Raw genomic sequence first — 205,126 nt, 5'->3', positions numbered from 1 at the left:
TAGAGATGTCGCTACATATGGAATATACAGTCTGCACCACTAGCCGTACATTATCTAGGTAAGATCTTACTCGCCGTCGAGGAAAGAATGATCTTGCATCACTATTCCACTCAGCCCTTTTCATCAACGTTGACAAGACATATACATCTTCCTTCTCATTCTATCTCTACGGCCAACTTCAGAGACAAAGTAGTAAAGGTGAACATGTCATATCAACTTTAGTGAATTTTGTACAGAATATATTGAAAAGTCTTTTTAAAAGCGTTTGCATCTCAGTTTTAAGCATAGATATACCTAGCTATAATTATTTCTATGTTTGTACATATAAAACGAAGTCCTATGTACCTAAGCGGTGCCAAATTGCGGCCGAAGATGGCACTAAAGGTGCACTTATGTGTCAAAATTTGCTCAAATTGTTATTCGACATAGTATTTTTAAGCTTTTATATGTTTTATTTTATAAAATACCGTTATTATATCAAGTTGGTTCTTTCTAGATATAATTTTATTCTTATTATTCAGATTTTTATGTTATACAAAATATGCTAATGCAATAAGGTTATATTTATAATTTGAATACAATTTTTGTAGACAGATAGATGGTACTATATATATGTATATTGCACGACTTTGTTCGTTTCGTGTAGGTAATGTAAATTTTTAAATAAAGTAGATAGGGACCGAGAATTGAATTAATGTAGAAAAAATTATAAATGTGTGGAAAATTGGGTTATTTTTACTTTTAAACTTTTTATTACTAGTAAGTGTGCTTCATTAATTTATATTGTTTGTACATACGCTAAAATTATACTTATTTTGTACATAAAATTATTAAATAATCATGTATACCTTAGCGTATCCCTACATTGTATTTTATTATTATAACTATTTTAATTGGGATATCTAGTGACACATCAAAACTATATTTATTTCACGTAATTTTTAATTAAAAACGAACCAAGACAAGCAACCACAGTGTGGTAGAATTTGAATAAACATTTATATAATTTAATAAATCGACTTTCATTTCATACCACAAACAAACAAAACCCAAAACTAAAGGCATGCGCATGCGCATCCGCTTTAGAACTCGTTGTCGCTGAGCGCGGAGGCGCGCCCGTGCGCGGCGCCGGGCCGCCCGCTGCTGAGCCGGAGCTCGCTCTCCGACGAGCTGTCTAGAGAGTGAGCGCCGCCACCCACGTCCGTACCTGAAACATGAGTTTTACCCAAATCATACAGATTAAACGGGGACTTTGAAATAATTCTTATTGTGACGTTAAGAATAGAATATGTTTATTTTCAAAATTGGATACAAGGTATCACTTATTGACGTCACATCACTTAAATCTAATTTTAACTACTACCGCTTCCAAAGCGCATGTTATAAGGTAAATGTCGCACGAAAATGTAACGCTCGTCACACGTAAATGTAAAGTGTTCGCACCTAAATCTATACTAATATTATAAAGCTGATGAGTTTGTTTGTTTGAACGCGCTAATCTTAGGAACTACTGGTCCGAATTGAAAAATTCTCTTTGCGTTGAATAGACCATTTGTCGAGTAAGGCTTTGGGCTATATGTATAACATCACGCTGCAACTATCACGTAGCAAAAAAATTATGGAAAATGTGGAAAAAACACGGGTAAAATTATACATCATTGAGGGCTTCAATGACGCCCAAAATAACTATTCCACGCGGACGAAGTAGCGGGCACAGCTAGTTTAAAAATGCATAGAATAACTACAACCTTTATAAGGACTAGTTTTTAAATTTTTAACTATAGACACAAGATCCAGCAAGCCGCCGTCAGAGGATAGCGAGCTACTAAACTTAGTGAGCGCTGACGTAGACCAAAATGATGATGGTCAGAGGCGCGTGCTGATATAGGGCTCCCGGACTGTGATGAGGGGCTCAGGGGAGAAGGCAGCTTCACGACTTCACCTTTATTTCGGCAAAAAATCCCTTACATACATACATATAATCACGTTTATATCCCTTGAGGGGTAGACAGAGCCAACAGTCTTGAAAAGACTGATGGGCCACATTGAGCTATTTGGCTTAATGATAGAAATAGTGACAGGTTGCTAGCCCGTCGCCTAAAAGAAGAATCCCAAGTCAAAATAAGCCTATCCCATAGTCGCCTTTAACGACATCCATGGGCACGAAATGGAGTCGTCCTATTCTTTTTTTTTCGCGCCGGGAACCACACGGTACAAATAAAAAAAATCCCTTACTCGTCAATAATGTAACTTATTATACCTAAGCAGTTGCAGAAAATTGTCATTACCCATACATGTTTTCTACCCAGCTCATTTATACTTGTAAATAAATAAATAAATATGGGACAAATTACACAGATTGAGTTAGCCTCGAAGTAAGTTCGAAACTTGTGTTACGAGATACTAACCCAACGATACTATATTTTATAATGAATACTTATATAGATAAACATCCAAACCTAGGCCAATCAGAGAAAGTTCTTTCCTCATCATGCCCTGACCGGGATTCGAACCCGGGACCTCCGGTGTCACAGACAAGCGTATTTACCGCTGTGCCACAGAGGCCGTAAACACGTAACCACCTACTCAAGGTTACCATGGTATTACTGACCTTCAATGAGGTCGGCGAACTCATCATCATCAGCCGTGTTGAGCGTCCTCGTGGCGGGACGCGGCCTCGGACGAGACCAACGCGCGGGCACCTCCGCCGCCCCTGTTTTTCGTACAAAAAATAGTAGATACATTTTATCTATGGGGGTGTACGCAATATAGAAGACTATATGTATTACAATCTTTAGTGCCGTGTGGTTCCCGGCACCAATACAAAAAAGAATAGGACCACTCCGTCTCTTTCCCATGGATGTCGTAAAAGGCGACTAAGGGATAGTCTTACAAACTTGGGATTCTTTTTTGGGCGATGGGCTAGCAATATGTCTCTATTTAAATCTCAATTCTATCATTAAACCAAATAGCTGAACGTGGCCATTCAGTCTTTTCAAGAACGTTGGCTCTGTCTACCCCGCAAGGGATATAGACGTGACCATATTTATGTATGTATGAGATTGTAATTTGGGGTGGATAATTAACTTTTAAATATAAAAAAGGCAAAACATTAAAATTAGACAAAACATCTGAACCTGGCCTGTCAGACTTTCGAGACTACCGGCTCTGTCTACCCCGCAAGGGACACAGACGTGATACTATAGATGGATGAATATAAAATGAAGACTAATCCAGCATGTGAGCTGTAAGTGTGTAAGTAAATAAGGTTCACTGACCATAGATCTGCGTGTCAGAGAGGTCAGAATCTGACCTCGAGTCGTCCTCGTCGCGGATCTCGTCCAGGGAGTCGCGCGCCGCCGCCATGCTGCCGAATGCGCGTCTGCTCTCCGCAGCGCCGCCTGAAAGAGAAATATGGCTATATAGTCTATGTCTGTATGTATGTTTGCTTAGATCTTTATAACTACACAACGCATTTTGGTGCAGTTTAAACAACAAAACAAACAAACAAACATACATACAAACAAACAAACAAACAAACAAATAAATAAATACATACATACATATGGTCACGTCCATATCCCTTGCGGGGTAGAGGGCCAACAGTCTTGAAAAGACTGAATGGCCACGTTCAGCTATTTGGTTTAACGATAGAATTGAGTTTCCACTAGTGACAGGTTGCTAGCCCATCGCCTAAAAAAGAACCCTAAGTTTGTAAGCCTATCCCTTAGTCGCCTTTTACGACATCCATGGGAAAGAGATGGTGTGGTCTTATTCTTTTTTGTATAGGTGCCGGGAACCACACAGCACTAAATATATCCGTAGAGTAATACATACCTACATCTGTATGTATTACTGGAATACAATCATATCCTCACCAGCGGTCTTGATTCTCAGCCTGGTGTTGGGCCTGGTGGAGGGTCGCGGCGGGCGGGCCTCGCTCATCTCCCTCCCCTCGTCGCTCGAATCACTGTCGTCTGGGAATTTCACAAATAGGTACAAAGACTTTCAGAAAGAACCTTTTTCCCGTATAAGAGCTAAGGCAAGTTTAGATGTAAGTATATTTGTTTTTTACATTTGATAAACACATACACATACATGCACATGGTCACGTCTATATCCCTTGCGGGGTAGACAGAGCCAACAGTCCCGAAAAGACTTAATGGCCACGTTCAGCTATTTGGCTTAATGATATAATTGAGATTCAAATAGTGACAGGTTGCTAGCCCATCGCCAATTAAGTTTTTATTTCTTTGGACATATTTTTTTCTGTAATACCGAACTTGATTAAAAAAATGCACTAAAATGGTCTCAGTATACGATATAACCATTGAGAAGATGCATTTAATTTGTCGACAGAGTAAGTAAATTGGAATGCCAACTAATTCTGATTTTGATCCGTAAACATAACTTGCAAAGAAAAAAGCAATAAATAGATAAAATATGTGTCTTCAATCATACCAGAGTCGCTAATTTTGCCCAGAACATCTTCAGCTTCATACTTGTGTATCAGCTGCATGATGGCCGCCTGCTGCTCCTCGGCGGCCTGCAAGATACGAACGATTAAGATGATGAAGGAGATGAGAGAAGATTGAGAACATGAATGGGAATGTGGTGAATACAAAGTGACATAGATTATAGTGAATACGAAGAAGATGGAAATGATAAAAGCAACGGTGAAGACATATACATATTGTCACGTCTATATCCCTTGCGGGGTAGACAGAGCCAATGGTCTTGAAAAGACTGAATGGCCACGTTCAGCTATTTGGCTTAATGATAGAATTGATATTCAAATAGTGACAGGTTGCTAGCCCATCGCCTAAAAAAGAACTCCATATTTGTAAGCCTATCCCTTAGTCCCCTTTTACGACATCCATGGTAAAAGAGATGGAGTGGTCCTATTCTTTTTTGTATTGGTGCCGGGAACCACACGGCACGGTGAAGACGAAGCAGACAAATAAATTGGAGAAAATAGTAATGACTAAGAGAATGAAGGCTGAGAACATTAAAAAAGATAGAGAAGAGAATAATATGGACATTGTACGAAATAGAACATTTGAATTTAAATTGGGATGACAGGGCAATTGGTTGTGGTAAAGGTGGCTTATATACTTGGAATTCCTCTGTTCTAAGTGGCCACCTGTTATTATTTGAATCTCAATTTTATCATTGAGCCAAAGAGCTGAACGTGATCTATCAAACTTTCAAGTCTATTGGCTCTGTCTACGCAAGGGACATAGACGTAATTAAATGTATGTGAAAAAGTTGATGATAAGACTAGCTAAAGTACAGCCTGGTACGGTGAGAACATATGTACATACATATAATCACGTCCACATCCTTGCGGGGCAGACATAACCAACAGTCTTGAAAAGACTGATAGGCCACGTTCAGCTGTTAGGCTTTATGACGGAATTGAGATTCAAATAGTGACAGGTTGCTAGCCCATCGCCTAACAGAAGAATCCCAAGTTTATAAGCCTATCCCTTAGTCGCCTTTTAAGACATCCATGGGAACGAGACGGGGTGGTCCTATTCTTTTTCTTATTTGTGCCGGGAACCACACGGCACTAAAGATTGTAATATCGTGTGGTATATTGCGTACACCCCCATAGATAAAATGTACTCTTTTTGTCCTATTCTTTTTCTTATTTGCGCCGGGAACCACACGGCACAAATAAGAAAACAATGATGAAGAAGGGTGTAGGTATACCTCGGCCTGTGCCGCCTCCAGCAGACTCAGCTGGTGTTTGAGCGCCTCCACGCAGCGGTACCGCAGCACGTACTGCTCCCAAAGCTGCTCCAGCTCCCCTTCCAATGCGGTCAGCTCGCCTTGGTACGCCGGCCTGGAAAAAAGTAGTCCAAGTTATGCCATTACGAAATTTCACTTAGAAGTAATTTCTCACCAATTCACGAAATTTCACCTATAAGTAATCTCTGTCCAATGATGTTAACTAAAGTAGAAATAAGATTTGAGCACTATTATTTATCGCAACAATCATGATCCAAGTTGGGTTAGATTGACTTGATTTCACCTCACCGACCGTGATCATAAAATGACCGCATGAGTCTTGAAAAGACTGAATGGCCACGTTCAGCTATTTGGCTTAACGATAGAATTGTGATTCAAGTAGTGACAGATTTCTAACCCATCGCCTAAAAAAGAATCCCAAGTTTGTAAGCCTATCCCTTAGTCGCATTTTACGACATCCATGGGAAAGAGATGGGGAGTGGTCCTATTCTTTTTACGCAGAACTTAATAAAAATGTACATTTAAACAGATCATTTCTCAATGATCTGTTTAAATGTATATGTGTATTGTGTAACACCTATCAGTTTAGCATCTCACTCACTTGATCTTCTGCACCGTATGCAGCCTCTTCTCAGCTCGCTGCAGCTCCGCTCGTCTCCTCTCGAGCTTAGCGTCCAGGGCCGCCTCGCTGGCAGCCACGTTGTCGATCTGGTCCTTCCCGCTGGAGACCTTGGCTGCGACCGCGTCCAGGGCGCGGCGGAGACAGGCCTCCATGGCAGACATGTCCAGAGGCCGCGCGAGGGCTTGTTCGCGCAGTTCCTTAAAGAGATTGTTGTTAAAGTCATAATTTTTGATGCTCCTTCGACCATCAAGGCGGGGAGTATGTTGGGGATGATGGAAATTGAATTAAGATTTAATTGGATGCAATCAATACGGTTTTCAAACCAATAGGTTGTTACAGGAAGGGGACAATATTAAATTACTGAACTAACGAGTTCGAATGGAAAATGTTGAAGAAGATTAAGACTTGTAGGGAAATAAATCTATACAAATATTATAAAGCTGAAGAGTTTGTTTGTTTCAACGCGCTAATCTCAAGTACTACTGGTTCGAATTGAAAAAATATTTTTGTGTTGAATAGATCATTTATCGAGGAATGCTTTAAGCTATATAACATCACGCTGCAACTATAAGGAGCGAAGATAGAATGGAAAATGTGAAAAAAAAAAACGGGGTAAATTATTCATTCTTGAGGGCTTCAATGATGCCTAAAATAACTATTCCACGCGGTCCAAGACGCGGGCACAGCTAGTAGTAAAATAACATTGAATTTGGTGTCTCCTCACCTTATTCTCAGCCTCCTTCGCCAGCAGGTCGTACAGAAAAGCCCCTTGAGCTGTGATTTCTGTCGCAAGCCCTCGCGCTTGCTTGATTTCTGCCAACTGAGTCCACAAAAACGTGATATGAACATACATACATACATACATACATATGGTCACGTCTATATCCCTTGCGGGGAAGACAGAGCCAATAGTCTTGAAAAGACTGAATGGCCACGTTCAGCTATTTGGCTTAATGATAGAATTGAGATTCATATAGTGATAGGTTGCTAGCCCATCGCCTAAAAAAGGATCCCAAGTTTGTAAGCCTTTCCCTTAGTCGCCTTTTACGACGTCCATGGGAAAGAGATGGAGTGGTCCTATTCTTTTGTATTGGTGCCGGGAACCACACGGCATATGAAAGAGATTAATAAAAGAAGTAGAAGGCTTTCCCCTTTGTTTTTAGTTCGCTATCAAAGCAGTACGGAAGCTTACAGCTTACACTAGATAAATATGCTTAAGCTTTAGTCGCTTTTTACGACATACATACGAAAGTAGATGATGCAGCGAAAAAAGTATGCTGGGATCGTTGGAAATGGAAAGATGTAATCTCTGCCTACCAAGCCGGGAAAAAGGCTTGATTTAATGTATGTATGGGAAAGAGATGCAGTGTAGTTTGTTCCGCCGCTTCTTCTACACATTGGCTTGGGAAGCGGTAGTAGTTATAATTAGATTTAAGTGTTGTGATGTCAATAAGTGATACCTTGTATCCAATTTTGAAAATGAATCTATTCTATTCTATTCTAGAGGGTCCTATTCTAAAAGGTAGGAAGCCACACGGCGGATTACAGAGGGAATACATCATCAGTACCCGAAACCGCCGAGCCTGCATGAAGAGAGTTATGAATGTGGATGAAGCGAAGGAAATATGCAGAGATCGTGGCAAGTGGAAAGGGGTAGTCTCTGCCTACCCCTCCGGGAAAGAGGCGTGATTTTATGTATGTATGTATGTATGTATGTATACATCTGGGCTCACCCGAGAGCTGACGTCATAGTTGAGAACCCCAAGATCCGCCTGCTGGTCGTCAGGCGGCGGCGACTCCAGCGCCGCTCGCAGCAGCGTGGCCACTTTGAGCAACTCCCGTGCCGCCCACCCGTCGGCGCCGTACATCTTCTTGCCGTTCAGTCTTAAGTTTGCTCTGGAGTGCTGGAAGATTTTGATGGATTTTATTTGTTCTCCGATCGTAAAAATCGTATATGTACCTGAACTATCGCAACAGCGTTACCAAATACTCTTTTCAAAGTAAATTGGTTTGATTAATCATCGATGCTCTACTTTACGGTGAGGGAAACAATTGTAATGAAACCTAAACAACATGATTGATCCAATATCTATGGATAGGGTCCAGAAAGGAGTGGCGCGTACGCATACGTGCGCCTATAGATGAGCTGGCTCAATCCAGAATCATGGTGCACGTATGACTCCTCTCCAGAAAGAACAGCGATTCTCAAGGCAAAGACAATTACGACGACAAAGTTTGAAACTTGTGTTACGAGATGCTTTATTTAACAATAAATACTCATATAAAAACATATCCAAGACCCAGGTCAATCAGAAAATAAATAGTTTATCATCATGCTCTGGCCAGGATTGGAACCCGGGACCTCCGTTGGCACAGACAAGCGTATTACCGCTACGCCACAGAGTCCGTCAAAGTTAGCCCAGTCTAATAATCTTATTGTAACCATCAAAAGCTTTGTATATTCTTGTAATTTTTCTGCATAATATTTCTTTTACCAAGCATTTTCCCATTCCAGTGGCTTCACAAACTAAAGAAAATTTAAATCTCAGTAAAATAAGCCCATAATGCTTACAAATAGCGCCACGGCATGGGTAACCAAAGCAACTCTCTGCTCCATGGTCTCCCGCCCGCCCGCCAGGGTCGCATCAGGTTCTACCCTCGCCGCCAACCAGCGCAGGCACTCTTCCACCAGCTCCCAGTTGGGGCTCCGGAAACTCTCCAGGGATATAGGGCGGGGGAAGCCCAGGGTGCGCATGGCTTCGCTGAAATCTTACGGACAAATTGAGAATAGACGAATCGTTATCACGCTACTTAATTCATCTTTGTTTTGTCGTTTGTCCCGGTGCCGTGTGGTTCCCGGCACCATAAGAAAAAAGAATAGGACCACTCCATCTCTTCTCTCTATGAAAATCGTAAAAGCCGACTAAGGGATAGGCTTATAAACTTGGTACTTTTCTTAAGGCGATGGGCTAGCAACTGGTCACTATTTGAATCTCAATTCTATCATTAAACCAAACATCTGAACATGGCCTTTAAGTAAACTATTAAAGACTGTTAACTCTGTCTACCCCGCAAGGGTAAAAACGTGATTATATGTATGAACGTTTGTCCCGGTTGCGTCCGCCCTGAGTCTGGGTAGGACGCCCAAAGGTTATTCTTTGTGCCAAATACATCACACCTGATACAGTGGTTTGGAGTCTACTCTTTGCAAACCAACCTATGGGAGGATGCCAAGAAGTCCAAAGCCAAGTTTTATCAAAACCAGTAGCTTAAGTAGAGGAAAGTCACCAAATATGGAATAGTATCCTAATATGGAATACCTTCATTTCTCTAAGACTATAAGTATAGAAATGCAACACTCGACCATCTTCTGTTTCATTCGGTCTACTAACTATCACACTCACACCATCGAGTCAGTTGCGCGAACGCTTCACGTGTGGCAGGCGTGTTTTATATTGTTATCGTGCAGAAAATTTTTAAGGTAAGTAATAAATGAGTATAACCAGCTGTTATGTTTGTATACAAAAGTGTTATACTATTTAGTATATCGGTATTATGTTTATTTCACCATTTTGTGATCTTTTATCATTAAAATATTGTGACTTGAAAAAATATTTGGAAGAGTTTGAACTAGTATAAAAATCCAAATATGGACAGTCGTGGGTGTCTAATTATGGAATAGACGTTATCCAGTTTAGTGAAGGTAGTGAACAAGATGAGTTGATGGACCAAGTACGTCCTGACTCTGCTGATGCAGAATGTATGTTTTGTTCAAGTCTTTTTTCCATGGATAAAAGTGGAGAAAGCTGGATTAAATGCTTGATGTGTGGGCTCTGGGCACATTATGATTGTGCTGGTCCAGAGTTTGATACTTGGATTTTTAATTAGACTTTTGCAAGTAATTATGTAACTTCTTTCATTTATCACAATATGTTATATTCATTTGATTGATCTCAAAGATATTAATGTCCATTTTTGTTATTGTTACGTTGATTTATGCTTATATTCCATATATGGGTACCTATTCCATATTTGGTTACTCATTTGTGATTTTGTTTTTTGTGTTAGATTTTAATTTGATTACTAATATATTTGATTAAAGGCTGTTAATTACTACATATAAATGTATGACTGATTAGTAAAAACATTAAACTGGTTTAATTTATGTGAAGTTTTTTTTTTATATCCCAAAAACAAAATGGTATTCCATATTTGGTGACTTTCCTCTATACTCTTTGCAAATTCCATAAGCAGTATGAATTTTAATTATAATTTACTAGCTGTGCCCGTGACTTTGTCCGCGTTGAATAGTTATTATGGGCATCATTGAAGCCCTCAAGGTTGAATAATTTTCTCCGTTTTTTTTCACATTTTCCATTATTTTTTTTTGCTCCTTATAGTTGCAGCGTGATGTTATATAGCCTTAAGCATTCCTCGATAAATGGTTTATTCGACGCAAAAAAAAAAATTCAATTCGAACCAGTAGATCCTGAGATTAGCGCGTTCAAACAAACAAATAAACGAACAAACTCAAGCTTTATAATATTAGTATAGATTATGGTGATTGAACTTACTTCTCAAATCCCTGTACGACATTCTACTGTTATTTTATAATCAACAATTTTCAAATGATAAACTACTTATAAACATTTATTCACTCTAGGTGAAATTTGTGAACAAGACACTAACTGTTTGTATAACTTGTTACCATGGTTACTTCTCACTAACCATTCTGAAAAGGTTCTGAATCACAGATGGAATGAGGATTCACGCGCGATATCTGAATGGGACAGGGCGCAACAAATTGACAGAAATTCCATATTTATATATCTGTCTTTTCAAGACTGTTGGCTTTGTCTACCACGCAAGGGATATAGACGTGACTATATGAATGTATGTGGAATAACATACCACATACAAATAGACATTTCCAGGGTTTCAGCTCCAATAAAGAAAGTTATTACACGGAAAATAAAAGATTTTTTATTTTATATTTCTTGTTATTATTTAATATCAACTCTACACTTCTTAAGCATATTCACATTATTATTACAGACTACATACTAACACGATATAATGCAACAAATTATTTCTATACATGATTACATTCACTTTTTCATTAAATTGGGCATACTCAACAATAACTTTGTAAAAAGTTTTGTCGTAATTTTTTGACTCTGTGGATCAAACTCAGTAGGACCGACCCTTATCTTAGCTTTCGAATACACTTACTATTATGCTATAATATAATTATGTATTGTTATCAGATCTTTTATTATATTTTAACAAACAATGTTTCTATTTACATATATAGTTACATATAGACCTTAGTGCTTTTGTTGCTAACAAAGGCTCCTACTTAAAAAATAATAGCAATACGGTAGAATAGGATAAATTATTAATTGAAATAGGCACTTGCTGCCAATGCTTTGTGCCGATGTGTGGAGGGAGGTGAGTACCATGTCCTGCTCTCGGTTCTCATAAATCCATACCAATCCAGCCCCTGTACCATGGCGAGACGCAGTTTTTATCGCGCCAAAACCTATTGCCATTTCGCTTTTTATTATGACGTGAAATTGTACAGCGTTATTTTTTCGCGCGCGATAAAAACGGCGACGCGCGTGTCATGCAAAAAAAATGTACTGTTTCTGTGGGATTTTCAATACACCAAAATTTTCGCGCTAAAACCGTGGCGACGCTAGAAAAAAAACTACACACTGTTTAGTTATTACTTGATCTACAACTTTGCTGCATAAATTATAGCAGGCGTAAATAATAACAGTTTGAAAAACGCTACAAAATTACAACCTTCTCTTTCTGATTTTAATACATATATTTAAGCTTAAACATCTTAATTTTTTTTATCCAAACCATCGATAACCAGATTAAAGAAAACTAACCACTAAGTTATAATTAATAATCTAATTTATTCACAACAATCAACAGAGTCAAAACAATCCAGGATTTCTCTGGCTATGCCCAATTTAATGGAAGAATCATAAGTCCAGGACGGGCGGCTGCTTCATGGCTCGCTTGAGGGACTCCTCGCGCTTGACGGCCACGCGGAGCCGGGCCGCCTTCAAGTGTCTGTGGATAATAATTAACTTATTTTTTACATTTTCTTTGAGAAACTAATAGAACCAGTGTTGTATACACCAAATATAAAATAAGTTAATTAGTTGTAAGTAACTAACTTAGTGACATATACAACATACATACATACATATGGTCACGTCTATATCCCTTGCGGGCTAGACATAGCCAACAGTCTGGAAAAGACTGAATGGCCACATTCAGCTATTGGGCTTAATGATAGAATTGAGATTCGAATAGTGACAGGTTGCTAGCCTATCGCCTAAAAAAGAATCCCAAGTTTGTGAGCCTATCCCTTAGTCGCCTTTTACGACATCGACAAAGAAATGGAGTGGTTCTATTCTTTTTTGTATTGGTGGTGGGAACCACACGGCACTGACATATAACAACCAATAAGTAATTAAGGTGTCTGACCCAAAAGCTATCTGCACCCAGATACAACATCTTATGAGGTAATAGAAAACAGCTCTAAACAAGTATTTACCAATTAATAAACTATTTACCTCTGTCGAATTTTTTCTTGGGTCTCAGGAGATGGCTCTGGCTTGGTAACAGCAGCATCTCGTATGATCTCCCGCAGCTTCCTCAGGCAGTCAGCCAGGTTCAGCTGTTGGGAGCGGGTCGCGTCTGACCGGACTATTAGATAACCCTCTCTAGTTAACTTCTTGCCGTGCTGAAAATGTATTAGGTTGAATACAAATATCTGCACATCGCAATAAGTCTTCCTCCTATAAGGCTAACGTGTATGAATAAAAGCTTTTTATTAAGTTTTCTTGTCAAATTTTTAAAGTTATGAATGGAGTAATGAATGTGGATGAAGTGAAAGAAGTATACAGAGATCATGGCAACTGGAAAGATGTAGTCTCTGTCTACCCCTCCAGGAAAAAGGCGTGATTTTATGTATGTTTTTTCAAAGTAAACCAAAAAACTTACAAGTTCCAACATTTTTTCTCTAATTTCCGGATGTATCCAATCTGCGTCACTCAATTTGAACCTCAGATCTACTTTTGTATGAACCTGAAATGCACATATGTACCACTTGATTACTTTTTACAGTTGTTTGTTCAATAAATATCAGTTAATATGCTTTTAACAATATTGATATCCAACACAATTAAAATATTAAAGTTAATGGATCTTTAATATTTTAATTGTGTTGGAGAAGAGAAAAGAAAATTTATTGAAAATAAAAGACATAGTGGACATATTTGTTATGGTGGTATGTCTTTTATTTTTAATTTTGGATTGGATTTTGGAAATTCCCACAGGTGTGGAGTAAAAGCTAATCACTGGTAAAGTAAATATAATTTAAAATTACAAAACTTAATAAATATTACCTTGTTGACATTCTGTCCGCCTGGGCCGGAGCTGGCACTGTATGTGATGTCTAATTTATCTATTGGAATGAAACCGGAGAATTTTTCTTTGGGATCAGGATTCTGAAATAAGAATTGTAAGCTACAATTGCATAAAACTTTAAGAGATGTAGTGATAATACTTCTGGCTTATAGAATAATATTCGAACTAACAATAATGGGAATGTCAATTAATACTTACAAACGAAGGTGTACTGAGCTTCAGTGAACTATTTGGATAAAGAGTGTCCAAAGAAACTGAACTTTTGTAGCCCAAGGGTCGTGAGAGGAGAGTGCCATAATTCTGTATCGCCTTATGAAGGAAACTTATTCTTAGAGGAGAAAATGCCATACTGAATTATTTTTCGTAATATTTTATATCGTCGATCAATGTTATCAATACCTAGAATAATTTAATTTTAAATAAAATATTCTCATAACCTCACCCCACACAATAACAAACTTGACAATCTGTCATTGTCAAAGTCATATATATATATATAGGCGAAGAGGAAAAAAGCTAGGCAATGTTAACTAAGAACACAGGCTTTTCCCTCTATATAATTTTTCTTGTGTTTTGTACAGAAGTTTTATTAGCTTATGATTTTGGAAACATAAAAATCTAGCTGTAAAAATCGCATTTTAAAAATCTCTGAGTTTTAAAAAAAACAGAGATAACACTTCCAGGATAAAATGTAAGTAACTAAATGTCTTTCTTTTTACGGAAATATTAAATGCTAGTTTTAAATTCACCAGAAGAAAAAACACGAACATCAATGCGCGCGCGCATGTCACGCTCTAGATAATTTAATTAGGATCCCGTTCCAGTCGACGACGCCTTCTCATCTCACGTTTCTACAAGAATATTTAAAACTATTTATTCATACTTTTGGACATTTTTATGGTTTTAAATATAATTTCTTAAGCATAAACTATTTTGTAGAGTTGTTAGTGACTTTCTCTTTGAGCATGGACTTATTAAATTATCATGTTTAATAAGATGGCCCGTTCACAAGTTTGTCTGGTTTCTTCTTTTTTTAAAATAATAGGTACTCATACCTTCCTATAGCTCCTATTTTTGATTATTATGAATTTTCATGAATTATTAACAAAATACTAACGAACTTACCATTTCTCTTGGCGCAAGCGATGTTATGTATTTGTCCCAAGACAATGGCATCATAAAAATGAATATATCGACAAATTATTTATGACACATCGTATAAATAACACAACCTAGGTATTTTAAAATTTATCCGCCGTATAGTTGCACCGCAGCACTAATTGGCGCCGATCAAAAAAAAAAAAAACGGAATATGCAAATTATTGTATCGTAAAATTAAAAGATAGCGTTCTGTTCTGCCCCGCCTCATCAGCAAAGAAAATGATAAATCATTTTTAAGATGCATTGTTATAACACGCATTGGTAAAGCGAATCTGTCGCATCAGTAGATAATAGGTAAATAAATAAATACATATGTACGGGACAGATTACATACATAGATTGAGTTAGCCTAGAAGTAAGTTCGAGATTTGTGTACGAGATATTTACCTACTCAACGGTACTATATTTTTATACATACACGTCTATATCCCTTGCGGGGAAGACAGAGCCAACAGTAAAAGACTGATTGGCCACAAAATTTGTTTACATGTAGTATAAGTATGTAGCACAGAGGACGAAGGACATATAGTGTGCCCTACACGCGGGCGAAAGCTAGCTAAAATATGTATTGAATGCCGAAATAATGTAACAATACTGCGTTGTTAAGAAAAAGTATATTTGGTATGGTTATATATAATAAATTGCCAGAGAGCTTCAAGCATCTGAATTTTTTTAACTTTAAGAAGACATTAAAACTATTTTTATTAGAAAAATGCTATTATACGATAAATGATTTTTCAATCTATAATATACCTAATGTGACAATTTATAATTTCCTTTTTGTTTTTTTTTAATGCAGGATAAAACATAAATGTAAACGATATTTTGTAAGTGATAATTAACTATTGTACCTACATCCTCCCCAGGATAAAACATAGTGATACTATAAAGACATGTAACAGATCTGTACTACTTACCTATGTTTTACAATAAAGTTTTGAATTTGAAATGAATGTGTATGTATGCCTAACAGTCTGAATGTACCTACATTTTAATTTAATCGCATTACATGTTGTCGTAAATCGTTTCTGCGTGGTTACAGCCTTTTTTTACTACGCTTTTATTAGCTTGGGTTGTATGTATGTATGTATGTATGTATGTATGTAACGGAATCTTTGAGCTTAATTTTCACTGATTTCTAAACGTCTGATCAACTTGAAACTTTGCACACGTATCAAGGACCGATGACAATGCAATATTTTGATAAGAGTTTCTCATTATCCTTATTAAAACTGCCAGGATTAATAAATTCATTTTTAGATCCTTCGTATGAGAGTAAGAGAGACAGAGATAGCACCAGTGCCAGTAATCTCCATACAAGAAACCAAGAAGTTCTGACGTATAAGGAGTCCAAAAAGAGATGTAATATATTTCCATATAATGTTACTATTAACCTGAGGCTTTTTTATTTCATCGCATCGCTCCATTTAGAATTACCATTAGAAACAATAGTAGAATTAGTAGAATATTTTAAAACAATAAAAAATATATAAGTAATAAAACAAAAGTAATAAATGAAAATTGAACAACTAAATTTACAACAATACAAGAATAAAGTTACTACCTACAGAACTTTGCGATATTTAATACGTATTTAACATATTAATGCGATTCTTGAATTAACATTATGTAACTTTTGCATATTTATAATAGCAACACTGTAATACTCGCTTGGAAAATGAGTGACAGTTTGTTTATTTATGTAAAATAAGTTTTGCAGTAAGTTTTGAATTCGATTCTAACACCTGTAAACTTTCTTTCTGTTTTTTTACCGGTGCCTGTGTATTTACCTATTTGCACTTTGTTTTGTGCTGATAACTTGTCGTTATTTGGAGTTTGGAATCTTCCGTTGAGTCGAGCTTTGTTCTTCCGGATATTCGTGTGATTTTATCATCTGAGATTGGACTCTGACTGTGTTCACTGTGTTGTGCAGATATTTTGAGATAGGACTCCTGTAAAAAGTACCTGATTATTTGAGATAGGAGTCCCAAGTTTGTGTTTGTTTTTGTGAAAGACAGATTTTACTACAAAAGTGCCACGATGTCTTCAGATAAACATTGTTGCGTTCCTGGTTGTAAAGGCAGTGGAGGTATGTTTGAAATATTTTTGTTCCTGTATCAATCTGCCTCTTAATCTTGTGGTTTGATTCCTGGCAAGGCCACAATCGAAAATTGTTATGTTTGCTGGATAGTCAAAAATATTATTAACAGTGATTTATCACTATAAAATTCTTTTCAACTGGGTTTAACAATCATCATACATACATGCATACATATAATCACGTCTATATCCCTTGCGGGGTAGACAGAGCCAACAGTCTTGTAAAGACTGATAGGCCACCTTCAGCTATTGGGCTTTAAGATAGAATTGAGATTCAAATAGTGACAGGTTGCTAGCCCATCGCCTAAAAAAGAATCATGATGATGAGAATATTATGAGATTTAATCCAATCAGGCCACATATAACTTTAAGATAGTTATACAGCGTAGTAGAAGTAGTAGGAAGTTAACACTTCTACCAAAAAATAATTGTATAAAAAAACTAAAAAACTAGGCGTTTTATTGCTAATCAAACTAAAAAATAGAAAATAAATAATAGTTTAAAAAAAACTAAAAAACTACGCTTTATTGCTAATCAAACTAAAAAATAGAAAATAAAATTTAAAGACAAAGGAATTATAAAACAGTAGTAGCAAGTCGAACAATCGGTTATAGTCAATTACCTCCGATTAAAATTATAACAAAATTAAATTTATAAACAAAACAATTTAAATCAGAGTAAAAAGCGTGGGGTGCATTTTACTTCATTTTCATAACTCTCTTGTCATAAATATATGCTAATAGAATGATTTTAATATTTACTACATCAGGCACCCCACGCTTTTTACTCAGATTTCAATTGTTTTGTTTATAAATTTAATTTTGTTATAATTTTAATCGGAGGTAATTGACTATAACCGATTGTTCGACTTGCTACTACTGTTTTATAATTCCTTTGTCTTTAAATTTTATTTTCTATTTTTTAGTTTGATTAGCAATAAAGCGTAGTTTTTTAGTTTTTTTTAAACTATTATTTGTTGTATCCGATGCTTGCGGTCGTAATCCGGCCATTAATGTTACTCTAACTCGCTGATTTTTCATCCAGATGTAGCATTATAGTATATTGTAGATTCTTACAGTCAACACTTCATTACACTCTACTTATCATAGTACAAGTTGTTATAGCGACTTTGTCCGCGTGGACATAGAAACAGCTGGCGAGCGCTGAAAAGGCTTTTTTGACACTATAGTTCACTATTAATAATCAAATTATATTTGGTTTTTTTTTAAGTCTTACCTACTAACTAGTTATTTCAATGTCTGAACTATGTTACTATTACAAACATTCGTTATATTATTAGTAAGATCATTTTCAGCATCATCATCATCATTATCTTTGGATGATGGGAGCCCCAGGTCCACTACCCAACCTAGTAGAATTCATTTACTTACTGATTTTTAAATAGAACGAGAGTATTCTGCAACCCAGAACTTGCTTGACCAGAATCAAGCTCATTCTTAAGCTCGTCCCACTCATAAACACAGAATGTGTAATATAATTGTTAAGTTCTGATAAAGATTTAATCCTCCAAAGGAACAAAATAAAATAAATCATTATATTACATCTGAAATGTAACAATATACCTACTATCCACAGCAGATCGGCAATGCTTTCATCAATTATGAAAATGGTTTAGAGGTGCGCCCGCGCAGCGCACGCGACGGCTTTCCGAATTCCACGCATTGGAACAGACGCATTGGTCGTAAATTCGATGTTCTTATTGGCCATAATTATTGCAGGCATTTCTCTGCTGGTTAGTGAGACATACTTGGAACAAAACATCGAATTTTAATAATGTTACTAAGAATTTGAAACAGTTCGTCTTCCGGCAGTTAAAAAGTTGGGTTCATCTCTCATTGCGTTATTTTTATAATATTATTAAATATAAATAATTTAAATATTTGGAGCGTCAGTGGTCGAATCGGTGAGGTTAAAAATGTGATTCACAGAAAGGCACAGGTTCAAATCCCACTTCGGCTATGTATCAATGACTATTTACTATCAAAGTTATGTACATTAGTTTGCATGCTAACCGATGCTCTTACGGTGAGGGAAAACATCGTGAGGAAGCCAGCACATTCAGGCAACTAGATGTGTAATCATGGATCCAATACGGGTTAGGTTTACTTGAAAAGGTTGTGGAGGTCAGATGGGAGTCGCTTCGTGTAAAACCTGACTCACCCAATCTAGGATCCATGGTCCGGGGTATGGACCCCGGGCTTCTCTCCAGAGAGGTAAGGATGCAACCGGGACAAAAAGCTAGGAGGAAGAAGAATAAATATTTATTCAATAATTATAATAGTATAACAATAACCATAAGTGATTTAATAATGAAGTGCAAAAATATAGTAAATCCTGAACTAGGGTGAAAAATCACAATGTGTTTCAGGTATTTATGATTTAATTATACTTACTTATTTATTAAACAATATGTAAAAAAAACTTATACCTATATGACAACAATCTTGTCATCGTACGTATTCTATAATCGGCAACAAGTATTTTAAGGCGATAGATATGAATGATGAACTTGCACCACACTGAAGTTAATATTGAGCAGAAACCTAACATGTGTATTTTGTTATGAGGTCATAACATGATGAGAAAATTAAAATTTTGTTCATTGGTGCGATCTCTCCGAAGAGATTTAGAGTGAGTTCATGAAAGCCGGCGGCGCCATGAGACACCCTTGCGCGGCCTACCGTGCAACATATCCATTCTCATTTCCACGTACACAGCAAAGACGGCAATTAAAAATTAAGACCGTGAACACTAAACATTCATAATTAAATCGCGCACATACCAAAATTGCCGCAGCCGAGACGCTCTCGCCTTCACGCTCTTCTACGTTGGCCTTATTTATTTCCACAACTGATTTACTTAGATCTTTGTCTACTGGCCGATTTATCTCATCTACATCAAGTTTCATTCAAATGTTAGAGTCATCAGCAGGTCTACTAAGACTGGTGATGAGATTATGGCTATATTTTACAATATTAACGGGAGCTGAGGTTATAGTCCGCTAATTGGTGCTTGATGAAGACGTTCTGACCGACACGAGGCATCTAGATAACGTTTTATCGTAAACAGATGCATTATCTGCATATTTTTGCAGTAACGCATGATGGAATGGAGCAACAAAGATTTTGACGCTTGGTTCTTACTTAGCTTTTACAAAAAAGCCTCAATCAAGTGCAGATTTTTCTTAGATCTGAGACAACGGCAACCGCAGAGTGATTGATAGGAAAGTAATTTGTAAGGAAGATTATCTTAAAGTTTTAAATTTTGTCGGCTTACGTATCTAAGGATTACGTTTAACGATCATTTTAAGAGAACACCTTAAATTGCTAATGTTTATAACCTTGATTCAATTTACAATTTAGCCGGGATACCTTTGTCAATGTTGCCTCGTTTGAGTTGGACATTTGTGTTAGCTGCGCTGAATGGCAGTTTATCGGCGAATGAGCACCGCCGTGCTGTGTGGTTCTCGGCACCAATAAAAAAAGAAAAGGACCACTCCATCTCGTTCCAATGGATATTGTAAAAGGCGACTAAGGGATAGGCTTATAAACTTGTGATTATTCTTTTAGGCGACGGGCAACCTGTCACCATTTAAATCTCAATTCTATCATTAGGCCAAATAGCTCAATGTGGCCTGTCAGTCTTTTCAAGACTTTTGGCTCTGTCTACCCCGCAAGGGATAAAGATGTGATTATATGTATGTATGAGCACCGCACCGCTGCGAACGGAAGATTAAACACCATTATCAGTTACTGTTTACCGAGATGATCTCATCGGCGAGATCCCGGTTGATGTCTTCCTAGAAGTACACACTTTGCTTTTTATGGTTAATGAAACGGTAATTGTGATAGGGAAAGAAAGTTGTTTTGTTGGCAAATACATATTAGTTATTAAGGAATTGTGCAGCGGTGCATTAATGAATTAAATGTTTGCATCAAATAAGCCATTTCATATTAGTAATTTAACTTAAGAATGCAGATGTTAGGCAGCATTCTGTTTCATACAGAGATCGTCTGAGGAAAAGCTTACATAATGGTTTCCGAAATGTTATTACATGTATGCCGTGTGGTTCCCGACACCAATACAAAAAAAAAATAGGACCACTCCATCTCTTTCCCATGGATGTCGTAAAAGTCGACTAAGGGATTGGCTTACAAACTTGGGATTCTTTTTTAGGCGATGGGTTAGCAACCTGTCACTATTTGAATCTCAAATCTATCGTTAAGCTGAACGTGGCCATTCAGTCTTTTCAAGACTGTTGGCTCTGTCTACCCCGCAAGGGATATAGACGTGACCATATGTATGTATGTATGTATGTATTACATGTATTCGTTGATTGAAATGTCGCACAACAATTAATAGAAATTTTGAATTTGAATTGATATGGGTTCTATCTACGATCCATGATCTTGTATAGGTACATATGTATTTACACTTGCTATTTTTAAGTAACTACTATGATATTGATTTTATCATTTCTTTTAAATATTTTACTAATATTGCGACAAGTACTAAATTCACTGAGAATTTACAAACATTTATGCCTGTGCCTTTATGAATTTCTGCACGAGTTGTGTTTAATCTGCTAGGCAATAAGGTCATTACTTTCTTTCATTAAGTTCTGTATTCACATCTTTGCTTGCAATAGCTACAAAAACAATAACAAGCTATGCATCTCGTAGTTCACGAGCAATGGCCGATTCTCACGCGTCGTCTTCGTGCATAATTTTAATATTTATGTTTGCGGCACGACAGTACCTACGTGATGTCGAGAGACAAAACACACATTCAATTCCCACCGCCGTTGCAAGTCTACAATAGTATAAAATATCCAGTATGCTTGGCAATAAATTATTGTAATTATACCAAAATCTGTTATAAACGTACCAACAAACTTACGAATTGTGTGTGTGGAGTATATCTACGCCTTTAATCCTTTTCAACATGCCTCCTATCTCGGGTCTGCTGGAAAAAATTTCTTTAGGAATAAGCAAAACCTATGTGATTTTATTTCTTGTGTTTATAACTATCGATGTTTTATGTGTACATAAATTAGTAAATAAACTTCTTGACTTTTGTATTAAAGAAAAAATATACCGAATCATAATATATATGAAGAAATAATATAAAGGAAGAATTAATACGTAGACCCTTTATTTGTTTGCTGGATAACTTTCGGAAAATCTTGACTCAGTGCATGTCAATCTACATACCAAATTTTAATATTCTAGACCCAGATTGATATGTCAGTCAGTCTTTTCACTTAGGACTTATTTGTTGCAACTGCAAAGTAATTTTGATAAAACTCCAATTCATATTAGCCGAGTGACATGGTCTAGTGAATGCTTAATATAATCAATTAGCTACATGCCAGCATTCTGTCTACGATGAGCATTACTTGCAGAGAAACTAAACTACTTCAATACCAACATTCCCAGTAAAACATAGAGAGTTTGGCTATATGTATGTATGCACCCACGTTATTTCTGTTAGTTATGTTCTTGTAACCAGTATTTATGTAAAATAAAAAAGAAAAAACTTGACCTTCTCCCAAGTAATCAGTTTTTAAGAAGAGATTGTTCAACGAAGCTAAAATATTAAGATTACTTTCCTGGCAAACAGGAAAGAAATCCCAATCCTCCTACGAAATCCTTTTTAAAATCCAACAAACAGTCAATGCTTATGCAGGTATATACAGGTATGTAGCTAAGCTGAAAATGCCAACCACTGTCTCAAGGAGTTTCTCACACAACTGTCGAAAGTCATAGGTATAGAAAGGCTAGGCCGCAGTCACAGCTAACTCAGATTTCTCGGGCTGTGATCACCACAATGCATTCTCACCATTTCGACTGCACCCCGCTGTTTTGTGCAAATGCAAATTATTATTTACAAGACACTTTCCAAACTTGTGAAAGTGTTTCTCGTCAAATACGAACGCAGAATGTTGTGAAATATATGTATATTTTAATGACATCAAAATCACTTCATAAATTAGAATAAGAGTCGATCTTGTTTTCACTTTTAACATGCGCGATAATTTGAAGAGGGTAAAAATTATCTAGCTTATACACTATGGTGTAGTACCTAAGTAGCAATTTTTGAGGTTATGTATCTGGGTTCGAGTGAATTGGTGCCTAAACCTAACAAAGCTTTTGTATTGGAATTTCTTTGGTACTAAAACTAGATTAATTAAACTTTTAATAAATTTGTAGGTCTAATATTCAATATTTTGCGCCCGCATTTAGTTGGGTAAAATTACAATGACACTTTTTATTTACTTATTTAAACTTTATTGTTTAAAATACAAATATATAGCACAATTGGAGGACTTAATGCTAGAAGCATTATCGTTTCTCAACATCCGAATAATGATTTGAAGTAGGTAACTGTTGGTAACTTTATTAAACTTGCATTGAGCTTATTATAAATTTTAGTACAATAAAATCACAAGATGAGCGGTTTCAATTGAACTTTCACGCAAAATAACTTAAGGAAAACGCACCGCTGGTATTGGTGGATAGATATTATCCTTTGATCCGATTGGTGGAGCTTCTAACGGGGCTTCCGCAGCTGCATTCACGCGCTTCAGTTAGACCGCACGATAGCGCCATCTTCAAACCAGTCAGTCCGCCGCGAGCCGTCGTGGGGTAGTTACGTCGTGAATTGTAATTCTGTTACTAATCCGCACCGGTCCCTATTGAGCCGGCACACGCAATTTTTGAGGATAATAATAATCGTACCGATTAAATTCAGTGTCAAGTTATTTTATGTTTGTGGAGACTTATAAAACTAATTAGATTTTTCGTAGTGCAACAGTGGTTTGCGATCTACGTGCCTGCATTTCTTTAGTGTGTGAGCTCGCTGAGGTGTGAAAAGGTGAGTTTTTGCTTGGTTTCGCGAGAATATGATGGGTGTGAAGGCGGGCGCTTAGGGGAGCGATTCCTGGATCGATTGCGCCCGGAATGCCGCGGCTCGGGACGACTGGCGGGACACATTGCCTACTATAGCTGGATTGGGGCTGGTCACCCTCACTCTCTCGTGCCCGCGGCTGCTGTATCTTTCCTTCTCTCCTGATCTTGAACTACGAGTTAGGCGCAGTGTTGTCATATGAATAATGTATAAATATTGTATGCGCTGAAGTGGCATGGATCGCTGCTGATGGGATTCAGCAAAGAACGGCCTGTTTACCATATAATTGTTATAACTAATTGAAGCACGATGTTTCTATGACTACCCTCACTTTTTGTCATGAAAGAGGCAGTTGAATAATTCATGAACTTGGACGGAACAAACTTTTTCTACAACTAAGAACTTACATATTTTGTATTAGTAGTTTTTATTTCCCTTCATTAACTTTTAAATGAATGAACGTGAAGAACTATGTAAGTACCTACCAATACAAAATAAGGTAGGTAGGTACCTATCTATCATATTTTTTTTATCCTGAGTATTTTTATGATATTAGAAGCAGAAACAAAAAGAATAAACCAAAACACAATACGCTCGTATAGCATTCTTGGAAGTGAAAATAGTGAATATTTATTTTCCCATTACGTAGAGTGGTGTGTTGAAATGGCACTACATTATGCGTCATTGTCTCTTAGACTACACATTGTATTCCCTGGTGAAACATTTTCTTATAAAATTTTAAGTCTTAAGTAGTTACGTACTTTTCTTTACCAAAATATTTTATAACAAAATAATCAACAATACCTACCTATAATTACCTAGGTGTGCAAACTGAGCGTATTCATTGAGGTTTCAAGTGAGATTCTGGGCTTTGTTTCAGAATTCTGGGTTGGGAACCAAACTATTTTGGGGTAAGCACGCGTCATCCTACGGCCATTGTGTGCCTACTATACGCATAAAGTTAATTACTTACATACTTAATGCTGGCAGATAAGTAAGTCCCTGTAAATATCCTAAGACTTAAAAACAGCAAACAAAAATCTGTAGGTATTCTGTGACAAACAATACAACAAACAATATCAAAATACAGCAGCAAAATAAAATGGAATAGAAACTTACGAGTACCCACTACAAGCCAGCACATCTTTGAACAAACTCATCTATACTAATATTATATATTATTTATATTTATATATTTTATTTTATATAATATTATAAAGCTGAAGAGTTTGTTTGAACGCGCTAATCTTAAGAACTACATGTTCAAATTGAAAAATTCTTTTTGTGTTGAATAGACCATTTATCAAGGAAGGCTTTAGGCTTGATAACATCACGCTGCAACTATTAGGAGCGAAGAAATAATAGAAAATGTGAAAAAAACGGGAAAAATTATTCATACTTGAGGGCTTCAATGATGCCCAAAATAATTATTCCACGCGGACAGAGTCGCGGGCACAGCTAGTTAAAAATACGTAAAAGAAAATCTACAGAAGAGCGGCGGTTGGAAGTTGATGGCTTCTTCAAAAACAGTTAAAACTAACCTGAAATGGTTTCAGCAAACGGTACTTAGGAACAACGGAGTGGTCTAGCCGTCTAGCGCTAGCCGCAGTCTGGTGTGTTGAATCGATTCTCTAAACTCGTTCACATCCAGACGACAATTTTGGGTTTATTCAGTATTCACCACCCGCCACGGCTTCATATATTATGTACCTTTTTACCGGAGAACTTTCATGGTCTGTTCAGTGTTTCCAAAGATTTGCTTTATCTATGGTATTAACTTTTATGTCTTTAGAGACCTTATCTGCGGATAAATACCACATACAAACATAAAATCACGCCTATTTCCCGGAGGGGTAGGCAGAGGCTACCTCATTCCGCTTGCCACGATCTCTGCATACTTCCTTCTCTTCATATACATACTTCATACCATCCTTCGATAAATACCACACTACCACGAGATTTTACTGGCTTACGAATAAGGTTATATTCGTAAGCCAGTAAAATCTCGTGGTATAATCCGACATAACTTTAACGTGATCAAGTTTTATTATTACAAGTCTCCAAAGACAACTGCTGAGATCTTATGAGAGAGTGGCGTCCGTCGAGAAGACGACACTATGAATATTAATAAGATCAGCTTACAATTTATTAACATACTTTCGATTTTAAATTATTCGCGTGTCTTCATGTCAACCAGTTATTATTGAGATGGGTGCTAATAATTTTAACCAACTACATTTTTAGGGCGTTTTCTTATTAGAAGATGAATAATTAGACTATCGATGGTTGGGGAATTTTGGTTTTTGACTGAAAATCTTACCCGCCGTTCCAACTACTTGGATTCTATGCCTTGTCACTAAGTCACCTGTATTGAATGCTTACCAAACATCGACGTAGTAACCAAAGCTCTAAATTATGGTGAAGGATTATTTAATACTTAGTCGAAAGCTACGGGACAAAATGGCATATTATTTATTGATCATACCACTATGAGCAAGTTTTAATTAATGCTGTTGCCATCATTAATTTGCATGCTTGTGTCATTAGCAATGTGTGTGGCGCCAAAGAGATTCCTATTTTAGGAGAAATTTTACAACACTCTCATCCATAAGTTATGATTGATTAGATCATTTCATACATCTCAGTAATAAATATAAATTGAATATATGAAATGTGCTTAAATTAGGAGAATTATTTATTTATTAAAACTATATTGTACAAGAAAAGCATATGTATAGCAGAATTGGCGGATTAATGGTTGACTGGTAATTAATGCTAGAACGATAGAAGCATTATCTACCAGTAGACAGATGTGTTAGTACATGCAATGCTTTAAACAAAGATTCATTAAAAATCTACAGAGTATCCAAAAATTTTCCAAATAATGATCACAGTGAATGTAATTAGGTACTATCAGTAGGACTTTAAGTGAAATGTGATGTGTTATTAACCTTTCCACTTTATGGGTTCACAAAATTCAGTTTTGATGATTTGATATAAATGTTTCTAACGTCTTGCAAACATATTATGATACGTAGATATTAAGTTTTTAGTAAAAAATATCATTTAGTCATTCATGGTCTTAAAACGAGGAATCTAGCCACAATCTTATCAATATCTATAGTTATAACTACAATGGTCCCTGCATCTCCAAAGCTGTGCTTTCCCTAACACACGTTCGTGAAGTATTCCAGCAATTCTCAGCTAAACTAGCTACTTTCCCGATTGCTGTACGGACTGATTCTGATAATTAACAAGCGCGTCGCGATCGGATCTACAGAACATAATTGGTGCTGAACACGCATCCCTATTGTTTCTGTTCAGGAGATATTTTAGGGATTTTGTAACGAGTTTCTAAGTCTAAGGAAACCAATCACTAGGCTATTAATAAATTAACATAACGCATTAGGTTTTCTCTTGTAGGTTATTAATATTGAGTAAAAACGACCAATGCAAGGTGGAAATCTATGTGGAAGCCTATATCCTGTGGAATTTATACGCCTTGCAGATGATAATGATGATGATGCAAGAACTTTTTATAAAAATGTGTACCTTAATACTTAGAAGATCTGCTTCGGAATCGCCTTCTTTTAAATTTTTAGGAAAGTACTTACGGAGTTTTCATTCACTGTTCATTGGTCCTTTATTTCACTGAAATTGATTTCATAATCTACAACCGTTGCGTTTTACTTAGTCGTATTTTCACCGTTAGCCTTATATCCTACTGAAATTACCAGTACATCCACAAAACTGTCACTTGCTCCATGTATCGCATGTCCATCATTATGATGCGTGCGTCCAGTTCACACTTCATTAGATATAGTCGCGTGATCATCGTATCTGACTGATGTTGTGTGGAAATCTGTACGGCAACCAACATCCATCAGCTATTTAGATATGACATTCCTTGTCACTACTACTTTACAGTTTTCTGAGACGAGAGCTAGTTTGTTCATTTTATCATCGTTCGTCTTGATGTTGTTAAAATGTTTGATGCACTTTTTTTCTTAAGTCTGATCACTTCTGTTGACTTCCTACTTGACACCACCGCATTTTGATGAAGTTATATTATTTATTTATTTAAATTTTATTGTTCAAAATACAAATGTATAGCACAATTGGCGGAATTAATGCTAGAAGCATTTTCTACCAGTTTGAGTCTGAAAGAATACTTGATGTGGGTTCAAACTAAATAAATATGTTTTATACCTTATAATAAAATTGTTATTACGTTTATCTGCTAGTTTAGATTTATAATTATTTTCATTTACAAGTCGCGGAAGTATAGAAATAAACTTTAGGACAGACTATAAACCTTTTTTTTTATTTAACAATTAGAAATTCTTTCACTCTTAACGTCACAAAGAACATTTCTTAAATGCAGTTTCTTGTCACTCTACCTAATACAACATTATGTGAAATGTGAAACATATTCAACATGAAGATTTATCCCGTCAGGCTTTACAAGCAGAACATGCAGCAATCGAGTGAGTCAGCAGGTAAACAGACAGACAGACACAATGACCGGATGCGACGCGACCTGGGTACTATGGTGCTCGCTTGTGAATGTCACCTCATATGGGATAAGTAAATCTTCTTTAGGAGACTTTGAATCACATACGAAATGATTTAATAAAATACATTTCTTATCAACATAAGTTCTTACTTATTATTAGACAAAAAATAGCATTTTATGAACCTTGTTAATAAATATATACGGGACAAATAACACTGATTGAGTAAGCCTCGAAGTAAGTTCGTGACTTGTGTTACGAGATACTAACTTAACGATACTATATTTTATAATAAATACTTACTTACACAGTATGAATTCAGACTAGTGATGTGAAAGATAGCAAATATATTTCTAATTGAACAATAAAAAATGATAAACTTAACCAAAAACACAATTACGATTCTATTATATATTATCTTTTATTAATATCTGTAAAACTTAAGAGAAAGCAACATTAATTAAGAGGAATATAATCAGATCATCGATAAAAAAGGATCTAAACCTATCAATGCACGTAACGTCAATATCCCCAATAATTTAACAATGCAACAACTTAAAGCACTTAGTATCAATAAGCAAATAATGTAAAGCCTTTAGCTAATATCCAGATACGTTATCGCAGATCAGACATGTCGATAAATATTGGCGATAATTTGATAAAATTACCAGATATGTCAATCAGGCTGGAGTACTGTGACGGCTTGTGGATTTAAGAACGGATGAAAAAAAACTAAATTGCATTCGCTAACTTATGATAGGTATGAAGACTATATATGTATAGTACTTAAACTATGAAAATCTTTCATAGGTGAACAAGCTGTATCTTAGCAACTTATTATCACAAATTTTCAACATATCCATACACATGTCTACAATCCTTTGCCGGGTAGTCAGAGGCAGCAGTTTTGGAAAGACTGCCCACGTTTAGCTTTTTGGTTTTATGATAGAATTGAGATTCAAATAGTGACAGGTTGCTAGCCCATCACCTAAAAGCCTCATAAGCCTAATCGCCTTTTACGACACGTAGGTACTTCTCCGAAACGGCTTGACCGATTCTCATTCAATTTTGTGAGCATATTGAGTAGATCTGAGAATCGGCCAACATCTATTTTAAATGTTAAGGGTTGACAACCCTTAACATTTTTTTTTTTATTTCTAATTACAAAAATAAAATATATGGCAAAACAACATTCGCCGGGACAACTAGTAATATTTAAACGTATATGAGGAAAATAGCGCATTGTTTTAATTCATTCTCTCACCACGATTACACGTAGCGTGACGGCTATTTCAATTCAAACTACATTATTCTACAGCGCACTTAATTACCGAAATGAGTCAGGTAAATCAGCTCATTTAATTAAGATATCATCTTTCTCATTTGTGTAAGTGTGGCCATCTTGACTTGGGAAGGTGTAGTATCTTGATGAAGAAATTCATATTAATATGTTTTATACACGTAAACGTGAATTGAGATATATATATATTTACAAAGTTCATGGTGGGAGGGCTACTTGAAAGAAAAGGTTGGTATTATGGTGGGCGGTTTCTGTGTTAGCGCCGAAGTGCACATTTTTGAATAAATTTTTCACTTATCTCAACTCTTTAATGATATAAACGGGACCAATCGCATAGGCTGAGTTAGCACCTAAGTAAATATTCAATGTTAATAAGAATTCGTATATTTTTGATGCAAATTAATTCGTAACAAACAATAAACGCCTTTTGCGTTAGAAAGCAGTTCGTACATTATTTGGGAAAGTAAATTATATCTGTATCTCGAACGCATTCTTATAATATTCCCGTTTATTATAATGTACGCCTTTCACCTGCCACTGCGCAGTTATATGCAATAGCAATGATATTATCTCCCGCTGTTATTCAGTACCATCGTACATTTACCTAAATCAATCGATCATTTGAATTCAATGATAGAAAATCTGTTAAAAGCATTGGAAATAACAAATAATAATAAGTGTATAGCGTATTAGTTCATCAAAAAGCGTAACTTTAAAAGCTATAAAAGACTGTCAAATAGATATTGCGAATAATATATAGAGTGTATACCTTTTATGAAAGTTTTTTATTGCGAATAATATATAGAGTGTATACCTTTTATGAAAGTTTTTCATAGTACTTGAAATTTGTTAGGTAATAATCGTATGCTTTTTCGTTTAATTAAGTTAACAAAATGATATTGACGAATTAACTGTATAAGATCCATCTTATAAGATCTAATAGGTACAGGTAAAGTTCCCTGCAAAGGTTACGGAGGTCAGATAGGAGTCGTTTCGTGTAAAACCCTTACTTGCCTTATCCAGCATGCATGGTCAAAAGGCAAACCCTTGGCTCCTCTCCAGAGTACAACCGGAACTAAAGCCAGGAAGAAGAAGAAGTTATTACCTGCCTGCTTCTTCATATTTGTAAATTTCGTCCTTAAAACTGGCTTGATCGATCTTTTATCTGAAACTGTATCTACATTATTATACACACATTAATACATACATATAATCACGTCTATATCCCTTGCGGGAAAGACAGACCCAACAGTCTTGTAAAGACTGATTTGAGAATTGAGATTCAAGAGCGACAGGTTGTTAGCTCATCGCCTAAAAATAATCCTTAACATAATAAAATCATTTTGCAAGTATATTCTACCTCGTAGACACTTAGTTTGTCTATGTGTACATAAGTGTAGTACTATACAATAGCGTCGCCGCTTCATGCAGTCAATATTGTGTAGATATGTATACGGTGCCGTGTGGTTCCCGGCACCAGTACAAAAAAGAATAGGACCACTCCATCTCTTTCCCATGGATGTCGTAAAAGGCGACTAATTAATAGGCTTACAAACTTGGGATTCTTTTTTTAGGCGATGAGCTAGCAACCTGTCACTATTTGAATCTCAATTCTATCATTAAGCCAAATAGCTGAGCGTGGCCTATCAGTCTTTTCCAGACTGTTCGCTCTGCCTACCCCACAAGGGATATAGATGTGACCATATGTATGTATGTTTGTATATGTATACATTTTATGCCATTGTTATGTACTAACGTCATCTCTGTTGCAAAGCCTTTTACTAAACCGACAATAGTAATGTTTTAACGGAGTAGTAGCCCGCTGGTTTTCAGTCGCTCGATGACTACGGATCATTGTGACATGTTTCGAAACGTCCGAGATAAAATGGAGGTACATAATGAGCGCGTTTAATACCTTTAATAAGTAAACAGTTATAAATAGTTTAAAATTTAACAACAAAGGTTTAAAATCAGTAATGTTGTGATCAATTAATTCCCTGCATAATTCTTTCGCTTCATCCACATTCTTAACTCTCTTTGTCGGGATCGTGGCATGTGGAAGGATGTAGTCTCTGACTACCCCTTCGGGAAAGAGGCGTAAATTATGTACTAATTTTATGGAAGTTTTATACGTGCATACATACAATCACGTCGTAGGTAGACAGAGCCTACTCTTCGAAAAGCCCAGCACATAATTCCGTCAGGGATAAATCTGCCCTAGTACATTAGTAGTTATTTTAAAAGATAATAACAAAATAAACTTAAATATAGTATTGCTTACAAGTCAGGTCATAGACCCATAACATAACTATTTATCACGAGACGCCTCACCAATGAAATCAATTCATTAATAATGTGTATGTACAGTGACAGTAGCAGTTGATAGCTCGATAACGGACTGTCCGTTTGTCTGGGACCTTTACCGTCTAAACAATGTTCGATTGAGACGATATACAGTGTGTTCTATACAGCAATAAATTAGTTTATTAAAAAACACATCTTACTTAATCAAGTAATAACAATATAATAATAATTTACCTTTAATTAACAATTCTATCATTAAGCCAAAAAGCTGAACGTAGCCATTCAGCCTTTTCAAGACTGTTGGCTCTGTCTACCCCGCAAGGGATGTATGTATGTATTAACCAATAATTAAAGATTGGATTGATTGGACAAACTTACGTACATTATAATCACGTCTTTACCCTTTACGGGGTAGACAGAGTAAACAGTTTTGAGAAGCTAAGCTTAGGAATTGAGATTTAAATAGTGTGATTGCTAGCCCATCGGCTGAAAGAACGTTTCCCTTTATTGTATTTTACAATTTGCACGGCAATAGAAGCAGCTGGCACGCACAAATTTTGTAGCACTAGATTAATGTTTGTTGCTTTTGTCGCTTTTAACGACATCAATGGAAATGAAATGGAGTGGTCCTTTTCTAAAGTGCTCGAAAAAGCACGGCGTTAATTATTGTTATTCTTAAAATATTATTTATTTATTTAAACTTCATTGTACAATATACAAATGTATAGCACAATTGGCTGACTTTATGCTAGAAGCATTATCTACCAGTCATTGCCATTGGGTCTGAATATCTACTTTATTATAAATGTTGTAATTACTAATTAATTTATGAGTCTATATTTGTGTCCTGTTGGGCAAAGACCTCATTTTCTCCTTCAGTTTTTTTTTAATTATTGCTTATTATAAAAAATAACTTTCACCTGAATCACACTCTAAACAGTCTTATTAAATGCAGTTCGCATCGAATTCTACAACCGTTCTCATATATACATACATCATACATCGTCGCGTCCATACATGTATACATAAACGTCGTGTCGCATATGTAAATGTTTGTCTGTCTGTTTCAATGTTAGATGCAAGATTAGATGTTAATGTCATTGTTTTAGTGAATGAGTTGACTATTGCTTTCATGCTGTGTGTTCTCGTCCTGTCAATTAAGGGAAAGGTTTATATGTATACTAGGGGTTATACTTTTACGCGATGGGCTAGCAACCTGTCACTTCACTGTCACACTTCAGCTTTATAATATTAGTATAGATTTATTGAATATAAACACATAAGACATATTTTACCTAAATAATCCCAAGTTTATAAGCTATCATAGTCGCGTTTTACGATACCCATGGGTACGAGATGGAGTGGTATACTTTTACGCGATGGGCTAGTAACCTGTCAGCAGCGAAACGTGGCCTTCTAGTCTTATCGAAACTGTTGGCTCCGTCTACCCCGTAAGGTATAAGGATGTGGTAGATTATGTTTAAGTAAGTAGCTATCGCTGTCCCGTTTTACGTCATAATAAAAAGCAAACAAGCAATAGTCTTCGCGCGAAAAAAACGGCGCGAAAATTTTTTTAAAAAAAAAACAGGATTATTTTTCTAAATCATAATTTTTTTAATAAATAAAAAAAATATTTTAAAAATTATTTTTTTAAATCTTTTTCTTGTTATACAATTTATATTTTCGGAGTCTCATCAGTCGTAAAAGTGTGAAGGAACAAATTATCATGCACATGATTGTAACATGTTTGTTTGTATGAGTGATCGTTTCTCCGTGTCTTGCCCGAGGCGTTGACCTCCACGATATGCAGAGCTTACTTCTTGTAGTAAACATCACCCTCATCTTCCATATTTCAGTTTTTCAAAAGATTCTGTTGAATTTAAATGCTAAGTATTTGTAATAAGTACTCAATAAACATTAGCCTATAAAAATAAAAACTATTTTAACATCAATATCGTTACGAAATAAGTTTAAGTTTTATCTTCGCAAACTTAAAGACGAAAAAGCCTTTTAGATAGTAATAGTAAAAGCTTCACAACACGACTAAGACTTTATTTGTTTAGAGTTTATTTTCATCATCTGTACCAATATTATCAAGCTGAAGAGTAGAGAACTACTGGTTCGAATTGAAAAAATATTTTTGTGTTGAATAGACCATTTATCGAGGAAGGCTTTAGGCTATATAACATCACGCTGCAACTATTAGGAGCGAAGAAATAATGGAAAACGTGAAAAAAACGAGGTAATCATTCATCCTTGACGAACTATTCCACGCGGACGAAGTAGCGGGCACAGCTAGTTCAATCGTATTGACTGGCAGAGAATGCCTTGTGGTGTGAATGTTGAAGTCCACCTGTTGTACATTTTACGTGCACAAAGTTCAAATAAATAAATCATACATACATACATCTCGTTTTTATCCCTTATGGGGTAGACAGAGCCAACAGTCTCGCTGATTTTCATTATTATTCAGACTTTTATTCTTCCAAATTAAAAATTTTCCGTGCAGATCCGGGTCGACGTACTAGTATATGTACCAGCCGGCAATAAACTGCATGTGTAACTCGCAATTTTGAGCTCATAAATATTTTAATGTCTGTAAATTAATGTTTATCTCTCTCTGTATGTACCGCGTCGCTCATTACGTTTGTTTCTGGTAATTGTACCACACTCTCTGGTAATGTATAATTTGACAATAACTCGGAGAAAGCGACCATACATAATGCAGGAGCCTTTCTAAAAGCACATAAGATAGATTCAATTATTGTAGAACCGGCTGTTGCTCTTAGCGAAGTATGCAGGGATCACGTCTCATCCATAGGAACGAGATGGAGTGGTCCTATTCTTTTTATTATTGGTGCTGGAAAACACACGGCACCATAGCAAACTACCTACGACAAAAAACAAAGGTGAATCGCTTCATATACTTCACAGAATTTCCCAGGAGAAAAATGGAATAAATTTAATTCCTAATATAGCAAATGACACAGATGCTAAATATATATAACAAAACAAAGCAGGACGGCTGGAGGCGACGGGCGTAAATCTTCCCTTGCACTGAACATTCTCAACTCGAGTGCTATTTTGGTCCCAAGTGCAACAGGGATCGCATTGTGTGCACTCATTTAAAAACTGACAGACAAAAATATGTAGTTGGCTTTAAAATGTCATAAAATTACGCATAAATAAATATAGACATGATAACGGTAATAGAAAGATCAGTTCGAGTTTTAGATATTTATATATAAAAAAAAATATAGATAAATTTAAAAATTTTTTTATTACAATCGAATTCAAATTATTTCTTTCTGAGGATTGCTTTCGCGTAGGCAGATGTGCACATCTGCGTAAATGCGAATCAGCACTAGAAAAACTGGACGTAGTGACACCAGTTACTTTTCGTCGAAACAAATAAAACGATGTTCTCTTTCATTCTTAATTACTGACTATCCCAAAGTTTTACCTTACGAAAAAACAATAAACTATAACTCAGTACGAAGCCATTTCATCTACACTAATATTATAAAGAGGAAAACTTTGTTTGTTTGGTTGTAATGAATAGGCTCAAAAACTACTGGACCGATTTTAAAAAATCTTTCACCATTCGAAAGCTACATTATCCACGAGCAACATAGACTATATTTTATTTTGGAAAAAAATTGGGTTCCGTAATAATATATAAAAATAATTGGCAAAACAGCGTTTGCCGGGTCAGCTAGTGTCGTTATAAATGTTAAATTTAGTAAACTAAAACATGTGTAAGGGTCGATGCTCGTTGCGATGGCGACCGGCGCGGCTGCGACCATCGACCGTCAGTGTCAAGGTCATCCGCGCATGCGCCGACTGCAAAGCGTATGCCCCCTTTCCCTTTGTACGCACTTCCCTTCTATTTGGGATGCGGTAATGTGATTTTCGTCCTTGTAGGGTTTATTTAACATTTTGCGTTCGGCTGGAACTAAATGATTAACTTTTTTTTGTAATTTTCTTGCTTCCAAGATTTGGTGTTTCGATTACGTTACCTTTCTATTATTATATTAAAACATTTTCAGCTATAAAATCACAACAAATTAAAATTTTACCACAGTAAATTATCGCGACGTAACCGTTATTTGAATTGAAATCAAATTCATTAAACTCAGTAGGACTAAAATTTATGTGTTGATCTTTGTTTGTTTTATTTGTAACATTTATGATACTATGCAAATACTTTATAATTATACAAATCACATCCTGTTCCGTGCTACTTTCATTCTATCTAAAACCAGTCTTATCCAACATCAATCTCTCAAATTCTTGATAATTTTAACTTTATTTACGTATAATAAGACATGATAATAGTTCTAAAACATCAACACCAATTAATTAACGTGACAAATGAAGCTAGATGAACAAATGAGTCTCCTCTAACTACCACAACAAAACTAAGAGCGGTGTTAACTATAATTACAATCTCAACGGTCGTTTAGTTGTCTGTTTGTCGTCGTATTAATTTCAAGCACAGTAGATGGGAGATGACAACATGAGTCGTATGTTGTATGAGTTAGGATGGTTAGTTAGGTTCAAATCATTATTTTTTTTATTTATTTTTTTTCACGCACCAACATTAGAATATTAGTTTCTAACTTATTCTTCTTCTTTGGTAAATTCCTTGGTAACTAACTTACTAACTTATTGACTGCTTTAATTCTAATGTTAGGTGTCTGTGGTTACGTTTAAAACAGCTACAATTTTTTAATTTTTATGATATTTTCAACTGGAAGAAATTATTTATATTCAAATTGTTAGGTAAAATATATATGTATGTGTACAGTTTTTCATATAATATTGATTTTATTTAATTGACAAATCTATTTATAATATAATTTCATTATTCCGTCCATGTTGCGTTGCGTCTGGGTTCCTCTTCACTATTTACTACTAAAAACAATACCGCATCAAATTTTATTTATCATATAGTTATTATGAAATGAATGTATCATGAAACATACAAACCACGAAGTTTATATTTTTGATAGTATTTACAAGTCCGTGCTTCAAATTGTATCAGTACAAATAAACTGATCTGCATTCCTACTGCATAGTTATTGTTGCATCACTTCAAGTCTAGACGACGTGTAATTTTATGGACATCACGTTTCTACGATGGCCACTTCTATTATCGTCTTGAAGCAGGTCTTCATTATGTACTTCTAATGAAAAGCTCTTCCATTATAACTGAAACTGTCATAAATTGACAAGGTTTAGAGATTAATTGTTCTGAAACAGAGCCAAGTGATGGAACTTTTAATACCCAACAACTATCTAAGGATTTCAACCCAAGTTGGCGACTGTTATCATGGTGCGATCTGAAGCAGGAAAACGTTTTATCAGATAAATAATCAAGTAACTCAAACTAGTAATCTTATATGCAAACTTGAAAAAATGTAATAACCAGATTATTGTCGTGTTTATGCATTAATCCTGTTTTTTTTTATTAAAAGCAATAAATTCAATAAAATATCTACTCCAAAGAGCCACATTGAGGCAACACGCCCAAAATGCTGGCAGCATTTCCCCGCTGTATAACTGATTATTATATACATATCTTTCCAAGTTTCTCTTGGATTATTAACTCTATGCCATTTAGCATTATTACCCTCCATTTCTACCTTATGAAAAATTAAGGGTCTATCGTAATTCAGGTATCCTTCAATTGCCAATGGATTTCTTAAAAACCGAAAGCTCAAATTTAATCTTTTTACATGGTAATCTACAGGGCATTGCCTGGTAATGCTGCCTCAGTTTTTGTCGGCCCGTGCGCCGCGATGCGAGACTAGCAGCTGTCACGCGTCGCCGCCCGTCTTTGCTGCAAGATGTTCGGATGTGGATCTTGTGCTTTGATTGAGTCTATTGTCAGGAACCTGTTCTCTCCAGGCATTTCTTTATGTGCTACAAAATTTAAGTCCAGTTTAAATAGTTTTTTTTATTATATTTGTAAACTGTTTTCCAATTTTGTTACATCTTCACTACACATTAATAAATTCTAATAGTAAGATGATTTATGTGCCATCATGTTGATGTAAGAAAGTTTGGTGACTCTCAAATGACTCGTGACAAAATTAACTGGATCAGGAATGAAAGGCCGCATTGTGCTTCGGTCATCATCATTTCTATTTCCTTTGATACAAGGGGCGATTTATTTTATTTATAATTGATATCTCACTTTACCCTGATTTTCACACTAGTAATTATTTTTAATTATAACATTGGAAATACATTAGAATTTGTAAATTCACCTCCAATTTCTATTTAGCTTTTTGTTTAAAAGAAATCATGATAATCATCGCAAATGCTGTGCATTTCTTTGAATACTTGTACAGACTGAACAGCCTTGCAAAGTCGACAACACCGACCGGTTTTTAGCAAACCAACGGAAATACAACAGATATCAGCATGCATGCATGCATGCATATAATCACGTCTATATCCCGTGCGGGGTAGACAGAGCCAACAGTCTTGAAAATAACGATAGGCCTCGTTCAGCTGTTTGGCTTAATGATAGCATTGAGATTCAAATAGTGACAGCCCATCGCCTAAAAAAAAGAATCCCAAGTTTATGAGCCTATCCTTTAGTCGCCTTTTAAGACATCCATAGGAAAGAGATTGAGTGGTTCTACTCTTTTTTGTATTGGTGCCGGGAACCACACGGCTCGGCACGACACACCGATATCAGAATAAAGATTACACAATACAGCTCATTTCTCCGACGATGCAAAATCATTGTTCTTGCAAACATAGGTACCTTTAGAAGTGCACCTTACAATTTCTCAAACTTACTTACACTGACACTTCATTAGACTTTTAATCTTGTGACATAGGTTTTAGAGTGGATTATAAAGTTTCGGGTGTACCGTTGGCGGTTTTTTGCGCGGGTAGCGGACCAATGCGAGATAATTGATGTAGACCAAATGCGGTCGTTGACCCCGGGGTAACGGCTTAGCGTCGCGTGAGGTGCGCGAACGCGAGATGAAAATATATGCAGGCAATGAAACTGTAGCTTTGCGAAATTGTGGTTTAAAAATAGAACGATATTTTTTTTAATAATGTACTTACCATATTATTTTTTTCCAGAAAAAGTCCAAAAATATTGTGTACGAAAACATATTTTTATTCACAATTCCCTAATCTAGTTGACATTCATTTATTAATTCGTATAATCACGTCTGTATCCCTATATTATGCGGAGTAGACAGAACCAGCAGTCTTGAAAGACTGACAGGCCATGTTCCGCTTAGGGTTATTGATAGATTTGAGATACAAATAATGACAGGTTGCTATCCCGTGGCCTTAAAGAAGAATCCCAAGTTTATCAGCTTATACTTTAGTCGCCTTTTACGACATCCATAGGAAAGAGAGATGGAGTTGTCCTATCTTTTTTATATCGGTCTTGGAAAGTATACGGCTAGTTAACATGTAGGTATTTATTATTTATTTAATTAGTGAGAAAGTTGCTTATATAAAAAATGAGCGTTTCGTTCCCGAGGTAATTCTACAAAAGAAATTCTACAAGTACTTACACAAAAGCTAAAAACTATTAATTATTTAAAAATATCAGGTTAACCCATTATGCATATGATTGGGGATAATATATGCAAGCATTTACAAAGCTATTCCCATTTGAGATTCGCACCTGCCCTTCATATTCACTTCTGACATATTAATAGCTCTATATCGTTAAAGGGCAAGTCGTGACTCCGGGACGCGCGTGCGCACATAAAAGTTTTTTTTATTGACAGACAAATTTATTAGGGTGATAGAGTTGTTCAGATGTCACCTTACACAACGATTTATAGAAATATAGGAAAAAAAACTAGTTAACATTCTCTTGTCACCGTTGGAATATAACCTATATTTTGGCGTTTTGAGGAAAAAGTAATACTTATTCAAATTTTGAAGTATTTTGACAATAAACGTTTCCTACGTTCAATAATTTTTTAATACAGCATACTAAACATTGCCATCATAATCAGATTTCTACGGACTGTTCTTCAGTCATTCCTCATCATCACAGTCATTTTCAGTTTTTTTTTTATACAGATATTGCTGACTTGCCCTGTATTACTTATAAATAGTAGGTACCTATATAGCAGTGTGTGGTTTCTGGAACTTTAGAATAGAACCGTTCCATATCTTTATCACGGATGTCGTGAAAGGCGACTAAGCTAGGCTAATAAACTTGTGATTCCTCTTGTAGGCGATGGGCTAGCGACCTGTCACTATTCCAATATCAATTCCATCAAAAAGCCATACAGCTGAACATGGTCTTTCAGTCTTTTCGAGGCTCTGTCTGTCCAAGGGATATAGACGTGACTGTTTGTATGTATGTTAGTTTACTATACACAACAAACCATAACCTCAGACAAGCAAAAGGTCACGGCTCGGGTATCGAACACCGGTACCACCCGGACCGGTCCGACGGGTCGTCATTGCATGCACGGGAATGCATGCCGCGCATGCATGCCGCAAATAGGATACCGGACTACCGCCTGCATTGTATGAGATGGACATACCAATAGAATAGAGTAGATTTATTTTCCAAATTGGATACAAGGTATCACTTATTGACGTCACATCACTTAAATCTAATTATAACTATTACCGCTTCCAAAGCGCATGTGTAGAAGAAGCGGCGGAACAAACTACACTGCAGCATTTTCATCGGACGTCAATATACAAATATAGATCTCATAAATCTAAATCATGGACGAATGCACATTGTCTACATTAAAAAACATGAATGAATGTAGAACTATTTATCTCAATACGAATATTTCGTCAAATAAATAAAGATAAAATAAAATATGTACACACTGTACAAATTATGTCAACACCATGTCAATTTGAATTGAATAAGTTATCACTGATTTTTATTAATGTTTTGAAAAGTTTTGGCTATGTAGCAGGAGCCATGATTCAGATGATCTTCCGCCAGGCTAGGTGTTATGCCTGGGGAACCGCGGCTCCGACGATATTCTGTCTGATGTTGAATATTTGCTGCAATCCGTGAAAACTTTGCTTGCGCGATTTAGACTTTCCGCTTTTTGTGGCTGACAGCGCCTCGTAATTTTATTTTTGTGACTATCTATCTTGCCGCAGCTATATAGACTTGACATACACCTGACACACTATGAAATAAGATGATAATCTATCGATCTAATCCTACATACCGTTATGATAGAGATAAGTCAATTAGCGCACAAACAATACCTTAAAACGCACCTTTTTGAGCGTTTATAGTAAAAGGTGTGTGAATTCTTTAATTAACTTTCAACATACATTCTCCACGCATTGTTCTGTTGCCACTTTTCTAGCTGTTTACCATAAAAACGACCATCTAATGACCACTATAGTCGAGTTATTTAAAGAACATTAACGTGCACTAGCAAAGCCACGGGTGGCAGTTAATATAACATACATACTCGTACATACATATGAACACGTCTATATCCAAATACAAATACAAAATACAAATACTTTATTTGCTATAAATGCGGTACAATTATAGGTGTTACAAAGCATCTATAATTGTACTATATTGTATATCCCTGGTTCTATACTAAAATGCCGGAAACCACACGACATTATGTAGTGGATCTAAAATAATATTTGTTAAAACCTTACAACTTGTTTAACGGTCAATTTACATGAAGAAAAAACTCAATAGTATATATTTAAAAGATACACTCATATGATTATACTCCACTTAACACATGCACGTGATGTTCAAAGCAATAAAATATGTTTATATTAAGGGATAGGCTTATAAACTTGGGATTCCTCTTTTAGGCGATGGGCTAGCAACCTATCACTATTTGAATCTCAATTCTATCATTAAGCCAAATAGCTGAACGTGGCCGATCAGTCTTTTCAAAACTGTTGGCTCTGTCTACCCCACAAGGATATAGACGTGACCATATGTATGTATGTAATAATTGACATAAAATGGTATATCATGACAAGTGCATTCCTTCTTAACGTCGCGATCCGAAGCTACGTATCGATGAGTCACGCTGGATGCACTATAAATAGTTTTATCGATGTCGATGAGGTCCCTGCACTGGGGGTATCAGCTAATAAATAAACATTGACGACACTGGCGCAGCCGCCAGCGTAGGGTTGGGAATATACATACATACATACATAAAATCACTACATCTTTCCACTTGCCACGATCTCTGCATAGTTCCTTCGCTTCATCAACATTCATAACTATCTTCACGCAAGCTCGGTGGTCTTGGGAAATAAATTAAACATATTTCGTAAAAAATTACAAAAAATCTACAATTTCTAGGACTTGTAATTTGGCATGCAGGTCAGGTATCTTCTGTAGCCTAGGGGTGTCAACAGTCTCGAAAAGAGTGATAGGCCACGCTCAGCTATTTGGCTTAAAGATATAATTGAGATTCAAATAGCGACAGGTTGCTAGCCCATCGCCTAAAAAAAAAAGAATCCCAAGTTTGTAAGCCTGTCCCTTAGTCGCCTTTTACGACATCCATGGGAAAGAGATGTGGTAGTGCTATTCTTTTTTGTACTGGTACCGGGAACCACACGGCACCATTATTAATAAATTTGATAAACAAGACATATACATAGTTTGTAAATTTAAAATAGTTTTTTTTTATTATTAAATAATTAATGTTAGATTATATTATTTAATTAGGTATTTTTATTATTAGTACAGTTCGCAAAATGTAATAGTCACATTTTATTAAAATAAATGATTTTATTAGACAGAAATGCATTTTCTATTTTGTTATATTTGGACCTGGGTTACGGCACATACGTGTAACGATGATTCCATCTGTATTAGCATATTATGTTACGGGACACGCGATGCGTCTGCGGTCTTCGGAAGGCCAATCGTACATCAAATATTTAATAGAATCCTACATTTGACAGTGTTAAATTTGTGGCGGCATCGATAAAGTCACCATATTATGTTAATCGTCGCGAATAAATTGACGCGCTCGGCCAATAGCAGCGAAGAATCTAAATCGCGCAAACAAAAATTTTAAGGATTTTAGCATTAATACATCATCAACTTCGTTGGAGTTTTTTTTTTCTTTCAGTACCGTGGTTCCCGGCACCAATACAAAAATGGATAGGACCACTCCATCTCTTTCCCATGGATGTCGTAAAAGGCGACTAAGGGATATGCTTTCAAACTTGGGTTTCTTTTTAGCCGATGGGCTAGCAACCTGTCACTATTTGAATCTCAATTCTATCATTAAGCCAAATAGCTGAACGTGGCCATTCAGTCTTTTCAAGACTGGTGGCTCTGTCTACCCCGCAAGGGATATAGACGTGACCATATGTATGTATGTAACTTCGTTGGAGCCGCGGTTCCCCAGGCATAACACCTATAAAACAAAGTTATGTTATGTGCACGTTTAATACCTGTATTATTATTATTATATATAGATTTGCATTAAGCTCTCCTAAATCACTGTCATTAGAGAAATCGAGATCTTCGTGTCAAGCGAGCATTAGTCCTGAACCACGGGGTCTTCGCCCCAATGAACCCTGAACTTTCCGTGAGACGATCCCTTCTATCAATGTACGTTATCACCGTTTCAAGTTGATGAAGCTATTCCTAAAAAGGGAATCGTTGGATGTATTATCATTATTTAATTCGTTGATACACTAATTGTAATATAATTGAATTCTTTTATTAGAATTTATTAGTTCTATCTCAGAATATAATAATGGCGTTCCACGAACATACTTTCTGTTCATTGATTTAAGAAATCATGCGATACATAAATATAATCACGTCTATATCCATTGGGGGGTAGACAGAGCCAGCAGTCTTGAAATACTGGCCACGTTCAGCTGTTTGGCTCAATGATAGAATTGAGATTCAGATAGTGACAAGTTGCTAAAAGAAGAATCCCAAGTTTATAAGTCTATCCCTTAGATGCCTTTTACGACATCCATGGGAAAAAGATGGAGTGGTCTTATTCTTTATTATATTGGTGCCAGGAACCACACGGCACAGGCCTTTATAACTCGAAATAGATAATCACGTTGAGTTCTTGAAAGATTCTAGAAATATTTTTTTTTGTTACCTACTCATTTAGTGATTTGTTTACATATAGGAATTCTATGTTTAGTTTTATTATCTCCATGGTCTCATTAGCACTAGCAGTGTGCAAGCTAATAGTGATAACATCATGTATCCTGTTGCACTTACTAAGAACAACGTTTATTATTACCTTTTCCCCCTCATTATTTCATTCGCAATACTTGTATTTAGCGTTGCAAGGTGTCCGGATAAAGGCGGACATAGCTAAGCTTTTCGATCGCATGTCCGGCCAAAATAAACGGTGTCCGTCTTGCTTATCCGGCTTTTGTTAGGCTCTTTACATTTTACATACAATTGTGCCGTGTGGTTCCCGGCACCTTTACAAAAAAGAAAAGGACCACTCCATCTCTCTCCCATGGATGTCGTAAAAGGCGACTAAGGGATAGGCTTATAAACTTGGGATTCCTCTTTACGGGCGATGGGCTAGCAACCTGTCACTATTTGAATCTCAATTCTATCATTAAGCCAAATAGCTGAACGTGGCCATTCAGTCTTTTCAAGACTGTTGGCTCTGTCTACCCCGCAAGGGATATAGACGTGACCATATGTATGTATGTATGTACATACAATTGTTTTGTCGTACCTATTAATACTAAGATAAAATCCTCAATAATATAGGGTGTCCGGCTTTTTTTAGCCAAATGTCCGGCCAAACTGGCAGGTCTGAACGGCTCCATCCATGGGAAAGAAATGGAGTGGTCCTATTCTTATTTCTATTGGTGCCGGGAACCACACGGCATTCTTGCAAATTTCTGGGTTGATTCACTTCAATAACAGATTACAACTTTATACCACGCCACCCTAATCCGTTCAAATATATTTACTTTATATGCTTTGGGTTAAAATATCAATTTAAAAGGAGTCTTTAGTATCAGCAGCAAGACTAGGAATCGTAAAGCCAGAATTATATCTTCCGTATCGGTAGTGACCGGAGGGCGAGGCCTTATCGGGACAAATGACAGGCAACTAGGGAATGTACTTGCTTTTTTAGAAAGTAAAGGTGCTTAGCAAGGAATGTTTCTATTGACAACCTTTGTCCCATAGTTTCATCATCTAAGCTCATAACTCTTTTACATACATACATACATATCGTCACGTCTATATCCCTTGCGGGGTAGACAGAGCCAACAGTCTTGAAAAGACTGAATGGCCACGTTCAGCTATTTGGCTTAATGATATAATTGAGATTCAAATAGTGATAGGTCGCTAGCCCATCGCCTAAATAAGAATCCCAAGTTTGTAAGCCTATCCCTTAGTTGCCTTTTACGACATCCATAGGAAAGAGATGGATTGGTCCTATTCTTTGTTGTATTGATGCCGGGAACCACACGGCACTGTTAACTGCTACTTACCTACTCTTTTAACAGTTATATACTGCAATTGGTCTGCAATTACGCCACAATATAAAACCCCGACGAATTGCCTGATATAAGGGATTAACGGTCACCATCTTGAAACATACCCACTTTTGTAAAACTCGTAGAAATTGTGTCCTATAGTCGAACCCGAAATTCACGTTCCTTTAAACTTTCTGCAAAAAGGTCTGTTGTAGATTATTATAAAAATCTGCTTTATTCTTCTTCCTCCTGGCTTTAGTCCCGGTTGCATCCTCACCTTTCTAGAGAGGAGCCCCGGGTATGCCTTTGACCATGGATCCTGGATTGGGTGAGTCAGTTTTTTATCCGAAGCGACTCTTATCTGACCTCCGCAACCTTTGCAGGTAAACCTAACCCGTATTGGATTCATGGTTACACATCTAGTTTCCTGAATGTGCAGGTTTCCTCAGGGTGTCTTCCCTCACCGTAAGAGCATCGTTCTGCTCATATCTGCTTTATTGTATTAATGTATCGCACTATATAAAATCAACATCACTTACTCAAAAAACTATTGAACATTTCCATATTTGTTTGGTGAACAAAAATATAAAAGGATTTATTCTTCGTTCAACCACATTACATATTGTCTGAATAGTTCCCATTAATCCAAATTCGTTTGCCTCATTATCTTCCAACAAAGATTCCTACTTCCGGCCCACTCCCGACTATTGTGGGCCAGCCTCTAGCCGCTCCTGGATGATGTAAACCTTGTCTTTGTTCCATTTGGATGTGAAGTCTTCTGGTCTAACATAATAAACATAGTAAAACCCGAATACAAACCATAACATCATTCAGATCGTTCTGGTATATGATTCTACTGGGTCTTATTTTAAGAAAAACTTTAGTGCTTTAGACATCTTGAGTACCATCAAGCAGATTTAGTTACTTGATGGTAATCAAAATGAGCTCTCCATAGAATTATAGTTTATCCTTAAAATTCAATTGTAATCCTTTCTATTGCATGAGTCCAAGATTTGAGGAACCCAAAATTAACATCACAATGGATATCTTTCTCGGAACCCAAAGGGTATCAAAATATTGTTATTATAACTGGTTTCAAATTTATCAAGGATCACCCAAAATCTAAACGTTTATTGTACTAGATCATACCATTATAGTATTACAATAGCACCTAGATGTCTCTAACCCAGTGGGCCGAGGTCACCAGCGACCGTGACGGTTCGTTCGTCCTGACGTCTGTCATTGGACATGTTCTGCACATGCATTCGTTGAAGGTCGGTTGATAACATCTCTGTTTCATGGGAACTATTTTGGGGCACTAAATTTGCAGACAGATATTTTTTCTATTCATGTACACTTCTTTTGTAAGTGGGCCGTTGCTATTGGTGTCACTGGCTCGCCCTTTATCAAACCTGGTACCAAACCTATGAAGTATCGGGTTTGCACCTTCATTATCAATCTCCCGGCGATTGTCGCTGTTGCATCTACAATGTTCTTATATGATCACAATTCAAGAATGCGGTCACTCGTTGGCCGATTTTTCTTTAAATGAAATAATTTAAATAAAAATATTTATAATCTCTCCGGTGTAAATAAAAGGAGCAGATAGGTAAAGGTGTTACCATATTCATTAGAAACATTGTGCATCACATCTATCATCTTTAATAAACTGATAGAGCTGTTCTGTAATTACCAACAACAAATTACCTCCTAACTGCCGGATCTCACAAATAAACCTTAACTACTAATGTTACCATCAATCTTAAGTAAGAACCGGTACGTGCCACTAAAAGTCCAGTAAATATATCTGGAGTCATTACCTCGACAAATTGACTAAACGAAAAAGCTACTGTGATGGTCGTAAATGTTAGTTAAGATACAAAAGGTCCAGATAAGTTTGATGATAAAGCAACACAAAAAAGGAATAGTAAAGTAAAAGATAATGCCACATCTTCGGGTCACACCTTTAAAATTTCGGGTCTGCTGGAAGAAATTTCTTTTGAAATAAGTAGAACTTATGTAATTTAGTTTCTTGTGTTTATCATACTCGATGTTTTCTGAAATAAAAAACATTTGTAGAAGTCGAAAATTGAAATAAAATACAGATAAAGAAAGAACTAAGATGTTTTTCATGCCTGCTTAGCATGACAGACACGGTTTTTTACATTATAACGTAGACACTAGGTCTATAGAACGAGTCCTTTATGTAACTAGGCAATAATATTAGAAAAATCTAAAGGAACTTGCCGGATACATTTCCCAAGACGACAGAGTCTTACTAATAACTTTTTCAAGTAACCATTTAAGAATTTTATATAGCGTTTGATTGCATGATTAACAATAAAAAGCGGTACATCGACGTATGTTCACAATGTTGATTACAACACTGTAATTTCTTCGACGATTTGTAAGATTCCCACATCGCGATAAGTAGCTGTGTTTTTCTTGAGTGCATAGAATGTTGTTTGTATGCAAATGATGGAGATAAATGCAGTGGAACAACCAGAGCTTAGCGGGGGCAGGTGGAGATGGGTGTTAGGGAAATCTGATGGGTTGGTTGTAAACGCTAGATAGACCCGTTTGTCTTATCTCAGATCTTTTCAACGGTCAGTTCACTAGACTGTTTTACGACTTGCACGTGATTTAGTATACGCGAATTCCCGTCCTGTAAGTTAATGTCATTAACGTATCTTGCTTTTTCTCAAAGAAACGAATAAGATTGCTCTTATGTTTACAGTTTGAAAGTAGACATCGACTAAATCACGGATCAAACAAAATACATACATACATATGATAACTTCTATATCCCTGTTTCCAAGTTGTTGGCTCTCAGGTTTATAAGCCTATTCCTTAGTCGCCTTTAACGACATCCATGGGTAAGAGTGGCGTCCTATTCTTTTTTCTATTGGTGCCGGGAACCATACTGCACCAAACAAAATAAGGCCCACATTTTTTTAAATAACTTAAAAACATTGACATAAACCTGTCAAAAATTTCGCAACTACGAGTACATTAGATGTTACTGAATAACTTATCAAATCGATTTACCTCGTACTACCAATACATTGTGTTTTGAACAAAACAGCACACGATTACAATTTGTACATGGTGTGGTCATCTGCTCGCTTGCTCCATCACAATGGCATGTACTTACTTGGTTTTTCATCTGTATTGGTCAATATTCCGGCTACACGTGCCACATATTTAACGATTGATTTGTGTCCATACATACATACATAAAATCACGCCTTTTTTCCAGGCAGAGACTACATCTTTCCACTTGCCACGATCTCTGCATACTTCTTTCGCTTCACACACATTCAACTCTCTTCATGCAAGCTTGGCGGTTTCGGGTACTCTTGACCTGAACCTTTGCCAGGACGTCCTTAATTATTTGTATCCGTTGTAGCATAAAAAAAAATTACGCATATTGAAAATGAATTTTGAACTCAGGCAGAAATTGTTCTTTTTCAAAGCTTAACATTCGAGCGGCCGGTATTTTCTGCAAAGAGTGAAATTTTTCGAATGAAAAGTAAACAAAGGACTGTTTTGGAAACAAAACGTCAAGCTTTGCAATTTTTCAGTCGCCTCCTAGCAAATGAAGCGTAATTCCACGACTGTCTTCATTTCTTTGTCTTGGTCTGTCTGAGCGTAGCCGATCGGAGCCGATCGGTCTAAATCAGAAACTGTTATTCGTAATAATATAAATACTGTTAGATAGTTCTATTTTATCATGAGGTTTCTTTCCCAATTCTGCCAAATGTTTTTGATTCTTACATGGATTGTAGTTTTTATAGCTAGAAAGTCGACTATGTACTAGTAAATGCTTTAAATCCTACCCAATTGCTGGTCGCACGTATTTTTTAAATAAGATAGCGGTCGACGTTCGATGCAGACCGCTTGCAACCGGCCATTATTAGAGATACGAGGGAGACCTACTTTATATCAGTGGCCATCTTGCCGCGTTTAATATGATTGTTCATTATTTTTATGTGATACTAGATTTTTTCCAGCACCATCATTCTGTTCTCATGGGAATTTCGTAAAATCCTCTACAATACACCACACCACATAAGGAACCCTTGAAAAATATCAAATCTCTAGGCCCATATCTATACTTCTATACTTATATTATAAAGCGGAAGAGTTTGTTTGTTTGTTTGTTTGAATGCGCTAATCTCAAGAACTACTGGTTCGAATTGAATAATTATTTTTGTGTTGAATAGACACTTTATCGAGGAAGGCTTCAGGCTATAAAACATCACGCTGCAACTATAAGAAGCGAAGAAATAATGGAATATATAAAAAAACGGGGAAAATTATTCATCCTTAAGGGCAACAACTCGTACGTAACAAATCATTTTTACTTATTAACTTCATTCTTTTTCAGATCACAATGAACGGTCTGAACGGTCACAACAACGGCGACATGAACGGAGCCGGGGACATCATCACGCAGAACCAGCAGCGGGGCTGGTGGACCATCGGGCTGATCAACTCCCGGTACAGATACCTCACCGCGGAGACCTTCGGTTTCAAGATCAACGCTAACGGCACAAGCCTCAAGAAGAAGCAGATCTGGACCCTGGAACCGGCTTCTGGCAATGTTAATGATAGTAAGTACATTTTTACATTTTTTGTGATCTTCGGCTTTAAGATCAATGCTAATGGCACCTATCTTAAGGATAAGCAAATCTGGACACTCAAACTGGCTTCTTTTTTCTTCTTTTCAATGCGAATGATAGTGAAGTTTTTTTGTTTCATTTGACGATCTCACTAATATTGTTTCTTAAAAAAAAATTATCACTAATAAATTTAGCTTTGTGATTAGCTTTAGCAATAGTTTCTTAAACAAGCAAATCTGACCTTTCGATCTGGGCTCTGACCATGCTGACAGTAAGTTTATATCAGGTCATTATACCTTACAGAGTCAACAGTCTCGAAAAGACTGTAAAACCACCTTCATTCGGACACCTCAATGATGGAATTAAAATCTGTTCAGATTTTTATTTGAAATTCTATAACTTTTTAACAACATAAATATATTTTAAACCAAATCAATGATCCAGAAGATTTTCAATTAAACTCTTCTGCAAAAACAGCATGGAACATGGCAGTCGTAAAATTATTTATTGGAGTTAGGTTAGTGTTGCCATTGCCACTCGATAATTATTACTTTGAGGAAAACAATAGTATAGATAATGTGGCAACACAAATTTGGAAGCCAGTTTCGCCCCCTGCTAATTGCGACAGGACCCCACGTGTGTCGGCGCCATATGTTGGTCGGGGAGGGTCGTCTGACAAACTTAATGCCCTAGGTGGTTTAAGTCTAGGTCTAGACGCATTAACTGTTTAATGTAATAAAATTTATAAGTCAGTTATTAAAACTGTAGGTAGATTTTTAAACCAACGTTCCTAAATAAGGAGGTACTGCAAAAAAACTGAACTACGTCCCTTTTCTGAAATATAAAATAAAATCGAAGATATAGTATTATCACAAGACTTTCATATCGAATGAAAGGTGATCTATTAATTGGTAATCTGGTTACAAAACTTTCACTTTATTTTTAGGCTGGAATATCGTACAAGTCTCAAGCAATTATTTATTAATTAAACTTATATGGGTAGAGATAAGGGAAAAGAATCAAGATCAATAACCTACCTATCACTAAGGTCAATGACCCCAGCGATCCCAGCGCCATTGCCAAGGTCCCAACTCCCGATTCCCGGCGTATCCTGGCAACGGCAGATCGATATGTTACAAGCAACACTTCCTTTAAACTCTTTGCTTTCAATTCAACATTAAAATACCTCGTTTTTTTAATAAGTCCATTTAGAGGCCTAAATTAAAAAGTCCTTTACTCTTTCTTAGTCTTGTTTGAGTCATAATCTCAGTCAATTATTCTAGTTATGATCCGATCCAGTCAGAATAGCCCTTTCTGAAGTCTCATTTTGAACAAATTACTCTCCGGTGTCACATAATTTCGCTGCTGACATATTTATATCACCCGTAGTACTTACACAACCAGAAAACTAGATAAACGCATAAATAAAATCGACAATTAACTATTCTAAAAATAGACTGAAATTACAATTCCTTTCTCCCATGATCTCGTTAGAAGTTAAATTCTTATTAATGTTTAAGTCATCAATTTATCTTAAGTAGAAATATCTGATGAAGATGATGCATTGCTAACCGTTACTCATACGAATAAATTGCTAATCCAGATTAGTATTAGATTAATGAACACAGATTCTGAAATTGATGGTTTGGTTTATAATAACTGTATGGTTGATGATACTAATGATTAACCTCAAAATCATACAGTTCTTTGAAAAAGGAGTATCCACTGCATACATTATTAACTGTCTTTCTCGTGCCACGTAAAATTTGGGTTATCTTGTCAGTTGTTATAGATTTTACTGAAGGTGTTTGGGCTAATACTAACCTAAAATTTGAAATTTATGTTTGGCATACAATCTCTGCATCTTACGGTGAGAAAAAAATCACGTGAGGAATCCTGTACATTCAGGCAACTAGATGTGTAATCATGATCGATCCAATGTGGGTAAGGTTCCCCTGCAAAGGTTGCGGAGGTCAGACGGGAGCCAAAAACCTGACTCGCCCAATCCAGGATCCACGGTCAAAGGCATACCTTCTCTGCAGAGTAGTGAGGATGCAACTGGGATAAAGGAGAAAATCTATCTCTGCATTTCAATTCTATTATTTACCTTAATAAACTTGTAAGCAAAATTGCAAATTTTTTAAAATCCAGTATTAACAATCTGATTTCCACCAGCTATGATCTACCTGCGGTCCCACCTGGACAAATACCTCGCAGTGGACTCTTTCGGGAACGTCACCTGCGAGTCTGATGAGAAGGAACCCGGCAGCAAGTTCCAGATCAGGTAATTTTACATTTTATTAAGTAAATACGAACGTAGCGTAACGCAACGTTACCTTTACTCATATCGTATCTTGATCAAATCATTCACTTTCTGGTACAAGACGAGTTTTGCGACCGGCCAGCCTCCATAGACAGACATACACTCTTGACTTCTCTTGGGAAGCCTCTTCTTGAATAATTAATTTCCTTTAAAGAAATTGCCAAACATTTTTCTAAGCTAGTTGCATGTTGACTGGCAATCACTCTCTCATTATCACTCAGTAAGGAAATATTGATTACACTACCACTCAAAGAAACTACAATTATATAATTCCCAAACCAATATTAGCGAGCGAGTATAAGTATTAGCAATACCGCCGCCTAATCTACTTTCAATATCTTTTGACCCAAAGATTTGATGAACTGATTTAAAAATTTGTGTTAAATGAATAACCCTCTGTTTATCATCGGCTGTTTTAACGCCACCACACCGTATAAAAAGCCTGTTACACCAAAGAACCCAAACGGCCTTAATGTGGCGCGTGCTTATCATCTTGCGCAGGCGCTGTCAGCGCCGCCGGCCGCATACTAATCCGATGCAGCTGTGAATCACCGGAAGCTTTAAGCTTGTACAACTTTGTTTTATGGCCGAGACATGGCTTCGGTACAATCAATTAATGCATTTTTAATGTTGGAATTTATTTCGTTACTTGTTCAAGTTACTTGTTTTTCTAAAGCGAAATTAAGTGATTATGCGAGTAGTGTAGTGAGTAGTCCTAGGGAGTTTTAACCCTAGTGTTAATAGGAACCTTGATCACTCACATCACTAAATGTTGAAGTTACTGCATCTGTTCGTCTTACGTATCGAAAATGCACTTAAATAGGTAGCTCTGGTCGGCCCGTCGATGTTACAACTTACACCAAACACAAATATTGTGACCATAAGATAATTATACCCAGAACTCTCCCAAAAATTTTAAAAATTCCCCTGCAGCCAGACCCTGGAGAATAAAAAGTAAATCTTATGATGCATTAAACTTGTTTACTGAAATCCGTGATTCAGAAGCTGAGTCACGTCTTCAGGAGAGAAATGGCCTGACTCATCTCAGAGTGCTTTCACTGAGCAAATTGATTGTAAATATACTGAAAGGGTGAATATGATTGGCCATTACAAATATACAAAAGGTCTCCTTATTTAGAACCGTTCACATTACAAAAGGTTTAATGCTCATCCAATATTTAATGAAAATGCTTTACCTTTATTCCCCGAATCAAATGTGTAACTTTTTCATCGCATCGAAGATTTACTGGACTGCATTAATGTTATAAATTAGAACCTAATTTTGCAAGAGCAAAGGTTTCTTCGCTTGCTGAGGTATAAGTCAAATATTCTTCCTGTTCTGATCTGATTTTGATCTTAATGGCTGAAGACCTTGGAGTAAAATTTAATCAATTGACATTTTAGAAAATATACCTTTAGAAATTCATCCATGAAAACGAAACAAATACTGAAAAACTAACGCAGCACCCAATTGTCCCAAAAATATTGATTCTACCCAAATAGGTAGCTAAACGAGTTTGGGGATTTCTACGTTAGGGGTGACAAAGCAATATGCAAATCTAGACTCTTTGATTCGACGATAAGTCTCGGTATTCTAAATCAACAAAGTCTAAGGAAGAGGGTGTAGAATTTTAATGAGCGTTTGACTAAATTACGATCGTCGAATTGTTTAAAAATCCCCCAATGTGTGCTTACAGTAATTTGTTTTGAAAAGCGTGTATGTTATGACGTGCTAATGACTAAGTTTAGATTTCTGATTATTAAATGTTGTATTTCGGGAATTTCTATAAGCCTTCAAACTAAACACATGTTGCTGCTTAATCTATTGATTGTTTGTTGAGACTTCAAAGCTCATTTTTAATTTTTATTAAGAGACTCGTTATCGGTTTTAATGTTTTGAACTTTCAATTTCTGTTCGTGAATGTTGTTAGCATAATCATCACCAACATCGATACTATCATCGATTAAAATAAATTCATCCAACTGGTTTTTGATTTCTCCTATAACACTTCCGCTTGTTATTCATACATTGATGCTATACTTAATTATTAACTAGACTAAAATAGGATCATAAATAGTATGATTATGAATAATTCATTTAATTATGAATATGAAAATTATTTTCACCTCGTGTGTCAAATTTACGAGTAGGTATGCCCAGTGTTACTTCCTAGAAATAGCATTTTTAAAATTGATTTAGTTTTGTGTACTTAAATGAGAATTATGTACGAGGCAGCTCTCATGTACTGACAAAGCCAATTTAGAAATTCAAATTCAAATTCAAAATTTTTATTCATTATTATAGGATACTATATATCGCTTAATAATTGTCGTATGGTTTAACAACATTGGTTGACGTCAAATAAATTACTTAAAAACTAAGTTTTTTAAGAATATCATGGACCATGAAAATTAAAATAATTATCATGCCTTCAATCGGCTAAGGCAGAATTTTGGAATGTTATGGTAATTATCCAGGGTTTGATGTGATCAAGAGAGAGAGGCTTTCTATTAAATTGTAAGTCAGTTTTTCCTATTTTGAAATATACATTTATTTTTATTTCCAATTGTTTAAATGCAAACATTTTGATAAGCACACTTTCGCTCCGACCATTCGAGTTTTCTTAGCACAGCCCCACTGCAATTTATTGCTCAACATGAACAACCCCTGTGGCATTAGAGGAGCCCTAATGCCATCTTGATGCAGCCTCGAAGATTTTACCGAGGGCCTGACATTTAAATAACCGCGCGTTGAATGTTAACGACTCGCTTGTCTTTTGTTGTTGTTGCATTATGAAGATTAAATTCATGAGAAGTGAGTGAATATTCTATGAACTTCCTTTCGCTAATAACTATCTACCTAATCTTTCAGAATGTTTTTCTCAGTTACACCTTGAATTTCAATCAAAGCTTGAACTGCAATCAAGTTTCTTCTAGGATGATTTGGTTCATTATCATTTACTTATTCACTTATCTACTTACTGGAGTTCCTTTCAACATGATTTAATACAAAGCTTTCAGTTTATTATTGTTTCTAGTTTTCTACAATCGACAAAATATGAGTCAGATATTAATTTTCCTGAGAATCACTTTCATCTTTACTCGTACATATACATTTTTAAATCTTCACCTCTTTCCGAAGAACAGACTTGAATTTCGATCCTCTTTAAATTAACGTTATCGCCATTTTTTAAATAATCTCGACGACAAAAACCGGTAAGTAAATATTTTCATAGTCCCTTCACATATCTCTCCGGCCTCGCCACGTCGCTTCCCTCCTATATACATACAACATAAACAAACATACAACCCCGATGTTAATTAACCCTCTGGAGGGCTGCCGTAGAAAGCAGTCAGCTGGCTATTGTTATTACTGAATAGGCGTCATTAATTTGTGGTGAAACGTCTTTTTTTATTTTTCAGATATTATCTACTATTGCCATTATTGCACTCATTGCAGTTCACAATATTTCGTGAGCTTTTTTGCAATAAAATTTATCAGTTTAATGATATTAGTATTCTGTGTCTATACTAATATTACAAAGCTGAAGAGTTTGTTTGTATAGAATATTTAATAGAACCCGTAGTTCCCGTAGGAACTACGGGTTCTATTTGAAAAATAGACCATTTATCGAGGAAGGCTTTAGGCTATATAACATCACGCTGCAACTATAAGGAGCAAAGATAACGGAAAATGATAAAAAAAACGGGGAGAACTATTCATCCTTGAGGACTTCAATGATGCCCAAAATAACTATTCCACGCGGACGAAGTCGCGGGCACTGCTAGTGGTTAGCATATAATGGGATAAAGAGGATTCAAAAAAAGGCTGACTGCACATTGATTGGACTTTTCCCATTCAGGAATATCTTTCCCTTGGTCTTTGCTGTTCTGCTCATTCATTTAGTTCATTAAAAAAAGTGTTAAAATCACCATAGCTAACAGAATTAGAATTGCTGAGACCATTTCGTACTTAATTCTTGATCTGAACAAACTTCTATTCTGTAAATTCTTTTATTACTCGAAGGAGAACATTTTGAGGCTTAGAACTTGGAAGAAAGAAATTTCTTTAGTACAATTTGAAAAAAAGAACATAAATATATCATAGTGATTTCTTCGTCAAGCAAGATGGTGAATTGAATTTGACTTTAACAAATCGACTTCAACTGACTTAATAATTTCTCGTTTTACGGTTGATTCCACATTCACAAATGATTTTAAATTCTATCACCTATTTATTACAACTGATTTTCATTTAACTACATTCAAGAATGGCTCAGTCATGGAGAAAAGACTGTATGACATGGCTTTCCAAAGGTTTATATGAAAGTTGCCATCTCATCAGAGAGATATTTGGGGCTAAGCAATAACCGTTAGTTACAATCTTACAATTGTACATGCATACATACATATGGTCACGTCTATATCCCTTGTGGGGTAGACAGAGCCAACAGCCCTGAAAACACTGAAAGGCCACGCTCAGCTATTTGGCTTAATGATAGAATTGAGATTCAAATAGTGACAGGTTGCTAGGCCATCGACTAAAAAAAGAATCCCGAGTTTGTAAGCATATCCCTTAGTCGCCTTTTACGACATCCATGAGAAAGAGATGGAGTAGTCCTATTCTGTTTTGTACTGGTGCCGGGAACCACACGAATACAATTGTATTCGTTCAGAATAATTAAAAGAATATTAAGTTTTAATTAAGATTCAGCAGCTTACTTTCCGGAAAAAGGTTTTGGAATGTATTTCCTTAAAACAGACACTAATTTCTTTAAATTTTGTTATCGGATATCCGTCTGGTTTATTATTGGTGTTGTTAATTTGGATCATTGTAGTAACCTACCTCAGTTTTTAACTTGTTCCGTTGACTTTCAATCATTCAGTTAGGAGTATCATTTGGATCGCTCGCTTTAGTTAACTGGCAACTTCTTCTTTAAAATTAATCGACGGTTGTAATTGATTGAAGTATTTTAATCGGCGTAGGTATGGCAATGCGGGTGGCCCTTTTTTTAGCACTATTTTACAATTCAATTCACGTTGATTCGTTGAATTCTCTAAACAGCTTGTAAGCCCCGCTGATTTGTTGCTTATTTTTGCATTTTACACAAAACCGGCTCATTTCACTACGAAATAAAAAAATATTTTGAAACATTATGATAAGTTTAAGCATAAAAAGAGAATCCCTTGCAGGGCAGACAGAACCAACAGCCTTGAAAAAACTAAAAGGCCACGCAAAAAGAACAATATCAAATAACTCAAAACTGAATCAAATTTAAGACCGTTACTCAGCGTATATTTTGAACATCAAAACTTTGTCATATTTTATCAAAGAAAGTAACATTTTCCATCTTGTTCGCAGCGTGTCTGACGACAACAGCGGCCGCTGGGCGCTGCGGAACGTGGAGAGAGGCTACTTCCTCGGCTCCAGCCAGGACAAGCTGACCTGCACTGCCAAGGTGCCAGGGGACGCTGAGCTGTGGCATGTTCATCTCGCTGCCAGGCCGCAAGTAAGTTGTCCAGCGGACATGTTCTGCCAAGGTGCCAGGGGACGCTGAGCTGTGGCATGTTCATCTCGCTGCCAGGCCGCAAGTAAGTTGTCCAGCGGACATGTTCTGCCAAGGTGCCAGGGGACGCTGAGCTGTGGCATGTTCATCTCGCTGCCAGGCCGCAAGTAAGTTGTCCAGCGGACATGTTCTGCCAAGGTGCCAGGGGACGCTGAGCTGTGGCATGTTCATCTCGCTGCCAGGCCGCAAGTAAGTTGTCCAGCGGACATGTTCTGCCAAGGTGCCAGGGGACGCTGAGCTGTGGCATGTTCATCTCGCTGCCAGGCCGCAAGTAAGTTGTCCAGCGGACATGTTCTGCCAAGGTGCCAGGGGACGCTGAGCTGTGGCATGTTCATCTCGCTGCCAGGCCGCAAGTAAGTTGTCCAGCGGACATGTTCTGCCAAGGTGCCAGGGGACGCTGAACTGTAGCATGTTCACCTGGTTTGTCTCGCTGGGTCTGGCTTTGACTTTGACCTACACTGCGAAGGTGCCAGAGAACGCCAAGTAAGTTATTCATGGGCTTTAAAGTCTACAATTAAGCCCTGCAGAGCTGTATCACAATATGGATAATTTACAAATTATAACCTAAGTGAGCGCGTCGCTCACAAGTACATACTATGCTATCTACTCATACAGTTCCGGAACATAGTATACATACTCGTACATACCTTTCCCACGGCAACCAACATAATTTATTTATTTATTTATTTATTTATTTATTTATTTATTAATATACACATCATTATTTTCAAACAGTGGGTTAAATTGTTAGAACGTTGTCTAGTTACACAATACTTTTGGGAAAAGAAAACATTAGGTATCTTAGCGTTCACCTCTGCTACGGTACTTCTCATTAACCGACTTTGAAGAAAGGAAGTAGTTGTTAATTTTATTATACATATAATGAAGTCTCCGTGTAAATGATATTATATTAATAAAAAGTAGTTAAGTTATCTTTTAAAAATGTACCCCTATTCATAATTCTGTTAAAATCATTGCTCCTCGCAGCCTGTTTGAACAGCTGAAAAACACATACAAACATATATACGTCTCAACATAATGGAATTATTTATACATTTATACATACAATAATTACGTCTATATCCCTTGCGAGGTAGACAGAGCCAACAATCTTGCAAAGATTGATAGACCACCTTCAGCTGTTTGGATTAATGATAATTGGCTTATTTTTAAATTTGGCTCAACTATTTATATCGGTACAGTATTATCTCAAGTTAAATGACATGATAAATTGCGTTAGAAATGCATTTAATGCATAGGTACCACAGAAATCTGAAATAAAATGTAATTTTATTGCTTACATACAATTTATAGATTGGTTAAACATACCCAGACAATGTTTTATACATATTTTTGCATACGGCTAAGGCAAACATGTGAAACTTATATAACAACTGATTATACATACCACGTTTGCGCAAATACTTACATCATGTATTTAATTCTAAATGGGTAGACAGAGTCAACAGTCTCTACTTCTTCTTCGACATCTTTTCCCACTTTCTACGTGGGGTCGGCACAGTATGTTAGTTTTTCCAATTACTTTTCACTTGCCATCTCACTGGTCACTCCCTTTCTACTCATACTGTCCATCCATCTCAATGACAGATGGTTAGCCCATCGCCTTAGAATCCTAAGTTTATAACTTAATTGACTTTTTCAAGCAACTTGGAAAGATAATTAGCTGACACCCACTATGGTTATCCTTTATTCATACTAATATTTAAGAGTTAAATAGATAGAAAATAGTATATAATCTACATATCCAATGTACTAATATTATAAAGCTGAAGAGTTTGTTTGAAAGTTTGTCGAATTGAAAAATTCTTTTTGTGTTGAATACACCATTTATCGGGGAAGGCTTTAGGCTATATAACATCACGCTGCAACTATAAGGAGCGAAGAAATAATAATGGAAAATGTGAAAAAAAAACGGGAGAAAATTATAAAACATACTGGTCTTTCTGGAAATTTCCATGCGAATAGAATAAACCCAAATATAATTTTTACGCTTTTACGCAACTAGTTTATACATACATACATACATAAAATCACGCCTCTTTCCCGGAGGGGTAGGCAGAGACTACCTCTTTCCACTTGCCACGATCCCTGCATACTTCCTTTGCTTCATCCACATTCATAACTCTCTTCATGCAAGCTCGGCGGTTTCGGGTACTTTTGACCTGACCCGTTATAGTTTATAAATGTACTTATAATATTTTTCTCACCAGGTGAACCTGCGTTCTATCGGTCGCAAGCGGTTCGCCCACCTGTCTGAATCCCTGGACGAGATCCACGTGGACGCCAACGTGCCCTGGGGCGAGGACACCCTCTTCACCCTGGAGTTCAGGGCTGATGAAGGCGGGAAGTACGCCCTGCATACTTGCAATAACAAGTACTTGAGCGCTGGTGGAAAGGTCAGTGATACAAGAGTTCAATGGATTAGAAAATGGTGCAGTGCAGTTTGTTACCGCTAACATAACACTTGAAGATATTTACTCGTATAAGTACAATAATTGCCCCCTAAATTATCATATAAAGCATGCCTATATTTATTATTCAACATGTATTGTCGCTAATAAAGATAAGATTATATCAATCAGCTTTTTCCATCGTCAATTTATTGAGCTAATGATAAAAATACATTAATGAGCATTGATGTAAATAATACCACTGAAAACTAAAATACATACATACATTATAATCACGTCTATATCCCTTGTGGGGTAGACAGAGCCAACAGTCTTGAAAAGACTGAATGGCCACGTTCAGCTATTTGGCTTAATGATAGAATTGAGATTCAAATAGTGATAGGTTGCTAGCCCGGCTTGAATTATTGTACTTTATGTACGAGATGGCAACTTGTTCTTTCGAGAGTTGCCGCACAGTTTTGTTTGTAATTGATATCGAGATGTGAAACACATGACAGTGTTTATGTTATGTCAAGTTGTAGCTTGTGTTCTGATGATTTCCAAAACAGACGACTTCTGTTCGGCCTAAACGGATCTCAATAATAAGCCGTTATTCAGATACTTATGTAAACAGTGAAGAGAATTTCAGAATACATACACGCCTCTTTCCCGGAGTGGTAGGCAGAGACTACATTCCACGATCTCTAAATAGGTGGGTACTTCTTTCGCTTCATCCACATTCAGTCAGTGCAGAAGAAACGGTAACAAACTCCACTGCAGCATTTTGTCCAATTACGTCAACTTCACAAATGTCCAAACTTAGAATAGAAATGTGGACGAGATAATACATTGTTATGATTAATTGATTTATAGAAAATTTACATAAAATATAATTTAATATGTATTTGTAATTTTAAATAAATTCATGTACCCTACATCTTTTGCCAGGGCGTATACCAAACATACATACATACATCCATATAATCACGTCCATGTATGTATGTATGTATATTAAGACTACCTTCTTGGAGGCTAAATGAGACCATACATACATGCATATGGTCACGTCTATATCCCTTACGGGGTAGACAGAGCCAATAGTGCCGAAAAGACTGAATGGCCACGTTCAGCTGCTCGACTTAATGATGGAATTGAGATCCAAATAGTGACAGTTTGCTAGCCCATCGCCTAAAAAAATAATCCCAAGTTTGTAAGCCTATCACTTAGTCGTCTTTTACGACATCCATGGGAGAGAGATGGAGTGGTCCTATTCTTTTTTGTATTGGTGCCGGGAACCACACGGCACTGTTATATGTATTTGTCATTTTAAATAAATTGATGTACCTATATCTCTTGCCAGGGCGTATACCAAACATACATACGTATACATCCATATAATCACGTCCATGTATGTTTGTATGTATGTTAAGACCACCTTCTTGGACGCTAAATGATACCAATTTCCAGCTTTTCGACACCTGCACCCCAGCGTGCCTCTTCAACGCGGAATACCACTCCGGAGCCCTAGCGCTGCGAGACAGCGCCGGCGCCTACCTCGCGCCCATCGGCTCCAAGGCTGTCCTGAAGACCCGCTCCACAGCTGTCACCAGGGACGAGCTGTTCTCATTGGAAGACAGTCTCCCGCAGGCGGCATTCGTCGCCGCGTTGAACGATAAATACGTGTCAGTTAAACAAGGTTAGTTATTTTTGAATCACCAATTAATATTTTAAATGCAAATGTGTTTAATGATAAACTTATGAATAAGTTTGTCACTTGAAGAAAAAAGGGAAATAAGTTGGGATAAATAAACTTTTGATACTTGAAACTAAGAAATCTGTATTTTTGCACTGGATTTAACAACATTTGTACTTATTTATACTAATCCTACTACTATTATAAAGGCGAAAGTTTGTATGGATGTATGGATGTTTGTAACTCTTTCACGCAAAAACTTCTGAACCGATTACCATGAAATTTGGTATGTAGGTAGCTGAAGACCCAGAATAACACATAGGCTACTTTTTATCCCAGAGTTCCCGCGGGATTGATAGGGTTTCCATGCGGACGAAGTCGCGGGCGGCCTCTAGTTAAATATAAACATGCTCTCGTGAACTATTGCGTCGTAAAACAATTTTTGAATAATTTTCTTTTTGAATATGTATTGTGTTTTCCTAATGAAAACACAATACATATTCAATTTCTCTCTAACTGGCCAGTGACTTGTAAGGAGGTTTTGTATTAAATTTTTTCCAAAAATTCTGGACAATTTGTAAGTGTCTTTGTTTGTTTGTCGTTAACGGATGATCTACTGAAGCAATCTTCTTGAAATTTTGCGTATACTCGTATATAATTAAGCGCCATGTGGTTCCCGGCACCAATATAAAAAAGTATAGGGCCACTCCATCTCATTTCTCGTGGATGTCGTAAGAGGCGACTAAGGTTATAAACTTCCATTGTTTATATCCCTAGCGGGGTAGACAGAGCCAACAGTCTTGAAGAGACTGACAGGCCACGTTGCTAGCCCATCGTCTAAAAAAGAATCCCAAGTTTGTAAGCCTATCTATTCCTAGTTCTATTCTTTTTTGTATTGGTGCCGGGAACCACACGGCATCTCTATTCTTCATTTTAAAATTAAGTCGATACTCGTAAGAGTCAGTACAAAGCACTTAGCACTTAAACATAAGTACATTAAAAGTGTACACTTATTACTTTTAAAAAGAACTTTTCCCTCGTAAATCTCAAAGTTAAAACACGATCGTTGTACAAAGAACATATCCGCGGAAGTAACACTGCATTTAATTGCCTACCAATTACTAAGCAATCAGAATAATGGAAGTTCCTGATTGATTGACTACCAGGAAGACAGAGCATGTGACGGTTGATGAACATACATACATATACTCTACTCACGTCTATATCCCTTGCGGGGTAATCAGAGCCAACAGTCTTGAAAAGACTGATAGACCACGTTCAGCTGTTTGGCTTAATGCTAGAATACATATATATAGTCACGTCTATATCCCTTACGGGGTAATCAGAGCCAACAGTCTTGAATAGACTGATAGACCGATGAATCGTCTAACCTTTGTACCCTTTTAGTATCGATTGATCTGACACTAAAAAAAACAGAAATTTAAAAATAGTCTCCACGATAACATACATACATATGTTCATGTCTCTATCCCTTGCGGGGTAGACAAAGCCAGCAGTTTTGAAAGGCTGACAGGCCACGTTCAGCTTATTGACTTAATGCTTGAATTGAGATTCAAATAGTGACAGGTTGCTAGCCCATCGCCTAAAATAAGAATCCCAAGTTTATAAGCCTATCCCTTAGTCACCGTCCTCGACATCCATGGGAACGAGATGGAGTGGTCCTGTTCTTTGGTTTGTAAACGCTTATTTTAACCCTCGTTAATGAGATGGGTGTTATATTGTTTTGTTTGACTAGCTGAGTTCTGGCTTCTCTTCCCTGGGAGTTTCCATAGACATACTATGCCTTCGCAATGAACCGATTATGATGTGTTAATTAAATAGTGAAACAGTTCTTGTCTTTTTTTTGGTGGAATTGGTTGAGTGAGGTTAAGTATCATTTATTATAAAAAAATAAATGACTCTGCCTACCCCGCAAGGGATATAGACGTGATCATATGTATGTTTTTATATGTACGTGTAATTAATACAGACCAAAAAGTCCTTACAGTGCAAAAATATTTTTATAAAGATTTCAACATCATCTCACTACTCACACTGACAATTAAATGTGCAATCAACGCTTGCGGTTATTTACATACTTTGTTCCGTTCTCGGAACCGAACCCGGGCCCGGGGTCCGGTCGTCGACCCGGCGCTCATCAATGTTTGCATTGTCCCCTTTTGCTGACACTGCATTAGTAGCCCCTTTGGCAAAGCGTAGTACATACATACATATGGTCACTTGTGGGGTAGACAGAGCCAACAGTCTTGAAAAGACAGATAGGCCTCTAAGACTAATTTTGACCGTTAAATGCTACTATACACTGGACGAGTTTTGAAACGATAGAAATATTGACATTTAAATTATATTTAATTGCTACATATAATTTTATTAATTAAATACATCATTTAATTTTTATTTACTTAAAATTACCTATAAATATTAACTCCAGATATAATACGTAATTTTTTATTATTGTTATATTCATCATAATAGTCGATATAAACCTGCCCGCCGTAACATATTATTTTAAAATTGTCATTCCCAACAGGGTTCATATTGTACCTATTTATAAGCAGTAACTGTAATTCAACTGATGTACTTAACGATATGCAATAAAGAATTTAAAAAAAACATCACACAACTATGTTAGCTGCTCCGCCGAGCGGAGTGCCACTCAATGAAGTTTCATATCCGGGTCAGGGCTCGACAGGGCTTCGCCCCCGGCCACCCTCGTCCACTCACGCTTGTGACACCTGCCTAGTTGTGTTATGAGAATTAAATAAGAACATTGCTATTTTAAACGTAACTTAAATAACTAGAGGCCGCCCGCGACTTCGTCCGCATGGAAACCCTGTCGATCCCGCGGGAACTTCGAGATAAAATGTAGCCTAAATGTCTGGGTACTACCTTAGTAGCTACCTTAATACCAAATTTCGTAATCGTAATCGGTTCAGTAGTTTTTGCGTGAAAGAGTAACAAACATCCATACTGACATCCTGACATACTCACAAACTTTCTCATTGATAATATTAGTAGGATGTATGTATGTATGTTTATTCGTTGCAACGTTAAAAAACAGACACAAAGTCTTTTCCTTTTTATATTTTTTATTTTCTGTGACATAAGTATTATGTTTATTTACAACTGAAACAAAATAAACATATATTTTTTAATATTACGAGTATAAGTACTTTTATAGATAGATAATAAGCGATATGTCTCTCAATTTTGCGTGTTACCAGTTGCACCCTCCATGCTATGCTTCGGGATCCTAAGTCACGGAAAAATGTGACTCGCAAATCATCTTTTACGAACTTAAACATTTTATTCGTATTACAAAAATTAAAATTGCTTCAAACTTTCTTATCATACAGCCTTAGGTATAATAATATAAGATTAAAACGCGCTTTAGTCCCAAAAAATAAATTATACAGATGACTTGTTCTCATCTGTGTTGCGGAGATGCGAAGTCACGAACGTGCTAACAGATGAGAAATGCGGATAACGTTTTACTGATAACGATTACTTGCTTACCCTAAAAATAAATGTTTGAAGAGTAAGGTTGCATGCTAATTTACTAAACAACAAATGTTTTTGTAATGTTTTTTCATGCTATTTATAGGTGTATCTAAATGAATAAAATAAATATATTCACACATACATAGTATGTATTTTACAAATGTAATCACGTCTCACTCACTTACGTGGTAGACAGAGCCAATAGTCTCGAAAAATAGCATAGAATTAATATTCAAATAGTGACAGGTTGCTAGCCCACCGCCTAAAAGAAGAATCCCAAGTTAATTTCGCTTGATTATACGTTTATACATTACTGACAATGTCAATGCGACACCGCTGTAAGCAAGGCCGAAGCCCTACGTTGTTATTCTGAGTCACGAGCTAACACTCGCAAGTAAAGGTTTGAGAAAGCACGACGCAGCTTTATGTAGCTCGCTAGATTTCTTTATGATAAATACCTATCATTATTGTGCCGTGTGGTTCCCGGCACCAATACAAAAAAGAATTGGACCACTCTATCTCTTTCATATGGATGTCGTAAAAGGCGACTAAGGGATAGGTTTACAAACTTGGGATTCTTTTTAGGCGATGGGCTAGCAACATGACACTATTAAATTATATAAAAGTATAAAAACACTATTGAATTGAATCTCAATGCTATCATTAAGCCAAATAGCTAAACGTGGCCATTCAGTCATTTCAATACTGTTGGCTCTGTCTACCCCGCAAGGGATATAGACAAGACTATATGTATCTATGTATGTCTAGCAAACGAATAACTTAAAAAGAGGCGACGCGCGCAATTTAACGAGAAACCGCTATGTACATTTATTAAGTTTTAGCATTTTATTATCATTATAACGCCAACAATTAACTTTGCTCAGCCGCGCAACGAGCGGACTGTTCCAGTGAGTCTGTTTATTTTAATGAGAAATTGTAATTACTGAACGCGGCGGACGGAAAATATATAATATTTTAAACACAGAAAATATATGAATATTTTTGAGTACTTAATTCTCAAGGTAAAGTTTCTTAATACTTAAAACTCTTACTGCAAAACTAAAAGTTTATTAAAAAGTTAATTCTCAAGGTATTTTACTGCAAAACTAAAAGTTTATCACATCACTAACGAACGAACAAATTTATTATTTTGATATGAAAATAAAAGGGCTGCTTTAGAATTGGGAAACTTAAAAGTATTACAAATATAATACACTACGTCCCCAATTAATGTATCTTTTTATATCAACTTATAACAACAAATTCAATTTAAACTCAAAATAATTGAAAAAAAATTATCCGTAACTGCTTCGTCAATGGTTTACAGTTAATATAATTCACTACATTTAATTAAGACCACCTAGTTAAGAGATAACCGACACGTATAAAAAATTAACCAATTAACAACCTTCCTTTCTTAACAGTCGGGTAACAAACTCCCTGTCTTACGAGTTAATACAACATGACATACAAAAATACCACCTAATAACATAACCTTTCTTCTTACAGCTAGGTTTTGTTACCCGACAATAAGAAGGAAGGTTATGTGACACCCTGTCACTCATATAGGTGACTCATAAACATCAGTACGACATTCTTACGCAATTCTTCCTCCGGCTTCTCTTCAGCTATTCGACAAAAAAACCGCCATCTTGAGCGGCTGACAACGGCTTTCTACAATTTCTCTGCGCGGACGCACGCGACGGCGGAATTTGTGTGCGAATTCTCTCGCGATGTTAATGATTGGAGTAATTAGGAAATGATTGGGTTTTGTTTTAATGTTAGATGTGAGGTAAAATAGAATAGGATCACTCCATCTCTTTCCCATGTGGATGTCGTGAAAGGAGACTAAGAGATGGGCTTATACACTTGGGATTATTAATTTAGACGATAGGCTAACAAACTGTCACTATTTGAATCTCAATTCTATCATTAAGCTAATCGGCTGAACGTGGTCTTTCAGTTTTTCAAGAATTTTGACTCTGTCTACCCCGCAAGGAATATAGACGTGACTATATGTATGTATGTAGAATCTAGATAAAGCAGTTTTAACCCTATGTAATTATAATACCTTAAGTATGTTCTGACATGAAGAATATGAGATGTTTTTTTATTTGCATAATAGGCTAAACAGTTTCCAATTCGTGTCAATTTCCCAAGCTTCCGTGCACATCTCCATTAATTTATTGATAAGATAATCTTATTAGATTTTATGTGAAACTTGCACACTCGCACTTCTTTTTATTAAACAATTAACTTTAATTAAACGTTAAACAATTAACATTAAAGATGCTTTCTTAAGAAGAATTTTCTACATACATACATATAATCACGTCTATATTCCTAGCGGGGTAGACAGAGCCAACAGTCTTGAAAAGACTGATCGGCCGCGCTCAGCTGTTTGGCTTAATGATTCCATCGCCTAAAAAAGAATCCCAACTTTGTAAACCTATCTCTTAGTCGCCTTTTACGACATCCATGGGCAATAGATGGAGTGGTCCTATTCTTTTTTGCATTGGTGCCGGGAGCCACACGGCATAACAAACATGACCCTGCATTGGGCAAAATTGTTTCTTTTTATCGTGTTACGCCTCCCGTCTGAATTCCACAATTAATTCCATATATTAGGGTTTCTCACGGTGGGATTTGAACCTGTGCCCTCCTATGCTTGACGACTTTTATTCGGGCACCATGACAATCAACAACTGATGCTCAATCAATCACGCACGCCTCAAATTACTTGTTTCGTGCAAATCATTACCCACTACTGTTAGTCCCGGCATGCAGATTTATCGATAAATCATTGGTCATGATACGATCGACTAATTAGCGATGATGTGTAATGAGCGTGAACAGCATGCAAATCGGTACAGCGTTCCGGATGAGCGAGTGGCGTCTGTAGATGTTAAAGATGGCTGAGGTTGCCCTAACTGATGCGGGTAATTTGCTTACTCAGCCGTTGTCGTTTTGAAGACCGTTCCGTTCTGTGCCTTGGAAGGGACGCTAGACTTCAGGGTTAGTGCTTAGCTAGTTTGTAGCTTTATGACAAATACTAATATACATGTGCCGTGTAACAAACACTTCAGCTTTTTTAATATTAGTAAAGATTTGTATTATTTTATCTTTTTCTTTTTTGTATTTTATTTGTCGCCTCTGATAAAACTATATTTATTTTATGGACTGGATGAAGTAACTACAATTAGAAGAGGAAAGAAAGATTTTGAACCTCAATAACTACATTCATTTTAGTGATGTTTATTGCGTGTTTTATGATAATTATTCAGAAGTTAGCCATGTTCTCCGCGCCTGTGCCTGTAAATTATATCTTAAATTAACATAATAGATCAACGCTGGTTATTTATAGTGCTGCGGTAATATATGTTCTCTTTTTGTAAATTCGCTTGCAAACATTCTAAAAAATACTCATTTATCTCAAAATCAATTTAGTTACTGATAGTTGTATTTTCTTGACTGCGCTCGAAGAAGTTATGTTTTAAGACAGATTGAAATTTTCTTTAGATTCATAATTGGGTAAGGCCGTAGATTTTGCCACTTAGTAACATAGAGTAACATAGATACTTCTATGTTATGGTAACGTATAAGTAACACGAAAGTAACGAGTAAAGAGTGTAAGGTCGAGTTCAGAAGTACTGCCTCTTTTTTTTATTAATTTTTTTTTTCAAATTTCATAATATTTTCGTAAAGTACCTACTGAAAATTATACTAACGTACGATTGTAATGGCAAGCACAATTCCATAGGAATTGGAGAAGCAAATGTATTCTGAGAAACACAAACGAAGTTAATGCAATGTTCCAAAACAAAATGTATGTACGGGCGTACGGGCCAGGGTATCTATTAACCTTATGTAAGAACTAAGCATATAAATGAAATGAAGCGGTGGTGGTCTAGTGGTTAAGACGTCCGCCTGGTGATCGAAATGTCCCGGGTTCGAATCCTACTCGAGCCACATGAGTTTGTATGCTAATCTGACTTACGTTTAGTACTTTTCATGACCACCACTTGCTTCCGGTGAAGGAAAACATCGTGAGGAAGTCACATTAGTCGATTATTTATCAGTTAGTGTGTGAAATGGAGAAGGCAATGGCAAACCACTCTATTAATATTGCCAAGAAAGTCGTTGTGTGTGTTTCATTGAAATCCATATAATGATCACGACTTCTCAGCCATGAGGAATACGACTAAGAAAAAGAAGAAGCAAATAAAAAACAATGAAATCTTCTAAAATGTCTATTCATTAAATAGGTACTTAAAACACAATGTGTACTAATTAATCAATAAAATCACAAAAAAGGAACTAGGTAACCACTTTTACTTATGTCAACTAACAAATGATTTAAAATATTTAAATAAAAAATACAGTATCTTCATCATTTTGCAGATAATATTCTTTTGAATCTGTCTCTAACTGAATCAAATTTATCTTTTTTACTATAGAAATTGTGGTCACAGAATCAAGATCTAACTTTCTTTGCACTAAGAATTTTACAGAATTATTTGAAATCTTAACATTTAAAAAAAAAATTATTTTGTAATATGTTTCGTCATTTTTAAATTCTATGATCTCAACAAATCCAATATAATACTTCCACGTTTTTCTTTCAAATTATCTAACCATAACGAATCTTTTATGTTGAAACTTAAATAATTCCCTTCATTTTCATTATTCTCTCTAACCGTGCTGCCAAGTTCTTCATCGTTCTGCTCGCTTCCTTCTATAAAAAACACATTTTATAAATTGGATTTCAAAATTCATCTTGCACTTTTAATGATTAAAATAATAATAATATTTTGTTTTCCTAAGCCATTAACTACAGGAAATACTTATTTAATATATGAAATTAAATGAGTCGTAGCCTATTGCACGAGTCTATGTACGAATCCTTACAACACTTAAACGTTACGTAACATACAATCAATGTTACCGATAACATAGCAGTAACCTAGAAGTAACGCAGAAGCAAGATTTTTTTGGTTATAATTTACCATAACTCGATCATTCGAGCTAAATTTAAAACAAAACACGGCTCCTGCATAACTTATTCACTAAATAATACTTTCACATGAAAATAGGAGTAATAAACCAATTCTTTACCTTTGAAATCGAATAAATCCCGAATGACGACACACACCTGCACTCACTTTTTGTCAAACCCACCACAGTAAACAAAATGGTTTTTTTTTTCTTTTTGTCCATGGACACTTAAGTGTTGCCAGTATCGATACAAAATATTACCAAAATGTTTTACCTTAATTAGAGGTGAAATTGTGGTAACATACAAAATTGTAACATATAAGCAAAAATACGGGGACAAACATTTAAATTGCGATAAAAAAATTAAATCTACTTATTTTAATAAATCATATTATTAATTGGCTGCTTAGTTTTGCGTTCTGTAGGTTAAGTTCTTGTAAACTTGACATTCAATAAATATACTACGAGTTTTGTAGTTCTCTAGTATTTGGATGATAAAAAAGACAACGCGATTTTTGCAAAATTTGGAGGACTGGCCAAGTTGAACACACTCTAGAAGTTAAAGTATTGAAGTGTTTGAACTTTTGAAATTAAATTATGTAGAGATAAGAGCTACAAAATATATTATGAGTACCTTAGTAACAAATTACTAGCATTAGTCTTTTATATATGCAGTCAAAATGTGGGACATATTTTTTTTTCAAATAGTGGCAAAATTTACGGCCTTACCCAATTAAGGATTTTTAATTCTTCCATCCTTTTACGGCAAACTGTCGGCCTGTGTTTAGACGAAATTTGGTATGTTAAATATTTGTGTTCATCGCAGGCTCCTGTTTTAGGAAGACCTCACGGGAGCGAAGCCCAGGACAAAATAAAGAATAAAAATTGGTTTTTATTCCATATCATCAGTCAACTAAGACACACACTTATAACCTTAACTTGTATACCTACTAGCTGTAGCTGCCAAATAGCTGAACGTGGCCTATCAGTCTTTTCAAGACTGTTGGCTCTGTCTACCCCGCATGGGATATAGAAGTGATTATAATGTATGTATACCTACTAAGACACAATAAATAGTTTTGGTTCGCGAAATATGCAATACATTCATATATAAAATACCGAGTACGATGCACATTTAAGAACTTTAATTTTTGAAACATATATACATAAAATCACGCCCCCTTTTCCCGGAGGTAGAGACTACCTCTTTCCACATGCCACGATCTCTGCATACTTCCTCCGCTTCATCCACATTCATAACTCTCTTCATGCAAGCTCGGCGGTTTCGGGTACTCGACCTGACCCTTTACCAGGACGTCCTTAATTTGATCAAGATACGTTCGTCTAGGAAACATTTTGAAACATAACTGTCACAATTTCAAGTACCTACCCACTTCACTAAAGTAAGTCCCACTTTGATTCTAGACCTCAGGAAGCAATCTGCGTGTAACGGTGACACCATCAACAGATATATAACTGTATTGGATCTGCAAACTATTTTCCAGCGTTTACGGTTTATCGAAAGAAGTAGTTTTCGTGAGAGTAATAGAAATATAAGGTTAAGTTAGGATAAAGATTTGTTAAACTTCTTTGCAAGGCATTGTGTACACAAATATATTTTTTCACTAATATTATATTGTACAATACAAAACTTGGCTATAAGACGGTAGTCCATCTAGTGTCGAAATAAAACAATCGCTGATATTGAATATACTGCATGAAAAATCACTTAAGTATGGTAAATTAGATGTGCCCGCAACTTTGTCCGCGTGGAATAGTTATTTCGGGCATCAATGAAGCCGTCAAGGATGAATAATTTTCCCCGATTTTTTTCACATTCTCCATTATTTCTTTACTCCTTATAGTTGCAGCGTGATGTTATCTAGCCTAAAGCCTTCCTCGATTAATGGTCTATTCAACGGGAAAAGAATTTTTAACAACAACAAAAACAAAACAAACAAATAAACCATCAATCTTGCCTATTCCCCTTAAGAGTTGCCCTACACTCTCAAAAGTAAATATCCCTTAATTTCAAATCCAAGTTAAGTTCAAGCTAAACCAATCGGCTTGTGGAATCGGCCTTCAACAATAGGGTGTTGATCAATGCCACTCAGAAATAGAACAATATTAAACAAAATATATTGTAATCCCTTAAAAACTTAAATTATCCAGGCTTTCCAGTTTTTATTTTGATTAATAAGACCAGGCATATTTACTTTATTTTCTTTTCAGGCGTGGACGTGACCGCTAACCAGGATGAGATCTCCTCCCACGAGACCTTCCAACTGGAGTTCGACTGGGCCACCAGGCGCTGGTACATCCGCACCATGCAGGACCGCTACTGGACCCTGGAGACTGGAGGTGGAATACAGGCTAGCGGGGACAACAAGTGAGTTTTTGGATGACCTACAGTCACGTCTAAATTACTTGCGGTGTAAACAGAGCCAACAGTCTTGAAAAGACTAAAATAGCAACATACATACATACATATAGTCACGTCTATATCCCTTGCGGGGTAGACAGAGCCAACAGTCTTGAAAAGACTGACAGGCCACGTTCAGCTTTTTGGCTCGATGATAGAATTGAAATTCAAATAGTGACAGGTTGCTAGCCTTGAAGAATCCCAGGTTTATAAGCATATCCCTTAGTCGCCTCTTACGACATCCATGGGAACGAGATGGAGTGGTCCTATTCTTTTTTTTAAATTGGTGCCGGGAACCTCACGGAACATAGCAACATACTCGTACTTTATATGTATAGGCTAGATACAAAATCCCGGGAGTTCATCAAAAAATACTCAGCCGAAACAGCTTACTTTGAAGCTAAACCACCACCTTATTCCAGGTCCTCAAACGCGTTGTTCGAGTTGGAGTGGCAGGGCGACGGCGCGGTGGCCTTCCGCGCCAACAACGGCAAGTACCTGACCACCAAGCGTTCGGGACACTTGTACGCCAACGCGGACTCCATCGATGACAACTGCAAATATTACTTCTATCTTATCAACAGGTGAGCTATTGGTTTCATCTACATACATAAAAAAACACAATTTAAAAGAGAAGCATTTAAAACTTTAACATCCTATAACATTGTCATATTTGAAGATTTTTACAAGATGAATAGCTTATACTGCGGTAACTATGTGTACTACAAAAGTAACGTTATCGCACCAAGTTAAGGGAAGCATTAGGAGAGTTATTACATATGTAACTCATTTTTGCAATTTTTGCATAAGTGACAGTGTTGGTCAAGTCTATATCCCTTGTGGGGTAAACAGAGCCAACAGTCTTGAGAAGACTGATAAGCCACGCTCAGCTTTTTGGCTTAATGATAGAATTGAGATTCAAATAGCGACAGGTTGCTAGCCCATCGCCTAAAATAAATAATTCCGAGTTTGTTAGCATATCCCTTAGTCGCCTTTTACGACGTCCATGGGAACGAGATGGAGTGGTCCTATTCTTTTTTGTACTGGTGCCGGGAACCACACGGCACTTCATCTACATTCTTATTTTACCTCTCCTCTTCACCTCCCGGGGATTCTTTATAAGCGCGCGCGCACTGACCGTCTCCTTTGGTCTACGCTCACCAAGTAGCTCGCTGTCCTTTAGTGGCTTCTTACTGGACCTCATGTCAATAGCTAAACCCACGCTCTCTTAAAAATTGAAAAACTAGTCTAACAAAGATTGTCGATATTCTGTGTGTTTTTTTAGGGTTTGCTTTCTGATAGATACAAAGTAAAATATAATACCTTGATTTCCTTAAAAATCGTTTGTGTCCTGTATTAAAAGAAAGCATTTTGTACGTGACTGTACTTTTTCTTGAAACTTTCGATAAAATACAGGTGTGTGCGAATCGCATACTACTAATTCTTGAAGGGGTCGATTCGCACGAAATTTAAATACTTCCGTGCGAATCGCCTACTAAAAAAATATTTTTATTGAAAGGGGACGATTCGCACGATCGTGCGAATAATTTTCGTGCCAATTGACTACTAACCCATTTTTTATTAACTCTCATCACCCTTACCTGCGATGTTTAACCAAAAAGATCATAATCATCAAACCGCCTCAAGTAATTGATGATAACAGTTAATGATTGTAAAAAGTATCTCTTATGCGTCAGCTTATGTGAGCCCACTCGTTGAAGATTCTGCTAGAAGTCCTTCCAAGGAGCTTCTACTTTGGAAAGACTTCTAATTGCCTAGTAGACAGTCTTATGCCTGTTGTAGCCCAGATAAAATCATCCAGGCATAGACATAAGACTGTTGGCATACACTTTCTTAATCAATAGTCTGGTATGGTATACCATGAGACCGTAAAAACGGCTTCTATCCTATTATCCTATTCCTGTACAGTATGTACACAGGTATTTTATTTTATTTGACGAAATATTCGTTCGACATAATTAGTTCAACATTCATTCATGTTTTTTAATGTAGACAATGTGCATTCGTCCACGATTTAGATTTAAGAGATCTTTATTTGTAAATTGACGTCCGATTAAAATGCTGCAGTGTAGTTTGTTCCGCCGCTTCTTCTACACATGCGCTTTGGAAGCGGTAGTAGTTATAATTAGATTTAAGTTATGTGACGTCAATAAGTGATACCTTGTATCCAATTTTGAAAATAAATCTATTCTATTCTGTATTTCAGACCCATCCTAGTGCTGAAATGCGAGCAGGGCTTCGTAGGGCCCAAAGGAGTGCGGCTGGAGTGCAACAAGGCTAACTATGAGACTATTCAGGTTGTACGCGGGCCCAAGGGAGCTGTTTACTTCAAAGGTACATACATACATATAGTCACGTCTATATCCCTTACGGGGTAGACAGAGCCAATAGTCCCGAAAAGACTTTAGGGCCACGTTCAGCAGCTCGGCTTAATGATGGAATTGAGATCCAAATAGTGACAGGTTGCTAGCCCATCGCCTAAAAACAGGTCGCCTACAAACAATCGCAATTTTGTAAGCCTATCCCTTAGTCGCCTTTTACGTTACTTCAAAGGTAAGAGAATTTAATAGTGGAGGGCCGAATATAAGTCCTTGGGGAACCCCAGAAAGAGACTTTCTTCTGAGCCAACGTTTTTATGTCTTACGTTATTTGGAGTCAAATAATTAAAAAAGAAAGCTTTAATTTTTAACGACCTTCAAAAAAGAGATGGTTCATGTATGTAGAGGAAAGTCACCAAATATGGAATACCATTTTGTTTTTGGGATATAAAAATAAAACTTCATATAAATTAAACCAGTTTAATGTTTTTACTAATCAGTCATACATTTATATGTAGTAATTAACAGCCTTTAATCAAATATATTAGTAATCAAATTAAAATCTAACACAAAAAACAAAATCACAAATGAGTAACCAAATATGGAATAGGTACCCATATATGGAATATAAGCATAAATCAACGTAACAATAACAAAAATGGACATTAATATCTTTGAGATCAATGAAATGAATATAGCATATTGTGATAAATGAAAGAAGTTACATAATTACTTGCAAAAGTCACAGATCCAAGTATCAAACTCTGGACCAGCACAATCATAATGTGCCCAGAGCCCACACATCAAGCATTTAATCCAGCTTTCTCCACTTTTATCCATGGAAAAAAGACTTGAACAAAACATACATTCTGCATCAGCAGAGTCAGGACGTACTTGGTCCATCAACTCATCTTGTTCACTACCTTCACTAAACTGGATAACGTCTAGTTCCTCAGAGTCTTCTTCTTCACTATCATCCTTATTTTTCTTCGTTTGTTTGTTTCTCTTCGCAGTTTTCTTCTTATTCTTTGTCTTGACTAGTTTATTTTCATTTTCTTGTCTCTTCATATTTTTATCTTCTAAATCATTTTCCTAGGCACTTGAAAATGCTGTGCCGCTTTCAAATACCCTATTTTCTTTTCCCGGACGAATTTTATAGCTTGTGCCATTTTTTCTTCATCCCAGGTTTTTCGTTTGGTTGATTGTGAACCGGACATTCTAAAAACAAACATTACATATATTTTTTTAAAGAAAAAATAGCAAGTATCTATCATTATGAAATATTAAGTCCTAATTATGGAATATTCCATAATTAGACACCCACGACTGTCCATATTTGGATTTTTATACTAGTTCAAACTCTTCCAAATATTTTTTCAAGTCACAATATTTTAATGATAAAAGATCACAAAATGGTGAAATAAACATAATACCGATATACTAAATAGTATAACACTTTTGTATACAAACATAACAGCTGGTTATACTCATTTATTACTTACCTTTAAAATTTTCTGCACGATAACAAAATAAAACACGCCTGCCACACGTGAAGCGTTCGCGCAACTGACTCGATGGTGTGAGTGCGATAGTTAGTAGACCGAATGAAACAGAAGATGGTCGAGTGTTGCATTTCCATACTTATAGTCTTAGAGAAATGAAGGTATTCCATATTAGGATACTATTCCATATTTGGTGACTTTCCTCTATCTGTTTGTCCGCGATTATCTCGTTTCTCTGAACCGATTTTGATTCGGTTTTTAGGAAAGAGTTTGTTACATTTAGGAGAAGGTTTAAGATTTAGAATTTAACTTCATAAGAGAAGCATATCGATTGAAGGCGGTTCTCTTTTTTTACAAAAGTTATTCATGAAATGCATACTACCTATTCTACTTGTCTGAGTACCAGGAGCTATAGAATTAATTTGGGAGTCTTGAATTTATTAGGTTATCTCAAAATAAACTGATTATTCACCTAGTCATAAAAGTATTTAAAAGATAAAGCATCAAAATCAGAAGACAAATGTAATCCGAACAAAACACACCACACAGAAACTAAGAGCAAGGTGGTACACCTTTATTAAAATGTAGTATATTTTCCAGGACATAACGGCAAATACTGGCACGCGGACAGCGAGAGCGTGACGTGCGACTCCGACACCCCCCAAGGGTTCCACCTGGAGCTGCGGGAGCCCACCAGGCTGGCCATCCGCGCCGCCGCCTCCAGAGAGTACCTGGCCGCAGCCAAGAACGGAAACTTCCGTTTAGTCGGCACCGATCTTAGCACCGCCACGCATTGGGAATACTAGACACGCAAAATATTCTGCGTTTGGACATACGAGTACAGTAATTTGCTACTACACTTTTGATAATAGATGAGTGCCAAAATGGCATGATAACTAAATAAGTTTAACACCTCTTGGTATGTTCAAACGCTTCAAATGAATCTCCAAGTCTCGTTCACAATACTCTTCCAATAGCAACCGATTCACTTTATATTGGCGTGCGACTTAATTATATCGATTCCATAGCGGATATGACCGCGCGTGACGCCATTTTGATCTTCTAGCCGCCATTGCGTGAACCGTAAAATGGCGGCCGCCGAACGACCCAATCAGCTGATTCTGGCGGGAATCCGCTGCCAATGGATACATAATAGAAAAAGAGGAATGTTAGTCAATGTAAAGAGGCATTGGCGAATTACATTCTGCAGAAAAAAAATGTTATCAGTGACGTCACGCGGGGCTCGCCCGGTTTTGCATTTAGTACGGTTAAGGTGTATATCGCGTGAGTGCGCGAATGTGATCATATGGAAATATCGCTTCTCCTTAATATTATTATTATGATAATCATAGATTATTTTCTTATTGGTAGATCTGCCCATTTATTGCTTGTTTCGAATTATATTTTTTTTAATATTATGTGACCGTCGCGCGTAATGCTTGAAATTATTTATTTTTAGATTTACGGTATCGATATGAATTATCGAGGACATTATTGGAATTTTTGAGAATATTTATTGGATATTGTAGTGTCTAGTCGATGGGTTTTATACATTTTTACCAACTCAGCGCTGCGTGGGTTTAAGACTGAAGCCTACAGCGGTAAAATTTATAGTAAATTCACATAATTTAAGTTAACAGGGATGCCGCAATACCAGACGACTGCCTCGTTGCTCAATGTTGAACGGAGTCTGGCCTATAACTAGTTAAGTAAGCTAGTTTAGTTGTAAGTACCGTGTAGGATAGGCTTATGAGACTCTGCTTCCGGTCGTACAGTCCGTGCTTTTTATATTATCGACATTTTGTAACCTTTTTACATGACCTGGTGCGTATGTATCTTGTATATAAGTCACTTCGGACCGGATGGCTCGTGGGAAGCGACTCTCGTATGTTTTACGACGAACAAAATGTTATTAAGTGTTTGTACTGCAATTCTGCCCCGGAAATTAATATTTGTACGATAATGTCTTTGTAAACTATTAATGAATAAATTATAATCATATTGTACGTCGATGATGTTTTATTTCAACTTTCATTTAACCTGGAACTGAAATATTTAATCCAAATAAATTAATAACACAATCTCTCTCTCATCTCTGCGTTTCCCCGGTTGCCCCCTCCACAGAAGTGTTTCGGGGCCCGGGGTCCACCTTCTGACGTTTCTCTCTCCACACAAAAATTAAAAACACAATGTTGTATTGAAAAACTTATATATTTTAGTTAAATAGTTACATTACTCTTTACAGTTCTCCCTAGCTAATGACACAGTGGATTAGCATCGATGCATTTTATTGGTCAAAATTAATATATTAAAAAATAATTTATCTACACAACGGATAAACAAGGTCAATAACCATTATTTAATTAAATCAGCTAGTTAATAATAGTAAAGCAAAAAAAAAAACAAGTTGTCAGTGTTGCCAGCAGAAATTAATGTAAAAAATATTTGTGAACGTGAGTGAACGATAAAAGCTTATATTTCTTACTGCCAACACGACCAATATTATCTAACAAAAAAACGGTGTTGCACAAATATCGATTAGATAAAGTATCGATATTAAAAATAGTCATTTCTATTTGGGGACGACACCAGTCGATTATTTAAAACAAAAAAAAAATAATAATCAAGATTTATGCAACACCTGAATACAAAGTACCTTAAAATGATAATACGTAAGTAAATATTGAGGGTTGTGAAACATATAACATACGCACATAAATTGGAATATTTTGTAAAAACATATACACGCACACACACACAATGAAAATCGCGAATTGATCTGTAATTAAATGCCTCGTTTGCATGAACATAGCAGCTGACAACTTAGTGTTATCACAAAATCGTTACCGTTCCTACGTACTTTGATCGCACTTTAAGAAGTTAGCGGCTGATGGTATAACTAGGAACACTAAGATAAAATGCGACCATTACAATTTTGTGTAGATTATTTGCAGTGGACGATTTAGTTGCCACAAAAACCACTAAAATGTTTAACTTTTTATATATATATAAAATGTTTGACTGTGTTGAATAATTTCTATTTGAAGTGGTACAATAACCAAGTTGATAGCTGCTAATCCATTCAAACAGGTATTAAACATGAACTCGCCTTTACTTATCTTAATTGACTCCTTCCCTACATAAGCAATTGACTATTTCAAATTTGTAATAAAATAAAAATAAAACTTTTGACGCATTGATAATATTGGGATTACAGTTTGGAATTTTAAACATCTAAACTAAAAGAATCCTAACAAAATATGTAAGACGCCATGAATTTAGTAATTACATAAAATTAATAGGTACCATTCGATAGTTAAGTTAATATCACACCTCGACGAAAAGTGACAAAGGCGAGTTCATCTGTCCGGTCATTACATTATCGATAAATCGACTGATCATAAACACATCACTAAACATTTTATCGATCAATTGATAAATTGCAACCGGTGCAGTGAAGATCGCGTACAGTTACGAAGCTTATAAAGCACGACCAAAATATAGCAGATTTTTTAGAAAAAGTTACTTGTTTTTTTTCTAAACTGGCTCACGGTTTTTATTGATGGTGCTTTAGGACTAAAGCGTCGGAAAATATATATAGATTATTTTAGAGTAACGATGTTATTGAAGAACACGTAATACCTTTACTTGCAGTAAAGTTCACATTTTATTTAAAAGATCAACTAATGAGTACCGTCAAACTCACATAAAAAGATGAATGAAGTACGCGAGAAGTAACAAATGGAAATAAGAAGTCTCTGCCTACCCCTTCGGAAAGGAGGTGTGATAATATTTCTGCTACATATCGGCCGTATTAGAGGCGACACACATTAATTACAAAACTGGTATCTAAGGCACATTTACAACTTGAGACCTTAAATCGTGGACGCCATCTTGGATTGCCCCAGTGAATTAATTTGACGGTTTAATACATTTAATTACAAGACGCTGATATCGGATAATGAGGTTTATTTTTAAACTATATTGTATTGCTTTTCGATTATATGTAGTTAAAATATTTAAATTTTCGACACCCTTAGAAATGAATCTATAAAAAAATCTGATTACTCGTCTTATCCAATCAAAAGAAATCAAATCAGATACAGATGTATCACTGCGACAATCCTTTGTTAATTTACAAAACAAAAATTTGTTTATATCATATTTGGGGGCCCTTTAGTCATTTTGTACATACAGAAAATTGGCAGACAAATCTTGAAGAACCTAACTTATTTTAACTTATCTCTATTATCTTAAGTGTAACCTTTTTCAAGTTAAGCCTGCTAATAATCTAGTATTCTTCACATTGTTCTCTAAGATTTTAATATCGTCAAAGGGCCCTTTGTTTTTCATTATTTTTAAAGGATGCTACGTCACTATTTTACAAAGATTTTATCACGGCACAACTTTTAGACGAAATGTTATACAAATTGCATAAGATATCATCATATCTTGGCCTTGTACCGGTTGGGTTCTCTTTAGGTAGGACCCCGGGGTCCTGTTAAGGCCTGATAACGACACCAAGAAATCCATATTATTACTATTAAAATTGTATGTTTATATTTTGGTTTGTAACAAATAAATTGAACTACCCAACCAATATCAAAATATTTAGATGATGTTGTACATGGAGGTACAATAACAACTTAGTCACGTTTATTCTAAAAACTCTCCATGGAAGTGAACCAAGAGAAAAAAAAATGGAACTTAGGGATGCCAAAAGATGAGTCCTAGGCCCTCTAAATGACGACTGAGGGTACGCTCAAAATGAGAGAGAAACTTGTACAAAATGCACACTCGTATTTTATTTCATATAGTCATGCCGTGATAATTAACTAGCAAATGGCAAGCGCGGCCGGGGGAAATCTATTATATAATAGTCTGGTTGGCTGGAAGAGATTGCTAAGCGATAAATCCGCCTTTGCTCAACAACACGTGTATTTGTTTACAATAAAGATATGTTTTATTGTATTTTCGTTTAAAAATCGGTAACAGTGGAGTTATGAAGAAATTGATAAGTAGTCCTGCTATTCAAAAATAAAGTGTAAATCTGTCTCTTCATTTCTCTCACAAGTTACATAAATTTCCATTCCTTATTGCATAGTTTATTTTTGCCTTGTGGAAAGAACGATGAAATATATTCAGTTATTCAGTATGACGATGAAATATATTAGTTGCGTTATTTCAAATTAATCTTTAATTCATACATTCATATATATGCTTTGCCGAAATCTCGTCGAATTAGGTATATCACGTGATAAACAGGCATAAATTAAACTTGCATGTACCTTAGACCTCGATTTTGCTTACCGTCAGGTACATCGAAAATAAACGCATTTGTTTACATGTTCCTGTCGCTATTGGAAGAAATTTCTCTAGAAATAAGTAATACCCTTATACTGAATTTTCTCTTTAGTTTAAGTTCTGTTTTTATTTTTTCCTTCATGTACATAAATATATAAAGAAATAAACGCACTCAAATTAATTTTGGTTGACTGGAAGAGATCCTAATTGGGAAAGTCCGCCATTGTAACATAATCTTCTAAAATCCAATGACTGTTTTGTAATTTGTTATACACATTTTCATCACTACATAGTATAAAACAAAGTCGCTATTTTAGTCTGTTTGTCTGTATGCTTAAATCTTTAAAATTACGCAATGGATTTTGATGCGGTTTTTTGTAACAGGTAGAGTGATTCAAGAGGAAGGTTATTATGTATAATTTTTTCCGAATTTTGCACCCGTGCGAAGCCGGGGCGGGTCGCTAGTATACAATAAAGAGTAAACAAACAAATTTACAATTGAAATTTCTTTTGCAAATATTTTTTGTAAGTATTCTGGTGCAGCAGAGTAAATTAATTTATCTTTGGAAAATAAACTTGATTTCAATTTATGACATTACATTCATAAACTACATTAAAATTTGTAAGGTTTCGTTGTTTGGATCAAATTCGACGAGAATAATTTCATATTACAGAATAAATGCGTAGAAACCAAAAAAAAAAAAATGTGAAAAAAGAAATAATAGAAAAAAAATGTCGCAATATAATTTATTAGAAAAAAAAAAGAAAACATTAGTTTCACTTATGATACATTACATATAAAATATTGATTTGGGATGTTTATCCAAACATAAAATAATATAACATGATGATGGGTTTATGAAAGAATAGATATGAAATATATATACATACAGCTCCCATGCGTACACGCGCGATGCTTTACCGCGTGAAAAATATATCGCCATCTCGCTTCTTATTATGACGTGGAACGGGACAGCGATAGTTTTTGCACGCGGCAGAAACTGCGTCGCGCGTGGCAACGGAGGCTAGTTGACTTCTTAACACAAACCAAATTTTCTGAATACCTACATACATATAATCACGTCTATACCCCTTGCGGGGCAGACAGAGCCAACAGTCTTAAAAAGACTGATAGGCCACGTTCAGATGTTTGGCTTAATGATATAGAATTGAGATTCAAATAGTGACAGGTTGCTAGCCTGTCGCCTAAAAGAAGAATCCCAAGTTTGTAAGCCTATCCCTTATCCCTTAGTCGCCTTTTACGACATCCATGGGAAAGAGATGGGGTGGTCCTATTCTTTTTCAAATGGTGCCGGGAACCACACGGCAATTTTTTAACAAACTTAATTCTTGAATTTCATCGACTTTTTAAAGATTCCAAAGTTAACAATCTCGTTGATAAATGAAAATGTTTGTTTAACAGCTGAACCGCTGGATCTCTTAAGAAAAGACAAAGTGTATAGACATAGTAAAGTCAAACTATATACAGGCTGATTCCATTCCAGCAATTCCCACAGCAGTGAAGCCTCGCGCGTAAGCTAGTGAAAAAATATTTTTGCCGTGTCATACAAATTGAGCGATTTATCAGACCACTTCGTATATCGGAATTATAGCTTCGACTAAAAAAAATCTATCGAAGTACTAAAGCTGTGTGGTTTGTGGCACTTCAGAATAGAACCACTACATATGTTTCCCATGGGTGTCGTAAAACGCGACTAAAGGATTGACTTTTAAACTTAAGGTTCCTCATGTAGGCGATGGACTGTCCCTATTTAAATATCAATTCCATCACAAAGCTGAACGTGGCCTTTCAGTTCTTTCGAGACTGTTGACTCTTGTCTACCCCGCAAGGGATATAGACGTGGCGCGTACATATATATGTATATAACTAGAGCAAATATGAAACAAAAAGTCCTTCTTATTTCTCTTTCATGCGAAATATTTTATCTGTAGGCTATATGTCAGATTATTCTGTAAATTTGGCTAGTGTTAAAACCACGTACATATAAATGTATGTCTGTATATTTGTACATCGGCCGTACCGCGCTTTCCATACAATGACGTCACAGCTTCACCAGTCCATATAAATTTAATTTTACCCTCTTATTTAATTCGTTATCCTACACCATATAAACATACACCGTTCAATTTTGAAAAGGTCCAAGCGAAAATATACTGCCCTAATGATTTCGACTCTACACATATAGAAATTAAAGTGATTTTGGGACAGCGCCGACGCCGAACTGTTAAAAAAATAATAATTTCTATGTTGAATTTCATTTGATAATTAAAAAAAAAAAAATTCAATGTCATATACTAGTAATTTTTTTTTGTTCAATCAATTTTTTTAGACAATGTACATATTATATTTTATTTAATACAATTTAATAACTCAAGGCAATTCACGAGAAGCCATAATCAATATTAATTTCTAAAAATATCTGTCACAATAAATGCAATATATAACACGGCGACCTTCAACCTGTAAAGGTCAGTGTGACGTCACGGCAATTCTATTTGAATGTTGGCAGCAATGCTTCTCCATCGTGTAAACTATTTGAATGCTGGCAACATTGACTACGTAGTTTTAAATTCAATTTATGGCTCCTCGCAAATTGGCCGGGGTGAAGAAAAAAAATTCACAGTTTATTTAGCGTACAAATTCATATAGTATGTGTGATGTAACTCCTAGATTTTTCAACTAAATTTTTTTTTCAATTTGTTGCGACTTTATACGGGTAAATTTGAATATAATCCGCTTTGAAAATACCAATTTATATTCAAAGTTTTCCGCTTCGTTTCAAGTTTAAAAATTGCGACCAACGCCATCTTGTGAGAGATTTGTGTAAACTCTCGTTTGTAATTTATTGGTAGTGCGATTGATTGTAATAAATATATAAATAGCGATTGTTATTTACGCGTCGGCCGGCGTGGGCGCAGTTAGCGGGGCGCTAGTGGACACACCATACATCTGAAAACGAAACATATAGTTTAAATATACAGAAAGAAAGAAAGAAAAAATGATTATTTGGTACATAATAGATAATATATCAACAACAGAATCCTTAATCTATAATATTTTTTGTACCAACATGCCCCTCCCCTCAGCATTTGTCGTGGTATATACCAATGCTGGTCTTCCGTCGGCACCAACGTGGAAAATTAAAAATTAAATAACTATAATCGTTTAAACAGGTGAATCAGTATCTCAAACTGAACAATTTTTACTAATTCTAATATCTAATTCAAATTTAACGTTTTTTAACGTAAAAGACGACTACAGGATAGACTTATAAACTTGGGATTCTTCGGTATATATATATATACTAGCTGTCCCGGCAAACGTTTTGCAATGTAAATAATTTTTCAATTACGGAGGAGTACGGGAACGTACATTGTGACACAACAATTTTATATTATACTAGCTGTGCCCGCAACTTCGTCCGCATGGAATAGTTATTTTGGGCATCATTGAAGTCCTCAAGGATGAATAATTTTCCCCTTTTTTTTCTCACATTTTCCATTATTTCTTCGCTCTTTATAGTTGCAGCGCGATGTTATATAGCCTAAAGCCTTCCTCGATAAATGGTCAATTCAACGCAAAAAGAATTTTTCAATTCGAACCAGTAGTTCCTGCGATCAGCGCGTTCAAACAAACAAACAAACAAACACTCCAGCTGTACAATATTAGTCTAGATTAAGATGAAGTTATGAATGTGAATGAAGCGAAGGAAGTATGCAGAGATCGTGGCAAGTGGAAAGATGTAGTCTCAGCCTACCCCTCCGGGAAAGAGGCGTGATTTAATGTACATATGTATTGTGTGTATTAGATGACTAGCTGTGCCCGCGACTTCGTCCGCGTGTAATAGTTATTTTGGGCATCATATTTATTTTTGCAGGCGGTCACGCGTATTAGAAAGAACGCTGGTTCGCCGTATTAAATGTTTCGCTGCAAATTGCTTATAACGACTATATCTCAAAACCTATTCGTCTGATTTATATACTGTAAATGGCAATTTTAGTCTACATGAAAAGCCGATAGTAATAAACATATTTATTTGGATAAGGATTAATACTGAATTTAAGAAAATTGGTTTCAAAATAACTTATGTTTATAATGAAAAAATAATCTTAAAAAATGAACATGAAAGTGGTTAATGTAAGTAAACCTTAAGAGATAGATATATGCTCTCGCGGACTTTTTTGTGGCAAAAAATGAGTACTTCACATCTTTAGTACATTGTTTTACTATATCTTTGTTGGTTTGCGCAGCGTTCGCGTGGAAAGCTCGCAGATGGCCGACTCATTCAACTTTCACCTGCATTGTTGACGTTTCCCGTAGGAAATCCGGGATAAAATGTAGCTTATAGCCTTCCTCGATAAATAGACTATCTAACAGTGAAAGAATTATTCAAATCGGTTCAGTAGTTTCTGAGATTAGCGCGTTTAAACAAACAAACAAACAAACAAAACAAACTCTTCAGCTTTATAATATTAGTATAGATGTGATAGTTACCCGCGTGCGAGCGCTAGGACAGGAAGGGGTTGGGCGTGTGCTGCGGCGACCACGGCGACGCGCGCGCCGCCGCCCACGGCTCCGCCGCGCCGGCTCTGCGCACGCGCAACATACATATTATATTATATTTTGACCGTCTCGAATGGTGGTTTGAGAGTTATTGGTGTTTTAAAAATGACTCTGTTTAATATAAATTTACTTTCATATCTCTGTCTCCAAAGTATCAATATTAAATTACTATTAAAGTAACATATCTGAGTATTTATTCATAGAATCGACGGCATAGTTATAAAACTATGTCGTTGACCAATCGTGTCCTAAGTTACGGGTAATAATGCACCGTTAAATAGAACACTGACCAACGATTGGCACATTTGTGGATGATTTTACTTGTGTCCAAATCGTAAATTATTAAATTGGTGCTAGGTACCGTAAGTTGACCAATTAGCTAAAATTCATTGCGTTAAATAATACATTTCAAATACCATTTGTGATATTTCCAAAGTTGATCAACTACCTAGAAATTTTTTGTATTGGTTCCCGGCACCAATACAAAAAAGAATACGACCACTCCATCTCTTTCACATGGATGTCGTAAAAGGCGACTAAGGGACAGGCTTACAAACTTGTGATTCTCTTTTAGGCGACAGGCTAGCAACCTGTCACTATTTCAATCTCAATTCCATCATTAAGCCAAACAGCTGAACATGGCCATCAGTCGTTTTTTTGTTTTTTTTTTAAACTCCATAAGTTACAAGACCGTCGGCTCTGTCTACCCCGCAAGGGATATAGACGTGACCGTATATATAGCCAAACAGCTGAGTGGACATCAGTCGTTTTTTTTGTTTTTTTTTTTTAAACTCCTTAAGTTACAAGACCGTCGGCTCTGTCTATCCCGCAAGGGACACAGACGTGACCGTATATGTATGTATAACACTCACGTGTGCTGCCCGTTGCCGGTGACACTGGCCGTGGAGAACGCCGGCGACGTAGAAGGCGGGAAATTAACACCGGTTAGACCCATTTGTTGTTGTTTCAGCTCATTGATAGTGAGCCGCGCCTGGAATATAAAGATTTCATTGACATTATTAACCCTTGACGTCAAAAGAGGGGTGTTATACGTTTGACGTGTCCGTATGTTGACCATGTTAACTCGCATAACGGCGGCTGTGTGTTGAACACAATATATGCACATACATAAATACATTATGGTCACGTCTAGCGGGGTAGACAGACAACCGTGTTGAAAAGACCGCCGAGATGATTTAAAGAAGGCTTCATACATACATACATACATAAAATCACGCCTCTTTCCCGGACGGGGTAGGCGGAGACTACATCTTTCCACTTGCCACCGATCTCTGCATATTTCCTTCGCTTCATCCACATTCGTAACTCTCTTCATGCAAGCTCGGCGGTTTCGGGTACTTTTGACCTGACCCTTTGCCAGGACGTCCTTGATTTGATCAAGATACGTTCGTCTAGGCCTTCCCACTCCGACCTTTCCCTCCACACTCTCCTTGTATATCTGCTTAGTCAACCTGCTTTCACTCATCCTCTCCACATGACCGAACCATCTCAACATACCCTTATCTATTCCTGTAACCACATCGCTAATACTAATTTATTGACATCGCCTACATTTTTAACCGTTTACGGCAAAAGAGGGGTGTTATACGTTTGACCTGTCCGTATGTTGACCATATTAACTCACATATGGCGACTGTGTTATGCACATACATACATATGGTCACATCTATATCCCTTGCTGGGTAGACAGTCGTAGGACAATAATCCCATGTCGTAAAAGGCGACTAAGGGAAAGGATGTAAGCTTTCCCTTAGTCGCCTATTACGACATCCATGGGAAAGAGATGAAGTGGTCCTATTCTCTTTTGTAATGGTGCCGGGAACCACACGATAATAAGCAGTAAGCATATATGTTTGAGTGTAAAAACAGCTTACGGTGAGGGATAACATCGTGAGGAAACCTGCACATTCAGGCAATCGGGTAAGAATCCCCTGCAATGTTGCGCAGATCATATGGGAATCGCTTCGTGTCAAAACCTGACTCAACCGATATAGGATCCGTGGTCAAAGACATGCCCCAAGCTCCTCTTCAGGGTGAAGGAGCTGGGAGCTGGTGGAGAATGCAGCAGCCGCTCCAACTCCACCAAAGAAGAGTTCTCCCTGTATTGTAGTACTCACGGGCTGCGGCGGCACGAACATCTGGCGAGGGGGCTCCGCTGCGAACGGGTTGGGAGCTGGTGGAGAATGCAGCAGCCGCTCCAACTCCACCAAAGAAGAGTTCTCCCTGTATTGTAGTACTCACCGGCTGCGGCGGCACAAACATCTGACGAGGGGGCTCCGCTGCGAACGGGTTGGGAGCTGGTGGAGAATGCAGCAGCCGCTCCAACTCCACCAAAGAAGAGTTCTCCCTGTATTGTAGTACTCACCGGCTGCGGCGGCACAAACATCTGACGAGGGGGCTCCGCTGCGAACGGGTTGGGAGCTGGTGGAGAATGCAGCAGCCGCTCCAGGTTCACCAGCGAGGAGTTCTCCCCGAGGAAAGCTGATGGGGACTTCTTTATGGCTCCGGTGCTGGGCGGCGGTGATTTTGAGGTTAGGTTATCGCCTGTAAAAATAGAATATTTTTAAATTATGGATCTTTAGAATTTAGAAAAGAAACCATTAGAAAAGAAAGAACAGGACCACTCCATCTCTTTCCCATGGATGTCGTAAAATGCGACTAAGGGATGTGCATGTTACAAACTTGTGATTCTTTTTCAGGCGATGTGCTAGCAACCTGTCACTATTAGAATCTCAATTCTATCATTAAGCCAAACAGCTGAACGTGGCCATTCCAGTCTCTTCAAAACTGTCGTCTGTCTACCCCGCACGGGATATAGACGTGACCGTATGTATGTATTCTATTCTAAGTTTAATTAATATTGTAAAGTTGACGTTGTTGAAGAAAATGCTGCAGTGCAGTTTGTTACCGCTTCTTCTGCACTGACGCCTTGGAAGCGGCAGTAAACTTAGTTTTTAAGTAATTTATTTGACGTCAACCAATGTTGTTAAACCATGCGTTTTGACAATTATTAATATACATAGTATCCTATAATAATGAATAAAAATTTTGAATTTTTGAATTTTGTATGTATTACTCCTCCTACGTAACATACCGAGCGTGGTCAGGTCAAAGGGGTCAGGTTCAGAGTTGTTGTTGGCTGCGACAGCGCGCGGCCGCTGCGACAGCGCATCGAACTGCTCCAGCTCGCCCGACGACGGCGATGATATTGACGCTTGCGATTTACTCTGAAAATATGCAATATTCTTTTAGCATCACAAATATATTTTGACATTGAAAAATCTTTAGTATTCATCCCTGCTAAAGTAATAAAGAGAAGATTTGTATTTTTACATACATATACAAAATCACGCCTCTTTCCCTCTTTCCACTTGCCACGATCTCTGCATACTTCTTTCGCCTAATCCACATTCATAACTCTCTTCATGCAAGCTCGGCGGTTTCGGGTACTTACATACATACATACATATGGTCACGTCTATATCCCTTGCGGGGTAGACAGAGACGACAAGCTTGAAAAGACCGAACGGCCACGTTCAGCTGTTTGGCTTAATGTTAGAATTGAGATTCAAATAGTGACACTTTAATTACAGATTTGACGCAAAAATAATTAATTTGTAGTTATTCATTATATTTGTGTGTGAAGCGAAGGAAGTATGCAGAGATCGTGGCAAGTGGAAAGAGGTAGTCTCTGCCTACCCCTCCGGGAAAGAGGCGTGATTTTATGTATGTATGTATGTATGTAATCTGTAATTACACCTGTTTGTATTACCTGCGCGAGCGGCGCCCAGGGATCGAGCGCGGCAGCGGGGGCCCAGGGGTCGGGCGCGGGGCTCCCCACACCCGACCACGCGTCCGATGACGTCTCCTGTTACAAATATAAATATTATTAATTATCATTATACATTCGCAACGCAACAAATTAACTGCTTTACAGTGAGGCGTATGCAAAAAGAGACTTTGAACGTGAAATTATGATACTTAATTAAAAAAAAAATAAAAAAAAAATATGTGACATTTCAAACGTCACTTAATAATTGTCTAAATATCTTTTGGATTTCTTCAAACCATGACATTGGCAGAATCACCGAAAGTTCGGTGGAAGCCATAATATAGAAAAGAAAGAAAGATCTTTTGGATTCACAACGTTGGTTGACACCGGATAAATCTATCTACTACTCTGTCAAGAAAGTAGCAGGAAAAGATCAATAATACACAAACTGTTTGTTATTCATCCAAATTTATTTTATCACCTTCAAAATATGCTCCTTTAGAAACGATACACTTACGCCAACGAATAATCCAATCATCAAAACATTTTTTAAACGCTGTTTCCGGAATTGAGGTCAGTTCTCGCCGCGAATTCTCTTTTATGTCTTCTACCGATTGAAAACGGGTGCCACGAAGTGGTAATTTGAGTTTAGGAAAAAGAAAAAAGTCGGCTGGAGCCATATCTGGTGAATATGGTGGTTGCTCGATGGTATTTGTTGAGTGTTTGGTTAAAAATTCGTTCACAATGATGGTCTTGTGCGAAGGTGCATTATCATGGTGCAAAATCCAAGAATTTTCTTTCCACAAATCTGGCCTTTTTCGTCGGATTTGCTCTCTTAAACGCCGCATAACACTCAAATAATATTCCTTATTTACCGTTTGACCTTCCGGCAAGAATTCCGAGTGCACAACACCGCGATAGTCAAAGAAAACAGTCAACATGACTTTGACTTTTGAACGACTTTGGCGTGGTTTTTTCGGTTTCGGTTCAGTTGGAAGGCGCCACTCCGAAGCTTGTTGACTAGTTTGCATGTCAAACTCGTAAACCCACGTCTCGTCACCAGTAACAATGCGTTTCATGAATGTTGGGTCGGAATTGACTCGTTCTAGCATGTCCTCAGCGACTCTCATGCGATTGAGTTTTTGAAAAAAATTCAGGTCTTTTGGGACTAGCCGAGCGGCAACATGTTTCATACCCAAATTATTAGTTAAAATAGTACGGATCGACTCGTGAGATACAGAAAGTTCGGTGGCTATCTCTCTCAAAGTTGAATGAGGATTTTCAGTCACTATTTCCTTCACTTTTGCGATGTTAACTTCAGTTGCAGACGTTGATGGCCTACCAGAGCGAGGCAAATCTTCCATCACATCTCGACCGCTTTTGAACGCTTTGTACCACTCATAAGCACGAGTTTTTGATAAAGTCGATTCACCGTAAGCCTTCTGTAACATTTTCAGAGACTCCGAACACGATATTCCATTGGCAATGCAAAATTTAAGACAAACTCTTTGTTCGATGTTTTTATCCATTATGAAATTAGCAATACACACTAGATATGATATAACTAAAAATAGCACTGTATTTAATGTAAACAACAGATGCAACTCAAACTCCGCGCCAAAATGGAAAACAGTTGTGCCAATCTAACAACAACAAAAAAAACAAAAATTTGAATTTGGAACCATAAATAAATAATCCATTCCCGATACTTTTCTGACTGAATGTATACTCATATTATAAAGCTGAAGAGTTTAAAATGTTTTCCGAGTAATATATTAATTTTGTTACAAATGCATGTAAGAAAAAAATTCAAATTTTTCTTTATATTCTTATGTAATCCGCTCAAAATTTTAAAGCTTTGCTCAACCACATAATTATCTTCTTTAGTATGCGTAAGACGCAAAATGTGTTCGTACAAATCTATACTAAAAATAGCTTAAAAATTCGTCATTACAATTAGCGATAAAAATTACACTACATACAACTAGCGTACAACACAGTTCTTATACTAGAGTTTAACTGCAAATTAACAAATATCAATATATATATAATTTACTGGTTTTGCACATATCTTACCATGTCAGCAAAAGCGTCAAAATCCAAATGCATAGACTGATTAAACAAAAATTAAAAAAAAAAATCAACAATTAACAACCTCTCCCGAAGGTTCAGTATAAAATTATACCTAACGATTTTGGTGATAGATTTTGTTTTTAAAAGAGTCAAATTTTTTCGTATATTAAGAGGCCGCCCGCAACTTCGTCGGCGTGGAATAAATCCCGCGGGAACCCGGGGTAAAAAGTGGCCTAAGTGCTTATTCTAGGTCTTCGGCTACCTACATTTCATCTTAATCGATTAAGTAATATTTGCGTGACAGGACGGAACAAACTACACTGCAGCATTTTCACCTGACTTAATTTTACAAATATAGATAGGACCTCTTAAATCTAAATCGCGGACGAATGCACATTGTCTACATTATAAAAGGTGTTATATGCGTATCCAAGGGATACCCATTTATTCAACTTTTCGCGTTTATAGAAATAAGATTAATTTTCCAAATTGTATACAAGTATCGCTTATTGATGTCATCAAAACCTAAGTCTAAATATATCTAGTGCCCCTTCCAAAGCGCACGTGTGCAAGAAGCGAAGAAGAAAGCGGAAAAAACTACACTGCAGCATTTCACTCGCTCGGCTCGTCTGATCGAGTCAAACTTGCACTTGTTCTTCTGGTCAGTAATATTTCAATCTTAATTTCATCATAATAAGCCACTTAGTGCCGTGTGGTTTCCGGCACCAATAGAAAAAAGAATAGGACTACTTCTTTCCCATTTATGTCGTAAATGGCGACTAAGAGATAGGCTCTTTTAGGCAATGGGCTAGCAACCTGTCACTATTTGAATCTCAATTCTATCATTAATGCAAACAGCTGAACGTGGCCTTTCAGTGTATTCAAGACTGTTGACTCTGGCTACCCCGCACGGGATATAGACGTGATTATACATATGCTATGTAAGCCAGACCCACCTGTCTCGCGGCGTTGTTGCCCCAGGCGTCGACGGGAGCCGCGGCCGGAGACAGGTTCACATCCAGCAGGTCCAGGAGATGAGACTGCTGTTCAGGCTTCTTCTCCGGCACTGTGCCTGTGGTCCTGGAATCAGAAGGAACCGATTAAAATCAAAATCCTTTATTTTGTAACGTGGCTTAAAAGGTGCTATGTTTAAGAGGTGTGTTGATGTGGTTTTTTTTGTTATATCACATACACATACATACATAAATAAATCACGCCTCTTCCCCGGAGGGGTAGGCAGAGTCTGAATCTGTTCATTTGACACGATCCCCGTATTCTTCTTTAGCATCGTCCACATTCATAACTATATTCACACATACCTACATTCATATAATCACGTCTATATTTATTGCGGGGTAGACAGAGCCCTACAGCAGAACGTGGCCTTTCAGCTTTACCGAGACTGCTGACTCTTGTGTACCCCGCAAGGGATATAAACGTGTATGTGTATGTATGTCTTTATATTTGACATCTCTTCTATGGGGAAATTTCGTCACTATACAAAATAACTATGTACTTACTAATTTCTTGTTACTGTGTAAATTTCTATGTAATAAAGATATAACAAACAAACAAACAAACATACGTTTACACTTGCTAGACTAGACAAGTCGTCGAATTTCAAACTTACTCCAACACGTCACAATTCCAACAAGTTACAAATTAAAAAAAAAAAAAAATAATGCTATACACTTTAAAAAAAATGCATCGAACCACTGACTGTGTAACATCAGATCTGCAATCCACGCAGCTGTACAGCAGGTAACGCGGGTGGAGTCGCGGGCGGGAGCGCAGTAGCTGCTCCAACCTGGGCAAGGTGGGAAGGGGTGGGATGAGAGGTGGGGGGGAGGGGTCGGATTGGGCATTCGTCCACAATAAGAATCCCAAATTCGTAAGCGTATCCTTTAGTCGCCTTCTACGACATCCACGGGAACGAGATGGAGTGGTCCCATTCATTTTTATTATTGGTTCCAGGACGCAGTAGCTGCTCCGACCTGGGTAAGGTGGGAAGGGGCGGGATGAGAGGTGGGGGGGGGGGGGGGGTCGGATTGGGCATTCGTCTCCCATCTCAGCTGTTAGGCTTACTATAAATAGTAAAATTGAGGTTCAAATAGTGACAGGTCGCTAGCCCATCGCCCACAATAAGAATCCCAAATTCATAAGCCTATCCCTTAGTCGCCTTCTACGACATCCACGAGAACGAAATAAAGTGGTCCCGTTCATTTTCATTACTGGTTCCACATAAGCCTATCCCTTAGTCGCCTACTACGACATCCACGTGAACGAGATGGAGTGGTCCTATTCATTTTTATTATTGGTTCCACATAACCCTATCCCTTAGTCGTCTATTACAACATCCATGAGGGAGTGGTCCTATTTTATTATATTATTGGTTCCAGCAACCACACGACGGCACTAGAATACATCCATCACCAGGCTGGTAACTCACTGGAAGTCGTTCTGCGACTGGCTGATGGCCAGCTGGAGCCGCACGTCGTCGGAGCGCCGCCGCCGCTCCTCGCGCTCGGCCTCCTCGCGCGACATGGCCAGCGCCAGCTGCAGCTGCAGCTCCTCCTCGCCCGCCGTCAGCGGCCGCGCCAGCTCCGCCTCCCGCCCGCCCGCCCACTCCGCCGGCTCGGCGCTGTTCAGCTGGTGACAGATTGTAGGGCGATGTAGACAGAGACGACAGTCTGTAGCAGTCAACTGACTGATTGTGACTACAATTACACATTATTATATTTTGTGCAATGAAGTTTTGAATAAATGAATAAAAAATAATGGTCCCACCAGGTGAATTTTCACCGTTAAAAAAAAGTATATAATATAAATTGGGAAGTTTGCTCAAATGAAATCTAGGAAGAAAATAGGCTAGAGCTGAACTGGACCAAATGTGCAAGTCAGTTGGCGTTATTTAATAAAATACCTCCGAACAATTGAAAACAAAAATTCCAATTATTTTATTATCTTCGAATATATATTTACATATTTTCATTCATGTTTTTTTAATGTAGACAATGTGCATTCGTCCACGATTTAGATTTAAGAGATCTATATTTGTAAATTGACGTTCGATGAAAATGCTGCGGTGTAGTTTGTTCCGCCGCTTCTTCTACACATGCGCTTTGGAAGGGGTAGTAGTTTTAATTAGATTTAAGTTATGTGACGTCAATAAGTGATACCTTGTATCCAATTTTGGAAATAAATCTATTCTATTTGTAATTGGAAACATGCGCTATGAAGAAATAAAAAGTTTATTCAATAAAAAATACCACTTACCGCGGGATAAGTAGGACTTGATGGCGTATCCAGCGCGCCGTCGCTACCGAAAGCGCTGGCGCTCTGAGCGAAGCGCTGTTTCGCTTTCAGCGCACGCGCACGCTCGTTCTTCAAGCGTTCTTCGTCTTTTAATAGATTTACTAGTTGCTTCGCCTTTTCTCTCACGTTTAGACCTGAAATGGATGAAAAGAAATATTTTAATATAGAAATCTATCTAATATATTTAAACGAGCAATTCTTGATATACCTAATCAGGATCTCGGAAACGGCTCCAACGATTTTCATGAAAGTTACAGATTAGGGGCTTTTCGGCTCAAGTTATCGATTTATCAAGGTCCTAGGTTCGAGAAAAGCTCGGTTCCCAAGATATATAAACATTTTAAAAACCGCGTTTTAAGAAACTATATCAGCGCCATCTCTGGTAGACCGAGCAAAGCTCGGTCAACCGGGTACTATACTACTCTGTCAAGAAAGTAGCGGGAAAAGATCAATAATACACAAACTGTTTGTTATTCATCCAAATTTATTTTATCACCTTCAAAATATGCTCCTTTAGAAACGATACACTTACGCCAACGAATAATCCAATCATCAAAACATTTTTTAAACGCTGTTTCCGGAATTGAGGTCAGTTCTCGCCGCGAATTCTCTTTTATGTCTTCTACCGATTGAAAACGGGTGCCACGAAGTGGTAATTTGAGTTTAGGAAAAAGAAAAAAGTCGGCTGGAGCCATATCTGGTGAATATGGTGGTTGCTCGATGGTATTTGTTGAGTGTTTGGTTAAAAATTCGTTCACAATGATGGCCTTGTGCGAAGGTGCATTATCATGGTGCAAAATCCAAGAATTTTCTTTCCACAAATCTGGCCTTTTTCGTCGGATTTGCTCTCTTAAACGCCGGATAACACTCAAATAATATTCCTTATTTACCGTTTGACCTTCCGGCAAGAATTCCGAGTGCACAACACCGCGATAGTCAAAGAAAACAGTCAACATGACTGACTTTTGAACGACTTTGGCGTGGTTTTTTCGGTTTCGGTTCAGTTGGAAGGCGCCACTCCGAAGCTTGTTGACTAGTTTGCATGTCAAACTCATAAACCCACGTCTCGTCACCAGTAATAATGCGTTTCATGAATGTTGGGTCGGAATTGACTCGTTCTAGCATGTCCTCAGCGACTCTCATGCGATTGAGTTTTTGAAAAAAATTCAGGTCTTTTGGGACTAGCCGAGCGGCAACATGTTTCATACCCAAATTATTAGTTAAAATGGTACGGATCGACTCGTGAGATACAGAAAGTTCGGTGGCTATCTCTCTCAAAGTTGAATGAGGATTTTCAGTCACTATTTCCTTCACTTTTGCGATGTTAACTTCAGTTGCAGACGTTGATGGCCTACCAGAGCGAGGCAAATCTTCCATCACATCTCGACCGCTTTTGAACGCTTTGTACCGCTCATAAGCACGAGTTTTTGATAAAGTCGATTCACCGTAAGCCTTCTGTAACATTTTCAGTGACTCCGAACACGATATTCCATTGGCAATGCAAAATTTAAGACAAACTCTTTGTTCGATGTTTTTATCCATTATGAAATTAGCAATACACACTAGATATGATATAACTAAAAATAGCACTGTATTTAATGTAAACAACAGATGCAACTCAAACTCCGCGCCAAAATGGAAAACAGTTGTGCCAATCTAACAACAACAAAAAAAACAAAAATTTGAATTTGGAACCATAAATAAATAATCCATTCCCGATACTTTTCTGACTGAATGTATATAATACTAGCTGTCCCGGCAAACGTTTTGGCATATAATTAAATTTTAAGTAATTTCTACTTTAAAAAAAATGTTAACCCTTTATCACTAAGGGGTATGAAAAATAGATGTTGGCCGATTCTCAGACCTATTCAATATACTCACACACTTTCATGAGAATCGGTCAAGCCGTTTCGGAGGAGTACGGGAACGAACATTGTGACACGAGACTTTTATATATAAGATTTACATTTTAATTACGCTTTTTTTGCTCGACTTGGCATCATATTTATAGTAGGAATCACATTTATAGTAGGTACTTGTATAAATTTCAGTCTTCCGAAAAGCTATATAAATTCTGCCATAAGACACCGTCTCTCAGGCGGTGGTCGCGGGAACAAAGTGCAAACCTTGACATAACATTCAAACAATAACTGTTAGCGGGACACAATAACACATTCATATACTTAGTAATGTGAACTATACTTACTGAGTTAAAAATTATTAAGGTCTGTGTTAAGAAGATTGTACCTTCTTTAATTTCAATAACTGTAATAACGTGGTTAAAAACCCAGAACTATCATAATATAGAATCATTATTCGAATTTATAGTATAAATATACATTTCCACACCTATGTAACCTTATTATACTATGTATCTTCATAATATATATTCACTTTCACACTCTGCTATCATCTGGATAAGATTATTTCTTTAGATTGTTATTACGTAATGTTTAAGTATAAGTAACTTACAATCTGTACCCTTGGAGGAGCGGAGTCTCCTAACACAGGTATTACATACTTAACAGGAGACTTCAAACACTTTTGTTATTTACGTAATATGTAAGTTTGTATGTAAGTTAAAGAATAAATATTTTTTATTTTTTCATTTTCAATAACTGCAAATTTAGCCTTTCTGCCTTAACAAGACTCTGTCTATCTTATAAGTGGAAAATATGTGAATATATGCATGTGTATGTAGGTACGCATGCAAACTATTTATTTTCAACCTAGAATGATTCGCCAAGGACCTACCATGAACGTATCAGGATTCGTTCATACATATTACAATCACATCTATATCCCTTGCGAGGTGGACAGAGCCAACAGTTTTGAAAATACTTGAAAGGCTATATATTTCAGATGTATATATGGTGAATGGCTTAATGATAGAATTGAAATTCAAATAATGACGACAGGTGGCTATCCCATAGCCTACAGGAATCTCAATTTTTAAGCCTTTCCCTTAGTCGCCTTTTACATCCATGAAAATGATATGGAGTGGTTCTATTCTAAGAATATAGTAGAATTCGTATTTTGTTAAATTGTAATCAGGATTTAGGTAAGCAATTAAAATTCCAAGCAAATCCTTTTAATAATGCAAGATATAGATAGTCATTTTTTGTTGATATAAGGGCAAATATTTCAGTTAATACCCAAAAATATGCCAGTTCAACAATCATATTTAGATCTAAAACTCATAGAATAGGCTTTTTCCTTCCTCCATAAACTTTACCTTGTAAATCACGCCTGTATACCATTTCTATAGCTTAAAATAATTCTTAACTCTCTATCCATAACATTGTCAGATCGCCCACAAGTCCACTTTCTACGGTTACCATCTTCAAGGACCACTCCGTCTCTTTCCCATGGATGTCGTAAAAGGCAACTATGGGATAGGCTAACAAACTTGGGATTCTTTTTTAGGCGTTGGGTTAGCAACCTGTCACTATTTTAATCTCAATTCTATCATTAAGCCAAATAGCTGAACGTGGTCTATCAGTCTTTTCAAGTCTGTTGGCTCTGTCTACCCCGCAAGAGATAACGACGTGACCATATGTATGTATACCATTTCTATAGCTTAAAATAATTCTTAACTCTCTATCCACAACTCTGTCAAATCTCCCACGAGTCCACTTACTACGGTTACCATATTCAACCCACAAAACTCACCCTGGTCCTTCCCCTCCTCCATGTACTGAAAGTCCTTGAGCGTGTGTATCGCGTAAATATTCTCCTTGCACTGCATCGCGACCTTCTCGCTGCCAGTCTTGATCAGATACTCCATCAGCACCAGTGCTTTGTACACGTGCCTCCAGTTCTTGCCGTGGTCGTTCAGCCGCTTCCATATCATCTGCATGATCTCCGTGAACGCCATCACGTTGTAGGTGAGGTCGGCAATCTCCGCCATGAGGGTGCTGGACGGGCCCCATGGGTCGTTGGAGGTCGCCTCGCGCACTTTGACCTGAGAATGAATTTGTCTATTTAGAACGCGACGTGACTCTGTGGCGCAGCGGTAGTATGGTTGTCTGTGACCCGGAGGTCACTAGTTCGAATCTCGGCTGGTTGGAAAACGAACTTTCTCTCACCGGCATAGGTTTTGAATGTTTATCTATATAAGGTTTAATTATAAAATATAGTACCGTTGAGTTAGTATCTCGTAACACAAGTCTCGAACTTACTTCGAGGTTAACTTGATCTGTATAATTTCTCCCGTTTATATTTATTTTAATGTACACTAAACCGATGAACTTGCATGGTGACAATTATGAATGTGGAAGTAGTCTTTGCTTAACCCTCATGGAAAGAGGCGTGATTTTAGGTATAAAAATTAAACTATTACAGAAAACTATGTAACATTTTAATCAGCTAAATCAAATAATCAACTTCTTGCAGGTACAACAAGTGTTCCAGTTGATCCTCGACCCTCGTAGAATTTCGAATTGTACTACTACAGGGACGACCTCTTGGGGGACCCCAGGGGTGTCTATTAGGACCTTCATTTGCCATAAACTTAATAAGTTATTTTTATAATACCTGGGCATCTGAGTAGTTGTGCGCGAGGTTCTTGATGTTTCGCCGCAATCCCGACACGTTCACTTGCATTTCGTCCCGGCCGCGGGGCATCTGTAATTATAGTAAATGAAATGAGACATAAGAATAGAAACAGATTTGATAGGTAAATAAAGTTTGCAAAATCTGGATTTATCTGTAAACCCTTTTCTAAGTTGAGATTGTATCTGAAGGTTACTTATGTAGTGAATTAAAATTTTCTATGAACTTAAAATTGCAACAAGTTGAAATGATTAAATTTGGCGAACACTTGCGAAAGGGGAAATGTTCATAATACGTGACATATGCAAAGTTGAAAGAAAACGGTGCATTGCGGAATACGATGGGAAACGATAACGTCCTATTTAAAAATAACTTTTTTGTGTTTATTTACTAGCTTTATGCCATGACTCCATTAATTTCAATCAACCAACACGTCTATTACAAAGTTTCTGCTCAATCGAATAACCAAAAGTAAATGAAAATCTTAAACAACCAAGGACGAATTAGAATAAAGCATTATAGATATACGGAATGCAGAGTTAGGGACGACAAATACCTTGAAAATGGTGGAGGTCAATCTGTATCGTAAATTTCAAATTCAAGACATATCAGCGATCATAAAAGGCAACATAAAATTTTAAGTTTACAGCTACGTGATAAATAATATATTAAAATAAAGTAAATTACATACCTAGTTACTTTTTAAAATCAGACAAAAATCTTATCAGAGCATGTATTTCCACCAGTGACCTCCAATTTAAAGGAAAATTTAAAGATTGGCAGGTAATTAGATTTACATTAACAGAAAAAGGATAGAGGTCACCACACCACTGGACTACATTGTCAAGACCTTGCTCTTAAATAATAAGAAGATGTTATTAGTAAAACATTTCTAAAGCAGAGTTTAAAAAACACCAAACAAGACACCTACCTATTTAAGAAGAAAACAGCTCGGCACAGTTTAAAAAGCACAGTAAAATATGTTAAATCCGAATATAATACGGCAACTGTATTAAATATTGTTGTGTGACAATAAACTTGAAAGCCCAATGATTATCACTGTCTAGGCGACCATAATATTCTAATAGAAATGCGTGAACGCACGAGAAATTGTGTCATTAGTGTTAATTAACGTGATTAACAAATATTACAATAAAGTAATGCGTGGTAATGCTTTCTGCGCAGGCGCATTAAACAATACAAACTGAGCCTATTATTAACGTACTACATGGACCCCTGAAGCTTAATGACACGAGGGTGCAACTGGGAACACGCCAAGTTGAGAGAGAGAGAGTTACCTACAGTTATTTAAATGAGACAGTAAATTCAAGGTTATTTGAGGTAAAGGCCATCATGAGAAAACAGAGTCGATTTAGATGGAACTCGCTCCGTACAATTGCCCTAACCCACTTTGCGGCGATGAGTGGACTCTGTACATATTCCTTGGTAGAACAAGAATAGCAACCAGTAAAATAATGATGATAAGAAGCATAGCCGACTGACATCAGTCTCCATTAACATTTTGACAACATAGGCGTCCTAAGCGAGAGAGCTATAGAAAAAACCGACGGGTGCAACGTCCCGGGCAAAAGTTTTAACACAAAAGACGAGTTCAATCATGAAGATTTTGTCGCCAAGCATGTTATCACTCGGCCCTTTGTTTGTCGCGACAAAGACGATAAAGGCGATGATTTGCAGAACATTTTCGGCCGCGTCTCTATACAAACACATTTCACGTACATACAAAGAGTTTCGGGACAACGTCGGTCCGTTGACGTGTTATTATTGTCCCGGTGTTGATGACCTGCCCCTAACGAAACGGTGTTATAAAACTAAAATTAAATCTCTCACTATTTATAAACTGTGTAAAAATGCCATAATAATGTTGAAATTTGTCAAGTTGCGTTTGACAAGCAACATGTATAAATAAAGAATCTGAACGATTCACCAATGAATAAAAAACAGATACTATCGATTTAAATTTCGCATTAAGGTTCTTTGGCAATTTTGAAATTACCACGATAACGGGAGACAATTTAATTGTATTTGAGATGGAGTTCCTAACTGCTTAACATAATGTATGTATTAGCGCATCTTACAATAATTTTAATGTAGATTAAATTAATGGAAAAATAATTGAACCGGACAAACAAGTTCACGGCCACAAATAAAACACCAATCACGTGGTGGTAAACACAAATGTCGGAATTAAATTAGATGTTAGTTAGTCGTTAAGGCGATTCTTGATCAATTTCATTACAAAAATATAAGACTATAATGTATGGCCTTCACAGAGAGAAAGATGGCACATTCTGTTTTACTTGAGATCAAGTCGACCTTAAGAGCGTTCAAACAGTGAATAAGGAATCCTTCAAATAGTTTTGCTAATATGAGTCCTAGTGAGAGCCATTTGAACTTAACAAATTGAGATTTAATGACCGAATAGCTTGACATCAACGGTGTGTATATAGCTACTTTCTAACTCAAAGTTAACGAAACTGAAGTAAACAAAAATTTTCCAAATGAAATAGATGAAGCCACTTAAAAAGTAAGCAAAAACGACAATGGTGACGACTAATGAGAAAACAATTCGGGGAAACGGAACGTATGGCTTTGTGGGGTTATACGCACTTACTTTGCCGTGCTAAAAGGTGTATTTAGTCAAAAACCAGCCAAGTGCGTATGATGTGCGCCTTCTGTTGACAACACACGCAAATCTGTTAAAAAGACCCATGCATATCGTATAATTATGTTAACTAACAACTTGAAACACAATGGTTATAGACAGGTAACTAGTACTAAGTAGTAAGCACACGTTTACAACAGCTTAGCCGCTATTTCTACAGTTGTTTAGCACATATTGCTGTTGCTGCACAGATCCTAAACATGCTGTTATGTAAAATACATAAGTTATTTAGTTTTAAGTATAAATATTTTAATGGTTGATTTAGTTTTGCAGATTGAACAAATTTTTCTTAAATAATCATATACTTGAGTATATGAATTGGACTATAAAATATGTGATCGGCGAGCATCCAAAAGATTACAAACAAACTAATTATTTTTTACAAGAAAATGTGAAAGATTCAACTGTTTTTACTAAGGACTAAGGGATAGGCTTACAAACTTGGGATTCTTTTTTAGGCGATGGGCTAGCAACCTGTCACTATTTGAATCTCAATTCTATCATTAAGCCAAATAGCTGCACGTGGCCATTCAGTCCTTTCAAGACTGTTGGCTCTGTCTACCCCGCAAGGGATATTGACGTGAACATATGTATGTATGTATATATGTTCAACTGTTTTTAACTGATAATGCATAACATAACAGATTTTTTTTCTTTCATACATATATTTTATAAATTAGAACACATACATACATGATAATCACGTCTATATCCTTTTTTGAGGTAGAAAGAGCCAAAAGATTTGTAAACACTGATAGGCCTCGTTCACCTGTTTGACAGGTTGCTAGCCCTTCGCCTGAAAGAAGAATCCCAAGTTTATAAGCCTATCCCTTAGTCGCCTTTTACGACATCCATGGGAAGGAGATGGTCTTATGTGAGTGGTCCTATTTTTTATTGGTGCCGGGAACCGCACGGCACTAGAGTACACAGACAAAAATAGTTCATTCTGATCCTCGTAGGCAAAATCCTTGAAATCCGGATTTATATGTTTAAAATCCAAACCACAAAGCTACTGCGTTCATGTAAACAAGGCATAGATACTAATAAAATTACGAGTTACTGACGTATCATAATATTTATGCCCATAAAATTACAGCACTAGCATATTCTACAGGACAATAAAGCCGTGCGAATGAATGATGATAGATATGCTAACATCATGTAAATTTTACAAGCAACATAGATGTTGTAGAATTCTAAGCAGTTTGCTACTCAAATTATAAATTAAAAAAAAATAACTAGGCAGAACTAAAAAGTAACGTTAAATCATATAATGCATTCCAAAATTCAAACAGATAATTTTACCACGTCACCCGGCTATCTTCTCATTTTCACTGATGACAATGACACTAATGAGACTGTAGCCAAAATTTAAACTGAAACCTCTGATAATAATTCTCGCAAAAAAAAAACAAAAGCAACCGACTCGCAATCGTAACGCATACGTCTGGGAGACTTGTGGATTAAGAGTGGGGTGGAAGCACTACAAAAGACGCCCGTCTGCGTGGAAAGGGATTGTAGCAGCAAACGTAGTAATTACTGCCTACGTACTACGAGCAGGTATTTTTCATGACACACGCTGGTTTTAACAAATCGTACAGTTCTGTGAACCAGAAAGATCACAAACAAACAACACCATTAACATATTTTAATTATGATTAGAAAAATGTAGCACTATATGAGTCAACACAAGTAAACAGATCTTCTGCAATTATCATATTTATAATAGCCAAATTATAACATGAGCGCCGTGTGGTTCCCGGCACAAAGAGAAAAAAGAATAGGACCACTCCATCTTTCTTTTTTTTTTTCTTTCCCACGGGTGTCGCAATAGGTAGCCTATAGGCCTAAGGGATAGTCTTACAAACTTGAGATTCTTCTTTTTGGCGATGGGCTAGCAACACGCCACCATTTGAATCTCAATTCTATCATCAAGCCAAAAAGCTGAACATGGCCTATCAGTCTTTTCAAGACTGTTGTGTTGGTTCTGTCTACTCTGCAAGGGATGTAGACGTTAAGATATAAGCTCACATCAGACCGTGAAAAATAACACTATAAAATAACACAGACGGCAATATAATTTACAGATTTCAAAAAGACAGGGTTTCACAAAATCGTCCACTCTTCCTTGTTATGTAATAGATTGCAACATGAATCGCAACATCGATCTAGTTTTATTCAGTTCACGCTGTGGTTGTGGTTTTTCTCTCTTGATCATGTGCTACATTTACTTTTAACTCATTAGGGTCTTCAATGTCTTCTATCAAAATGCGAAGCGTAGTTGGCCAATTCACGTGTAATATGCATTGTCTCATCAATTTGTATTTCAATTTCATCATAAAGCCATACAACTGAACGTAGCCTTTCAGTCTTTTCGAGACTGATGGCTCTGTCTACTCCGCAAGGGTCATAAACAGGACTATATGGATGTAATGTAGGAAATTCGATTGCTGCAGTCGCCACAATCTCGTGAGTTACATTTTAGATCTGTGGTGTGATGACCCTTAATAATTAAAATTTATAGTATTTTTTGCCATTGAAAACAATGTAAGCAGGTTTACGGAAAATGAAATCTATGTGTGCTAGCAACAATTATAAATTCAACAACAGAAAATTTATTTTGTTTGCGTGTTTTGTGTGGTAGTTTACACTAATTTAATTCAAAGCAAACCTTCACGTTTTGCTGAAATTTGTAGATATTTTTTAGTAAATAAGTAAACATTTTTTTCATCCGCATGCAGTATGTTTCGTAACACATTATTATTAGATAATTAAATAGCACTTTTGATCACAGCATTATTTCTAGTGTAGTATTAAAAAATTAACGTAGGTTTTCATAGCAGTTCGAAGTTCGAACAAAAAGGTGCAAAGTAAAACCTTCAAGGACATTTTTATCTATATATTGTTAATCTACAGAGTCACCTTCAACGTCAGACTGAAATCCATGAAGAGCGCATCACCCTGAGCCCTGGGGTCATCGTTCCTAGCAATAAAGTTTGATTCCGCACACCTATTACGCAGAGCCGGCTAAAACCACCGCTTTCCAACAGATCAGCACAATCGACCTTAATCCTTTGCGTTAAGGATAATATCAGAAATAACACAGAGTCTATAACTGGTACAGTTATCTCCGTGCAGCTTCAGATCTCTTTATGTGAGATGTTTTTAGTTGGATACCAAACTCAGATTTGCGATTGAACGGTACTTTGATAGTCTGATTGAGTCAGATTTCATTACGAATTTCGAGACATAATGGAGAAAACAACTTTTTGTTTTCTTCTTTATGTCTTTGTTAATTTTAATATGATTAAGTGCGCCGTGTAGTTCCTGGCACCAATATAAAAAAGAATAGGACCACTCCCTCTCTTTCCCATGGATGTCGTAAAAGGCGGCTTAGGGACAGGCTTATATACTTGGGACTCCTCTTTTTGGCGATTGAATAGCAACATGTCACTATCGCTAATAATCTAATCTACTAATACTAATCTCAATTCTATCATTAGGTCAAGCAGCTGAACGTGGCCTTTCATTCTTTTGATGACTGTTTGCTCTGTCTCCCCGCGGGAGATATAGACGTGATAAATGTTATGTCATGATATTAATTTGCCCAAATGTATTGTGAGTCACCGGCCAATATTGATGACGAATTATTCATGATTTCAGATTGACGATAAAATATAATCAACTAAGCTATCGCAGATACTATTAAGGTGACTTATCAACCGGCCAAATGTTGATGTCACAACCTCAAATTACCACTAAATTGGGGATTCGTCCAGCTTTATTAGTTAATTTCAGGGCAAAAAACTCATTTTGGCGAGATTTGAAGTAAAATCTACTGGAATTTGTCCTCCACGGTTTGAAAGACATTGTATCAAATTATACATGATTACTCCGTTAGTACTTTTAAGGTTTTGCGGATAAGATTGCCTTGAAAATACTGATGGTTCGTTAGAAATCATTGGTCATGATAAGCAATGCTGATTGACAAAAAGCGTGTCAGATGTTATAAGAGACGGGAAAATTGTCAACACAAGATATCAAGCTGAAAATTTCAATGAAGAATTGGAAATCAAGTCTGTGTATTAGTATGCATTGTATGATGTAATTTACACAGTTACAGTCCTAACACGAGTAATTAACGAGGTGGATGTGCTGAGGTCAGTCCACGGACGGCTGGTTAATGATGAGGTAACAACACAGTATTGATTAGTTTTGTAATCTTAAAGGCCTTGCTTTGATAAAGAGTACCATTGCTTTAAATAATATTTGCAATTGTAATTAAATGTATCCAATCGAATATGAATGTCAGGTACAACTTCAGAAGGATAAATCATAATAATTTAAGGTTGTTTGTCACTATTTGAATCTCAATTCTATCATTAAGCCAGATAGCTGCACGTGGCCTATCAGCCTTTTCAAGACTGTTGGCTCTGTCTACTCCGCAAGGGATATAGACGTGATAATATGTATGTTTGTTTGTACGTCATCGTCGTATCGTACCGTGTATTTAAGTGGCCGACACTGGTGTTCTTGTTTTTAGGCCCACTATATAGACTTCTGACATGAGTTTACGAGTGTCATCTTGTGTCAGTTTAAAAATGGAACCAAATTTTGTTCTTACAGCAATTGCATATACAAAAGAAGGAAGCCTTTCCAGAATACGCCCGACAAAGAATTTTACTTGCCTTAGAAATCTCAAATTTTTCAGTATTATTTTTGTCTCTTTTCACAGTAGCAGCATCATTTGCACCCAAGCGATGCCGAAGCGGGCCGCTAGAGTTATAACAGTCTGCAATGGGTCAACGCGGCTTATTGTTCCGGCCGATGACACCGTGTGACTGTATGCGTTTCCGGCTAGCGACTGCTGCCTTATAGATTCGACAATCAAGGTCGTCAGATAAATAATCCTTCATTTTGTCCATTTCATCTTTTGATTATGTTTTTTTTGCAGGAGACATAATTATGACCGCATATTGAAGTCTCTGAGGAATCTATGAGGTAAATCTATGAAAGTTGGCCAGTTGTACAAAGTTGTACTAAATTTGGTATAATGATTAAGGATTTTATACGAAATGCATTAAAAATGGAAGATCATTGAACAACCTCTCAAGTTCACACATCAATCATCCGCATTGGTTCATAATGAATCATTTATTCTTCAAATCATACGTTCCGTGCCACGCTTAATGGTAGATAAGTTATCTGTGAAGCAGAACGGAAACATATGTTACGTAGGAGTCAACGGCCTAACGGAACGGTGACTGGTGGTGACCTACCTGCTGGAAAATACTGTGTTGTGTTTGCTTTAGGATCAGATAGTGCTAGATTTCTTTTATTTTCTGATAGCAATCATTCGTATGAAGGCTTTGTTGTCAACTGTAAATACGTAGATAAGTAAGTAAACATTGTCTCTTTCTAGAATTAGATTGAGAATCTCTTTTCTCTTTTCTACTATCCTACGTAGGATGACCTCTCCTCATCATTCGTTCTTTCCATAAACTTCTGATCTCCTTCGTGCTATGTAAATAAATGTGGGACTCTTTGTTGTTTGTTTTGCCTGCTTCTTTTGCCGGTGTTGTGAGCACAGCTCCAGTCCATGTGACCATATCTCTATGAAAACTAAAGAGTGAAAGGCTGTCATGTCGCAATTGCTTTCATCTTCCAACAGACTCTTTAGCACCTCTATCAAAAGAGTCGGTGGATCTATTGCCTCCTTGTAAAGTTCACATCATTTTAATGTCCATTTTATAACATGCGTAGACGATAAAGTTTATTACCATGTCCTACAGCAGTTTTATCTTGCACTGGTTATGCAAATGCATTTTAAACTGTTCATCTACACGCCACGCTTGCTTTGTACACAGCATTACGTAATTACTTCCGGCTCTACGTCTCCATTCTTCATAACATCCAAGACTGTTGTCGTTTCGTTCCACACTTTATCGATTTTTTTCCCTTCCTGTATCTTAAAACGAAAGAGTTTCTTACTATTGACCTAAAATGCGATTTCTATCTACGATTACATAGATAGATAAAATGTTTATTCGACAGTGGTACAGGACACAAAACAAATATAACAATACCAAATCCTTAAAACAAAAGCAAGTAGCAAGTCGAAATATTCATAACTTGGCAATCTTTTTGCACTTGATTTTCAGTTGTCACCATTTGAATTCATCATCGAGTTAAATTCGATTCATCGCGCCTATTAATAATCTTATCTTTATGCCATTTAAAAGACTTATCGAGAAGCTTCTGGCAATTTGTGTAACTTGGGAATTGGAATAATTCAGAAATTTCTAATTAGAGAAAAGTAATCGAGTTTTTCGTTAGATTTTTACTTAACAATCGATGTTTGTTCGTTGTCAAAGACTATGAAATTAAGTCTTAGACTTAGACCTTCCAAAGGCGGCGTCGGTTCAACAGTAAAAATAAATCAGAAAGTCTCTGTTTCATAATTTTTTTTCGGACAGTCAGAAATAAAATACCCGTAATTACTTATTCATTAATTAAGTACTCGTACATTAATTGGCCAAAGTATGCCAGCGAAAGTAGTGAAAAATGATGACTTTCGCTACCTTTATTGGTATGTCTTTATGACGTATGGTATGATCCATTGTTCCAGCTGTGCTTGAGTATTTGCATTGTAAGATGATGTAAGGCAACGATGGAAACGATATGCCTTGGATGGGTCAGTACAGTACTTGTAAAGATTCACGTCTATATCCCTTGCCGGGTAGACAGAGCCATTAGTCTTGAAAGACTGACAGACCACGTTCAGGTGTTATGCTTTATGATAGAATTGAGATTCTAATTGTGACAAATTGCCAGCCCATCGCCTAAAAGAAGAACCCCAAGTTTAAAAGCATATCCCTTACTCGCCTATTACGACATATATGGAAAAGAGATGGAGTGGTCCTACTCTTTTTTTATTCATGCGTGGAACCACACGGCATTTTATTGATCGTGATATTTATAGCACACTTGACAAATTTGACACTTTCCGTCCATAAAAAACACCATAACAGTTGGACCATTAATATCGTTTTACATATTAATTACTACCACGTGGAGCCGTGAGAAATCCTTAGCGAATGAGTCACTAGTTCAATTCCGAGAATACAGATGACTTGGACCAGCAAGCATCCTGGTAATATTGGTCAACAGGACAAAAAAGAATCTTCTTTGTAATAAATAAATAAATCTCAATTCTATCATTAAGTCAAACAGCTCAACGTGGCCTATCAGTCTTTTTAAGACTGTTGGCTCTGTCTACCCCGCAAGGGATATAGACGTGATATTATTATTATTATATATTATTATATATGTAAGCTGATATTATTATTATATGTAAGCTGGAATTTGGTAAAAAAATGGGAAGAAAGTAATGTTATATCAGTCTAACCAACGGATGAAATATTTAGAAGAGAAAAATTGAGAATTCTCCATTTAACTGAGCTAGCTGGCACTTAAATAAGTACGAAATTATAAAACTGAATGATTTTCACCATCAGAATTTGCTATAATATCTAAATTAGTAAACCACTTATAAAAAGATATACAGAATTACATCATCTAGATAAACTGACGTACTGAAACTATGTGGAAATCATTTATAACAGCACCTATGGAAAGCAGTGACTGGAGAACCAAACAGTAAATTAATAAAAGCCATCTGTTGATTTATCACTGAGCCAAAACTACAGAACACGAGTTATCAAAGCAAGCGTACAACTTCGACCTAGAACTTTATCGGAGGGGTTCCATAAATAGTTCATGAGAGTTAACAAATCGATACGCCATGTATTAGGAAATGACCTGCCAAGGTCCGGTCGTGCTTCACCTTCGTTATCGAAACACCTGGAGGTCATGAATTCATGATTCACTTCGTGTATCAGAAGGATCTGAAGATCTTGAAATTCGCTCGATGTGGCACGGCCTATTTCTTGTGTAATGAATGAAGTTGAGTCAGAATCATACTTTTTGGAAAACTATAAAGAACCAAATAAAGTAAAAGGAAAAGATGACCGACTGAAATAACAATTATTAAAACAAAACTAGAATGAACTGCCTGTGTCTATATTCTCAGACAAGTACTGATCGCGAACATTCAAAACTAGAATAAAATGTCTCTTGGATAGGCATGTAATATCTTCGTCTTCATCGTCACTTACCATCAAGTGAGATGGAAGACATATGCCTTATCCAATATTAAATTTAAAAAAAATAGAATCCCGATAAAGGATCAATATGGGGGTGGCTCATCAGGTAAAAGAAAACCAGTATCTGAAAAAACAACAGTAGGTCGTCAAAAAATAACTACGATAGATTAACTCTCGTAGCAAAGAAGAGACGGTACTGACATAATGACGATATAGGCAGCACGTAGTGGGATTTTTGGAAATACCCATAGAATCGTTTCAATAACAATTTCTTATTATAGTTTTCATTTGGCTATAAGATCTCTCAAATTCAAATTCAATTCAACATTTTTATTCATTATTATGTAACATTCCAACATCACTCCATAATTGTCATATCTTTTGATTTCACACAATTGGTTGACGTCAAATCAATTACTTAAAACTAAGTTACTGCCGCTTCCAAAGCGTCAGTGCAGAAGAAGCGGTAACAAACTGTTCTCTAAGACAAACCCATCAGAATTATTCTGTACCTTAATGACGAGACACCGTACCTTACACACCAATTGTTTGAATGTCTGTGTACGTTATTTGTCGTGCTGTTAAAATTTTTCGCGCAAACACTATAACCGGTTTATTTTTTCACCTTACGACTTATAGTATGTGACTATGAATGCATCGATTTGACAAGTGACCTGCAAAGTGGGTGACGATGACGACACGACCTTACACAACATCCGGCCAAGGCGAGCCGGTTTGACGCGAATCTTGTAAGACCAATCCGTGGTTTGAAGACAAGAAGGCGCACCCCAGGCTCCTGTCCAGAAAGGTGAGGATGAAGCCGACAAGGACGGAGAGGGAACCCGGGGTTTGCAGTGAATTTTGTGGACAGTTATGATTGACCCGGTGGGCACCTTACTTTTTACATCGGACGTTTCCACATAATTAGTGCGTAATATTGTCGGCAAAACAGTAATGGTCCTTTTATTACTGCTACGGTGGACGTCATAATAATTTGCTTCAGGATTTTAAGACTGTGCCGTGTGGTTCCCGGCACCAAAATAAAAAAGAATAGGATCACTCCAACTCTTTCCCATGGGTGTCGTAAAAGGGGACTAAGGGATAGGTTTTTTATTTAAACTTGGGATTCTTCTTTTAGGCGAAGGGCTAGCAGCCTGTCATTACTTGAATCTATCATAAAGCCAAACAGCTGAATGTGGCCTATCAGTATCTTCAGGACTGTTGGCTATCTACTCCGCAAGGGACATAGACGTGACTATATGTATCATGATTTTTATCGAGTTTATTATATGCTTTCGGCTATGACTGGACCTGGATGAAGGGTCACAATGGTCTTCTACACAAGACCAGGAGGCGTACCCCCAGTTTTAATTCATAAATTGCTAATTAAACTAATGGAACTCCCTACCTTAATACTCTTATTATAAAAGAGTAACATTTTAAAAATTTATGGAAAGAGAGGAAGAGGATAACCAAGAATAAAATATTTTGGACAAATAAAGCAAAAAGTAAACGTTACAACATACCGGCAAGGAAAAAAATTAACAGTGAAAAGAGTTGAATGGAGAAAGCTCCACCAACTCCGCCGACAAGAGTTAGCTCTTAAATTTAAGAAAAGAACAATTCATAGTAACGTAACGTACGCCATCAATATTTTTATTTTATTTAGTATCTACCCAAGTGCTTATTGCCAAAAAACGGGTTGGAAAAGAGATATCGACTGACAATAAGAATGTTTTTATGTAGAATAGATATTTCTGCGACATATTTTGCTTTTTATCGCAACAAACGCTGATAAAACGAGTTTTTGCGTCCCCAAACAAGTGTAATCACACCGAGTTCATTATCACATTAATCTGACATTATCAAAATAAGCGTGAAATATGTTATTCACCTTTTGGATGACTTTTGCTACAGCAAGCAAACTAATATTTTTTTGTTTGGGATAAAATTAGGAAATAACTGATTTAAGGGCATGCCAAGAGTACCTTAAACTGACGAGCTTGCATGAAAAGAATTATGAATGTGGATGAAGCGAAAAAAATATGCAGGATTCGCGGCAATTGGAAAGATGTAGTCTCTGCCATTTTCTTCCAGAAAAGAGGCGCGATTTTATTTTATATATTATATTATGTATGTATGTACATTACATCTACCTATCAAGCTGCTGCCTATCAGTCTTTGCGAGACAGTTGACTGTCTACCCCCTAAGGGATAAAGACATGATTATATGTACGTATTCAATTATTCATTCCTGTTGGAGATTTGAGATAAAAATTAAGCTTATTGGTATCATTAATTACCTCCTGGCATTGGAAATCTCACTGACGTACCTAATATGAACTACCCGGGACCAAATCAATCATTAACACGAACCAGGAAAATGCATGAAGAAATATCGAAAAGCAATCAGGACATGGCATCCTGGTAAAGGGTCAGGTCAAAAGTACCCGAAACCGCCGAGCTTGCATGAAGAGAGTTATGAATGTGGATGAAGCGAAGGAAGTATGCAGAGATCGTGGCAAGTGGAAAGATGTAGTCTCTGCCTACCCCTCCGGGAAAGAGGCGTGATTTTATGTATGTAATCAGGACATGGTAATATGGTAGTTTTGAAACGAGTTGAATTACAAATGAAAAGTAAAGTTCGCCGTCATACGGTAATATCATATCAACACCGAATTATGAAGTCACGAGACTTACAAGGAAATAATGACCATTTCAGGAAGGCCCTTCGCATTTCCTCCTCAGCGTAAGGTCGCTTTAACAATGTCAAGTTAAAACATAAACTATGAGCAGAATTTACTCAGACCGTCAGTGGTTGAGTGGTTAAAGAATCCTTAGAATGACGTGCCCGTTCCAGAGGTTCAAATCCTACCACCTCCTCGTACTAACGAGTCTCCCTCGAGTTTTATACACTAGTTTGGTAATCGACGCTCTATCGTTGAAAAAAGACATGGTGACGGAATGTAGGTACATACTTATAAGTTCAAATGGTATTTTCATCATGAAAAAAATCGTTGCTGAACTTCTCACCAGATAGGTAAGGATGTAACCAGGACTGACACCAGGATTTAGAGGAAGACAGCGCTGAATAGAATATTTTAACAACAGATTTCTTATAATAGGTTATTTTATACGCCTTAAAATTCATTTTGAAACTAGATTGAGGGGCGATGAGCTCAAATCAAAAGCAATGAGCCACCAAATTGACTTTGTAGCGATGTGGCATTAGTGTTCATAACTGTACTCATGCTATTAGTACTGTCAACTGCACATCAAGTTAGCCCGCACTCCTTGACATGGCAATAAATATATATGGGACAAATTACTTAGATTAAGTTAGCATAAAGTGAGTTCAAGACTTGTGTTATGAGATACTACCGCAATGATACTATATTTTATAATATTGTCAGACCCAATGGTTGACTAGTAGATAATGCTTTTAGCATTAAGTCCGCCAATTGTGCTATACAGTTGTATTTTGTGCAATGACGTTTAAATAAAATAAATAAACATCCAATTCAATGCAATCAGAAAAAGTTCATTTACCATCATACCATGGTCGGGAATTAGGTCTGGGACCTTTTAGTTTAGAGGAGAGAATCCAACAACTACGCCAAACAGGCCATGAACTAGACGCAAATTTGCAGTGAATTTGGGTAAGTTGATGTGCTAGCTGACTGTACAATCAAGGCTACATGAAGAGACATTGTTTGCTATTAAATCTTGTAATTAGTTAAATGTTCTTATTTGTTAAGTACCTATTTAGCTGCAAAATTTAATTAGCTAATTAGTTTATAAGGCACTGGCGAGCTATTTTTAATAGTGAATAAAATAATATAATAGTTTAATAATTTAATGTTGCTTTTATTTCATGATGTTTTAATTAAATGCAATAATCTTTATTTAAATTTATAAATCAAGTTCACTTTGTAAAGCATTGATTCCTTAAATCACACAATTAATATATTAGCATTTTTATTCCATTACAAAGTTTATGATAATATACAGAATATGATAAAATGAATAAATTTTAATAATTTTTTTACAAATTAAAAAAAAGGCAATTAATATCCCAAATAACAGAAGTTACACTGTTTGATAGCCCTAATCTATTACATATATTAATATTAAACTATTTGAAGCAACTTACCGGAAAGTTATGCATTTTGGATACACAGAATGATAGATAACAGAGTAATTCAATTACACTAACAATAATCAGTCGCACAGTGATATCACTGGTGTAAAACTGTGGCAGGGTCATTGTTTTTTTTTGTGATGCAGTAGACCTTCACGGTTCGGTCCTATGATACAAAAAGATTGTTATATTTATGTTGGTGCAGTAACTTTTATGTATATAGGCTTTTCTGAACCATTTTTTACTATAATAAGCCTTTCAGAACTGAATTAAATTACCAGGCATGGAATAGCTCCCCTGACAAAGTTTATTTCACGGATTTGTGTCACATTTGTAGATCTGATAAATAATCTGTATTATTATATGTATATGTTTAATGACTAATTTATTAAGGCCACGTAAGCTAATGACGGTATTGAAATTTAAATAGTGACCGGTTGCTAGCACATCGCCTACCGGAATAATCTCAAGTTTATAGGTTTTATCTTAGCTGACTTTATTACAATCAGCACCATAAAAAAAACTTCTAGGTTTTAAATATATTTTCCTTGATAACTAAAAAAAGGTAATTATGTAGTCACTTTGTGTAAAAATCTGACTCTCAAGATGCAGGATCCGTGGTTAAGGGCTCCAGATTGGTGAGGATGCAACCAGGAAGAAAAAGGGTTAGTTTGTATTGGAAGAAGCCAAATTTGGGGACTCATTTGTTGACAAGTGTGAAGAGTTAAGAGTTATGATTAAAATGTTGTTTTATTGAAGAGGTTTATGTGTATATTAGGCACATCAATTTATTGTAATGGCCACAAGTTGTAACATAGTTTAAAAGATTTGGATTTGCATCCAGTAGAAACAGTAAACAATTTTTTTATACTAGAGCTGGCTGTCAAATAGTCTTAAAAGCAGTCTGCACGAACCATATCACTGTTATCTTCAATGATAACAGATCATGATAACAGCATGGCATTAAAAGTTAAATTAATAAATTATAGCAGGACTTACACAATATTAACTTAAATAGGAACTTGAAGCACTAGAACACTCAAATTGCACTACACGCGGCACCGTATCAAGCACAATTCCTCATGAATAATAGATTGTGATCCAGTCACTGATACCACTATCAAAAAGATAAACTTTATCATATCAAGCTACATTAGCACAAAGAATTTCGAACTAACACGTTGACGTCACAAAACAACCATACAGATTGAGAATAAACACACTACTAAGCAGAGACCAGGAGGCAGCTTAATCACATGCCGCGTACATACGTCAAACTACTACTCATGTTTACTACTGTGGAGAGTTACTCGAAGGCTCTCTTGAATGGGGGTTAAGGCCTACGAATGCCGACATAGCGCATGAACTGCCTCGGTCCAATTATTACTACATGAAAGTTAGTGACAGGCAAATTTTGATGCAATCAAAAACTTACCAAATGACAACGAGACACTACGATTTAATTTTACACTTTTTACAAACTTATTAGCGTAAATTTATGTCACATATTATATTACTTTCGCATCACACAGTATGTTATCACTAGGTAAACTGTAAAATTTTGTTTAATTCCTGTCTAAACAAAACACTTTTTGACGAATTGACAAATCGTGACTGTGATCAACATGTCCTCCAACAACTCATCCGGTCATTTTTTCATTACGGTAAACTGAGCAAAAAAAAATGCAACTAATAAATTTATTCACAACTTAAATATTCAATTCAATTGAATGTACAAAAAGTAAAATAAAAGGCACGATAATAAATTGTGAAATAAAAAAGATGATAAACAATATAATGGTCCTAAACCGGTGACACACGCACGGATGTACGTGTAAAACGGGTGCCTCACTCACGTACTTACTTAAAGTCGAGCGTACTTATTTGAGTATTTATTTCAAACAGAGAGATTCAATGACTTGCCTTTCTCTTTGCCAAAATTACAGGCACAGTACAGGTTATCAGTCTATTTTATTGATGTATCTTTATCAACATGTTCAAGCTTTTGCGTAGATAAAACTTGTGCTTAATTTGTTACATCTTGGGTGACTAGACTTAGTGATCTAGTGGTTGCCAGTCATTTTGTGCGTATGTGTGATAATGATACAAATTAATATATTTGTGTTATCCTTGTCTTAATGCGTTTATATCACCCATAATCTAACCAAAAGCAACAGTCGTTTTTTGACGCGACCGCTCCTATTGTACCTAGGTTACCTATATGTATCAAGTTATGACTCGTGAGTCCTAATGTGACCTCAACTAAGACTGCCCAACGCTGGCTGCACTCCCATTACACTTCTAACAGTCTTCTCACAAGAGTTCAACGTATTCAGCTCAAATTTGAAAATTCTTTTTCTTCATCAAAACAGAAGGAAATTGTCAACGTCAAGTCAATACAGATGTCAACCAAAAACGTCGACCCCAACCAATGGGACCGTTTTATTTTGGGGATTTTGAGTTTTGGTATTTTATAGCCCGAATCATACAGTAAAACCAGTAATTTTATTATCATTTTCCAATATGAGTAATTCATATATAAATCGTTCTATTAGCTCAGACAGCAAAAATGTGAAGGCTTTTGTAAGTTACAATAATTTTGGTTTGAAGGTTATGTATGTTTGTAACTTTGGACAATAATTATTGGTGTTTTTACAGAATTTGCCAGATAAATGTTTCGAAAAGCGGGTAGCTTGTACATGGAGAAGTGGAAATAAACTTACAATATATCCTCGGAGCCAGACTGTAAGCAAAACACCCACAGACACTAGCGGCGACAAGATTATAAACATTCGACAGGAAGTCTTATTATTTACGCCAATTTTGAGGAAACTGGTCAACGAGTCTAACGGCACATACTTATCTCTACAAAAGGCTGCCGAAGCGGCTAAAACAACCGACAATCAAGTAGAATTTTTGAAGCTCTCCCGCCAATACCGCTCAATCATTCGTGTTTGTATTGAGAGCCTTCAGGAAGCGGCTGAAAAGGAGACGGATGGCATTAATAAGAACTCCTTGCTGTCCTATATAACAATTTTTTACTCTGTTGAGTGTATTTGGCATTTGTGTGAGATATTATTCATTGATAACATTCCCGGTGATGTGGTGTTGCCGTTCTTGTTGGAATGGGTGAGATTTCACTTTCCGTGCCATGAGCAGATCGCTGCTCAGCTGCTGGAGGCTTGTGAAAGGGGATCCGAGGATCATCCGCAGTACTGGGACACGGTAGTGGGTATGGTAGTGCAGGGGAGGGTCGATGTGGCCAGAGCGCTGTTGAAATTACATTCGGCAACAGACACAAATGAGTTTAAGCTCTTGGACAACTCTCTGAGGACTATGCCAATTTATAGTGTAAGTTCTGGTCGTAAATATTTTATTTCTTCATACAATTTGTTTATGATATAATATTTTACTGGAAAATAAACTGAGTTATCTATATTCAACTTACATATATACATATAATCATGGTCTTCATCCCTTGCAGAGTAGATAATCTGTAAAGGACACTTCAGCTGTAGGCTTAGTGATGGATCTGCAATCTCAAACTCAAAGAACATAATATGCAGATATGATGCTTTCTTGTAAATCTGAGTAAAGTGTCAAACTGGATAAATAAATGCATGTTTTAACAACATTACATAATTCACTTTATACTATATTACTTATTTTATATTAAAATTAATTGTGGTGCAGAGGTAGAACGCTTGTCTGTGACACCGGAGGGCTCGGGTTCGAATCCTGGCCAGGGCATGATGAGAAAAGAACTCTTACTGATTGGTCTGGTTCTTGGATGTTTATGGCCTATAAGTATATATTATAAATCTAGCGACCCGCCCCGGCTTCGCACGGGTGCAAAATTATAAATGTTATTATACATAAAAACCTTCCTCTTGAATCACTCTACCTGTTACAAAAAACCGCATCAAAATCCTTTGCGTAATTTTAAAGATTTAAGCATACAGACAAATACTAAAATAGCGACTTTGTTTTATACTATGTAGTGATTTATCATTGAGTTAGTATCTCATACCACAAGTTTCGCACTTACGTCAAGGTTAACTCAATCTGTAATTTGTCCCGTATATATATATTTGTTTAATTTCTATGATAGTTCAGCTAATATCACCACTTTACAGGTTTACGCAGGAGCATCAACAGGAGAGTTCACCATCACTTGGAAGCACTGGCAGGCCGAGTGTCGCTCCAAGCTGGGGAGCCGCATGTTCGCTTCCCATCCAAAGTTGGAGCTTATTATGAAGGTAATTATTATCTGAACTAGAATACAATTATGGCTTCATCTCAAAGCAAGAAAGGCTGTAGATTGGAGAATGCCGCTTCTTCTACACTGACGCCTTGGAAGCGGCAGTAAATTTAGTTTTAAGTAATTTATTTGACGTCAACCAATGTTTTGAAACCAAATGTTTTGACAAATATTAAGCGATATGAAGTATCCTATAATAATGAATAAAAATTTTGTATGGTTTAGTATTAGGTTTATAGACTTTTATTCTTATAACGACATATTTTACATCACTTACATAAGAACATAAAATACAACAAAAAAAATACATAAGTTCGCTGTCACACTAATAAACGAAATATAACTGCAAAAGTTCAGTAAATTGAGGTTATGCGCTCGGCTAATTGTCTCTTGAATACATCGAACGATGGGAGGAATGGGCCGGGTAATTCTTGGTGCCCTTCTGTATTCCCTTTTAGAATATAAACTCCATATTTTAGCTTCATTTGTCCAGTAGTTACAGCTGTACGTTGTTATAAGTCAGTACCAGTAACGTAAAAGTCAAGTCAAGTTTCAGATTTTCCCCTTAATTATGTCTAGTTGAGAATGTCTTGCCTAATGTTTTTCGTTAAACTGTAAGCATGTACTTATTGAAGGCAGCCTAAAAGCTATGGGAGACGTACGACTGATGATTCCTATGAGTAACCTCCACGTTTTGTTATGTTAACCAGTACTAAATTGAAACCCAAGTCTTGCTGGTAGTAAAATTAATCTTAATAGAACTAAACATTACGAATGTTTTCCAAAATGATCATAATTACACAGAGCCTTTATACGCTGCCAGACCATTTATCTAGGAAGGCTTTACGCTATATAACATCATGCTGCAACTTTTAGGATCGAAGAAATAACGGAAAATGTGAAAAAAACGGGGGGAAATTATTTATCCTTTAGAGCTTCAATGATGCCCAAAATAACTATTCCTCGCGGACGAAGTCGCGGGCACAGCTAGTTTAAAAATATGTATATAATTCCGACCCCTTACGGGGTAGAATGTGTTCGCAGAAACTATACCTAAATACTTAAGACCTATATTGTAACCATATTCAAGAAATAAATGATAATGATTATGCAGAATACGGTCCTTAAACTTCAAACCACTTTCAGCTCATAATTGGCGACTACAGTGCATTTGAGTCGATCCGTGACAAGTACAACTCCTGGTTCGACCTGCTCGGTGGCTGGGTGCTATACACCGCGCCCTGGGCTCGCAGACACGAGCTGAGCTCCGCGGCGGCAGCCTGTGCAGGCATGAGGTCTGCTCCGTCCCGGACTCATTTAGATGTGATACTCCGAGCGTTGCTCGATGGGGATTTACATCAGGTTGGTGATGATTGTCAAACTAGCTTTGGGTAATACGCATCGCGTGCTGGGCTCGGAGACAGGAGTTAACTTCCGCAGCTGTGGGCATGAGATCTGCTCCGTCGTGGACGTATATAGATGGGATTACTCTGAGATTTATATTGATGTATGTAGATGTGATAGCTGAACGTGTCCATTCAGTCTTTTCAAGACCACAATCCAATATGAGTTAGGTTCCCCTGCAAACTTTGTGGAGGTCAGATGGGAGTCCTTTAGTGTAAAAACCTGACCCAATCCAGGGTCAGGGTAGTAAAGGCGGACCCCGGGCTCTCCAGAGGATGTAACTTATTATTATATGTAAATAAAATTAATTTATGCATCCTTTATGCTAGGACATCCTTTCGGTTAAATCAAGAAATATCCTAATATTTTCATAATTCAAACAATTTTTCACAACTTGCAGGTGATCAGCGAAATTCAACAAATATCAGACAACGGCTGGTTCGCGACTCATCTCACAGACATGCTGTACCACTGTGGCAAATTGAAGATATTGGACAAACATCAGACCGAGTAAGTTTTATAATGTTTGATGAAAATGCTGTAGTGTAGTTTGTTCCGCCGCTTCTTCTACACATGCGCTTTGGGAGCGGCAGTAGTTATAATTAGATTTAAGTGATGTGACGTCAATAAGTGATATGTTTTATCCAATTTTGAAAATCTATTCTATTCTAACGATTAAGTCTTCATTTTGATGTCATCTTAGAAATGGTTATAATCATTAGACAATCAACAACATCATATAAAGCTAACATAAATAATACAGGTATTAAATGTGCGCACGTAGGCAGATCCCTTTGCAAAGGTTGCGGAGGTCGGATGGGAGTCTCTTCGTGTAAAAACCTGACTCACTCAATCCAGGATCCATGGTCAAAGGCATACCCCGGGCTCCTCTCCGTTATTGTGAGGATGCAACCGGGACTAAAAAGCCTGGAGGAAGATGTATGGTAAAACATATATTTTGCAGTACATTAGGGTAAGCGGGGTTACAAAAATCTGTGTTTTGAGAGGCAGTTTGAATAAACAATTAAATGTTCATCTAATCAATTCCAGTGTCACAAACCTCCTTCGAGACAGCCTGGTCCTAGAATACGGATGTCTGCTAATGGAACACCAGTCGTTATGGTCTGTTGGTCTCTCGTACCTGGTCTCCTGTCCCCCCGAGGGTCCGAGGCGGGCGGAGCTCATGCTGGAGCGGTTACCGATCACAACCGAAGCCAAAGCTATGAGAGTGGTCGCGGAAGCTAAGAAATATGGTCTTCTCGGTGTTGGTAAGATTTTTTTTTACCTTTTGTATGAGTGTCGTGTGGTTTTAGGCACTTTAGTATAGAATTGCTTCATATCTTTACCATTGGATGTAGTAAAAGGCTTATAAACTTAGCCTAGCAACTTTTCATTATTTGAATCTCAATTTTATCACAAAGGTATACAGCTGAACGGGGCCTTTTAGCCTTTTCCAGAGTGTTGGTTGTGTCTACCCGGCAAGGGATATAGACGTGACTTTATGTATGTATTAGAATAAGACGACTTTATGGAAAATCCTGACTTACCCAATCTAGGATCATGAACAAAAGCTAGACTTACGCCATAAGGAAGACCATAAAATATATTTATTTATGTCAATTTGTATTGCAGCCCAGTCGGTGTGCACGTGCGCGGGCGCGCGCGCGCTGTGCGGCGGGCGCGCGGGCGGCGCGCTGTGCTGGGCGCTGCGCGCGCGCAGCCCCGCGCTGTGCGCGCGCGCCGCCGGCGCCGCGCTCAGGGCCTACACGCAGGCGGGTAGGTCACACTTATATATTTTAGGGCTACTTTTACAAGTTATAATAGTGAATAATTTGAACAAAAATTAATAAAGCAGCACAGCCTTACATAATTGTAATTTATCTATGCCGTGTGGTTCTCGGTATTATGACGTGAAACGGGACAGCGATAGGATTTCGCGCGATAATACTTAAAGATTTTTTAAAATTAGTTATTGGCTTAGGTATTTGTCTTCCACAATACAGACGAACCTGATAAAGACGAAGATGTTACATGCCTATCCAAGAAATACACATTTATTCCACTTTAGAATGTTCAGAGAAAGTATTTTTCTGGAAATAAAAATGCACATAAGGGATGTCTCGTTAACAAATAAATGTTTTTTTTTCCATTTAAAAAATTACAGAGGGCAATGCAACACTCCCCGCCTCGGATTTACTGCTGACAGCCGGTGCCTCGATGTTGTTGGCGGACGAGCTGCTGTTCCTCAGCAAATACTGCGACTTCCACAGACTGTACAAGAACAGGGAGTTCAAGAAGGCGGCTAAGCTTCTGGTGTCTCTAATCACATCCAACATAGCTCCGGACTAGTAAGTTACATAAATAGATTCAAACCACCCCAGTGCTGTGTGGTTCCCGGCACCAATACAAAAAAGAATAGGACCACTCCATCTCTTTCCCATGGATGTCGTAAAAGGCAACTAAGGAATAGGCTTACAAACTTGGGATTCTTTTTAGGCGATGGGCTAGCAACCTGTCACTATTTGAATCTCAATTCTATCATTAAGCCAAATAGCTGAACGTGGCCATTCAGTCTTTTCAAGACTATTGGCTCTGTCTACCCCGCAAGGGATATAGACGTGACCATATGTATGTATGTATAACACCCCAGAGGCGTTGGTAACATGGTCCCAACGTACTTCTTCCGCTTCATCATCATTTAGAACTCTGCTAGGTCGTCGGTTTTGGTTACTCTTGGCTTGACCTTTCGCCTCATAAAGTGCCATTACTTCCTTTTTGGGATCTAAAGTGAAGCCTGCTCAATTTCATCAACAATTCTTAACTCTTTGAGGGGATGATGCAGTCCTCCAAGTTCATGGTCTGTCAATAGGTAGTCTAGTATTTTTTTTATAATCCTGCCAAAGCAGTAATCTGTTCAGGAAAATTTAGCTGTTTCTCTGTCTGACCATTGGTAGTCTAAATAATAGTAAGTTCTCTTAAAAATAAACTGTTTTCTGCTTAGTCCAATTTCATAGTTCTTTAATTGTACATTACTCAATTCTGTAATCATTTCTACAGCCTGTGTCTTACTTTGGTATCTTGTATCTTTTGACTGGCATAAATAAAAGTACTTTTTTAATTATAATTAGGTAGTATTAACCCATAGATAATATTTTTACCATAACTTTTCCACAGTTTCTGGGAGACCTTACTCCTGGATTCCCTCCCACTGTTGGAGTCAGACGAGCCAATCTTCTCGTCATCAGACACATTCGAGATAATGCAGTGCCTAGAATTAAAGTCCAAGGACCTCGCTGGAGAGAAGGCGGACCTGCTGAGGTTGGCATTATCCAGAAACCTTGCCAGGACGCTGTTAGAGGATGTTGAGAAAGAAGAATAGTTTTAAGTGTAAATGTGATTGGGTGATTAATTGTTTGTGGTTATACGAAGTGACTCACAACCGTGCTTAGTGATATGTGTACATAAAACCATGTCTCTTTATTCTGGGCAAGAAGCGATACTTGATAGTAGTATACATTTTATATCATCCACAAAAAAAAACAGTTCCACTAAAATAATTTTATCTGCAGTTTTTGTTATGAATGTCATCATTAACTATGTAAAATGATAAAAAATGCCATCATAATTTTTTTTTTTGCCATAGGCGCATTATAGTAACACTGAGGTTATAATGTATTGTAAGTGAATAAGCCATTTTTATATCACTTTGTAATTTTGTGATAAAAAGCAGCATTGTTAGTTTTTGTAAGTGAATGATTCAAATGTTAACAGTGAATGAGATCAAATAAACTTATTTTTAATAATTTTGTATTTATTTCAATCAAACATCTTTATTAACAGATAACACAAGTCATGTATGTTCCAAATTATTTTTATTATTAAAATAATATCACAGCAATTATTTTGTTTCTAAATCAACTCTTAATTTTGTTAATTTTGACCTCATCAGTCAGAGATGAAGATATCTGATTATTTTAGATGAATAATTATTATTAGTACCTGTATTCTAATACACAAGAACATATGTTCACATCTATATCCCTTGTGGGGTAGACAGAGCCAACAGTTTTTTATACACTTATTTGTATAAAAAATAAAAAATCACTTGACAGATAGTCAATCACTATTCTACAAATGTAAATTATGATAATCACAGCATTAAAAAATACTACAAAACATTAGGTTTCTAATTACTACAAGTAGGTAGGTAATCACTGTTTCCCTTAAAATTAATTGTAAAGACAATTATGACCTACTGAACTATTCCCGATTCTCATAGAATGTATCCATGGACTCCAGCTCTTCAATTTTATAATTCAATATTTTTTCAAAACCCTCATAGTGGAATCTGCCAAAGAAAGTTTTTCCTTGAAACATGTAAGGAAACCAGAGTCTATCATCCAACCACATCTCATCAAATGGTATGTCTTCTACATCAAACCATTTGGGACGCATTTCCTCGGATTCTGTAGGCTTTCCGGTGAAGATATCAGTTGAATAAACTCTTACATCCATCAGTGTTGGCTGTCCCTCAAAAGTGAACTCCAAATGGCCTATATTCTTCAAATCGCTAGTCTTTACCTCCAAACTGCATTCTTCTTTTAATTCTCGGGCAGCAGCTTCAATGATACTCTCATTTGGTTCGACTTTCCCTCCAAAACCATTCCATTTGTTTACGCCAAAACCGCGCTTTTTCATTCCTAAGAGAATTTGATTTTCTTGCCTTACAAACACTAGAGTGTACAATTTTCTGAGCATTTTTTTGTTGGTATTAATAAAGATGATGATAATTATAAAAGAAGCGACACTTTTATTTAAAATACGATTGAAACCTTTCTTCAAATATTTGTACAAGTTTTGTTTCTGTGCAGGCTTTTGTTTGTTTACACTTACTTCAATGCCTTACATCAACGTCAAGAACTCTGACGTTGACGGAAGTCTTTTTTAATTTTTCGTTGTGGCAATCAAAGACATTATAAGTAAATGTGGCAACCAAATTCTTCACGAGTATAAATTTTGCCGGTAGGTATAATGTTTTAGTCAGATGTCAATAGAAAAATACTCTTGACTGAGTAATAATATAGCTGTGGATAATAATATAGCTCTTTTTCAGGACTATTGAATTTGTCTGCTCCGTAAGGGTTAGCGACGTGATTATATTATAAAGTTATGTATGTAAATAATGTAATAAATAATAAACCGGGAAGGCCAAATTGACAAGTACCTTGACTTGGCTCACGAGGTTACCCACATGTGGAATGGGTATTCTACGATCATTGTCCCGAAAGTCGTATCTGCGAATGGTCTTATAATGAAGTGTCTCGACCAATATCTGAAGAGGCTCTCGTTAGTTGGCTTGATCAAGGGTCAAATGCAGAAGGCAGTATCTACTTCTGGACACGGCACGTTACGCATTGTCAGAACGTGTCTTTATCTGTAGGCCCCACTACCGGTAGCTGCAGTTTGCCAATTCCGCTACCGGTGACTAAATATTTTTTTATGATGTTTTTTTTTTTTTGTATAAATATTATATACTTAATTGTAATGTAATTTAAGAAATTAAAATAAATAATTTCCAAGAACCGCATCTGAAAGACGCCATGTTTGTCAAAATAAATGAATATTCATAAACCAACAAAACACAAATAGGCAAGTATGTACGTTTGTACGTACGTACATAGGCAGGCGCCATGTTTCTGGAATGTTCACACATTAATAATCCCGAGCAAGTTATGTAATCAACAGGAATATTAATGTCAAGGGAAATTCCGCGATGGAAAGAATGCGGATTCCGGGATATTAAGTTACCTATTAAGTTTCTTTACGAAAATATTTACTTAGATATTTGGGTATAACATATATAACTACATACCATCACGCCTGTTTCCCATTGGGGTAGGCAGAGACTATGGATTTCCACTTGCTACGATACTTACAGACCTCTCCCGCTTCCTCCACATTCATTAATCTTTTTATGCATTACGGGTAGTACTCCTAACATCTCCCTTTTTCAAGACATTCGAAATTTGGTCATAAATGTTCAATGAGACCGGCACTGTCCCCACTTAAAACACAAAAAGTATAAGACTTATTAAATTAAAAATAACTGACCTGACTCCTGACTTTAGTTTTTAATCTATTACAACTTAAGTAGTTACATAAAAAACTATTCATTCATTAATTCATATATAATATATTAATTCATATAATCCCGTCTATATCCCTTGCGGGGTAGACAGAGCCAAAAGTCTTGAAGAGACTGGTAGGCTGCGTTCAGCTGTTTCTAAAAACTAGGTATTACTCAAGCTTTTTTATTTGATAGGTAGGTACTTATATTGAGGAGTCATGAAAAAAATAATATTCCGTCATTTTGTAGCGGCGGCCATCATAGACTCCCGACTAACAATAATTCACCTCAAAAACAAATAAAAGAAACAAAATCAAAATCGGTTCATCTGTTCGGTAGCTAAAGAATAGCTATAGACAGACAATCCGTCGTTTTTTGTTGAGGCTTAAAAACAAGCAACGGTTTCATTCGCTTACAAATACCTAAAGAAATCAATAACATAAGTGCCTATTCTTTTTTCTTTTGGTGCCGGGAACCATCCCGGCACCAAAAGAAAAAAGAATAGGACCACTCCATCTCTTTCCCATGGGTGTCGTAAAAGGCAGCTACGAGGCTTACAAACTTGCGATTCTTCTTTTAAGCGATGGGTTAGCAACCTGTCATTATTTGAATCTCAATAATTACATGAACGTTGCCTGTCAGTCTTTCGAGGAATATAGACGTGTTTATATGAATGAATGAATGAATCAATTCATTTCTCGATCTTCTTGTGTGCGGCTAGCCTTTAATACCCCAGGTGTAAACATGCTTCCTTAAAAGCTTCCTATAAGAGTAATTTGAAGACGGCCTGTGCTTTTATGAGCTTTAACGCTAAAAGTTGCAGCATCAAAAATATTTAAGATCCTATTAAATTAACGTTACTTACGCAGACAATACGAAGATGAAGTGAAGTTGACGTTGTTGAAGAAAATGCTGCAGTGCAGTTTGTTACCGCTTCTTCTGCATTTTCGCCTTGAAAGCGGCAGTAAACTTAGTTTTATTTAAGTAATTTATTTGACGTCAACCAATGTTGTGAAACCAATAGATTTGACAATTATTAAGCGATATGAAGTATCCTAGTATAAAAGTACCCGAAACCGCCGAGCTTGCATGAAGAGAGTTATGAATGTGGATGAAGCGAAGGAAGTATGCCGAGATCGTGGCAAGTGGAAAGAGGTAGTCTCTGCCTAACCCTCCGGGAAAGAGGCGTGGTTTTATGTATGTATGTATGAAGTATCCTATAATAATGAATAAAAATTTAGAATTTGAATAAGCCTCATTAAAAGTACCTCAACATTTTTTTTCATTGTTGTTTCTTGGCCTGAACAGTGAAGGGACAAAACTCCTCCTCTCTCAAAGTAGCGCGTGTTACTCCAGTCTATAAGTCGGGTGAAAGAACTGACCCCAGCAATTATAGACCGATTTCAGTGTTACCTATTCTATCAAAAATATTTGAAACAGCATTATACCGTAGACTTAACAATCATCTGTCAAAATTGAATTTTATAACTTTAAAGCAATATGGTTTCAGAAGAAAATCCTCAACACTATCTGCGGCAATTGATCTGATATCTCAAATCAAAACAAACATTGACCATAAAAAGTTTGGCTTGGGTATTTTTATAGATTTTAAAAAAGCCTTTGATACCATAAGCCACACACTACTCTTAAACAAATTAGAAAATCTCGGTATCAAAGGTATGACTTATGAAATCTTTCGATCGTATCTAACCGACAGATATCAAATTGTTAAAATAGGGGACTGCCAGAGTAAACCACAAAGTATTACTTGTGGAATTCCACAAGGATCTATTTTGGGACCCCTTTTATTCTTAATATATATTAATAATATCACTACAATCGGGCTTACAGGCGATATAACTCTATATGCAGACGACACATGTTTATTTTATTTCGGACTTGATTTTTTGGAGCTAATTCATACAGCACAAACAGACCTCGACAAATTTCACGATTGGTGCCAATGTAATTTATTAACCATAAATACAAAAAAGACTAACTACATGATATTTGCTGCAAAAAATAAAAAAATACCGCATTACCCGTGTCTTACTATAAATAGCGAAGAATTACATCGCTCTAACGAAGAAAAGTATCTAGGACTTCATCTTGATGATCGAACATCTTAGAGGAAAGCTAGTTTCTTTGCGTGGCGTTTTACGGAGAGTTGGTTCTTGCATCCCATTTAAGGTTAAGTACATGTTATATAATTCTTTAGTAAGGTCCCACCTCGAATATCTAATTGAAATTTGGGGTAGTGCAAATAAGACAAATATGAATTTGATCCAGAGGTCCCAAAATAAGGTAATAAAAACACTATTTAATTTTAACTATTTAATGAATACTGTAACTCTTTATAAAAAAAACAAAATTTTCAATTTAAATCAACTATATAAATATAAAATGTGCATTCTTGTAAAAAAAATTCTTGAGAAGAAAATTCAAACAAAAATAACTTTTACGATAAATAAATATAAACACCATTTAAGAAATACAAATAAAATAAAATTACCCACACCTAGAACTAAATATGGAAAGAGTGATATATTATATGAAGGAGCAAAAATGTTTAATGACTTACCTAAGGACTTAAAAAACATAAAATCTTTGACTTTGTTTAAAGGAAGACTTAAAAATTATATCTACACCAAAATTTTGTAAATTACTTAACTTTTTCGAAAACTACATTGTTTATTTGCGTCAATATTTTTACGAATTATTTATAAATTAGTTTTAGACTCATTGTAAGTGAATTATTGTATTCTTTATGAGTCAATAAATATCTATAAACCGAAACTGCAAAGATGGGAAACGAAGTAAGTTGAAGAGACGATGATGAGAAATGAAGTAGTCCTATTTTGCTGGAAATCACACGACCATGAGTTATCTGTCCATAAGTACGCCAAACAGCCAATCAGTCAACTTTAAGCAAATACATACTACTTAAGTATCTACTTACATTTCTGATTCAATCCCTGGTTAAGTCGAAATGGTAACTTTTCAGAAAAATAAATATTAGGACACTTATTTTAGGCAATGGTCTAACAACTCGTCACTAATTGAAACTCAAAGTTATCATTAAAAAAAAATTGGGAATTAAAAAAAAACAGCGGGGTTGCGGAGTCTAGTCATAACACAAGTCTCGAGTTTATTACTTATGTCTGAGTGATTTGAACGCATAAAGATTGACTCATATATATTTATTAACGGGATAATGTTATTCCAACCTACGCCATAACTTATATAAAAATAGTAACAGAAATAGGAACATACTCAGCCAAGACACGTAATTTTTTACCATTCATATTCCAGAGAGTGGTAGCTAAAGAAAATATTACCTTCATATCTTGAGTAGAAAAAAATATACGACCGCCATTAGTTGCCACTACAAAAATAGAGACATAGACAAATGTTACCAATCATATTTTTTTTTAGATATAGTAACTACGGTCATGGGTGAATAGAACTATTTAAGAATTTATTTTTAAACTAGCTCTTACCCGCAGCAAATTTACCGCCATCTACAAAAGTATACTGGTTTTTTGCAAATCCCAAGGAAACATTAATTTTTACAGGGATGAAATGTACCCTATATCCTTCTCCAGACTCTTAATTATATATAGTTCCGGAGACATTTAAGAACGTATATATGACATATAATCACGTCCATACTTCTTTCGCGGTAGACAGAGTCTCAGTCTTGAAAAGACTGATAGGTCGTTCAGGTAGGATTGAGATTCATATAGTGACAGGTTGCTAGCCCGTCGCCATAGAGAAGAATCCCAAGTTTATAAGCCTATCCCTTAGTTGCCTTTTACGATATCTATCCATCCACGGGAAAGAGATGAAATTGTCCTATTCTTATTTCTATTGGTGCCGGGAACCACAAGGCATAAATTTTAAGAAGATTGAGATGATGTATCGTTGAGTTAGAATCACAGAAAACAAGTCTCGAATTTACTTTCGGGCTAACTCGATCTGTGTAATTTGTCCTGTATATATAAATTTATTTTATTAAATCAATAAATAAAGACGTGTATTATTATCCACATTTGCACAGACTAGAAAAGCGAATCTAGGAATTAGAAACGGTTTAAGAGATCATGCTCTGCATGATCTCTTAAACCGTTTCTAAAAGAAGATCATTTTAGCAATTATTATGACTGTGGTTACCTGGAAGAGACTGCCTAATTGATGTGACAAGCCGCCTATTTTACATCATTTTAGCATAAGTTAAGGATAAGTTATTTTTGTTATAATTTATGTGCAATAAAGGTTATTCTATCTATCTATTAATAAGCTAGGCTAAACTACAATCACGTCTATATCCCTTTCGGGGTAGACGGAGCCAACGGTCTCGAAATGACTGAAAGGCCACGTTCAGCAGTACGGCTTTATTCATTCATTCATTCGTATAATCACGTCTATAGGGTAGACAGAGCCAACAGTCTGAAAAGACTGATTCACGAGCCACGTTCAGCTGTTTGGCTTAATGATAGAATTAAGAAGGTGATAGTGTCAAATAAATACGATAAAGTTGATAACGTGTGATAATAACCTATCAGTTGTTATGTAATTACTGTTTACACTTAATTACAACATAGATATCATCATTCTGTTCTGCTATTCTGTGTAGAAAACATTCTAAAATATAAATAAGTACAACGAAAATCTTAGTTTTGATTATCTGTAAAACTTTTCGTGAGAAAAATCGCTTCGGAAAATGGATTAATTTGGTGAATTTATTAACGATCAAACTTCATTTATCTACATTGGGAATAATCGTAAGTAACACACCTTGTAATATGAATTAATTAAAAAAAAAATGGATATATTGTCATAGCGTACGTATATGAACATATATTTTAGAATTAAATACAAGAAACAGTACCTGGGTGATCGAGCGGAGTTGTTTTGGGTGTTCATTTGTGGGAATGCTCGTTTAATAGTATAGGATTATATACCCGTAGATCCACTCGCGGGTAAGAATAAATTTAGTTTTGGTAATTTCAGGAAATATTGCTGTCTTATGCTTTCCAAGGAACATGCTTGACGAATTTTACACACAGGAGTTTCATACTTACCTCCTATATAATAATATCTTAGGCGTATAATATACTAGCAGTGCCCGCGACTTTGTCCGCGTGGAATAGTTATTATGGGCATCATTGAAGCCCTCAAATATGAATAATTTATAAATATACATTTCTCCATTATGTCTTCGCTCCTAATAGTTGCAGCGTGATGTTATATAGCCTAAAGCCTTCCTCGATAAATGGTCTATTCAACACAAAAATATTTTTTCATTTAGAAGCAGTAGTTCCTGAGGTTAGCGCGTTCAAACAAACAAACTCTTCAGCTTTGTAATATTAGCATAGATAAATATTAAATTACTAAATTTTATTCCTATATCAATAAGATTTCTATCATGAAGTCAAAAAGCTGAACGTGGCCTATCAGTCTTTTCAAGACTGTTGGCTCTGTCTACCCTGCAAGGGATATAGACGTGACTATATGTATGTATGTATGTAACAAGATTTCTATAGTGTATTTTTGATTAAAACCATGACGAAGTTCTTGAATACGTCTTGATGAAAGAAACATTATTAAGACTGTCTGTTTCACAGTAATAGATAAACAATTACTTAATCTATTTTGGAATAGATTCATTACAACAATTGTCTACGGTTGAATAGAAATAGCAATTATCTTGAGAGAATATTGAATGCAATGGCCACCTGGGGTGGAACTACCTCGCCATTTCGTAGAATTAAACTAGATAGTTTGTTTGTTTCAGTTCGTCGAGTCTCGGAAAATACATACATACATAGATAGATATAATCACGTCTATATCGCTTGCGGGGAGATCTTCTTGATAAGATTGAAAGAACACGTTCAACTGTTTGGCTTAATGATACAATTGAGATTCATATAAAGTGGCAGGTTGTTAGCCCGTCGCCTAAAAGAAGATTCCGATGTTTATAAGCCTATCCCTTATTAGCCTTTTACGACTTCAATGGTTAAGAGATGGAGTGGTCCAATTTTTTTTTCTATATGTGTCGGTAACCACATGGCAAATATATCAATAAAGAGTCTGAAAAAGGGACATAGGGTACTTTTCGCCTAAAGTAAAAATATAATATAATTTTCGTAACAATATATTCCCATGGGATTTGCAACTAACTGGGTGGCGCTAAATTCTTGCGCATTTTATATCAGTTGAAATTGGTATGGGATGTAAAGGGAACTAAAGACTTTATATTTGGTATGCAGTCCATCGGTTTTAGGTATTTCGGGAGAATTTCATAAATTCCAGAGGATGTCCCGAAATTCTCGCGGGAAGGAGAATCTGCGGGATTTTCCCCTTCGGTCTCTAGTATTTCTAATAATAGGATGGATCGATTTTCATGTGGCTTTTACTTATTGACGGAAACTCCCTATATTGTCATAAGAAAAAATCAATAAGTAATTATACACCTACTTACAATTTAATGAAAAGAAAAGTTTGGAATGTTTACTCATTTTGTGAATTCTTAAAAAATTCTGCTAATTACAATTGTTGTGAGTTAAAATTTCGCTTCTGAAGTTCGACGGCTTTCTGTTTTGGCCCCTTTTTAAAGTTGAAATAAAATACGAAGAAAATTTTCCCAGAACCATTGAAAAAAAAAATGGTTTGGTAAGTAGTCAATTATAACGCTATTCTATTATTTTTTTTTTCTATTTATATACTACACAGTCACGTCTACATCCCTTGAGGGTTAGACAGAGCCAACGATCTCGGAAAGGCTGAAAGCTCCCATTTACTTAGCCGCTTTTTACGACATTAATGGGAAAGAGATGATCCTCTGTTAGTATTCTAAAGACCCGGGAACCACACAATTAAGGAATCAATCCCGCGGGAAATCCGGGATAAAGAGTAGTCTATGTGTTATTTTGGGTCTTCAGCTACCTATATACCAATTTCATCGTAATCGGTTCAGTAGCGTTTGCGTGAAAGAGTTTGTTACTCTTTATATTTGTTAGAATAAGATAATATGTTTTAGGTTTATCAGTGAGTTTATGTTAGTTTATATATTATTAATTATGTACACAAGCCAATGCCATTCTTTATATTTTCCTGACGCGGGCCTACTTGAAGAAATTTCTCTACAAATAAGTAGTGCCCTTGTGCTATATATCTCTTTAGTTTAAGTTCTATTTTTATTTTTGCCTTGATACTATTATATAGGACAATTTTATGCATTATTATGAATGAGACTTCATATCACTTAATAATTGTCATATCTTTTGGTTTCACAACATTGGTCGACGTCAAATAAAATGTCTGGTCGCAAGATAGAAAAGGTCCCTTTTGTATGTTTGTAAAACATATAAATTAATTTGTGCCACTCTCTTACTAAAACCTTTTACTGAAAGCCCTATGAAGCTACGTTATTTATTCACAATCCCTTATTTCACTGTCACCGTGTCCGCCCTTTATTTAAGCCGCAGTTGCACAGTAAAGCATTAAGTCAGCCAATTGTGCTGTAAATTTGTATTTTGTACAATGAACATACATACATAAAATCACGCCTCTTTCCCGGAGGGGGTGGCAGAGACTACCTCTTTCCACTTGCCACGATCTCTGCATATTTCATTCGCTTCATCCACATTCATAACTCTCTTCATGCAAGCTCGGCGGTTTCGGGTACTTTTGACCTGACCCTTTACCAGGACGTCCTTAATTTGATCAAGATACGTTCGTCTAGGTCTTCCCACTCCGACCTTTCCCTCCACACTCTCCTTGTATATCTGCTTAGTCAACCTGTTTTCATTCATCCTCTCCACATGACCAAACCATCTCAACATACCCTTTTCTATTCCTGTAACTACATCTTCTTTCACATCACAACATTCCCTTATAACGCTGTTCCTTAAACAATAAAGTTTCAATAAATAATGTAAAATAATCATAATGACAATAACCTGAATGTAGACTACTTAAAAACTGACTAAAATTCATACATACAATCACATCTATATCCCTTACGGGGTAGACAGAGCCAAAAGTCCTGAAAAGACTTAAAGGCCACGTTCAGCTGTTCGGCTTAATGATAGAATTGAGATTCAATGTCTCATTAACAAAAAAAACTATGCTCCTTTGCTGGGTAAAGCCTTTTGCTACAAGTCTGGGCCCATAACCCTAATAAAACGCAGTGAACTTATATAACGACTAGTTTTATTCGTTTACGGAGTCACAGACAAGTTAAAATTTTAGAAACATTTGCTATTACTTGCCTTGTTAATTCGCCAGTATGTCTAGGTTTATATTTTTGACCTAAGTTAATTCCTTACTTCATTCATTCGAATGACAATGGGTGAATAGAATAGAATAGAATATTTATTTGCTTTTGACTAGGGTTTACAAAAGATGTAAAAACAAAACATATTTCCTTCTGGTCAGCTATTAATTAAAAGCATGCAAATTATTATAAAATTATACATAAGTCACTTAAGTCAATTAATTAATTCTTAATAAAATGATGAAAATATTATGTCAATTTATTACAATAAATAAAAGAAAAAAGAAAGTGAAGTGTAGTTTCATAAATATAACATGTCCGAGAACGTAGAAAGGACTACTTATATTATGTCTCTGTCTGGGCGTCTAGTCTGCAAAAACATACGTAAATAAATAGTATATTATCTAGTTAGTTATCTATGCATAAATATATATAATCACGTCTATATCCTTTGCTGGGTAGACAGAACCAACAGTCTTGAAAATACTGATAGGCAACGTCCAACTGTTTGGCTTACTGATAGAATTGAGATTCATATGAAGTGACAGGTTGCTATAGCCCATCGCCTAAAAGAAGAATCCCAAGTTTATTAGCCTTGCGCTCAGTCGCCTTTTACAACATCCATAGGAAACATATGGTGGTTATTTTCTATGGTGCTGGGAACCATACAGCACAAAACTATCCATATATATTATATAATACATATAAGTATATTATATAGTAATTATCCATGGATTTGCACCTTAAAACGTGCATGTGGTAAACTGAAAACGAAATAAATTGTAGGAACCCATACTAGAGTTATTATAGTTATTTTGAGCGAATTGAAGAGCGCGCGTCATCTTTTATAATATTTAAGGATAAAAATATTCTAAGTATAAAATTCATTTTTAAGGAGTCGGTTTAAAAGTGAATTATATTAATTCTAGTAGAATCAACTTGCTTTTACAGAGAAATATTTTTATTTATATACAATTTTGTTTGTTGTCTTCACACGCGATATCTACTGAACTAATTCTTGAAATGTTGTATTCGTATATATAGTTAAGAGTCTGGTAAAGGACAAAGGGTAGGGTAGAGTAGGTACTTACATTTCATCCCGGTAAAAACTATGGTTTCCCTGGAATTATTGAAAAGCCTGTATTCTTTAGTAGGTGGCGCTAAATTCGTCTCTTTATGTAGGTGGCACTGAAATCATCTCTTTTTGTAGGTGGCGCAGAATTCGTCTCTTTATGTAGGTGGCACTGAAATCATCTCTTTTTGTAGGTGGCGCAGAATTCGTCTCTTTATGTAGGTGGCACTGAAATCATCTCTTTTTGTAGGTGGCGCAGAATTCGTCTCTTTATGTAGGTGGCACTGAAATCATCTCTTTTTGTAGGTGGCGCAGAATTCGTCTCTTTATGTAGGTGGCACTGAAATCATCTCTTTTTGTAGGTGGCGCAGAATTCGTCTCTTTATGTAGGTGGCACTGAAATCATCTCTTTTTGTAGGTGGCGCAGAATTCGTCTCTTTATGTAGGTGGCACTGAAATCATCTCTTTTTGTAGGTGGCGCAGAATTCGTCTCTTTATGTAGGTGGCACTGAAATCATCTCTTTTTGTAGGTGGCGCAGAATTCGTCTCTTTATGTAGGTGGCACTGAAATCATCTCTTTTTGTAGGTGGCGCAGAATTCGTCTCTTTATGTAGGCGGCACTGAAATCATCTCTTTTTGTAGGTGGCGCAGAATTCGTCTCTTTATGTAGGTGGCGCTAAATTCGTCTCTTTATGTAGGTGGCACTGAAATCATCTCTTTTTGTAGGTGGCGCAGAATTCGTCTCTTTATGTAGGTGGCACTGAAATCATCTCTTTTTGTAGGTGGCGCTAAATTCGTCTCTTTATGTAGGTGGCACTGAAATCATCTCTTTTTGTAGGTGGCGCAGAATTCGTCTCTTTATGTAGGTGGCACTGAAATCATCTCTTTTTGTAGGTGGCGCAGAATTCGTCTCTTTATGTAGGTGGCACTGAAATCATCTCTTTTTGTAGGTGGCGCAGAATTCGTCCCTTTATGTAGGTGGCGCTGAATTCGTCCCTTTTTGTAGGTGGCGCTGAAATCGTCTCTTTATGTAGGTGGCGCAAGTTTCGCGCGGGCGAAGAATAGAAATGAATAGATTTATTTTCAAAATTGGACACCAGATATCACTTGTTGACGTCACGTCACTTAAATCAAATTGTATCTAATGCCGCTTCTAAAGCGCATGTGTATAAGAAGCGGCGGAACAAACTACACTGCAGCATTTTCTAGAAGCTGCGTATAAAATCTAGTATGAATATATTTTACACACTTTATGAATATATTTACTCTAAGATCAGCTTTTCACCATAACTCAGTTGTAGAAATCTAATCAAAAAGGATTCGCTTTTCTTAATGTCACATGTAAAGGTCGGGAAACTTTATTTGTCCCTTATATAAATTGCGCAAAAGGGTAACACGTGCATACTTATAATCACGTCTAAATCCCTTGCGGGGTAGACAAAGCCAACACAGTCTTGAAAAGACTGATAGCCCACGTTCAGCTTTTCCGCTCAAATATAGAGTTGGTATTCAAATAGTGACAGGTTGCTACCACATCGCCTAAAGCATATCCCTTAGTAGCCTTTTACGACATCCATGGAAATGAGACGGAGTGGTCCTATTCTTTTTTTTATTGGTGCCGGGAACCACTCAATAAAACTCAGGGAGATATTATTATCATTGGAAGCGTCTTTCGACGGTTCCCAAGACAAATTGGTGTTAGGAAAAATAATTTATTTTCACGGCATTTATGAGCGCTGAAATATTCCACTCCATCACTTTCCCATGGATGTCATAAAAAGCGACTAAGGGATAGGCTTCTAAACTTGGTATCCTTTCTTTCTTTAGGCAACGTGCTATCAACCTGTCATTATTTGAATCTCGATTCAAATATTAAGCCAAACAGCTGAACGCGGCATACTTATCAGTAAGATCTTGGTAAGTGGAAACATGCAGTCTGCCTTCCCCGCTGTGAAAGAGACGTGATTTTATTTATGTGTCAATGACATATTTAACAAAAGACAGAAGTTCGGTACATAGACCTCTCCCTGTCGCCACTAGAATAGATTTATTTTCAAAATTGGATACAAGGTATCACTTATTGACGTAACATCACTTAAATCTAATTATAACTACTACCGCTTCCAAAGCGCATGTGTAGAAGAAGCGGCAGAACAAACTTCACTGCAGCATTTTCATCGGACGTCAATTTACAAATATAGATCTCTTAAATCTAAATCGTGGACGAATGCACATTGTCTACATTAAAAAACATGAATGAATGTAGAACCTATTATGTCAATACGAAATTTCGTCAAATAAAATAAAAATAAAGATAAAATAAAATATGTACATACTGAACAAATTATGTCAAGACCATGTCAAAAATGCACAAGCATTAAAGAGGCCATTATGTCAAGCTCGGGCCACACATGTTTATCATTAATCCTCCGTGCTGAAAAAGGCTTTCCTACAAAGCTCATCTTTAATATATGTACTTTTAGAATTTTCTATCATTCATTTCAAGAACACTAGACTGAATGAACAAAACACAATCTAAAGTTTGGAACATTTTACAGTAATCATGACCTGCTTCGACCTTCCCTGTCCGGGGTTCAGCGGCGGAGTGGCCGGGGTGACCTTTGCTAATGCCCTGCAACAAATCTTTGCAGCCCAGTGCCTGGTGACTGAGAACTGGCCAGCTGATAGTCTCCACAGGGTTAAAGGTGAATGATGAATGCATTCTTCTATAAATATAATAATGCCGTGTGGTTCCCGGCACCAATACAAAAAAGAATAAGACCACTCCATCTGTTTCCCATGGATGTCGTAAAAGGCGACTAAGGGATAGGCTTACAAACTTGGGATTCTTTTTTAGGCGATGGGCCAGCAACCTGTCATTAGTTGAATCTCAATTCTATCATTAAGCCAAATAGCTGAACGTGGCCATTTAGTCTTTCAAGACTGTTGGCTCTGTCTACCCCGCAAGGGATATAGACGTGACCATATGGTTGTATGTATATAATAATAAATAAATATATATATATTATACGGAACAAATTACACAAATTGAGTTAGCCTCGAAGTAAGTTCGAGACTTGTGTTACGAGATACTAATTCAACGATATGTACTATATTTTATAATAAATACTTATATAGATAAACATCCAAGACGCAGGCCAATCAGAAAAAGTTATTTTCTCATCATGTCCTGGCCAGGATTCGAACCCGGGACCTCCGGTGTCACAGACAAGCGTACTACCGCTGCGCCACAGAGGCCGTCAATGTCTATGTTTCTACTTCATACTTCTTCCACGATGGTGTAGGCAGAGACTACATCTTTCCACTTACCACAATCCCTGTTAATTTTGCTTTATCTTTATTCATGGACTTTATCCTTTCTCTGATTTCGTTAAGATTTTTAACCGTCGCGTCGGCCATTAAACTTGGAGAAATAAACATCTTGTAAATGCCATTAAAATAATTTATTTCATCTCTCGGCAAATATGCTACTACGAGTATTAAGAGCTAAGGCATGTGCAGTAAGTTTATTTCTACACAACCTTAAAGTCTCGACTATGTAATTACTAAATAATATCTTCACCTGCCGTGAGCCAAACAATGTAAGTTACCAATCTATTTCAGATGGAGACAGTTTCGACTTCATCGTGGTGGGGTCAGGCACTGCTGGGTCTATCGTCGCCAACAGGCTGACCCAGGTTCAGGATTGGAAGGTACTTCTCATCGAAGCTGGAGATGACCCGCCCATTGAGGCTATTGTAAGTTTTTGATTGATGTACGATAAACAAGTTTATAAGTCTATCCCTTAGTCGCCTTTTACGACATCCACGGGGAAAGAGATGGAGTGATCCTATTCTTTGTTCTATTGGTGCTGGGAACCACACGGGTATATATAATTTATAACAAATTTGATTCTCTATAAATTACAGATACCTAACTTCTCTGGCGCAACCCACCATTCTGATCAAGTGTGGCAATATTATACAGAACTGGATGAGAATACGAACAGGGGCTGTCGCAATGGTAGATCATTCTGGCCTCGAGGACGAATGATAGGAGGGACTGGTTCCATTAATGGTATGCTACACATGACTGGAGTTCCAGGCGATTATGAACCGTGGCATTTAGAAGAAGATGATGGTTGGGATTGGGATTCAGTTAAGAAATATCTGAAAAAAAGTGAAAAAATTCTGGATCCTTTTATCCTTAACAATCCAGAATTACTTCAGTTTTATGGCACTGATGGAGAGTTTATCGTTGAGCAACTGAACTATACTAATACGGAAATCGTTGACATACTAGTTCAGGGCTATACGGATATGGGTATTAACTTTATAGACAATTTCAATGGCTTGAGTCTCATGGGAGTCGGTAAGGTCAGAGGTGGACACCACAAAGGTCATAGGGTCAGTACTGCTACTGCATTTTTAAACCCTATCAGTGGTCGCGCGAATTTGTATGTATTGAAAAATACTTTTGCAAACAAAGTTGTTATTGAAGACAAGAAGGCAAAAGGAGTTCAAGTTACTTTGAGTAATGGCAAAGAAGCAACATTTATTGCTACAAAGGAGGTAATTGTAAGTGGAGGAACAGTTAATACTCCTGCTTTGCTTATGTTGTCTGGTATTGGCCCGAAAGAACATTTAGAAGAATTAGGTATTGAAGTATTATCTAATTTAAGAGTTGGAGAAAATCTATTAGACCATGTCAGAATACCATTTGCAGTCACCATTAATACAGGTGCTGGTCCCAAATCAGATGAATACTGGTCCAAAGCTGTTGTGGAATATTTAATGGACAAAACTGGTCCACATTCTTTCAATTACAATCAACCTAATGTAAATACTTTCTTAGCAGCAGATCCGTCTAAAAAGATGCCTGATGTCCAAATTGATCATAATTATTTCGTCCCTAATACCTCATATCTCTATGAAACGTGTTCAGAAATCATGAATTATCAAGATGTTATTTGCAAGCAAATAGATGAGTTCAACCAAAAAGAGTTAATCATATTTTTCGTGTCGTTGTGCAGGCCGTATTCAACTGGTAAAATTCTGTTACGGAGCAGGAACCCTCGTGACTTTCCGAAGATTTACTCTAAGTATTTTTCTGATACACGTGACGTAGATACATACCTCAAAGCTTTGAAAAGGGTCACAGAAATCGTCGTAACTCCAACTTTCCAAGCGATAAATGCTGAATTAAAACGGATTAATTATGATGATTGTGACGAATTCAAATTTTCCAGTGACGATTACTGGATATGTATGATGAGAACGATGACTTACAACGTGTATCATCCAGCTGGTACTGCTAAAATGGGAAAGAGAGATGATCCTACAGCAGTTGTTGATAGCAGACTTCGAGTATTCGGTATTGAAGGTCTGAGAGTTGTAGACGCTAGTGTGATGCCAACATTGCCCAGTGTGAATATCAATGCTCCGGTTATGATGATCGCCGAGAGAGCCTCTGATTTTATCAAAGAAGACCACGGTTTCTTCAACTCAAAGGATGAATTATGAGAACAGTACCACTTAATGTGATAGTTTGTAAAAATATAATTTTAATAAAGGATCAGTCACTTTTAAATAGTTTTTCAATAACTTAACCATAGCGATATTAACCACGACACCACAACCGTAGAAATAGGAAAAAAAAATTAAATAATTTGTCAAAATTCTTTGAATTGTTTATTTCTGTTTGTGAACGATAAACTCGGTTTGCATCCAGCTCAACTTTTTCAATTTATTAGAAACCTTCCTCTCAAATTAATCTTTGCTTGAGTGCAATTCAATCTTTTTTGTGAAAGCGGAAAAAGGAATTCTATTCAGTAGCACTGAATCTCAAAAAAGTAATAAATGAGGGCGCGACAGAACGTAAAACTATTAGCTAATATCTTAAATATATTATTTTGTAATATTGGATACATAAATTTGAACAAGAGAATCTTTCGCAAATGAGATTTAGCTACGGTGGCGGCCGGAGCGGCGCGCAAAGTGAATTTCCCGCGTTTCTGCCGATAACATGGGAAATTGGCGGGAACGAGGTTTCTTGTACCGCCATGTTTGCAATCTGATTAGCAACAGCTTCAGTGTAAATTTTAGTACGCTAGGATGCCACATACAATTTTTTTTAGTCTGAGACAAAAATCAATCTAGGTACTTATGAGATAACACTGCGATGAGGCCGTAGTTTCTTTGTATTTTTATTATTAAGATACTCGTACTCGTAATTATTGTGAGGTTTTATGCTAAGAGATATGGCTTCAGAACTTTAAAATAATAATTTTATAATTTTTCTGGGTTATTTATTAGTAAACCGCCTATGAATAACTGTGAAGAAATTAATCAAAGTGGGACCATACATACATATAGTCACGTCTATATCCCTTGCGGGGTAGACAGACCCAGTAGTCTTGAAAAAAACTGACTTGCCACGGTCAGCTGTTTGGCTTTTTTTATAGAATTAAGATTTAAATAGTGACAGGTTGCTAAACCCATCACCTAAAAAAAGAATCTCAAGTTTGTAAGCCTATCCCTTAGTCGCCTTTAACGACATCCTTGTGAAAGAGATGGAGTGGTTCTTTTCTTTTTTATTGGTACCGGGAACCACACTACACACGACACGACGAAACGAGTAAGTGGGAATCTGGTTAATATTCGTTCGTGCTAGAAATTTATTTGGCAGGTTATATGGGGATAAATCAGTCATTATTCGGGAAAAAGGAACCTAAATGTCGAACCAGTCGCTACCTCTTTTACTACTTGCAGTCGGAGGATAACATTTTAAAACTGTAAACAAAATTGTGTGGTTCCCGGCACCAATACAAAAAAGAATAGGATCCCTCCATCTCTTCCCCATGGATGTCGTAAAAGGCGACTAAGGGATAGGCTTACAAACTTGGGGGTTCTTCTTTTAGGCGATGGGCTAGCAACCTGTCACTATTAGAATCTCAATTCTATCATTAAGCCCAATAGCAGAACGTGGCCTATCAGTCTTTTCAAGACTGTCGGCTCTGTCTACCCCGCAAGGGATATAGACATGACTGTATGTATGTATCTAAACAAAATAGTAAGGAGTTTAATTCAAGAAACTCGACTTTTGACTTTCCAAAAAAGAAAAACGTATTCTCAAGTCAATGTCACTTAGCAAATACAATGCAGGTTATAACATGTGCCTCTGTATTAGATTCCTATATTTAATCACTTTCACTGTAAAAGTCGTTATTACTTCCATAAGTGTTGTTGACAAAGGAATCATGCCTTTACAGAAAGACTCGGTCGCCATACAGTTCTACTTGGACATTGAAAACCGCCATCCTACAAGGTCTTGCAAAGTCGTCACTTGGCCGAATCAGTGCTGCATAAAAAGTCCAAAAGATTCAGATTGTACCATCATGAACATTTATGGCAGTTTCAAAGGTTACGTTAGACAAAAGGACAGGGAATCTTTTGTTTTTGTACTCCCTGCAATCTACCAACATGACCTGTACGGCTATTGTGATATCTATTTAATCCATCAATGTGATATACATAAGAAATACAAGAGAGAAACTGTACAAATACCTATAGATACTAGAACAAAGGAAACACACGATTTGATTATTAGTTATATTGATGATAAAAAGCCAGTCACTTGTGATAACATAGATGAGAACTCCCTTGCAAACTGCGACTCTGCTGATTGTGATCTGAAGTATCTTGGAGCTAAACCATTCTTCAATGATGATACGCACAAATGCACAGAAATTACGACATGTGTTAGTGATGTTACCAAAGACTTGCCCGATTCAGTTTTACTTACTAATACAAATACGTGTCGTGATTACGATCATCCTATAACTCTGGCTGATTTGTACGCTATAAGTTCCAGAATGGGCGTAGTTATACAGCCACCAAATAAAGTTCAAGAGGATTCCATAGAGCTGAGGTCGAATTGTTCGACAATATCGCAAAATTTGTATCTACTCCGCGACATGTTGAACGGAAAATTGTGTAAATTGACCGGTGGGAGTGATTACAGTAAATGTTGCAAAAATGCTATCATTGCCATTTTAAATAATATAGGAGTAATATTTGCAATTCTGGTAGGATTCATATTTCTGCTGAGTTTGATATCGTGGCTTTGGAATACATCCTACACAATTGCAACATATAATGATATAATAAAAAAATGTACATGCGCTTTTAAGAAATCTGACTATAAAGGCCAAGATGCTAAAGCCACATATAGCTACGTTAATGCAAAAGTTAAAAATGATCTTCTGAAGGATGTAATTGTAAGAGATCTGCCAATGGAATTAAGAGATGATTTTATATGCGATAGAATTGCTAGAGATATCAAGCAGAAAAGAAGATACAGAAGATCAGCTTTAGGTAGTTTGTTAAGTCTTAATAAAGGTGGTGGTGATACTACAGAATCATCAGACTCTGATGAGAACGAGGAAAAAGGTTTGAAGTGATTTTTTTTTTAAAGATGGCCCAATGTTAATTAATAAAGTAGGTTTGTTGACACAAGCTGTTTGTAAATGATTGTTATATGCTTTCATCATCGTCTATTTAAATCATTGTGAACATATTTCTTCTTGCATTTGTCTAGTCGCGTCCTTTATAGGGAGGAACCCGGGATTTCATGAATGACCACGATCCAAGAGTATTGGGTATGTCATATAACTACGCGAAGATTATGAAAACTTTTCCTGAACTTTCCGTGGGCATGAACAAACAGACATACACACGATCACGGGTCTTACTGGCTAGACAGAGCCAACAGTCTCGAAACAACTGAAAGTCTACGTCCAGATGTATAGGATGATGGAATTAAGATTCAAATAGTGACAAGGGTGCTAGCCCATCGCCTAAAAGACTATTAATAGGCTGATTAACGTCAAAGGGTCAGGGTCAGGTCAAGAGTACCCGAAACCGCCGAGCTTGCATGAAGAGAGTTATGAATGTGGATGAAGCAAAGGAAGTATGCAGAGATCGTGGCAAGTGGAAAGAGGTAGTCTCTGCCTACCCCTCCGGGAAAGAGGCGTGATTTTATGTATGTGTGTAATAACGTCAAATGCCAACAAATTTTATTAATGCGCAAGTAAGTTTGTTAGTTTGTCTTTTTACTCGTTATCTACCAATCTTCTTAAAATTTTACATATGTATAATTTTGAGTCTGCAGAAAAACATAGGCTACTTTTCATTCTGATAAAAACTACAGTTTCCGTGGAATTCGCCAAAACACCCTGTGTTCTTTTGAAGGTGGCGGTAAATTCGCGCGGGTCAAAGCTAGTTTACAATAAAAGAATACATACATATCGTCACGTCTATATCCCTTGCGGGGTAGACAGAGCCAACAGTCTTGAAAAGACTGAATGGCCACGTTCTGCTATTTGGCTTAACGATAGAATTGAGATTCAAATAGTGGCAGGTCGCAAGCCCAAAAAAAGAATCCCAAGTTTGTAAACCTATCCCTTAGTCGCCTTTTACGACATCCATGGGAAAGAGTGGTCCTATTCTTTTTTGTATTGGTGCCGGTAGCCACACGTATGGCCAATAGCCAATAAAAGAATAGCTGGAAATATTCACAGCTGTGAGGTGATAACAGGTAATGACATAATAATGGCCTCGTCTTCAATTCGCATGCCGTTCTTGGCTTCACTCGGGCACTATGCCAAGCCGGGGGAGCCATTAACATAACTTCAGATTAGTTTCGGATGTGAAAACTTTAAGTGAATTCAATCAACAGTTACGTTAAATTAGGTATTTGACGGTTGATTGGTTGATTGCGAATATGTAGTTCAAAATTCTAATTTTTTTTATTCATTATTTCGGGTTAATTCATTTCGCTTAATAATTGTCAAAACATATGGTTTCACAACATTGGTTGTCGTCAAATAAATAACTAAAAACTAAGTTTACTGCCGCTTCCAAAGCGTTAGTGTAGGAAAAGTGGTAAGAAACTGCACTGCAGCATATGCATACATACATACATATAGTCACGTCTATATCCCTTGCGGGCAAGACAGAGCAGAGACAGCTGTTTGGCTTTATGATAGAATTGAGATTCAAATAGCGACAGGTTGTTAGCCCATCGCCTAAAATAAGAATCCCAAGTTTATAAGCCTATCCCATAGTCGCCTCTTACGACATCCGACATCATGGAGTGACCCTTTTATTTTTTATATTGGTGCCAAACGGCACATGATTATAGATTATATAAGTAGGTATATGATTAAGAAATTGTAGGCTAGCTATATCTATATTGTGATCGATTTCGTTTCACGGTGGACGTATCTGCGGGCAACAGCTGATAAATAATGAGGAACACTTCAGTTCTATCTTCCATAATTACGATGTTATTGAATGAATAAATAAAGAAAAACACACCGCAGACGACGTAATTCGCTTAAAATGTTGGAAAAAGTTAATTAATATAATTGAGTTTAGAATTTTACCCCCATCTTGCTGAGAGGGCGTCATGAAACATCTTGCAATTTTAATTTCGGTGTCATTTTTCATTTGGATAGAATGAAAATGTCGTTTATGGTTTTAAAAAGTTTTCGCACAAAAAGCGGGTTACCATTTTTTTACTCTTTTTACTTTTAATATTATATTCTTTTTCCTATTATTCCGTGTGGTTGCTGGCACCAATAAAAAAAGAAGAATGGGGCCACTCCATCTCGTCCCATAGACGTAGTAAAAGGCGACTAAGGGATAACAACAACTAAATATGCTTCTTCTTTTAGGCGATGAGCTAGCAATCTGTCACTATATGAATCTCATTTCTATCATTAAGCCAAGTAGCTGAACGTGGCCTATTAGTCTTTTCAAAACTCTGTCTACCCCACAAAGGGTATAGTTGTGATTATATGTATGTATGATTCTCTGTAGAGAAGAAAGTTTCAATCACCTCATGTAAATCCAGTCTTTTACCTTAAGAAGCCATTATGAATAAATCATTTGACATTCTTATTACCCTTATCACCCAACATTACTTGATGTTTATAGCATACAGCGGATATCAATCTAATGGGTTTTATATGTTTTATTTTACAACATTCCCTAGGTGTTAACTCTCCATCTTGTGGTCGTAAATGGTATTTTACACGTCAAACAATATATTTGTGGCGACTATTGACGTCATACGCCATCAGCCAATCACAGCGAGCATACGACCCGCTTAACCAATAGCAGCGATGATTCTATGTGAAGGCACTTACGTCATACGCCATCAGCCAGTCACGGCGCGTATGCTAAACCACGATTACATGTATTAAAGATTTCACGGATTGGATCCGTGAAATCTTTAATACATGTAATCGTAACAGAATGTAATTGCTGGGTCTTTTGAAAGGTATGTATTCCTAAATGTTGCAAACATTTATGTTGGTATTAGTAGACATACTAACTTATACATAAAAGTACCATACACATTATAATTTTAAATCAAATTAGAAATGTTTAAACTTAGTTTTGCACAATTTATATTTATCTATTAATAGGTGCTTATTTATTATTTTTGTAAATATTTAAAGAAAAAATAAATAATTATTCAAGTTTACAATTTAAAAATATTATAATTCTATTACATATTTAAATTAAGGTACTCATCTATAGAATAAAAAATTGTTTTGAAAAAGCATAGACTATATTTTTTTTATTAAAGTGAGTTAATTAATTTTCCATTTTTTAAAGAATTTGGTAGTTTATTGTAAATTTTTATTCCCATATGAAATGGGCTTTTAAGTGAGATGTTATTATGATGTTTGAAATTAAACAACATCAATTTACCAAACAAACTTTCCATGAATTGAGCACATTACGCCCGTCACAGACGTCCGTGCTCTGTGGCCATGCTCTGTGCCGGCCAACTTCGCAATTGCATTAAAAGTACATTACGATATTTGCAACAATATTGCAATTGCTAATGAGTTTTGTATTGCATTTCCCGTTTGCAGAGGCGAAGTCGAATGAAAAAGTAATTATAAAACATCGGTCGCTACGTCATTCAGTACTTCCTAAGTATAATTAATAATTAAATAGTGTGGTACCCGGCACCAATACATCCATCCATATACAACGACATCCATGGGTAATGAGATAGAGTGGTCCTATTCTTTTTTATCTTGGTGCTGGGAACAACACGGCAAATATTGGTGCCGGAATCCATACGGCAAAGATTGCTTTTATTTTATAAGTTTTTAAATTATCTCCCCTGCGACATTTTACTAAAACGCAACAAGGAATGAGTGGGGAGTAAGCAAAGGGAGACCCCTTATAGACTATATCCTTATAGACATAAGGATATAGTAGCAAGTGGAAATCCATAGTCTCTGTCTACCCCAATGGGAAACAGACGTGATGGCATGTATGGTTATGGTGCCCTCACGATGTTTTGCAAAGACACGGAAACAAGATATCAAATGATTTTAATATTAATTTCATTCATCTGTCATTTGTGTGTAGTGAAATCAGGGCAAGATAAATAAAACATATGTACAATTAAAAAACGTTTATATTTAAACTTACTTTAAAATACAATTATATTAACAGAATTGGAACATAACGCTTAATTAGTTAATCAGAATCGAGGAGTATCTATAATTAAGGACTCCTGACAAATAAAGGGAGCCTCAGCGTTGACGACTGTTATTAGGTCGAAGCGAACCACTAATAAGTAAATCTATACTAATATTATAAAGCTGAAGAGTTTGATTGTGTTTGTTTGAACGCGCTAATCTCAGGAACTTCTGGTTCGAATTGAAAAATTCTTTTTGTGTTGAAAAGCCCATTTATCGAGGAAGGCTTTAGGCTAAATAAAATCACGCTGCAACTATTAAGAGCGAAATAATGGACAATATGAAAAAAAGGAGAAAATAGTCACTCTTGAGGAATGATGCCCAAAATAACTGTTCTACGCGGACGGAGTCGCGGGCACAGCTAGTAATTAATATAATGTCGGTGCAGTGTGGTTCCCGGCACAAGATAATATGACAACTCCATCTCTTTCTCATTCATGTAAAAGGCGAGAAAGGGATAGGCCAATAAACTTGTGTTTCTTCATTCAAGCGATGAGTTAGTAGCAACCTCTCGTTATTTGAAGATGCAAATAGCGTCAGGTTGCTATCATTCTTGATCAAGTCTATCATTAAGCCATACAGCTATCTGAACGTGGTCTTTCAGTGTTTTCAAGACTGTTGGCTCGGTTTTTGGTCGGATTAAGATGTGATTAATCTACTTATAGTATATACTACTAGCGACCCGCCCCGGCATCGCACGGGTGCAAAATTCGATAAAAATTATACATAAAAACCTTCCTCTTGAATCACTCTACCTGTTACAAAAAACCGCATCAAAATCCGTTGCGTAATTTTAAAGATTTAAGCATACAGACAAACAGACTAAAATAGCGACTTTGTTTTATACTAAGTATGAAGTGATAATAAAGGTATAAGAAGTAGCCGTAGTTTAGATACTCGTAATCATCTCTAGGAAAGCCTATACCAGAAAGTGATTGAGATTTAGAACCGTTTACACATACATACATACATATGGTCACGTCTATATCCCTTGCGGGGTAGACAGAGCCAACAGACTTGAAAACACTGAAAGGCCACGTTCAGCTATTTGGCTTAATGATAGAATTGAGATTCAAATAGTGACAGGTTGCTAGCCCATCGCCTAAAAACCAATCCCAAGTTTGTAAGTTTGTTAGTCGCCTTTTACGACATCCATGGGAAAGAGATGGAGTGGCCCTATTCTTTTTTGTATTGGTGCCGGGAACCACACGGCACCGTTTACTTAAATCTAAAAATAATGTAAGTCCTATATTATTTCGGTTTCTATGTAACTTTTCCACTACTTCTGTTACTGTGGGATACAAATATGTAATACAATCGTCTGTGGCATAAAACTAAAGTACTGCAGACCACACAGTAACATTGTAATTAACCATACAGTTACCCAATTCTCACTTAAAGTCAGTGCAGTTGACCAACAAACCATCTTTGCCCTGGAGGTCCAAGGTTTCCACCCTCGAAGCTGGTGGATACGCCACACATGACCCACCGGACGAGCAGACCTTGTCTTTTGGTGTTGTAACAGACGATGTACCTCGTGGTGAAGTCTCCGGCGTCAAGTTGGGAGCCAGATGTGGTGGTTCGAAGGACCTGGAAAGCAGAATAAGAAGAGTCAGGTCTATGCAGTATGGTTCCTGGTATTTAAGAATAAATAAATATATATAAATATATATGGGACAAATTACACTGATTGAGTTAGCCTCGAAGTAAGTTCGAAACTTGTGTTACGAGATACTAACTCAACGATACTATATTAAATAATAAATACTTATATAGATAAACATCCAAGACCCAGGGCAATCAGAAAAAGTTCTTTTCTCATCATGCCCTGGCCGGGATTCGAACCCGGGACCTCCGGTGTCACAGACAAGCGTACTACCGCTGTGCCACAGAGGCCGATATAGGGCCACTCGAACGCTTTCCCATGGATATCGTAAAAGGCTACTCAGGGATAGGCTAGTAAACTTGTGATTCATTGGAGGAGATGAGCTAGCAACCTGTCACTATTTGAATCTCAATTCCATCATTAAGCCATATGAGCTGAACGAGGCTCTGATTACCCCACAAGGGATATAGACGTGATTATATGTTTGTATGTATCTATCTATCTTTAACGAAAGGAATTTATAAGGCAGAGTTGACTGTAAAAGTGGGACAGTGTCGGCCTCATCGAAATTAGAAGGACCAAATTTCGAATCTCTTAAAAAATGACCTGTAATCGTCGAATATGCATGAAAAGAGTAATGAGTGTGGAACAAGCATCTGAGAGAGAGAGAGAGAAAGAAGAGGAGAGAGTCTGTAATGACAGTCTCTGCCTTCCCCAATGGGAAACAGGCGTATGTATTTTTAATATCTAATATTATAAAGCTGAAGAGTTTGTTTGTTTGAACGCGTTAATCTTAGGAACTACTGGTTCGAATTGAAAAATTATTTTTGTGTTGAATAGACCATTTATCGAGGAAGGCTTTAGGCTATATAACATCACGTGGCAACTATAAGGAACAAAGAAATAATGGAAAATGTGAAAAAAACGGTTAAAATTGAATAATTTTAACCGTTTTTTTTCACATTTTCCATTATTTATCATATGATATAACTATAACTAACTATTCCACGAGGACGAAGTCGCAGGCACAGCTAGTGTATAAAGTGGTAATTATAAACAGTCACATTCATGCAGGCTCTTACTACAACCCAATATGGGTTAGGTTAGGTTAGTTCGGACAGGAATCACTTCGTGTAAAAACGGGACTCACTCAATCCAGGATTATGGGTGTGAGCTTAGAGGTGCACCCTGGGCTCCTCTCCAGAGTGGTGAGGATGCAACCGTTACTAAAGCCAGGCGGATGAAGAAGAACATAAATTGGCAACTAACTGAGGATGCTGCAAATCCCACGCTTCCATCTGTGAACAGAGATTTGTGAGGAATCTGTTCCTCGCCGGCTGTACCTCGATGGTAGGCATCTGAGATCGCTTCAGTTTGAGTGCTGCGGACAAAATGACAATTTTTAAACAGTCTTTCTGAGTTGTTTGACCGGGGTAAGGCGGTGACTTATATGGCAACACTTAAATGTGCCGATTTTCTTCGTTGCTCGATTGGCGGCAGGTAGATAAATGCCTTCGCAGAGACAGTGTTGCATGCACTTTTTTTGAATTTACCATATATTGGGGATACTAATGTAAATGTCAGATTAAAAGTTTAACAGCCGAACGTGGCCTATCAGTCTTTTTAAGACTGTTGGCTCTGTCTACCCCGCAAGGGATATTAACGTGATTATATGTATGCATGTATTCCGCGTGCAAAAGCTGATAATTTAATGCAGAGGTGTATAGTCCTTAAACTTTTTTTTGGATAGGCCAGGGTTTTTGTTAAAAAGTCTACATTTCCCAACACACAACGGTTACACACTACTACCGACATATTAACAAACATTAAACATTCACCACAAATAAATCGCGAACGCTAATTCCCGTACAATGTATTGTGCAGTTCGGTCAAAAGTACCCGAAACCGCCGAGCTTGCATGAAGAGAGTTATGAATGTGGATGAAGCGAAGGAAGTGTGCAGAGATCGTGGCAAGTGGAAAGAGGTAGTCTCTGCCTACCCCACCGGGAAAGAGGCGTGATTTTATGTATGTATGTATGTACAGTTCGTTCGACCAATAGAAATTATTCAGAGGCCCGTAGTCGAATTAACTATTTTGGGCCATCGTGAATCAACTGACTACAAACATGAACTACTGATTAATTGCGATGTACATTCAGTCAGAAAAGTATCGGGAATGGATTATTTATTTATGGTTCCAAATTCAAATTTTTGTTTTTTTTGTTGTTGTTAGATTGGCACAACTGTTTTCCATTTTGGCGCGGAGTTTGAGTTGCATCTGTTGTTTACATTAAATACAGTGCTATTTTTAGTTATATCATATCTAGTGTGTATTGCTAATTTCATAATGGATAAAAACATCGAACAAAGAGTTTGTCTTAAATTTTGCATTGCCAATGGAATATCGTGTTCGGAGTCACTGAAAATGTTACAGAAGGCTTACGGTGAATCGACTTTATCAAAAACTCGTGCTTATGAGTGGTACAAAGCGTTCAAAAGCGGTCGAGATGTGATGGAAGATTTGCCTCGCTCTGGTAGGCCATCAACGTCTGCAACTGAAGTTAACATCGCAAAAGTGAAGGAAATAGTGACTGAAAATCCTCATTCAACTTTGAGAGAGATAGCCACCGAACTTTCTGTATCTCACGAGTCGATCCGTACCATTTTAACTAATAATTTGGGTATGAATCATGTTGCCGCTCGGCTAGTCCCAAAAGACCTGAATTTTTTTCAAAAACTCAATCGCATGAGAGTCGCTGAGGACATGCTAGAACGAGTCAATTCCGACCCAACATTCATGAAACGCATTGTTACTGGTGACGAGACGTGGGTTTACGAGTTTGACATGCAAACTAGTCAACAAGCTTCGGAGTGGCGCCTTCCAACTGAACCGAAACCGAAAAAACCACGCCAAAGTCGTTCAAAAGTCAAAGTCATGTTGACTGTTTTCTTTGACTATCGCGGTGTTGTGCACTCGGAATTCTTGCCGGAAGGTCAAACGGTAAATAAGGAATATTATTTGAGTGTTATGCGGCGTTTAAGAGAGCAAATCCGACGAAAAAGGCCAGATTTGTGGAAAGAAAATTCTTGGATTTTGCACCATGATAATGCACCTTCGCACAAGGCCATCATTGTGAACGAATTTTTAACCAAACACTCAACAAATACCATCGAGTAACCACCATATTCACCAGATATGGCTCCAGCCGACTTTTTTCTTTTTCCTAAACTCAAATTACCACTTCGTGGCACCCGTTTTCAATCGGTAGAAGACATAAAAGAAAATTCGCGGCGAGAACTGACCTCAATTCCGGAAACAGCGTTTAAAAAATGTTTTGATGATTGGATTATTCGTTGGCGTAAGTGTATCGTTTCTAAAGGAGCATATTTTGAAGGTGATAAAATAAATTTGGATGAATAACAAACAGTTTGTGTATTATTGATCTTTTCCTGCTACTTTCTTGACAGAGTAGTATTTATCCTTTATTTCCATTTAGGCTTTGTTTGTTTGTGATATCCTACTAATATTATAAATGCAAAAGTTTATGAGTATGGATGTTTGTTACTCTTTCACGCAAAAACTACTGAACCGATTACGATGAAATTTGGTATGTAGGTAACTGAAGACCCAGAATAATATATAGGCCAATTTTTACCTCGGAGTCCCCGCGGAATGATTCCACGCGAACGAAGTCGCGGGCGGCCTCTAGTGTTTAAATATAGCGATGGGTAAGCAGTCTGACATTCAATTCTATCATAAAGCTGCTGAACGTGGCCTTTCAGTCTTCTCAAGACTGTTGGCTCTGTCTACCTCGTAAGGATGCAACCGGGACAAAAGCCAGGAGGAACAAGAAGAAGCCTATGAAGAGGTTACTTTATGACACTACTCTGTGTGTGTGACACTAGTCTACGTCTGCATGGAAACTCTATCAATCCCGCGGGAACATTGGACTATAGATGCTTGTGTCACAACTTTTATTGAGTAAAACATCCTCCTCTCCATCCCTCCCTTTTGTAAAATATTCCAAAATTGTTTTTTATATGTTCAACGAGTTGATAAAATAATTATGATTAACTAGAGACCGCCCGCGACTTCGTCCGCGTGGAATCATCCGCGGGGACTCCGGGATAAAAAGTAGCCTATACTATGTTATTCTTGGCCTTCAGCTACCTACACACCAAATTTCATCGTTATCGCTTCAGTAGTTTTTGCGTGAAAGAGTAACAAACAACCATACTGACATCTTGACATACACACTTTCGCATTTATAATATTAGTAGGATACTTTATAAAAACTTGTGTGTTTCTAGGTGCACCTAGGTCATAACTGAAAATCAGCGTATTGCTCTACAGCAATAAATTCGTTGAGTTGTGACCTTTTTGTATTGCTGCAACTCACACCCTATATAATTTGTATTTCATATGAAATTGTAAATTGTGTGTAGCAAATCAAATAAATGAATTATCTATCTATCTATCTAAACAGTATGTACCTACACGTATGTAATAAAAGAAACTGAAATAAATAAACTTGTTATTGATGTTGCCCACACTCAGTCGATTGGAGTGGATAGCTGTGTCGTGCGGGATTCGTGTCAACAATTATGCAAGAAGCACGTCTTAGCGCAGCAAAATGTTCGGCGCGAGAGCAAAAACTGGATGCGACAAGAATGCTGTTTGAAATAACGCATGTTAAATAATATATGTAGTTTAGGTTAGCGAGAGGCTTGTTTTTTTTATATATACATATATTAGTGCCGAAACCGCCGAGTTTGTATGAAGAGAGTTATGAATGTGGATGAAGCGAAGGAAGTATGCCGAGATCGTGGCAAGTGGAAAGAGGTAGACTCTGCCTACCCCTCCGGGAAAGAGGCGTGATTTTATGTATGTATGTATGTATATTAGTGCCGTGTGGTTCCCGGCACCAGTAGAAAAAGAACAGGACCACTGCGTCTCTTTACCATGGATGTCGTAAAAAGCGACTAAGGGATAGGGCCTATATATCTATTCTAATATATACTAATATTATGTAGCTGAAGAACTTGTTTGTTTGAACGCGCTAATTTCAGGAACTACTGGTTCGAATTGAAAAATTCTTTTTGTTTTGAATAGACCATTTATCAAAGAAGGCTTTAGGCTATATAACATCGCGCTGCTACTATTAGGAGCAAAGAAATAATGGAAAATGTGAAAACACGGGGAAAATTATTCGCGACTTCGTTCACGTGGAATAGTAATTTTGGGCACCATTGAAGCCCTCAAGGATTGCAGTGTGATGAAAGATATCCTAAAGCCTACCTCGATAAATGATCTATTAAACACAAAAAGAATTTTTTAATTAGGACCAGTAGTTCCTGCGATTAGCGCGTTCAAACAAACAAACAAACTCTTCAGCTTCATAATATTAGTATAGATATCGGCCATTTCCATCCGACATATATCACTGCAAATGCACTCGCTTCCTGAGATGAGCTTTGCATATTTTAAACACAGTTAACCTGAGACCGTTCACGGAAATGCACTTCGACATGACACATAAAATTGAACTTTGCAATGCTGCGAATAGGGTTTGAAGTTTCACAAACAAATGAGCATCTTGTCACTGCCGAAAGAGTTCCAGAATCGGACCTTAAGAAGCAGGTAATAAAGCTGGAAATTCGATGAAGCATTGGCCGTCACGTGGCTAAAGATAATGGTATCATTTAGTATTATTTCCTAGAATGTAGTACTCGACATGACGTTTGACTTTATATGTGGTGTTTGGTAATGGCTCATCTATTTGCACGAACATTTTAACTACATAATAACACTAGAGGCCGCCCGCGACTTCGTCCGCATGGAAACCCTATCAATCCCGCGGGAACTCTGGGATAAAAAGTAGCCTATGTGTTATTCTGGGTCTTCAGCTACCTACATACCAAATTTCATGGTAATCGGTTCAGTAGTTTTTGCGTGAAAGAGTAACAAACATCCATACATCCATACAAACTTTCGCCTTTATAATAGTATAGTAACATTTTAACTACATAATATGGTTCCCGGCAACAATACAAAAAAGAATAGGACCACTTCATCTCTTTCCCATGGATGTCGTAAAAGGCGACTAAGGGAACTTATACACTTGGGATTCTTCTTTAAGCCGATGGGCTAGCAAACTGTCTCTATTTGAATCTCAATCCTATCTTAAAGCCAAATAGCTGAACGTGGCCTATCAGTCTTTACAAGACTGTAGGCTCTGTCTACCCCGCAAGGGATATAGACGTGATTATAATGTATGTATGTATGTATGTATGTAATAACACTAGCTGTGCCCACGATTTCGTCCGCGTGGAATAGTTATTTTGGGTATCATTGAAGCCCTCAAGAATGAAAAATTTTCCCCGTTTTTATCACCTTTTTCATTATTACTTTGCTCCTTATAGTTGTAATGTGATGTTATATAGCCTATAGCCTAAAGCCTTTCTCGATAAACGGTCTATTCAACGCAAAAATATTTTTTCAATTTGAACCTGAAATTAGTTCCTGAGATTAGCGCGTTCAAACAACAAACAAACTCTTCAGCTTTATAATATTAGTATACTCGTAGATACGTAATATACAATCACGGCCATATCCCACGCGGGGTGGACAGAGCCAACAGTCGTCAAAAGAATGAAAGGACACGCTCAGCTGCTTGGCCTAATAATAGAATTGAGATTTAAATAGTGACAGGTTTCTAGCCGATTGCCTAAATAAGGAATCCCAAGTATATAGCCTATCTCTTAGTCGCCTTTTACGACATCCATGGGAAAGAGATGGAGTGGTCCGGCACAATTTATGATAATCGGCACTAAAGATGTTTTCATAAGTACGGCCCACATCTCTCTTCCCCGATACATTCCCATCATACCGTTTATTTTATTCCCGACATACAATTTAGGGATTTTCAAGACAAGAGTGAATAGGTACTATTTTTGAGTTTGCGTGCACCATCTTTTTGCCCTCGTCTTGTTTACTACATACATACATATAGTCACGTCTATATCCCTTACGGGGTAGACAGAGCCAATAGACCCGAAGACTGAATGGCCACATTCAGCTGCTCGGCTTAACGATGGACTTGAGATCTAAATAGTGACAGGTTGCTAGCCCATCGCCTAAAAAAAAGAGTCGCAATTTTATAAGCCTACTACCTCTTGTAGAAAAAACAAGAGGTAGAGGCAGATTGAGGTCAATCTTACTCAAACTAAAAAAAAAGGTACGTTAATTCGCTCGCGGTTTTTTTCACGCGAATGAATCCGAAACTCGTTCTTAGGCACTTCTTAATTCTAAAAATGCTATTGAAATTTGTTGCCAATAAACCTATTGTGTTTTCAGCAGGATGTTTTACCTAGTTTTTCTTCAGAACAGCACGCATAGTTGCTCGAAATGGGGGCTTTTGAAGTTTTAGGTACCATTTTATTACTTGAGTTGCCTGAACCTGGATCAAAGTTAAAGGCAGATGGAAATTGGCCTTTTAGCATAGCGGAATTTCAGAGGAAGTTTTGTTTGTAAATTTGTTGTCTTTTTTAAAGAAGTTTCATTCATTTGTCGTCGAAAATGCAGTATAATAACAGTGTGTGTGAAAACTTGTACACTGCCCTTAAGAACTGAAAAATCTCGGGAAATTAAATATCGGGAAATCCTCCCTTTGTACACCGCAGACCTAAACCGCATAAGGTGTCTACATTACAAATTTTAAGTCTCAAATTCTACATGTCAATCTCATATGTGGCGCTATTGTTTGTAAGCGGTTGTTGTTCTTCCAAATAAATACATATATATGGTCACGTCTATATCCCTTGCGGGGTAGACAGAGCCAACAGTGTTGAAAAGACTAAATGGCCACGTTCAGCTATTTGGCTTAACGATAGAATTGAGATTCAAATAGTGACAGGTTGCTAGCCCATCGCCTAAAAGAGGAATCCCAAGTTTATAAGCCTATCCCTTAGTCGCCTTTTACGACATCTATGGAAAAGAGATGGAGTGGTTTTATTCTTTTTGTAATGGTGCCGGGAACCACACGGCACAAATAAATATCCAAATAAATAAATAAAAAAGACCCAGCGGTTTGCGCTGTGCGTAGTCTGTCAGTCAGTTAAAAGAGTTTATACTAGAAGATACAAGAATGTTTGTGCCGTGTGGTTCCCGGCACCAATACAAAAAAAAGAATAGGGCCGCTCCATCTCTTTCCCATGGATGTCGTAAAAGGCGACTAAGGAATAGGCTTAAAAATTAGGATTCTTTTTTTTAGGCGATGAACTAGCAACCTGTCACTATTTGAATCTCAATTCTATCATTAAGCCAAATAGCTGAACGTGGCCATTCGGTCTTTTCAAGACTGTCGGCTCTGTCTATCCCGCAAGGGATATAGACATGACCATATGCATGTATGTATGTACAAGAATGTTACGGTTTGAAGCTTCGATTAAAGTCAAGTTCTAAAGAAAATGAAATATGAAACCTTTGGCGCGTTTTCGTAGCTCCATCATATCCTTGTGCAGTTCATCGGACGAGCCATGGCAGTAGCTGTGGTGGCCTGGGTCGCGGCAAATGTTGGGCTGCTTGGACACGAAAGCCGAAGGAACGGGGCCTGTGTGAAAAATATCATCTACATACATACATACATAAAATCACGCCTCTTTCCCGGAGGGGTAGGCAGAGACTACCTCTTTCCACTTGCCACCATCTCTGCACACTTCCTTCGCTTCATCCACATTATATTAATAACATTTACCTTTAATTAACATTTGCAAATAACATTTGTTATATTCAATACTAGCGACCCGCCCCGGCTTCGCACGGATGCACAGCCGATACTAAATATATCTCTATTAGAACTAACTAAAGGACCGCCCGCAAAGCGGCTAACTAAGTCTTGCTCCCGGCAAAAGTGTCACTTCTGCCTACAGTCCCGGGCCGTGCAGCAGAAATCGTAATATTTTAATTTCACCACAACTTCAAAACCAAACGTCCAATTTTTATCATTCACAGACCAAATATTATCTACATAAACTGTACTTATTGATGAAATTATTTATTTTGATAAGGATTAATAGCATGAGTAAAAAAACGCGTTTAAATGTAGACCAAAAAAATTCAAGATTTTGAAATAAAAATGTGGTTATTGTGCCTCACTCGACATAGATAGGTATAGTGTGTCGCGGACTTTTTTGTAGATATTTTTAAGATCTACAATTAATTAAAACATTTTATGGTTCTATCTTTTGTAGTTTAGGCAGCGTACGCAAAATAAGTAACTTTTTGGTTGATTTTTTTCAGTTTGTGTCCGAAAAATCCAAATATATTACGGAACCCTATTTTTTTCCAAAATAAAATATAGTCTATGTTACTCGTGGATAATGTAGCTTTCGAGTGGTGAAAGAATTTTTTAAATCGGTCCAGTAGTTTTTGAGCCTATTCATTACAACCACCAACAAAGTTTTCCTCTTTATAATATTAGTGTAGATAATATAAACATAAACCTGCTCGCCGTTCTATATTATTTTGAAATTGCGATGCCCAACAGGGTTCATATTGTACCTATTTATAAGCAGTAACTGTAATTCAACTGATGTACTTCATGATACGCAATAAAGATTTTGAATTGAAAACGAATTAGCGACCCCAACATCACAATCAGTATTTGCTTTAGAAAATCTACCCGCATTGACTGAATCTTCATTGAAATTCCCAAGAAACGGCCGGCAATTATGTATGCTGGACTGCGTATGAATACTTACATTAAGAATAAAGCAGAGAGGTCACCACTTCAAAATCTAAAAGCACTTACAGTGTGGAAAACATAAATAGTTTGCTACAAGCTTCGATCATGTATTTGTGACTACAAGACACGCATAAGAACAATCATAATTAGATTAATATGGACAAAAAGTATTACTGTTATACATACATACATATAATCAGGTCTATATGCCTTGCGGGGAAGACTGAGCCAACAGTCTAGATAATACTGATAGGCCACGTTCAGCCGTTTGGCTTACAGACTAAATTGAGATTCAAATATAACAAGTTGCTAGCCCATCGCCTTAAAGAAGAATCCCAAGTTTATAAGTCTATTCCTTAGTCGCCTTTTACGAAAAACATGGAAAAAAAGATGGAATGGTCCTATTCTTTTTGGTATTGGTGCCGGGAACCACAGTAGAAAAAACAGATGCACGCATTTCCATTCTTAACATATTTTGCAGCGAATGTGTGCATATTAATGACGATTCGTAGAAGCGTCCCCGATAATTGAATGTCTGGCATTCCGCACGTACGAATATTGCAGTTAAACTTGTAAATCATTTCACGTACAACTGACTGGAATGAATCAGTTGCCAAATAAACTGACTTTAGTGTTCTATAAGAATTCTCTGAGAATCTCAATTCTATCATGCAGCCAAATAGCTGAACGTGGCCTATCAGTCTTTTCAAGACTGTTGGCTATGTCTACCCCACAAAGGATATAGACGTGACCGTATGTATGTATTAATGTATGTTAGTGTTCTAAATAAACTAACATTTCATTACTGATTTCAGTTATTTGCTGATTTTAATAACATTTACCTACTCTCAGAAGGCAACCGCATTAGTATATAGCTGGTCTTCTGAAAACGTTAAAACTTTAACCGAATCGTATTGATCATGAATAGGTCTATTTATTAATTATTTAAAAGACAGTAACTTTACCATCAGCTGCTTTTTGCAAAGCATCAACTGCAGAATCGTAACGTTCAGAGATAGTCTCAGGAGAAGTAGGTTTGCCCGGTACCTCGTCTCTTACGGCACCTGCTATATCTTCTGGTTCCTGAAATCAATACCTTATATCGTCTTTGCCACCGCCGGTTTGCCGTGTGGTTCCCGGCACCAGTACAAAAAAGAATAGGTCCAGTCCATCTCTTTCCCATGGATGTCGTTAAAGGCGAGAGATAGGCTTACAAACTTGGGATTCTTTTTTTAGACTACGGGCTCGCAACCTGTCACTAGTTGAATCTCAATTCTATCATTAAGCCAAATAGCTGAACGTGGCCATTCAGACTTTTCAAGACAGTCGGCTCTGTCTACCCCGCAAGAGATATATATATATATAGACGTGGGCATATGTATGTATTTATGTATATTGCCGTGTGGTTCCCGGCATCAATACAAAAAAGAATAGGACCACTCCATCTCTTTCCCATGGCTGTCGTAAAAGGCGACTAAGAGATAAGCTTACAAACTTGGAATTCTTTTTTAGACTACGGGCTCGCAACCTGTCACTATTTGTATCTCAATTCTATCATTAAGCCAAATAGCTGAACGTGGCCATTCAGTCTTTTCAAGACTGTTGGCTCTGTCTACCCCGCAAGGGATATAGACGTGACCATATGTATGTATGTATACTTACAGGAATCACCATCAAATGGTGCAATTGTGGCATACTGTTTATGAAATTCCAAAAATCACAGCACTTCTGTTGAGTGAACTCCGTGTCTTCATTAGACAAAGTAAAGTCAATTGTTAAACGCTGTGTTGCGGACGGTTCTCCACATTCAGCTTCACCAAAATCCTTATCATCTGTAGAATCAGAGTCATTTTCATTTTCTTCTTTATCACTACTATTAGTTCCCGGGTGACTGAGATCATTATTTGTCAAATCAGAAGCTTTGAGTACCGCAACTTTGACTGAATCGACTTTAGCGGGGATTGAATTTTGGAAATTTGCTGGTAAATTCTCATCGTTATTTAGTATTTTACATTTGAGTGTAGCATATTCTGCGCCGCTTGTACTCAAAAACATGATTTTTTCTGTCGATACGTCGCTTAAATTGGAGATATTGTTATCGAAATATTAGCAGTTACTGACTGAACAATAGGAATGTCTATGTTTGATTTGCTTTTCCCAGACCAATGCTAAACAAGGATCTAAGGCTTTTATACAGCTTCGTGTTATTGATTTATTGAATCTAAGAACTCGTGATTGATATCTGTGCGTGATTGACTTTTTATTGACGCGTATTTATGTCAATTTTGCTCATAAATATTATAACGAGTAACATAATTTATAAACTTCATGAAAAACCTTACTGAATAACACAGTTTTAAAAAAATCTCGTCTATATCTCTTGCGGGGTAGAAGGAGTCCTGAAAAGACTGATCAGGTGGCCACGTTCAGCTGTTTGGCTTAATAATATAATTGAGATTCAAATAGTGACTACCTAAATTTATAGCTTTATACATTTGTGTTTTTATATGTATATTTGTAATGTTTTCTATTCAAACCCCTCGCAAAGAGTGGAAAAAAGTTAACGACAAAGAAAAAGATTTGTAATGTTTTCACAGAAACACTACTGGACCGTCTTTGATGATATTTGGAGGATGGTATGAAAGTTTCAGGTTTAACAAAGGCTATATTCTGGAAATTCTCATGGGCAAATGCCCAAAGCTAGTAAATATAAAAGTCTTGTGAAGACCTGAAGATGAGTAAAAGTAGATACCAATCATTCTAGATATAATTTCTATAAATAAAATAATTAGTTGGGAAAGTGTAAGAGTTGAACACTAGTTTCACTTGATGGACGATCATACAATGTTTGATTGATCGCGACTCAGAATTGTGTAGTTTTGATGTGAACAGAACAAGTCCACTTGTACTTCTATAAGAAAAATACATACACATACATACATGGTCACGTCTATATCCCTTGCGGGGTAGACAGAGCCAACAGTCTTGAAAAGACTGAATGGCCACGTTCAGCTATTTGGATTAATGTTAGAATTGAGATACAAATAGTGACAGGTTGCTAGCCCATCGCCTGAAAAAGAATCCCAAGTTTGTAAGCCTATCCCTTAAGAAAAATACTTATTTATTAGTCGGAGATAATCCGAACTAATATTAAAAATACGAAAGAGAATAATTTAAGGTTTCTAACTAAAACAATGTGACCTTTTGGATCCAATAAGGATTAGGTTTACTTATGTAGCGGGAGCGATGATTCAGCTCGACCGCCACCAAAGGGAAGATCTTTCGCCAGGCTGGTGTGACGCCTGGGGAACCGCGCGACAGACGATGTTGTGTCGGAGGTTGTATATATGCTCCAATCCGTGAAAACTTTGCTTGCGCGATTTATATTTTTTGACTGATAGCGTCGCGTGTTTTTATTTTTTATTTTCATGACTTGTGGCGTATAAATGTCGCCACACTTGCAACGGTTGCGGAGGTAAGATGGAAGTTGCTTCGTATGAAAACCTGACTCAGCCAATCCAGGATCGATGGTCAGAGGTATACCCCGGGCTCTTCTCCAGAGAGGTCAGGATGCAACCTGGACTAAAGCCAGGAGGAAGTGTGACCTTTTAAAGGTTGTATATTAACAGTGTCTGATCATACATTTTTTTTTAATAATTTGATTGAATTATGACGTTTTGATTCAATCAACCAATTTTGTAACAGGTCTTAAAGTAACCGCTTAATTATAACATATTCAAATCTATTCAAAAAAGTTCCTGCCAATATGTTCCTTAGTTTATTTCATTGATTTGATATTGTCCAATGTCTTATTATAGTCCAACAAGATTAGACGCGACTTCGGCGTGCTCAAACTTACGCACGGATTCCAATGAACGAATCGGTGATGATTATCCTGAAGATCCACTGAAGGTGAGTACAGTGGACTGCAGAGAAACATAGCTCCCATATCGTGACAACCAAAAGTCTCCAAAATTAATGACGAAGTTTTTTTGCGGGCAATCCGCAAGGGGATAGGGGCTACTCGACTTGGGTGCGCACGCGCGCGCTCGCATATTATGTTCCCGGATAGTGAAGAGGGGCGCAGGGGAGACCGCAGAGGCAGAGTTTGGTGTAATGATAGAATTGAAATTCAAATAATGACTGATTGCTAGCTCATCGCCTGAACGAAGAATCCCAAGTTTATAAGCCTATCCCTTTTTACGACATCCATGGGAAAGAGATGCGAGTGATCCTATTCGTTTTTTTATATTAGTCCCGGTAACCACACGGCACAAATAAAATCTATACTAATATTATAAAGCTGAAGAGGTTGTTTGTTTGTTTGAATGCTCTAATCTCAGGAATTAATGGTTCGAATGGAAAAATTATTTTTGTGTTGAATAGACCATTTATCGAGGAAGGCTTTAGGCTTTAAAACAACACGCTGCAACTATAAGAAGCGAAGAAATAATGGAAAATGTGATAACAAAACGGGGAAAATTATTCATCCTTGAGGGCTTCAATGATGCTCAAAACAACTATTCCACGCGGACAAAATCGCGGGCACAGCTAGTTTATTATAAAATAATAAGTATAGATTAATTACAGGGCAGTACAGAGTCTGGTGCCTACTTCAGCGTATTCGGCGAAGGTTCATGCGGGGAGCCGCAGTCGGCTCAGCACTTGATGATAGACTTCACTCATAACGAGACCGACAATGAGTTTGTACAGAAGAAATGCTGTGCGTTCTGGGAGTTGATCGAGAACCACCCGGAGATACATCATCTGATGGTTATGTCGGTACGTACATACATACATACAAACATAAAATCACGCCTCTTTCACGGAGGGGTAGGCAGAGACTACCTCTTTCCACTTTCCACGATCTCTGTTACGTATATTACATATAACCACGTCTGTATCCCTTGCGGGGTAAACAGAGCCGATAGTATTGAAAAGATGGAAAGCCACATTCGGTTGTGTTGATTAATGATGAAATTGAAATTAAATAAATATTGCTAGTCCACCGACTAAAAGAAGAATCTCAAGATTTTTCAAATTCGAAATTTTTATTCATTATAGGAATTTTCAAATATCACTTAATAATCGTCATATATCATTATGGTTTCACAACATTGGTCAAATAAATTACTTAAGTTAACTGCCGCTTTCAAAGTAACAAACTGCACAGCAGCATTTTCTTCAATAACGTCGAACGTCACAATTATTTTATTAGCCACTAGCTGTGCCCGCGACTCCGTCCGCGTGGAATAGTTATTTTGGGCATCATTGAATCCCTCAAGGGTGAATCATTTTCCCTGTTTTTTTTTAAATTTTCATTATTTCTTCGCTCCTAATAGTTGCAGCGTAATGTAAAATAGCCTAAAGCCTTCCTCGATAAATGTTCAATTCAACACAAATAGAATGAAAAATTCGAACCAGTAGTTCCTGGGATTGGCGCGTTCAAATAAACAAACAAACATACTCTTCAGCTTTATAAAATTAGTATAGATAGCCGGGAACCACAAGGTATGCTATGCCGGTATATTATCGTTATTATATTTGAATCTCTATTACCACCACCGCGCCACCTATAAAAGAATACAGGTTTTTTTTAAATCCCACGGGAATCTAGCTTTCACCAGGACCTCATAATTATAAATACGTGATCTTACAAGAAGATTAATTCACTAGATTACCCGTGATGAGGTAACAAACAAACAAATAAACTCACTTTTGCATTTTTTAATTTTAGTTGGTTGGGATACCACGGAATTTTATCCAAAAACATGATTTCAGGATCCACAAATGTATCCCAGCACTTCGACATCTTCAAAACATACCACGCCCACAGAGAATGTGTTCGAAGGTGACCTGGAAGAGGAACCGGTGCTGAGAGAGCACACTGCCGTCTCCATGCTAGATTTCGTCAGCAGAGAAGGTAGGTATTAGTTGGAAAATTTGTAGCTCTAGCTTAGAATTTAGCATTAAAACCAGCTGAACCTTTGCTTTTAAGTTATTGATAGATAGAGAGAGAGAGAGACATACATACATACATATGGTCACGTGTATATTCCTTGCGGGGTAGACAGAGCCAACAGTCTCGAAAAGACTGAATAACCACGTTCAGCTATTTGGCTTAATGATAGAATTGAGATTCAAAAAGTGACAGGTTGCTAGCCCGTCGCCTAAAAGAAGAATACCAAGCCTATCCCTTAGTCGCCTTTTACGACATCTATGGGAAAGAGATGGATTGTATTCTTTTTTTTTATTGGTACCTGGAACCACATGTTGGAATTTAGCATGAAACCCAGCTGAGTCTTTGCTCTTAAGTTGTTAAAGATTAGGGCAGGATCTGCTTCCATGATCTAAAATGGGTTGGGTTCCCGTGCAAAGGTTGCGGAGGTCAGGTGGACGGGCCTGTTGCTTCGTGTAAAACCTTATTTACTTAGTCCATGGTCATGGTCAAAATTGGCATCCCAGGCTCTTCTCCAGAGAGGTGATGATGTATCCGGGATTAAAGCCGAGAGAAAGATTGCTGTAACTTCTGCTCTGTGAATGAAGAGAAGACATACGGATGAAATTGATAACGATTTGGCAGTAATATTGCTGAAAGAGACACTTCCAGCGGGCTTACTCTTAGACTTTGACTATTTAATGAAGACAATTAAGCTGCAGCTTACGACAAGCTAAGTCTAATTCGGATATAATTTGAACCAATTATTAATTGTATTGCAGGCATGATTGACAAATCATTCGAGGCGAAGATGCCGCAGCGGTTCTGCCCTCTCGGTTCCAGGGAGTACATTGAGAATGAAGTGACCAAATCAAAGACAACCAAAAAGAAAACGTATGATGCTGGTAAGAAACATACATACATACATACATACATATGGTCACGTCTAGGTATATCCCTTGGGGGGTAAGAGCAAACAGTCTTGAAAAGACTGAATGGCCACGTTCAGCTATTTGGCTTTATGATAGAATTGAGATTCAAATAGTGACAGGTTGCTAGCCCATCGCCTAAAAAGGAATCCTAAGTTTGTAAGCCTATACCTTAGTCGCCTTTTACGACATCCATGGGAAAGAGATGGAGTGGTCCTATTCTTTTTTGTATTGGTGCCGGGAACCACACGGCACATTGGTTGTCTGTTTTTTAGACAGCTTGCAAGTAATAAAATTTGGTACGACCACTGCTTGCAATAATTTAAGCCCACTTTTGTAAATGTATCCTCTGTTCCAGAGATTTTTAAACGGGAGAAATTTACAAATTTGTTCCCAACTACAGATTTGTATTATAGTTGTAGCTTACAATCGGGAAGACATATAGAGGTATATCGGGTGTCCAATAAGTTTCGTCAAGGTCTAATAAATGGTTAATACGACGAAAGAACAGCAGGTGGAGTATTCTAAATTTTTTTTTTTACTGACTGGTAAGAAAATTATGTTAATTTCAGGAATGTGCTACTGCGGACGAGGCCGCAGATGCAAATGCAAGAGAAAGAAGCCTCCAGAGGCGGCCCCGCCTTCCTCAGACCAAGTGAGGAGTATGTGCGAAGGCATGACAAAGTGGGACGTCAACCATCCGAAGTATATCTTTATTTATTTCACTCTTTTTTTTTTAATAGCTCATATATGATTGGGTCCTCCATTTAAGTATAAAATACTTGTGTTTGGAGAGCCCGCTCTTCCAAAGTAGTTGTTTACACTGATTTGTTACAAATTCACTAATCATGTTCAACAATAACAACATTTAAAATGTTAGTATGTTAGATAAAAAAGAATAGGACCACTCCATCTCTTTCCCATGGATGTCGTAAAAGGCGACTAAGGGATAGGCTTATAAACTTAGGATTCCTCTTTTAGGCGATGGGCTAGCAACCTGTCACTATTTGAATCTCGGTTCTATCATTAAGCCAAATAGCTGAACGTGGCCATTCAGTCTTTTCAAGACTGTTGGCTCTGTCTACCCCGCAAGGGATATAGACGTGATCATATGTATGTATGTATGTATGTATGTTAGATAAGTTATTTTTTATTCATGTATAATAAATGGAATGTTTCGTTGGTTTGGTCATATTGAGGAAATGAATGAAGCCAGGCGAGTGTAAAAAGAGAAGGCTAAGACGAACATCCTTCATCAAATTGGACATTTTGGAGAAAAGGTCAAAATCTAGTATCCTGTAACTTTTTCTAAATCTTAATTCCATTCTAAGTCAACTAGCTAGGCAAGTTAAAAATCACAAATGAAGAAGTTATTCAGAGTAAGAAAAGAAACATCATTTTAAAAACTTTAGAAAATAGGAGATGGAAAATGATAGGCCATTTAATACGACAAAATGTTTTTTTAAAACTATAGTAGAAGGTAAAATTTATAAAAAGAGAGGAAGATAAAGATCAAGATTAAAATAATTTGATCAAATAAGCAAAAAGTAAAGATAACAACAAACCAACAAATAAAAAAAGAGAGAAAGGAGATGAATCCCTCCACTTAACTCCACCGACAAGAGTTAGCTCTTAAATTTAAGCAGAAGAAGAAGAAGCTCAGCAAGCACGTTGGGAATCTTGGGTCGCTTACCATTTTCCTGGTCCATCTTACACTGTTTTTTAAATATGTACGAAGCACCTGGATTGTATGAGCTTATCTCAAGCAGAGGTTTGATTATGACTGTTACAATTTTTGACACCAGTTATGCAGGGCTTTATTGCTTTTCGGTCTTGATACTTCACAAGTTAGTTCCCTTTTTTTCAATTCAATTCATTTATTGCATGTCATTTTGTACATTTACTACAATAGTCACTGGTATAATAATGGGTGCAACATGAACCCAGTAGGGTATAACAACATTATTACTGGAACGGCAAGCGGTTTTGTAAAAAGTTTCTTGAGTGGGATCATTTTTTAATTCTGTGCCAATTTTTCAGGTCAATGGAGCCACCAGGCCGCGTCGTCACCTTGATCCACAGTGTCATGCAAAGAAAAGTCTAGTCCGAGTGAACTCAGACGTTTTATAGTCACGTGTTTACAAGTTTCTAGAGTGTATTAGTTTGTATCGCTAGTTGTTTGTTAGATTTTATTAAACTAGTTACTATTTTAGTTTTTCTTTTATCTTGCTTTATTTACCTTCTCCTGAATCAAGGCCTCCTTAGAACATCGCCGAGCTGATCCGACAATCTACGTCAAGCAGTTCATGAAATACTTAACATAATTAATATCTTGTATAAGCTTAGTTCGAGGCATCACAGTCCTTCTACAGATATACCTATACAGATTAACTGAACTTTCTTCAAGTTTCATTTGTAACCTTGAATAAGCAAAGCTATCATAATAAAACCTCAAATCGAAAGAGGTAAACATGGTATAATAACTTGAAATAATAAACATACCAGTCCATGACAGTGATAGGAAAGTTTAAGGTAATCTGTTTGACGGAAACAAAATCTTACATCTTGAATTTAATCTAAAATTCAAGGCTTCAATTACAAAATAGAATAGTTTTATTTTCAAAATCACAGAATTTTAAAGTTCGTAAATCATTAAAACCCCAGTCTAATTGTAAAACTGAGGATACAAAATCATCGTCATCGGACACTGATATGCAAAATGCAGAAAAAAAACAAGAATAACATTACGAACTGAATTAAAATTTCATCATTCAGTCAAGAACCATGTTACAGTTGCCCAAATTCGATCGAAATTCCAAAGAAGCGGAAGGAAAGTGCAAGTAAGTCCTCTCTTCTACATACATACGACATACATATAATCACGTCTATATCCCTTGCGGGGTATACAGAGCCGACAGTCTTAAAAAGGCTAATAGGCCACGTTCGGCTGCTTGGCTTAGTAATAGAATTGAGATTCAAATAGTGACAGGTTGCTAGCCTGTCGCCTTAAGAAAGAATCCCAAGTTTATAAGCTTATCCCTTAGTCACCTTTTACGACATCCATCGATGTCCTATTTTTTTCCTATTGGTGCCGGAAACCACACGGCACTCTCACAAGTCCTCTCTTCTTCTTAACGTAAATCATTCATTACATAATTCGTTAAATCTTCATCTCTCTAGAGAGGAATCCGTGGTGGGCCTTTTCACCCTGATCCTGGTAATCCAGGTAAGGTTTTTCCACAAAGTGCCGTTGAGATTCAGATAGTGTCAAGTTGCTAGCCCATCGCCTAAAAGAAGAATCCCAAGTTTATGGGCGCCTTTTACAACATCCACGGGAAAGTGATGGAGTGGTACATACATTCATACACAAATCACTCCTCTTTCTTGGAGGGGTAGGCAGATCTTTGCCAGTTGCCACGATCCCTGCATACTTCTTTCGCTTCATCCACATTCATTACTCTCTTCATGCGTGCTCGTCGGTTTCGGGTACTCTTGACCAGACCTTTTGCTAGAACGTCTCGTATTTGATCAAGGTACGTTCGTTTAGGCCTTCCCGGTTCAACAGTGCCAACATGGAGTAGTAAGGTCCTATCAGGTAAGGTCTTAGCTCAGCTACACTAGTAGCTAACTACAGATGATACATACATAAAATCACGCCTCTTTCCCGGAGGGGTAGGCAATGACTACCTCTTTCCACTATCATACAGATGATACATACATACATACATATGGTCACGTCTATATCCCTTGCGGGGTATACAGAGCCGACAGTCAAAAGACTAATAGGCCACGTTCGGCTGCTTGGCTTAATGATAGAATTAAGATTCAAATAGTGACAGGTTGCTAGCCCATCGCCTAAAAAAGAATCCCAAGTTTGTAAGCCTATTCCTTAGTCGCCTTTTACGACATCCATGGTAAAGAGATGGAGTGGTCCTATTCTTTTATGTATTGGTGCCGGGAACCACACGGCACTATGATGTTTATGATAATGACCAGGTGCCGGCCCGTGTGCAAAAGTCGTCGCCGCCAATGGAAGGGGAAGACCCAGAACACGTCGGCTGAACTGCTTCTGGACAGAAAACCACAGCCGCTGTGCTTTAGGAGATGTCCTACTGTAAGTACCACCACTTAGAGGAAAATAGCTGGAGTCACACTAAAGGTTTATTGTAAATACATACATATAATGCCACATACTACAGAAAAGAATATTAAATAGATAAATAAATATATACGGGACAAATTATATTAATACATATTGAGTTAGCCTCGAAGTAAGTTCGAGACTTGTGTTACGATATACTAACTCAAGTATATTTCATAATAAAGCCTAAAAATATAATCCTGGCCGGGATTCGAACCCGGGACCTCCGGTGTTACAGACAAGCGTACTACCGCTGCGCAACAGAGGCCGTCATATTTACAGGTGAGACCTTAACGTTTTAAACAAATTTTAGGTGTGAAGTTCTTAAAGGTTTTTTGGTTTGTTGGTATATTTTAAAGAGTTTTTAATCCTTCTGTCCAGATTTAGACCAAAAATGACCTGACTGAGGCAGGGACTATGGGTACGAACCATTATTCTATTCTGATAAATTCTGTCAAAGATTTAGAATTAGAAGAATCATATAAGTTAATTTGAAATTATTTTCTTACGAAAAAAAACACCGAAGAGTAGAAGAACAGTTTCCAAATATAGAGGTTAATATTATTTTATTCCAGAAAGTGTTCCCAAACAGCCCGTGTCCATTGTTCGGGCGGACACGTCACGTCATCATAAACGAGCGAGATGCGCTCGCGCCGCCACCAAATGTGGTGCGTGTTTGCCAAGCACCTGTAGATGACCACGTGGAAACTCCCTACTTGAGATACGTGGAAATAGCCAAGCAGAACGGTGAGATCCTATGTCTGATAGAGTGTGATTTAGAATTGGCCTTTTTTTAAAAGTCTTGTGGTATAAAGTTGAGTGTGATTTAGAATTGGCCTTTTTTTAAAAAGTCTAGTGGTATAAAGTTGAGAGCGTCGGTGTCGAAGACTGTTGGCTCTGTCTACCCCGCAAGGGATATGGACGTGATTATATGTAAGTAGGTTGAGCAATCTTAAAAAGACTGATAGGCCACGTTTGGCTGTTTGGCTTAATGATAGAATTGAAATTCAAATAGTTGCAGGTTGCTAGTCTGTCGCCTAAAAGAAGAATGCCAAGTTTATAAGCTTATCCCTTAGTCGCTTTTTACGACATCCATGGAAAAGAGATGGAGTGATCCTATTCTTTCTTTTCTAATGGTGCCGGAAACCACACGGCAATCTACCCCGTAAGAAATAAAGACGTGATTACATGACATATATGTATATAGTAAAGTAGTAGGGAAGTATGCAGAGATCGTGGCAAGTGGAAAGAGGTAGTCTCTGCCTACCCCTCCGGGAAAGAGGCGTGATTTTTATGTATGTATGTATGTATATATATATATATACATATATACATATATATTTTTATGTATGTATGTATGTATATATATATATATACATACATACATACATAAAATCACGCCTCTTTCTTTATATATATATATATATATATATATTTCAGGGGCATGGGACATGGTGCAAGCATGCTGCGCTTTCTGTTCATGCGGTCCATGCTGTCCATGCAGCGTCGGCAGTTACATGCTGCATGACGAGGAGCGGTCGGCGCGGCGGAAGAGCGACATGCGCGAGTTCGATTCCCGGGTCAGGAGCACTTATCAGGAAATGAGGATTATGTATGACAAACCGTGATTGGTGGGATTAATAAATAATTACAAGACATGAGACATTTTTTTTATACATAATAATTCCCGTGTGGTTCCCGGCACTAATACAAAAAAGAATAGGACCACTCGCATCTCTTTCCCATGGATGTCGTAAAAGGCGAATAAGGGATAGGCTTACAAACTTGGGATTCTTTTTTAGGCGATGGACTAGCAACCTGTCACTATTTGAATCTCAATTCTATCATTATGCCAAATAGCTGAACGTGGCCATTCAGTCTTTTCAGGACTGTTGGCTCTGTCTACCCCGCAAGGGATATAGACGTGACCATATGTATGTATGCGTTTTTTTTAATAAAAATGTGATAAGGTTTGGGTGGTGTGGAAGGAAATTTTGTCGTATACACATCTATAGTAATATTATAAAGCTGAAGAGTTTGTTTGTTTGAACGCGCTAATCTCAGGGACAACTGGTTCGAATTGAAAAACTCTTTTTGCGTCGAATATACCATTTATCGAGGAAGGCTTAAGGCTATATAACATCATGCTGCAACTATAAGGAGCGAAGAAATAATGAAAAATGTGAAAAAAACGGGGAAAATTATTCATCCTTGAGGGCTTCAATGATGGCTAAAATAACTATTCCACGCGGACGAAGTCGCGGTCACAGCTAGTACATACATAATAATCACGTCTTTATCCCTTGCGGGTTAGACAGAGCTGTCAGCCTTGAAAAGACTGATCGGCCACGTTTAGCTGTTTGGCTTAATGATAGAATTGAGATTCGAATAGTGACAGGTTGCTAGCCCATCACCTAAAAGAACGAAACGATATATAGAAATGAATGTTCCTATTTTAGCCTATACAGTCACACAACTTGGCAAATACTTTTGCAATTGCCCTACATCCTGTGATAAGTTACGACGATTTTAGGGTACCGTATTCAGTGAAACTCTTTATACTTGGGTACATTTTATGTATTAAAAAAAAAACAATAAAAAACAAAATACTTTACAAAACAAAACGAGACTTTATTTTAACTTCGACTCGAACAAGGATCCTTCACACTCGCTGGAGTTTGTAAGACCAGATCTGTAATAACAAGTAGGTTAGTTATAAAACCGGCACCAATAGAAAAAGGATAGGACCACTCCATCTCTCTCCCATGGATGTCGTAAAGAGCGACTAAGGGGTAGGCTTATAAACTTGGGATTCTTCTTTTAGACGATGGGCTAGCAAACTGTCACTATTTGAATCTCAATTCTATCTTAAAGCCGAATAGCTGAACGTGGCCTATCAGTGTTTTCAAGACTGTTGGCTATGTCTACCCCGCAAGGGATATAGACGTGATTATATGTATGTATGTTAGTTAAAAAAAAGATTTGGAATTAATTATGAAAGAATCCCAGAGATGACTTCCTCCTTCTCTTGTGTTACCTACGTAGGGTCGGCTTTTCTTGTTAACTTACGCCATTTTGGACGACTTTTGATTAGAATAGAATAGATTTATTTTCAAAATGGCTTAACGATAGAATTGAGATTCAAATAGTGACAGGTTGCTAGCACATCGCCTAAAAAAATGAATCCCAAGTTTGTAAGCCTATCCCTTAGTCGCCTTTTACGATATCCATGGAAAAGAGACGCGAGTGATCCTATTCTTTTTTGTACTGGTGCCGGGAACCACACGGCACACGTGGATGTCACTTACTTTTATTGGTCGCCTTGGCGTGGACAGCTGGTAACTCATCACCTCGAGACGTGACAACTGTGTTGGTAACTGTAGCATTAGGGTCTTCGTGGTGAAGCTGAGCCTAAAACCAAGACAATCACAATTATTGGTGAAATCTATACTAATATTATAAAGCTGAATAGTTTGTTTGTTTGAACGCGGTAATCTCAGGAACTACTGGTTCGAATTGAAAAATTCTCTTTGTGTTGAATACACCATTTATTGAGGAAGGCTTTAGGCTATATAACATCACGCTACGACTATTAGAAGCGAAGAAATAATGGAAAATGTGAAAAACAACGGAGAAAGTTATTCATCCTTGGGGGCTTCAATGATGCCCAAATTGACTATTCCATGCGGTCGAAGTCGCGGGCAGAGCTAGTAAAATAATACAGAACTATGTGTTTGGTCATGTCGAGAGGATGAATGAAAACAGGTTGACTAAGCAAATACACAAAGGGAGTGTGAATGGGACTGTTGGAGTGGGAAGGCCTAGACGAACGTACCTTGATCAAATCGGAGACGTTCTAGCAAAAGGTCTGGTCAAGAGTACCCGAAACCGACGAGCTTGCATGAAGTGATGAATGAATGAAGTTATGAATATAACTTAGGTACTAGCTGTGCCCGCGACTTCGTTTGCGTGGAATAGTTATTTTGGGCATCATTGAAGCCCTCAAGGATGAATAATTTTCCTCGTTTTTTTTTTACATTTTCCATTATTGCTCCTAAAAGTTGCAGCGTGATATTATATAACCTAAAGCCTTCCTCGATAAATGGTCTATTCCACACAAAGAGCATTTTTCAATTCGAACCAGTACTTCCTGAGATTAGCGCGTTCAAACAAACAAACTTTTCAGCTTTATAATATTAGTATAGCCCTGGGCGGTGAAGAGGCCGCAGAAGTCGTTTCCTTACTGAATCATTATTATCCTTAACAGTTTCATGGTTCTCTCTCCTCCAGAACGCTACGCATTTTTTCTGGACCTCCTCAGTGTCTTCTTTTTGGGGGCTGAAGTCTATCAAATTCTGTTTCAGTCGATCGCCGCATGCTTTCCGCTCGTCTATAACGTGTTGTGGCAAGATCTACAATATATAATATACGTATAAATAATGTGGCCACATAGCTGAACGTGGCCATTCAGTCTTTTCAAGACTGTTGGCTCTGTCTAGCCCACAAGGGATATAGACGTGACCATATGTATGTATGTATGTATGTATAAATAATGTGTTCCGTCCGTTCCGTGTCCGTGTGGTTCCCGGCACCAATAGTAAAAAGAATAGGACCACTCTATCTCTGTCCCATGGATGTCGTAAAAGGCGACTAAATGATAGGCTTATAAAACTTGCGATTCTTCTTTTAGGCGATGGGCTAGCAACCTGTCACTATTTGAGTTTCAATTCTTTCTTTAAGCCAAACAGCTGAACGTGGCCTATAAGTCTTTTCAAGACTGTTGGCTCTGTCTACCCCGCAAGGGATATTTATGTTTACGTATAAATAAATATATGATTATCGGACCTACAGGAAATACGGGTGCTCTTACAGTGAGGGGAAACTTAGCGAGGAAACCTGCACATTCAAGCAACTGGATGTGTAACCACGGATCCAATATGGGTTAGGTTTACCTGCAAAGGTTGCGGAGCTCAGATGGGAGTCGCTTCGATTAAAAACCTGACTGAAAGCTTACCTGCTTTAGTGAACTCCTGACCTGACCTCATCTCAATAACCTAAAGTTTAGAAATTTAATAATAATTGATGTTTGACGTATTACGAGTATAATGAATTAATTTATTATGACTAAATGAAATTTTGATGCTAGTGAATTAATTTGATTTAAAATGGAGTACATAACTTGATTGATTTTAATGTGAATATGGATGATTTTGTTATTTCTCTTGTTTTATGGGCCTATCAGAAGCCTGAAATAAATGGATTTTATTTATTTTTAATAGTAATATTTGAATAGATAGGATATTATTTTGTTCCCTGTTACAAACACAATATATGTACCTACGTACAGTCACTGTTATTTGAATCTCATACATACGTATGTATGAGACTAACAAACAAACTTACTATGAAACCCTCATGCGAGGGTTTGTCTTCAACATCACGAGGGTTCTCAGGCAGCATGGCCCAGCACTGGCAGCAGAGGAGAGAACACGCGAATGTCAGGCAATCTGATATCACTTGTACCTATAAATTGATACACATACATACATATACACACGTCTATATCCCTTGCGGGGTACACAGAGCCAACAGTTTGAAAACACTGATAGGCCACGTTCAGCTATTTGGCTTTTAGCCCATCGCCTAAAAGAAGAATCCCAAGTTTATAAGCCTACCCCATAGTAGCCTTTTACAACATCCATGGGAGAGACTGTTGGCTCTGTCTACCCCGCAAGGGATATAGACGTGATTATATGTATGTATGTATGTATGTATTGATCGATAATGTATAAACGTTCAACGTTTGTATGTTTATGATTAAAAGAAGCCCCATTGCCTACATGAAGAATCCCAAGGTTATCTGTCATGATTTAGGAACAATAACAAAAAAAAACATGTCAAAACCTGTCTGTATAATCTGATAAATCTTGCAATGACGTGGTGGACGTTGTAAATGCTGATGGTAAGCAACGAGGGCATCGGACCGATTTAGGATGGGTAACCTTTAATATCCTTTTTCTGAGACATGAAAATAGATGTAAAATTTGATGTAAAATTATAGATGTTTACTGACAGATGTTTTTGAGACGTAATATGTCTTTGGTCTTTTGTCAGATTGAATTCGGTCAAGTGTGAGTCGGATTTTCCTTTTTCTAATTTTCAACCTTATATTTCTTTGTCTGTTTTTGTGAAAAAAGAAAGTAACAAAAGTAAAGGTAGTAAATTTTCAAAACAAAATATGAACAAGTAGGTTGCATCCATTAATAGATATCTACAGTTATACGATTAATAAATTTCTATTTGTGAACTGTAGTTACAGGAAATTATGTATTGCAAATGTATTTATCATACTATAATTAACAGTCCATTTAATTTCTTATCTCAATTTCGCAATAGTCATAACATAAATCAATATCGTTATCAACTATTTATTTATTGATTTTAACAAAGTTGTGGATGGATCATTGATTTTTCCTTGTAGCGTAAATCCTGGATTTTTGTAAGCGTAATTCCGTGCCCGCGGGAAATATTAGGAAATCCTTACATAGCGCAGGGCAGTGTTTTTTGTCAGTCAATTAGTGTCCTATTTTATGTATTTTTTATATATACATACAATATACATACATGTGTTTAGAATAGAATGATTAATTTTTAAAATTGGACAAAAGGTATCATTTATTGACGTACAGTACATACCCTTAAATTATAACTACTACCGCTTCCAAAGCGCATGTGTAGAAGAAGCGGCGGAACAAACTACACTAGAGTTGTTTGTATGTATGTAAGGAATACATCGTCTTGATAAACTACTCGTACAATTATTATTTCAGTATGGCCGCTTATTTTAACAAATTAATGAAAATACACACTATCAAACTACATATTGCAATACAATAAAACAAAGTACAGTTATCAATATTAATAGAAATTGGCGATTTACAAAAAAAAAGGTCTGAAATTTCATTCGAAATAAAATCCAACAATGTTGTATGAAGATTCACAGCCCATAAAAACTTTCCGCTTCTTAGCTACAAAATGTCGCGAAGATGCAATTACTCGTATTTAATCGGCTTAGCATTAATCCAAAAAGTTATATTGCTAAGTGAGGTAGGTACATAAAAATATTTATCTTCCCGATAGATGAAACTAATAAAAAAATGTAATAAAAATTGTAATAGTAATAAATATAATATCATAGGCTTAGTCAGTTCAGTACATCATTTGTGGGAAAATGCTGCATTGCAGTTGCTGACCGCTTCTTCTGCACTGACGCTTTGGAAGCGGCAGTAAACTTTGTTTAAAGTAATTTATTTTACGACAATCAGTGTTCTGAAATCAAAAGATATGACAATAATCATGTGATGTTTGATTTTCACAATTTTACAATTTCTCATAATAATGAATGAAACATTTCGAATTTGTAAATAATTAACGTTTAAAAACGTGATGCGCAGAAAGGCACAGGTTCAAATCCCACCTCGGCCATGTACTAATGACTATTTTCTAAGTTATGTAGGTATATTAGTTTGAACACTAACCGATGCTCTTACGGCGAGGGAAAACATCGTGAGGAAACCTGCACATTCAGGCAACTGTTCGTGTTACCATGGATCCAATACGAGCTAGGTTTACCTGCAAAGGTTGCGGAGGTCAGATGGGAGTCGCTTCGTGTAAAAACCTGACTCACCCAATCCAGGATCCTTGGTCAAAGGTATACCCCGGACTCCTCTCCAAAGAGGTGAGGATGCAACCGGGACTAAAGCCAGGAGGAAGAAGAACGTTACAAAAACTAGTAACTTAGCCAATCTATACTAATATTATAAAGCCGAAGAGTTTGTTTGTTTGAACGAGCTAATCTCAGGGACTACTGGATCGAAAAGATAAATTCTTCTTGCGTTGAATAGACCATTAATCGAGGAAGGCTTTAGATTCTATAACATCACTGTAACTTTTAGGAGCGAAGAAATAATGGAAAATGTGAAACAAAAACGGAGAAATTTATTCATTCTTGAGGGCTTCAATGATGCCCAAAATAACTATACCACGCGGACGAAGTCGCGGGCACAGCTAGTTCATAATATTGATGGTTACAGATAAAAATCCACTGCAATCTGAATTCGTCATAAATTTCCGATCCAATATCATGTGATTGAGATATATGTTCTCAATCGGATGAGTTAATATTTATCTGATCGATATCACATTGACGGTTTTTGGCGTAATGGATATATGTATGTAGAATCACGGGGTTCAGTGTTCGATTATTGGGAATTCTGTCATGGTGGCCGAGTGTGTAATGTGTTTGTGCTGCACTATATTCTAAAATTACATACATATATATAATATATCCCCTGCGGGGTAGACAGAGCCAACAGTCTTGAAAAGACTGTTGGCTCTGTCTACCCGTTCAGCTGTTTGGGTTGATGATAGAATTGAGATTCAAATAGCGACAGGTTGCTAGCCCATCGCCTAAAAAATAATCCCAAGTTTATAAGCCTATCCCTTAGTCGCCATTTACGACATCCATGGAAAAGAGATGAAGTGGTCCTATTCTTTTTTTTATTGGTGCCGGGAGCCAGACGGCAAAATAACATCTATACTATATACTATATACTATAATATTATAAAGCTCAAGAGTTTGTTTGTTTGAACGCGATAATCTCAGGAACTACTGGTTCGAATTGAAAAAATCTTTTTGTGTTGAATAGACCATTTATCGAGGAAGGCTTTAGTCTATATAACATACGCTGCAACTATACGGAGCGAAGAAAGAATGGAAAATGTGAAAAAAGAAAACTGGGAAAAATTATTCATCCTTGCCCAAAATAACTATTCCACGCGGACGAAGTCGCGGGCACAGCTAGTCAAGTTTAATGATGGAATCGAGATTCAAACAGTGACAGGTTGCTAGCCCGAAAAAAAGTGCTTATTTTTATAGTTAAAAACAATCGTCGCTCAATTTATTATAATACAGTTTTACTTATTATGTACCTATTTCAATAAAACCTAATTAAAACACTACTCATATCACAACATCACAGTGCTTACATTATCACTTTGTTTCCATTTAATGAACCCAAAACTTCCCCCTTATCAATACTAGGAAAGTTGAGAATCGTGTCATTCAAACATCACTTAAAATGGAATCTAAAGCTGAAGTGTTTAGGTTTGTTTTCAAAATACTCATCCAATGAAGATAAGACCTTGTCGTTAATTAATCTAGGAGCATCTATAGCCCACAAGTAGTCCAAATGATTGAACTCAGGATACGGAACAAGATAACTCTTCGTTGTCACTGGCAATTTCTCTTGCAGAATCTTTACGTCTCTTTCACTCGACAACAAATCGTTCTTTGCCCAGAAAAGCGTGATTGGTAGTGCTATTTTACTCAGATCATACTCTGGTGGAGTTTCTGTGCCATAGATTTTCTCATTGTAATACGACCCGTAATCAAAATACTGATATTTCCCTGCAGAAACAATTTCTTGGGCGAAATGTACCAGTGTTTTCCAAGAAGTTCCTGTACCGAAATGAGCTAGGAATACTGGGAGCAAAGTCTCATTCATTTGCACTTTATCATACCCACAGAGGTAGAACACTATGTGATTACAGACCATTGTGTCTTTGAGCTCTGCTTCGCAAGACTTCGTCATCTCACCTAATGTTGATGCCTTTGGAATGAATTCGTGAGAACCGTAAATCATTTCCATGTACGCTACATTACTGGCTATAGGTGCTAACGATTTTAATGGTGACTTTATATCGGACATAAATACAACTGGGGCCAAAGCAATGCCCGCCTTGAGTATATCATTATATTCTGGCCGAAGAGCTAACATAGTAAACAGAATTGTTGTGCCCATAGAATGTCCGATATAAGTTATTTTTGTATCTTGTCCTTTCAATTTCATGATATAGTCTATGACAGCAGGAATATCATGTATAGCGACATCATGCCAAGAAAAATTCCAATACTCTTTTGAATCGGCTTTCCACCAAGTATGCTGTTTTGAATATCTGTTCCCACGAATATTTGGTATCCACACGTCGTATCCTGCATCGGCAAGAACGTATGCTAAAGCTTTTTGGGGACCATTGAGTATCCAATCTGCAGAACTAGCAAAGATTCCGTGCTGAAGAAGAACTGTTTTAGTAGACACTGCACCACCATTTTTTGATCTTGGAATGCGATGGACATTCAAAACGTAACCTTCAGAAATGACTGTATGTGTTTCACAAATGTATCCATTTCTTGATATGATTGTTGGGACTGTTAACATTGCATCTGTGAACTCGGCCGCTCCACCATCGTGCCTGTTCCTTTCAACAACTTCATTGGGAACATAAGACCACGTATCAGCAACTTTCCTTCCTTGTTCTTTGATAGTGTCAACATAACTATTCACTTCTTTGTTGATTATCTTTTTTTGTTCATCCACATAGTTGTCAATATTTTCTTTGAAATTGACGGCCTCCTCGTAACTTGAATTAACAGCCGTTTCGATTTTCAATTTCTGCTCATCAAAGAATTCATTGACTTTGTTAGTTTGGTTCTTGAAAAAATCACTAATGTCTGTGAATTTCCATGATTGTTCTTGGTTATCTGTATTTGCCGTCGAAATTATCGCAAATAATAAGATGTACACGTTCATTGTGCCGCGTTGAGAGTACTGGGTTGAATGAGAACCACTTGTTTTTAATATTGCAAATGATGGCGTATTACTAATTGACCCGGGGATCAACTTAGTGCGTCATCTTCCTGATAACGGGGAACAATTTTTTAATTAAGACAATAGGAAGTTCATTATCAATGTTGTTTAATTGGAAACTATGATATTATAAAATAACATAACATAATAGATCCGGCTCATAGAATTGTGAACTTGACCGATTTATTATCTGTTAGGTACGTGATCGTTCAGAGAAGTGCATTTTTATATGTAAGTTTTCCATAAATTGTGTCATTTTATTTTAAATGAAAGCCGGTTTCAGAAATAAAAGAGCTTTTTCAGTTTATATTCAACCTCATAGATATATTTTAACATACATACATTGTGGTTGTCTGGAAGAAATTCCATCTAATAACTGTTTTGTAATTTGTTATAATTACTTTCTATGTGCAATAAATGTTTAACAAAAAAACTTATAATCACGTCTATCCCTTGCGGGGTAGACAGAGCCAACGGTCATAAAAAGATTTATAAGCCACATTAAGCAGGAGATTCAAAAAGTAACAGCTAGCCCATCACATAAAAGAAGAATCCCAAGTTTACAATATACATATTATAGGATATAAAGTGATACTGGCTTTCGGAAAAATCTCAAAAATTTTCGGCTCCAATTGTCAATGAATCGTTAAATATATTACATGTAACACATTAAGATATGACGCCAAATAAATAGATTTGTTCTTTGGAAGCAGACATAAATTGTAGTTCACTGACTCACTGACTTGAGTAACAAACAGACCGATTAGCCGACAACTGTGTATCCTAATGCGTGGACCTAATCTTATCTTACTTGTCTTAAGTCTAGACTAGACAGTTTCTTAGTATTAGACATTTATCTTTATAGACAAGATTACATACGCTTACAGGGTTACGAACCATTGCAGTTTCGCTTTTCCCTGTTTGTTATTAGATAACATAACATATGGTCACGTCTATATCCCTTGCGGGGTAGACAGAACCAGCAGTCATCAAAAGAGTAAAAGGCCAGGTTTAGACGTTTGGCATAATGATTGTTATTTATATAAAACATTATTGAGTAAACAATGTTGACATAATAGACAGACTTAATGCTAAATGAATTATCTGACAGTCATACTTTGGGTTAAACAGGGATATTTAGTGGGTGTTAAAGTAATAATCCCAGATATGATATTCTTAATGATATAAGGATAGACCTGTAAACTTGGGATTCTTCTTTTGGGCGATGGGCTAGCAACCTGTCACTATTTGGATCTCAATTCTATCATTAAGCCGAGCAGCTGAACGTGGCTTTTCAGTCTTAGTAAGACTGTTGGCTCTATCTACCCCGTAACGGATAAATACTTGGTTATATGAAATCATGTCTGTACTGATAAGGAGGGACTAAAGAAGAGTAACATAATCCAAAAAAAACATTTTTTGTAATATTTGTATGTCTGATACGTTTTATCTTCAAAATTGCTCAATACTGATTACATCAATTAGGCGCTTTGTCAGAACTTCATATCGTCATAATCGTTAACCAAATAACATCAAATCAATCTATCATAAATGAAAATCCTTGGAAAATCGTGATTTTATGCGGGGATTATCAGGAGAGACGGACAAACGATACTCGAAGGTCGGCATTGGGACATAAAACAATAATGGGGCAACCCTTCTGATCCTGAAAGGGTCATAAACTGGCCGGCCTTTGTTTAAATTTTATGGGCCTTTGGTCGTCTTTTTAAGATCATAATTGGATGATAATAATATCAAATGACGACGTCATGGTCATTATAGATGATAAGGGAAGGTCAAGGAACGATCAAGGAAAGTTTGAATGGGTGAAGCCTTGATAAACATACATACATAAAGTCACGTCTATATCCGTAAGGGGGTAGACAGAGCCAACAGTCTTAAAAAGACTGATAGGCCACGTTCAGCTGCTCGGCTTAATTATAGTATTAAGATCCAAATAAGTTAGCAACCTATTTGGTGTGATTGACATTCAATACTGACAGATTGCTAGCCCATCGCTTACAAGAAGAATCGCGAGTTTATTAGCCATTCCCTTAGTCTCCTTTTACGACATCCATGGAAAAGATGTGGTGGTTCTATACTAACGTGCCGGAAACCATACGGCACAATTATATTTACACAAATATACTTTTATAACTATGTAATTACTATTTTCTTGTTACATACATATGGTCACGTCTATATCCCTTGCGGGGTAGACAGAGCCAACAGTCTTGAAGACTAAATGGCCACGTTCAGCTATTTGGCTTAATGATAGAATTGAGATTCCATTCTGTTATTAAGATTGACACATATGTGTTTGACTGTACGTGTCAAAAGTATAACGAATACCCGGATATGCCTGCGGGGGCCGGGTAATCCTGGGTAAAGTACACAACACGTTTAAAATTCACCCCGGCGCTTGTTTGTCGGGATACTGACACAGTTATTGTCATAGTTGTAAAGTCTAAACCAAGTTAAGGGAGTTAACACGAAGTTCTGGATTAATGTTATATATTGTTTGTTTGTTTGTATCTTTATTGCATAGAAATTTACACAGTAACAAGAAAAAGTGCCGTGTGGTTCCCGGCACCAATATAAAAAAGAATAGGACCACTCCATCTCGAATAGAATAGAATAGAATAGAATAGAATAGAATAGAATAGAATAGAATAGAATAGAATAGAATAGAATAGAATAGAATAGAATAGAATAGAATAGAATAGAATAGAATAGAATAGAATAGAATAGAATAGAATAGAACAGAATAGAACAGAATAGAACAGAATATAACAGAATAGCACAGAATAGCACAGAATAGCACAGAATAGCACAGAATAGCACAGAATAGCACAGAATAGCACAGAATAGCACAGAATAGCACAGAATAGCACAGAATAGCACAGAATAGCACAGAATAGCACAGAATAGAACAGAATAGAACAGAATAGAACAGAATAGAACAGAATAGAACAGAATAGAACAGAATAGAACAGAATAGAACAGAATAGAACAGAATAGAACAGAATAGAACAGAATAGAACAGAATAGAACAGAATAGAACAGAATAGAACAGAATAGAACAGAATAGAACAGAATAGAACAGAATAGAACAGAATAGAACAGAATAGAACAGAATAGAACAGAATAGAACAGAATAGAACAGAATAGAACAGAATAGAACAGAATAGAACAGAATAGAACAGAATAGAACAGAATAGAACAGAATAGAACAGAATAGAACAGAATAGAACAGAATAGAACAGAATAGAACAGAATAGAACAGAATAGAACAGAATAGAACAGAATAGAACAGAATAGAACAGAATAGAACAGAATAGAACAGAATAGAACAGAATAGAACAGAATAGAACAGAATAGAACAGAATAGAACAGAATAGAACAGAATAGAACAGAATAGAATAGAATAGATTTATTTTCAAAATTGGATACAAGGTATCACTTATTGACGTCACATAACTTAAATCTAATTATAACTACTACCGCTTCCAAAGCGCATGTGTAGAAGAAGCGGCGGAACAAACTACACTGCAGCATTTTCATAGGACGTCAATTTACAAATATAGATCTCTTAAATCTAAATCGTGGACGAATGCACATTGTCTACATTAAAAAACATGTATGAATGTAGAACTGATTATGTCAATACGAATATTTCGTCAAATAAAATAAATATAAAATAAAATATGTACATACTGTACAAATTATGTCCAGATCATGTCAAAAATACACAAGCATTTAAGAGGCCATTATGTCCAGCTCGGGCCACACATGTTTATCATTAATATAATCATCCGTGCTGTAATAGGCTTTCCTACAAAGCTCAACTTTAATATACTGTTTGAATTTTTTATCATTCATTTCAAGAACACTTTTTGGTAATTTATTATAAAATCTTATACAATTAATAAGAAATGATTTCCCTACCTTAGCCAGCCGATGTGCTGGGATCGACAACTTGTAATTGTTCCGCAGTGATCTACTAGTACATCTCGTTCCCATGGATGTCGTAAAAGGTGACTAAGGGATAGGCTTATAAACTTGGGATTCTTCTTTTAGGCGATGGGCTAGCAATCCGTCACTATTTGAATCTCAATTCTATCATTAAGCCAAACAGCAGAACGTGGCCTATCAGTCTTTTCAAGACTGTTGGCTCTGTCTACCCCGTAAGGGATAAAGACGTGATCATATGTATGTATGTTTATTATTAACTCTCTTCATGCAATCTCGTCGGTTTCGGGTAGGTACTCCTGACCTTTATTTTTTTCCCTGTAATTTGAGGTTGTATTTATTTAGTCCAAATGTGGCTATGCTAGGGTTTGTCCTAAACACACAGTTTAGCTTAAAAGAGTGGATTTAGTCATTGCCGTTGTTGTTTTAACTAATTGACGACCACAAACATCATACGTTTGTTATAGTTACATCACACTCGTTAATTAATCTGTCTATTATACTATATTATATATATTCTTATAGATTTTTTTGCCAATATACTTATTTAGCGTAAAAAGATTTAAGCCTAAACATGGTTCAGTGGATTTAAAAAATTATATTAGTACGTAATTAGAATAAAATTAATGATTAATGCAATTTAATCTAAATATGTTTATGTAAATTTTCATATAAATATATGTAGGTACTATGTATATGTATGACGATGTGCGATAATAGTTTCTGGAACTACAAAATTACAGGTTTTTTGTATTTGTATTAAAAAATATCTTTCATATAATAATGTCTTTATCCCTTCCGGGGTAGATAGAGCCAGCGGACTTCAAAGACTGACAGGCCACGTTCAGCTGTTAGGCCTAACTAATCTGTATATTTTAATTCATGTTTTTTTTTTATATTTGCGTGAATTTTTTGATGATGTAATAACTAAAATTTCTGTCTTTTTTCTTCTTTTATAAGTTCACATACCATTTTGGCCCAACATAATAAGTTCAGCAGTTTCATGCGTTCCACACAAAAGTTGGATAGTTGGTGCCGCCGTCACGCCGAAACTCTGAACATGCAACACACATACGAATGGATAGTGCAATGCAACAACATCGCAGCATTTCATGTTTATGAATGAAATGAATGAAGAATTATTTATTTAAGTAATTCTAGGATTTGCAATATGTTAGTTATATAACAAAATTTCGAATACGGGGTTCGAATCCCGGCTAGGGCATGATGAGAAAAGAACTTTTTCTGATTTGCCTGGGTCTTAGGTATTCATCCATATAAATATTTATTATAAAATAAAGTCAACGATACTTTATTTTATAATAGTATAGTTAGTATCTCGTAACACAAGTCTCGAACTTACTTCGTTTTTTGCTTCGTCCACTTCCCTCACTCATTTCATCGTCATTCGTCGGTTATTAGAGTAATTTAGGCTAGGTACTAATTATCTACACCAATATTATAAAGCTGAAGAGTTTGTTTGTTTGAATTCGCTAATCTCAGGAACTACTGATTCGAATTGAGAAATTATTTTTATGTTATTTTTGTATATTAACTATATCAAGGAAGACTTTAGGCTATATTACATCACGCTGCAACTATTAGGAGCGAAGAAATAATGGAAAATATGAAAAAAAAAACGGCGAAAATTATTAATCCTTGAGGGCTACAATGATGCCCAAAATAACTATTCCACGCGGATGAAGTCGCGGGCACAGCTTGTCTTGTAATAAAAATAAAATTAAGTACATAAAAGTATTGCATAAAACCGTCCATACTAAATTGCATCTCGTTCCCATATCAAAGTTTGTCCGGATGTTGTATTATTCAAATTTCATATGAATTTTCATGGAATGCCATTTTTGGGCACCGCCTGGCTCTGTGGCTGACACGAAAAATTCTTGTAACAGGATAAAAATAAATAAAAATATGTTTATGAAAATTTATTTTAGTTTTAAAGTTTACTTTACACAATCATCCAACGTATGCACCAATAGAAGAAAAGAATCGCCATCCGTTTCCCATGGATATCGTTAAAGGCGACTAAGGAATAGGCTAATACAATTTGGGATTCTGGGTGATGGGTAACCAACCTGTCACTACTTGAATCTCAATTCTATCATTGAGTCAAACAGCTAAATGTGGCCAATCAGTGTTTTTAAGACTGTTGGAATATCTACCCCGTAAAGGATATATGTATAGGTGTGAAATATAATTAGACCTTGAGATGAGATATACATTAAAAAAAAAAACTAAAAAACTACGCTTTTATTGCTAATCGAACTAAAAAATAGAAAATAAAAATTAATGACAAAGGAATTATAAAACAGTAGTAGCAAGTCGAACAATCAGTTATAGTCAATTACCTCCGATTAAAATTATAACAAAATTAAATTTATAAACAAAACAATTTAAATCAGAGTAAAAAGCGTGGGGTGCATTTTACTTCATTTTCATAACTCTCTTGTCATAAATATTATGCTAATAGAATGATTTTAATATTTACTACATCAAGCACCCCACGCTTTTTACTCCGATTTAAATTGTTTTGTTTATAAATTTAATTTTGTTATAATTTTAATCGGAGGTAATTGACTATAACTGATTGTTCGACTTGCTACTACTGTTTTATAATTCCTTTGTCATTAATTTTTATTTTCTATTTTTTAGTTCGATTAGCAATAAAAGCGTAGTTTTTTAGTTTTTTTTAAACTATTATTTATTTTCTATTTTTTAGTTCGATTAGCAATAAAAGAGTAGTTTTTTAGTTTTTTTATACGATTATTTTTTGGAAGTTAACACTTCTAGTATATCTATCTTACTAGAAAAGACCTTCGCAACAATCTAAGACAAAGAGATAACAACATACATAATATACTGACATAATTAACATGCAACAGACTTTTTCCAATATAGATCATTCCTTCTTTATCGACTGTTAGTCCAAAGCTAGGCCAGGACTGACCTTGACACAAAATCAATCAGAATAGACATAACGGGCAGAGAGAAAAGAAACCGAGGGATATATAAACACAATCAAAACGAGATGCAAAGTTCCAGTTTGGTTTTTTCAATTCATTTTTGTTAATTTCATTTATGTAGATTATAATCTACTCGATAATTGATGATTAAAATTATTTTGATCACGATAAATTCCCTCTTTACTTCCGAAAGTTTGTTTCGTAAAATAATTTCAAAGTTTATGTTCTGATTAATTTATTGTAATTATAATCTATGAAAAGCGTTAATAAATCGAGGTTGTCATCAAACATCTTATATAAATGTCAAATAGAGTAAATCTACGTGTATGAGGCTTATTAGTATTCACGCGAGTTCGAAAGAGTAAGTCATAAACTCCAGAAATCGCTAGCGTGCTAGCTCTGTCTCTCTTACTCTCCTACGCCTTCGTAGGAGAGTAAGAGAGACAGAGCTATCTAAAAATGAATTTATTAATCCTGGCAGTTTTAATAAGGATAATGAGAAACTCTTATCAAAATATTGCATTGTCATCGGTCCTTGATACGTGTGCAAAGTTCCAAGTTGATCAGATGTTTAGAAACCAGTGAAAATTAAGCTCAAAGATTCCGTTACATACATAGATACAACCCAAGCTAATAAAAGCGTAGTAAAAACAAACATAAAATGATTCGATAATAATAATTTCAAGATTATGGACTTCATTCTGAATAGATGGCCTTATATTCATTTGTATGCAGAAAACGAGGAAACTTTGCTCCAACTTGTTATCCTACTATCCTACTACTATTATAAAGGCGAAAGTTTGTATGGATGTTTGTTACTCTTTCACGCAAAAACTACTGAACCGATTACCATGAAATTTGGTATGTAGGTAGCTGAAGACCCAGAATAACACATAGGCTACTTTTTATCCCAGAGTTCCCGCGGGATTGATAGGGTTTCCATGCGGACGAAGTCGCGGGCGGCCTCTAGTAAGGAATAATTTCTTTATGCTGAGTTAATTACGATGCTGTTCTTGTGATCGATTTTTTGGTTCAAACGTAGAATAATTATTGATACATCATACACCTAATTATATACTTCATTTGAAAAAACTATAAGAGTTAAAGACAAATAGAGGATCTTAATTTTTCTCATTAAAAAAGTTTTCCTAAGTCATTTAATGATTTTTAATCATCAAGAAAGAGAGTCGGTGATAGAATCGGTATGGTGCCCGTTTAAAATGCACTGGTTCGAATGCTACCCCGGCCATGTACTTATGACTATTTTCAAAGGTATGTAGGTAGGTGTATATTAGTTTGAATACTAACTGATGCCCTTATGGTGAGGAAAAACATGGTGACGAAACCTGCACATTCAGTCAACTGGATGTAACCATGATCAATCCAATACGGGTTAGGTTCCCCTGCAAAGGTTGCGAAGGTCTGACTCACCCAATCCAGGATCCATGGTCAAAGGCATGCTCCTTTCCAGAGTGGTGAGGATGCAACCGGGACTAAAGCCAGGAGGAAGAAGTATCGTCAAAAAAAGGGGTGATTTTATTTCGACACCAATATACCAGGCAATAGAATGCCTTAAAAATAAAAACATATACTAATATCATGAAATAGAAACACAATCTGGCCTTAAAATTATGAAAGAAATGGAATGATAATATTTTTATCCAAATAACTAAAGTCTCACCTTATTGTAACATTATAATGCATCAAATATTGACAACATTACTAACTAATATGATTTATGTGTAATTCCCAAAGCTCTCGAGATACCTTATCAACACGTAATTAACTTGACATTTACCTGGCTTATATATAAGATTTTTCCTGTATGGATGAAGTATTTGTTCAATATGTCATTGAAGATAATAGTCACAGTTTTAGTCTTATTAACGATAGTCCAAGCAGAATTGCTTCGGACGACGGAGCAGCAGAAGCAAGAACTAGCAGATTATATCAAACAGAAGAAGACAGAAATAAACCCAAGGTTCAGATTACGCTATCACGTTTCCCCGCCAGTAGGATGGATGAACGATCCTAATGGCTTCTCATACTACAAAGGCGAATACCACATCTTCTACCAGTTCTATCCATACGACAGCAAATGGGGGCCGATGCATTGGGGACACTCATCAGGCCCTAATCTGGTCATCTGGAATGAACAACCTACAGCATTGATTCCCGATGAGGAACAAATATTTTCTGGAAGTGCTGTAACAGAAGAAAATACAATGGTGCTAATGTATACAGGTCATAAAACTAATAATGAAAGTCAATACTTAGCTTATAGTAAAGATGGCGTAAACTTCACCAAATATGAAGGAAACCCAGTCATAACTTTAGACACTTCTCCTGATTTTCGCGATCCGAAAATTTGGAAGTACGGTGATTACTGGTACGTTGTAATTGGGACTAAAACCAGTGATCAGAAATATGGTAAAGTTGTTTTATATAGATCTAGTAACTTAACATCTTGGGAGTATTTGTCTGTTATTGGAGAATCTGATGGCGCAATGGGATACATGTGGGAATGCCCCGACTTCTTCGAATTGGATGGAAAATTTGTTCTGCTGATGTCACCACAAGGAATGAAAGCACAGGGAGATAGATACAAGAACACTTATCAGACAGGTTATATCCTGGGTAATTTTAGTTATGAAACTTATGAATTTATTCCTGAAACGGAATTTGTAGAAATAGACTATGGTCATGACATTTACGCAACACAAACTTTAGAAAAAGATGGAAAACGATACTTGATAGCTTGGTTTGGTATGTGGGATGTGACACACCCTGAAGAAGCAGATGGATGGACCGGTGCATTGACAATAGTGAGAGAATTGAAGCTTGTTGGTAATCGCATTTTGATGCAACCCGTGGAAGCAATAGAAAGTCTTAGAGACAAAACGGTGTTCATAGGATATTTCAACAAATCTCAATTTCTTGAATTCGATACTACGGCTGAAATCATTGTTGAAGGAGATATGAATTTAAAAATCGAATTGCTTTTAGAAGGACGAAAAAATAATAGTAACTTCAATCAAACTAGAGTGTTGTATAATCCAGCTGATGGAAAAGTGTCTGTGAGGAGAGGAAATGAAGACGTTAGGCAAGTAGAATGGGTTCCCATTGGATCGAAGCAAATGAGACTATTCTTGGATACCAGTTCTTTGGAACTGTTTTGTGGAGACGGAGAAGTTGTATTTAGCAGCAGATTGTATGTAGATGGCCCGTGGAAAGTAACTAACGTAAGTCCTCAGACGTTGAAGATTGAAGCATATCATTTGAAAGATAGCGTCCCTGCTTCAAGCCGAGGAATCGTTGTAGTATCTTTTAATTTCGTTGTATGTCTTTTGATGCCATTTGTTTCTTTAACATTAATGAAATGAAAATTTTAAAATAACTATTACAATATTTTAAAATGTACGCAACACACTGTCACCAACATAGAAGTCGATGTATTGATCCGATTCTATGCTCTTTTAAAAAATTTTATTTTGGGGGTATTTTTAAAAAAAATTATATCGAATAGTTATATAAATTGAAATTACAGCAAAAATTTATATTTATTTTGTTAATAGTTTGTTAATGGTAATCTTTATTTTTTTATACATGTAGAAATTTCAACAGCACCATAAAAATATTATTCATTAAAGAATGTTGATCTCTTTCAATTTTCTACGATTGCATTGTCTTCATAAACTCATATATAATCTTTTACTGTTACTGTCTTGTCTTTTCCGGTATTTTGGTATGGGTTTGTGGTCTCAATTCTAAAACCTAGAAATAGAACACTTAAATAAAAAGAGGATTGTTCGTGTATTTCATGAAATATATCTTCTAGTTTAGCAAATGCAACCTTTATGCTGATGCTTTGAGTACCTATGGAGAAGAGTAAATATAAAGCGGCTTCTGGTGTTGATTTCTTTCTCTGCAGGTAGTCAAGTACGAGTAGGTCAAGTTAGGAAATAAATAATTCTGCTTTAAATGGGTTTCATATACACATTTTTTTTTCTAAATTATTTAAGTATCTACCTCTGAGCTCTACCCCGTAAGAGATAAGCCGTAATTGTATGTATGTATAGTTAAGTTAAATATATTATATTAAATTAAATTAAAAATGTAAATAAAAATAATAATTAGGGGATCAAGGTTATCCCGTGTCCACAAATTCAACATTCACCAGTAAATTTATTTTTAAGATATTTTTATGAACATCACCAATATTAAATTGACATAAATGAGAAAAAATAAATAAACTAAACCTTAAAAATAGTAATTTGAAAAAATTAAAATGTTCCGTGGCAGGGCATAAACATGTTGCATTCATTCACATTCACCAGTTAAATCTAGACTTTACTATAAGAGTGCTCTTTATCAATCTAAAGCATCAAAAGGTAAATCATTATCATAGATTAGATATACTATTGCATTTACTACTACATATTTCCGATACATATGTTTGAGGTCTTATCTTCGCGTTATGTGGAAATTTTCATATCACTTCACATGGGACAAAACAAAACTCTTAAGATACTATATCTGAATAGATATATCATTTTTTATCATATTATATAAAAGATGTACCTCCCATGAATTTGTGTTTCTCTACGATGGCACTCACAAGATTACTAGTCACCGCCTTTTTCCTATCTGTAGTTAACGCAAAATTAGTCCGTCAGTCAGATGAAGTCAGAAACGAGCTGGAGGAATATGTACAAAATAAGAAGGCTGAAATCAACCCAAGGTACAGATTACATTACCATGTTATGCCACCCGTAGGCTGGATGAATGATCCAAATGGATTCTCGTTCTACAAAGGGGAATATCACATATTCTACCAGTACTACCCCTATGACAGTATCTGGGGGCCAATGCATTGGGGACATTCGTCAAGTCCTGATTTAGTTAATTGGAAAGAATTGCCGACAGCATTGATCCCTGAAGAAGAAATGTGCTTCTCCGGCAGTGCCGTCGTCGATGGAGAATCATTGATTTTGATATACACTGGACGAATCAACTTGGAAGGAGACAACTATAACGAAAGCCAATACCTTGCTGTCAGCGACGATGGAATAAACTTCTACAAGCATGTCGGGAATCCTGTTTTAGCTTTGCCCAGTGGGGGGTCACCAGATTTCAGAGACCCAAAGGTTTGGAAGCATGGAGACTATTACTATGTCGTTATTGGAACCACTACGAACAATCAACAGACTGGAAGAGTTGTCCTATATAGATCAAGTGACCTAATTTCTTGGGAGTATTTGTCGGTGATCGGAGAGTCTGGTGATGATTTGGGATACATGTGGGAATGTCCGGACTTCTTTGAGTTGGATGGAAAATTTGTACTTTTGATGTCTCCTCAAGGCGTGGAACCTCAAGGAGATAGATACAAGAATTTATATCAAACCGGTTATATTATTGGGAGCTTTGATTACGAAACATTCCAATTTGTGCCCGAGGTTGATTTCCAAGAACTTGATTACGGCCATGATTTCTACGCGTCACAAACAATGGAACACGATGGAAAGCGATACGTACTCGGTTGGTTTTCAATGTGGGAACAGCCACATCCTGAAAAAGATGATGGGTGGTCTGGGGCATTGACGATGGTCAGAGAAATAAAATTAGTTGATAATAGAATTCTTATGTCTCCCGTAGAAGCTATGAAACAACTGAGAAATGATACTGTGTTAATTGGTGATTTCAATGAAGGACAAGTCTTATCATTTGATAATACTGCTGAAATCATTGTTGAAGGTGACTTGGAGTATAAAATAGAGTTGCTTATAGAAGGGCGTAACGGTGGTGATCAAGCGTTGATAACATGGGATCCAGCCGTGGGCAAAGTAGCTATTGATAGAGGATCTGATGATGTAAGACAAGTGGAATGGTCACCTATTGGTTCGAAATCATGGCGACTGTTTTTGGACACCAGCTCGTTGGAATTGTTCTGTGGTGAAGGTGAAGTTGTATTTAGTAGCAGATTATATGTTGAAGACCCTTGGAACGTGATCAATTTGAGTCCTCAATCTCTGAAAATTGAATCGTGGCACTTGAAGAGAAGTGTTCCTGAATCATAAAGATTTTATGGAACCAACTATAGTTTAATATTGTAAATACTGTTCTTAAGATTTTGTTCATAATTTAATTACAACATTTTCTTTACATATTATTTTTTCTTATTAAAACCTATCAATATCTTACAGTACACGTTAATTTTGTCAAATATTTGACACAAAAATGTGCATTCGTTGGAAGAGAATATTGAGCGGTAGTTAATTCTACTATCATGAAAATGTTTTAGTAGCAATTCGCTCAGGTAAGTATTATCTCATGAAAGTATTATCTTCAAAAACAAAGAAATTTATTCTTATTTGCAGGTAATTTAACAATTTAGAAACGTAAACGAACAAATTAACTTAAATGAGAGTAATTATCTCGCTTTTTGTGATGACTCCGTTAATTTCCACAAGTACATATGTCGGTAATTCTGTTTCAGAATTGCCTAGTGATTGCTCACCTGATTTTAAAGAGCCAAATGTTTGGAAGAATCGGGACTTTTATTATGTCATTATAGGAATTACTATAATAAACTATTGAGAAATAGGACGAGTGGTCCTTTACAGATTAAGTGACTACTGTTACTCTTTCTCTCAACTCTCTAAATGTTTAATACAGAACTATTTGATGATCTTTGTTGGAACTTGTTTTGAAAGAAATTAAAACTGCACTTTCTGAAATAACTCACTGAACTTATATTTGGTTTATACATTAGATATTAACATCCATTAAATTATAATAAGTGAACTAAATTATATACATTTTAACATTGTTACACACGCTCTTCGTTCTATTTAAATATTTTGTGCAATATTCTATTTTTGTTCTTTTTTTTTTCTTAGTGGCCAGCAGTACTACTTTCAAATTACTGTACATGCCGCCTCCCAAGGACATCTATTGGCAAGATGTCCTTCACAAATAAACAACCTAAATTATTAAATTGATGAACCTTAACTGTATTTACACTTATGCAATGTAACATAAAAAGGTACTTTAATAGATTCACTCATTTTGGTCTTTTGTTGTCTTAAATCTAATAGGTAGATAATCTTTATAATTCTAATGAACTTCTTACTCCATGAACTACATGCCCAACCTCTAATTTTTAATGCTAACTTTATTTACACATTATTTACAACACCAGAAATTAGCCAACCAAAAACTGTTTCCTGAGCAATCAGATCACCTTCACAATTTTTTAATAAACCTTCTTTAATTAAATAACTGTAAATATCTGCCCCTAAAATCATATCTACTTGACTAGACCTATTGAAATCTGGGTCAGCAAGATGTTGATCTAACCAATAAAAATATTTTTTATCAATGTCTTCATCTGGTAAGTTTGAAGTTATATTTTTAACAATGTGTGCATCGATTTCAATATTAAAACGACAGATATTTGAATGAATAGGTAACTTAACTATATGATTAATATTAATTGTTTTATCATTTCCTAAACCGGAAACATATCCACTTGCAGGTATCTTTTTAAGACACAGTTGTTGTACTGCCGCTTCTGTTATAAAACATGACTCAGAAGCCTGGTCTACAAGGGCACGTAGCACTCGGGGTTCACCAGTTTCGGATCTGGTGTGGACTATAGCAGTGGGCAATATTACTTGTTTTGACTTTATTTGTTTACAGGCACCCACTGACTCATTTTGTAATTGACTTGCTACATTTACTTGAGACTTTATGGTGTTCCTTGAACTATACATTTCCGATTGATTGGTATGTAAAAGTGAGTGATGTCGTCTTTTACATATTTGACACGTACTAGGTTTCTTACAATTTACTAATGTGTGATTACCACCTAAGCAATTATAACAAATATTGTTCTTATTTACAAATTCTATCCTGTGCTCTAACTTAAGTTTGGAAAACTTTTTACAAAAACATAGTTTATGTGTTTGGGAACAATACTCGCACAGCAATCTGAACTGAACTTTAGTAAACATTGACTTTGAACTCTTTAAATTATGTGATCTATTGGGCTTAAGACTTTCAAAACTGGCTTCCACGCATTCCAAAGCTCTAAACCGATTTTCAATAAAATACTGAAACCTTTCGAACGTCGGTAATTCATTTGCATCGTTACTAAATGCACTCAGCTCCCACTGCTTGCGACTCTCCGGGTCCAGTTTCTCAGCAAGAATGTGAACAATGAGAATGTCCCAAGTACTTACATCAATTCCTAAATTTTTTAGAGCACTCAGACAATCACAAGTCGTATCTAAAAGCTGTTTTAATACGGTACCTGATTCTTTTAATATAGTATTTTGTCCGAATAATCTTTTAAGAATACTGGTAGCCAACTGTTTTTTGTTATTATACCTTCTTTCTAATTTATCCCAGCATAACATATAATTTGAACTTGTGATGGGAACATGTCTTATCAATTGTTCAGCTTCCCCTGTAAGGTGACCTTTGAGATAATGCAGTTTCTGTACATTATCAAGTGATATGTTGTGATGAATAAGTGACATGAATAGATTTCTAAATGTAGTCCATTCTGTATAGTTGCCTGAGAAAACAGGTATGGTAAGTTTCGGTAACTTAACAGAAGAAGCTGATTTATTTAAATTACAGGGAGACTCTGCCGAAGAATGAACCATACATAATGCTTTTAATGTAATTTTCATTTGTGTTTTGCAGGCTGTATAAATATCCGCGACCTCATCATATATACAATTACTTACATAGTCTGTACTTTCTAGTTCTGGATTTGAAATAATGTACAATTTGCTGTCATTTTCTTTATATAAATTCCAATCCTGCTCTAAATTGTTTAATACAACCTCTACATACTCTGGGGTTATATTTTCCTGTGGATAATTTTTAAAATTAACGAATGACCTTGTTATTTTTGATTTAAGTTTTGCCTGTAAATTAAGTAATCCTTCCATGATATTTACAAAATGATAAACAGTCACAACGTGATATAAATGTAACTTACATAGAAACACCTAGTACCTGTACTAAATGATTTCTCCGTCTTATAATTACACTATATACATGAATGTCGGTGGGTATAAAATTTGGATATTTCTTGAACGGCTATGTAATTTTTAATTATGTATTAAAAATGTACTCACAATTTTCACTGCTCTCATTATTATTACACAAATCTTCTTCCTTATGTTTGCACTGAACAGATTGTAGACACCCGGTGTACGCGTACCTATTCTTCACGAAGAACTAGTTCATTTACCTCTATCAAAGTTGTCAATAATCCCTCTTTGCCATATTCTATTATAGAAATAACTGTTGTAGTGCAAAAAGAGAAGCAATCCAGTTTTCTTGTTACTTCAGAGTAGAATATGCACTTACGAATTTGTAAGTAAATAGAAACAAAAGATGCTGCACTTATGTATTCTGCATATGTCATACGTTATGTACGTCACAATTATATTGTAAAATTATTTCCAACGAAACTTAAAACACCAAAGAGCTAGAAAATTATGTGGCTCGATTGAGGACCAATGTTTAATACAGAACTATTTGATGATCTTTGTTGGAACTTGTTTTGAAAGAAATTAAAACTGCACTTTCTGAAATAACTCACTGAACTTATATTTGGTTTATACATTAGATATTAACATCCATTAAATTATAATAAGTGAACTAAATTATATACATTTTAACATTGTTACACACGCTCTTCGTTCTATTTAAATATTTTGTGCAATATTCTATTTTTGTTCTTTTTTTTTTCTTAGTGGCCAGCAGTACTACTTTCAAATTACTGTACACTAAATAGATTATCTATTACATTATATTAGTGCCGTATGGTTCCCGGAAGCAATAAAAAATTGAACAGGACTTTTCCTTCTCTTTCCTGTGGATGTCGTTAAAGGCGACTAAGGGATATGCTCATAACTTGGTATACTTTATTGGCGATAGCAACCTGTCACTTTTTGAATCTCAGTTCTATCATTAAGCCAAAACTTGAAAGTGGCCTATCTGTCTTTTCAAGATTGGTTGGCTCTGTCTACCCCGCATCGGCTATAGATGTGATATATGTATGTATGTAGGAATTGATTAAATTTTACCACAATTTGCACTGGAAGTGACACCGTTCGCACACACTATGTGTTTACTACAAAACCAACATGCAAACTTGCACTAGAATGTGCTTATTCCTTTAGTCGCCTTTAAGGCACTGCATTGGTTTATTTCGAAACAGTGATCGCTATCAATGTCACCTGTATTCATTACTCAGCGCCGCGTTAATTAATGACTATGTCATTAATGATGCCGGCAGTTGACTAATGACTATGATTCGAATCTGAAACACTAGGGTACTTTGTGTACCTAATTTGAAAGTCAAATTCTATGGGCTCTGTTCATGTGAAAAGCAAAGTCATCCAGCTGAGATTACAACAATTTTCAAAAGATTTCAAAGTGCAGACTTATACTATTAAATTTTTTTACTTCTGTAGAGTAAAAGGTACCGTGTGGGTCCCGGCACTAAAATAAGGCCGCTATATCTCGGTAGCGGGAGCGATGTTTCGGCTCGACCGCCACCAAAGGGAAGATCTTCCGCCGGGCTAGGTGTGACGCCTGGGGAACCGCGCGACTGACGATGTTGTGTCGGAGGTTGTATATATGCTCCAATCCATGAAATCTTTGCTTGCGCGATTTAGTTTTTTTTCGCTGTTTTTGATTGAAGCGTCGCGTGTGATTTTATTTTTTATTTTTGTGACTTGTGGCGTGTTGATTTCGCCTCACCCTTTTTTCATTCTTCTTCTTCATGATTCTTCTTTGAGGGGATGGGCTAGCAACCTGTCACTATTTGAATCCCAATTCCATTGTAAAGTCACACAGCTGAACGTGGCCTTTCAGTCTTTTCAAGACAATTAGGTCTGTCTACCCCGCAAGGGATATAGACGTGATTACATGTATGAATGTAGGTATATTGAAAAAAAAAATCCAGGTTACTATAATGTATTCACTGTTTGTTTCCGTGTTTTGTTTTTTGTTTTTGTTTGTATGTTACGAAGTTGTCACAATTTCGAGAACAAGGCTATAAAATAGGCTTGAATCAAGCGTAGCCGCGGTTAAGAGCTAGTTAATAACAAACGTGTTAATGGGTCCCCCCGGGGGATTAACAGCCGTGTTTGACATTAAGCGTTAACGCCAGTAAACAGTTGAACTTTGAGCAACTTTAACCCGTTATGGTTGGTACTCGTATTATTATCAAACTACCATTTCAGTTTATGTTTGGGGTTTGGATTCCGTAAGAATTCGCCGTGTGGTTCCCGGTACTAATAGACAAAAGAATAGGATCACTAGGGAAAGGTCGGAGTGGGAAGACCTAGACGAACGTATCTTGATCAAATTAAGGACGTCCTGGTGAAGGGTCAGGTCAAAAGTACCCGAAACCGCCGAGCTTGTATTAAGAGAGTTATGAATGTGGATGAAGCGAAGGCAGTATGCAGAGATCGTGGCAAGTGGAAAGTGGTAGTCTCTGCCTACCCCTCCGGGAAAGTATTTTATGTATGTATAGGATCACTCGATCTCTTTCCCAAGGACTACGAATTCGAACCTGTTCCTGTGATTAGTGCGTTCAAACCAACAAACAAACAAACTCTTCAGCTTTATAATATTAGTATATAGATTATTTATATCAAATGATCGCAGCACTGCGCCGTCGGAAATATGGAATGGCTCTTAAAAGACGGACTCCGGGCACCTCCCCAGGAAAGACCTAACCAGGACAAATGTCAGGAAGAAAAAGATTGAATTAATGCAAGTAATAATTGGGTACTATGCGACAATTGTGGCGCTAAAGTTAACGGCACCGCTGGGAAATCGGATAGAAGCGGCTTAATTACATCCTTATTTGTCGGCCTCTGTGGCGCAGCGGTAGTGCGCTTGTCTGTGACACCGGAGGACCCGGGTTCGAATCCCGGCCAGGGCATGATGAGAAAAGAACTTTTTCTGATTGGCCTGGGTCTTGGAAGTTTATCTTTATAAGTATTTATTATAAAATCTATATATAAAAGAAAGTCGTGTTAGTTTACACCACTTATAACTCAAGAACGGCAGAACAGATTTGGCTGAAAAATGGTAGGAAGGTAGCTTAGAGCCAGGAGACGCCTACTTTTTATCCCGGAGTTCCCGCGGGATTGAAAGGGTTTCCATGCGGACGAAGTCGCGGGCGGCCTCTAGTATAGTATAGTTGAGTTACCTACTGTCTCGTAACACAAGTCTCCAACTTACTTCGAGGCTGACTCAATCAGTGTAATTTCAGTGTAATTTGTCCCGTATATATTTATTTATTTATCTTTACAGTAGTTTCATCAACCGACTCAAAAGAGAATGTTCTTATATGGTAATGTCGTCTTAACCCATTACAGGGTAGACAGATAATAGATAAAACTGTATATTGCACCATAAGAGTAACATACAAAACAGATAGAGACACACCTTTGGGTGGAAGGAAACCAAACAGGAGATCGGCGTTGGCGCAGAGCAAGATAAATAAATGTTTAAACATAGACAGACAGAGCTACCAGTCTTGTAAAGATTGTAAACCCACGTTTAGTTGTATGACTTAAATTGAAGGTTGCTTACTTAAAATAATAGAACGATTGAACACGGAACTTTTTTATTTATATAATATCAAGCATTCGAGATGGCTGCCAAATTAAAAGAAAAAATGAACGATTCATATCGTATGTTTGTAACGAATAATCTCAAAAACTACCGGAATGTTTTTCCACGGAATTTTTCACAGAGCTGGAGTGAAATAGGCTCATTTTTCATTTTTTTAGAGTCCCGCCCAAAAGCTAGTCTTTCTAGTATATCTTGCTAGAGTTAAATGAAAATTCTAAATGTGTATATTTAGCTTACATTAACAACAAGAAGAGGCCAATTTACATTCAATTACAATAATGTACAGATGACAACATCTTCATTTAGGACAAAATTATTAGCAATTATCACCTAATCAAATTAAGATCTAGTCTATTAATCACGAGGCATCTTGGAAACGGGAGTGATATAATTAATGTAATCAGAAATTCGGCGTAATTACGGCCCGTGTAAATAGGTAGTCGTTTGTCGTGTCAGCTAATCGGAATTATGATTAAAGGGTGACAATGTAGTTAGACATATAATACCTACATAAAATCACGCATTTTTTCCAGAGGGGTAGGCAGAGACTTTCCATTTGTTACGATCTCTGCATACTTGTTGTAACTCTTTATAGCTATATCCGTGTGCCGTGAGGAACCAGGTGTCGTTAAAGGCGACTAAGGGATTGATTATAAACTTGGGAGTCTTCTTTTAGGCGATAGGCTAGGAACCTGTCACTATTTGAATCTCAATTCCATCATTAAGCCAAACGTCATTTAGCTGAAACGTGTCCTATCAGTCTTTTAAACTGCTCTGTCTACCCAGTAAGGAATATAGACGTGATATAATTATGTATGTTTTTGTAGGTAATAGCTAATACTCGTGTAAATGACGATCATTCGTCGCGTGAATCTTTTCGTTAATGATTTCATTTTCTTCAGCTCAAATTGTGCAGTGACCACTTTTCTTATTTTCATCAGTGCCGTGTGGTTCGAGACACCAATAGAAAAAAAGAATAGCACCACTCCATCTCTTTACCAAGGATGTCGTTACAGGCGACTAAGGGAAAGGCAAATAAAGGGATTCTCCTTGTAGGGCTAGCGACCTGTCATTATTTGGATCTTAATTCCATCATTAACGTGGCTTTGCAGTCTTTAATAGACTGTTGGCTTTGTGTACCCCGTAATGGATAAAGACGTTATTATATGTATGAGCTTGTATGATGAGAGTTATGAATGTGGTTGAGCGAAGGAAGTATGCAGAGATCGTGGCAAGTGGAGATAGCCTACCCCTCCGGGAAAGAGGCGTGATTTTATGTATGTATGTATATGTATGTTTGTATGTTATACTTTTACGAAGCAATGAGAAGACCCTGTTAGTTATCTCACTCCAAGTTAGCTCAATCAATCTTGGTCAATGTCGTCCCTTGTCCTATTTGAAGGCTATCGACGTGTTGATGTGCGGGGGCGACAGGAACTATTTGTCAGGACTCCCAGGAATCTTATGTATCTTTATTACCCTTTTTCCCGTGTCCTTGCGCTGACCTCTAGGTTTATTTATTTATCTAATATATTTAAACGAGCAATTCTTGTATATATATAATCAGGATCTCGGAAACGGCTCCAACGATTTTCATGAAAGTTACAGATTAGGGACTTTTCGGCTCAAGGAATCGATTTATCAAGGTCCTAGGTTCGAGAAAAGCTCGGTTCCCAAGATACATATATAAACATTTTAAAAACCGCGTTTTAAGAAACTATATTCCGCTTGTCCCACGGGTGTTTCTCAAACTTCACACAGTGATGAATCATTTCAAAAAAACCTTCTAAATATAATTTTCAAAAAACACGTTCTACCAAAAACAAAAAACCGAGCAAAGCTCGGTCAACCAGGTACTTTGAACTTTATGCACGTAAAATGTATATCTCTTGACATCGAAAACCCAATTTTTCCAATTATCATTTAAATTTTTTGAAAAATAACTCCTCATCTTTCAAATGGATGAAATAAAAAGCGACTAAGGGAAAGACTTATTAACTTAGAAACCTGTCACTATTGGCCATACACGGCCTTTAGTCTTTTCAAGACAAGGTTTTATCTACCCCGCATTAGATATAGATGTGATTAAATGTACACATTTATGAGTATATATTTCTTCGGCCATCATTTTGTCCGAGGAGAAGCAATAAAAGTCAGTCTTACTTTGGTAATGGTTTGAAAAACTTTATTTCCGGTAACAATGTTGAAAAAAACTGTCTGTAAATATTGTTATCGCCCGTTTAAAACCGCTGCTAAAACTATACACGGGCCATTAAACGTTGGGAATAAAATGCGAGTTGTGTTCCACAACGCAATTCGGGAGGTAAAGTTTTTTCATGCTCATCCAATCCACGATGGTGAATGATGATGGTGATGATGATGATGATGATGATGATGGTGATGGTGATCTCAGGTGAATCTCAGGATCCTCTCCAGAAAGAGTGCCGTATCTCTTACGGGGTAGACAAAGGCAACAGTCTCGGTCTCTTCAGCAGTAATTCTTAAGGATGGTAAAAATTGTGACGATGACATATCTCTTCCGGGGTAGACAGAGCCAAGAGTCTTAAAAAGACTGATAGGTCACGTTCAGCAGTGTGGCTCAATGATAGAATTGATATTCAAATAGTGACAGGTTGCTAGCCCATCACCTCAAAGAAGAATATCAAGTTTATAAGTCTATCCCTTAGTCGCCTTTTACGACATCCATGGCAACGAGAGGGAGTGACAATGACGAAGAGTTAATTTAATTATACATACTAGTTCTTCATTCATTCATGTTTTTAATGTAGACAATGTGCATTCGTTCATGATTTAGATTTAAGAGATCTTTATTTGTATATTGACGTCCGATGAAAATGATGCAGTGTAGTTTGTTCCGCCGCTTCTTCTACACATGCGCTTTGGCAGCGGTAGTAGTAATAAGTGATACCTTGTATCCAATTTTGAAAATAAATCTATTCTATTCTATTCTATTCTTTTCTATTATGCATTCATAAAATCACGCCTCTTTCCCGGAGGGGTAGGCAGAGACTACATCTTTCCACTTGCCATTATCTCTGTTTACTTCCTTCGCATCATCCACATTTATTACTC

General features: G+C 36.7%; 13 protein-coding genes and 1 long non-coding RNA gene across 18 annotated transcripts; 7 read left to right on the top strand and 7 right to left on the bottom strand.

The window, feature by feature from the left end:
* Positions 1–788: 788 nt before the first annotated feature.
* Positions 789–11,070, bottom strand: LOC106140983 (clusterin-associated protein 1). Its single transcript, XM_060947086.1, has 11 exons — positions 10,951–11,070; positions 8,949–9,145; positions 8,110–8,280; positions 7,101–7,196; positions 6,356–6,573; positions 5,716–5,848; positions 4,462–4,546; positions 3,879–3,977; positions 3,279–3,401; positions 2,612–2,713; positions 789–1,207 (listed from the first exon to the last, which is right to left on the bottom strand). The coding sequence occupies exons 1-11, from the start codon at positions 10,970–10,972 to the stop codon at positions 1,083–1,085; spliced, it is 1,371 nt and encodes a 456-aa protein (XP_060803069.1). The 5' UTR covers positions 10,973–11,070; the 3' UTR covers positions 789–1,082.
* A 1,209-nt stretch (positions 11,071–12,279) lies between these two features.
* LOC106140985 (large ribosomal subunit protein mL62) lies at positions 12,280–14,293 on the bottom strand. The gene is made up of 5 exons (XM_013342637.2): positions 14,027–14,293; positions 13,807–13,908; positions 13,403–13,486; positions 12,973–13,142; positions 12,280–12,463 (listed from the first exon to the last, which is right to left on the bottom strand). The coding sequence occupies exons 1-5, from the start codon at positions 14,174–14,176 to the stop codon at positions 12,373–12,375; spliced, it is 597 nt and encodes a 198-aa protein (XP_013198091.1). The 5' UTR covers positions 14,177–14,293; the 3' UTR covers positions 12,280–12,372.
* A 9,453-nt stretch (positions 14,294–23,746) lies between these two features.
* On the top strand, positions 23,747–79,007 carry LOC106141237 (protein singed). The gene is made up of 10 exons (XM_060946985.1): positions 23,747–23,986; positions 49,989–50,214; positions 52,399–52,507; positions 57,909–58,056; positions 60,345–60,530; positions 61,992–62,220; positions 72,967–73,123; positions 73,579–73,740; positions 75,384–75,511; positions 77,598–79,007. The coding sequence occupies exons 2-10, from the start codon at positions 49,995–49,997 to the stop codon at positions 77,801–77,803; spliced, it is 1,545 nt and encodes a 514-aa protein (XP_060802968.1). The 5' UTR covers positions 23,747–23,986; positions 49,989–49,994; the 3' UTR covers positions 77,804–79,007.
* On the bottom strand, positions 69,974–71,465 carry LOC132902346 (uncharacterized). Its single transcript, XR_009657095.1, has 2 exons — positions 70,855–71,465; positions 69,974–70,474 (listed from the first exon to the last, which is right to left on the bottom strand). It is a non-coding gene; the product is annotated as an uncharacterized LOC132902346 (long non-coding RNA).
* Positions 79,008–81,695: 2,688 nt separating the features above from the next.
* LOC106136354 (epsin-2) lies at positions 81,696–117,443 on the bottom strand. 4 transcript variants are annotated; one of them, XM_060947051.1, is made up of 13 exons: positions 117,052–117,443; positions 103,260–103,320; positions 100,607–100,696; positions 99,743–100,034; positions 96,029–96,201; positions 95,202–95,401; positions 93,709–93,832; positions 90,680–90,775; positions 90,002–90,134; positions 89,273–89,451; positions 87,759–87,877; positions 86,818–86,912; positions 81,696–85,272 (listed from the first exon to the last, which is right to left on the bottom strand). In XM_060947051.1, the coding sequence occupies exons 3-12, from the start codon at positions 100,694–100,696 to the stop codon at positions 86,831–86,833; spliced, it is 1,488 nt and encodes a 495-aa protein (XP_060803034.1). In that variant the 5' UTR covers positions 103,260–103,320; positions 117,052–117,443; the 3' UTR covers positions 81,696–85,272; positions 86,818–86,830. The 4 variants fall into 4 exon arrangements, with proteins under 4 accessions (XP_060803034.1, XP_060803035.1, XP_060803032.1 ...); XM_060947052.1 differs by lacking the exon at positions 117,052–117,443 and adding an exon at positions 116,616–116,941; XM_060947049.1 differs by lacking the exon at positions 103,260–103,320.
* A 583-nt stretch (positions 117,444–118,026) lies between these two features.
* On the top strand, positions 118,027–124,820 carry LOC106136355 (nuclear pore complex protein Nup85). 2 transcript variants are annotated; one of them, XM_060947041.1, is made up of 10 exons: positions 118,027–118,199; positions 118,275–118,967; positions 119,753–119,875; positions 121,024–121,239; positions 121,682–121,791; positions 122,332–122,549; positions 122,914–122,930; positions 123,018–123,057; positions 123,446–123,629; positions 124,456–124,820. In XM_060947041.1, the coding sequence occupies exons 1-10, from the start codon at positions 118,140–118,142 to the stop codon at positions 124,658–124,660; spliced, it is 1,866 nt and encodes a 621-aa protein (XP_060803024.1). In that variant the 5' UTR covers positions 118,027–118,139; the 3' UTR covers positions 124,661–124,820. The 2 variants fall into 2 exon arrangements, with proteins under 2 accessions (XP_060803024.1, XP_013192338.2); XM_013336884.2 differs by having other exon boundaries at positions 122,914–123,057.
* Positions 124,821–125,441: 621 nt separating this feature from the next.
* On the bottom strand, positions 125,442–126,155 carry LOC106136356 (oxidized purine nucleoside triphosphate hydrolase-like). The gene has a single exon (XM_013336885.2). It carries the CDS (start codon positions 126,037–126,039, stop codon positions 125,542–125,544), a length of 498 nt encoding a protein of 165 aa, XP_013192339.2. The 5' UTR covers positions 126,040–126,155; the 3' UTR covers positions 125,442–125,541.
* A 5,827-nt stretch (positions 126,156–131,982) lies between these two features.
* Positions 131,983–142,351, top strand: LOC106136349 (ecdysone oxidase). Its single transcript, XM_013336875.2, has 4 exons — positions 131,983–132,192; positions 139,321–139,467; positions 140,387–140,520; positions 140,692–142,351. Exons 2-4 carry the CDS (start codon positions 139,326–139,328, stop codon positions 142,282–142,284), a joined length of 1,869 nt encoding a protein of 622 aa, XP_013192329.2. The 5' UTR covers positions 131,983–132,192; positions 139,321–139,325; the 3' UTR covers positions 142,285–142,351.
* A 22,138-nt stretch (positions 142,352–164,489) lies between these two features.
* On the top strand, positions 164,490–169,656 carry LOC106136344 (uncharacterized). Its single transcript, XM_013336869.2, has 6 exons — positions 164,490–164,597; positions 165,276–165,467; positions 166,467–166,608; positions 167,406–167,528; positions 168,125–168,257; positions 169,593–169,656. Exons 1-6 carry the CDS (start codon positions 164,490–164,492, stop codon positions 169,654–169,656), a joined length of 762 nt encoding a protein of 253 aa, XP_013192323.2.
* Positions 169,657–170,336: 680 nt separating this feature from the next.
* LOC106136345 (uncharacterized) lies at positions 170,337–173,321 on the top strand. Its single transcript, XM_013336871.2, has 4 exons — positions 170,337–170,392; positions 171,549–171,666; positions 172,269–172,440; positions 173,134–173,321. The coding sequence occupies exons 1-4, from the start codon at positions 170,337–170,339 to the stop codon at positions 173,319–173,321; spliced, it is 534 nt and encodes a 177-aa protein (XP_013192325.2).
* A 1,672-nt stretch (positions 173,322–174,993) lies between these two features.
* LOC106136346 (uncharacterized) lies at positions 174,994–177,700 on the bottom strand. The gene is made up of 4 exons (XM_060946931.1): positions 177,598–177,700; positions 177,097–177,216; positions 175,938–176,105; positions 174,994–175,104 (listed from the first exon to the last, which is right to left on the bottom strand). Exons 1-4 carry the CDS (start codon positions 177,670–177,672, stop codon positions 174,994–174,996), a joined length of 474 nt encoding a protein of 157 aa, XP_060802914.1. The 5' UTR covers positions 177,673–177,700.
* A 2,917-nt stretch (positions 177,701–180,617) lies between these two features.
* On the bottom strand, positions 180,618–182,360 carry LOC106136357 (lipase 3). Its single transcript, XM_013336886.2, has one exon. The coding sequence runs from the start codon at positions 182,343–182,345 to the stop codon at positions 180,825–180,827; it is 1,521 nt and encodes a 506-aa protein (XP_013192340.2). The 5' UTR covers positions 182,346–182,360; the 3' UTR covers positions 180,618–180,824.
* Positions 182,361–191,202: 8,842 nt separating this feature from the next.
* On the top strand, positions 191,203–192,738 carry LOC106136347 (sucrose-6-phosphate hydrolase). Its single transcript, XM_013336873.2, has one exon. It carries the CDS (start codon positions 191,203–191,205, stop codon positions 192,736–192,738), a length of 1,536 nt encoding a protein of 511 aa, XP_013192327.2.
* Positions 192,739–193,938: 1,200 nt separating this feature from the next.
* Positions 193,939–195,521, top strand: LOC106136350 (sucrose-6-phosphate hydrolase-like). Its single transcript, XM_013336876.2, has one exon. The coding sequence runs from the start codon at positions 193,942–193,944 to the stop codon at positions 195,430–195,432; it is 1,491 nt and encodes a 496-aa protein (XP_013192330.2). The 5' UTR covers positions 193,939–193,941; the 3' UTR covers positions 195,433–195,521.
* Positions 195,522–205,126: the final 9,605 nt, after the last annotated feature.

Source organism: Amyelois transitella, chromosome 12, assembly GCF_032362555.1.
Source record: "Amyelois transitella isolate CPQ chromosome 12, ilAmyTran1.1, whole genome shotgun sequence".
Taxonomy (NCBI): Eukaryota; Metazoa; Arthropoda; class Insecta; order Lepidoptera; family Pyralidae; genus Amyelois; species Amyelois transitella.
This window is presented reverse-complemented; position numbering and strand designations above follow the sequence as displayed.

Excerpts from the sequence above, each read along its gene's own strand:
- LOC106136349 (XM_013336875.2), top strand. The coding sequence starts at position 139,326 with ATGACCTGCTTCGACCTTCCCTGTCCGGGGTTCAGCGGCGGAGTGGCC. Across the intron at positions 139,468-140,386 it reads TAGTCTCCACAGGGTTAAAG|ATGGAGACAGTTTCGACTTC; the intron begins GTGAATGATGAA and ends AATCTATTTCAG. Across the intron at positions 140,521-140,691 it reads ACCCGCCCATTGAGGCTATT|ATACCTAACTTCTCTGGCGC; the intron begins GTAAGTTTTTGA and ends TATAAATTACAG.
- LOC106136345 (XM_013336871.2), top strand. The coding sequence starts at position 170,337 with ATGTTACAGTTGCCCAAATTCGATCGAAATTCCAAAGAAGCGGAAGGA. Across the intron at positions 170,393-171,548 it reads GAAGCGGAAGGAAAGTGCAA|GTGCCGGCCCGTGTGCAAAA; the intron begins GTAAGTCCTCTC and ends GATAATGACCAG. Across the intron at positions 172,441-173,133 it reads GGAAATAGCCAAGCAGAACG|GGGCATGGGACATGGTGCAA; the intron begins GTGAGATCCTAT and ends TATATATTTCAG.
- LOC106136357 (XM_013336886.2), bottom strand. The coding sequence starts at position 182,345 with ATGAACGTGTACATCTTATTATTTGCGATAATTTCGACGGCAAATACA.
- LOC106136347 (XM_013336873.2), top strand. The coding sequence starts at position 191,203 with ATGTCATTGAAGATAATAGTCACAGTTTTAGTCTTATTAACGATAGTC.
- LOC106136356 (XM_013336885.2), bottom strand. The coding sequence starts at position 126,039 with ATGCTCAGAAAATTGTACACTCTAGTGTTTGTAAGGCAAGAAAATCAA.
- LOC106136355 (XM_013336884.2), top strand. The coding sequence starts at position 118,140 with ATGAGTAATTCATATATAAATCGTTCTATTAGCTCAGACAGCAAAAAT. Across the intron at positions 119,876-121,023 it reads AGTTGGAGCTTATTATGAAG|CTCATAATTGGCGACTACAG; the intron begins GTAATTATTATC and ends AACCACTTTCAG. Across the intron at positions 122,550-122,913 it reads ATATGGTCTTCTCGGTGTTG|CCCAGTCGGTGTGCACGTGC; the intron begins GTAAGATTTTTT and ends TTTGTATTGCAG.
- LOC106141237 (XM_060946985.1), top strand. The coding sequence starts at position 49,995 with ATGAACGGTCTGAACGGTCACAACAACGGCGACATGAACGGAGCCGGG. Across the intron at positions 52,508-57,908 it reads GGCAGCAAGTTCCAGATCAG|CGTGTCTGACGACAACAGCG; the intron begins GTAATTTTACAT and ends TCTTGTTCGCAG. Across the intron at positions 73,124-73,578 it reads CAGGCTAGCGGGGACAACAA|GTCCTCAAACGCGTTGTTCG; the intron begins GTGAGTTTTTGG and ends ACCTTATTCCAG.
- LOC106136350 (XM_013336876.2), top strand. The coding sequence starts at position 193,942 with ATGAATTTGTGTTTCTCTACGATGGCACTCACAAGATTACTAGTCACC.
- LOC106140985 (XM_013342637.2), bottom strand. The coding sequence starts at position 14,176 with ATGGCATTTTCTCCTCTAAGAATAAGTTTCCTTCATAAGGCGATACAG. Across the intron at positions 13,909-14,026 it reads AGCTCAGTACACCTTCGTTT|AATCCTGATCCCAAAGAAAA; the intron begins GTAAGTATTAAT and ends TTCTTATTTCAG. Across the intron at positions 13,487-13,806 it reads GCGGACAGAATGTCAACAAG|GTTCATACAAAAGTAGATCT; the intron begins GTAATATTTATT and ends TGTGCATTTCAG.
- LOC106136344 (XM_013336869.2), top strand. The coding sequence starts at position 164,490 with ATGTCTTATTATAGTCCAACAAGATTAGACGCGACTTCGGCGTGCTCA. Across the intron at positions 164,598-165,275 it reads ATCCTGAAGATCCACTGAAG|GGCAGTACAGAGTCTGGTGC; the intron begins GTGAGTACAGTG and ends GATTAATTACAG. Across the intron at positions 167,529-168,124 it reads AAAGAAAACGTATGATGCTG|GAATGTGCTACTGCGGACGA; the intron begins GTAAGAAACATA and ends TGTTAATTTCAG.
- LOC106140983 (XM_060947086.1), bottom strand. The coding sequence starts at position 10,972 with ATGTCGTACAGGGATTTGAGAA. Across the intron at positions 5,849-6,355 it reads CATACGGTGCAGAAGATCAA|GCCGGCGTACCAAGGCGAGC; the intron begins GTGAGTGAGATG and ends ACTTTTTTCCAG. Across the intron at positions 4,547-5,715 it reads TGGAGGCGGCACAGGCCGAG|GCCGCCGAGGAGCAGCAGGC; the intron begins GTATACCTACAC and ends CGTATCTTGCAG.
- LOC106136346 (XM_060946931.1), bottom strand. The coding sequence starts at position 177,672 with ATGCCCTCGTTGCTTACCATCAGCATTTACAACGTCCACCACGTCATT. Across the intron at positions 177,217-177,597 it reads TTATCAGATTATACAGACAG|GTACAAGTGATATCAGATTG; the intron begins GTTTTGACATGT and ends ATCAATTTATAG. Across the intron at positions 176,106-177,096 it reads CCTCGCATGAGGGTTTCATA|ATCTTGCCACAACACGTTAT; the intron begins GTAAGTTTGTTT and ends TATATATTGTAG.
- LOC106136354 (XM_060947051.1), bottom strand. The coding sequence starts at position 100,696 with ATGCCCCGCGGCCGGGACGAAATGCAAGTGAACGTGTCGGGATTGCGG. Across the intron at positions 93,833-95,201 it reads CAGTCGCAGAACGACTTCCA|GACCACAGGCACAGTGCCGG; the intron begins GTGAGTTACCAG and ends TTCTGATTCCAG. Across the intron at positions 86,913-87,758 it reads ACCGGCAACGGGCAGCACAC|AGCCGGCGCGGCGGAGCCGT; the intron begins GTGAGTGTTATA and ends GCGCGTGCGCAG.